The sequence below is a fragment of the Urocitellus parryii genome, chromosome 12 (genome assembly GCF_045843805.1).
Source record: "Urocitellus parryii isolate mUroPar1 chromosome 12, mUroPar1.hap1, whole genome shotgun sequence".
Classification (NCBI taxonomy): Eukaryota; Metazoa; Chordata; class Mammalia; order Rodentia; family Sciuridae; genus Urocitellus; species Urocitellus parryii.
The window spans coordinates 88,482,870-88,729,852 of NC_135542.1; the positions used below are offsets into that span (position 1 = coordinate 88,482,870).

The 246,983-nt window shown below is 40.6% G+C and overlaps 5 protein-coding genes, 1 non-coding gene and 1 pseudogene across 9 annotated transcripts; 4 read left to right on the forward strand and 3 right to left on the reverse strand.

Annotated features, from left to right (window-relative positions):
- Positions 1 to 561: 561 nt before the first annotated feature.
- Anxa4 (annexin A4) lies at positions 562 to 64,658 on the forward strand. Of its 3 annotated transcripts, none has more exons than XM_077791916.1 (13): positions 562 to 747; positions 35,098 to 35,152; positions 42,373 to 42,460; positions 46,069 to 46,163; positions 49,579 to 49,692; positions 51,076 to 51,166; positions 53,091 to 53,170; positions 55,088 to 55,144; positions 57,062 to 57,155; positions 59,752 to 59,847; positions 60,434 to 60,492; positions 62,108 to 62,230; positions 63,616 to 64,658. In XM_077791916.1, exons 2-13 carry the CDS (start codon positions 35,150 to 35,152, stop codon positions 63,673 to 63,675), a joined length of 960 nt encoding a protein of 319 aa, XP_077648042.1. In that variant the 5' UTR covers positions 562 to 747; positions 35,098 to 35,149; the 3' UTR covers positions 63,676 to 64,658. The 3 variants fall into 3 exon arrangements, with proteins under 3 accessions (XP_077648042.1, XP_077648040.1, XP_077648041.1); XM_077791914.1 differs by lacking the exon at positions 562 to 747 and adding an exon at positions 757 to 931; XM_077791915.1 differs by lacking the exon at positions 562 to 747 and adding an exon at positions 17,533 to 17,691.
- On the reverse strand, positions 58,261 to 58,333 carry Trnaa-agc (transfer RNA alanine (anticodon AGC)). Its single transcript has one exon. It is a non-coding gene; the product is annotated as a tRNA-Ala (tRNA).
- Positions 64,659 to 68,453: 3,795 nt separating the features above from the next.
- Positions 68,454 to 114,921, forward strand: Gmcl1 (germ cell-less 1, spermatogenesis associated). Its single transcript, XM_026405112.2, has 14 exons — positions 68,454 to 68,859; positions 75,347 to 75,470; positions 77,299 to 77,395; positions 78,416 to 78,513; positions 80,611 to 80,723; positions 81,369 to 81,434; positions 82,487 to 82,571; positions 84,516 to 84,606; positions 89,718 to 89,855; positions 94,733 to 94,802; positions 98,054 to 98,129; positions 102,329 to 102,474; positions 105,295 to 105,382; positions 112,668 to 114,921. Exons 1-14 carry the CDS (start codon positions 68,600 to 68,602, stop codon positions 112,794 to 112,796), a joined length of 1,581 nt encoding a protein of 526 aa, XP_026260897.2. The 5' UTR covers positions 68,454 to 68,599; the 3' UTR covers positions 112,797 to 114,921.
- Positions 114,922 to 122,453: 7,532 nt separating this feature from the next.
- Positions 122,454 to 136,832, forward strand: Snrnp27 (small nuclear ribonucleoprotein U4/U6.U5 subunit 27). Of its 2 annotated transcripts, XR_013342286.1 has the most exons (7): positions 122,454 to 122,544; positions 123,568 to 123,688; positions 125,352 to 125,464; positions 125,936 to 126,015; positions 132,724 to 132,788; positions 135,932 to 136,087; positions 136,174 to 136,832. XR_013342286.1 is itself a non-coding variant. In XM_026405131.2 (6 exons), exons 1-6 carry the CDS (start codon positions 122,511 to 122,513, stop codon positions 135,984 to 135,986), a joined length of 468 nt encoding a protein of 155 aa, XP_026260916.1. In that variant the 5' UTR covers positions 122,454 to 122,510; the 3' UTR covers positions 135,987 to 136,832. The 2 variants fall into 2 exon arrangements, 1 of the variants encoding a protein (XP_026260916.1); XM_026405131.2 differs by having other exon boundaries at positions 135,932 to 136,832.
- An 8,393-nt stretch (positions 136,833 to 145,225) lies between these two features.
- On the forward strand, positions 145,226 to 170,480 carry Mxd1 (MAX dimerization protein 1). Its single transcript, XM_026405130.2, has 6 exons — positions 145,226 to 145,513; positions 146,249 to 146,348; positions 151,416 to 151,445; positions 164,122 to 164,236; positions 165,931 to 166,090; positions 166,333 to 170,480. The coding sequence occupies exons 1-6, from the start codon at positions 145,441 to 145,443 to the stop codon at positions 166,518 to 166,520; spliced, it is 666 nt and encodes a 221-aa protein (XP_026260915.2). The 5' UTR covers positions 145,226 to 145,440; the 3' UTR covers positions 166,521 to 170,480.
- An 18,020-nt stretch (positions 170,481 to 188,500) lies between these two features.
- Asprv1 (aspartic peptidase retroviral like 1) lies at positions 188,501 to 189,538 on the reverse strand. Its single transcript, XM_026405138.2, has one exon. It carries the CDS (start codon positions 189,536 to 189,538, stop codon positions 188,501 to 188,503), a length of 1,038 nt encoding a protein of 345 aa, XP_026260923.2.
- A 35,994-nt stretch (positions 189,539 to 225,532) lies between these two features.
- On the reverse strand, positions 225,533 to 225,643 carry LOC113194174 (small nucleolar RNA U13; annotated as a pseudogene).
- Positions 225,644 to 246,983: the final 21,340 nt, after the last annotated feature.

Here is a 246,983-nt window from a genome sequence, read left to right on the forward strand (position 1 = left end):
GTAGTTGCAACAGATTTCTCTCCAGCATTCACTGAGCACCTACGATGTGCCAGAAACAGAATCCTGCGCAGGCACAAAGACAACCTAGACCTAGTAAGTGGCTTCAGGAGTGTTGTGTTCAGTGGGGGTAAGAAGATATGAACACACCAAAGTGTGTCCTACTAGTGTTTACAGGCTTAAGAGAGAAAGATCAGCTCTGCTCCCAATTTTCTATTCTCGAAGTTTCTCTCACCTGCTAGGTGCAACAGGAGGGAGAATTTTTTTCCTCAAGGAAGATGTGGAACCGCTGGACACTTTTTGGAATGTATGTTTTATTGTGACAGAGGGAAATGAAAAGTGCCATTCAGATTTCACTTTCTACTTTTCCAGCCACAGGCTCCCCATGATCCTGCTGGAGTGAGAAAGTGCCTTTTTCCAGGGAGAAGGCTGGGATTCCAAGCGTGACTCGGGACAGGGCACTGAACTGGGCGCTGCCCACGCAGGGAGGGAGAGGGCGAGGTCGCCGGGCTTGGGTGACACCGGTGGGGACATCGGGACACCCGATAACTTGCGAACACATTGGTCCACTCTGCGGGGGCCGGAGCGGGGCTGGAGGTGCCAGGCCGGCTGGGCGATCTCGGCAGCGGGACGAGGCGCGGGAGTCGGGACCCCGGGATCCGGGGACTGGTCGCCGCCTGGGGCTCGGGCACGTGCGGGAGCAGCCCACTCGGGGCCAGGCCGGCTTCTCGTGGGCGTCTGGGGCTCCAGGTGCGCTTTGTTTTGGGAGGGACTTTCCGGTTCCGTGGGCAGAGAGACAACCAGGAACTCGGGCTCAGTCTCCACCCCGAAGTGGGGCGGATCCGCACGGGATAAGACCCATTGCTGGACCTGGACGCGGGTGTGACCTCCGCAGCCACAGAGTACTAGCGAAGCCGGGGTCTCCGCACGAGAGGTAAAGGGATCGTGGCCCGGGGGTCCTGGGCTCCGGGAGAGGGGTGTGGCGGCCCGGGAGCGCCTCTCGGGATGCCAGTCCCCAAGCTGATCCCAGGAGAGGGTGCCCGACGCCGGCCTGCAGGCGGGCCTGAGTGGCCCGCAGGGTGGAGCAGGGCCAGCCGGCTGGGACTCGCTCTGGATGGGCCAGAGGGAAACATCACAGCCTCTACCCTCTGACACCATCCAGAAAGACACTCAGAGCAAAGTGTAGAGCTCAGGATGCCAGTCAGTGTCCATGTGCTGAGCTTGGGCGTTAAAACCCAAGGATGGAGTTAATACTGCCCGGAGCTAACTCAGTCTAACACCTCTTAGTTTTACTTTTTAACTCTCTCTCCTTTTAAGAAACTTACTCCTTTTTCCTAGACTTTTGCCTCTTTATTCCCCTGTGTATCTACTGATCTCAACACAGTGCCTGGCGCATAGAATCTTATTAAAATATGAGCCCCATGTTGTGTGTCTGTCAGCGGCACAATTTCACTTTCCCCCTCTCTTTGACCAGCTGGGAGTCTTGGGGACCAAAGAGAATGGCTTTCCAATAGTCCACCAACTCATAGTGTTCTCCAAGTAGATGCAGATCTCCTGTGAGCGTTTTAGAGAATTGTGGGTCACGAGTCACTGGTATCTTTCATGAAAACTGGGCATCTGCTCTCTCCAGCAGATAGTGGGAGGATGGATAGGGTACCGTCCTTCAAATTGTCCATCCAGCTGACCATCAATTCCAGGACATCCCACCTGCCCCTTCCATGCAGATGGCTACTCATGGTCAAGCCCTACTCTTTAGTTACCAAAGGAATTCTCAGATGACAGGTGGAAGAGCTAGTTGGAGAGGAAGGGGACAGGAACGAGAAAATGGGTAACCACAGCCACCCAAAAGCAGATGACTTCCTAGAGTTCTATATGGCCAAGACAAGATCAGGGACTTGATACATACACACACATACATAAAAGTACAGGACCAAGGGAGTCTATGAATTTCCTCCTAGATAATCTTGCTCTTTGTTAAATATAATTTTTCTTCCAGAGCAGTTTAGAGGGTAACATTCTTCATCAGGCTGGACCTACCAACCCTCAGCATTTAAAGGGTGAACTTCCTTGATGTTCCCAGATTTGTGTCTTGAGGCAGGTTTCTTTGTGTACAGCTTTCATTTATTTTCCTGATCTTGCTAATCTGCTTGTAGACTAAGTCAGCTCTTCTCCAAGGGAGATCAAGGTGAGTGGTAGACACAGGGGATGGTGGGCAGTGTGCCAGGGAGAACTTGAAGCTACAGAAAAAACAAGAAGGGATTTTCCTTGGTCATCAGTTTTACCCAATTATTTGAAGGTTTAAAACATTTTTTTATACTGGGCATTGTAGTGCCCATCTATAACACCAGCTACTCAGGAGGCTGAAGCAGGAAGATCACAGAGTGAGACCCTGTAACAAATGAAAAAAAAAAATAGAGGGGGTGGGGGTGGAAGTTGGGAATGTAACTCTGTGATATAGTACTTTGCTAGCATGCGTGAGTCCCCAGGTTTGATCCCAGTACTGCAAAACAAAACAAAAATCCCCACGTTTTAAATGAAAACAATCACAAAAATTTTGAAGTAGAATCCAAAAATCATATGCGTTTTTAATCTAAAACAAAAAGCTTTGAAAAAGTATTGTTTGGCCTTGGGCTGCAATTTTGCCCCAATCTAGCCCCTGAGGGTTTGTTCTTCCTGCAGTTAGGGCTACTTGAGGATGCAGTTTGGCAGGTACTTCCATGTCTCCCCTGGAGCGACTTTGAGTAACAGTTAACCTAGGCTCTTCTCATTTAACCTTCACTTCAACCTGATGTGAGGTTACTAAGCTTGTTTTACACATCCCAAATCATGGTCCTCGGTCAAAGTCAGACCCCTTGGGAACCGAGGCTTAAATCCATTGTGGACACCAAAACCTGTCATTTTATCCTGTCTGTTATACTATGATTTGATTAGTGCCTGGTTCATAGTGATTTGGTATCTAGATTTATGGTATCCTGGCTTATTAACTAAATCTTGATCAACTATTTTTCTTGACTTTCTTCTTCTCAAGGAGCCAAATGAAATAGAGGTGAAAGAAGTAGAGTTGTTTTGATTAGAAAGGGAAGGTTGTTGGGGCTGGAGTTGTGGCTCAAGGGTAGAGTGCTTGCCTAGCACATGTGAGGCCCTGGGTTTGATCCTCAGCACTGCATAAAAAAATAAAAATAAATAGTATTGTGTCTACCTACAGCTAAAAAATGAATATTAAAAAAAAAGAAAGGGAAGGTTGTTTTGGGTGTAGGGGCACACAGTGGACACTCTAAAATCTGTTTTGTTTTGCAGTTCTGGGGATTGAGTCCAGAGGTGTTCTGCTGAGCCACATTCCTAGCCCTTTTAATTTTTTATTTTGAGACAGGATCTCCCCAAGTTGCTGAGACTGGCCTCTAACTTGTGACCCTCTTCCCTTAGTGTCCTTACTTTCTGGAATTACAGGTGTGTGTCACCATACCTAGTGTTGACCCTAAATTCTTGAGGGGCTTGGTATGTAGAATAGGGAATAAATTCAGTCTTTGTATTGTTGGGTAGAGTTTTGGAGGAGTCTTTCAAATGGTGCATTTGGTTGAATAAAAAGATGTCTTTTGAAACCTGTAGTCTGGATGTCCTTGGAGTTGGTGACTCTTACCAGGTAGATGTCTAGGCAGAGGTTTAGCAGATTCTTCTTTACTTTTCTTTCACTGGAAATTGAACCCAGGGCCTTGAGCATGCTAGGCAAGCACTCTACCCATGATCTACATGCCCAGCCCTTTATTTTATTCTACTTGTTTATTTTTGATACTGGGGATTGAACCTCGAATGCTTTACCACTCAGCTATATCTTCAGTTCTTTTTCTATTGAGACAAGTTCTTACTAAATTGTTGAGGCTGACCTTGAACTTGTGATCCTCTTGACTCAGCCTCTGTTGCTGGGATTAGTCATGTTTAACCTCGCCTTGCCATTTTTAGTTTTGGGGACAGGGTCTGACTAAATTGCTGAGGCTGGTGTTGAACTTGTGACCCTTCTGCCCAGGGAGCAGGTATGTGACATGCATCTGTCATGGCAGTCCTTTTCTGATGGGGCTGTGAAGGGCAGAACATTAAACTAAGGTGACTTCTAAAGCTTTAGTTCTCAAATCAGGGTGCATTAAAGACCCTAGGAAACTTGTATACTATGCAGATTCTTGCCTCACTCCCCAAAATTCTGATCCAACATTACAGGTTGGGATCCAGGAGAGTTTAAAGGGATCCCAGATTCAAGTGTTGTTAAGGCCTCACTTTGAGAAACTATACTTTAGAAATACTTATATGAGCACATGTGGTGGCACATAACTCTAATCTCAGCGGCATTGGGAGGCTGAGGCAGGAGGATCGTAAGTTCAAAGCCAGCCTCAGCAACTCAGTGAGGCCCTAGCAATTTAGTCAGACCCTGTCTCAAAATAAAAAGTAAAAAGGGCTGGAGATATGGCTCAGTGGTCAAGTACCCCTGGGTTCAATCACCAGTATCAAAAAATAAAGAAAGAAAAAGAAAAGAAAGAAATGCTTATATAAATATATGCATACTTGATACACTTAATAAAGCATTAACTAAAACGTGATATTCCCAAGGGAATTTAGGCCTGTGGTCATGCTACAAAATGCTAGGTAATGTAATAAATGCTAAAATTCTATGTAATGGGGGTAAATACTAAAACTTTTCCATTCTCAGTAATAGTTCTTTGTTTTATCAATCTCCTTTTTAATTTGATTAACAGATTTTTTTCCTCCAAACTCAACTCTTAGTTTTACAGTGCTTAATACCTCTAGGCCATATGGCATTCCAACTAAAGGTTTTTGGTTGTTGTTGTTTCATATAATTGAAACTGAGATGGATCCATCCATGAAGATTAATTTCCTTAGGAATTTTGCATTTCTGTTTAAGGCCTGTTGGTTTTATTGGGAGTAATTTGTTCATGTTTGAACTAGACTGAAGGATATTGCTGTGGAAACCTAATCCTCCACCTTGGAAGACTCCTTTTCAAAGGTTCAAGTAGTTTGAAGTCAGTAAACAGCCATAGTGCTTCTTGGTTCAGTGCTTGGTGTAAAAACTAAAGTGAATGTTATATTCACAATTAGCAGCAGGGATAAATGGCAGCTAAAGGCCAGACTGTGAATACTATGTAAAAGACCTTTTGTATATCACCCCCCCACACACACACACAGCATTAACCTTTTACAACCAGTTGCAGAGCATGAGCTGTGTGGCCTGTCATACAGTGGGAACACCTCCAAACTGCACCCCACCCTATGGCTCTGGATTCATTCCTCTGAGTCAAGGTGCTCAATCCCCTAAAGAAGTAGCAAATCAAATCATTACCAGAAGCTAACAGAGGGGCCCTGTGGTTACTGGGAACAAATTCTGACTTATGATGGGGAATTGAACCGCCCCTGCTGGAGAACGGAGTAGGGGTGAATATCAGCCCCCTGCATCTTCTCCCTCACTCCTCTTCAGGGAGCTGAGGCAGGTTTTCTCTGGATCCTACTTAGTGTCGACTTGTGCTATTCTTCTGTTTGCTATTGTGCAAAGACCTATTGACCCAATGGTTCTTATTCTCTTAGAGATACAAATTCCTGTAAGGCTGTGATTAAAGCTATGGATCCTCTCTTAAGAAAAATAAATACATACTTCATGTTTTTTATACAGTTTCAAGGGGTTCACAAACAGCATTTTAAACCCACTCATGGATATCTAGAAAGTTCCTAGATGTTGCGTTAAGAATTGCCCTGAAATTTGGCAATGTTTGTCAAACCAACAAAAATGCATTTACCTTTGTTCTAGTCATTTCAGTTATAGTTTATCCTAGTGATACTTGGGCATGTATACAGAGGCATGTGTACAGGATGTATGCATTGCAGACTTGTTTTAATAGCAAAAGATTGAGAAGGAATAAAATATCAATCAGAGAAAGACTGGTTAAATTATGGAATATCCATGTAATGCAATACCTTGTAACACTGAAAAAAGATTCAGTTTGATAGGCAATGAATAGAATGATATTGAAGTATATTGTTTTTTTTCTTTTTTAAAAAAAGCAGAATATAGTTTAGCATGGTATGCTACCATTTCTGTATATGAAAATGATGGGCACTATATTCTTATGTACTTGCTAATGCACTAAATACTTCTGGGAAGATACACAGGAAAATTATAACAGTGTGTGCCTTCAGAGGAGGATGGGAGGATGTGAAAGTCTTACAGACTTATAACTATGTACTTTTTTTGTACCATATGAATTTTTATCATATTCATATATCACCTATTTATTTTTTTTAAATAGAGAATTACAGATAGTACCTGCCCCTTAACATTGTTTATGAAGAGGGAGAATGAAGTAGAAATGAGGAATTTATAATTATCCAATTTTTCAACCTCAGAATTAACATAGGATCCTATAGTTCCTTATTTGTATACAAAGAACTAGCATGCAATCATGGTCCAGTGTCTAATGAGATGCAGTAGCAGCTGCTCATTCTTCCCATATGTTTTCATTGGGTTATTGATTCATTTGGCTGTACTCCAGCTGATTCCAAAAAGAATATAAGATGCCTTGAATTTGATGGTGGGGAAAGCTGTTTTTAAACAATCTGGTGTTTTTAGATAATCCAGTGTTTCAGAAGCAGAGAGAGGAGGTAAATGGGGTGTCAGGACCTATTGAGTAGATGTAAGTGGCTTACAGTCTCCATTAGTTAGGATAGATGTTGTCTTTCTCTCCCTATCCTCTCCTCCCCGCATCGCAGGATTGTATAAGTGGTTTGATTCACTATGTACAGACTCTCATGGAATAACAAGAGGTATGCTTAGGTTCATCATGGATGGTCAGAGAAGGCTTCCAGGAGGGGTAGCCTTTACATTGAGGATGGGATAAGTGAAGAAGGCTTATGCATGTGCACAGGGTTCACAGAGCAAGGCCAAGGCATGCTGGAGTTGCAGCTCATGGACCAGAGCTGGGTAGTCCCAGAAAATGGAGCTGGAGGGTCTCAGAAACTGAAGTTCTTTTGTAAGCTGTGGGAGATGGAACAGATCTGTTTTGGGTAACAGGTCCTAGATGGTCCAAGGATCCCATAGTAAGAACTGGCCTGGACTATAAATCCTATTTTCTTTTATATCCGCTCCATTGTCTGATGCAGTTATGTTGTAAATGGTTTGGATAAAATTAAAAGTGCTGACCAGATACCAGGAAGGGAATGAAGGCAAAGATTTCAAAACTCAGAGAAACACGACTGCTTCCCTGCGCTAAACCTGGCCGTGTCACCAGAATTCATCTGGTTGACTTCATCTGGGAAAGAGGCCTATCATATGTGCTCCTGTGTCTCTCCATGATTTCCCTCTGCAACGCTGTTCAGACGTCATTATGTCTGGTCACATGCCTGTCTCTGCTACTCATCAGATCCTGAGCCCATCTGAGGGCAGAGACCATGCAGCCCCTATCCTCTGACCTAGCACTATGCTGAGCACCTCGTAGGTGCCTGCTAGAGATGTGCTGGGTGAATGGATGATTTCCCATGACCTGGAAAAGGTCATCCAGCCTCCAAGCCTGGCCTGCCACAAAATGATTCAGTTTTGAAAACTGCTTTTGTAGTTTTTGTGCCTGTTGACCTCTTCATAGTGTCCCTATATTCCAGGCCAACTCCAAACTAAATACTCTTTTTCCAAATAAATCTTATGATTTGTAGCCATAGCTGAAGCTTCATTTTTATGGACCTTCCTGACTGGAAAACTTTTTTCCTATTGAAATGCATTGTTGTTCAAAGCCCAAGTCAAATGAGAGCTCTTTGAATCTCTCAAGGAACATTTTACTCTATCTCCTGCCACCTTCCAGCCCCAATGAGAGTTCTTACATGCTGCTCTATCATTAGATTAGCTCTACACCTGTTGTTTCTCTGACTAGGTTACCTACTCCTTGAGAGCAAGATGGTGTCTCTTCCATCTTTGTTTCTTCCTCAATGCCTAGTAGACAATAGGGGCAAAATGAATATTTAAATACCTGTACATACAGCAAATGACAGTTCTGGAACTGGGATCTGAAGGCCACCTGCATAAGAGTCAGACTGGACTATGCTGTGAGGAGAATAATCATGAATACTTATTTAAGCCTAATGAATAAGGCCTCTGGGTCCCACCCAAGATTTACTGACTTAGGTTTTAGATTTCAGGGTATTGCTCCCCACCCTCCAATTTATATTTCTAAATGCACCCAGGTAACATTTGCACACTTTGAGACTTCCCCCAGATACCATGCTAAGTGGCTTACCGTCTCCATTAGTTAGAATCCATAACTGCAAATATCATAACCTGACAATATCCAAGACCAGAAGAAAGGGGAAGTTGGGAGACCAACTTTTCTTTTTTAGACTGGAGAAATTTCTTTCCTGGAAGACTCTAAGAAGGTTTATCCTTATTTCTCACTGTCCGGAAGTGGGTCACAGGGCCACACTTAAGTGATTCATGGCAGTTGGAATGGGGCTGCCTTGACCCAATTATTATAACCTCCTGGGACCAGCCCCACCTTCCTGGTTTGCCAAGACTAATCCCTAAACAGAAAGAAGGTTATCTTAAGGAGGAAAGAAGTTGTAATGAAGGTTGATGATATTGCCTATTCTTTTTTTTTATGTTGATGGAACTTTATTTTATTCATTTATTTATATATGGTGCTGAGAATTGAACCCAGTGCCTCACACTTGCTAGGCAAACATTCTAACACTGAACCAATATTGCTTGTTCTTGAAGAAATCCTGCACAATAGCCTCTACCATCCCAGTTTTATGCCAGAATAAGTCAGTTTTCAGTGTGGGTTAAATCTAGAAGACAGAGCAGGAACTGGAACTCAGCTTTTTCTGGATTCTCTGCCTGCTCCCTGTTACAGTCTATACCAATACCCATGTGTGTGAAGAAAATTGAACTTGGAGTTTCACAGACACTGTAAAACAGATTAGGCCAATTAGGAGTAATGCATATTTCAATGGATGTTTTGAGAATTTTAATATTTACGTAATCTTTGGAAAGCACAATTTTTATGGACTTCATGTTTATGCATTCCCCTTATTGATATAATCTCTTCCCTTATATTTGATGTAAGATCATGAATGATAGTTCACACCTATGAAACGCCCATGGGGTATTTTATAGAACTTTTCAGGCATCAATAGAACCAAAATTCTCAAACTCAAGAATGCATCAGAATCATCTGGAAAAGCATCCTAAAATCCAAACTGCTGGGTCTCACCTTCAGAGTTTTAGATTCTTTAGGTATGAGATTAGGCCCAAGAGTTTGTACTTTTTTAAAAAATTTTTTTTAGTTATAGAGGGATGCAATACCTGTATTTTATTTATTTATTTTCATGTGGTGCTTAGGATTGAACCCAATGCCTCAAATGTTCTAAGCAAGCACTCTACCACTGAGCTACAACCCCAGCCCAAGAATTTGTACTTTAAATAAGGTCCCACGTGCTGGTGATGCTGTTGGGTCAGTGAATTCGACTTTAAGAACAACTATTCTAGTGCACTCACTGAAGTGGGTGAACTTCTTTCAGATTGAAATACGGATCTGAATTTATGGAGAAAAATGATATAATAGGATGTAATTGTATATGTGGCACATTCCACTTTTCCAAGTTCTTTTGTGCCTCCTATTAAAGTTGCCCTGCTGACACCTGCCCTCTGGTCTCCCCATGTCTGGTCTGATTCACCTGATCTTCTGTACTTTCTGATTGTGGGCTGGGCTTATTCTTTGGCCATGAGAAGGCCATGGAGGGTTGTTTGGATACTAACTATGATCCTAAAAGTTGGACTTATAATCTAGCTTCAAACTTAAAAAGGAATGAAATTCTGATACATGCTACAAAATGGATGAAACTTGAAAATATTATACTAAATGTAATAATCCACACACAAAAAGGACAAATATTATGTGATTTTATTCTATGAGGTATCTAGAGCAGTCAAATTCCTAGAGACAAAAAGTAGAAGTTACCAAAGGCTGGGATGAAGGGGAAAGAGGGAGCTAGTGTTCAATGTGGACAGAGGTTCCAGTGGGGTGACGGAAAGGCTCTAGGACGAGACATTGGTTCTGGTAGCAAGGCACTGTGAATAGACTTAATGTCACTGAATTGCTAATGATAAATTTTGTGTCATACCACCCTTGAAAATATAAATTGTACTTTCATTACTATTTGTCTCTCAGTGGTGTGTTGCAGTATTCTTATACCAGCCCATTGAGAGGTGATGGTTAGATATTTAGATCAGAATGTGGCTCAGTGGTAAAGCACTTGCTTAGCATACACAAGGCCTTGGCTTCAGGCCCCAACATTGGTGGTGGTGGGGAATTAAGGGTTTTGCAACTTGATTGTTAACTATAGCCATTATTTAAAATTAAAGCATATGAACTTATGATTCACTACATTATATTAAAATATAAATATCTGTAGATATGTTATATTTTGGACAACTCATTCCCTGATTCTTTATTACTTTTTTTTGTGTGTGTGTGGTGCTGAGGCTTGAACCCAGCACTCTACCAAAGAGCTATATCCCTAGGCTCTCTTTATTATCTTTTACTGAGATCTGTTATCTATTACATGCATACGGTAGAAATAGCATGAAAGAGTATGCTACTGCCCTTCTATTCCCGACTTTGAGTTCAGGGATATTACATTAGTCTTGAAATCCTTCACCAAAGAAATGGCTAGAATTCAGAGTTCTTTCCTTGGAGAGTTGCCTGTTAGGCTGATCAGCACACCCCCAGCCCTACCATTTCTAGTGGGTGGGGTTGCGGAAGGTTTGTGGGACCTACCAGCTCAACTTTCTTTAACTGAGCTCTGCCCTTTTCAAATAGCCGTGCCTTTGGGTATTTTTGCTGTGTCTAAAAAAGAAGAGGTTGTGAGTAAGTTTATTCATTGGGGAGGGGAACAAGATGACTCACACAGTAAGCAAGTTGATTTAACCTTATGGGCAAGAGTTTCTTCAACTCTAAAATGAAGGGGATGAGAGAGAGAAACTAGTAGGAATAAAACAAAACGATTATTCTAGCAATTGGGTAAGATTTTTTTTTTTAAGTTTTATTACGGGAAATTTCCAATATATACCTAAATAGAGAACAGCAAAATGAACCCCATCCAACTAAACAATTATCAACATTTCACCAAAAATGAGACTTTTTAAACCATTGAACCAATAAAAGAGAGGAGTACAAAAGAGGAAAAGATGGACAGGTCTGATTTAAAATTTTTCTCCTATGTTTTGACTGTATAAAACTATAAGGAAGATATTACATTGGAAAATATTTATGATTAATTTTTAGGTATAAGACATTAAATTTTATAATATATTCACAACTTATATAACTATTAGTAAAGCATGAAGATCCTAAAAATGAGCAAAAAATGCTAACTGATAATTCACAAGAAGGAATATAAGTAGGTAAAAAAGAGAAAGATTTAATGTTCCTACTACTAATTGGAAAAGGCAAATTAATAAGAAGTTTTAATATAACATTTAAGTATTAAATTATAAATAAATAAGCAAGAAAGCAAGCTGGCAGATGGCTGGCTGGGCTTTGCACATCATTATAAATTTGGAGGACAACTGGAAATATTCATAATTATACATCAAAAATAATGAGTCAAAAGAAGAAGAAAATATCCATAAAGCTAATTATAAAGATTGTTGTTATGGTATCAAAAAAGAAAAAAAAAACTGTGGTGCATACTTGTAATTCCAGTGACTCAGAAGGCTGAGGCAGGAGGATCACAAGTTCAAGACCTAGTCTCAAAAAATAAATAAAAGGACTGAGGGTATAGCTCATGTTAATGTGACCCCAGGTTCAATCCCCAGTTCCCCTCCAAAAATGTTGAGCAACTAATAATATGGACATTGAGTAAATTATATCAATGATGGATGAATAAAAATTCTATAAAATGATAAATTTGAGTCAGGTGAGCATGCTGCTTGAGAGGCCGAGGCAGGAGGATCATGAATTCCAGGCCAGCCTCAACAACTTATTGAGACCCTGTCTCAAAATAAAATAAAAAGGGCTGACAATGTAGCTCACTGGTAGAGCACTCCTGTGTTCAATCCCCAGTACCACCACCACCAAAAAAAAAAAAAAAAAAAAAAGAATATAAATATGGTGATGGTGATAGTGTAGACTGTGGAAAGTTAACTGGAAAGAGTAGACACAAAACTCATATACACACTGTGATTACTACTATGCTAAAACACTAAAGCAACCAGAAAATAAAAGTAGATGGTATGTTTACATTGTTTTAAGATGTTCTTTTCTGTGTTTAAAGCTGATTTAATAATTTATCAAATAAAATGAAAGGGAAAATAGATTGCTAAAGACCTTCCAGTCTCTCAAATTCCATGAAAGTTAATCTTTTCCATTTGTAGACATGGAAGATCAATTATTTTCAACCTTGCCGTGAAAAATTCTGCCTCTCCCCATTCTTTGGAGTTTGGGAAAGGAGTTTATCAGATCACACAGGCAACTTAAATAATAACAGGGGGGAAGTGAAGTTATAGTGACAAAGTTAGTGCTAACAGTCTGTGATCCATACTTCATTGTTACTACTGTCCAATCTTGAGGTTGCTAAAACAGAAATAAAGCCAAATAATTCATTCTGTCATGTACATACATTATTTTTTAAATTCAAAATAAATAAAGGTTGAGCTGGGTATGGTGTTGCACACCTGTAATCCCAGCAGCTTGGGAGGCTGAGACGGGAGAATTGCGAGTTCAAAACCAGCCTTAGCAAGTGCGAGGCACTAAGCAACTGAGTGAGACCCTTCTGTGAATAAACTACAAAAAAAAAAAAATAGAGCTGGGGATGTAGTGTCTCTGAGTTGAATCCTTGGTACCAAAATTAAATAAATAAACAAATAAACAAATAAATAAAATTTAAAAAAATAAATAAAGGTTGTTTGTAAAAAAGTAAACTAATATTGTTTTATCTTTTCTGTGACTTCTTAAGGTGTTAGATTAAATTTTCTATGACCTCTGTAAAAGATCTTTGTTTCTTTTAGAAGCATTCTATTTTTATGTAAAAACAATTTAGTGGAAACCAAGCAGTAGGGGGAAAATGATATTTAGATATGATTTGGTAAGCCCTGTTAGATATACACATTTTTTTTTGTAGATGGCCAGAATGCCTTTATTTAATTTATTTATTTTTACGTGGTGCTGAGGATGGAACCTAGTGCCTTACACAAGCTAGGCAAGTGCTCTACCACTGAGCTACAACCCCAGCCCTCACATATGTTTTTAAAATCAAAAATTTCTTTTTACTTGATTAAACTGGAAGAAAAGAAGGATCCTAGAAAATTAATCTTGACCTTGATGTCCTAAGTATGGGATATTTAAACCAGAATCATTCATCTTAAAGGATTTGTTATTGTGCTAGTCATTTTTCATCTCCTGTTTAGAATATTATGTTATTTTCAAACCTAAGGAAATAAGTATGTTCACACAAACAATTATTTAGAATAAATTATGACATGTCAGGCGCTTTGCTGGCCAATGAGGTTAGAGTAGTAAATAAGATAAATTTAGAACTCATCCTCTATCCAGCAGGCTTCTCAGAGCCAAGAAGAAATTTCTACATATGTATTTGGGTGTGTCTTTTTTTCTTTCCTATGAAAACTTAGCTAATTTGAGACTTCAACTACCTGTGCTGAGTGTCTTCAAAATCTTTATTTTGACTTAGACCTTTCTTCTCAGCTTGTTTTTTCTATTTATTTATTTTTAGGAAGCATATTTTTCCCTTCCTTTAAAAAAATTTTTTAACATAAAAAAATAAAAATTAAACTTATCAATGGGATACCATATAATGTGTCAATACATGTATACACTGTATAATGTTTAAATCAAAGTAAATGTCACCTCAAACATATATCATTTTTTTCTAATGAAAACTTTCAAGATCCTTGTAGTTTTTTGAAATGTACATATATTATTGATATTGATAGTCACCTTACTGTGCAATAGCACGCCAGAACTTCTTACTGTTTTCTAATTGTAATTTAGTACTCATTGATCAACTTTTCCCCATACTACTCCCCCAAGGCTCAGGTAACCACCATTCTACTCTAGACTTCCATGACATTGACTTTTTTAGTTTCCACATGTGAGTGAGATCATATGGTACTTGTCTTTCTGTGCCTGAGTTACTTTGCTTAACATAATGGTCTCCGGTTCCATCTATATTGCCTCAAATGACAGAATTTCAGTCTTTTTCATGATAGAATTCCATTGTGTGCATGTTCTATATTTTCTGTATCCATTCATCAGTTGATAGACCCTCGGATTGTGTCCATTTTGGGCTATTGTGCATACTGTTGTAGTGAACATGGGCATGCAGACGTCTCTTTGACGTATGGATTTCATTTCCTTTGGACCTATACGCTGTGGGAGGATTACTGAGTCACATGGTAGTTCTATTTTAATTTTTTGAGGAACCTCCGTACTGTTTTTCCATAATGGCTGTACTAATTTACATTCCCACTATCCTGATTCTCCACACCCTCACCAGCACTTCTCATCTTTAATCTTTTTGATAATAGCTATTCTTGTTGGAGCAAGGTTTTGATTTGCGTTTCCCTGATGGTTCATGATGCTGCACAATTTTTGTGTACTTGTCTTTTTTTGAGAAATGTCTAGTTAAATCTATTGCCTAAATTTATTAAGGGTTTTTTTAAAAAAATTTATTTGTTTTTGATGTTGGGGACTGAACCCAGGGCCTTGCATATGCTCTACCACTGACCTACACCCTTAGCCCTCTTCTCAACTCTGGAGTCCCACTGGAGATCCACTCCGATGTTGTATAGTTAGCTGGAACTCAACATATCCAAGAACGAATGGATGGGATGCCAATACCCAGTTGTCCAAACAAGAAGTAGGTTCCATGCTTGACTCTCTACCTTCACTAACAAAACTGGGACACAGTTCTGTCTGCTCTCTTTAACATTTCTCAAATCTGTCCTTTCATTTCCATCCTTATTACTGTTCTTGTTCAGGCCCTTATTACTTCTTACCAAAGCCAGCATATTCTTAACCTGTGCCAAGGTGGCAATAATTTAAAACCTCTTACTGTTCTTAGTACTGTCACTCTTCAGCCTAACCCCAAATTTCCTAAAGGTGCCCAATTGCCTAGGATAAATTAAAACTGCTTAGTTGTGACTGGTTTCTGCCTACCACCAAACACACACATAAGCAGATACTTGGTTCAGCTATTTGTTCTGCTTGGAATGAATTAGTTTTCTTCTGTGTCCAGGTAGCAGTTACCCATCCTTTAAAACTCATCCTCTCCCAGATATGCCTCCCATCTGCTCCCATGAACAGATTTGGGCTAAATGTCTCCATAGTCCTTGGTACTTGAATGATCAATGAAAACTTACATGAACATATGAATGGCAAAAGAATGTTTTGTTATTGTTATTGTTAAAGTTATTCTGTCAAACATTGAGGGTGCCCAATAGTATTCTGAGGGTTTTTTTTTCCTGAATGATTAAATTGTTTTTTTTTTTCAGAATAGGCTTGTCCTTTAAATATTCTGAGGTTTTGATCCTTTTGCCCTGTCATGAGGCCATGTTTTATCTGCCTGCCTCCCTTCCTTTCTTCCCTCTTTCCTTCCTTCCTTTTAGAAAAATGGGGAAATGAAGACACTAAGAAGATAAATAAACTTTTTTTTTGTGAGATTTAAAGAGATAATAACCATGCATGTGAGTTATTAAAGACAGGATCTGACTGTGATGGGTTTTTGGTCAGCATTAGCTGTCATAATTATTGAAGAAGGAAACAAGTCTTCATTTAAAAAATTGTAATGTCTGCACTTATTTTTTAAACTAGAAAAGAACTTAATTATATTATACTTATTAAAGTAGTAAGAAAAAAGAAAATGGAATTATGACAATTTACATAGTTACCAGTGTAACTTATGCTGCCTGCAAATCATATTCAAATAAATACATTTAAAATATCACATCAGTGCCTAGGAAAACATCCAAAGCAAAGAAAGATGCTGGCACCAAATAGATTAGTGGTTACCAGCCATATGCCTGCTGGGTACACTGCCCAGGCAAGGGTTAAAATGAAATGTCGCCCTATGGAAGCAATGAAGTTCTGTGTAATGGGAAAACATGTTACATCAATTTTAAAATTTAATTAATTAGAATGATATAAAATTTAAAATGTGGTTTCTCCATTGCTCTAACCACGTATCAGTTGCTCAGTAACCACAGGTGACTTGTGGCCACTGTGTTGTCAATGCAGGTATGGAGGCTGCTTATCAAAAAGACAGGTGAACAGCCAGGCATGGTGGCGCACGCCTGTAATCCCAGCAGCTTGGGAGGCTGAGGCAGGAAGATTGTGGGTTCAAAGCCAGCCTCAGCAAGTGTGAGGGCACTAAGCAACTCAGTGAGACCCCATCTCTAAATAAAATACAAAAGAGGACTGGGTATGTGGCTCAGTGGTTGAGTGACCCTGAGTTCAATCCCCAGTGCCAAAACAAAAACAACAACAACAAAAAACAACAGGTGAACAAAACACCCGAGGCCTGCCCTGGGTACCTTTTGGTGTTGGCCTCAGCTTTATGGCAGGAAAGGGATTGTTTGTACAGTACTGGTCTGATTCCCAGTTTCTACTGGGTTTTCTTTTTTTCCTCTGTTAATGATTGGTTGTCTGAGGAAAAAAAAAATACCAACACACGCATAAAGTGTACACACAGTGTATAAAATATACCTCCCAGCATGCATTTCTCCTAGGGTTTTTCTCACTGAACACATCTCCCTGCATCTCTTCTGCCATCATGGTTGCCACACCAACACCCCTTGGCAGGTGTGGGAGAAAATGGCACCAGTAATTGGCCTATGTCATAACTTTTCACCTCAGAGGCAGTAGGGTGAGGTGGGGTAGAGTTTTCTAGATAGATCCCCATATTTGACAGAGCTGGGAGAAAACTATCTTATAGGGCTGGGGTTGTGGCTCAGCGGTAGAGCACCCGCCTAGCACATGTGAGGCCCTGGGTTCGATCCTCAGCACCACATGTAAGTAAATAAATAGAGATATTGTGTCCAACTACAGCTAAAAAATAAATATTTTAAAAGAAAACTATCTTACACACACACACACACGTTATCCAGCATCATCTGCCTTAAGTTATTTTCAATTCCTCCCAGCTTCAGACATGATCTCACATCAGTTCTAGTCAGAATTCTGAGTTTTGTCATGAAAGTCTTCCTTCTCTCTGTGCCTTCACAAGGCTTTCAAAAAGAAATTGATAGGAACTTCATCAGAAAATAGCAAATTTCCTGTGTGAATCAGAAATCCACTATGGAAGAAATTTAACAGTTCTGTTTTTGTGTTCTTCTGCCAAAGTCAGCTTGGATTCTGGAAAGATTTGGGGAGGGAACCCAGCCCTGGCCCAGTGAGGGTGTGGCTTGTCCAGGGGGAGGAGGAGCTAGCTGCCCGCAGAGCTGGGAGGGGATCATTGGCAGGACACAGAGGCCTCAGAATAAAGCCAGACATTGGAGAGAGAAGTGTTTACCCTCTGCTGGCTTCCTATGTAAATCTGGGAAGGAAAACTAAGCTGCTATTAAAACAGATGTGGTGGTGGGGTGCCTATACAGCCAGAAAGAAAGGACTGGGCTGCGCACATGTGTATTCCCACCTACAGGTAAGAAAACCTAGCAAGATGACTGGAAGCCTGGCCACATGACTGAGGCACCACCAATCCCTTCCCCACTGTAATTTACTTTTTAAATCTTTATTTTTCAAATTGTGAATGCAAAGAAGAATAGTTGTGTATATCTGTGGGGTACAAAGTGATAGTATGACTTATGAATAAAATCCAGAAAAATTAAATCATATTAACATATCGATAACCTCAAATACTATTTTTTGGTGGCGAGAACATTTGAAATTTACTCTTTATGAATTTGAAATGCATAATACTTTATTATTTACCATATTAACCACATTATAGGGTAAACAAGTCAAACTCCCAGATTCCTCTGGTGTAATTAGGGCTTTTGTACCCTTTGGCCATGGTCTTTCTATTCCCCCTACCCTCCCAACCTCTAATGGTAACCTCTATCTATCTATCTATCTGTCTCTCTGTCTGTCTGTCTGTCTATCTATCTATCTATCTATCTTTGTAGATGGACAGAATAACTTGATTTTATTTATATATTTTTTATGCTGAGGATCAAACCCAGTGCCTTACACGTGCTAGGCAAGTGTTCTACTACTGAGCTACAACCCCAGACCTCTCATGGTAACCTCTGCTTTGGGGGTTAGAGTGTTTTCGATTCCACATGTAAGAGGTTCTGTCTTTCTGTCCTTGCCTTATTTAACTTGGCATAATGTTCTCTGCTTCAACTCATATTATTGTAAATGACAAAAAAATTTTAAAGCTAAATTGAGGGGTGCAGCCATACACACCTGTAATGCCAGCAACTCAGAAACCTGAGGCAGGAAGATCACAAATTCCAGGTCAGCCTCAGCAACTTAGTGAGGCCTTCAACTACTTAGAAAAACCTTGTCTAAAAAGTAAAAAATAAAAAGGGTTGGGGATGTGCAACAGTGGTAAAACACCACTGGGTTCAATTCGCAGTACCAAAAAATACCTAAAAAGTATTCCATTGTATGTATACCACAGTTTCTTTGTCTATACATTTAGGTTGATTTCATAACTTGGCTACTGTGAATAGTGCCGCAATGAACTTGGAGATGCAGATATCTCTTCAACATACTGATTTCAAACCTTTGTAAGTATCCAGAAGTAAGGCTGTTAGATCATACAGTAATTTTGCTTTTAGTTTGTTTTTTTTTTTTTCCTTTTTTGTGGTGGTCGTGGTAGTGATGGTCCCAGGATTGAAGGCCTCAATCAGACATGCTAGGCAAGTGCTCTACCACTGGGCTACACCCTCAGCCCTGTTTTTAGATTTGTGAGGAAGTTCCGTACTGTTTTCCATAATGGCTGTTCTAATATTCCCACCAACAATGTACAAGTTTCCCTTTTCTTCACAACCCTTGATCTTATTTAGAGCCAACTTGTCCTGTTCCGTTCCTGCATAGTCAGGATTTCGTCAAGAAACACGGATTAGATTTTAATTTCTCTGGAAAACATTGTAAGAGAAAGGCCATGTACTAGAATCTGGGTTCTTACTTTTATTCTGATGAGGGACGCTTGCTTTATCTTTAAGACTTATGATGTGTCTGAAGGAGGAAAATGGAATTGAGTGACTTTGCATGTTTTCTTGTGAGGTTTTGATTTTAAAATAATTCTGATAACAACCAGGAAGTATGATGTAACCCTGTGGCAGAACCTAACATGCTTGTCAGATTTTCTCTTTAGATAATTGTTAAACCTGAAGAGACGTGATTTTAACCACGATGCTGTGCAAAAGCCGTGGATTTTTGGATTTCACTCAGTTGGATTTTGCCTTGCCTCCAAGGATAATCAGGATTTTGTCAAGAAACACGGAGTAGATTTTAATTTCTCTGGAAAACATTGTAAGAGAAAGGGTAACCGTAGATGCTTCCTGTGAGAGGTGATCATAAGCTCACAAGGCTGAGACCTTGACCTCAGGTTGTATATATGTATAGAAGTAATCTTGATTGAGGTAAAATATGCATACCACAAAATGCACAGATCCTAAGAGGTTAGAGGTGTTTTTTGTTTGTTTGTTTGTTTTGTTTTGTTTTGTTTTTAGGAGCTCACATGTAAGATATTTTTTGATTATAGTAAAATACACACAAGATAATATTTAGTATCTTAACTTGTTTTTTTTTTTTTTTTTTTTTTTTTTTTTAAAGAGAGAGGAGAGGGAGAGAGAGAGAGAGAGAGAGAGAATTTATTTATTTATTTATTTTAGTTCTCGGTGGACACAACATCTTTGTTGGCATGTGGTGCTGAGGATCGAACCCGGGCCGCACGCATGCCAGGCGAGCGCGCTACCGCTTGAGCCACATCCCCAGCCCTATTAACTTGTTAAAGTGTACAGTGCAGTGGCATTAGGTACATGACATTGTGTTGTAGCCATCACCAACCATAGAACTTTTTTCATCATATAAAACTGAAACCCTGTACCTATTTAACTGTCAAGAGCTCACTAAACAGATAATCTAGAATATGTAGATGTAGTGGACCAAGGTTACTTGGACAGAATAGTGTATGGATTTAGCCCTGACGTGACTGCAGCCATCTTGAGTCCTAACTGCCATGATTGCCCCTGAGTAATCCTGATGATTTTCCCTGCATAGTTTCCCAGCTTATCCCAAATAGACACAAACCATTTCAGTATTCTGTGGAGATGGACATCTGGACCCTAATGCCAAGAACAGGCCTGACTCTTTGATATTAGCTTGAGAGAAATTAGGTCTCTTCTTGCTTGGGTGAAGATCCTTTTGTCCTAGCCACTTTATAAGGCCCTGTCTTTTTGACCCAAATCATGAGAATCACCTTATCTTGCTGTCACATTTAATCAGTAAGTCCTCCATTGCGCTCTGTGCGATCCTGGATCTGTCTGTCTTTTTTCAGTCTCATGGCACATTGGAGCCTGTTCTCGTACACTGGGTCCAGGTTGTCCTGGAGCAAATAGTAATACAAAAAGAGTAGCTAGAATTTATTGAGTAAATATGTGTTTGTGATCTCATGTACTTTATGTGATTAATCTTTGTAACAACATTATAAAGGAACTATTGTCATAAATTCCACATAAGCAAGGAGTAAGGCACAAGAGACTTTGCCTTGGTTCAAATCACATAGTTAGAAAGTGTGACTACAAGGATTGTAAATCCAAAGGGTTCTGTCCCAGGGCTCCAGGTACTTTTTTATGGAGGGAGAATGGTGTGGTCCTTGTAGAAGAAGGTTCTGCTCCTCTGAATGACCATTATTAACTAAGCTGAGAAATTGCTTGTGCCATTTTTTAGGTCTGGACCTTTGCCGATTCTCCTTGGCAGGATGGCATGGATTCTCCGGTCCTGGGGTGTACCTGTACCGTCAATGATGTCAGCATCTTTCAGACGTTGGGTCAGATGAGAACCCAACACATTTTGACCCTGCATATTACCCAGAAGAGGGACCCATCACTTATCTGTAGACAGAAATGTTTCTTACCTACAGAATGAAGGTGTGGGCTGGGCACTCTCCAAAGTCTTCTTTACCCTGACAAATCCAACCACCATGGAGGAAATGTACTCTTTCTGGGAACAAATATCCACACGCCCTCCCCCATTTCCACTTCTGCTTTCTTTGGGTGCTCACATTTCATCCTTGGAATTGCTCTCTCAGCTGTGGCTTGCTTAACAGTATGATCTGAAGCAGGGGAAAATCAACTCTGAGTGAGCAAAAAAAGAGCTGTGTTTAAGTTTGGGGGCACAACCCCTACTAGCATGAGTAGCTGCCATGGAGGTCTTGGAAAAAAAACATGTCAGAGCTGTGCCAACCTCATGTTAAGCTTTGAATGAAAGTCCATAGTGTTTTCCATTCATCACAAAAGCTGAAAGAGTTAGTTCTGGCCTTCCTTTCTCTCCTTATTGTTATAGACTAGATAGGCTTAATATTGCTGCACTCAGATAGACATAACCAAACGGAGCCATTATGTCTAACCTCCTCTGACACTGAATTCAGAGGAACCCAAGGGCAGGATGCATGTCTATATTGTGGTCAGATGAGTCATGACCTCCCCACCTGCATTCCCAGGATGCTGGGCCCTGTTCTGTTCTAAAGCAGGGCACAGAATGTGCCTGGTTGGAAGGCTTCTGCCCTCTCAGCTGGAGATGGCATGACTCTGACCATGTGTCTGCTCGAAGGGACATTACCACAGAGCTGGGTCAAGTTGTTCTCTACCAGAAAGGCTGGGAGACCCTGTCAAAAGGTGAATCTGGGAAAAGAGTGTTTTTATAATTGTTGTTTTGTGTTTCTCATGTACCATATTAAGGGTATGAAGAACAAAAAAAACATCTAGCTCAGCAAGAAACATGACAATTTAAAGTTTTCATTCCATTATTATTTGAAAAGCTTCTAAAACTGTCATCTGCCTTAATACTTTTTTTTTTTTTTGGTACTGGGGATTAAACCCAGGGGCGCTTAACCACTGAGTCACATTCTCAACGCATTTTTATATTTTATTTACAGACAGGGTCTCACCAAGTTGCTTAGGGCCTCCCTAAGTTGCTGAGGCTGGCTTTGAACTCACGATCCTCCTGCCTTCACCTCCAGAGCCACTGGGATTACAGGCTTGCACCACTGTGCCTAGCTTATACTTAATTATATGTATAAGTACACACACCTGTATTTGATGTGGATACAATATAAAGGTCTATAGAGTCAGACCTGTGAAAACACCTTTTCTTATCATCTATTATTTGAATGGCCTGGAACCCCAGGTGTAACTCCTCTAAAATGTAAATTATCCTTTTGGGTTCACTGGATAATGAGAGGGCAAAAATGACATAGTATTGATAAAACACCTGAACATTCAATACAAATAAAGTCTCTTTAGCTCCAGAGGACAGAACAAGGAATGTTAAGGCCAGCTTTCCTGCTGCTGAGAGCCACTGAGCAGTGGCGAAGCTACTTATGGAGGAGTAAACCCCATGACCAGAGAGACAGATGATGACAAGAAGCTGGGAAGGTGACCAGAGAGAAAGGTTGCAGGGAGAGTCCTCACAATGGGGAAGAAGTGTAACCAAGTCTTTGTCAATGGTCTCCAGGATTTTTGTTTTAATTTTTTTTTTTTTTTTAACTAGGGATTGAACCCAGCAGCATTTTACCATGAAGCCACATCCCCAGTCCTTTTTATTTTAAGACAGCGTCTTGCTAAGTTGCTTAGGGCCTCACTAAATTGCTGAGGCTGGTCTTGAACTTTTGATCCTCATGCCTCAGCCTCCTGAGCCGTTGCGATTACAGGCGTGTGCCACCACACCCAGCAATGTCGGGCTGTTCTTAAACACAGGGGATAATAATTTGTAATAAAGAGAATAGAGGTGGAAATTAAAGTGTGCCTTGTAACACCTAGAACAGTACCTGGCGTGGAGCAGGCATTCAGATAATACTGGTTGTATGAATGAATGAATTAATATGAGACAACAGTGAAACTATTCTATCAGTCCCATGAGGTGAGCAATAATCACTGTTTCCTGTACATCAACTTCTTATTTCTATGGTCAGTGGCCTAAGACAGGAGGAATCCAATTTGCCTGTAATTGAGAGAGAACAGTTTTTCAAACGTTACCAAAAAAAAAAAAAAATCCATCCAATCAAATTCCAAAGGTCCCTAGTCTATATGTGGTGCTAGGAGTTACTCAGATAACCAAATAAAAGGAAAAATAATGACCAAAGACAACCTGAAGCACTAGATGATGCAAGCTGAATACAGCACCCAGAGACACAAAGGAGATCAGCTGCATGTTTATAAAGTTTATTATAAGAGGCTCTTATTTTCTGTCCTACTTGAAACTGTGCCTGGGAAAATGAGACAAGATATTTAACAAGGCAAGGATTAAACAGAACATGCAGGATCCAAACAGTTCTCATTTAGGCTACATTGAATCTTTTTTTATTTTTATAAAACTTAGATATTTAAACATACCTCTTAAAACAATGTAGAACTAAACCACAGCCAGTTTTTGTTGTATCATTCAGCTGGCTTTCACAATGGACAAACTGAGTGTTTTGTCCCAGCACAGCAATGTGCTAACCATATGACCTCAGCACATTACAAAACCTTTCTAATGCCTCACTTTTAGCTTACAAAATGGAAATAATAACCAGACTCCAGAGGTTACTGGGTAGATTGTTAAAGATAACATAGAAAAGTATTTAACGTTATGTTCCTTGCCTCTTTGCCCTGCCTTTTAGATAAAGGAATTATTGGGAAAGAGTTGAAACTTTAAGATTTTGGCCTGATGTGGAAAGATTGCAGGAGTGGAATGGAGATGTTTTAAATTATATGGGAAGTACACGTTTTTGAACTTATAAATTGAAATTGTTATTGTGTTTCAACACAATGTTGAAAATAAGTACCAAATTTGGGCAAAGATTGACACCTGCTGAGTTGGAGTAGATTCTTACCTAGGTTTGTTTAACAGGCTGGTGTTAAAAATGAAATTTCAAGCTGGCCATGGTAGTGCCTGTAATCCCAGCGGCTTGGGAGACTGAGGCAGGAGGATCATGAGTTCAAAGCCAGCCTCAGGAAAAGTGAGGTGCCAAGCAACTCAGTGAGACCCTATCTCTAAAATAAAAAATAGGGCTGGGGATGTGGCCCAGTGGTCGAGTGCCCTGAGTTCAATCCCTGGTACGCCCCAAAAAATTGTTTCAAGAAATTAAAAAATTGAACTGGCTTTTTTTTTTAATTGATTCATGAATCAGGCAGTATCCTGTCTATAAAACAGAGGGAGCTCCATTGAGGATGACCGGACAGTTGGCTTTTATGATAGCTCAAGCAGGCACAGGGAACAGCATAATACAAAAAAATAAAATAAAAAATAAAAAAGCAGATCAGTTACTTCAGTTACTTTCCTTGTAATCGTTAGAGCAGAGATGACTTCCTTATGCAGAGTCACAGCCAGTGGCCCTTTTCTCCAATCAGTTATTGTGAATCTCCATTGTTTGTTGTTATTGTTGTTATGTTGTTTTCTGTTTGTTTATTTATTTTTAAAGTGTCCTGTTTGGAGATTTTCCTGGTTTTTTGTTTGTTTGTTTGTTTTTTAAGTTTCAGTTTGATTGCATGGCACTTAGAATGAGTGACTCCATTTTTAAAAAATACTTTTTTAGTCGTTGATGGACTTGTATTTTATTTATTTATATGTGGTGCTGAGAATCGAACTCAGTGCCTTACACATGCTAGGCAAGCGCTCTACCCTGCCCCAGCCCTGAGTGACTCCATTTTGATTTGGTCAGTTGGAACCTAGTACAGGAGCTCAATTCAAAACAATGGTCTTACATATATTTTATTTAATACAGGTTTCCAGTTTTGCATTATTTAGCTTTCACATGATGCCTGGTGAATAAAATTTTGAAAATGTTTGTGTCCTGGGACTCAAACCCCCTCCCTGTAACAAAACCTCTTAAACTTTAGAAGGATCTAAGTTCCAAGAAAAAAGAAAAAAGATAAAGAGTTGCCGTACTTCATAGGCAGTTTTGAAAGTCTTTAGTGCTTGGGTGGGGCCCAGTCACACCCTCCACAAATCCACAGAGCAGAAGTTTAAATTTGTCCTCCTTGTGGGATGTAAAATGAAACTGTACCAAAGAGAAATGGTGAGTGACTCACTCGCATGTGCTCTTCCAGGGAAGTGAGCCTGTGCCAGAGTATGAATGTGCCATGGACAGCAAATCCCTTCATGATGAAGGCTTGGGTTGCTTGTCCTGGGAGGTGGTGGGAGGCCACCAAGTTTAAGTTGGAGCCTCAAGGATGGTATTTGTCCTGGATGAATTCACTACAGTGCAACATCCAGTAGACATAGAGAAATTGTGTTTATCAGCTCACCAGGAAGGGGTTCAGCCCTCAGGAACAGGCACACACACACAGACACACACAGACACACAGACACACACATACACACAGCTGATTTGTGTATTTCCAGGTGTAGTGGTGCACACCTGTAATCCTATCAAGTCAGGAGGCTGAGGCAGGAACATGGCAAGTTCGAGGTCAGCCTCAGCAATTTAGCAAGAACTTGTCTCAAAATAAAAAATATAAAGGAAGGGCTGGGGATGTAGCCCAGAGATACTGGGTTTGATCACCAATACCAAAAAAAAAAAAAAAAAAAAAGATTGTTACTTAGACAAAAATCCTCTTGCTCCAGGTTTATAGAGGAAGCCAAACCTTAGTCCAAAGGTTACTTGGCAACCATGGAATCAGAACAGAATATTAATGAATAAAATCACAGTAGGGACATATCTGGCCCCTGTACTGCTGGATTCCCCTTTTCCTATAGGGCAGGACTTGGATGAATATTTCAGAGTAAGTTTCTATGATGGTGTGTGGATAGATAGATAGATAGATAGATAGTAGGTGGACACAATATCTTTATTACTTATTTTCATGTGGTGCTGAGGATCAAACCCAGGCCCTCACACCTGTGAGGCAAGCGCTCTATCACTGAGCTACAGCCCTAGCCCCTCTATGATGGTTTTGAGTGGCGCTTGTATTGCTGGTGGACACAGTTCTTCTTTAAATATGCTAATGCCTTTTCGGCAAACCTGCTTCATCCCAGGAGATTTTCTTTCTCACTGAGATGAGTTTGCATATCTTTGTTTTGATGGGTATTTGCTGATTTTACTATTCTAATGCTCAGGGAAAAATCTACTTTGCCTGTTTCCAAATTCTCCTTCAGATGGGGGGAAGCCCCATATTGCTGCCTCTACATATGGTCTGCCAAATAGTGCTTGAAATCAGAGGTCCTTTCTCCCACATACCCGCAATTTGCCAAAAGGATGTAAGAAACTTTGGATTTGAGTCAGCACACCTGGCTTGTTGCAGTGGTGCCCTACAATGACAGTGTGGTACAACAGGGTGATTTATGGGACAGTGCACAATTATCCTGTACATCACTCTGAAAACAATACACATGTTTTATCAACATACCTGATTTTTATTTATGAATCCATTGTGAATTATTTCTGACTTTATGTAACCTTGCCTGAAATAGGCTGAATTTATTTACAACTTTTTTTCTGTATATAACTGCTATTGGCATAGGTCTCAGATGTTTATTTCCCAGCTTGTTTTCCATTGTTCTTAAATTATGTCTTGAAAACTTCCCTATCCCAAAACCTAGTGGTAGAATTCCCTCATTAAGAAGTTGCAGTCCCAGGGCTGGTAGTGGTGGCGCACACCTGTAATCCTAGCAGCTCGGCAGGCTGAGGCAGGAGGATCACCAGTTCAAAGCCATGCTCAGCAACTTAGCAAGGCCCTAAGCAACTCTGTGTGACCCTGTCTCTAAGTAAAATATAAAAAGGGCCGGAGATGTGGCTCAGTGGTTAAATGCTCCTGGTTTAATCCCCAGTACCGAAAAGAAGAAGTTGTGGTCCCCCACATACTGTATAATTTGGGTTTTTAAAGACATCTCTACTAAAATGTGTCACCTTCGGGCTTCCATCTTGGAGTGTCCTGATGTGTTTAGGGTCATTTGAATCACTCCTGAAATGAGAGAGTGTTTGCATTTTACAGATATAAAACTGAGGCATGGTTGCTCATGATTTTGCCTCTCTATGAAATCAAAGCTTTTAAAAATCCCAACCCAAAGTCTTGAGTCATTGTGAACCTGGTCATATGGTTCAGTTTATGGAATTGTAGGAAGGCCCTCAGAGAGAAAGAAGAAAGGAATCCAGGAAGCTGAGGTAGCTGAGCTTCTTGCAAAGGATCTGCAAAGAGCTTGACACTACAGGGCAGGTAGGAAATGCTGGAGGGCTTTTGTAGGTGAACCTTCTGGAAGCAGGACCTTTCATCCTTCAGGGCAGATCGTTTTATGTAGCAAGAAGACCTTGTACTGGGGAGTGTAGTTCTTTCCTTCCCTCTCTGCTCCTCTTCCCTTGCCAAAGTCATTGTGCCTTACTAGGAGCCTGACACGACTAGAAAGCAGTTGGGTGGACTAACTTGTGTTATCTGATGTGTAATGAAAGAACCAAGGAGTACCACTTTCTTCATTCATTCTATAAGCTAGTTAGAATCTCCTTTGGTGCTAGTAGGACTTAAATAAATACACAACAGCTGCCTCTTTATAAATAGACTTAAGCTGTGTGCTGTCCACATTTCAAAATAAACTGTCTGGCTAAAAGCACCTGGTGTTCAAGTATGATACAGGCTTTTCCCTTTGGTAGAATATTTCTAGCTCATTCAATAATGACCCTCAGTATTTCCAGCAGGCTTTGCTCAAGCCAGCTTTCCACTTCTTAGTGGAGTAAAAAGGAGTAGGAATGTTCATATTAAAGGTTGCTTTTGCGGGTGGGACCTCTTCCCTGCCTCTTCACTTGTCATTTATTCCAAAGCTTGAAGCACAAGCAGGGCGCTGGTTCCTAAAAGCTGTAGCTGCCAGAGTTTTTCAGCCAGTCAGCAGCAACTCAATTCAACTCACGCAGAAATTATACTGAAAGCCTAGTGGGGGTGGCGCAAGCCCTATAATCCCAGTGGCTCCAGAGGCTGAGGCAGGAGGTTTGTGAGTTCAAAGCCAGACTCAGCAACTTAGTGAGGCCTTAGGCAACTCAGTGAGACCCTGTCTCTAAATAAAATACAAAAAGGGCTGGGGATGTGGCTCAGTGGTTAAGTACCTCTGGGCTCCATCCCCAATACCAGAAAAAAAAAAAAAAGAAAGAAAGGAAGAAAGGAAGGAAGGAAGGAAGGAATAAATTAATTATACTGTTAAACTTAAAGAGGGAGATGGGTGTCCATTCACATGATATAGAGCAGTGCCTCTACACAAACCTGTGGCTCAGGACTATAAAAGTCTCAAAGACCTCTCTCTGCTCCTGACTGGTTTTTTTTTTTTTCTGTTTGGCTTCTGTCGTTATTTGTCTCATTCACCTTATCAGGGTTTTTTTGTGTGTGTGGTATTGGGAAATTGAACCCAGGGGTGCTCTATCACTGAGCTACACCCTCTGCCTTTTATTATTTTTATCTTCAGACCAACTGACCAAGTTACCCAGCCTGGCCTTGAACTGTGATCCTCCCTCCTCAGCCTCCTGAGGTGCTGGGATTACAGGTGTGTGCCACCTCAACCAGCTCATTCACCTTATTTTTTTTAGTAATCATTTAAGATTTCCCAAACATCTAAAAGCAGTCTCTGAGCTCTGTGTCTTTTTTTTTTTTTTTTCATTCTCTTGTTAATTAATCACAGCATTTGCCACAATCCGGGTCATTGGTGTACTCGGCAGGTGAAATCCTCCTTATCATAAAGCCAGGCCCACACAGCTTTTATAAGGACCATATGCCTCCTCTGCAGCGCTTCACTTGGCATTTATATAGGGAGTGGCACAGTCTCCTTTTTCAGAGTAATCAGACCTCACATTGGCTTTCATTCAGTTCACCACTCTAGTGTTCCCTCAGGAGTATCTGGGGTGTATGTGTGTGTGTGTGTGTGTGTGTGTGTGTGTGTGTGTGTGTGTGTGTTGGGGGGTCACGTACATCCACCTGAGTTCTCCATCTCTCTGTGGGTGCCAACCGGGTGTCCTGCACTTTAACTCAATTCCCTAGTGAGCTGTGGGTCTTGCAGCAACCCAGACACATTCCTCTCTTCTGCAGCATTCAAAACCAAAGATTCTACCCGTAAATTAGTTACTGGCTTGAGTCATTTTAGTGAGGGCTCCTGGAGAAACTGATGATACCCATCTACAAAAGGAAACAGTTCCTGCACACTCTTCTCCCTGGTTCTAGCAGTGTCTCCGTCTGGCCTTCCTCCCATGTGACCAGAGTTCTTAGCAGTACTTTCTATAGTCTCTGTATAATTTTTCCTGAAGGGTTGTCTCTGAAGTTAGTGATCAGAGCTCAGACTCACTGAAATTTGAGCTTGGTCTGGCACCCAGGGCCAACTTAGAGCTCTCTTCTTATTTCCTTTTAGTTCTTACAGATAATGATAATCAGGAGATTTCCATTTCATGTTTTCTTGTTGGTTTGCAATTCCTTATGCATTCAGTGAGCCAACTGGTCCATGAGGCCACTCAGGAATGGAAGATTGTCATCCTTTCTCTTCCCAAATCATGTTTTTGTGGGCAGCCATGTTAGCAAGTCTCATTTCTGACACCAGCTAGGTAGAGAAAAACACCTTTTCACTGGTTCTGCATTCATGAATTCAGCTAACTGAACATAGAAAATTTTTGGAAAAAAAAAATCCTTGCATCTATCTTGAATGTGTTATAGACTTTTTCTTATCATTATTCCTTATTCAATACAGTGTAACAACATTTATATAATATTTATATTATGTTAGATATCACAAGTAATCTACAAATGACTTAAAATATATATGGGAGAATATGTATAGGTTGTATGCAAAATACTACACCTTTTTACCTAATGGAATGTAGTATCTAGGGATTTTGGTATCTGGGTCCTGCAATGAATTCCCTTTGGGAACTGAAGCACAACTGTGCTCTCAATACTTTATTTCTGACACTGCATGGGTGGAAAGGTGTGGTGCCTTTCCTCATACATCTTAAAGTTCATAGTTAACACTCCTATAACAAAAAAGACAGGTTAACAAGGGAAAGGCATTAAAAAATTTATTTAATCAAGGTTCTACATGATGCAGGAGCCTTCAGAATGAATACCCCCCAAGACGCAAGGAAAAGTCTGTATCTATGCTTAGGTTTAATGAAGCTTGGACAGCCATGGAGAAATGTGATTGGACAGGAGAAAATGATCTAATGGTAATCGACTGAATGTGGAAATCCAGCAAGACCTGTCTGTTCAGATTCATTCCTTTCTTTTGGAGGCAGAGCAACTGTGGAATGAGTATCTTATGATCTACTTTCAGAATAGGTCAGAGAATTTCTTTATGGCCATTTCCTACACAGGAAGATGGGGGAAGGCTAGAGTAATGTTTTTGAGCCTTATGATTTGCTTTGGGGCAGGAGTTCTAGTTTCTATGATCCACCTTGAAGAAAAGGAATTCTAGTTTCTGGAATTGCCTTTGGGAGAGTCAAAGAGGGTTGAGAGACAGGAAAGCAGAACAAGGTCAAAGTTCTTGGTTTTGAGACTGCTTCCAAGACCTTCCAGTCTGCTTTGGTTCAAAGAACTCAACATGCCAAAGCACCATACTTTGGGATACTGTGATCTGAGCTCCAGCAATCAGATGTATGTGGGAGGTTCCCACATCAAGCAATTCTGCAAGTATCCAATTCCCAGTGCATACCAACTGGGCATCCTACAATTTAACTCAATTCTGATACTACCTGGAATTACAGATGAGGACTTAGTCCTATGGGACTGTCCCTACCTCTGATGCCAATCCCAAGTCCAGGTTTTGCTTCTGACCAACTAGCCATAAATCAGAGGTTCCCACAATCCCTGCACTCATTCTGTTCAATTGTTTGCTGAAATGGCTCTCAAAACTCAGGAAAACAGTTTCCCTCCCAGGTTATCAGGTTTCTATAAAAGGGTACAACTCAGAGCAGGCAGAACAAGCTCTGAGGGGGCATGGAGCTTTGGTGGATGCTTTCTTATGGTGGATTAAATCATTGACCGTTTGTGATTTAAATCAATCTTCAGATCCTTTCTCCTGTGGAAGTTGCAGCCCTCAAATCACATAGTTAGTTCTCCTGGCAACCAGTTCCCCATGCTGTAGTCATCTAGGACTTCTCCAAAAGTCACCTCCTCACACAAACTCAGGAGAGGTTGAGAGGGGCTTGTTCTGAATAACATAGATGTTTCTTTTACCATTTAGGAAATTCCAAGAGTTTTTGGAATTCTGGGTGGGCAACAAGATGAAGACCAAATATATATTTCTTATTATAAGTCACAATATCACGTAACCCTACTCCATCTTTATCTCATGCCACTCTTGCACTTGTTCAGGAGACTTTTGTTCCTCCCTCAAACACAATAAGCTTTTTCTGCCTCACAGCCTTTGCACTTTGCTCATTCTGCATAAAAATGATCACTTTCAGGAGTTGAATGGTTATTCCCCTCATGTAGGATTTAATTCAGCCCAGATATTACCTCTTCAAAGACACCTTCCAGATCCCCATCCTGGCTGGCTCCTGGCTGGTAACTTATCTCCTGATCCTCCATATCATAGTAAATATTTTCATCTTTGTGAACCCTATGGTGATCTCTGTTACAACTACTCTTGTAGCATAAAAGTGGCTATAGACAATATATAAGTAAATGGCTATGGTTATAAGGCAATAAGTTTCTTTATAGAAACTATTAAAAGATTAAATTATAATAAATCTGGTTTTGCAGATCTTAATTGGCTTTTTTTGTGATTCCAGAATCAGGTTAGCCTAGATCCAAAATGGTTCAGCATGCTCACTCTATAACATGGGCATGTTTTATTTATAGACAGAGAAAAGAAAGTGATTTGCAGAAAACAAAATGAGGCCAGGTGCAGGGATGCACACCTGTAATCCCTGTGGCTTGAGAGGCTGAGGCAGGAGGACTGAAAGTTCAAAGCCAGCATCAGCAACTAGCAAGGCCCTAAGCAACTAAGTGAGGCCCTATGTCAAAATAAAAAATAAAAAGGGATGGGGATATGGCTCAGGGGTTAAGTACCCCTGGATTTCAATCCCTGGTAACAAGGAAAAAAAAAAAAAACACCAATCTGAGATACAGAGACAGCCCTAATGGTTTTTAGTCCTCCTCTTGTTTGAAGATGGGTTGAATTGTTGACAGTTAGTCACCCATGATTGGCTAAGACTCAGCTACCTGTTATAAGAGTAGGTTACCGTCTGTTTGCTCTTTAAGTTAGGTTACAATTCACTGTGTGGATAAACTTGAAAGCCAAACTTAGGATGCATTGGGAGCAGCTTTAGAACAAACTTAATAGCACTGAAGTTTGAATTTCATGAAGATTTCACATATCATGAAATATTCTTCTTTTTTGGTCAACTATTTGATAATGTGAAAATCATCATTAGCTTGTAGGTTACAAAAGCAGGATTTGACCCATGAATGATTGTGCTTTACTGCTCCCTGCTCTATACCATTATCCTTATGTTATGTTTTTATTTTTCCTAGTGTCTGACATTATCTTACGTGTTCATTTGTTTGTTTTTCTCTCCCTCTTCTGGTAAGCTCCCTGAAAGCAGGTTATTTGATGTATCCACTGCATTATTTCTATTGACTGAAGCTGTGCCTGGAACATAGAGATGGTCTATGAATATTTGGTGATTTAAAGAATAAATTTATATTGTGGGAGATTGCCACATCATATGACCAGTGTTTTTCCTCTCCTGATTGGTTGAGGCTCTGTCAGTCACTTCCAGTGATCTGGCCACTCTTAAGTAGCTAAAGATGGTAGCCCCGATCTTGAGATCAGAAATAATGCAACCAAATGTGTCTTCATTCGTGGGCATGCCTTCCTACATCCCCAGGGATTGAGCTACGCTCACCTGTTCTTTTTGAGATATTACCCCTTACCCTGTTTAGGATAGAATGTTCCATGGAAACGCCCTTTGTGTGTCCCCTTCTCTTTCTCTGCCTTTGGGTGTGGCCTTCCTAAATGTCAGTCAACCTGCTGACAGCAGACATCATGAAGCTAGACTCAACCCCCTGAAACCTGACCCCTTGCCTCATTTGAATGGTTCTCCTCAATAAAAGGGTTCAGCGTGCCCTTGCTCTCTCTTTCTGTGGACCCTTAAGGTCAGAGGAGCCATCACAGGAACCCAAAGAGAAAGGTATCTCTGTCTCTTGTGTGCTTATTTGGCGCAGCCCAGTTCCCCTGGAGTGACCCCTGAGTGTTTTAGTCGCGAGCAATGTGGCATTATGTAGTTCCTGAGTCACTATATCTAATAAGGTCTCACCTCTAAGCATCTCATGTATATCCTATTACAGGTGACACACCTGATCCAGGTCTTACCCTCTCCCTGGCTGTTCCTATAGTCATCTGTCAAGCCTTCCTGACCTCTCGCCCCTCATTCCAGTCTCTCTCACTTGTGTTATATACCCTGATAAAGTGTTTCTTTTATCATAGCCTTTCTCAGAAAATAACAACTTATCACTGTCTTTCCCATACCAAGCCCACCCCCCTCCTTTGGGCATTCAAGGCCCTTACCAATCAATTCCCCTGCTTTGCCAACCTGTCCCTGGGCCTACTCTGTAAGGAGCCCTCTGCTCCTGCAGCCTCGTCTCCTCATTGTCACAGAATCTACTGCTCTTTTCCGGCTCAGCTCTTTGCTCAGGAGGTTCATCAGAACCAGATGGCTTTCCCTGTAGGAAGGAACTGGACACCTTTAGAATGTGAGGTCAGTATGCAGTAAGTGGTGGGGAGGCCAGGAAGCGAGACACTGGGCCTGAGGAAAGCTGGAGGATGGTTTAAGTAATCAGGACCAAACATGGCAGAAGAATTAATCAGTGAGTTAGGAGGGTCTTAGTTATCATTGAAAAACGCTGCTTGGTTAGGTGGACCAGGCCAATTATTATTATTTATTTTTTCAACCCACTGTGCAAACAAACATGTGGAGAATCTTGTTAAAATGAAGATTCGGGAAGTAGGTCTTGGGTGGAGGCCTGAGGCTCTCCATTTTTAATAAACTCCCAGGATGCCCAAACTTCTGGTTCTAAGATGATTCTTTGAATGTTGAGGGTCTAATTAAATGCTCAGGAAAAAAAGTGCTTTGTCCACGTGACTTACAGGAACAGAAGGCAGTCGGCCTACCCCTCCAGGGCCTGCCCATATGTCATGAGAACCCCACAAAGGAGTGAGCCCACAGCAAAGACGTTTCTTACATTCTAAACGACTAACAGAAATGTAGGATGACTCAAGTCTCCTTGATGATGAAGGGGATGCTGGAAACTGAGGACAAAGCTGAATGTGTGAGGCGGCAAGAAAGGGAAGCAGCATCTTTAATCCTGAGATGGTGGCAGTAAAAATAGCCGCTGTGAAAAAACAGATTCTAATGTTGGCTGGCTGGCTGGCTGGCTGGCCTGCACACACACACACACACACACACACACACACACACACACACACACTACACTGTAGGCTGAAGTGCTATACTTTTTTTTTTTTTTTTTTCCTGGTACAGATGGATTGTCTCTACGGAGAAGAGAGATAATCCATCTGATCATCTTCTGATCTACCATAGAATACAGTTCAGAATCCATTTCTGGCTTGAGGACTAGTCATGATACTTTACCCTATCAAAACAGCTTGGGTTGTTTCTGTCATGTGCATCTCTATAAACAGAAGAGTATTTTGTTGGTACAATAAACGTGACTCTGATATCAGTTCCTCTTTAACGATTAGCCTGGTCCTTGTATCTTTGGTTAATCATTAGCTGTTTTTTTTTTGATGAATTTGTATGTCCTTTCCTCTTGGCCTTTGTCAAACCACAAGGTATCCTGACTGTAATGATTTTTAAGGCCACTTTCCTCATCACAGTGATCTCACCTTCCTTTTTTTTTTTTTTTCCCAGAGGAACTTCTACTCGCGTGACTGGACTCTGATCTTGGCATAGAACCGTGGCAATGGTAAGTTGTGGAGTGTCTCACCCTACTTAGTGCCAGGTACAGTCAGGTACAGGATGTGTATTCAAGGGACTGTTGATTTAAGCAAAGTGTTGTTTGCTCAACAAAGAGGAAGTAGGAGGGCATGAAAAGACAGTTCCTTTCTTTTTTTTTTTTTTCATTTTTTGAATACCATTTTAATTTTTTTCAGGGGTAGTGAGTAACTTGACCCTGAAAATTAATTCAAACAGAATCCTTTGAATTCTTTTGAATATAGAAATGAGAACATAGACATGAGTTAGAGTTTTCTCTCTGCAGAAGCCCATTGCATGATCAATTTAGGCAAAAGAAAAAGGAAAAGTAAGAGATGACTACTGTGACCATTTTGATGTGGCCCCATCGGGTCAGGCTAATCCCAAGGGGTGCTTCTTAGCAATGTGTGCTGGTCGTCTGCCTCCTGCTTTCAATTAGGATCAGGCTCCTTGGTTATCTGATCTGTGGGACAGGCATGAAATTGGATCCCTTTGAGAGTTCTGTGAAGTTCAGTGCTGATATGGAAGGAGAGCCTTTTGGCTACAAACATGGCTGTACCTAAGGTTGGCCATCTGTTCTTCTCCCATCCAAAGTAGGTTTCTGAATAGGCAGGAGATTTCGATCCCTGGTCTTCTGGGAAGAAATATTAGAAGAAGCAACTTATACCTGGAGAACAACTAAAGATCCTGACAGCTCTGGATGACTTCTTTTAGGAAGATGGATATGTAAACTATCCTGAACACATGGGAATATAATAACAATAATATAATAATAATGTAGATGGACACGATGCCTTCATTTTGTTTATTTATTTTTATGTGGTGCTGAGGGTTGAACCCAGTGCCTCACACATGCTGGGCAAGCACTCCACCACTGAGCCACAACCCCAGCCTCGGAATATACTCTTAAAAAATGTTTTTTGCATTTGACATTCCAGAATTTTCTTCATGATCCCTGACACTCAAAGGCTTATTCATGTTTACTCCAGATCTCTTACGCTTTAATTTAAAATCCACTTCTTGTTGCTTGATTCTCTTTGGACACAAGAACAATTACTCAGAATGTTTATGGTGTCCTTTCTGTGTTCTGGGTGTAGTACTAGGATCTGGGGACTCAACATTAGTGGATACTATTCCTATCTTCAGCAAGCTCACAGCTTTCCTCTACATGAAGACTGTAATCCAATGATTTTTTGGTGTGCTCTAGAGAATCACCTCAATTGTTTCCCTCTTTTCTTTAAAACCTGTCTTTCCATCATGACTATCATTTCACTGGACAGAGTAAGGTCATTTTTAAAAGAAAAGAAAATCACATGATACAGCTACAGTGTTGAAATTCCCCACTATTTAATATCATTTTACTTTAGACCTTACTCTCATGTAAAATTATTTTTAAAATTTTTTAGTTGTAGATGGACACAATATCTTTCTTTATTGATTTATTTTTATGTGGTGCTGAGGCTCAAACCCAGTGCCTCACATGTGTGATACAAGCGCTCTACAATTGAGCTGCAGCCCCAACCCTGCAAAAATGATTTTTAAATAGTAGCAACAAGAGGGTAAATAACATTTTTTAATTCTGGGGTTTTTTCCCACTTAGTATAAGAAAATGTTCAAAATAAAATGATAAATGAACTAGGATACAAAAGTTATGTATTCGGGCTGGGGATGTGGCTCAAGCAGTAGCGCACTCGCCTGGCATGCGTACGGCCCGGGTTCAATCCTCAACACCACATACAAAAAAAAAAAAAAAAAAGATGTTGTGTCTGCCAAAAACTAAAAAATAAATGTTAAAAAATTCTCTCTCTCTCTCTCTCTCTCTCACTGTCTCTTTAAAAAAAAAAAGTTATGTATTCACTCCAATCTTATGTTTTCTCTAATATCTATGTTAGCATTTATTTATATTACATTTTATAGCATATTAAAATTGTTTACTCTAATACTAGACTAAAATTATTTACTGTAAACTATGGGTGTTTGTTTAGTTTTCTTAATTCTTTAGTTTGTTTTGAATTTTCTGATTCTCTACAATGACCATATGTATTTTGGAGCTTTTTATTTTGATTTTTTGCAGTACTGGCTATTGAACCCAGGGGTGCTCTACCAACTGAGCTAATGCCCAGCCTTTTCAATTTTTAATTTGAGACAAGGTCTTGCTAAGTTGTCCAGGCTGGCCTCGAACTTGCCATCCTCCTGCTTCAGCCTCCTGAATTCCAGGTGTGTCTCACTGCTCCTGGCTGGCTGACCATACATTTTTTTAATTTTTTTTTTTTAGTTTTTATATGGACACAATATCTTTATTTTACATTTATGTGGTTCTGAGAATCAAACCCAGTGCCTCACGCATGCTAGACGAGCGCACTACCACTTGAGCCACATCCCCAGCCCTGACCATACATTTTAAAAGCCATTGTATTCAAGTATTTTAAATGATTTTTATGAGTTGTAAGTTGCTTTTAGTGAGATGCATAGACTTTAAGGTTGCTGGAGAGTTTTGACCAGATTCACTACCCAGGCAGCCCACTCCTCCATCAAGACAGTACCTTTTATCCCTCCAAGAAGCTCCTCCATGCCCTCCCAGGTCAGTCCCCTCTCTGCTCTGCACTCCATCCCATAAACACAACTACTGTTTTGACTGTCATCTCCATAGAGGAGGTTTGTCTTTTCTAGCACATCCCACAAGTGGAATTAATGCATGTGACTCTTGTGTCTGACTTTTCTCTGAGCATTATATTTTTTGTAACTCATCCATGTATCTGTATGAGTTGTCGTTTCTTCCACCTTTCCTTTTTATTGCTCATTAGTATAACACTGTATTGTACTAGAATCTTTCTGATGTTTATTGTTTTTCTTATTAATATAATAACAATAATACTTCATTGATTATGGTATAGCATCTACTTCTTCCTGCCAGTCCCCCAACCCCAGTACTGGAGATTGAACCCAAGGGCACTCTAACACTGAGCTCCATCCCCAGCCTTTTTATTTTTTTGAAACAAGATCTCACTAAGTTGTTGAGGCTGAGCTTGAACTTGCAATTCTCCTGCCTTAGCCTCTCAAGTAGCTGGCATTGCATACGTGAACCACTGCTCCTGGCTGGCATAGCACCTATTTCTAGCTATTCACTTCTATCATTCTTTTCTACATGCTCTCTGTTTCCTTTGCCTACTATTACAATAAGCCTTCCTGGGATGGATGAAAATCCAACTTGCCTGAAGGTTAATGGTACATTGTGCCCCTCGAATTTAATTAATACAGGTACTTAAAGGACTAACAAAGAATAATTTTTTTGCCTTAGTTTTCGGGGGTGGGGGGAGAAGAATCACTTAGAATGCAAATAGATAAATTAAACTGCCCTTGCAAGTCCCTCTATCAATTTATCTTGTTAGATATTAATTTTAATCCCATAATAGTCTCTCAGCAATGCAGTTTGCTTTACACTCTAATACAGTGTCTGAATACCATCTACAAATTTTTCAATACTGGAGCTGAAAAAGAACTTTGTAAAATGTAACTCAGAAAGCTGCCTCAGGGCTGGAGATATAGCTCAGTGATAGAGCTTTTGCCTAGCATGTGAGAGGCCCTGGGTTCAACCCCCACCATCACAGACACACAGTCACACACACACAATCTCATGGAGGGGCAAAGGCTGTTAGGCCATATTGGAATTTTGATAGCAAATCATCAATTTGCTTATTATTAAGGATATACGGTAGAGGAAAAGAAGTAAGGTGCCTGTATTAGGTTCAGAGAGCTGCTGTAACAAAGTGTCCACAAAATGGGTGGCTTAAAATCATAGAAATTTATTGTCTCACAGTGTTGGCAACCACAGCTCCAAAATCAAGGTGTCAGCCTGGCCCCTGCTCTCTCTGAGACCTATACGGAAGACCTTCCTCACCTCTTCTGAGCTTATGGTGGTTTATGTGATCTTAGGTGTTCCCTGACTATCAGCTGTGGAACTCCAGTCTGTGCCTTTGCCATTATACTGCAGTCACACTGTATCTGTCTCCATGTGGCCGTCTTCTTATAGGATGGCATCTTACCTATGTTGCAACGACCTATTTCCAAATAAAATCACAGTCCGGAGTACTGGGGGTTACGACTCTAACGTGTCTTCTCAGGGATACAATTGAACTGACCACAGTGCCCGAGGAGGGTGGTGTAATGGACCTCTACTTTCCTCTGGTCAGTTGTATAGTGGGTAATGAGTGAGTGTTGGACATTGATCCTATCCAGGACATGAAAGCCTGGTGTTTCAACAGAAGCCCATGCCCAGTGGTACCCTGGGCCTTGGATGGGCTCAATGTGCCCACAATCGGCCAGAGCAGTCGAGGCCAAGACAGTCTAGCATATACAACTCAAATTTGATTTGCTGGAGAACTACTCTAAGAGTATGAAAATCTTGCGTCCCTTTAAATCTTGTAGTATGTCCTTAGATCAAATTAAATTATTAAAAGCTTTAGCTCTGTTCTACACTGTTTTACCACCTTGTACCAATGCTCCGCCTTGTTTCTGCTTTGGCATTGAGGAATATTATAAGAAAAAGACAAAAGAATCTCATTATTATATTTATTATGGTAATGTGGTTACAACCATATTAAGTGATGATGATGATGATGATGATGATGATGATAATGATGGCAGTGATTATAGCCATCTAATTTCTTTTTGTTTTAGTATTTTCTTTTTTTGGGGGGGGGGCGGGTTCTGTGCTAGCTAAGTACTTTCCTTAATTATCCTATTGCATTATTATAACAACCCTGTAAGTTGATATGCCCTGTGAATTGATATATTCCCAATATGCAGGTGAGAAAAATGAGGGCCACACAGAGAGAAAGGATTGGTGACAGGTCTATCCCACACCAGTGCCTGTGCTTCTTTCCACTGGGCTTCTCACTGCAGCAGGGGCTGACCACTCCCTCTATCTTTAGCCTCTGGACAATGTACTCTTCCAGGTTTCCTTTTATCTCCAGGGCTGCTCCTTCTCAGTCATTCTTGATTGGTTTCCTTCTGCTGGACCTGTAGTGTCCTAGGTCTTGTCCTTATCCTCTGCTTTCTCCCTGGGTCATCTCATCATATACTGTCCACTTGCTGAGGCAACCTAAGTATATTACTTTAGACTTGCCTTTCAGGACTTGTCTTGTATAACTTTAATTTTTGACAACTCCACTTGGATGCCTAATGGACATCCCAAACTTCACATGTTGAAAATAGAACTTTCAAATCCCACCCACCCCCCACTACCACCCCAAATCTGATAGTCCTCCTCCAGTTTTCCCCATCTGGGGGTGAGTGATAGCACTTTTTACCCAGATGCTCAAAGAAAATGATGGAGAGTTATACTTAATTCTTTTCTTTCCTCACCTCCCACATCAGCAAGTTCTGTCGCCTTTGCTCCAAAACATGTGCTGAATCTGCCTGTTTATTTCCATCTGAGCTATTTCATTCTAGTCTAGCAACACTTCCCACTTCCAATCTTGGTCCAGACTTTCAATCGGTCTCTGCATCTCCCTACAGCAGCCCAAGTGATCTTTTTAATGTGCAGATCGGATCCCATGGCCCCATCTCCTTCCTTAAAACCTGGCGATGGCTTCCTCCTACCCTTAGAATAAAATGCAAACTTCTTATCCAGCTCAGAAGGGCTGCCTTGCCCAGACCCCAACCTGTGTCTCTAATTTTCTTTGCTTTTTTTCTATCTTTAGTTTTTATTATGGAAAAGTTTGAACATATGTAAAAGTAAACAAGTTATTATAAGGACACTTTGGCACACCTATCGGTAATTATTAACTCATCGTCAGTATCATTTCTTCTTTACTTACTTCCTCCTATCTGTGTTCTTTGATAACGTATTTCCAATATAATTTCATCTGGAAGTTATTTCAATTCTATTAGAGTAAACGTCTTAACAATTAAAATATAACTATAGTGCCATTATCATATCTATGAATCTCAAGATGCCTTAATGTCGTTAAATATCAACTCAGTGTTCAAATATCCAGTTGTCTCATAAACCTCTATTTTTTCTTTCTTATTGTTTGATTCCGGATCCAAATAAGGTTCACACAATCATGATTACTGATATGTCTTTTTAAACTACAGTCCCCCTCCATCTGTCTCTCTTAATATACCTTTTAATACCCTTTGCAATTTATTTGTTTTTTTTTTAAAGAAGAGAGACAGACAGACAGAGAGAGAGAGAATTTTTAATATTTATTTTTTAGTTTTTGGCAGACACAACATCTTTGTTTGTATGTGGTGCTGAGGATCGAACCTGGGCCGCACGCATGCCAGGCGAGTGCGCTACCGCTTGAGCCACATCCCCAGCCCCTGCAATTTATTTGTTGAAGCAACTAAGTCTCTCTCTCTCTCTCTTTTTTTTTTTTTTTTCTGCACTGGGAATCCAAGCCAGGGCCTTGCACATGCTAGGAAAGCACTCTACCTCTGAGATATATCCACATCCCTTAAATCATTTGTTAAATAGTGTTTCTTAGGCTGGATTTTGCCGATTGCAATCTTTTGGTATGTTTTAACATTTTCCTCTTCTATTTGCTATAATTTTTTTTTTTTTTTTTTTTTTTTTTTGCTCTGGAGGCTTGATTGGATTCAGATTTGATTTTTTCTTTCCTTTTTTGAGGGTGTGAGACTACTTTGTAATTGATGGTATAACTTCTTGTACCACTCACCTCCATCCCACCAACTCAGCCACAGTGACCTCTGGTTCTTTCTAGAAGCTACTTGCAGCCTCAGAACCTTTGCAGTAACTGTTTCCTCCGCCTGTAACACTTTCCCTCCATCTCTGTATGGTCAGCTGCTTCACGTCATTCAGCTCTCAGCCTAAGTGTCACTCATTTGAGCAGCCCAACCAGGCCCTCTCTATCTGCTTTGTAGCACTTCTCACCACCAGGCATTTTGTGTAGGTGCTGGGGATTGAACCCAGAGCCTCATGCATGCTAGCAAGTACTCCACTGACTACATTCCCCAGCCCACCACCAGGCACTTCATAGAATATTTATTTGTTGGCTTGTTTGCACTCTGCCTCCCCTTGAACCAGAACATCAACTCCACAAGGGCAAGAGCCTCATTCAGTGTCACTGCTGTATCCTCAACGTACAGTCTGAGCCACCGTAGTTACTCAGCAACTATATGCGGGATGAGCTGCCTCTGTGTTGGTGAGATGCTGCTTCTCAGTCACCTTATTCTCTCTGTTCTCAGGCAACCAAAGGAGGTACCATCAAAGCTGCATCAGGATTCAATGCTGTTGAGGATGCCCAGACCCTGCGGAAGGCCATGAAAGGGCTGGGTAAGTGTCCTGCAGGAGGTGAATCCTCCCTTGTGTGTTTATAGGAGAATCACATGGGAGGATGCCATGTGCACTGGCAACTGGTAGTAGGTCTCCCCTTAGGAAAACACAGTGAGGCCTGGGATGTAGCTCAGTGGTAGAGCACTTGCCTAACATGTGCAAGGCCCTGAGTTCCATTCCCAGCACCACAGAAGAAAAAAAGAAAGAAAGTCCACGGGAACAAATTGGCTTTATAAGACAAATCGGATGGTAGGGCATTAAAAAATTCTCCACTTAATACAGAATTTTAAATTTAATGCACTCATGATGGATTTCTCCAGTTGCTTAAAGCTGCTATTTGAATTATACCATGAACCTCTGTATAAAATTTCATGTATTTGTTTTCTAATAAGTGCTGGTCTATGTATAGTGCCATAGCTTTACCAAGCACTGCCACAAACACTATCCCATTGGATAGATACAACAAACCTGTGACTTAGTGCAAACGGCTATGGTCATTTTAGCCCGATTTTACAGATAGAAAACAGACCCAGAGAAGCCTAATAACTCTCACCAAGTCACATAGTAGGTGCAACTGAGCTTTGGCTGGCTTGCTAGAGATGGTTCCCAGCCTCCAGCTCAGGCCTGCCAATTCTAAGTCCCTTGAGTTCCTCTGCTTGGAACTGGGGTGACTGGCACAGCCCCAGCAACACCAGTATGAATACAAGGAATTTTAGGTAAGAAGGCTGGTCGTGTCTTCCATGACACCGTCCTTCATTTATCTCCGTCACCCCCAGGGCCACAGGCCTTGCCCTGAATGAGCAGAGTCAGGGGGAGAGCCCTGTAGCTACCCTGGCCTAGTTTCTGCTGCCAGAATCTCGTCAGGGCACACTTTGGGTCAGAGAAGTGTCCCTTGGTTCTTAGCTAATATTTAGAATCTCTTTTGAGATTTGGGTAAAATCCCTCAACCATGGGATCTAATTTCTCAATCCTTCTATCTAAAAAAGAGTTTATTTGACTTAACTTTGATGCTACTAATAGTAACAGCAGCACTAACAATAATAGCAAATTAGGCTGTACCATGTGTGAGGCATAAACATAGGTGTTTAACGTGGATTATTTCCTTTTAACCCTGAGAGCAGCTTACTTCACTTATGAGAGAGAGGCTGAGGTGTAGGGGGGTTAGCTGACTTTCCCAAGGTCTCAGAACTAATATGTGATATAGTCAGGAATCCAGGAAATTCCAGGTAGGCAATCTCAGGCCATCTGACTTCAGAGCTGGAGTCTAGGCCCCTGTGCTCTCCTGCTGACCCCCTCTGAGCAGAACATTGCTCTGAGTCTATGTGTTCTTCTCAGTTTCTTTTTTCTTTCTTTCTTTTTTTCTTCTTCTTTTTTTTTTTTTTTTGCCTCTTCTTGCTCTTTTTTCTCCTCTTTCTCCAAGTGAAATAGAAAATATACTGGACTCACCTATTATTTTCAGGTTCATCTTAATTATTTGGTGTATAACATGAATATAATTTAGAGCAAATATTATATAGCACTTGGGATTCTCAAAACAAGAGTGGAGACATTTGGCAAAATCAACCCTTTTCAGTGGTTGCCTTGTGTGTGCCAATGAGATGTTGGACTGTTGGAGGAGGAAGGATTATAACACCTAGTCATGGTGATCAATTAGTGCATGGACATCACTGAGCTAGGCACGAAAAGATCTATGTGGGGATGCTACTTAGAAAGCCACCTCCACATACCAGAGAGAACATTCCACCTTTTGTTTTGGGGAATTACCTTATTTTGTTTAGCGCGATATTTTCCAGCTCTATCCACTTACCTGCAAATGCCATCATTTTATTCTTCTTTATGGCTGAGTAATATTCCATTGTACGTGTCTTTTTTTTTTACATTTTCTTTATCCAAATACATTCTACTGTCATGTATATTTAAAAAGAAAAAGTTAAAAAGTCACTTCAAAAAAAACAATAAAAAAATAAATACCAAAAAAGAAAAGAAAAAGAAAGAAAGCCACAGACATGGCAGGTAACAACCAATTCCAGAGTCATGACCCTAAATGCAAAGGGCGAGGGAGACATCTAAACTGACAGGAAACTGGGAGAATAGGGTGCAGTATGGGTGGGTGGAGTACAATAATCCAAGAGCTTAATCTGTGAATGCAGCTGCCTGGTGTCCTTTCCTTTGGGAAAGGAGAATGAATGAAAGATTGAGGAGAGCCTCCAAGGCCAGCCGAAACCCTATGGGAAATCCAGCCACAAGGGGGAGCCATTGTGTATTTCCAAGCAGGCGAGGAACATGGTGAGCTTTTCCTTTTAGTAAAAAGAATCTGGCACGACTCTGATAAAACTAATTAGAAGGTAAAAATATTGGTTAGCATTTTACAGTTGTCTAGGAAGAAATCCTGAAGCCCTTAATTGGAGTGGTAGTGCTAAGAGTCAAAAAGAGATCATGGATGCAAAAAAAAAAAAGGTTGTATTTTTTTTTGCATGACTTGGCAGGAAATTTAAATATGGAGGTGGATTAAAAAAAAAATCAAAGCTATTTTGAGAATACAAACTTGGCCAACTGGAGGAAGGGTGGTGTCTTTCACAGAAATAGGAGATGAGAAAAAGGTAAGGAAACTTCTTCCTAGCTGAGAGTTCTAAAAGAGAAAAAGATGGTTGTGTCTGATCTTTTTTTTTTTTTTTAACACCAACAGAAAGTAGGCCCCTATCTTACGTGAACTTAATTTTCTCTAGCTTTACTCCCTATACCTCACATTTTTCCAGATCTCTAATCTTGCAAAGAATAACTATGGTAAACCTATATGTTTTTCATTTCATTCCAAAATAGTTCAATAGAAACACTTTTATAAATACCATCACAACTTTCCATAAGGCATAAACAATGAGGAAGCAGAAAAGTTACTAAATGTTCAGCTGTTAAAAAGATGAGGAGCCAGTTTGAAAATTAGCATAAAGTCCCCTTATAAAAAGCAAAACTTGGAACATTTCTAATGTTAAGGTTGGGTAAGATATTGTATCATGGGAATTTGTCTTTAGTTTTAAAAAGGGAACCACTGGAGATGGAGAAAGATAGCTCGAATGAAATGAAAAACACAATCACAGGCTTTAAAGCACAGTGAATGCCGTGGCAGCCAGTTTAAACTCTGAGCAACACCCCATCTGAGAAATTAAATACAAGTTTGAATTGCTTCAAAAGGCAGAGGAAAAACAGAAGAGGCAAAACCCTAGAAGACAGCAGATCTGAAAGTCAAGAAGAGAATCCCAGAGAAGAATTTTCCTAGTTGATGTTTATTGGGTATTGAGTAGGTGCTGGGCTTTGTACTGAGTTCTTTGCCTTAGCCTTTGCAGTAACTCGGTGAGGGAAGTCCTGTAATCATTCACGTTTATAGATAAGGAAACTAATGCTTAGAGAGGTTAACTATTCTGCTAATTAAAGAAGCTAAGACTTAAACTTCCATCTGTGTTCCAATAAAATAGACAAACGCTCAGAACAAGGACTTTTTTTTCCGAATAAGCTGTCTTACTACTGTTGGGGTAACTCCAGTGTCTGCAGAGGAAGCCATTTTCCAATTTCGTTCTCAAATCAGTCACTAATTGTCACCACCTTATCCCCAGGCACCGATGAAGATGCCATCATTGGAGTCCTCGCCTACCGCAACACGGCCCAGCGCCAGGAAATCAGAACAGCCTACAAGAGCAACATTGGCAGGGTAGGTGTAGCCTCTCTGCTCTATTCTGGTGACAGGGGACTTGTCAGGCAGCAGGGAAGCAGGACCTCTCCCAGAGGCACATGTCTGAAGGACACTTTGTTTTAAAAGATGGATCCTTCATCTTGTTGAAAGATGTTCTTGTGCTGGGCGCAGTGGCACATGCCTGTATTCCCAGCGGCTTGGGAGGCTGAGGCAGGAGGATCTCCAGTTCAAAGCCAGCCTCAGCAACTTAGCGAGATCCTGTCTCTAAATAAAATATTAAAAAGGGCTGGGGATGTGGCTCAGTGGTTAAGTGCCCCATGGGTTCAATCCCTGGTACTGAAAAAAAAAAAAAAAGATGTTCTTGAAGACAGTGGTTACTGGAGTCTGGGAAGTGTGTGATGAAGGCAGGATGGGTACCTGGAAACAGCTGGAGAGGAGGAATAAATTTTAACGTTCTGTAGCACAGAAGGATAACTATGGTTATTTATTAATTGAATATTTCAAAATAACTAGTCAAGAATATTTTGAATGTTCCAAACACAAAGAAATAAAAAATATCCAAGGGGATAGATAGGCCAGTTATACTGATTATATACACATATATACATGATATATACACATTATATTCATGAATTGAAATATCACATTGTATCCCATATATATTCATCATTACTAAACGTCAACTAAAAACACTTAATATTGCCTGGGTGCTCATGTCTGCAATCTCATCTACTCAGGAGGCTGAGACAGGAGGATGGCAAATTGGAGGATTGCCTTGGTAACTTAGTGAGACTGTCTTGAAGTAAAAAATAAAAAGAGTTGAGGATGTAGCTCAGTGGTAGAGCACTCCTGGGTTTAATTTCTAGCACTGGAAAAAAACAGTGTTTTCAAAAAAATTTTTTTAAAAAGATATTCTTGGTAAGATGGTGATGACATGGATATCATTACCCTAGGTATATGGGGTGTGGTGCTATATCTTGTACAACCAGAGAAATGAAAAGTTGTGCTGCAATTGTGTACAATGAATCAAAATGCATTCTGCTATTATGTATACCTAATTAAAATAAATAAATTAAAAAAAATAAAATATAGACATTTATCATATCATTTGCTCAATAAATAATTGGAAAATAAAATACCAAAACAAAACAAAACAAAAAGATATTCTTGGTATTCTCTACCATGCTCATCAAGAAGTGATTTTAGGGTTGAGTCAGACCTCGAGGCCAATCTTGATCCTTTTAGACAAAGTCCTCGACACAGGGCCTGGGTCTATGGCCTCAATCACTGCCCTTGAGAGCATTAGGCAAGGTTGAACTTCCAGAGATGGTTTCTTGGCCCTGCAGATGAAGACTTGCCAAACTGACGAAAATATTCAAACCAGGGTGTTTTAAATAGTCTCTTCTAGGACGTAGTATCCTGACTCTTCCACATAAATCTATTTGCAGAATATGTTCATTCCTTCAATGAGACTCAGTTGAGGGGCACCCTCTTAAGTTCTAAAACAGGGATGTATGTGTGCTCACGTATGTAAATGTATGTATGTGTTGTAGCTGATGGATTGGGAGAGTGTTCACTCCCCACATTTTCTCCTTTTGATTTGAATCCCACATCTCTCAGGAACTCTCTAGTCTTTGTTTTCATTGACTCATTCACCAGAATATTTTCCATCAAGTCTCGCCATCCCTTTGGAACACCCATGAGTATGGTTATTGAGGAAACCACATCAGTGAGTGTCTCCAGACCTCAGAGTAGAGTGACTCTATGGCAAGTTTGCCTGTCCTTGAGAGATTTCACAGCCAGGCAAATGGAGGCTGCTGCTCAAAGAAAGGCACCTCCCTGTTGGGTAGGGCTGTGCTGGCCCAGCTGCTCCCCACAGCATCTGCTTGCAAACTCTGGGTATCCCTGTGGGGATGGGGCCTCCATGATCAGAGTGCCTCTATATTCTGGACATTTTAAGCTCTTCTCCTTTTCCAAAGAAATTGAATGAGCACTAATAGGCATGAATGTGCACATGACAAGTGAACTTGAGACCAAAGTGGTGTTGCCACACACATTCAGGGGTGACAGCCAACCTGACGGTAAATTTGTGAAGATGGCCAACATTAACAGATCAACCAAGCACTCATTTATTTATTCATTTATTCAGTGTGTTTGGATGTAGGGTAAAAATATCCCCAAGAGACTGGCATAAAAAGTCGTGGGACTGGGTTTGTGAGAATCAGACAGCTGGATTTGAATAGCAACTCAGTTTTCATTGTCAGTTGATCTGAAACAGGTTCTTAAACTCCCTGACTTGTTGTAGAAGGAAATGATTTTAATGTCTTTAGAATTTGGTTTTCTGTCCAAATAATTACACTTTTTCTTAGAAAGCAAGCCTTAATAATCACAGATGATCACAAAGATACAACTCAGTATCTTCTGTATATAATAATGGAAAAATATAAACTTGGAACGTAGTGCATGTGTAGGAATCTCTGCAGCTGTTAAAAATGCCATAGGCAAATACTGACTTGGAAATATATGCCTGATATATCATTAAGTAAACAATGCATTTCGGTTAGTGTCTGAGAGTATTTCCATCTCAGAGCGTCCTCACACCCTTCAATTTTTGAGTCCTTTTTAAATTTGTGTGAGTTATATCTATTGGTCATGTTAGAAATTTAAAAAATTACATTTTAAGACATACAGCTAACTTATTGAAAATAGTGAATATATTACTTACTACTCTAACATTTTTATGAGAAGTAACTATTCAAGAAATGTGGTGAGAAGATTGGCATTATTTGGGCTGGGGATGTGGCTCAAGTGGTAGTGCGCTCGCCTGGCATGCGTGCGGCCTGGGTTTGAACCTCAGCACCACATACAAAGAAAGACGTTGTATCCTCCGATAACTAAAAAATAAATATTAAAAAATTCTCTCTCTCTCTTTAAAAAAAAAAAAAGATTGGCATTATTTAACATTTTGCAAATCTCCTTAATGTCCAGCTACATGAGAGGCCTGGATTCTCATATCTGCTTGAGGTATATGAAGAAAATCTGCTCTTGTGTAGACAGGCAGTTCTAGGCAGTGGGGAGTATTTGAATAGCCTTTGACATAACTGTAGATTTATAGATTTGTAATCTTTTTCCTTTTTTTTTTTTTTTTGGTGCTGGGGATCAAACCCAGGGCCTTGTGCATGCGAGGCGAGCACTTTACCAACTGAGCTATATCCCCAGCCCCTAGATAATAATCTTAAGAAAACTCCATTGTACACACTTGAGAGTATGACAATAAAAAGGGAAATAATGTCTTCGTGTAATTGTGAAGATGGTTTTGACCTTGCTTGCCTCCTGGAAGGATCTTGGAGACCCCAAACATCTGGGGTCACCCTTGGAGAATGGCTGATTTTTTACTGCTGCAGCTAAGCAGGGCTGCTTTCTCTCACTGCAGGACCTGATGGATGACTTGAAGTCAGAACTAAGCGGCAAGTTCGAGCAGGTCATCATAGGCATGATGACACCCACCGTGCTGTACGATGTGCAGGAGCTGCGAAAGGCCATAAAGGTTCGTGCTCCTCCCCTTGTGCCCTCAGAGCTGTTGGTACCAACACGGACCGCCATCTCAAGAAACTGCGGCCAAGCCCTTCTAAGAATGGGAGGATAAAGTATGGGAGAAAGGTTTTCCCTCATTATGACAACTTAAAAATGTTTCAGCAATTTTAATTTTAAAATTGTTTTTCTAAAATGTTAGAGAATCAGCCGAGCATGGAGGCACACACCTGTAATCCCAGCAACTTGGGAGGTGGAGGCAGGAGAAGCACAAGTTTGAGGCCAGCTTCAATAACTTAGCAAGGCCCTAAGCAACTTCGTGCCTGTCTCAAAAGAAAAAAAAAAAAATATATATATATATATGTATATGCACATGTATATGTATATGTACATATATGTATATGCATACATAAATAAAAAGGGATGTGGCTAATTGGTAAAACATCCCTGGGTTATATCTCCAATACAAAAAAAAGGGGGGGGGGATCATTTGATCCTTCCTGTGACTCAGTAGGAGTGATTTTAACTGCCTATTTATCTGCAGTGGTGGGATTTAGCCCAGGGCCTCGTGGAGGCTAAGCTTGTACTTGTACCGAAAGGCTGTGTTCCATCCCCAACAGATATTTGTGCTTTTGGTGCAGTTCTAGAAACTTTCTTGTTGTGCTAGGTACTTTTGAGGCATGGAACTTTGTGAGAGTTCTCTGCTTAGAACTGACAAAAGAATTCTTGGCCTCCTTACACGACCAGTCAATCTACTGCACCCTAGCCCAGGTCTGCAGATTTTCAAGTATGAAAATACACTTGACCCTCTGCAGCCATCTCAATAAACACTTGGCCTTGTGGAAGGCTCAGGGTGAGGCTCTGGGAAAACAAAAAGGTAACAAAGTCTTTGCCAGAAGATTCTGCCTTCAGGGAAGAAAATAAAAGAGGTAAAGGAAAGATTAAGCCCGCAGAAGGCAGAAATAGTATCTATCCTGACACAGTAACCAACATATGGTAAACATTCTATAAATATTTGTTATTACTGATAATGATCTGGTAAAAACATTGGGTTTGGAGTATTTAAAAGATAACAAATCCTGTTGCTAGAACCCATGGGTTTGTATTTATCCTCTGCAGGTTGATAGCTGTATTCCTTCTGTGTTTGGGACACAATTTTTAATTTTTATTTTGCAGATAGACAGGCAGTTAAAATCACTCATACTGAGTCACAGGAAGGACCAAATGATTCCCTTCTTTTTTAAAAATATATATTGGAGATATAACCCAGGGGTGTTTTAACTGATACATAAAAATATAAATATAAAATATAAAAATATAAAATATAAATATAAAAATATAAAAAAATTATACTTATAAACTGGCTCATACTTCCCTCTCCTCTGTTTTTTGTATTTAGGGAGCTGGCACAGATGAAGGATGCCTGATTGAGATCCTGGCCTCCCGGACCCCAGAGGAGATCCGTCGCATCAACCAGGTTTACCAGCAGCGTAAGTGACATCCTCAATGGCCCTGGCTGATGTTTTGCCCTGATTTAAGAAAAAGACTAGCAGCAAGTGGTTATCCAGTGATTACACTCCTCTCTTGGACACACTGACCATGAGGAATCCAAACTCTGTTTTGAAGCAGACCCCCGTCTACGCAAATGACTAGCTATTGGCATCATTAAGACTTCTTAGGGAAGGACACCACTCTGCTTAGGCTACTCCCATGCAGTGTTTTTGTTACCCTAAACATTGGAAAGTTGTTCTTTATAACCAAGCAAAGAACCAAAGGTGGTTGTTCAAAATGCTGGCACCAGTTAGGCGTGTGGTAGTAGATTATAATTCCAGTGACTCAGGAGGCTGAGGCAGGAGGAACGCCAATTTATGGCCAGCCTCAGCAAATTAGTGAGGTCCTAAGCAACTTAGTGAGACTCTGACTCAAAAAATAAAAAGAGCTGGGGACATGATTCAGTGGGAAAAAAAAAATGCTGATACCAGTGATTCCTAGCATTTTAAGCAATGGCCTAGAGGCACTCACTGGCCCAATTTCTGACCTCCAGCCTAGACTATATTTCCTCTATCCATCTCAGAATACTGGCCACTTATTCCCCTCTTAGAAACTTCCAGAAGACAATGTGTAGGAAAATTCTTTAAAAAAGTACTTGCCTCCCTCTTGGTATATTTTTGTTTACATTGGTGATATGCATTTGCCAAGATTCATGGAACTGTGCACTTAAAATTTTTACATATCACTACATATATATTTTACCTCAACAACATGTTAAAAAAAAAAGTGCCTGAGCATTTTCTTATTTTTTTTTTACTCTAAATAAATAAATTTACACTAAAAAATGTAATGCCAGTTGGCCCTAAAAATAGAAAAAAAAATTCACAATGGGTTAGATTCTGTTTATTCAGTATTTTTTAAAATATTTTTTTTAGTTGTGGTTGGACACAATACCTTTATTTTAATTATTTATTTTTATGTGGTGCTGAGGATCAAACCCAGTGCCTCGCGTGTGCTAGGCGAGTGTTCTACTGCTGAGCCACAACCCCGGCCCCTATTTGGTATTTTTTATATTAGCTAAACATGTCCAGTTGTAGTAGATTGCACCAGTTGTAGTAGATTGGCTAAACAATATAGGGTACACTTACACTACGGATAGTATATCAATAAATCTTATATTGCAAAATTATTAGGTCATATTAAGTGATGTGGTATACAGATAAGTGAAAAAAGACAAGTCAAAAAATAATATGATATGATACCATTTTTAAGAAAAGAAAATAATGCGTGTATGTAGGAGGAAAATTAGAAAATATTCTTATCAAAAATGTGATCAGTGATTATGATTTCTGGGTGATTAGATTATGATAGAGTTTCCTCCCCTGTGTTTTATTTTATTTTATTTTTTTCCCTAAATTCTCTTCAGTCAACATGTATGACTTTTGTAGAAAGAAAACAGCACAGTAAGGGCTTGTGGAAATTCTAAACCTTAAGAGTTTAGAATTAGCACCCTGATCCCCCCTCCGTCCTGCAGAGGGTTGGAGCCCCTATGGGGAGACCTCCCAGAACCTGTCCCCAAAAGGCTGCTCTGGATGCTTCCCTCTGTGATGTGGAGGCCATTCGCAGCAGCCAGTCAACCACTTTCCAAACAGAGCCCTGGACACTAGGAACCAGAGAACGGTTTTGGCCCCCTTCTCAACTCCCCTCTTTTAAGGAACAGAGATATCTCCTTTCTACTACAATGACTCTATCTTGATCATTTTACCAGAGTTTAGCTTTTAAAAACCTGTGTACAGGGGAGAAACCTTGACATGAGCTGCTTGGTAAATAAGCTGTTCTTCGAGGGACAGACCTCCCCGGAAGGTGACACAGGGTGGGAAAGGACACTTTATTCTAATGTAGCTAATCCCACTCTCTTGCTAGAATATGGACGGAGCCTTGAAGATGACATTTGCTCGGACACATCCTTCATGTTCCAGCGAGTGCTGGTGTCTCTGTCAGCTGTAAGTCTCCCCCTCTGTCTCTGACTTCTGATGGGGGACAGGTTTCCTTGACATGTTCACTCTCCTTCCCCTTTGCCAGGCTTTATTCTCGGGCCTCTTTGTTATTTCTCTTCCAGAGACCCTGGCTAGTCCTGTGTGCCCTTTTGTTCTACTGTATTTATGTTTATGTTATCATAAGGGGATATGTCAGGTACATAAGTTATTATAAGGCAAGAAAAAATTAAATACCAAAGAAGAGGCACATAGCAAGAGGAAGACTCAAGGAGACATTTTGGATGCAGAAACAGAGAAAAGCAGAGATGCTGGTTCAAAGATTTATAGGATCAGGGACTTCCAAGAGGTGGAGTCGTGGGTGGGTGCATTCCAGGAAGGAAGAACAGCAAGAACAACAAAAACAAGTCAAGGAGACAGGAAATACTGTGTGTTTAGGGGATGATTGGCTGAATAGTCAGGCTGGCAGTTCTAGAAGAGAGCTGGAAGGATAGACTGTGAGTCCTACACTGGGAGGAGTTTTTCCTTTGTCTGGAGAGTAGTAGGGAGTAGGTTTGGGAAAAGCAGCTGATGTGATGATGGTGGTGATGGGAGAGGGATGTGATGAGAATTGTGTTTTCTAAAAGAGGAATGTCATCGTAGCGTGTGGGACCAACAGGGGCAAAGAACCTGAGGCTGGGAGACCAGGTGGAAAGTTACGTCCGTGTTCCAGAGGAGACCTGAAGCAGGACTGGGCTAGAGTGGGAGCAGGGCAGCCAACAAGAGAAGACAAAGCTCTAGATACCTCACATGACCCCCAGCTTTGTCCCTGCCCTCCTTTCTGAGTATGAGGCTTGTGTTTTCCAGTGCTTTTTAGATGCTTCCTTTTGGATATTCGACTATCACTTCAAATTGCTCCTCAACTAAACCCAAGCCAGGCATGATGGTGCCTGCCTGTAATCCCAGGGGCTTGGGAGGCTGAGATAGGAGGATCACGAGTTCAAAGCCAGCCACAGCAACTGAGCCAAAGGCCCTAAGAAACTTAGTGACACCCTGTTTCTAAATAAAATATATTAAAAGAGCTGGGAATGTGGCTTAGTGGTTGAGTGCCCCTGGGTTCAATTCCCAATATCAAAAAACAAAACAAAAAAACCTAAACCCAAAATAATTTTCTCTCCAAACTAACTCTTTCTCCTCACTCACTTGCCCCATTCTATTCATGCAACACCCTGAGCAGAACCCTAGAGATCATCTCCACCTTCCATTTCACCCTTGTCTCTGATATTTACTTCCACAATACCTGCCTGTTTCTCTTATATCCTTCCCATATTTTCCTTTCCTCCCATATTTTCCATCCTGAGGAGCCATACTTAGACCACAGAATATTGAGGAAGCCCAGCACTAAAAAAATAGTCTGAAAAACTTGAAGAGAGCAGCCTATTCTGTTGCTCTTTGGCATTCCGGGAGGCCTCCCCATGAGCTGGGGTTGTTGGTGTGACACAGTGTATGAGATGTTTCCTGTGCTCCTCCAATCCCACCACAGGTTCCAGATTCTCTTGACTCTTCTCTATTCCAATCCCTTTTTGACCAAAGTTTATCCGAATAGATTGAACAAGTTAGGCAGCAAATCAGCTGGGAAGACAGATGCAGTGGGAGGAGCTAGGGGAGGGAGGGGAGAGTAGAGGGAGCTGTCATTCTCTCATTGGCGCAGCATGGGGGCCACAATGGGGTACCTGGTAACGCTGGCAATGTTCTTTACACACGGATCAGAGCCATGGTAGCAGCGCAGGCACATTCAGAGGACATCTGTCCTGCCTCCCTAGTCCCGATGTTGCAGCCTTGTAGTTACATTACTGTGTCCTTGGGTTCCTGAGCCTTCTGTCTTCATTTTTCAGAATCTTCATGAATGCTCTCTCATTCTCTTTGGTTTGTTTTTCTCATCCTCAGGGTGGCAGGGATGAGGGGAATTTCCTGGATGATGCGCTCATGAAACAGGATGCCCAGGTGGGTAGAACTGCAGCTACCTTCTCCCAGTTTTCGTTTCTTTGCCAGTAAGACAAGCCAGAGTCGGTGGACACCCTCTTCTGTTTCAGAGTATATTAGCCAGTCTAGGGTAGATGATGAAAAAAAAAAAAAAAAGGTGCCACAGATGACCTTTAATAACAGAGGTTTTGTGCAGAAGTACTTGGGACTTGGGGGTAATACTGGACTTCATTATACCTGAACTCCTGGATCCTAGACTTCTTGACACTGGGTCATTGTGTGTCAAGCCCAGAAAATCACTGGGCATCTTCTGAATCACTTGAAGCTGGAAGGACCCACTTTTGTCTATTTACTTTGTATTTCTATTTCCCCAAAGAGGACATTCAGTAGGACTTATGTAAAACAGTTTGGCACAGCATATATCCTGAGGGATAAAATTAATACCAAACCCAAAAAGGCAGATGATTCCCTGGTACCAACCACTGAGACCAGATAACACTAAAAATAATAGCTCATAAAAGTGGATTCTTCCCAGGTCCTTACACTGCCCTAGGACTTAACATTAAATATATCATCAAATCCTTGCAATGCCCTGGCAGTTGAGCATTGCAATCCTCATTTTACAGACAAGGAATTTGAGGCGCAGAGAAAAGTTCCTTGCTCAAGCTCATACAGATAGAAAATGGAATAACTGGGATTTGCATCTGGATCCTATACTCTTTTTTTTTTTTTTTAAGAGAAGGGGGAGGGAGAGAGAGAGAGAGAATTTTTTTTTAATATTTATTTTCCAGTTTTCGGCGGACACAGCATCTTTGTTTGTATGTGGTGCTGAGGATTGAACCCGGGCCGCACACATGCCAGGCGAGCGCACTACCACTTGAGCCACATCCCCAGCCCCCAGAGAGAATTTTTTAATATTTATTTTTCAGTTTTCGGTGGGCACAACATCTTTATTTTATTTTTATGTGGTGCTGAGGATCAAACCCAGCACCTGCACATGCCAGGCAAGCGCGTTACCGCTTGAGCCACATCCCCAGCCCCAGATCCTATACTCTTAACCAATACACAACCATAGTAAGAAATTGGTTCTACTCCAATGTAGTATGAACCACTATGGTTTATGCAGAAGAGAACCCGTTGCTTTCATTAGAGAGAAGAGGGTATGTGTGTGGCTTGGGCTTCTCAAAGTGTGGCTGCTGGGTTTCAAGAAGGGGCACCCCAAAAGCAACCTTTCCCATAGAACCAGTAGAAGCTTCGTTATTATTTATACTTCAGCCTCAGAAATCAGTGTCACTTCCACTGTACTTTATTAATTGAAGTCGTGTATTAGGGATTTCCAAGAAACAGAACCAATAAGGTGTATAGGTATATGTGTGTGTGTGAATATACACATATTTATAGGTTTATATACATCCATATATTCCTTAATTCACAAGGGGATTGTGTCCCAGTGAACCTATTGCAAGTTGAAAATAAATTTTAAGTTGAAAATGCATTCAATACACCAAACCTACCAAACACCCTAGCTTAGCAACACATTCCACTATAGCGTATTGGTTGTTTATACTAGTGATTTTGTGGCTGTCTGGGAGAGTTACTGCTGCAGCTGCTCAACTGCAGTAAAGTATACTGCTTATGGCCCAGGGGAGGATCAAAATTCAAAGTATAGTTTCTACTGAACACGTATCACTTTTGCACCATTTTAAAGTTGGAAAATCATAAGGCAAACCATTGTAAGCCAGGAACCCTCTATTAACAGAGAGAAAGGGAGGGGATTGTGTGTGTGTGTGTGTGTGTGTGTGTGTGTGTGTGTGTGTTTTCCCTCTCCAACCAACAAAATTAAACAGCCAAATCAGCTCTTTGAAGTTCTTGAAATATTTGCACATGTCCTGAAATGTCTTCTCTGGTGTTTCAAATTTGTGCTTTGTTTGGCTTCAGGACCTGTATGCGGCTGGAGAGCAGAGATGGGGGACAGATGAGGTGAAATTTCTATCTGTTCTCTGTTCCCGGAATCGAAATCATCTGTTGCATGGTAGGCACTTATTTCTCTTCCCAAAGAAACTCTTTGAAAGACAGTGAAAACTGGCCCATAAATAATTGATAACCTTTTCCTCTTTGTTTGATGAAAAAAAAAAAACACAAGTGTACTGAACCATCTCAGGTTCTTACCTTGGAAATGTTATGAATCCAATGACATGAATGAGAGCTAATTTCTGAAAAAATAATTATGAACAACTAATACATATGCAATGTATTTATAGAAATTTGGCATTCCTGTTTCTAGGAAAACAATCATCACAGCCAGCCCTTTCTCTGAAGCAGCCCCAAGACTTTCATTTTTGTTGAGTTACATAAGAAAATAATCTTTGTACATCAGGAAGAAATAAAATAGAAGTGTTCATTTATATTTATTCCTGTTTAACATCCATGCTGGGTACCTAAAAGAAGTGATTTCTCTAGAGGTTATGTTGCATAAGATGAAGAGTGGATCATTTCAAATTTTATTTCCTATGTGTGATGTTTCTAATTTGTGTCTGATAATTCTAAACTTCATAATGAGCTTTTAATGTCTGCAGGGGAAAGATTATGAAACTGTGGAGCATTTGTTGTCAGGGTTTTATATCCTTCTTGTAAACAGAAATAAGGATTTAATAGGATATTTCATCTTTTATGTAAACTTTTTGGGTCTTTATGTACATCATAATTTTACAAACCCACATACCCTTATCACACACACAGATTTACAAAATTTGTCGGGTTTGAGAGGAATGAGTTTGCTAAATTGAAAACAGAGTAATTGAAAAGTACAACACAGTTGTACTTTTTGAAGTTGTAATTATTACAGCTATTCTTCAGTGACAAAAAAAAAATAAGCAATTACTTCTCTTAATAAACATCATGGGCTACCATGAGATGAACCAACTCGTGGCTCAGCACTCATTTCATTGCCTTCCATGGTCTGATTACAAATAACACAAATCTCCCCCTGGTGGTATTTTTCCAAAACTGCAGTTTTCTCTAAAGTTGATGTAGTGCATTTGTAAGAAATTTCCCTTCCAGGCACACAAGTCAATAGTTGGACAGTTATAAAATAACTGCTTGTAAGTCACTAAAAATGCTTGGGTTTTTTTTTTTTTTGGTGGTACTAGGGATTGAACCCAGGATCTTGTGCATGCTAGGCAAGCACTCTACCAACTGAGCTATATCCCCAGCCCCCTAGAGAAAATACTTTAAGCACTATTTGGATAAAGAAAGCATCAGAAATTGCTTACCAACCAACAATAATGGCAAACACACCTGTAATCCCAGCGGCTCAGGAGGCTGAGGCAGAAGGATCCGGAATTCGAAACTAGTCTCAGCAAAAGCGAGGCGCTAAGCAACTCAGTGAGACCCTGTCTCTAAATAAAACACACACACACACACACAAGGCCTGGGGATGTGGCTCAGTGGTTGAATATTCCTGAGTTCAATCCCCGGTACCTGTCCTCACCACCACCCCATAAAAAGTGTGTCAATTAGATCATTTGATTCCAAGCAACATATACTGATTCCAATTAAATAATATGGATTGGGGCCAGAAGGAAAATAAATAGAAAATAATACAGGTAGCTCACAAAATTGAAGGAAGAGTTGAACAACTTCATGAAGAACAGAAATGAAGGCAGTTCTGGGAACCTCCCTAGAAGTGAGTCACAGCTTTTATTTTTAAGGCACTGTTTGCCAATGCATTAAAAAATGCTGATTTTTGAACCCCTACTCAGATTGTATGAGTTGGAATCTCTGAGAGTGACACTCAATAGTTTGACAGTTTTGAGAAGTGATTCTTATGTTCTTTGAGGGTAAGATGACTTAGTGCTTTTGGCCATCCCCTTGATATGCTCAATTAAAAAATTCCCAGGAGGGCAAGTCTGATGGAGCTGACCGGCTGAACTGCTCACTTGTTTGGTTTTGGTTGAGGTTATGGTGTATGTTGTTGGGTATGGGTGTCCTTTCACTGACAGCCCATAAGAATCATATCCATGGGGGCAAGACAAAGAAGGTGATGTTAAGATATCTGCTCTAAGAAGGCTCCAGAAGAAGACAGCAGGAGAGAAAGACATGTTTATCACATTCAAAAATACTTGGCAAAAAAGCAAGAAAAAAAAGTTTTTAATTATGCTAAAATCTATTAAAAGATGCAACCGGCTGTTATCAACTGTGACTCAATTTTGAAGAGGCTGAAGTGCTCTAGTTTTGATGAGCCAAAAGGAAGATGAACACACAGGTGATTGCCAAAGTCAAAATTACAAAGAGACACCTTCTGCATATTAAGGAAGCAATGAGGAAAGACAGCAAATGTCTCCAGAGGTTGTCTCCATTTTAAATGTAAGGCAACAGGGTCCCAGAAAAGGAAAGGGACTTGCCTGATGTCCTCCAAGAATCATAGTGCTCTTTCCTCCTTGCCTTCAGCCATTCCACTGGGCCATCTCCCTACTGAATTCTCACCCACATTGTTAATTAGCTTCCCCTTGAAATATGCCAAAGAATAAAGAGTGTAAACTAATTTAAAGATGCTCATTCTCTCCACAAGGTTTAGTTTCCTCTATTCTTTTTATTGTTGATAATGTCATTTTTGTTGTTGCTTGTAGTGTTTGATGAATACAAAAGGATATCACAGAAGGATATTGAACAGAGTATTATATCTGAGACATCTGGTCATTTTGAAGATGCTCTGCTGGCTATAGGTAAGCTGGTAGGGAGTGGGGAGAGGAGACACAAATGTCTATAGACTTTTCCTCTTGTTGCCAGTTTCTTGTCTTGGGGATATAGAATTTTGTTTTTCAGAAATTAAAGTTGTTTAAATTAATCATGGGGTGTTCCAGATTTTACCGGAATATTATATGCAACCTGATTGCTATTGTTTTATGTGGTTTATATTTTTGATATCTTCTTTGATAGCTTTTATAATTCATTATGTGAAAGATCATTTTATACTAGGTGCATCTTGCATGTCTGTGGATGGCTGGAACTAATAATTGTCTCATATTGTAAAGATCATAATCATTTTGAAACTACATGCCACCTTTTGCTTTTGTGGCCTTTACTAATTACTTTTCCAGGACCTTTATGGTAAATTGAGAATGCTTGCCATCTCAGGAAATGCCTAGAGTATAGCCTATGTTCATGAAACGTTAGGCTAGAAATTTCTCCATCAAAGTAATCAAGAGCTGTTTCTTGATACTTTGTAGAAACTGAGGGAACTAGCATCCATTTCTTTCTCTTAGGTCATATATATAATCATTTCATTTCTTTTTGTTTTTCTCTTGACAGTAAAATGCATGAGGAATAAATCTGCATATTTTGCTGAAAGGCTTTATAAATCTATGAAGGTAAATGGCCTTATTTTTAACATCTGAATGATTTTGGCACATCTTGTGTCACCTTAGGTTTACTTACATTCCCCCAAATTTTAGCCTGAAATATTCAATTCAATTTGTATATACTTCACTGAGTGATGCTACTAATAATACAAAGTGGTATTTATTGAGTACTTACGATGTGTGGATCACTGTCATTCCCCAGCCCCCACCCCAACTTCAGGTCCTGGGAATGAACCCAGAGCTTTGGGCTCTAGTAGTATGAGCAGGCAAGAGCTTTACCGCACTCCCAGCCCCCAATCACTGTTCTTTTTTTATGCTTATATTAGTTCATTGTAGTTATACATAATAGTTGTGTTCATTTTGACATAATCCTACATGAATGAAATTTAATTTGCTCCATTTGAGTCCCTGGTGCCTCTTCTTTTCCTCTCCCCTCCTCATTCTTCTTTCTCTACCGATCTTCCTTCTATTTATTTCAAAATCACTATTCTTTTTTAAAATTTTTTTTAGTTGTAGATAGACACAATATCTTAATTTTTTTTAATTTTTTTTATATGGTGCTGAGGATCGAACCCTGGGCTCACATGTTCGAGGCAAACACTCTACAACTGAGCTACAACCCCAGCCCTCAAATCAGTATTCTCTCTCTTTTTTTTTTTTTTAGTTGTAGTTGGACACAATACCTTTATTTTATTATGTGGTGCTGAGAATCGAACCCAGGGCCCCACATGTGCTAGGTGAGCATTTTACCTCTGAGCCACAACCCCAGCCCCAGTATTCTTAATACTTTATATGTACGGATTAATTTTATTTCCACAACTTTATGGGGCAGGTACTATTATCAAAACCTCCATTTTACAGATGAGGAAACTGAGGCACAGAGAGGATATGCAATTTGCCCAAGGTCCTCAGTGAGGAAGTAGTGAAACAAAGATGCAAACTCTGCCAGTGTAGCTCCAGGGCCCATGCTCTTAACCCATGGATGCACCCATGCTGGGGTCCATGAGAGGTGCAGGAGAGATCAAAATGTAGCCCTTGCTCTCAAAGAACATCTGGCCTTATAGGGAGGCAAGTATGTGAAAAACATCAATAACACAGAAGGAAAGACAGCAGTCGAAAGTCCAAATATTATAGGAACATGGAGGAAAGGGTGGGGTTTGTTTTTTCAATATTTGCTTTTGTTGGGGAGGGGAGGATACAAAAAGAAAATATAAATAAATTGGGGACTGGGGGTAGAGCTCAGTGGTACAGCATAGGACTCGAGGCCCTCCTGCATTCCATTCCCAGCACCAAAAAAATAAAATAAAATAAAATGGTGTATTTGAGCAGGACCTTTAGGAAAGTTTACATGGGAGAAAAGAGGACTCATGGAAGGTAAAGCAGACAGGTTGGGTCAGGACAGCACAGCATCTGTCTCTAGAGGGCAAAGAGTAGCTTTGGGTTTGAATATAGAGTATTGGAAAAGTAAATTGGGGGGTCCTTGAATCCCATGGTGAAGGCCCTCAAGGCTGTGAAGCAAAGGACACCACAGGAAAGTCACCCATCCCTTGCCTTGCCAGACGGGAGAAGAGCACTCTGAAAACCAGCTGGCCTTTCCCACTGAGGGATCTGTTTTCTTCCCTAGGGCTTGGGCACTGATGATGACACCCTTATTAGAGTGATGGTTTCTCGAGCAGAGATTGACATGCTGGACATCCGGGCAAATTTCAAGAGGCTCTATGGAAAGTCTCTGTACTCTTTTATCAAGGTGGGTCACAGCAGCCTTGCCTTGGCCCAGGGGAAAGTGCCATAGAAGGAATGGGGGGCCTCTGATCTCAGCATTTAGAACTCCAGGTCCCCTTTTTCTTGGCATCTGTCATTTCCCATACAAATGGGCCTCCACTTCAGATATTTCCAGACTCTCTTCTTTCACACACATCTTTAAACCTTTGCCAGGTTATAAGCTGGTAATTTTTGCCTTGTAAATCAGTAATGAGTTCACATTGACCCCAGAGAAAAGAAGTTTACATTTTATTGAATACCTTTAAGAGCATGATTTCCATGTCTTCCTAATAAATGATAAGAGAAGCAACTGAATCCAGAATCCTGTGCAGGGTAAGCTGAAGTCTGCTGGTAATATGGGGAAACATAAGTTTTCCTAGATTGCTATTATTTACCTGATACCAGACATCTAGGAGTCCTAAGATGACTTGGGAGTGATGAGTAAATGATTCACATCCCTCAAAACCCCTCATTAGTGGGTTTTGCTTCTTGAGGAAGCCAGAAGAATCTCGTAAACACAAAACTGAGACTCCTTTTCCTGGAAGCTGTGGTTGCATAACAAACTTCACATCAGGATTTGATCTGTGAATTAAATATTCTGAAAAATAAAGGCTACATTGCCCACTGGGTAACAGCTTGTCAAAAGAAGCAGAGTAGTACATGTAAATAATAGAAAAAATGACCACAGATAAAGATGTAAGTTATAATAATAAAAATAAACTCTCAGGTTAAGTAAAAACATGAACTCCAATTTCATGTTGCTTATAAGGAATAGCTAAAATACAGGGGTATGTAAAAAAGTTTATGGAACATGGCCAGGGAAAAGAACATTTGACAAATACAAAAAAGAAAGCAGGTTCACAGTATTATCAAAGAGAATAATTGATATTTTAAAATTTGGAACTATATAGATAGAGATTATATCTGTGTCTATGTCTATGAAGGACAAACACAAATTTATTGGGTCGGAGGTGTAGTTCAGTGTATGTACAAGACCCTGGAGTCAGTCCCCAACACCCTCCACACACACACACACACACACACACACACAAAATGCAGGATACAGAAGAATACTACTATCCCATCACAAAGGTATCTTATATGCATAGAAAAAAGACAGGAAACATATTCATACATCAAAATATTAACATTAGTAATCTATAGATGGTGGAACTGTGGGTGATTTTTATGTTGTTCTTCTATGTCTTTATTCTCTACACTGAACAGATATTACTTTTGTAATTAAAAAAAAATATTTTAAGAGCTGAGAAAAATCCAACCAAGCTTGAAGTTAACTTAGATGACCGTGATCTGTGTGTTCTACTTAAAAACCCACTTATCTGACTGTAACTTTGCTTCCTTGGCCCCCAGGGTGACACATCCGGAGACTACAGGAAAGTACTGCTCATTCTCTGTGGAGGAGATGATTAAAATAAAGTCCCAGGAGGATTTTCTTCTCCACACTGAAATTTTTTTTTAAGTTCATTTTTCTACACTGCTATTAGCATTAACTCAGAATGCTTATTTCCAATTAAGACGCCTACAGTTGCCTCCTAGGATATAAACTGTCTGTATTATTATCATCTATAATTAGTCATTATGATGCATTAAAGCTGTACTTGTAGTTCAAAGCTTGTAAGTTCTAAATGGAGATTTAAAATTAGAAATTAAAATGTGCTCTGTGTTTCTAACAGATTTATGTTTCACAGAAATTGAATACATTAAATTATTTCATATTTTCTTTTCAGTAAAAACTTTTAAAATGGGATACTGGAAGACCATTCTAAAATCACTTTCTTCCCTAATCCTACTTTTAAAGAGGATGGTAATTTCTTCATTTGAAATTGTGAGCATCTAGCTAGTAAAATCCATCCTGTTTTCTATTTTGTGTGGTCATCGATGGAAAGCACCCACAAATCTCCTTTTTTGGGTTTTGTTTGTAGCATTTGTTGATCTTTACTGTTTGTCATAGGGGGCTTCCTTCATTTCATGTTGAGAACACTTTTCAAGGTTGAAGTGCACCAAATCACCAACTCATTTAAATAAACTAAAATCCAAGTGTGATTGTACAGGTCATATATGTCTGGTTACCAAAGATAAATGCTGAACATTCCACAATATAATAGTTAAGGTCTTCATCTAGCTTAAAAGTGAATGGGGGAAAAAAAGCAAGCTTCAAATAAGGTAATTCTGGTAAGGGTGTAATGCTCTGAATTTTGTTTGACTTAAAGAAATCTGTGCTGAAAATAAATTCTTAAATCTTTTTTGATTTTTTTGTTAATCCATAGAAATTTACATGTGCATTGTGCTTTTTCAGCCCTATAATCATTCTGAAAGTGTGCTTGGACTTAACTAAAAAGTTCAGTTTGTATACAACATGGAAAGATAATTTTAATAAAAAATGATGACTTTAAAATGAGGTATATTCTTTGTTTGCTGAACTTTTCCACTTCTGAGATTTTTCTTGCTGGACTATGAAAGGAGTTATTTTTGAAGGAGTTGTGATACTTAGTTCCTAATAGGGATTACAATTTACGGGAAAAATAACATATTTAATCTTATATTTGCCTACTGCTATAAAACTAATGCTTACATATGCCAAACACTACCGAATGATATTAAACTTACAAACTTATTCTCTGGAAATGAACATGTTCTTGTTCTACTAAGTAAAACATTTATATTAAATGTTATATTGGGTGGAATGGAGGTGGAGCTCAATAGTATAGGGTTTGCCCACCATATGCGAGGCCCTGGGTTCAATCCCCATTCCTACCAAAAGAAAAATCCTTGACTGGGTACAGTGGCACATGCCTGAATCCCAGCATTTGGGAGGCTGAGACAAAGTTCAAAGTCAGTCTTGGCAGCTTAGGCCCTAAGCAACTCAGCAAGATCCTGTCTCTAAATAAAAAAGACCTGGGAATGTGACTTAGTGGTTAAGTGCCCCTGGGTTCAATTCCTGGTACCAAAAAAAAAAAAAAAGAAAGAAAGAAAGAAAAAATCCTTAACTTAAATGTTATATAGGGGCTATGGGTGTAGCTCAGTTGTATAGCATGTGCCAGACTCTGGGTTCAATCCCCAGCAACAACAAAAAGCTTACAGATATATGAGGAACACTTATATTCTTATTATGATAAGAATATATGCCTTCTTTTCCCATTCTATGTATAGATGGATTGGGGTAAAATATTAAGGATTTGCTTTCCAGTTTAGTGCTACTTATCTATTATAAGTGCTGGGGCTATTGTTGAAAGCTACTTATGTGAGTACTTAGTCATTCCAGTTAACTATAGGAAATAATACTTCCATGTCAATAACTAACCAGAAGACCATGGAATTTCCAAATCAAACTTATTTCACTTTGGAAGCATTGTGAGGGTTTTTTTGTAATTTATTTTGGTAGAATTTTAATCTTTAAATGATACATGGCTTAGCCAGAATTTTTTAACAAATTGCATTTATTGACCAGAATCTTTCTAGAAGGCAAGATAAAGCCACCCTGGAGGAATGGTTATTTGTTATAGTGAAGAAGCGTGACTTTGAGATATAATTATGAAGCAAATTTGTTTCTCTTTCCTGCTTGTGCATTTTCATTTATTCAATGAGTCTAGTTCTTTTCTTGTCTTTAGATGTCAGTTCAGATAGAAGATAGAGTCATGACTTTTCTGCTCTCTCTTAGGTTTTAAATAATCTGTGTAGTCCCTTAAGGTAACAAAAAGTATCATTTCAGTAATTAATATATCTAGTCAAAATTCCAGTTGATTTACAGTTGGCTTCTTCCCTCATTCACTTCTGGCCTACTGCCAGTGAGATGCCACCTTTTGGGGGAAGGGGAGAGGGTAGAGTTCTTTCTCCACCAAGGCTTCCTTACATTTTTCCCCTTTTCCACCAGCCTACCTTTCCTGAGTTTTAGCAGCAGGGAGGAGAGTAACTAGAGCAAGAAAGTAAGAAGTTACTTACCTGGCTGTTTGTGGCGTCGTAAAAGAGAATCAGCCTTGTGTAATCTTGGCAGATGTTCAAAGCTGATTCTTTAAAAAAAAAAAATATATATATATATATATATATTAGTGGTTGGACACAATACCTTTATTTTATTTATTTATTTTTATGAGGTGCTGAACCCAAGGCCTGGCACGTGCTAGGCCAGTGCTCTACCACTGAGCCACAACCCAGGACCTCAAAGCTGATTCTTGTGGGTTCCCTTGTCAAACTTATCACCACAGAAACCACCCTGGGGTTCCTCTAGGAAGGTAAATGCAGTTCTTTTTCAGCCTTTCTGAATTTGGTGATGACTTTAGGTTTTTTGGGATGAAGTTAATTTGCCTTTGCATCCAGGTCTCTTGGAAGGGATATAGGATGACACCATAGTGGCTGTCTCATGATGGCCCACATCTGTTCCATGGGAAACACTTGCACATTAATGCTAACAAATTTATGCTAACAAATTCTGTGCGTTCAAGCTGGTACTATTGCAGCCATCATTCTCTGCCTCCCACTTCCATCCCAAGCTGCCTCAGCTAGGTTCTCCAGTTCAGATTTCTCAGGAATGAATCAGATACCAGTCCACTGGGACCCCCAAACTACACATGCTGCCAAGGGGAATATAAGTTGGCGCATTGATGCAATCAATTGAGACCAACTTTAACAATAGCTGGTAGGGTTGAAGACTTCCCAGCAAACCCCCTGTTGGGAGATCTACTTGATGAATCTCTTGCACATAATGTTCATTTTTGCTCTGTTAGAGAATTAGAAATAATCTGACTCACTAAGAGAGTGGATAAACAAATTATGGGTCAGTCTTACAATGAGCAGACAAAAATGATCTAGAGATTTAATCAAAAGTATCATTTTGAGAGAGGAAAAAGGTGCAGAATGATGGGTATTATATGATTTCCTTTAATTATATGTCTAAATGTGCAAAATACATTGTTTATGGTGTGCATGCAAGGATATGCATGGGAATAATGACAGTGATCACCACTGGGAATGGAAATGGAGATGGAAAGTGGGTACACAGGGAACTTCATATTTTTATTGTCCTATTTTAAAAGAACAAATCATCAATTATATATCAATAAAGCTGGGTGGAGGGTTAGAATAAATCAACTACCATAAAAAAATTTCAAGTCAGTGGCGGGGCGGGGGTGGGGGGGTGTCCACAGGTGTTCACATTACTCTATTAGATTTCATTATAAACATTTTACTTAAAAAGTAGCAGAAGTTGCCAGGCACGACGGCCCACACCTGGAATCCCAGTGATTGGAAGGCCGAGGCAGGAGGATTGCAGGTTTGAGTCCAGCCTGGATAACAGAGTTGGGCTACCTGCTAAGTAAAAGGTCTGGGGATGTATCCCAGTGGCAAAGCACCCTTGGATTCAGTCCCCAATACAAAAAGGGCAAAGGATGGGGTTGGGGTGGCAGAAAGAGAGGCAGCAACCAAAAGCTAGCTGTCCAATCTATTGCAAAAATTGCTATCCCACGCAGACACCTGTTAATTTTGCTAGGGCCTCCTGAAGGTATTTTTAAATTCTGACAAAGTTTCAGACGTCCCACTGGTGCTGGGAGTAAAGGAAAAGAGTGCAGAGGGCTGGGAATGTAGCTCAAGGTAGAGTGAGTGCGTAGCATCTATGAGGCCCTGGGTTTAAAGGGCGAGGAGGAGAGGGTAGTGCAGGAAATGTCTGCCACAACCCAGGGCTGAAGAAACTCGGGCGATCCACGTAGTTCCGCCTTTTAAATGCTCTTCTCACAGGAAATCATGCCCCAAACCTGCAGGGTCGGACCCCAGGAAGTGAGAGCTCCTTCGAGAAGCCTGAACAGAAGGTGTTCTTGCTTCTCGTCTAGCACAAGGCCCAGTAATTATCTGCAGCCCAAAGGACTTTGTAGAAAGAATGAATGACTTCTGATGCAAAAGACGTATGTGAACTACAGCGAACAACGAGAACTGCCCTGCAGTGCACGTTAGCAAAAACACCAGGTCAACCGCAGGCCAGGAAGCCCTCCGCGGTACCCGCGCGCCCCGTCCTGCGCAGGCTCCCGCAGCCACGCACTCGCGGTTCCCCGCCCCTTCCGGAGGCTCGTCGCGCGCTTGCGCCGAACGGTCCGCGCTTTGTTGCGATAGGCCGAGGCGGGGGAGGGGGCGAGGTTCTGCGGTCTCGGCGCGCGGCGCGGCTCGACGCGGCGGGCGGGGCGGAGGATGGAGGCGGTAGCGTCCTCTTCAACCGTTGGGGCTGCGCGTGAGAAGGTGGCTGTGTAGGCACCTGGGCTGAGGAGGCCGGCAGCGGCCGGGCCATGGCGGGAGACCCTCTCCTCTGGGTGTCCTGAAGCGTGCTCCCTGAAGGACCAGGGAGCGCTATCCCATGGGCTCGCTTAGCAGCCGAGTGCTGCGCCACCCTGGGCGAGCCCGAGCTCCACAGGAGCCCGGTCCCGGAGTCGGGGGCTCTGCCCGGAGGCCGGAGACTGGAGGCGACGCGGCTGGCCACAGCTTCTGTTACTGCCCGGGTAGCCGCAAACGCAAGCGGAGTAGCGGGGCCTTCTGCTACTGTCACCCTGACTCCGAGACAGACGAGGATGAGGATGAAGGCGACGAGCAGCAGAGGCTCCTCAACAATCCTCGAAGGTACGTGGAGGGGCGCTCCCCAGCTGACCCACACCCGCACGTGCACTTGTTGGGCCTGGGGTGGAGCCGGCGTCCAGTGTCCTGGCTGGATGCGGCGTCCCCCCGCCCGTAAAGAGTGGACGTGCCCTTAACCGAGTAAATGAAAGAGCCCTGCTACAAGGCAGATCCGGGAGACGCCTGATGTTCTGCCTTGTAAACCACTGACGCTGCCGGGGTGTTGTTTCAGCCTCGGGATGAGACTGAGGAACGCCAGCTAGAGCTTGCCTCTCTTTCAACCCTGGAGAACGACCCACTGGCTGGCCTTCCGTAGTACACCTTCGCCCTCTCTGAGCGGTTACCGCAGAATAAATTGTTTTGCATCCGGTTGCCAAAACAGTATACAGGCGTAAATTTGATGCCCAAGATGGGCACCTTTATTGTCGCTCACTCAGTAAAGGGGAAGTAATTGCGCCCGGTTCTCCTTATGTAGAAACGTGAAGTTTATCAAATAGTGTGCCTTTATTCCTAATAGAGAACAAAGTCTTTCTAAGTCTGTAGTAGACGAAGTCATTGACCGCGGATCTGTCAAGCTGTGTGCTTCAGAGAGCGTGCTTACCCTTTTCTTGGAAAAGTTGGAAAACAGAATATTTGCTTGTGAACTAAAATGCAATTTATAAGTAGAATATTTCTTCACGTAACAATTGTTAAGGTCTTTGGCGGAATCAATAGATGTATTTTTTAAATGAACCTTAAAAATGATTCAAAAATTTTTGCTGCAGAAGTGTTACATATTGTAAAAAAGTGTCACGACGGTAGTGTAACAGATCAATGATAGAGGTAGTACTTAAGTATCATGGGTAAAAGCTGTTTAATAGTTTAATTTATAAAACTTTTCATATGGTTTTATGTTAGTTTATATTTATTTACCAAAAAAATTGACCCCTACTCCCCCCATATTTTTTATTGGTTCATCATAATTATGCATAATTGTGGAATTTATTGTTTCATGTTTGTACAAGCACAGGATATTTTGGTCAATATTGTTTCCCAGTATTTTCCTTTTCCTCCTCTGCTCCCTCCTTCAGTAACCTTTCTAAAGAGTCACTGTAGTACAGTTTTTATTTTATATTTTTGTTACTGGGGATTGAACCCAAACACTGAGCCACATCCCCAAACCTTTTTTATTTTTTATTTTGAGACAGTCTGGCTGAGTTGCTTAGGCTGGCTTTCAACTTGTGATCCTCCTGCCTCAACCTCCCTAGCTGCTGGAATTACTTGGACATGTGCCATAGCACTCACTGTAGCAGTTTTAAGCACTTAGATTCTAAGTTCATTTCTGTATTCTGTACTTCATATTCTTCATATGTAAAATATAGATATTAAAACAACTTCATAGTTAACACAAATTTGAGAATGAACATGGTGCACAGTGTCTGGCATATACCCACTCAGGATTAAATGGTCCTTTTATTATTATAAAATATTCATTCCTCTTTGTCCACTGGCAATATAGCCACTACTACTTTCTTTATTTTTTTAAAATTTTTTCTCTTTCCACATTTTTTATTGGTGCATCATAGTTATACATAATGATGGAATTTGTTGTTAAATATTCATACATGAACAACAACAAAATAATTTGGCCATCATCACTCCCCAGCACTTCTCCCCTTCCCCCATTCCTCCTTACCTCCCACCTCCTGGTCCCTTTTCTCCATTGATCTCCCTTTGATCTTCATGAGATCCTGCCCCCTCTCTACCTTCCACATATGAGAGAAAACATTTGACCCTTGACCTTCTGAGTTTGGCTTATTTGCTTGGCCTAATGGTCTCTAGTTCCATCCATTTTTCTGCAAATGACATGATTTCATGAATAAAACTCTGTTGTGTATATATACCACATTTTTTTTTTAATTCATTCATCTGGTGATGGAAACATAGGCTAGTCTCATAGTTTGGCTCTTGTGCATTGTGCTGCTATAGACATGGTTATGCATTTATCACTGAAGTATGATGACTTTAATTCTTTAGGATAAATACCAAGGAGTGGTACAGCTGGCTATATAGTGGTTCTGTACCTAGTCTTTGGAGGAACCTCCATACTTATAGTGGTTGTACTTATTTACCAACATCGTTCCATAGTGATTTCCATAGTGGTTATACTAATTTGCCAACAGTGTAAAAAGTGTTCCTTTTTCTCCACATCCTCTCCAGCATTTATTATTGTTTGTATTCTTGATGACTGCCATTTTGACTAATGTGAGATAAAATGTAGTTTTGATTGCAAACGATATTGAACATTTTTTCATATATTTGTTGGCCATTTGTATTTCTTCTTTTAAGAAGTGTCTGTTTAATTCATTTGCCCATTTATTAATTGGGTTATTTGACCACTTTCTTTGATAATTGTTATATGTATTTATTTATTTATTTTATCCTTTCACTTTTTACCTGTGTCTTTATATTTAAAGTAGATATCATAGAGACAGCATTTAGTTGAGTCTTGCCTGTTTTTTAATCCAATAGAGCAATCTCTGCCTTTTAGTTATTATTTAGACCACATATTTTTAATATAATTATTGAAATATATGTCAGTGCCCATTTGAAAGAAACTACACAGTAATTTGAACAGGGATAATTTAAATATAAACATTAACAGAAACAGAGAATTAACTGCTAAGGGCAAATATTAAGGCAAAGAGATCTCTTAAAAATATAGGGATAGAAAATACAGGAAATAGTCACTTTTTGTAAGGCTGAGGCAGAATATCCAAGGAAAGAACAAATTTGAAATAGGTCCCTCCCTCCCCAAGCTAAAATTTGCGAAAAGGTGGCGAAAAAGTTTGCTAAATGTGATAGGCTGGGACTGGTGAGTAGAAAACTTTCCATGGGAGTACCCCCAAAATTGCTGGGCCAAAGCTGAAGGTTTTTACCATCTAGACCATTACAGAAAGATGTGCCAATTCCTGGACTACATGGGCAGACTATAAGGGAAAGTCTTTGTAGTAAGCTTTACTAGAAAATGCTTATCAGAATGTATGTTTTCATGGAAAATAAGAAAATATTGAGACCTACAATTGTATGTGTTAGCATTAATACACTTCTCGAGGTTGTTTATTGTGCTTTCCTGCCTAACAAACTACCTCAGAAGAAATTTTGTCTTCTAGGCCTACTTTCTACCTCATACCTTTGGTTAAGTGCTTGTCTTACTTTTTCATTAACAGGACTATTAAAATCCACACTGTTCTCCAACCAGTGCTTTGTCCATAGCTTGTGCCTAAAAATTGAAATCTAGTAAACAGTATTTATTGTTATAACTATGTAAAGATTGCTGCAGAGTCAAGTAGTGTGCTAGGATTATAAATCATACTTGCTGAGTCCAATGTCACAACCCTCTGTTCAAAGGGAGAAATTTTTGAACCTCATAGTTAAGTGGAATCTTAAAGTTGGGCTGTTTTTGTTTGTATCTTATTTGGACAGTGCCTTTTTGGATTTCTTTTTGTTGTCTCAGAGTTTCTGGCTGCCTTGTTGACAAAAGAATAATATCTTCAGATTTTTCTACCTTCTGAAACACAGTTGCATGGAATTCATCTCCTCTAAATCCTAGACTTCCCTCCAGGGTTCCTCCATCCTTCTTTTCCAATCTGGATTTGTCTACTCCTATTCTGGGACTTTTTTCACCCCATTTTAGGATTGGATTAGAGCCACTGTTTTCTGTGGCCTGTATTTTTTTTTCCCTTTTTTCATTCTTTTAGTGATCTAAATCTTCCAAGTATTTTCTCATGAAAGAGCACAAAATAGGATAATTTATGCATATCTAAATACAAATTTTATCTCTTTCTTTATTCATACTTTGGGTCTGAAACTCTATAATAACTTTATATCTTTGTCATATTACTTCATTGTCTTCTGTCTTACAGCATGGTTGAAACATTTGATCCTGATCTAATTCTCTTTTCTTTTTAGGTGACTTTTCTTTATGACACATTTGGATTTTTTTTCTCTTTTTTTTTAAATTTATATTTTCTTAGTTGTCAATGGACTTTATTTATTTATATTTGGTTTTGAGAATCGAACCCAGTGCCTTACACATGCTAGGCAAGTGCTCTACCACTGAGCTATAACCCCAGCCCATCTCTGGTGTTTTTAAATTGAACTAGAACGGACCTAATTATGGGTCTTTTGATGGACTTGATAATTGCTGGAGCCTTACAATCTAGAGATTCATAATAATAGTCTATAAGAACTCTTTCTTGTTCTGAGTACTTCTTTTTCATAGCACCTTATAAGTGTAATAATCTGAGATATCTAAGTATATGAATGAGAGGGTTTTGAAATTTTCTTTTCCTGAATTAGATACTTCTTCTGGTCATTCTCTTTTTATTTTGTTGGGTAATCCTTGGTTGTCCTCTTATGTTTAAGAATGAGTTGCTGCTTTGTATGTGTACATTGTTTTAATAAGCAAATAGTTGTATTTCCATAAGCCTCTTCTTTGAGTTCCTACTCAAAGATTGACTGAATTGGAAACATGTGGGTTTTCTTTGTTTTAGAGTAGAGAGTTCCAAACTTTTACAGTGCCCTTAGTGTCATAGTAATTTTGTATGGCACCCCTTAATGTAGAAGAAATACCTGATGGTTAAGTCCAAACAACTTAATAGTGGTAGATTACGTGTTGTCTAAAAAAATGTGTTTTCTTCAAATTTAAAACATGCTATAGTGCCTATCTAGTTTGCTGCGGTGTTCCAGGTATTTTGGTACACAGTTTGGGAATCGTGACTGAGGATGAATGGTTTGGGAGCTGATAGGCTACATATTCCTCAAATTCCAGAGTAAGGATTGCTTTGTCTGGATCACCAATACTTACATTAAAAGCCTTAGATCTTCTGGCAGATTGTTTTTTTTGTAGAAAAACCCTGAAGTCTTTTTGCCTGGGTGTTTGTACTCTGTGTTCATAGAGTAAGGGAGGCCACTAAGGAGGACAAATTTTCATATTTCCTTCCTTCCACCCGCCTCACAGGGTTCTGAAAGACACAAAATCTTAACCTCCATCTGAGCCCTTTATAATATATTTTGTGCTGTGGCTTTCTCTACTTTTTTATTCCAGTTTATTCTCTAATTTTCAGATTCCTAATATGTCTCTTATCAGATGATGAGCCCACTGTCATATTTTTGTTACTGTGAACGTAATATTCCTTTTTATGAATTTGTTCTTTAATGAGATTTGGGAGGGATGGGAATCAAACATGTACTTGTGGTACTATCAGGAATCAGAAACCACATTGTCTCCTTTACTTCTCACAATAACTCAATGAAGTAGATATTATTCATATTATCTTTTTACAGTGTAACAGAGCTGTAGGAGACCAGGGCCTCAAACCCATGTCTATCTACCATAAAAGTATGTGCTATTTTTGTACTTTTTTTTTTTTTTTTTTTAGGGAGGAGTCTTACTGTTTTACCCAGGTTGGCTTTAAACTTTTGAGTTCAAGTTACCCTCCTGCCTCAGCCTCCAGAGTAGCGGAGACTACAGGAACATGCTACATGCCCAACCTACTGTGCTATGTTTAATATCTGTTGGGAAGCGGTATTAAATACACTGGTTCAAGATGCCATCTGAAACAATGACTTCATTTTTAAGAAGAAATTTAAAAATTTTTAACCACTAAGAAAGCTGTCAGAATTAGTCAAAAATTGTGAAGACTGATCAGCTTTTGCCTATGCTTTCCTTATTTACTAGATCATCTTGCTTAATGATTTCTAAACTTTTTAAGTCTTCCTTTAAGTTAAATCTTATGCAGAAATCCAGTGTGTTTATAGAGGTAGTGGCTGGTGTTGCTCTGGGTGAAGTTAGGTGTCTAGAGTTCACTGTTTCCCTCTCCTTGGTGAACCCTAAAATGTTCTTTCATGAGCACAACTTCGAAAACCTTTGATTTAAGGTTTCAGACCATTTGTCCAAACAAATGGGAGTTAGTTTAAAGTCAGTCATAACTAGTCCAGTTTGGTATCCAATAAGGTTAGATGTAAATTATTTTACTAATTACTTGGGTAGGGAATTTTCACTCTTGTTCTTCATTTTTTAGGTGCACAGCAAATTATTGCAGTTATATTGAAATTCTCTATAACTATGCTGATTCCTAAATAAGGAAAAAAGCAAAAACCACCATGCTGACTTATCTTCTTAATTTATTAAATACGTAATTAAAATTAATTCAAAGATTTAAAAAAATATATAAAAGGTGCGTAGAGAAAGGTCTCCTTCCCATGCTGCTGCCCCTATCCACTGTTGTTCCCCCCTGTGAATGGAGTGCCCCAGAGGTGGCTACTAGGTATTATCTTCTGTACTCTTCTAGAAATGAGAAAATTTGAATATATAATATTCTGTCCCCCTTTTTTTTTTAACACAATGGACAAATAAACTCTAATTTAAATTGAACAAAAGGAGTATTTTAAAATGTCTTCAAAATCAATAAAACATTCAGGTTTATAACTTCTACATGTCTTTCAACAGGAAAAAATTAAAGAGCACATCCAAATATATTTATCAAACATTATTTTTGAATGGTGAAAACAGTGACATTAAGATTTGTGCTCTCGGAGAAGAGTGGAGCTTACACAAAATATATTTATGTCAAGTAAGTATTTTATTTTTCTGTTGGTTACCAGTTTCTTTACTTAAAGAAACTCAAACTTTTGTTCTTCCTCGTTGCATTTCACAGTTATCTTTTGCATGGACAGTAATAAAATCTTTTCATCTGATAATAAGTATTTTACTAGAAAGGGGTTGGGTTTATGGCTCAGTGGTAGAACGCTCATTTTGCACATGTACAAGGCCCTGAGTTTGATCCTCAGCACCACATATAAATAAATAAATAAATAAATAAATAAATAAATAAATAAATAAATAAATAAATAAATAAATAAATGGTGTTGTGTGCAACTACAAAAAATTTTTTTTAAAAGAAGTATTTTACTAGAAAGATGGTAAACATTGTCAGTGAAAACTTAGTTTGGCCTAAATAAGAGACTTGAAACTCACTGTCATGCTAGCCCAGCAATAGTCATTACTTCAACAAGGTGCTTATTTCAGTGCCCTCTGTTGATAAAGAGGGAAAAGTCAGGAGAAAATGGTTTATTAAAGTTAATATTGCTAAATTTATTTTATTTGTGATTGTTCATTTGCATAAATTCATGTGAAATGTTGCTTTGAAGTTCAAGTTGAATGTGACTGAAAGGTTCTTGACATTTAACCCTTTATTCTGTCTTGGGAAACCTAGTTTAGTTAAAAACAAAATGAGCCAGGCGCAATGGCACATGCCTGTATTCCCAGCAGCTTGGGAGGCTGAGACAAGAGGCGAGTCAAAGCCAGACTCAGTAACTAAGAGGCACTAAGCAACTCAGTGAGACCCTGTCTCTAAATAAAATACAAAATAGGGCTGGGGGTGTGGCTCAGTGGTCAAGTGCCCCTGAATTCCATCCCCAATCCCCAATTACCCCACCACCACCAAAAAAAAAAAAAACAAGATGAACAAAAAGTATATATAAACTATGTCATTTAGAATTTAGCTGATGTACCTATTTTATATTTGTGCTGATAATTTTCCTGTCTGCTATTGTTAAAGATTCAGAACTTTCAAAATAGAATAAAATAGGGGCTGGAGTTGTAGCTCAGTGGTAGAATGCTTGCCTTTCACGTGTGAGGCACTGGGTTTGATCCTTAGCACCACATAAAAATAAATAAATCTGACAGTGGTTTAAAAATATCCAGAAAAAAGAAAATTCCATCTGCACTAAGACACATACAGACTTTTCTTATCATTATCCCCTTAAAAAAAAGTGTAAACTAATTACATAGCATGTACATTGCATTAGGAGTAATCTTCAAATGATTTAAAAGTATAGGAGAGGATATGCATAGATTACATAGAAATATAAGAAACTTTAGCAGCTTCAGATTTTCTGCAGCTTCAGATTTTCTTGGAACCATTCAAAGGGATAACTGTACTAAAGAGTAAAATTTTTAAAACAAATTAGTTCATATTTGATGTATTCTGAAGTACTGTAATTCTGAGGGATGCTATTTGTAAGATAAGTAAAGACTTCCTATATTTCAGGTTCATTCTGGATTTTTCTGATTAAATAAAATCAGAATTTTTCCTGGTTTCTTTGGGGGAACATACTTATGTATTAACTTGGAACTGATCTAAACCCTTTATCACCATGAAGGCACAGTAAGGATTCAACAGTGTGAGGACTATTCAGATAGTAATATAAAATTTGATTTAGTTTGTGTTAAAATTGTATTAAACTGACATAATTTGATATACCTAATAATGGCCTTATCTTTATTTCTTTTCTTCTATGGTCATATTTGACAATTCTTTTTCTCTGGAAATTGGAAAATAATTTGGGAGACAAAGTAGTGGATAATCATTGACTTTTTTTTTTTTTTTTTTTTTTAAGTCAGGCTACTTTTCTAGTATGTTCAGTGGTTCTTGGAAAGAATCCAGCATGAATATTATTGAACTGGAGATTCCTGACCAGAATATTGATATAGAAGGTACTTCCTCCATAATTACTATTATGCAAAAATCATAAAACATTTCTTTCATAAAATTTATTATTTTGATAGAAAATAATTATTTCCTTCTAACTTTGTCAGCTAGGAAAAAGCTCCATTTAACATTGGAAGCTAATAATTTTATATTAATTTACTCGAATACTATATCAGTCTTGTTCTTCCTGTCCTAGATCTGTTTAGTCTTGTGGACTTTGTCAAATTTGTTTGTCTGCCTGGGATATGAAATGTAGGGGGAAGGAAGGAAATGTATGACCACTTATAAAAAATTAATGTGTGAAGATTGTTCTTCTGGAAACAGGAAGGGTATGAATCATGTAATTTGTGTTATTTTAGAGTGTAGGGATACTTAATTGAGGAATTCAAGGTCTAAAGAGATAGGGACTTGTTTTGGATCTGAGAACAGTTTAGTGATCCTGCAGTCACACTATTTCTTTCCTTATTCCTATTCCAGTGCTCCTTCTGCTCCCCTCATTGATAGCCCAAATGGGGGATACCCAGTGCTCACCACAAAGGCAAAAAAGAAACTTGAGAATGTTTACAAAATAAACCACTTAGAACACTGATGAGAGTAGCAGTGGAGAGAAGGATGGTCAGGCCTAGATAGCTGTGAGTGTGGTGTGGATAGGACCAGGAGCTATGTACCATACTCTCCAGTGGTGAATCACTGAACAAGACAGAATTAAGATTATCAGTGAGAACTTGCACTTAATGATTGCTCTATTCAGGAATATCTTATAAAAATTCGAAAGACATCTTTATTCTAGTCAAAAACATCAAGATTAGACTTTAAAAAATGCAGCCAAATTTCATAAAATAAACAAAATTTACAACATTGTTATATTAAAATCATCAATGAGTAACCATTACTACGATTTTAATTATGATACTTCTTTTAGAGATTTAAATAAATATCACCGTGAAGACAGTCATTACTTTTGCAATAATCTTATAGATTTAATTATTGTTATTTAATTCTACGTGTGCACTTTCTACTTTCAGCACTGCAAGTTGCATTTGGATCACTGTATCGAGATGATGTCTTAATAAAGCCCAGTCGAGTTATTGCTATTTTGGCAGCAGCTTGTATGCTGCAGTTGGTAAGTATGCACATTATTTTTTTAAAAAAAATCAGTGTTTTCTTTGTTTCAACATATCTTTCCAAAAATAAAGTTAAGCCTTTATAATTTTAAAATGAAAATTAAATGTATAAATGTATTATTTGTTATAAATCATTTAAAATGCTTAACCAAAAGCAATTTATTATAACTGGGGTGGGGATTTATGTCTGTGTAAAACGAATACAAACTATTTCCATGTCACTCTTTGTATGACTGTAATATGGAAAATATTTACTTGTCTAAGTCCATTTACCTATTTCTATTAATGACTTATTTACACTAGTAAACATATGTTTTCTGATTACTAATTAATTTAGTTCATGAGTTCAAAAAACATGTATGCTACTATGTAAACTTTTTCTTAGTTGTTAAATAATTATGTGTAAATCACATTTATATGTTTTAATCTTAGAATGACAGATTTATTCATTTAAAAAAAGTGTGTTGACCAATATGTCAAATTAGGCATAGAGATCCAAGGTATATAGTCCCTAAATACATACAATTTGTGTGTGTCAATTTTTGAAACAACAATGTAGTCCTACCTTCATGAAGCTCACAGTATAGTATATGTATGTGTGTGTAGAAAGGAAAAGGGTTGATATATAAATCCAAAGGTAAAATAAGAGCTGTCCAAAATTAAAGGTATAAAAATCTTGTAGGATTTAGTAGATCCATAAAGAAAGAATTAGTCATTTTATAACCCAATAGTGTCATAGGAGGATGTTTCCAAATTGAGTCATACATTGTATGAAGAAAGAGGGAGGAAGAGCATTTCAGACATAGGGAACAGAGTAAGCTAAGACCAGAGATGTGAAGTGATGGAGGACTAGAGAATCTAAGAGGAGCATGGCTCTAGCAAAACTGTAACAGGGCTTGTAGAAAGAGAGGCAGAAGACAGATTATGAACTTCCCTCTATATATTCCTATGAATTTATATGTAAGTACTTTTGGAAGATTTTAATAAGAAGAAAGACAAAGTTATGCTTTAGAAAGAATATTTCAGGATCGATGTGTGAAGAATGTATTGAAGAGAAAATGAAAAATGAGTACATTAGAGACAAAAGCCTATGGGGCAGAGTCCAAGTGAAGTCCAAGTTAAAGTAGTTGCAATAAACATGGAGTGGAAAGATGGATAGCCAAAAGATTAAATAAGGATAATCCGCTGGGTAAGGTGACAGATGAAGTGTTAAGAGAAAGGGGAGGAGTCTAGAATGATTGTCAGGTAAGTTTAAAAACCATTTTGTATCAATGTGTTAATTTTTTTAAAAAATGCTTCCTTTTATTTGGCATTTATAACAACTTGCTAAATATCCCTGGTAAAAATTTGATTTTTAAAAATATTTTGATCCTTTCAATACTTATTTCCAATGAAGTGTACTTTATTTTCTAACTTAAGTCGTTTTGGTTTTGTTCTACATTGACTTTCTGCCTTATTTTTGTAATTTACTAATTCTAACTTAATAATATACTTGCATGATGAATGTATTTCAGAAATTTGAATGAAAAGCATCATTATTCTTTCTATATATTAAAGTTTTTTCATTTGAAACCATATAAACATTTCAGATTAAAATTTTAATGTAAGTTGTTTATACTACATTTGTTTTATGGGAATGTCTTAGATATTGATAGGTGTTTTAAACTTTAATAGGAACTCTCTGATAATTCATATTATTTACTTGTCTAACCTGTTACATGGTTAACTGGTTGATTATGTAGAGAGTTCTTAATTTTAAAAGAACAGGCAAGACACACAAAGTGCTGCCAAAGAAATTTGCAAAGGTCCCACAGAGGGGGAAAAATAGAAAACAAAGAGAATAATAATATTTATATTTATTTACCTTATTGCTCTGCCCCAACTTCCATTTTTCAGTTCTAAGTATTAAGTTGAATACTTGGGGAATTTTTTTTTTTGTATTTTTATTGGACTTAAAAAAAATTTAGATTTGCTGCATTTAATGAGTTTTCTTTCTTCCTTTTTTTTAAAAAAACTTTTTAATATGTAAAAGCACATATCAGAACTAATTTTTCCCACATGAAATGGGCCTTTCCAGTGCTTATTTATATTTACAGGATGGTTTAATACAGCAGTGTGGTGAGACAATGAAGGAAACAATTAATGTGAAAACTGTATGTGGCTATTACACATCAGCAGGGACCTATGGATTAGATTCTGTAAAGAAAAAGTGAGTTTACTTTTCTTGTTTTTCTTCCCATTCCACTTCTGGGAATTTGGTTGCTTTGATTTCTTAAGAGAATGTATGTAGAGTTATAAGAAAATAAAAGAATTAAGAAAAGAAAAAAGACGAGGGGGATAGAATCTTATTATTTTAAAAGTCCCTTTTTCTTTTGAACTAATTAGTAAATTCCTCAAAAGTGTTGTCTTTTTAAGTGACCATGAGTGGGTTATACAAGCTTATAAAAACTATGGTCACTCTTTACATTTTCTATTAAAATTATTTAAGGAGTAGGTTTAATAGATATTTTATCAGTGCAACTATTGACAATTTTTTTTTATAACTCTTGAGAATTGCAGAACTCGTTTTGAGATCTTAAAGATATGTGCAAGCCCCATCATAAACTATTTAACACAAACCTGAAATGGTATTTTTTCTTAAGTAGAAATGTTTTTCTTAAGTAGAAATGCTATAATATCAAGGAAATATCTCCTTAATAACTACTGACAAAAGCAATACTAAATTTCATATTGTTAAACTAAAAATTTTGAGCATGTCCTAGCAAGATTAATATTCTGTTTTTATCTGAATTGTAAGACCTACTTGGTTAATTATAAATATATATAATGTAATAATTAAGTATTTTAATTTCAGGTGCCTTGAGTGGCTTTTAAACAATTTGATGACTCACCAGAATGTTGAGCTTTTTAAAGAACTCAGGTATTTGAATTTTAAATAACTTTGTAATTAATATCCTAGAATAATGTTTTTCATTTGTTAAAGTATGTAAGTTATTTTTGTAGAACACAAAACATATTTTTACATCCATGAACTGAAAAATGCTACACAAATTTCTTTTCTTTATAAAATGATGATACTATGTCTATTTTGTTTAACCAATTTTAACAGAAAAATATGTTGCTACTATAGAGAAGTTTCAGTGTTACTTCTGTCAGGCTCTGGAAGAATTAAAAGTTTCTTATATTTCTTAAACTGTATTTGAGAAATTATATTTGAGGAAAATAATTTTAAAATTTTTGCTAAGCCTAATTAAATTAAATTCACAATTAGGTTGCTTTTGAAATTGTTTGTTTATTATCCCCCCTTCTCTTCCCTTTCCTTCCTTCAAAAAATACTTTCTGAATGTCCATTATATATTAATGGTATTCTTTTAAGAGCTATGAGGGATGCAGAAGTGATTATGTCCTTGTTTCTACTGTCAGGGAGCTGTTTTGTAATAGTGAGGCTAAGATATATGATGGGGCTGAGAAATTCAGGGTGGAAATGAACTTTTAAAGGATTTAGGATACAAATGTCAGGAATATGTGATATTCTGGAGGAAATGGTGTAAAACCAAAGATAGCATTGTTTAGCTTCCTGAGATACCAGTTTTGTTGGTTTGGGGGTGGTCGGGGGGACAAGTGAAAAAAAATTTTTTAAATACATTGTGGAATAAGGGAAGTTCAAATATCTTTTTTAATTTTCATTTTAAAACATAGTTTATAATTTTGTTGTTGTTGTTTAATGGCTAGATTTTTTTCCCTGTCAGTGTGAAAAAAAGATAATGTACTTTGTGAATTATTAGTATTACTATATTTTTATTACTAGTATTATTGTATTCAGATAGATTATTAACCAAGATAGGTCTTGGGCAAAAAACTGTTATAGTTTTTAATTCCATTTTTGTTTGATAAAAACAGTTTTTCATTCCACCAGCATCCTTCAGTCTGTGTGTGAAGATTAAGCTCACGCTTCTGTTTCATCTTTTTCAGTATAAACATTATGAAACAGCTTATTGGTTCATCTAACTTATTTGTGATGCAAGTGGAGATGGACGTCTATACAGCTCTTAAAAAGGTATTCACATAATATGATGTACACAAGGATATCCCCTCAGCCTTGCTCATTATAGTGAATACCTGGCAACAGCTGGTATCCAGTGATAAAGGGATGGTTATGAATGCATGAAAAAGAACAGAAGCTACAAATGTTCCTTGACTTGTGATGGGGTTACATCCTGATAAACAAACTTAACATAAGTTGAAAATATCATTGTCAAAAATGCATTTAATACAACTAACTCAATGAACATCATAGCTTAGACTCATCTACTTAAACATGCTCACATTGCATACAGTTATACAAAAATCATCTAACACAAATCCTATCATAAAATAATAAGTGTTGCGTAATTCACGTAATTTATTAAATACTGCACTGAAAATGAAAAAGTCATGGTTTTATGGGTACACTTTGTACCATCATTAAGTTGAAGAATCTTAAATCAACCATTGTAAGTTGGAACTATTTGCTAAAATGTTAAAAAGTATATTTAGGGATTTCATGAGTGATAACTTTATTTTTTTGTTCTTTTCTATCTTAGGAGTACTTTTTGTTTTTTCCCAGAATTTTTTCAACCATAAACATGTTTTTGTTATATCTTTACATAATCAGAAATGTTTCATGTAAAAGATGTTATCTTTTTATATGGTTTTCAGGAATGTTTTCAAAGTTGAGCTTTAGTAGAATTCAACATTTTATGATGAAATTTTCACAAATAATTTTTCTAGTAAAATGTGAAATTATTCTTCTAGAGGCCTACCTGTAATTCATCTTTTTGAAAGGTTTCAACATGTTTTAATCTAATTTTCATAGTTCTGAAGAAATAAATCAGCTGTTATTCTTTTACTACAGTAGTGAGACTCAGAATTCTTATAATGACTAAGTGGCAAAGGCCAGGTATTATGAGTTCTGGCTCACTGCTCCCTTCCAATTACATAATTTTGCCTTTAGCCTTTTGTCCCTGACTTGGAGCACTGTCTACATGTAACATAGTTGTGAAATTTGGGATTGAGACGCCTTCTGGGTTATATGATTAGGATTGTTTATCTCTATGGCAGAGGTGGGATCCATTACTATTTTTCTTAAGGAAGTTTAGTGTGTGGGTTATTCATAAAGTTATAGAAGGTTCATTTCTATCTCTAAACTAAGATAGTATTAATTATTTCGTACCATTACTATTACTGCTTTTATGCTAGTAATGATAAACGCTAACACTTACATGGGATCATCTCCATTAGGCCCCATTCTATTAATTCTTTTAATATCCTATAAGGTAGACACATTATCATGCTCATTTTGCAGTTGAAGAAATTAAGGCCCAGAAAAAAAATAGGCAATTTGTTGAGCTATTAAGTAGCATATCTAGGATATAAAAATCCATACTCTTAACTACTCTGGATACTGTTTCAACAGCAATAAGATAATCCTTTTTCCCGTGCTTAATTTTATTTATTTATTTATTTATGAATGGGATGGGCTCTCACTATGTTGTGTAAATTGGTTTCAAACTTCTGGGCTGAAGCAATCTTCCTGCCTTTGCTTCCCAAGTAGCTGGGACTACAGGCATGTGTCAATGTACCTGACTTTGATTCTTTAGCCTTACATAGTATTTAGTGAAATTGACTTGTTAATTAATGAATAAGTTAGCATAAAGTTGATGATATGCATAAAATAAGATTTATTTAACACATTAATCTAAGTTGTATCCATGACCATAAATTTTAGGGACTAGCTTACTTCTTGACACAAGCACATTTGGCTTTTATCATTGGACTATGATTAATGCCATGATGAATTTAAAGCTGGTAAAGATGTCATATAATAGTTATACTTTTTGTTTGTTGCTTATAAAAGAGTAAATTTAAAATTTTAAGGTGTTATGTTTAAAGGTGGGAGCAGTTTGAAAATATAATAACAAAATGATGAAATCAAATGTTTTTTCTTTTTTTTTAAACTCAGTGGATGTTCCTTCAACTTGTGCCTTCTTGGAATGGATCCTTAAAACAGCTTTTGACAGAAACAGATGTCTGGTTTTCTAAGCGGAGAAAAGGTATGCCTAAAATTTAAAGAACTTATCTTTATTTTAATGGAACTTATTAAAACTGGGCCCTGACTTGTTTATAGACTTAATTTAGATCTGGAGAGGACCTTAGCAATTATCTAATTTAGTCTCTTAGTTACAATGAGAAAATTGAGGTTAGATTAATAAAAATGCCTTACCTATGGTTATCCCTAAAACTGTTCTTTCTCCCATTGACTCACTAACAGATCGTGGTTATCAAATTCATTCTTTAGTTTAATCACATTGAATTTTTCTATAACCGATTATCCTATCTATTGGCAACAATTCTAAAACATGAGAGGCTATGGACAGGCTTCTGTGTGTGTAAATTCCGAATTGGCTAGGTACATGTGTGCTATCTGCATTTTTGGAGAGGGGGAGCTTCTGTATCTTTTATCAGATTTTCTTAGGGAAATTATTCCAAAATTGATTCAGATCAAATGCTAACAAGGTCTAATATGGGTAGAAGGAAGTATATAATGTATTTATTTTTTAGTTTGCTAAAATAAATCTAGGAAAAAACTTCTAATGGCCCCCAGGTACAAAAAAAGTAGATAAATAATAATCCTTTGTTCTTCATTTTCTTAGCATACTATCATTTTTGGTCGTGTATGGCCATCTTTTTGAGGTATTTTTAATAATATATTGAACCTCCATGAACTAATTTTAATTTTTTCCCTGTAGAGTGTACTTCAGTGTCCTTTTGTTTTTCTCCTTTTAAGTCCCTCTTACTTTCCCCAACCGCTACATTGAATTTTGTGTTTATTTTTCTTTTGCTTTAAACAAAATTTTGCCACTTTATGCATATATCTCTTGAGCTATTAAGTGGCAGCAGATCTAGGAAATAAAAGTGCAAGTCTTTACATATATGAATATATGTCTTAACATAGTAGTGTGCTAATGAGCTGACTCACTGAAAAACCAATCCCTGATTTGTAGCAAAGTTTTCCATGGCCAAAATTCTCTTCACATGGCTGATTTCTAGCTACCAAAATAACATCACTGAATGCAGAGTTGGAAAGAGAGGCACACAGCTCCTGTGAACTAACATGAGCCAGCTGCAGCGTACCACTGGATAATATACCATTTTGTTTTAGTTGTTATGAAACTACTTCATATTGTGTCTTAATTTTCATTTCCTTGTTAACTAAAGAGATTAAATGGCTTGTATATGTTATATTAGTCATGTTTTTCCTTTTCTATGAAATTATGAAATGTATGAGTCTTTTTCCTTTTTTTTGACATAATACATTCATTTTGTTTATTTAGTTTTTTTATGTGGTGCTGGGGATGAAACCCAGTGGCCTCATGCATATTAAGCAAGTGCTCTACCACTGAGCCACAACCCCAAGCCATGATTTGTAGGTAATCTGTATGTATTTTTTTAATATTTATTTTTCAGTTCCAGGTGTACACAATATCTTTATTTTACATTTATGTGGTGCTGAGGATCGAACCCAAGGCCCCACACATTCTAGACAAACATTCTACCACTGAGCCACAATCCCATCCCCTTCTTTATGTGATATTGATAACCAATCATTTGTCATAAATTCATTTTACATTTATCTTCCAACTTTAGATTATCCTTCTGCTTTCTTAAAGATGTCTTTTGATGAATAGAAGTTTGTTTTTTGGAGGGGAGGTACCATTTAACCTAGGGATAATTTACCACTGAGCTATATCCCCCACCTTTTTTTTTTAATTCAAAGTATAGTTACTTTAATAGGTTTACCTTATTTCTATTCTGAATTGACTAATTGCCTTTGGATTTTTAAAAATTTATTCTAATTTGTTATATATGACAACAAAATGTAATTTCAATTCATATCACACAAATATAGAACAATTTTTCATGTCTCTGGTTGTACACAAAGTAGAGTTACACCTTTCATGTTTTCATACATGTACTTAGGGTATGATGTATGTCTCATTCCATCGTCCTTCCTACCCCCGTGCCTCCCTCCCCTTTGCCCTATCTGAACTTCTTATATTCCTCTCACACTGCCCCCCAATCCCCATTATGAATCAGCCTCCTTATATCAGAGAAAAAATTCGGCACTTGGTTTTTTGGGATTGATTTCAGTTCATTATATTCTCCAGCTCCATCTATTTACCTGCAAATGCCATGATTTTATTCTCTTAATTTTTAATTTTTTATTATTAATTTTTTTAATAATTTTTAATTATTAGGTCAGGTCTGAGTTGCTTAGGAACTTGCTAAATTGCTCAGGCTGACCTTGATCTTGCGATCCTTCTTTCTCAGGCTCCCAAACTGCTGGGATTACAGATGTGCTCCACTGTACCTGACAAATGTTTCTTTTGTTGTTGGTTTTTTTTTTTTTTTTTTTTTTTTTGGAGTACTGGGGATTGCTTGGCACTTGCTAGGCAAGCACTCTACCATTGAACTACATCCCTAGCCCTGAATAGAAGTTCTTTATTTTAAAGTGTGGTGTTCTTTTGTCTTATTTAAATAAATTTTATAGAATTATTTTATGTAGTCAAATTTCCTAGCTCAAAGCCAGATAAATTATTCAAGCTACTGAACTAAAAAATGTATGAAAGACCATATCAATAAATTCTAATGATTTACTTGAAGAACAAAATATTAAGTTTATATATTAAATTATATTTCAGTGTTACCTTGTGGCAATTAAGGGAGGATTAGAAAAATTATAGAGGAGGAAAGTATAGGAAAGAATTTAAATAAAACACAGAATCTAGAGGTGGAGAAGTTAGAAGGACAAAAGGACTTCATAGAAACAGTAGTTAATGGATAAATGTTGCTATAACTTCATGCTCACTTGTGCTCCTGATTAATCAAACACAACAACCCATCAATAAGAGAAACTAATCTCCAGCCCACCTGGCAGAAATCAGAATAGGAAACTATGGTCCATTTCTGTTTTTCCCACCCCAGAATCTTCATTCCAGTCACAATGTGTAACAGTATACAATATAGAATTTTCAGAGAGATATTTATTGCATAAAGGAAAATATATGTCTAATGCCTTTGTTTTTCTGTGAGGTCTTTATAAAAGTCATTTCAAACAGTTTTCAAAATTAGAAAACATACTTAGGAAATAGAGAAAAATCACTTGTCCTTTTGCCCATTATAGATTGATATATCTCTTTTAAGTTTTATTTGACTTTCCACTATGTGGATCAAGATGAAAAGAAACAACAGAAATTTCGGAAAATTTGTATACAGTTACACCTCAGTATTGCTATTGAATTTGAATGATACAATTAATATAGTGACATGTTGGCCAGCAAGAAATTTTTATTTCTTGTTTATTTTTTGTTTCCATGAATTAATTTTGGGGGCTTTAGAGTTTATAGTGTAACAGGGGGTAAAGGCTTGAGAAAGTACTTAACGTTTGATTAACTCTCCAGAATTACTTCCCAAGGACTGAACACTCCAGTGAAACTAGAGCCCAGAAGATTCAATTGAGGGTTTTTCACAAGATACTCCAGACACAGAACACCTTTTGGGAGTATTCTAATATGTCTCAGCAAAAATAAGACACTGTCATTACAGATTTGCAACTCATGGGTAGTATTAATTTATTACTAAAATAAGCAAATAAGCCTATAACCTTGAAGGAAAGGCTCCATGGAATAATTACCAGTTTTTTATGAGACAGATTAGATTTTTATAACTTGCTTATGTGACAGAGTAACTGTAAAAACATTAATGATATTCTTAATACACCCCATGAAATTGCACAGTTAATTCAGCATATGAACTAGAACTGTTTTCATTATAGAAAAAGGCAGAGAAATAAATCCACTCACACACCTATTGTGTAAATAATCAACGTTAACTATTAATTTTTAAAAAGTATAATACTTTCTTTTCTGCTCTGCTTGATTCTTGGTAGATGCCGAAGGAATACAAAAAAAAAAAGGTATGAAAAAGTTTGAAAATTGTGAAAATTCTTTTTATTAGATGTCTTTTCACAATTTTCAGGAAAACTATTTCTGTGCAAAATACTTTTCTAGTTCACAGAAAACTTGTGTTTCATGGCTTGAGATATAATAGTCTATAATAGCAGCTCTCATCTCTTATATTTATCCTTATTAGAAACAAGGGTGAATGTAAGCTGGAGCTTATGCACCAAATTAATTCATGTTTAATAGCAATACCTAAACATTTTCTTCACATTCGTGAAAGCACATTGAAATGCAATCAAGAGTAATTTTTTGGAATAACCTTAAATTCTCCCTAAAATTAAAAAAAATATATTCATGTGCTTCAGAGACTGGAATTATTTTAGTAATAAATTAATACTACCTATGTGTTGCAAATCTGTGATGACAGTGTCTTTTTTTAATTGATTTTATTTTAAATACACAACAGTGGAATGTATTACAATTCTTATTACACACATGGAGCACAATTTTTCATATCTTTGTATAAAGTATGTTCATGCCAATTCATGTCTTCATACATGTACTTGTTTTATTTTTTGCATTACAATTCTTATTACACATATATACCACAATTTTTCATATCTCTGTTTGTATATAAAGTAGGTTGACACCCAATTCGAGTCTTCATACATGTACTTTGGATAATGATGTCCATCACATTCTATCATCCTTGCTAATCCCCTGCCTCCTCCCTTTCCCTCCCTTGAACAGTGTTTTGTTTTTGCTGAGAAATATTAGAAGACTCCAAAAGGTGTTCTGTGTCCTAAGAATCTTATGAAAGACCTTCAAGTGAAGCTTCTGGGCTTGAGTTTCACTGGAGTGTTCAGTCCTTGGGAAGTAATTCTGGAGAGTTAGTCTAAACCTAAGTACTTTTCTCAAGCCTTTACTCCCTTGTTGCACCACAAACTCTAAAGCCCCCCCAAATTAATTCCCAGGCCAGCAGTCTGACTAGGACCAAAGTTAATTTTCTGGGACTTTGTCTGAATCTCCCCAAGTTTTTATCCTCACATGTTAGTTTTATAAAATTCTTCGAAACTTTGAAATAACTAATTTGTATTTTAAGGACTGTGTATGTATGTGTGTTTGTGTATCCCTGTCCACAAAGACATTTAGGGATAAAATAATAGGTTTGAAAATAATCACTTATTTTGTTTTTTCAATAGATTTTGAAGGTACAGCATTCCTTGAAACTGAGCAAGGGAAACCATTTGTGTCAGTGTTTAGACATTTAAGGTTACAGTATATTATTAGTGATCTGGCTTCTGCAAGGATTATTGAACAAGATTCTCTAGTACCATCAGGTAAGAGAATATGATGAATTTATGATTTTAAGTAATGTTTTTCTGATTTTAACAACAATATATATCATAGAAAAGAATAATAAACCAAATAAGAAATTAACCTAAATTCAAAAGTGGTATATATATTTTTTGCACCAGTACAATTATACCGTATAGATAATTTTCTATGTTCACATTATATATTGTGGGTGTTTTCCCATATTTCATTAAATATTCTTCAGAATAGTTAAATGACTAGTGTTCTGTAATATGGATATTCTTTAATTTAATTATCAATACACTGTTTTGGATCAGACTTTTAAAAATGACTTTTGAGCCAGGCACAGTGGTGCATGCCTGTAATCCCAGTGGCTCTGGAGGCTGAGGCAGGAGGATCAAGAGTTCAAAGCCAGCCTCAGCAAAAGTGAGGTGCTAAATAAAATACAAAATAGGGCTGGAGATGTAGCTCAGTGATTAAGTACCCCTGAGTTTTAAAAAAATACTTCAGAAGTATTTAAAATTCATAACTGCTTTTTCTATTAATACTACTTAAATGTGCTTATTTTCTGTTTTTTCTTTCCATCTAAGGTTTTAAACTTCATGTTGAACCAGATAAATTATCCTTGCTAATTATAATTTCAATTTTTTGAAACCAACTACTGATTTCATTTTCAAAGTTAAATCTCTAATGTTTCAGAAAGATTCAGTTTAGTAATACATAAGGATATAAGAAATACAAATACAGCATGTATTGAACACCAGGCCCTAGCAGTGATTTAATATTAGATGCCAAAGACAATTATACCCATTTCAATTTTACTTCCTTTTAAGTCTCTTTAGAAATGAATTTTAAGGGTTAGGGATATAGCTCAGTGGTAGAGTGTGTACCTGGCATACACCAGGCCCTGGATTCAATCCTCAGTAATGCAAAAAAAAAAAAAAAAAAAAAAAAATCTGTTCTAAAATAGTTTAATTTAGGTGTATGTATGATGCAGGTGGATAATCTTTATATTTTTTGGAATTCATGATGGGCACAGATATTTCTAGTCTGAAATATTTTATTCAGTATAAAATAATTTAGATTTTTATTCAGTCATGTTTTTCTGACTTATGGGAGAAATCTTTTTAAAAATTTTATAAAATACCCCATCCTACAAATATAAATCTGCAAATAGATTTTCCTGTATGTCCAAATAAAAGTTGCAGTTTTAAATGCAGAGTATAAAGTTACATACCACAGTGCTTGTGAGGGGACAGAAATTGGTCATATTATTATTAGCTCATATTATTGAGATAAATTACTATATGCTCTGAGTCGGAAGGTATCTCAGCTTTGAAGTAAATGGAAATAATTTTGACTAATCAACCTAATATTTATTGATCATTTTTCAGAAATAGTGCCAAATGTGTTAACATTAATAAAAGTTATACATTCATCAGTCTAGGGAGATTTTATATCTGTTTACCATCTTTAAGTCAAAAATTTAGAAATGCCACTAACCTATCTTATTACTGTTCCTCCCAAATCTTTCTAGTATTTGCCCGGAATGTCTGGGTCAACAAAATCTCAGAATATTCTATCTCTTCCCTCCATTTATTTCATTCTACCAGAAGATATTTTCTCTCTGGGTAGGACTTCATCTCTCACACCCTGCTAATAAAAGCCTGATGGTCATGGTCCTAATTCTTCTGTGTTCATTCTTTCTGTGATCTGGCCCTCTGTCCTTCTTTTCCTGAATCTAGTGATTTTTCCACATTCGTTTAAGACTTGGTCACTTGATTTAATATCTTCCTGCTGCCCAGACCATAAACGATATACTTTTCCTTTCACTTACACAGCAAAATTCTGGGCAAGTTAGGAATGTGATTTTTTGTTTGTTTTTTAAAATCTGTAAATATAGGCCATTAGATTTTTAAATGATATGGTTCCCATTTCCTTTGTTTAAGACAAGGGAATAATCTAAATTAATTTCTTCTAATTTATATCATTTATTTGTCACTGGGGATAGAACCCAGGGGTGGCCTGCCACTGAACGACATCCCCAGCCCTTTTTAAATTAATTTAATTTCTTAAAAGTTTGAGGCAAGTTCTTGCTGAGTTGCTGAGACTGACCCTAAACTTGGCAAGCCTCCCATCTTAGCCTCCTGAGTAGATGGGATTATAGGCAAGCATCCCCATTTCTGGTGAGTCATAGTTTCTTGAAGGCTTTTTCAGAATCTTTCTACCCAATATTCTGTCAAAAAGGATTTTAGTATGCCCACCTATATTCCTAGCAACTCAGGAGGCTGAGGCAAGAGAATCACAAGTTCAACGCCAGTCTTGGCAGCTTAGCAATACACTGTCTCAAAGAGGATTGGGGATATAGCTCTGTGTAGATCACCCCTGGGTTTAATCCCGGATATATTAAAAAAAAAAAAAAAAAGACTAGCAAATTCTGTCTAATGACTGCCCTCTGGAGATATGACTGCATATAAGCATATTAAAAACTGTAGGAGTGGGGTTGTGGCTCAGAGGTAGAATGCTCACTTACCATGCATGAGGCACTGGGTTCAATCCTCAGCACCACATAAAAATAAGATAAAGATGTTGTGTCCACTATAACTGAAAAAAAACTATGTAAAAGAACCTGTTTCACTTATTTTCATCTTATATTGTACCAGATTATTTTTCTGCCCTGTTGTAATAATTTAATAGTGCATTTCAAGTTGTGTTCCATTGAGTTGTTTTTGGAATCCTGCTTTTAAGACATAGGTCCTACAAGCTTTTAGCTACCAGTGACAAGATTTAAAGTTTGACTTTTCACTCTTTCAAACTGGAAAGACAGGAGGGACAAAAATATGCACTCATGTTTTTAATTTGTTAAAATGTTTTTGGTTTTAAAGGAGATTATACAAAGTTTGTCAATTTAAATGTTAAAAAACATTTTCATGCAATATCTCTCACATGATACTGAGAATATATATGTGTAACCCTTTCATTCCAATTTTACAAATCATTCATGATAGGCCATAGACACAACTCATTAGTAAAATTATCATTTTAATGGATAGGAACCAGCATTTTACAGTAAAACAAAATTTAAAAATCCAAATGAATTGCAGATATATATGTGTGTGTACTGAGTCACATAAAATTTGTCATGAGTTTACCTAGGAAGATAAATTGTCATAAACATTTAGCAGTTATGCCTTTTAATAATAGCAAGAATATTATTTTGGGGCACTGAAACATTTAAAAATGTGTTTACACCATGTTTTAAGGAAGCATACAGTAAATCATTGGAACTCATCTGGATCCCACCCCCCTCACCCCATAACCCACAGTGCTAGAGATCAAACACAGAGCCTCATACATGCTAAGCAAACACTATACCACTGAGGTACAACCCCTGCCCTGGATACCTTCATTAAGTACAGACTTAGAAAGTGAAAATCCAGATTTTAATTGCACTGGTGTTTCTCCCCTCCTTAAGGTAAAAATTAAGAACTTGAAAGAAAAATAGTCATTCTTTTTCTCTCTTCCAACCCCAACCCCCCTTTTCCCATTTGTGGTCCTAGGGGTCAAACTCAGAGACCCTGCACATTCTAGGCAAGTACTCTACCACTGAACTATATACTATATACACTCAGCCTACAAAAACAACTCTCTGGTTTGGGGAATAAAATAGCAAAAAGATAAATATAGTGCTAAGCAATTCTACTTTTATTTTATTTTTTAAACCTTTTTTTTCAGTTGTAAATGGACACAATACCTTTATTTTATTTATTTTTATGTGGTAGTAAGGATCGAACCTAGAGCCTCACATATGTGAGGCAAGTGCTCTACTGCTGAGCCAGAACCCCAGCCCCATTAATCTATATTTTTATCTAAATAACTAAAATTTCAACTTGTCCAGACTTGTAAAAAAAAAAAATTACATGCTTATTATTAAAGAAAATCTCGGGTTGGGGTTGTGGTTCAGCGGTAGAGCGCTCGCCTAGCACATGCAAGGTGCTGGGTTCAATCCTCAACATCACATAAAACTAAATAAAAAAAAATAAAGGTATTCTGTCCAACTACAACTAAAAAAATTTTTTTAAAAAAGAAAATCTCTAGTTATAAATTTAATAATAATTAGAATAAGCTAAAGTCTTGTGTGTATGTGAGAGAGAGAGTGTGAGTGTGTGACTAAGGATTGAATCCAGGGCCTTATGCACTGAGCTACATTCCCAAACTTTTTTATTCTTTATTTGGAGTCAGGATCTCCCTAAATTTCCCAGACTGGCCTAGAACTTTTGATCCTCTTGCCTCAGCCTCCCAAGTCACTGGGATTACAAGAGTATACCACTGTGCCTGGCAAAATGTTTTATTTTTAATGACAGTTATATAAATCTAATATTCCAAAATTATTTTTTAAGTAATCATTTTTCACTTGCTAATTTAATGGTGGCTTATTTTAAAAAAAAGTTAATTTTTACTTTTTGGTAATTTAATAAAGGAAAAATTCATTATTCAGTTTTCTGTTAAAACTTTTGTAAAACAAAGTATTGTTTTAGAAATTATTCTCACAAATGAAAATTAACATAAGCTGTGAAAAGGAAACCTTTTAAACTATTAAATGCAAGAATTAATAACTTCTAATTAATAACTTTTAACTAAGGATTTAAATTCTAATTTAAGTATATGTAATCTAAGTAGAATCTAGACTGAGGCAAATTTGGATGAACTTTACCACTTAAAAGATCATTAAGCCATATTGTTACTGCACATTTGTAAAATCTAAGATACTTGCTTTTTAAATTACTATTTTAAAATTTAGAAATAATAACAATTCTATCAACTACTTAACATGTTTAAATCCTGTATGTCCTTCCATTTTTATTTATTTTTAATTACTTAATTAATGTTTATGCTTTAGAATGGCTATCTTCTGTATATAAGCAGCAGTGGCTTGCTATGCTCCGGGCAGAACAAGACAGTGAAGTGGGGTAAGTATATTTCATTTTATTATTGTTCATTAAAAAAATAATAATAAACCTTTTAACCAAGTGTGCTAGCATACACTTGTAATCCCAGCAACTCAGGAGGCTGAGGCAGAAGGATCACAAGTTCACAGTCAACCTGGGTAAAACTTAGTGAAGACCCTGTGTCAAAATAAAATTAAGAAAAGTCTGGGGTATAGCTCAGTGGTAGAGCACCCTGGGTTTAATCACATGTACACAAATGTTGGATAGATAGGTAGGTAGGTGGGCAGTTAGATAGAGGAAGGGGGGAAGAATGGTGGAAAGAAGAAGGGAGGAAAGGAAGAAGGGAAGAAAGGGGGAAGGGGAAGAGAGGAAGAGGAGAAGGAAGGAAGGAGAGAAAGAAGGAAAATAAAGAAATTGAGCTGATGATGTAGCTCAGTGATAGAGCCATTCTGGGTTCAATTCCCAGTACCGTAAAACCATTTTGGGTTTTTTTTGTGTGTGTGTGCTGGAGATCAAACCCAGAGCCTCTTGCATGCTAGGCAAGCACTCTACCACTGACCTATATCCCTAGTCCAAAAATAATATTTTCTTTTTGCTTCGAATTTTTAAATGTATTCATTATATTGAAAAATCATTGCTGTATTGAAGTAGAGAAAAGATATGTAATCAACTTTTATTCTTATATACATTATCAATCTTTTACAAATTTCTGGTCAGTTAAAATAGTAAATAGAATGTTTGAATTGTCACTTGTTATGTTAGTAAAATTGAATAATTCACATACCTTTTCACCTATTATGATTTCCTTTTAACATTGAAATATTACTTGGAATGATGCTTTCATAAGTTTATTTTTCATACTTATCTATAGATAAAGCTGATTTTCATATTTGTGATAGTATTATCAACTTCTGATTAATAAAAAGGTTTTGAAGATCTTTGAGTCTAAAATGAATTAAATCTATCTGGTTACAGGTATTTCCCCCTACAGAATATTTATGCACTTTCTTCATTTTAAGGGAAAGAAAATAACCTTTTCTTTAAATTTGTAGTGCTTTGCAGTTCACATAAGTACTTGCACATTTATTGTGTGTTCCTTATGCTAGCTCCTTGAAATAGTGTGAAAGACTTTCACCTGTAAGTATATAGAAGAGGCCTCAAGAAGTTTAATTTTTTTGACCCTAATATCTTTAGCCATTTTTATATACAGAAGAATTTCCTAAAATAATGGTCTATTTATAAGTTCATATCTAAACAATAAGTATGAGGTTATTATCATCCAGGGTTTTGTTGGGGTTGTTGTTTTATTTTGATTTGGGAAAAATGGGATTATAAATAAAATAAAAACTAAATAATAACACTTCATTATTTTGTATGTTCAGCTTTAAATTTTTGGATATTCTTTATTTTTCAAAAAATTTCTCACTTTTATCCTTACTGAGGTTAGTAAGAGTCTTACCTAAGTGTCTGATTTTCTTGACCTCAGAATTATGTGTATAGAGACAGGGATATAGCTCAGTGGTAGAGCAGTTGTCTGACATGCATGAAGTTCTGAGTTTAATCCCCAGTACTGAAAAAAAGAAGTATATGATTATATTGCCATTGATGATATATTCTATTCTGTGGGTTTGCAGCATCTGCCCACAGCTGCGGCATTGCTAAAGTGAGGAAGGCAGTGTATTTCCTGGATACTAGGTTATACTAGTTAAATCTCCCTCCAGGGTCCTTTTTGTCCAAACTCACTTATGTATTGCCAAGAGGATTATTTGTCTAAAACAGAAATATAGTTGTGTTACTTCCCTGCTTAAATGTGTCCAGGACATTCAGTACTAATGGTTAAATAATTATCATTGCTCAAGATTATTGAGACTAGATATTGAGATGGGTCATTATGTAATTTTGTCCACTATCATGTTTGCAATATTTCATAATAAAAAGTTGAATAATAATAAAACTAACATCTGGGAATTTTACCTACAGGAAAAGTTGAAACTTTAATTAGCCTGACCCCTGGCAACCTTCAGCAGTCTATCTCAGATGCCTTTAGCTTCATCTGTCCTTCTGTTCATCTTATATTCCAGCTGCACTAAATTCTTTCTCCATTTATATTCTATTCTTCACTCCCTTTTTTATATGTAGCCTACTGTTCCTTCTGCATGTATTCCTTCCCACTGTGCAGATAAGCCTCCCACCTCCACTCCAACACAAGTCCTACTAAACACAAACACTCTGTCATGATCTCCCCCTCTACTCTGGGCAATAAATCTGTGCCCTTGTGGTTTTAACATAGCGTCTCTTTCCACATTATTATGATCATTAATTATGTCCAATTATTTACTAGGGTGCAGTACTTGGACATGAAGAATATGTCTTATTTACATTTATTTATTATGATTATATATTACGTTTCAGTTTCTAGGTACTTTATATGTAAACTAATGAATATAGTATATTTTATTTGGAATACCAAAATAATAATAATGCCAACTTAAAATCACAAGGTTTCTCTCAGTTAACTAAAGTTTTTAAAGTAAGGAATAAACTGAAGGATAATAGATAGTATTATACAGCTTTTTTTTCTATGACAATGATTTTGTAGAGTTATACTAAATGAAACTGGCTTACCTATAAAATAAGTACTATCAAGTGATAGGTAATAATTAGGTCACATCTTATAAAAATAATAGATTTTAATTTCTTTTACTTAGCAATTAGACTTTTAAGCATTATATTTTCCTGGTAAACAGCATTTTCATATTTTCCCCCTTTTCTCTGATTTGGCTGAGCCCTAATAAAAATAAATCTAGAAGTCAGGGCAAAAGTGAGACATTGAAGAATTTTGATTTTTTTTAGCAAGGTAATGGACTAAATTTAACCAACAAATTCTCAATTCTTTTTTATTTATTTATTTATTCTTTTGCAGTGCTGGGGATTGAACCCAGGGCCTCATTATGCTAGGCAAGTGTTCTACCACTGAGCTACACTCCACCTCCAGCCCAATACATTCGTATTTTTATCTATACATGTCCCCCCCCCCGCAAAAAAAAAGTGTGTGTACATATTTAAATCAAGTAGTGAGACTTTTTGTTTTATTTATTTTTAATTTTCTAATTTTTATTTTATTTATTTATTGTGATACTGGGGATTGAACCTAAGGTACACTGTCACTGAGCTTTATCCCCAGCCCTTGTTCTTTTTAACTGTTTGCAGCTCTTTTTCAATTACCAGTTACCTATTTTCTATGGAAGTTCTTGTCTTATGTATGTTTTTAGGCCTCAAGAAATCAATAAAGAAGAACTAGAGGGAAATAGCATGAGATGTGGTAGAAAGCTTGCCAAAGATGGTGAAGTAAGTATGGGTTGTGATTCTTAAATTTTTCTCATACAGATAGTTGAGAAAGTGTGGTTCATTGAACTATTTTTTGTACTTTCATATGTTTTCAATTCTTCATAATAAAAACTAATAGAACAAATGTCTGGGAACTCTATAACCATAATGCACTTTGTATATCCATCATGATACCTACTATGCTTATGGAGAGCTTATTTGATAATTCTAGTAGTATGTTGTCCTAGGCAATGAGTTTCAGCTACCATGCTCAGTGGTAAATTACACAGCCTTGCATGAGACTGTTGAACTTAAATTTGGGATCCAGATAAGAGATTTGAGAAGAGGATCCCACAGCAATTCAGAAATCAAGATAAGGAAGTAAAATGAGCCAGGCATGGTGGCAAGTACCCATAATCCCAGCTACTCGGAAGGCTGAGGCAGAGGGATCACCAAATCAAGACTAGCCTGGGCAATTTAAAAAGGCCCTATCACCCCTAAAAAAGAAAAAGGGAAGTTATGTGGGAACATTACATAGTCTTAAAAGTCATTCTGTTTTTTAATTACCCTAAATCAAAGATAGTCAAACCCTTTGATTGCTAACTACATTAAGAATCACCTTTTTTGAGGCTGGGGTTATAGCTCAGTGGTAGAGTGCTTGCCTAGCACATGTGAGGCACTGGGTTTGATCCTCAGCACCCCATAAAAATAAATAAATGAATGAAATAATTGTATTGTGTATTTTATTGTGTAAATGTATTTTAAAAATTATCTTTTTGCAGTGGCACATAGCTGTAAGCCTAGCAGCTCAGGAGGCTGAGGCAGGAGGATCCTGAGTTCACAGCCAGTCTCAGCAAAAGTGAGATTCTAAGCAATTCAGTGAGACTATGTCTCTAAATAAAATACAAAATAGGGCTGGGGATGTGGCTCAGTGTCAAGTGCCCTTGAGTTCAATCCTCAGAATCACCCCCCCCCAAATTACCTTTTATCTTACCATGATGTATGTGTATATGCATATTTATAAATATTTAAAATAATACTTACCTTTGCTGTGTCCAACAAACTTATTTTCTATTTAATTTTTTAAAAGCTGATTGTCATTTATTAAATTGATTTTAAAGCCTAATCATGATTTTCATTTTAACAGAAATTTTAGCCTAATTTGTATACCCTTTTGATCCCTTTTCTTCCACATTTACCCTCATTTTTTTTTTTTTTCCTTCTCAATACTAGGGATTAAACCCTGGGCCTCAATCATGCTAGGCAAGCTCTCTACCACTGAGCTACATCCCCAGCCCTTTGTTTTGTTTGTTCATTTTATTCTGAGACACAGGGTCTTTCTAAATTGCTCAGGCTAGCCTCAAACCATGATCCTCCTGCCTCATTACTGAGTAGCTGGAATTATAGGCATGTGCCACCACATCAAGCTTAACTTTAATTTTTAAAGTTAATTATGTTTGTATTCACAATTGTGATAAATGTTCTGAGTGTGCAAGAGGAACAGTTGTCTTATTTATTCTTGTTCTTCTTTGTTGCTGCTTTCAGATTTTGTTCCTCCTCTGTCCTTCATTGGACTACAGCTCCTTTGAAGCAAATTCTTCTATTACACTACCTAAGACCCTTATTGTGGCCATCATTCATAGGCTCACTGTCATTACTTGTCACTACTTTTATTACCAGTCTTGGTGTTTTCAGTATGTCTGTTCCCTTATCTTCCCCCAGTGATCTTGTGTTTCACCCTACCATGAGGACATCCTAAGTTTTTTTTTTTTTTAATCAACTAACTACCACCTTCAAAATCTCTTATTTCAAGCATCCCTTTTCAGGCTTCGCTTCCTCTTATCTTTCTAGCTCTCTCCCTCAAGTACCTGGACTCCAGCAATTTTTTAACTGCAGTAGGACATACAATACATTGTTCTTACTGTCTTTTATCCAGTACTACTCCCCTTATTTTTATCCAGTGGTCTTGCTTCTTACTACAATAGGAAGAGAATCTGTACATCCTCTTACCAACAGTTCCACCAATTTGTAGCTGTGCACTGTGCTTTTTTTCTTCAGAGAATGGCTGAACTGTCTGCTTCTGTCCTAGTGCATCCCCTGTCCTCCTACTGAATCCCATCCCTTCTCCTCTGTTCAAAAATTTTGTTCCTACAGTAATAACTGCCTTTTCCTGCATAATCAGTTTTTCTCTTCTGTTGGCTTATTCACATTTAGCATATAACATCATCCTGTATTACCACCCATCTTAAACAATATTTTGACTCCACATTCTCCTCTAGCTACCACTCCATTTCTTTTCTCTCCCTTTTAGGCAAAACTCATTGAAAAAAGTTGCCTGTATTTGTTCACTATATTTCTTTTCTGATGCCTTCTTGAATCTACTCCGCAGCACAACTTCACTGAAACTGTCATGCCAGAATCAGCAGTGATCCCACATTGCCAAATCGAGTAGTTCAAGTAATCAAAGTCAGTTTTCTTCTGAAAACTCTTGGCAATATTGACTGTTTTGTTCACTCACTCCTTATTGAAAGATTTTCTCGACTTCTAGGACAGCATACTCTGCTGGTTTTCTTCCTACTTCATTGGCTGCTCCTTCTAGTCTTTGCTAAATCCTTCTCTTATTCAACAAATGTTGCTTTAACTAGAGGCTCAAGTCCTTGAACTTCTCCCTACCTGTGCTCCTCATAATTGATCTCATAGAATCTCATGATGTCACAGCCTATCTGTACCCTGATGACTCCTACCTCTAAATTCATATATCCAGCTACTCAAATAGCATCTTCTTCAAATACCTAGTAGATCTCTAATATAACAATCCCAAGCAGAGCTTCTGTCTTCCATAAACCACCTCCTTCCCATATATTCTGCAGCCTGTAGATGGCCCCTCCATTAGGCCATTGCATAGGCTCCAAACTTTGGATTCATTTTGGATTCCTCTTTCTTTCATACCACTCTCGTTTTCCATAAGAAATTTTCAAGGATTTATGCCTTAAATACATTCTTAGCATGTCTACCACTATCACTCAAGTCCACATCACCATTCTCTCTTGCCTGGGCTGTTGGAGTGGCCTCATTAGTGCTGTTTTACTCTTGCCTCCTTTACATTCAACCAAGTGATCTTTTTAAAATGTAAGTTAGATTATGTCACTCCCTTCCCTAAATAGCCTCCATTCACCTCCCACCACAATTAGAGGAAATCTAAGCTCTTTCTTACCATAGACCATTAGACCCTATCTTTTCTGGCCCTCAAATTCCTCTATGAATTCATTTCCAGTTTCTAACACTGTCAGTCACTGCCCCATCCATATAGCCTGTCTTGCTGATCCTCACATACGCCAAGCATATTTTTACCCTTAGAGCTTTATACTTGCTGTTACACTCTTTCCCCAGATAGCTACCTGATCTGATCCTTCACCTATCCTCCTCAGAGAGATTTTCCTGTGTACTTGTATAAATTGGCAGGCAGGCTTCTCAACTGCAAGCCCCCTCCTCTACCCTGTGACTCTTCTGACCTTCTCTTCTCTTCTAGAGCATGTGAATTGTACATCTTCCATTCTACCACACAAACATATTCACATAGTGGAATATAAGTTCTACTAGGGCAGAAACTTTATTTACTGCTATGTCTCCACTGCCTAAAGCAGTGTCTGGTATATGTACTCAGTGTGTTGGCTAAATATTGAATTAATGTTTTAATTCAGGGTGCCCATCAAACCCTTGAAGCCCTAACTTTATTTCCCTATCCCGTGGTACCTTACCTCTCTTATTAACAATTAGCTGGTAGAATAAGCAAACTTACAACCCTATGATGGTATTGAGAATAACCCAATCATGTGTCTGTTTGATTAATTACTTGAGGTATTAGAGTGTTTTTAAAGTAAAGTAGATTTTAATGGGTTTTTGCCTCCATCTGGACTCCCAGTATGTAAGCAATATTACTTAGAATTATAGTGAAAACCTTATTATTTATGATAGAATTGCAGTATGGAGAGCATGAAGAGGCCATAGTAGGAAAGCAGCTTAAGGAATTATGGTCATAAAAGTTGCTTTTCTGACTAGGTATATGGTTCTCTGGAAAGCCTTAAGAGAAAAGCACTGACAAAAGTGCTTTCCATGAGGGAAATACCTGGAGTTAGGAGGGAAAAAAAGTAACTTTGAACTTTTTATTTTTTACTTGCTAATGTGATTAACTGAAATAAATCTCTCTTTTGTGTCTTTAGTACTGCTGGCGATGGACAGGTTTTAACTTCGGCTTTGACCTACTTGTAACTTACACCAATCGGTACATCATTTTCAAACGCAATACACTGAATCAGCCATGTAGCGGATCTGTCAGTTTACAACCTCGAAGGAGCATAGCATTTAGGTAGGATGAGATTTACCTACTCCACTCTCCTCACGACACAGGAAATAGAAGAAATAAAATAAAACCTTGATAATTTATACCAATTTAGTAAGATACAGAATATGCAAAAGTGTTAGGAACTGGTAAGACTCCATTCCTATGAAATATATTATTAATAATCAAAATCAAAAGAGCTAGTATATTAGAATGAATAGGCTGGAATATGAATGATAGAGGACTGATAACTGAGTTTGAAGCTTTGTTGCTATGGCTAGTAAATAAAATATCCAAACTAGAAATATGGCAAGGTGCTTTTCTACCAATATGTCTTGTATTATCCGTAACTTTCTACAAGATTTGATATATCCAGATTTGCCTGACAGATGAACTGGCAGCCTTTTACTGGAGAGTATGCTATAGGCTAACAAATGGGGAAATAGTTAATGAACAGATTATTTCCATATTAATTATTTATTTTGGAATTAGAGATTAAACCTAGTGGGCACTTCACCATTGAGCTACATCCACAGACCATTTTATTTTTTTATTTTGAGACAAGATCTTATCACTAAGTTGCTGATCGTCTCACTAAGTTGCTGACCATCTCACTAAGTTGCTAAGACTGGCCTTCAACTTGGGTTCCTCCTGCCTCAGCCTTCTGAGTTGCTGGGCACATGTGCCCAGCGAGCAGATTGTTTTTAAATCATATATTTATACTTATATTATACTATATATAAAGATCACCTCAAGGTGGATCACATTTATTTGGTAATAAGAGTTAAAACTGGGGCCAAAGAAGTAGCTCAGTGGTAGAGCACTGGCTATCACAAGGACCTGGCCTCAGAAGAAAAAAACAGGGTAAAATCTTTACAACATTTGATTAGGCAGTGGTTTCTTTGATAAGTCATCCAAAGGATGGGCAACAAAAGAAAAATAGATAAATTAGACCTCATCAAAACTGAGGACTTTTGTGCATCAAAGCACACTATCAGCATTGGAATGGGAGAAGATACCTGTAAACTATATATCTGATAGGAGTTAATCAGAATGCATATAGAACAATTTCTATATGTACATGATTAAAAAAAAAAAACAATTGAAAAATGAGGAAAGGAACTGGGCACACACCTGTAATCCCAGTGGCTCAGGAGGCTGAAGTAGGAGGATCATGAGTTCAAAACCAGCTGCTGCAACTTAGCGAGGCCCTAAGCAACTCAGTGAGCCCCTATCTCTAAATAAAATATAAAAAGGGCCGGGGATGTTACTCAGTGGTTCAGTGTCCCTGAGTTCAATCCCCTGGTACCAAAAAAACAGAGCAAAGGCAGTGGTAGAGGGCTTGCCTAGCATGTATCAGGCCCTGAGTTCAATCCCCAGGACTTGTAGGCAGGGATCATAGCACTGTAGTTGAGCATTTACCTAGCATGTGTGAGGCACTAGATTCAATTCTCAGCAATCCATATAAATAAATAAAGGTCCACTGATGAAAAAAAAATATTGTAAAAAAAAAGGGGGGGACTTGTATAAAATTTCTCCAACGTGATAAACAAGCAGCTAATGAGCTCATGTTAAAAATGCTAAGGGAAATTCAAATCAAATCCACAGTGAGATGTTACTTCACCCTAGGGAGGGCTATTATTCAAAACAAAATAAGTGTTGACAACAATATAGAATAATTGGAATCCTGTGTACTATGGATGTTGCCCAGTGGTGGAGTGCTTGCCTAGCATGTGCAAAGCCCTGGGTTTAATCCCATGCTCTCCTCCCTCACCCCCCTATAAAAAAGGAAAGAAAATGTTATGATGCTTTCAAAGAATTTAAACACAGAATTACTGTATGATCCAGCAGTTCCTTTTTTGCCTGTATACCCAAAAGAATTGAAATTAGAGCCTTGAACAGATACTTGTATACTCATGTTCATAGCAGCTTTATTCATAGTAGCCCAAGGTTAGGAGCAACCCATGTGTTCATTGACAGATTATGGCTAAAACGTGGTAACATATATATAATAAACATTATTCAGTATTTAAAAGGAAGGAAATTCTAACACATGCTAAACTTGAACAAACCTCAGAGACATAATAATAAGTGAAATAAGCATGTCACTAAAAGACAAATATTGTATGACCACTCATATGAGGTTCTTTAAGAGGACAAATTCATAGAGACAGAAGGGGAATCTCATGAAAATAGAAGGGTGACCAGTAGAAAGGGACCAGGGAGGAGGAGAAGGAAAGAGAAAATTCTAAGAAATAATATTGACCAATTGTATTATTATATAATGTGCATATATGAATGTATAATAGTGAGTCCCATAATTCTAGTACACCAAGAAAAAATATGAGGGGGTACACATAAAATATGTTGACAAAAAAGAAAATTCATACAGATTAAATATGGTTGCCAGGGCTGGGAAGGGGAAATAGTAAGTGTTTAATGGGTACAGAGTTTCAGCTGGAGAAGAAGAAAATGTTTCAGAGATGGGTCATAATGATAGTTGCAGAGCATTATCAGTGTATTTAATGCCACAGGGCTGCATAAAAATGATTTAAATGAACAATTTAAATCATGTGTACTTTACTATAATAAAAAGTCATTTATATCCTCTGACCTCTCCCTCCCCAAAAAAAGATTTTTGAAAAGTCATTTTCAAATTATATTTCACATATGTATACAGCATAGGTTTATAAATCCAAATGGAATCAGTTTATAGTCTGAAAAGACTTTGAAGTCTCTTATAAAATAAAAAACAGAATATGGAAAAGATAAAAGTGAGGGAGGTTTGCTTAAATTAATCTGTGTTTAAAATATCTCCTGTTTGTTTATTTTTTGTTTTAATTGCAGGTTACGTTTGGCTTCTTTTGACAGTAGTGGAAAATTAATATGCAGTAGAACAACTGGCTATCAAATACTTACACTTGAAAAGGATCAGGTATGTTTGATTACTTTTCTGTTATCATTATAATATTCATGTTTTGAATCCTCTTTTGAGAATAGAATTGACATTAAAGCGATATTTGATTTAAAGATTGGTTTGAAAGTTTGTTTGTTTTTTTTTTTTAAGTAAAGATGAAAGTGCTACATTCACTTCTGCATTTAGCTGATCCCACTACAGATTGAGTATCCTTAATCCAGAAACCTTTAATCCACAAAGGTTTTCTGAAATCTGAAATTTGTTGAGTGCCACACGTGTCTGACAGCAAAATACTTATATTCACAAAATCATTAAAAATATTTTATAATGGGCTGGGGATGTGGCTCAAGTGGTAGTGCGCTCGCCTGGCATGCGTGCGGCCTGGGTTCAATCCTCAGCACCACATACACAAACAAAGATGTTGTGCCCGCCGAGAACTAAAAAATAAAAATAAATTCATTCATATTCTCTCTCTCTCTTTCCTGTCTCTCTCTCTTTAAAAAAAAAAATATATATATATTTTACAAAAGTACCTTGAGTCTGTGTGTGTATGTTACATATGAAACATTGAATTTGTGTTTAGACTTAGGTCCCATCCCCAAGATAATTCATTATTTATATGCAGATTTTCTAATATCTGAAACATTTCCTGGTCTCAGGCCTTTCAAATAAGGGATATTGTATCTATAGAAGCATAACTGGGCCAACAAAAATGAAAGTACAAAACACAATTTGACTTGAGAGGCAGGGGAAGCTGATAATAAGGAAATGATTGTTTATCTTGAATATCTTCAAAAAGTTATGAACTTGGTACACTGTATATCTAAGTGTATTTATTTGTACATTAATGGTAGACATCTTAAAAATAATCCAGTGTGTCTCCATAGCTCCTGAACATTAAAAGAACATTTTTCTCTAGCACATTAATTTTATAACAGATATCTGTAACATTCTCCAAATTAATTCTAAGTTCATTTGTTTTTTCATACATCATGTGTACGCAGATGTTTCAAAATATTATAACAAGGTAAACTATTTTCAGATAGTAAAATTAGAGTGTTAAAATATTGAGAAAGTTTATTTCTATTAAAAACTAATCAGGGGGCTGGGGTTGTGGCTCAGTGGTAGAGTGCTCGCCTAGCACGTGCGAAGTGCTGGGTTCAAGACCTTACCTCAAAATAAAAAAATAAAACAGGCTGGGGCTGGAGTTGTGGCTCAGCTGTAGAGTGCTTGCCTAGCACGTTTGAGGCCCTGGGCTCAATCCTCAGCACCAGATGAAAATAAATAAATAAAATAAAGGTATGTGTCCAACTACAACTAAAAAATAAAAATATTTTTTAAAAGGGGGGCTGAGGAGGTAGCTCACTAGTAGAGCACCCCTGGGTTCAATCCCCGCCCCACAAAAACAACAACAAAACCTAATGAACATTTCAAAGGGTGTAATGAAAGGATTTACAGCCTGGATAGTTCACATAAATTCTGAGAAGATAGCAGTTTTCCTTAGACCAAAAAGACCATCCTGGAATCCTCTTAGCATTGCGAGGAACCTTAGAAGTAACCTCACATGTCATGGATGAGAATTTCTAAATGGCATTTATATATAGAAGGTTCTTCAACCATTGTTGAAACTTTAGTGACAGAGATGAGGTAGGTAGTATATGAAAATGACCATTTCAAGGCAATACATAATGAGAAAATTAAAATCTTTCTCCATTGAAAATTCTCTATTGGTCCTTCCAAAACCTCTGAAACTGAAAGGACAATGACTGCCCTTTACCTGGAACTTAAGTCATAAATAAAAAATTATTTAAATAGATACATAGATAGATAAATAGTGATGACTTAAAGCAATCAGAAAAGTAAAAATACCAAACCAAGATATTTGTTCATTCAGCAAACATTGTGTCCCTACCTTGTACTAGGTTCTACGCAATAGTGAAGGAAATAAACAGGAAGAGCCTGTGCTAATGTAGACTGGTATAAATGGGATGGATGATAGGATGAGCTCAGAATAGCATGTAACATTGAGGGAGAAATCTTTAGCCCATACTGAGGGTAGGTATGAGGTTGAGGGTAGGTATGGTTATTAAAGGGAGAGAAAGGAAGACAGCTCAGGAAAAAAAATATATTTTTCTGGAAAAGTTGAAAAGTAAATGGATACCTCAAATGAGTGAGATAGAGGAAGGGTACACATGATTTATTCATAGAACTCAAAGAGGGTTGGAAGAGTTCAATACAAAGAGAGCCAACACATGATGGACTATAGATGGAGTTGGGAAGGATTTTAATTAGGGAGTTGTATATATGTGGGTTTTTAAAGTATTTCTTTTACTTATTGATATAACTTTATTTATTTATATGTGGTGCTGAGAATTGAACCGAGTGCCTCACATATTCTAGTAAGAGCCATAACCCCAGCTCCATATGTATGTTTTAATAGCATAGATGTTTGTTGTAGGAAAAATAGCATAAATAAGCAGAAATAAAAGTCATATGTGCATCATGGCTGACATTGTTATTTCAAAATAGGATCTATTCGCTATTTTATAACCTACTTTTTAAAAATTTTTATTTTATTTATTTATTTGGTACTGGGGTGGGAATCCAGGGGCACTAAACCACTGAGCCACATCCCCAGCCCTTTTTGATATTTTATTTAGAGACAGGGTCTCACTGAGTTGCTTATTAGCACCTCACTTTTGCTGAGGCTGGCTTTGAACTCTTGATCCTCCTGCCTCAGCCTCCTGAGTGGCTGAGATTATAGGCATGTGCCACATACCCAGCTAACCTGCTTTGATGGTGAAAATATATATATATAGAATGAACTGGCTGGGACTTTATTTAGATGACCCCAATTTTGTTAGCAATATCTCAGACATCACAGTCAGGAGCCAGTCAAACATGCCTTCTTCTCACCATCAGGTCTGAGCAGGGTATTGACCTTAGCCAGGTCAGTGTCACAGAGCTTCTTTGTTTGATCTGGTTCTTGCAACCTTGACATCCACAGTGAATAATATGTGTTGTCTTCTGTCTTCTACATAGCCTACATTCAGTATCGGGAATTTCATGATGACTTAGTGGTTAAATCTTGGGAAGAAACAAAATGGGCTCACCTAACCTGGGCCTAGTAGAAAGAATGAGTCCTCTTTTGGAACCCAAGGCTGGGAGAACCTGTGTGCATCAGATAATGAGATAGTAATTGATAACTTTTTTTCTTTTTAATTTGTTATACATAGCTTTTCTTACTGATAAATGTATAATTACAACATTATTTTTATTAACTGCATATTAGATGTTTTGGCTGTTCCTTAGTTTAAGTAATTTCTCCTTATTGGATAAAGTTGTTCTCTTTTTTCTTATTAAGAGATACACGTATCTTTGCCAAGCACAGTGATGTATATCTTTAATCCCAGTGACTTGGGAGAAAAAGAAATGTACCTCTATCTTTGAACATTTCTGAAATTTTAAAGATAAATTTCAAGAAGTAGAATTCATATCAAATTGTGCATATATACATTTTCTAATGGCCAAAATTGCACTCCAAAAATATTGTCCATATACACTTAGAGTATACCCAGTATAGTGTATTATAATTTTTTAATCTTTTCCCTAATAAATTAAGTGAAAACAAATTATATTAGGTTGGATTTTTATTTCTTTGCTTGTTACTGGTATAGTTGTGTTTTGTATGTTTTTTGACTACCATCTTGTGTAAGATGACAGTTTATATTGTTTTTTTAATCTTTTATTAAGATGTTCATTTTTCATGCTAATTTTTAACAGCTCATATAGGTGAAGAATACCATTTGTGATAGGTTGACTTTTTCATTTTTGTCATTTATCTTTTCAGTCTTTAAGATGATTTATTAATCTTTTCCTTTAATGACTTCTTTTAGTGTGATCCTTAGGCCTCCTCATTCTTCTTAGGCATACATGGACATCTGTATTTTTTTCCTACTCCTTTTCTGATTTACATTAGAGTGTTTGATGATATCTCTGAAATGTACCAGGTGTATCAATCAAGCCATAGCATATATATCCCTATAAACTTACTTTTATTTTAGAAGCGTTTTATTGATTTCTTTATTATAAAAGCAACATTGCAATGTTTTAATTAGGTTAAATTTAAAGCACATTTTAATACCTAATAAAAAACACTTTCATTCTTTTTTTTTTTCCCCCAATAATCCCTGGAAGCCTGGGCATAGTGGCACATGCTTGTCATCCCAGTAACTTGAGAGGCTGGGGCAGGAGGATCACAAGTTCAAGGCAGGTTTCAACAACTTAGCAAGACCAGGGATGTAGTACTCTTCTTGTCCCCATTTTATAAAACACCCTGGGTTCAATCCTTAGTATTGCAAAACAAAACAAAAACAAAAATCCCTGAATTCTTTGTATATTATTATTCTCCTGAATCAGAGGTAAAATCATTTTGTCAAATTTCATGTTGGGATTTTGTTTTCTGTATATATAGAATAGTTTGTGGGAAACTGATATTATCCCTCTGGCATATGATATTCTCACATAAACTAAGATCTTCCTTATATCTCTCTCTAGAATTTAGTTTTCACATGGTTCCTGTATACTTCCAGAAACTATAATGCTAATAAATATTTTATATATGCTAATGCAACATGAATCTCTTCTAATAATTTTTGATAACATGTGAAAGCTAGTGGTTTTTGTAAAATTATTTTATAACTGTTTCACAAGAATGTTAATTTGCATTATAGAAGGTTCTCTCAGGAATGTTTAAGAATGATCAGAGACATGATGATGACAGAAAATGATTATGTTGCTATGATCCAGATAAAAAATGATGAGAACCTTAACTTAAGAGTGGAGATGAAGAAATGTAGATAAGTTATAGAAATAAAGTGCATTTGACAGAATTCAGTGTTTAACTGTGTGTAGATGAGAAAAAGTAGTGAAAGATGTCTCCTGATTTTCTGACTTGGGCAACTCAATTTATAGTAGTGGTTTTTCTCTGAACTTTGAATTATAGGAAGGAAGATTAAATATTACTTAAAGTGTTGATGATGGTAAAGAGAGAGGTGGTGAATTCAATTTAGGGCACATTTGAGAGCATCAATGTGAAAATTTGATAGATTGGTAGGTAAATGGGCCTGGAGTTTACAAATAATGCCTGGGCTAGTAATAATGACTGGAAGAGATAACTCATAGGAATTAAGAGAATACAACAAGATGGATACCCAGATAGGAGCAACTGGTATTTAGTGGGCCAAAAAAAACTAACCAAATGAGACATTTGAGAGCTAAGATGGGGAGTCAAAGCCAAGCTATAAGAGTGAAGGCATAGATTACCCAGAAAGGAAGAAATAGATAACAGCCAGTAGTCAACTGTTTCAATTTGACTTGCTCTATAACTCTGTGAAAACCTTACAGTAGCAAGTTGGATTTATGGATCCTAGAATTTATAAACAGATAAGACAGGATATGGGGGAAGCAATAAGTGTAGAATAGGTAGCATGAGGCTCTGAGAAGCAGACAAATTTATACATGTAGATGAAGAAATAATCATATGAACGTAGAATTGAGAACCTAGGAAGAAGTCTGCTGCTGTAAATCAATGGGCTCCCCGGCTTCCATTTCCACAGTGGAACAAGGAAAATGACATATAACTTTAAATGTGCTTCAATGCAGATGTAGGTCTACACTGAACCTGTAGGTGGAGTTAAAGATTTGATAAAGCTAGAACAAGATTCATCTTGAGGATAGAGAATGGGGATGAATGTAATTTAATATTCAGAAATGGGTGTGCCCTTATAGGCTCCAACTGATGTCCATATTCGCTTCCTTCTTCTCCCAGAATTAGCCCTTTTTGCCTGCCCCACCCAACCCCAGCCCTACAGATACTCAAAACCCAGACTTCTGATCTTAGAGCTGTTGCTTTGTCATGGTACAGAATCTTGGTTATTATTGTCATACCACCAAAGCATTTGTCCTTCACCCAAGTTACTGATACAAATTTTGACTAGGACCAAGTGACTTGAGCATCTAAAGATCAACTATGCTTTGACATCATTCCTCTCTGGTGACACTGTTAGCACAGTCAGCAAGGTGGGGGGTGTCTCAATATTGTCTTTTTTTAATACTAATACTGTTATTTTTAAAATATTTTTCTTTTTTTAATACTACTCTCCCGCTTTGAAGGGTACAGAGATTGTGTATGTGTGTGTGTGTGTGTGTGTGTGTGTGTGTGTGTGTGTGTGTGTGTGCACGTGCACGCAAGCGTGTGCTTGGAGTATGTTTGTATTCCCTATCTTTATCCAGTTATCTTGCTACTCCCCCAACACAGAATCTGTGTTCAATTAAGCCTACTAGAGTCAATCAATATTCTATTTTTAGTTCATTTTCATTGCTTCAGTAAAAAATGTAAAATTCTAGATTAAAAGTAGGAATTCTCATTTCACTATTGCTGCTGCTGCTTTTTTTTTTTTTAATTTGCAGATGGACACAATATATTTATTTATTTATTTTTACATAACACCATGAGGATCAAACCTAGTGCCTCACACATGCTAGGCAATGTTCCACTGAGTCACAACCCCAGCCCCTCAGTGTTGCTTCTTTTACTCAGGATTTGTTTTGTTTGCTAAATGTTGCTGCTAAAGCATATGTTCGATTCCAAAAAGATCTGTAACATCAATAATGGTTATATTTGACATTCTTGGGTATAGAATTAGCTTCAGTCTTTGGAGAGAGTTCATAGCATTCCCGTGTTTATTGATATAATTGAACCTGAAATTGCTTTTACATGATAATGTTTTATGTGCCAGGAGACAAGTAACATGTTTGTCATTGGGACAGTGGGAACTTTTAAATGGGAGCAGAAACCCTGCTTGATGATGATAATTATGACTTCCCCACCTGAAGCCAAGTAAGAGGTTCACTTTACCAGTTCACCAATTCTTCCATAAAGTATATATGAACTTGACAGAAATTTTTGCAATAATGAAAATAACTACCACTATTATTTAATATATAGCTGCTTTACAAAACCTTCTGTACATTGTCTCATTTGATCCCCAGTATAATCCTGTAAAATGGATATTCTTCTTGTCCCCATTTTATAGCAAGGAAGCTGCAGTTGACAGGGTCACACATTTAGTGGGCAAGAGTTTTTGAGATTTGAGCTGTGGTTCTTGGTCTCCAGGCACAAACTCTTAATTCCATGTTACCTCTTTTGTTTCACTCAATTCAGTAGCTTGGTTTTTTAGTTAATTTGGCTTTTTAAATATTGCTATTCAGTTGTCATTAAACATACAAATCTGTCTTATAGGAACAAGTGGTGATGAACTTGGACAGCAGGCTTCTGATCTTCCCTTTATATATATGCTGTAACTTCTTGTATATATCACCAGAAAAAAGAACTGAAAACAATCGTCACCCAGAAAATCCAGAAAACTGAGGATCCTCATCAGTCGGAAACAGTAGCACTTTGAAAACTTTTTAGGCCAGCTTTAATTTAATGGCCTTACTGATATTCACATCTAAGGTGACTAATATTAACAAAGGCCTTATGAACTGTACAGATAATTCAGAAGATAGTTCTTACATTTGTCACATTTCTATGCATATATGAAAACGCATTTTAAAGCCAAGAAAACATCCCAAACCATGCATTATAAAGATGTCAACCCATGCTTTTAATTTAGCATTAGTAGAAAATTGCTGTAGGTAAATTTTACATTTCTTTGCAACAAAATATAGATTTAATTTTTATTAAAATTTGATCCTGCCTAATGTTAAGTGAACCTCATCCATCTGTAAATTTATTTTTATTTTGCTAAAAGAATGCTAAAGGAATAATTTGAACAGCCAATTACAAATGCTATTTCAATTCGTGCCTTTAAAGCTGTCCTTTGATTTTTTTCAACTACTCATTTTAATTCCCCCATTTAGTTTAATATCATTCCAATCTACAGTCTACAGTTGTTTTTAATCATTAAATATGTTTTTCATGGTTTGGGGGAGACTAAGCTGAGGAACTTTTTTAAAAACTTAAGTATTTTCATGCTTTTTTTTTTTTTTTCCTCATTTAGTTTTCCTGGGATTTCAACAGTAACAAAAGTCAGCTTTAGACCTTCAAATGAACTTGAATGAGGGAAAAATCAGTTTGATTCTGAGAATATTCCTTTGCCTTACATGGTCTTATCTTTGACATTCTGTATACTCTTATTATTAGGTTATGAATTATTTATGTATCAAATATTACAGTTTTAAACATTTTCATGTTCTCTGATCTTGAGAATTATTTATGTTCAAATTTTAGTTGGGAATCCTGTTCCATACTTAAGCTCAGGACTTTGTAATCTCTGAATTGAGTGCCTTTGAGTTATACATACTGATAGAAATTTCATAGTAAATGTACATAAGGTTGGAGGATCTAATATAAAAGCTGATAATAAAGCATTAATGTAAAAATGGAACTTATTTTTGTCAAAAACGAGATGTACACTTGTCATGATTTACATAAGTTGGCTTCTTGTATTTGTTGTTATTTTGAAAATAGCCATGCTCGTTTTCCTTTCAAAGCAAGTACTTTTGTGGTTAATGTATGTTTTTAGTATGTTTTTTAAAATGGGAATCACTTTTATGTATCTGTGCAAATAAAAAATGCCCATTTGAAAAAAAGTTAATAAATAAGCTCTTATTTAAAGTGGACAAAAAACTTAATTAAACCTGGAATTTTTTTTTCGCTTTCTAGTCAGATATTTTTGCCTACTACTTTTATGTTTTAAATTTATTAGTTTTTCCCAGCAATATGTTGACAGGTTCATAAGTTGTTTTCATCCTTTGAGAATTTGTCCATTTGGTTAACATAAGGAACCTTTTAAATGCCTCCTGCTCCATTCTTAGAACTGTAATGTACATGTTTCTAATACAGTGATTTAGCTATATCAAGAAGCTACATTTTTTAATTTTATGTTTGGCTTTAATTACATCTTTTTTCATGAGGTACTAGTTTTTCTTTATCACAGCATAAGAGATTCATTATCCTTTACACATTAAAAAACATAATGCTAGACTTCGTTGGATTATTTGAATAAATTTTTATGAATCTTGGAAGTAAAGATAAACTGAGTATATTAATGAGGAAAATTGACTATTTCATTTCACTTATAAAAATGAACTGGCCAAATTGGAATTATATCTGATTCCTGTTCATTGGTTCTTTTCTAGTCAAGTTGCTTATGTCATCCATAGACAGGATAATTATTTCTTCCATCACAAGTAGTTTATATTCTCATTTGAGAAACTGGTAATTGCAAGCTAATTAAAAGTAAGGAATCTGCTTTTTATTTTCTTACCACTTAACTGTTTGTATAGTGTTCCTAAATAGGAATATTTTCAATAAAGTGGTAGTATCAGCTGAAGTAGCATATAAATTATTGTATATAAGCTTTTGTATTTGTCAGCTCTTGCCTCTACCAGTTTTTTGTTGTTGTTGTTGTTTGGTTGGTTTTTTTTACTGCTATTGCCGGATAACAGTATTTATTCATTAAATAATTATTTTTGCTTGTCTATCAGTAAAGAAGAGATCTTTAAGAGAATATGTTCATGTTAAATTATTAAAAAGATATGAATGTACCTTTTTCTTTTCCTTTTCCTTTTTAATTTTTTTCTTATAGATTTGGATTGAAATTTAGCAAGATAGGCAAAATTAAATGCAAAACAGTAGTGAGTTACTAGCTTTTTTTAAACCAAATATTTAGCGGGTACTGTTCTATCTCTAAGACATTCAACAGGATTAACTTAATAATAAACACTTTTCATTATCAAATGCAAAAGTATGCCATTAAAATTTATTTAAGAATTAAATTGACTCAATCAGTCACACTACCCACATTGGAAGAGCTTAGTAGCCACATATAGCTGGTGGCTGCCATATTGGACAGGGGATTCAGATACAGAATATTCCCATCATTGCAGAAAGTTCTGATAGTTGGTTTAGAATATATTGAACTATTAGTGATGGAACTGTTTAAAGTTACATTACCTTATTGATGAACCCATGTAAAGAACAGAAAAAGTAATAGAGCCAGAGGTGCAAATAATAAGCATAGATGACTTATCAGTCACCTGAAAGGAAACGTTGGAGTATTGTGGTCTAAGCACTTGACCACATGAATCCCTGGGTGCAGTCCCCAGCATATAACTATCTAGCTATCTATCTGTCTCTGTCTCTCTCTCTCTCTCTCTCTCTCTCTCTCTCTCACACACACACACACACACACACACATACACGGAAAGAAAGAAAGAAAAAGAAAAAAACAGGAGGAAAAATATGGTATAGGCTGGTGGGCACTGTGGTGCATGCCTATAATCCCAGCAACTCAAAAAGCTGAGGTAGGATTGCAGGTTTAAGGCCAACCTGCACAAGTTAGTCCCCACTTCAAAAAGGACTGGGGATATGGCTCAGTGGTTTAAAAAAAACCACACACACACACATTAAAGTTCTTTCCCCAACCTGAGAGTTTTTAATTCTTACCAAACTACAGGAGTGCAAAGTGCGAAAAGCCTCAAAGAGCATCAGTCATTGTAATTCGTGATCAGACTTTACATTAATGGGGAGGCAGTGCTTGCTGACTCAACAGCACGCTTCCTGGTAATTCATATGAAACAGGACTAGGTCCAGCAAAGTCAGAACAACTTAACTACTTGAGTTAAAATTAAATTCTCCAGGTCAGTTAAATGCTATAAGTTATATCTGTTTTATTTCTTTTTTCTTTCTTTTTTTTTTAAAGATAGAGGAGAGAGAGAATTTTTTAATATTTATTTTTTAGTTTTCGGCAGACACAACATCTTTGTATGTGGTGCTGAGGATCGAACCCGGGCCTCACACATGCCAGGCGAGCACGCTACCACTTGAGCCACATCCCCAGCCCCTCTTTCTTTTTTTTTTTGTACAAGGTGGTAGGGATCAACTCCAGGTCTCCTGCGTGCTAGGCAAGCACTCTACTGCTGAGCTATGGCCCCAGCCCAAGCTGTATGGTTTTGATTCTTTTAACCTAACATTTAAAATTGACCATTTATTTCTTTAAAAATAACCTCGTCTTGAACTTCTCTTGACATCACACCTGATTTCTATTTCTCTGATCTTTCCTTAGTCTCTTTGGGGGTTTCTTCTCTGGCTATCTCCAGATCCTTTTCTTTCCTGAGCCTGCAATAGGTGGTTTCATGCACTCTCACAGCTTCATCTGTATTCTGAGGATTCCTTTTTCTATAGTTCCAGCCTAGATCTCTCTTCCAAGTTTCAGATATACAGCTAGTTGGCCTCTATTCATGGGTGTTATTTGGCATCTCAAATTAGCATGTCCAGCATGAACATACTGCTTTCCCCAGATTTTGTCTCATATGCCTCATTTCTAGAAATAATACACAGTTGTGCATGCCAAAAATGTAGATGCCATTCTTTTCCAACTCCCTCATGCTGCATCCAGAATCAAGTTCTTTCAGTTATATCTCAAATGCAGTCACTTTCTCACCTTGTCCATCGCTGCCATTCTAGTACAGGACCTGACAAATTACCTGACGTAATTTCCAACTATCATGATTATGTGTTGGAAACTTAATCTTCAATGCAACAATGTTGAGAGGTGTGACTTTTAAGAGGTGATTAGGTCATGAGGGCAGAACCTTCATGAATAGACACTGTTCATTGCAAGAAAGGCATTCTTCCCTCTCTTGTATATACTGTCTTGCCATGTGATGCCCTCTGCCATATCCTGACACAAGTGGGCTCTCCCCAAAGCCAGCACTTTGATTTGGCATTCCCAGCCTCTAGAACTGTGAGAAATTTATTTTCTCTTTAAATTACTCAGTCTCTGGTCTTCTGTTACAGTAGCACAAAACAGTTAAAGATGGTTGTACCAGCCTCCTATGTTTTTCTGTAAACAAGTCTCCGCGTTACCCAAAGTGTTCTCTAAATAAACTCAAATCCCTCTGGGTTTGTGTCTGTCTGTCTGTCTCTTTTTCTCTCTTAACCTCAGCATGAACTGAGCAGATTTCCTTCACTGGGCCCAGAGCAATAGAGTTGTTTTTCTCTTCTGAGTTGTTCTTGTCAGGTCCTGGGCATTTATTCTAGATAAAAGAACATTTTTGTCAATGCAAAAACCTGTACACAATTGCTCATACAGCTTTATTTGTAATAGCCAAGAAACTGGAAACAAGCAAAATAATCTAAAATGATGAATGATTAAATTGTGGCACATCTACACTATGGATGACTACTCAGTAATAAAAATGAACAGTCTATTGCTATAGCAACCTGGATGATCTTAAGGGCATTATGATGAATGAAAACAAGTCCATTTTAAAAAATCTCAAACCCCATGATTCCATTTATATAACATTCTCAAAATGAAAAAAAAAAATCATAGAGATAGAAGAAAGGTTAGTGGTTTCCAGGGGTCAGAGGGTGGAATGTAAAGAGTTATCATGAGGGATGTCTCTGTGTGGTGATAGTTCTGCATCTTTACTGTGTTTACACATATCTACACATGTGAAAAATGACATAAAGACTATACACACACAGGTACCAATGTCAACTTCCTGGTTTGGCACTGTACTATAGTTTCATAAGATGTAATTGTGTGCTGAAAAGTACACAGGACCTCTCTCTCCACTACCTTTGCAATTTCAACATATAATTATCTCAAAATAAAAAAGTTGAAAAATAAACCTCTGCATTAACTGGTGATAGTAGGTTGGGTTTCCTCAGGAACTATGAAAGTCATCTTCTGTTTCCTTAGCAGTCCAAACCAGTCAACAGCACTAGCTTCTCCAGAGTTACTGAGGTGAGTTTATTGAGGTGTATGCTATAGACTGAATGTTTGTGTCCCCTCAAAATTATATGTTGAAACCTAATCCCTGATATAATGGTGTTAGGAGGTGGGGCCATTGGGAGGTGATTATGTTAGGAGGAAGAGCCTTCATGAATAGGATTAGCACTCTTATACAAGAGGCCCCCAAACACTAGCTATCCCCTCCCATCACATGAGGATACAGAACTCATCTTCTATTAAGAAAATGCCCTCACCAGCCATCAAATCTTCCAGCATAGATCTTGGATTTCCTAGCCTTTAAAACTATGAGAAGTATGTTTCTATTGTTTATAAGCCACTGGGTTTATTGTGGTGAGCCGTTTCTGTGTATTGTGGCCGCCATTACAAGATGGCGCTGGCTCCGCTGTAGTCTGTGACAACTCCTTTTCAGAATGAGTTGGCACGCTGTGACTTGGCACCCTATGAGAAAAGTCCACGTGGCAGTTGTGCATTGGGGCTTTATCTGCTTTATTAAGGCTGGGGCACGTAGTAGTAGTAGTAGGAGTAGTAGGAGTAGTAGTAGGAGTAGCAGTAGGAGTGGTAGTAGTAGTAGAGAGAAACAAGCTAAAAGACATGTCAAAACAAAGGCCTGAATAAACTGCTGAAAGAAGATTCCTGAGTTGCGTCTTCCTTGCGGGCAAGGGGTCTCGACAGTTTATGATATTTTGTTACAACGACCTGAACAGAGAATGGAGCTTCCTTCCCTTCAGTGTATCCTGGTTAGGAAGAGGTTGACCAACCCAATGGGGGAAATTCAAAAATGAATCTGAAGGATTTTTGCCATGGTCCCAGCTGATTTTTCCTACTTCTGGTACCCATTGGATGACCTGAAGTTTCCTGGGACACTGATCTGCTTCTCCCTCCAATCCTAATGCTCGTGTGTGCAGAGACCTGTCAGCTGCACCCTGACACAATGCCACTCACAGTACCGAACACTGGGTTCCTGCTGTGGCTCAATAGTCCCACTGCCTGCTGTCTATGGATGGTTTGACCCCTGCCCACTTCTTCAGGGGCTTAAAGGTTCCTGGGAAAACAGATCTGCTGTCCCTTTCAGTGTTAAATTGCCACTGTGTTAGGTATGATTTTTCTAATTGAGAAGTTTCTCAGGCTTTTTGGAAATCAGGCAACTTCCCTGATTTCCAGTGCTAGTATGGATTTAGGGAGTGGGAAAAGAAGTTTTATCCTTTACAATCTTTTTGTCTACTTTCCACCAAAATAATTTTCTGCAAGTTCATCAATGGCCTCATGCTGCTCTATCTAGCTGAGAGTTCTCAGTTCTTACTTTAAAGGAGTCTCTACTACATTTGACATAGCCAATGGTATTAGTTTCCTGAAGCTACTCCAACAAATTAGCGAAGATTTGTTAGCTTAAAAAAATTATTCTCACACAATTCTAGAGGCCAAAAATCTAAAATCAATTTCAGTCAGCAAAAACCAAAGCACCAGCACAGTTGCACTCCCTCCAGAATTTCTAGAGAAGAATCTGTTCCTTGCCTCCTCCAGCTTTTTGTGGCTGGAGGTATTCCTCGGCTTGTGGCTGCATCATTCCCATGTTAGCCTCTGTGGTCACATTTTCTGCATGTATATAAGCATTTAGGACCCACTTGGATCTCACTGTAGTTAATATTCTTAACTACATCTGCAAAACCTTTCCCATGTAAGGTAACATCCATAGGTCCAGGGATAAGGGCCAGACATCTTTAGGGAAGCCGTTATTCAGCCTAATATACTGGCCCTTCTCTTTTTTCTCATAACTCTACCCCCTGGAATCTTGACACACTGTTCTTCACTAGTGTTTTTATACTTGACATTTGTATCTTGTCACTCTCTTCTTTTTTGGAACATCTCATGGACTCCTGTGGTTCAAATTCTCCTATCTTCTTATCTTTCCCCCTAAATATCAGACTCAGTCTGCATATAGTCAAATGCCTGCTAGAAGTATCTATTTTGAATGTTCATACTCAATAAAACAAAATGGAATTCAGGTTCTCTCTTTACCACAAGCAGAAGTGTAACTAGATTCTCAGACTTCACAACAAATATAAGCAAAAAGGGCTCCATTGAATTCATGAGGGATATAGGGCCACAGAAAAGGTCCCATACTATTCCTGACAGAGGAGCACTCATAAAAGGGATCATCATTTTTTGTTGTTGTTGTTGTTTTGTTTTGTTTTTGCCTTCTCCATGCGTCTTCTATATAGACTTGCCATCTTGTTTCAAGTTTGTTGGTAGGGAACAGTCAAATCCTTGCTTTCTCACTTAATAAACATCACACACACACACACACACACACACACACACACACACACTCACTCACTCTTTTTCCAGGGCAAACAAAATACAGGGCCTCTTGTTCAAAAATTATTTCAAGATGATGACAGCTGAATATTAAATGTGTGGGGCCTTTCTAAGCAATGTACAGGTCACATTCTGTGAAACTGAACCTACCTGGGAATCATGTCTTCTCTCTCTTCCCACTGCCAGTCACCAAGACCTGCCATACTGATCCTCAAATATTTCCTGTTCTGTTCTTACTCCTTTTCTTTCATAATCGCCCTAGTGTGGGTTCTCATTTCCTCCAGCTATTTCCCCTGGTTCAAGTTTTTAGATCTGGCAGTCAGAATGAACCATCTAAAACACCAATCTGGTTATGTAACTACTCAGCTTAAAATGCTCCAGTAACTTTTTATCACTTTATAAGGATAAAGTACCAGCCACTCAGTATGATCTTCCATAATAAATTCAGTATGATAAAATTAAACCACTCATAGGGCTTGCATAGTGTAACAGCTGCTCTTTAATACTGCTGCTACTCCTACCTTTACCTGGGCAACTCATAATAGTGTCTATCCTACAGTTAGTCCCATAGGTGTTAGGTAATATTATTATCCCAGGAAACTCTTGGAATAACAAATCAAGCTGAAAGTCCTTTTTATGTCTTCAGGCACACTGCATATATATCTTACCAATTACTGTGAAAATGTCTGTGCCTCCACAATTAGAGTGTAAGCTTCTTGAGGCAGGGGGCCATATTGTGCATCATCTTTTCATCCTAGTGCTAAAACGATACAGTGTCCTACACACAATAGGCATTAAAAAACTTTGTGTATTAAATCTGACAGTATACCTCCCAACCACTTTTTGAAATCAAGAGTAAAGAAGGAAATGTTTTCAGCCATTGATGTTACCATATTTCTCTTCTCACAGCTGTACGGCACAACCCCTTGTCTCCCTATAAATTTCCTGTCTTCCCTAGGGACAATGTCTTCAATCATTAATGGTGTTTCTTCATATCATCCCTAAATCTTCTTCCTCCCGTACTGGCACCCCTCAATCCTTGAACCTCTCTCTCCCAGACATTAGTGTAGTCTGCCAGGATAATCCCAAGAGTCTGAGTCAGGCCTCATGCTTGGTGAAAATCCTAGATGTTACAGTTAGTTCTTTTCTTGAAAGTTAGATTGGCACAGATATTAAAGAGGGCATATCAGAGTGTATGAATCAGTTTTTAAAAAGTTGACTGGTGGGAAGGGTGTTTCCAACCTATTCTAGTTTCTTTCCAACTCTGTTCTAAAAGTCAAACCATCAGACTTGGAAACTTTGGAGGAAGCTGATGGGACAAGTGTTGGTTAGATTAGAAGTCGACATCCAGCAACCCTTTTCTAGTTATGGCAGCATTGGAGAAGTACTTTGTGGGAATACGTGGGCTTATGGAGCCTTTGCTTTTCCTTACCCGTAGTAACTTTGGGATAAGTTCTCAATACTGGCATCTGAGAAAATATTAAACTGACAATCGCTGAACTTTGGTGTCTTCACTCCTTATGAGAGAATTTTATGTAAAAATGTCAAAAAATACAAACCTTGTATACTCCGTGTAGAATTGGTTTGACGTATTTTACGCATGTGAACAAGGACTGGAGAAAATGGTGAAATTGAAAGCTATGTTAGGATGGTGAGTCTACAGCTGAATTTTTCAAACACTTCTATAAGTGCATCAAATAGCATATTTTTAATGCCTGCCAGGGACAAACAAGATAGGAAAGTCACTGTGAAAATTAGGCTGGAGGAGAGGAAATGACAACTCCACTTCTACGGTAATCTCCAAATTCAGAAGAGGCGATGGCATCCGGGGCACATTCTGGGCCCGCCCTTTTTGCTGCTTGCCTTCTTAAGAAGCCGGAACCCTCGGGACTTGTTTCGACATTTTTCCAGTCGGAGATCGAACTTCAGTTCCGGTCACTCCCGGAAGTTGTTGCACCGCTGTTTCCGGGGCGGTGTGAGGAGGAGTTGGACTCCGAATGGGTCGCAGCCGAAGCCGCTCCCCACGGAGGGGTGAGTTTGGAAGCAACGCGGATGGCGTGGGGCTCTGTTGGAATCGCATCTTTTTTTTTTTTTTCAGTATCTGGGCAACGGAGAGGCGGGCCCTTTCCTCCTGAGGAGGAAAGCTGGGGGTGAATGGGGGAACGAAGACCTAGGCCCCTACACTCTTAACGCTCTGAACCTCTGGTTTGAAGACTAGAGTTTTGGTTTTTTTTTTTCCCCTTCTAAATTAGGGTTTCATTGACTTGTTGTCAACCTTATAGTACAGTAACTTTTACTGTGCTTGTGGCCGATGGGCTCAGGCCACAGTTTCTTCATGTAATTTCTAGGAAACTGCAATAAGTCACCCTGCTTTTCTGAATCGAATTCTCGCAGTCATCGGGGGTAATGTTAACCCCCGGGGAAAACTGATGTGAGAATAAATGTTACATTCTATAGCATTCACTATGTGATTTTGCTTGGCTCATAGATGCTCCATAAGTTTTATGATCCTGCTGAGTTTATCATAGGGAAATCGGTATTTAGAATTTCGAATCCAGGGAACTCACCGATTAATATCTTCTGTCCCCCAGACCTATTAAGGAGGCGGTGCAATGTAAAGAATCTAACTAGACTTCCATTGGGATCTCTAACTTGGATCCTCGGTTGTGTCCTTGGTTAGTTTTTGCCACCTTCAACTAGACAGTATTCAGTTTTCTTACAAGTTAACTGAGGCCTCAAGCCACGTGTGGCTGTGGGGTTCTTGAAGTGTAGCTAATCCGAACTGAGAAATGCAGTTCCTAAAATAGACACCAGATTTCCTACCAGAAAAATTATAAAATATATTATTAAGTACCTTTCATATTGCTTACATGCCAATATGTTTATAGCTGGGACATATTAAGTCAAAAAAGTCTTAAAATTAATATCACCTGTTTCTTTGTACCTTTTCACTGTGACTACTAGCGATGGCTCACGTTATGTTTCTGTTGGAGGGCTCAGCTCTTGATATTTGATTCACTTTTTGGCTCTGCAATTTTTGTGTGTTTGTATTAGAACGTAGGCGGTCCCGGTCCACTTCCCGGGAGAGAGAACGAAGGCGCCGAGAAAGGTCCCGGTCTCGGGAAAGAGATCGAAGAAGGAGCCGGTCGAGATCCCCACACCGAAGGCGCTCCCGGTGAGTATAGTGAATAAACCAGAAGTTAGACTATAAAGAACAAAGAAGCTGGTCACTGATCTTAACTTTTTTTTTTTTTTTTTTTGGTCGCAGTTTCATGAAATGGAGGAAACAATCCTACTTTATTCTAAAGCTAACATGTCTTTTGATAAAACGGGGTTTACATTCCACTTATACAGTTGTCTTGAGAAGTAAATGAGGAATAAAGAATGAATGAAAACCACTTAGTGTGGTGCTTGGCAAGAGCAAGAAGTAAATGTTTATATTTCTGTTAGGATTTTTTAAATTAACTTTTTGGTGATAGCAATATATTCAAGTGTATGATCAAGAATTGGAGGGAGAACTTTAACTGGGTGCACACCCACAATCCCAGCAAATGAGAGACAGAGACAGGAGGATCTCAAGTTTGTGGCTAGCCTCAGCAACTTAATTCAGACACTCAGCAATTTAGTGAGACTATGTGTCAAAATTTAAATGTGGTAAAATATCCATGGGTTCAGTTCCCATTGAGGGGGGGGGGACGGGACATCTTAGAAGGACCTTGGAAATGGACTCTGTTAATAGCATCAGTGGGTATTTAAGTGGGCTTTATTGTTTGTGTTTAATGGGTAGAATTTTCCAAGCTAGGTTTTTCTGCCTCATAAAAATTTCCTATACAGGCAGTGGCACATGTCTGTAATCCCAACAGATGGGGTGGCTGAGGCAGGAGGATTGCGAGTTCAAAGCCAGCATCAGCAAAAGTGAGGCACTAAGCCACTCAGGGAGACCCTATCTCTAAATAAAATACAAAATAGGGCTAGGCCACATCAGTGTTAAAAGCAGCACAATTCACAGTAGCCAAACTGTGGAACCAACCTAGATGTCCTTCAATAGATGAATGGATTAAGAAACTATGGTATATATACACAATGGAATATTACTCAACAATAAAAGAGAATAAAATTATGGCATTTGCAGGTAAATAAATGGAGTTAGAGAATATCATGCTAAGTGAAGTAAGCCAATCCCCAAAAACCAAAGGCCAAATGTTTTCTCTCATAAGTGGCTGCTAATTCATAATGGGGAGGGGTATGGGATGAGTGGAGGAACTTGGAATGGGCAAAAGGGAGGGAGGGTTAGAGTGGGGAGGGGAGGGGGCATGGGGTTAGGAAAGATGAAGGAATGAGAGGGATGTCATTACCCAAGGTACAAAAATGATTACTCAAATGGTTGGATCTTACTTCATGTACAACCAGAGAAGTGTAAAATTGTGCTCTATTTGTGTACAGTGAATCAAAGAGCATTATGCTATCATGTATAACTGATTAGAACAAGTAAATTTTAAAATTAAAAAAAAATAGGACTAGGTATGTGATTCAGTGGTTGAGTGTCCCTGGGTTCAATCCCGGTAACCCCAAAAAATAAAAATAAATAAATTTCTAGCCCTAGTAGAGTGCGACTGATGACTATCAGTAAAGTGGGGGTTTTTTGTTTGTTTATTTGTTTGTTTTTGTAGTATCAGAGCCTCTCCCTCACTCCTCTATGGTGAATGGACTCTTGAGTACTCTGGAACTTATTTCTGTTCAGTCTTTACTTTTCAGGAACTCATGTGTTAATTTGTGCTGATTGACAGAGTTGCCATTTATATATATCTGTTTCTTACATCTTTATTTATAAATATTAGATCCCCAAGACGACATAGATCCACATCTCCTTCCCCTTCTCGACTAAAAGAAAGAAGAGATGAGGAAAAGAAAGAAACAAAAGAAACAAAGAGCAAAGAACGTCAGATTACCGGTAACATTACTAGATAAATAAGCTTGTTTAGATGGCTCCAGTCATGATAAGTTATAAAAGTATAATTTTTGAGCTTTTAAATATTAAGATTTTTATGGTGTTCATTGCATGTGGTTTTAAGATTTTCTTTTAATTGTACCTTAGTGAGTTGCTTGTTGTCCATGGTGCTCCTGATATAACCTAGGTAGGATAGTTAAAAACATGAGAATATTCTATTTTGGAAGTGTCTTCAAATCTAGATATTGTAGTATCTGATATTAAAGGTGGTCCCCTCCATAAGCTCCAACTTGCATGCTAAGTTACATTCTGTCCAAATTTAAGAGGAATTTTTCTCATTTATCTTTGTCTTTTGTGTGTTCTCTGCTGGTAAGGTAGAATGTCTGTTAATTTGTCACCAGTTTTCTTTTTATTTTGAATGTGTATAGATATAGATACATAATGATATAAGAGTTTTAAAAATTATTTTTGCAGAGGAAGACTTAGAGGGCAAAACAGAGGAAGAAATTGAAATGATGAAGTTAATGGGATTTGCCTCTTTTGACTCAACAAAAGTAAGTAAAACATGCAATGAATTAAACATTCTGATTTGAATTAATCCATTATGCCTGTTTTGGTTTTTCATATTCTTTTATGTGTCACTTATAATTTCTTCTGTTGGCACAAGTTTATTTGGTTTTAAGACAGTAACTATCTGTTTGAAGGGCTTTGAGAACACAAAGGAGGAAACTTTAAACTGCCATTGCATTTGTGTTTGCCAGACATATGGTTTGCGTTAGATCATAAAGGGCAAGTAAAGGTGATCAGACCGAAAGGAGGGAGAAGATAGGCTGTATAGGTGTGAAGAAGCATGAGGTATTATGGGAATTTAAAATTCTGTGACTGGTCCAAGGGGGCTGATGGGTGGTAACTGTGACTGAGACTACAAAATGGAGGAAACCAAATTTTGTAGGAATTTTGATGACTTTAGCCATGCTAAGGAATTTAGAGTTGACTTATTGGTGTTTAGAAGAGGAAGCAAGGATTTTAAAACAAGGGAGTAACCCGATTATATGTATGTTTTAGAACAATGACATTGGGGACAGCATGGAAGACAGATGGGAAGTGGGTTAGATTAGAAGTAGAGAGAACTGTTGAGTCATGCAAGTGTAAGATGATAACAGGACTGAACTGAGTCTAAAATCTCAGAAGCCAGGGTAAGTGGAAATGGGTATCAGTAGTCAGATGGGTATCAGTAGTCAGTGATGCCCTTGAGACATTGGGCTGGGGAGCCTGGTTGGTACAGTTAACTCAGAACAAGATTACAGGAAGGGGAATTACTGGGAAATAGAACATTCAGCTGCCAGATGAAGATGACCTTGGACTACGTGTCTCACAGCTCAGATGGGGGATAGAGATGGATTGGGGAGTGAGTGCTATCTAACTTTCATCATAATTCCTGGAGACAATAAAGGGGAGGAAAGAGAGAGAGATTGTTAAGAAGAAAAGGGAGAAAGAAATTTTAGGGAGGGAGGAGGAAAGAATATTTAGAGAGATAGGGAGATGGGGGTAAGAGAAAGAAATAGGGAAGGCCAGGAGGAATGGAGAGAGAAAATAGGAGAATAGTGGGGTGGAGAGAAGAAGAATATATGTGAAAAGAAGGAAAAAAATTTTTAATCCTTTTTTTTAAGATTTTGATGAAATTTCTATTTTTTATTTATTCTTCTTAGTTATACATGACAGTAGAATGTATTTTTGGCAAATTATATATACATAGAGTATAAATTATTTTATTCAGGATCCCATTCTTGTGGTTGTACATGATGTAGAGTTACTCTGGTTGTATATTCAAATACAAGGCTAAGAAAGTTATGTCTGATTGTTTCTACTGTCCTTCCTATACCCCTCCCCCCTCCTTTCCCTTTGTCTAATCCAATGGATTTCTATTCTTACCCTCCCCACCCTTCCTTGTTTTGGGTTAGCATCCACATATCAGAGAACATTTGGCCTTTGGTTTTTTTGGGATTGGCTTATTTCACTTAGCATGGTAGTGTCCAGTTCCATCCATTTACTGGCAAATGTCATAATTTCATTCTTCTTTATGGCTGAGAAATAGTCCATTGTGTATATATACCACATTTTCTTTATCCATTAATCTGTCAAAGGACACTTAGGTTGTTTCCATAGCTTGGCTATTGTGAGTTGAGCTGCTATAAACATTGATGTGGCTGTGTCACTGTAGTATGCTGTTTTTAAGTCCCTTGGTTATAAGACCAAGGAGTGGGAAAACTGGGTCAAATGGTAGTTCCATTCCAAGTTTTCTAAGGAATCTCCATACTGCTTTCCATAGTGGTTGTACCAATTTGCAGTCCTATCAAAAATGTATGAGAGTACCTTTCTCTACCACATCTTCACCAACATTTATTGTTACTTGTATTCTTTATATTTGCCATTCTGGCTGGAGTGAGATAGAGTCTCAGTGTAGTTTTAATTTTCTTTTCTCTAATTGCTAGAAATGTTGAACATTTTTTCATGTATTTTTTGACCATTCGATTTCTTCTTCTATGAAGTGTTTATTCAGTTCCATTGTCCATTTATTGATTGGATTTTTTTTCTGGTGTTGGGGGCTTTTGGGGAGTTGGGGAGTACCAGGAATTGGACTCAGGGGCAGGGCACTAGGCCACTGAGCCACATCCCCAGCCCTATTTTGTATTTTATTTAGAGACAGAGTCTCACTGAGTTGCTTAGCGCCTCACTTTTGCTGAGGTTGGCTTTGAACTCACGATCCTCCTGCCTCAGCCTCCCAAGCCACTGGGATTACAGGCATGGGCCACTTTGCCCAGCTGGTGTTAGGTTTTTTGAGTTCTTTGTATAACCTGGAGGTTAATGCTTATCTGAAGTACAGGTGGTAAAGATTTTCTCCCATCTGTAGGATCTCTGTTCGTGTTTTTTATTGTTTCCTTTGCTGTGAAGAAGCTTTTCAGTTTGATACCATCCCATTTATTGATTCTTGATTTTACTTCTTGTGCTTTAGGAGTCTTATTGAGAAAATCATTTCCTAAGTTGACAGGATGGAGAGTTGGGCCTACTTTTTCTTCTAATAAGTGCAGGATCTCTAGTCTAATGCCTAGGTCTTTGATCCACTTAGAGTTGAGTTTGTACAGGGTGAGAGATAGGGGTTCAATTTCATTTTATTACATGTGGATTTCCAGTTTTCCCAGCACCGTTTGTTGAAGAGGCTATCCTTTCTCCAATGTATATTTATGGTGCCTTTGTCTAGGATAAGATAACTGTATTTATGTGGATCCTTTTCTATGTCTTCTATTCTGTTCCATTGGTCTTTATGTCTGTTTTGGTGCCAGTACCATGCTGTTTTTGCTACTATAGCTCTGTAGTATAATTTAAGGTCTGGTATTGTGATGCCTCCTGCATCGCTTTTCTCACTAAGGATTGCTTTGACTATTCTGGACCTCTTATTTTTCCAAATGAATTTCATGACTGCTTTTTCTATTTCACTGAAGAACATCATTGGGATCTTTTTTTTTTTAATATTTATTTTTTTAGGTGTAGATGGATGCAATACAATGCCTTTATTTTTATGTGGTACTGAGGATGGAACCTGGGTCCCGCCCATGCTAGGCGAGCGCTCTACAGCTGAGCCACAATCCCAGCCCTCATCATTGGGATCTTAATAGGAATTGCATTAAATCTGTATAGCATTTTTGGTAGTATGGCCATTTTGATATTAATTCTGCCTATCCAAGAACATGGAGATCTTTCCATTTTTGGATATCTTCTTTAATTTCTTTCTTTAGTGTTCTGTAGTTTTCATTATAGAGGCCTTTCACCTCTTTTGTTAGGTTGATTCCTAAATAGTTTTTTTGTTGTTGTTTTTGTTTTATTTTTCTTTCGAGGTTATTATAAAGGGATATTTTTCTGATTTCTCTTTCAGCTGATAACATCTTTAATGAATAAAAATGCAGTTGATTTATTGGTGTTGATAAAATATTTTTTTCTAGGGGCAGGGAATGTGATAAAGGGATTGCTTAGCATTCACAAGTTCCTGGATTTAATCCCCAGCACCACCAAAAAAAAAAGTTAGTTTTACAAATGGAATTTGAGATTTTGAAAAGAATTGTCATTTAATTCTTCTTGCTGGATATGGTGACACATACCTGTAATCCCAGCTTCTCAGGAACCTGAGGCAGCAGGATTTTGAGGCCAGACTCTGCAATTTAGCAAGACTCTATCTCAAAATTTTTTAAAAAGAGGGGCTGGAGTTGTAGCTCAGTTATAGAACACTGCTGGGTTCATTCTAGTTTAAAAAAAAAAAAAAAAATCCACCTCCTCTAATTCTGTATTCCATTCCATTGAGTTGTTAATGGAATAGGATAAACCCAAATGGTGTAAGACTTTCTTTTTAACTAATGTGATAGTAAGTTTAAAATATTTGAAAATTATATTGTATAACTTAAGAGGAGTACTGACACATGACTGTTGAGGTGAAAAAAATTAAGAATGCAGAGGTTATATGAACCCTATTTTGGAATTTTTTTTTTTTTTTTTTTTTTTTTGGTATCTGTTAACTTTTTTTCCTTGAATATATCAAATCCAAATCCCTTTTTATTTTTTCCCAAAGAGTATTTTATATGTGAAATGTTTTGTTAATATATATGTTAAATGGATAAAAATATCTCCAAAGTAAAGCAGTTTCAGTTAAATGGATAAAAAAAAAAATCTCCAAAGTAAAGCAATTGTAGTTTTATTGTTTTTAGAAGACTGTTTTTATTTGTTTGTACTGGCAATTGAACCCAGGGGCCCTTTGCCACTGAGCCACATCCCCATCCCTTTTTTTTGTTTTTTATTTTGAGGCAGGATCTCACTAAGTTGCTGAGGCTGGCCTTGAACTTGCAATCCTCCTGCCTCAGCTTTCCAAGTTGCTGAGATTACAGGAGTGCACCATTCTATCCAATTGAAATTATTTATTTTTTTGGGGTATGACTATTTCCTGATTATATTTGAAATTCCTGAGAGGTATATAGGTAGAGCTAACCCTTTGCTTTGCTTTTTTTTTTTTAATTTAATTTTTTTAGTTGTTGATAGAACTTAATTTTTTATTTATTTATATGTGGTGCCGAGAATTGAACCCAGTGCCTCACACATGCTAGCAAGTGCGCTCTACCACTGAGCCACCACCCCAGCCCTACCCTTCACTTTAATTGTAATCAGTGCTGCTTAAGATGTTTGTTTAGGAAAAAGTGAGGATCCTTAAAAATTGTCATGTACCATGTAATCAAATGATGTCAGTGGAGTTTTGGTTTGTTTTTCCCAGTACTGAAGGTGAAACCTAGAGCCTCATCCCATACAAGGCAAGTGCTCCACCACTGAGTATAGCCCAACTCCCATGTCAGTTGTTTTCTAATGACCTCTATGGGGTTGTTAACTTAGTTTATATGCAGTTGGCAGTTATGAAGTATCTTACCTCACTCATGTTTCTCAGTTACATATATGTTGTGTTATTTTCATCATTGATCTGTTGGGGGACCTTTTCCTTTTCTTCTGTTTCCCTTTCCTTTCCTCTTTGCAGTACTCATAATCTAATCCAGGGCTTCATTGGTGCTAGGTAAATTGTCTAGTACTGATCCCTATTGTGGAACCTTTCCATATGTCTTGTAGTCATTTATTTTCCCTCTACTTCAACATTCTTCTAGAAAGTTCCAAAGTGTGATTATATTTACCAATGGGTAATTTTCTATCCTAGTATGTAAATAAATGAACATAGGGCTAATAATATGTGACTCTACAAAAGTTTCTAAAAAGTCAGCAAGTCTTTAGAAATTGAACTCAGTGAAAAGATTAGCATAATTTCCTTTTTTTTTTTTTTTTTTTTGGTCAAGGCAGGTCTTTCCAAGTTATGCCTACCTCTTATAATTTATCCAGTACCCCTACCCTTAGAAATATATGAAAATAAGAACAGAAAATTAAGCCATATATATTTATTTTAGTTCCATTTCAAATATGTAGTTCACCTATGCATATCATTAGACCAGTGGGTCAGAATCCTTTTTTTTCCCCTAATGCAGACGCCTAATGAGTGTGCTACACTCATGAGTAATAATGGACAAGGGTAGGAAATAGGAGTCACATGTATGTGTTTCGTGGCATTAGCCAGTCCCATTCATTTCGAAGTCATTTTCCAATCACCTGCCAGTGCAGTGCCCTAGTATGTGAGAATGTAGAGGTGACTCAGACATATATCCCTCCATCAAGAAGCTTTCAGTGTCATTGGAGCAATAGCATATACATCATAGTAATACAGGGTAGAAAATATAAAGTACTGTGGGGAAAGCATAGATACCATTCTTCAGGGGTTAGTAAAGAAGGTGCTGCCTGACAGCTGGATCATCATAACTGGGCCCTGAATGATGGATAAGAAAGGACCAGTTCGTTAAAGATTGGTTCTTGGCAGGGAAGGCAATTCAGGCATGAGGAACAATATGGGAGCAAGTGGGTATGGTGAATTAATTTGACTGGATTAAAGAACCTTAAAGGGGGCTGGGGTTGTGGCTCAGCGGTAGAGCGCTCTCCTGGCATGCATGAGGCCCTAGGTTTGATCCTCAACATCACATAAAAATAAATAAAAACAAACAAAATAAAGGTATTGTGTCTAACCAAAAATAAACTTTAAAAAAGTGCATAAATACATTCTATTGTCATGTATAACTAATTAAAACAAATTTTAAAAAAGGAATTAGTAACAAAGAGGATACATGCCACATATAGAAAGGTATGTCACAATCCAACTATTGTCTGTTATTCTATATTCTGATTCTTGATTAAAGATAAAAATGGTAAGACTTATGCAAGAAATGGAATTTAAACAAATGGAAATGTTCAAGCTACAATTTGAGAATATTATAAGTTAATGGTAGAGGTTAAATTTTGTGTGAATGTAAATTTTTGTGGAGCTAATAAGTTTTATCTGATTTTAAAGGAGTCTTTGACCAAAAAAGTTTAGGATCTACTAGCCTATTTCCCAGCATGCCTTACACATAATACACATACCATGAATGTTTGCTGATTTGAATATTGTATTAAATTGTATATATGTAACCATAAAAATGTGAGCAGAGTTGTTTAATACTTGAGAGTTTGTGGGTATCATTAGGATCTGAAAATTTTCTCTTCCTTTTAAATGGATCTTGGTGACTTAACATTATCCATCTCTTGATCAGGCATTTAATGTGTCCTTCCTATTTTATTTGTTTATTGTTTTTCTCCAGGGGAAGAAGGTAGATGGCTCTGTCAATGCCTATGCCATAAATGTGTCTCAGAAGAGGAAGTACAGGTAAGCAAAGCCCCCACTATTATGTTTAAACTAATAAACTCAATTTCATATTTGGAAAGAGCTTTTATATGGGGTAATCATGTTTGTGAAATATATTAGTTTTCTGTACTGTCCCTTGATATTTTTTTTTCATTGATTGTTCAAAACATTGCAGAGCTCATGATATATCATCTTTCATACATTTGACTCAATTGGGTTTTGAACTCTCTTTTTTACCCCAAATACAGATTGCAGAATCACATCTGCTACATACTCACATTTTTACATAATGGCATATTAGTGACTGTTGTATTCTGCTACCTTTCCTATCCCCTACTATCCCCCCTCCCCTCCCCTCCCCTCCCATCTTCCCTCTCTACCTCCTCTGCTGTTGTTCAATTCTCTCCCTTTTTTTTCCCCTCCCCCTTGCCCCTCATAACCTCTTATAATTTTGTGTATCATTGTAGGTCTCCTACCATTTCCATATGCTTTCCCTTCTCTCTCCCTTTCTCTCCCCCCATTCGTCTTTGTTTACAGTTAGCCTTTTCCTCATGCCCTTCCTTCCTGTTCTGTTCTTAGTGGCTCTCTTTATATCAAAGAAGACATTTGGCTTTTGTTTTTTAGGGCTTGGCTAGCTTCACTTAGCATAATCTGCTCTAATGCCATCCATTTCCCTGCAAATTCTATGATTTTGTCCTTTCTTAGTGCTGCATAATACTCCATTGGGTATAGATGCCACCTTTTTTTTATCCATTCATCTATTGAAGGGCATCTAGGTTGGTTCCACAGTCTAGCTATTGTGAATTGTGCCGCTATAATCATTGCTGTGGCCGTATCCCTATAGTGCGCTCTTTTAAGGTCCTCAGGGAATAGTCCGAGAAGGGCGATAGAGAGAGAGATAGAGATAGAGATCTCAGAAGATGGAAAATGTACCCTGTTCATGGATAGGCAGAACTAACATCATCAAAATGGCGATATTACCCAAAGTTCTCTACAGATTTAATTCGATGCCAATCAAAATCCCAATGGCATTTCTTGTAGAAATAGATAAAGCAATCATGGAATTCATATGGAAAAACAAAAGACCCAGAATAGCAAACACAATGCTAAGCAGGAAGTGTGAATCTGGAGGTATAGCGATACCTGAGTTCAAACTGTACTACAAAGCAATGGTAACAAAAACAGCATGGTACTGGTACCAAAACAGGCAGGTGGACCAATGGTACAGAATAGAGGACACAGAGACTAATCCACAAAGTTACAATTATCTTATATTTGATAAAGGGGCTAAAAACATGCAATGGAGGAAGGACAGCATCTTCAACAAATGGTGCTGGGAAAATTGGAAATCCATATGCAACAAAATGAAATTGAATCCCTTTCTCTCGCCAGCCACAAAAGTTAACTCAAAATGGATCAAGGAGCTAGATATCAAATCAGAGACTCTGCGTATGATAGAAGAAAAAGTTGGCTACGATCTACATATTGTGGGGTCGGGCTCCAAATTCCTTAATAGGACGCCCATAGCCCAAGAGTTAATAACAAGAATAAACAAATGGGACTTACTTAAACTAAAAAGTTTTTTCTCAGCAAGAGAAACAATAAAAGAGGTAAATAGAGAGCCTACATCCTGGGAACAAATTTTTACCCCTCACACCTCAGATAGAGCCCTAATATCTAGAATGTACAAAGAACTAAAAAAATTAAACAATAAGATAACAAATAACCCAATCAACAAATGGGCCAAGGACCTAAACAGACACTTCTCAGAGGAGGACATACAAGCAATCAACAAGTACATGAAAAAATGCTCACCATCTCTAGCAATCAGAGAAATGCAAATCAAAACCACCCTAAGATACCATCTCACTCCAGTAAGATTGGCAGCCATTATGAAGTCAAACAACAATAAGTGTTGGCGAGGATGTGGGGAAAAGGGTACACTTGTACACTGCTGGTGGGACTGCAAAATGGTGAGGCCAGTTTGGAAAGCAGTATGGAGATTCCTGGGAAAGCTGGGAATGGATCCACCATTTGTCCCTTGATTTTTTTATGTGTGTGTTTTGTTTTGTACTGGGTAATTGAACCAAGGGCCTTGTGCATACTAGGCAAGTGCCCTACCACTGAGATGTGTCCTCAGAACCCTGTCCCTTATCTTAAGGAAGTACTTTTCTTGCTTATATTCTGGCATGTTAAAATTGTTTCTCAATTTACATGTTAGCAAATAGCTATTCTAGAGAGGGTAGCTGACTTAAATGTTTTTGAGCTGTGTGTAGTAAATTTCTTAAAAAAGCATAACTTCAACTTAGTGGGCTTTGATTTCACTGTAAAACAAATCCCTTCTAAACTATTTACCTATACTGATTACATCAGGATTTTAATGTAAATAGACTTTTCTTTTTTTAAGTGTAGGCACATTTTGTTTATGTTATAGATTCGAAACAAATGAATCTATACTTAAAATCTCACTGAATTGTTGATGAAAAAGTCAAGACATGTTTAAATATAACCTTTCTTTCTATTTTTATCACTGATAAAAGATCAGTATTCCAATTAATTTAGACTATGAATAATATGATTTGAGAGTGCTATGAGCTAAAGTAATAGAGTTGTTATGGATAGACTGTCATAAAATTACCTTCAAATAAAGTATTATGAGGTGAACCATTGAAGCGTACAAATTGAATTTGCTTAATGGATACCTGTTTAGGAGTTCTTTGTTTGTTTAAACTAGGTAATCATTGTTTACCTAAAATAATTATGAATTTTAAATTGATTTTTTTAAAGGTCTGTACGATCTTTCCAAATAATTCTGAAAATATATTTTCATACTGAATGTGGCATTTAAAGAAATCCAAATGGTTTTGCTTTATTTTAAAAGTGAGGTTATGGGTTACAGGTGTAATTTAGTGTAGAATGTTGCTTGGCATGCTTGAGGCCTTGCGTTTGATTCCAAGCCACAAAAATAAGTAAAAGTAAAATAATCTTATATTAATGTGCATTAAATAACCTTAAGTAGTTTCTATCCTACACTTTGTCACGTTAAAGGTGGTCTTAGGTTTAATCTTAAAAACATGTTATTTTGGTTTTGGGGTTTTTTTATATATATAAAAAGAGTCCAAAATTTTAAAAAGTTCACAATGAATTTTCTCTTCTCATTATAGGCAGTACATGAATCGAAAAGGTGGCTTCAACAGACCTTTGGATTTTATTGCATGAGAATTGAAATTTGAAGAATGATTTTCCCCCTCGTCTTGGTCAGAGAGTGGATTTTGTATTTAATATGCCTCAAAACCAGGATTGCTGTTCTTTCTTGTAAAGTAAGGAAATCTTATTTATGATGTGTGCAGTTTACTTACCTTTCCTCAATAGAAGATAGGTTAAACATTACTTTTTTTTTTTTTAGGAAATATCATTTGGGGCAGTCACCATCCCATTTTGTTTGTTTTTATTCCTATGGAAACTGTGTATTTTCTTCTTGGATGCTTGTTAGGACTTTATAACAAACATGAAAGTAATTTGGATGTTTCTCCAATAAAGCAATATTTCTACCCATTTTATAGTTGATAAACATTTTTATTATTAGATAAAAGAGCCTGCCTAGACGTTTTCTTTTTTCACACATATATACCTTGATTATTAAAGAATTGGGAGAATGAAGAAGTATAGCTTTAAATTTTTGTATCTTCTTCCCCCCCCCAAATACTATTTATTGTTTTTCCTCAATTATGAAAGCAATACATGCTTACTATAACAAATACCTGTGAAGCTAAAAAGTGAAAAGCCAAAAATCACTTATAATAAACTTCCAGGGATAATCAATATAAACATTTTGTTGTATGTCTTTCTGGACTTCTATATTTCTCACTTCCACTCATGAGATCAAAATGTATATACAGTCCTCTTTGTCTAACCCATTTTTCCCCATGTACTATGAACATTTTTTATGCTTTTAAATATTCTTTCAAAACTTAGTGTTTAGTAGCTACTTGGTTGTACCATAATTTACTAATCCTTTATTGGTGAACATTGGCCTGTCTCCCATGGTTTACTTTTATAATTAAAACTTTTATAATTACTGTCTGTCTTTATTACATGCATGTTTTTATATTTGATTCATTATTTTCTCAGGTTCAGTTCTTAAACATGATAAGGGATAAGAGGTGTGTGTGCGTGTATGCATGTGCTTATTTAAGTTTTTTTTCGTATATGTGGTTAGAAAGTTTTTTTCCCACCAGTAAAATATGAGAATTTCTATTTGGTATACATGTACAAATAGGTGTAATAAATGTTGGTTTCATTGTCTTTAGGCAAGGTCCCTCCCATTTGAAGAAAGCTCTTTATTTATTATTATTTAATTATTATTTATTATCTTTATCAAAGATAATAGCCATCATCCATTCTGTTTCATGTCTCGCTGGTGTTTGAGTCTCTGTGGCTGGATTTTGTTTATTTGTTTGTTTATTTATTTATTGGGGGGGATACTGAGGATTGAACCCAGGGGGGCTTAACCACTGAGCCACATCCCCCACCTTATTTACAAATATTTTATTTAGAGACAGGGTCTCACTGAGTTGCTGAGTTCCTCGATAAGTTGCTGAAGCTTGACTTTAATTTGCAATCCTCCTGCCTCAGCCTCCTGAGCTGCTGGGATTACAGGCCTGTGCCACTGTGTCCAGTTTAAATTCTATTCTTTGTAGTAACTACTACAAATGCATGGAACACATTTCAGATGTTTACAAAAAATATTTAGTGGTGAGTTAATTGTGTATCCATTCAGAGATATTTGACACACACACATATCTTGTTATTAAAATAGATATAAACTTTGTATACTGTTCTGCACCTAGCTTTTGTTCACTTACTCTAGTGTATCTCAAGATTATTTCTTATTGATATATATAAAATTGCCCTTTTTTAAATTTGATTTTTTTTAAGTTGTTGATAGACCTTTATTTTATTAATTTATTTATATTCAGTGCTGAGAATCAAACCCAGTGTCTCACACATGCCAGGCAAGTGCACTACAACTAAGCCACAGCCACAGCCCAAACATTGCCTTTTTTTTAAAGGCTATTACAGTTTGGATCTGGAACATCCCCAAAGGTTCATGTGTTGAAGACTTGGTCCAACTGATGGTGCTATAGGGAAGTAATAGAAACTTTAGGAGATGAGACCTAGCCGAAAGAGGTTGGTCCCAAGCCCTACCCTCCTTTGTCTCTGCTTCCCCATCTACCAGGAGGTGAGCAATTTTTTTGCTTCCTGCTTCAACATAGGAGCCAAGCAAACACTGACTGAAATCTCTGCATGAGCCAAAATGAATCTTTTCTCCTTAAGTTTTTTTTCTCAGTTATTTTGTCACAGTGATGAAAAGCTGACTAACAAAGGCTGTTATAGTCCATTGTAGGATAGACCATAGTTTATTTAACTTATCCCCTGTTATCTAAACTTTTGCTATGTTAAAAACAGTTTTGCAGTGATTATCCTTGTACATACATGATTTTACAAGCGTTTGGCTAAATTTTTAAATCCTTATTACATCTGAAATTTGACCACCAATTGAAATATTTTAGAATCTTTCTGGCAAGTTGGTTCTCTGTAAAGAAAATAATAGTAATGTTCCTGCACTGTGTGTTACAGTGTACATGGCATTTTAGTTTACTTAGTCCTCATGAGATAGAGAGGGTGCTATTGTCTATTTCTCAGAGGAGAAAGCTAAGGGTCTTCAGACCACAAAGGCAGACACTATTGACATTTATACTACCTACTTAAATACTTGAATGTGCTACCTCAGTTGCACAACTTCAGGTACTCTTTGCACAGTTGTCACCAACTCAAAGACAGTTGGGTTATTTTACTTGAACTTTCTACCAAACAGCTAAATAGTCCCCCATGCTTTTACCCACCAAAATACCGTGTATTTGTAAATTATCCATGACAGAGTCTGTTGCCAATCATATTTGTGTGTATCTAAGGAAGGCAAACCTAATTGTTTTAACTGGGAAGCCAGATCTAGAATAAAATAATATATCCAAAACAAATTGTGTATTTTTAGATTATCATTTATTGTGGTGTTAGTAGAGAACTGACTTGAGATCCTTAGGGCAGGACACTTTGTAAACAAATAATCTGAGAGAACCTTATAGGTTAATAAGGAGGTAGTACTAAAGATACAGGGAAAATAGGAAATCTTTAAAAATCCAGAGAAGACACCTAGAAGTCTTGGTTCAAAGGAACTTTTGTCTATTCAGTCATCTAATTCTGGAAGAATAATAAAGGTGAAACATCCTGTCTTCTTCCTCTAACAGGCTCCTGCCATATAGAGAACATAAATCATCTGTTCCCAGGTATCTAAATATTAGGGTGCTCCATGGCTCAAGTCCTTAGACTTTCCACTTTGCCTTGGTGAGTCATTCATCCATGTGACTTCAAACATCTTCTGCCCCTAATCTCAAATTTATACTTCCAGCCTGATCATTTTACTGAATTACAGTCTCTTATATGCACCTAAATTATTAGGCACCTCAAATTTAAGATTAAGCAAACTGAACTCTCATTTCCATGCCTAGTGTTTTTCTCTGAGGCATCTCAGTCAGTGACCCTTTCATTTACTTCTTCATCAGACTAAAATCCTGGGATCATCCTGACTCCTTTGCCCCACATGTGATTCATTGGCAGATCCTTTTGATGTTTTGAATCTGACCACTTCTCAGCACCCATGCTAGTCCAAGTCATCTCTTGTTGAATTATTACAATAACCTCCTAATTGTTCTCCCTCTTTCCACCCTTCCTGTTTATTCTCCACCCAGCAACTGAGACAAACCTTTTAAAATGTGCATCAGTATACATTTCTTCTGGGTCCAGTGATTTTCTCTTATTCAGAAGAAAGTCTTACCTGTGGTCTAAAGACCTCTACCTGACCTCGACTCTGGATTTCATAGCCTCATCCACTTGCTCATTTCAGTCAGTTATCCTCCTTGCTGTTCTTTGAGAACAGGCATATTCCTGCCCCTGGATGTCCACTTTCTCTTCCTTCTAAAATGTTTTCCCACTTCCTAGATTTGCTACTTTACATTGCTCAGGTCTCTGCTCAAACTCAAGTCATTCCTGACCCATCCTTACCAAAATAGCAAGTTCTCTTAACTCTCTATCCTTTTATCCTTCTTTATTTATTTGTGTATGTGTGTGTGTGATTGGGTATTTAACCCAGGGGATCACTTAACCACTGAAGCACATCCCCAGCCCTTTTTATATTTTATTTAGAGACAGTCTTGCAAAGTTTCTTAGGAGTTTACTAAGTTATTGAGGCTAGCTTTGAACTGTTGATTTTCCTGCCTCAGCATCCTGAGTCACTGGGATTACAGGTGTGTGCCACTGTACACTACTCCAGTCCTTTATTTTTATTTTAAGACAGGGTCTTGTGAACTTGCTAGGCAAACCTTGAAATTTTGATCCTCCTGCCTCAGCTTCCCAACTTTCTAGAATTACAGGCAAGTGCCACTGCCCTTGGCCTTTTGTTTTGTTTTGTTTTGTTTTTAGTTGTAGTTGGACACAATACTTTTATTTCACTTATTTATTTTTATGTGGTGCTGAGGATCGAACCCAGGGTCTCTCTTATGGGAGGTGAGCGCTCTGCTGCTGAGCCACCACCCCAGCCCCTACCCTGGGCTTTTTTTTTTTTTTTACCATTAAAATTTTGAGATAGCAAGCCAGCCTCAGCAATTTAGCTAGGGCTTAGGCAACTTAGTGAGACCTTGCCTTAGAATGAAAAATAAAAAAGAATAGGAATGTATCTCACTGGTAAAGTACCCCTGGGTTCAATACCCAGTACCCCCCAGAAATTTTTTTTGAGATAAAATTCACAAACCATAAAATGTACCCTTTTAAAAAGTTTACAGTTCAGAGTTATGCATCCATCATCACTAATTCTAGATCATTTTCATCACCCCTAAAAAAATCCCCATACCCATTAATAATCACACCTTTACTTCCCTCCCTCCTTACCTGGAAACCACTAATGCATTTTCTGTCTATAGATGTACCTATTATGGACATATTACATAAATGGAATCATACATTATTTGTCCTTTTGTGTTTGGTCTCTTTGACTTGGCGTGTTTTCAAGGTTCACTCATTTGTATTTATCAGTACACAGTTCCTTTTTAATGACTGAATAATATTCCATTCAAGAGATAATACCACTGTTTTGTTTATAATTAATCTGTAGATGGACATTTAGGTTGATTCTATTTTTGTGAATACTGCATGCATATTCATACAAGTTTTTGTATGAACATAATTTTTTTCCAATCTCCTGAGTACATACCTAGGAGTGGCATTAGTGGTTTATATATAGTAACTGTTGAAAGTTTTGAATACTGTCACAAATGGTTTTGCAAAGTAGCTGCACTGTTTTACATTCTCTCCATTAGTATATGAGGGTTCCAAATTCTCTATCTGGTCTCCAAATCTTCCTTGCTTTTCTTTATGGCACCTATCACTGCCTGACATAACCTGTATTCATTTATTACTGTCTGGTTGTCCTATTAGACAGTGAGCTCTGAGAATTGGGGCTGGTATTATTCTCTGCTATAGCTCCAGCACCACATAGTACCTGCCATAGAGTAAAACACTCAATAAGAGTCTGTTGAATTTGTGAATATAGTTCTGTAATCTTTTTAAATTACTTTCCCTGATTTTTAATTTAACCTTTATTACCCAAGTAAGAAATGGATACATTTTTCTTGTAAATAATTTAAAACATTGGGACAAAGCTAATCCCTTTGAACAGTAGTCATAATCCTTTTGCCTCTTCTTCATTGTTAATCCTTTGCATGTGTCCTTCCTTGGTTTTTACATCTTTGTATGTAATAGAATTTAGAAAATAAGGAAAATACATAGTTTGGGTTTTTCTTAAAAAATAAATAATATGTAGGGATTATTTTATAACTAATTGTTTACTCAACATGATACTTTAGAGATCTTTCTGTGCCATTTATACATGTAAACCTACCTTTTTAAGAAAAAAAAACTAAGAAACCTGTTGCCATATTTTGTGTAATGTGTATATCACAGGTTGGTATTGGTTTTATTGTTTTGTTGGTGGTGGTTTGCACATGGTGCTGGGTATCAAACTCAGAGCCTTGAGTGTGCTAGACAAATGTCTTCCACTGAGCTAACCCCTAGCCCCCTTTTATTACAGTTTTTAATCCATTGTTGTATTTTTAGAATCACAGATATTTATAGTGTGACTAATTTTGCAAAGCAGAGTTTTAAAACTTAATATCATAATATTGAGTGTCATGATACTGAAGTGTCCAGCCACAAAAAAAAAGGGAGGGCTTGGTATCAAAACAGAAACTTGCAGTCCTGACTTTTTATACTGCAAGGAACAAAACTTAATTCCTCAGAAACTTATAATAAAACAAAATTCATTTTAATGTCTTGGTGGTTTGAAAGTGCCAAACTCTTGTTACAAATAGGGGGTTTTAATTCCTGGTTTTAGAACATTTTAGACACTTAAGGATTACCAGTGACAACAGTTGTCTTCCCTTCCATTCTGAGGTACTGGTTGAAGTAGCATCCCTCAGTCCTAACTCCCATAGCATATAATGAACCTGCTGCTTAGCATTGGTATTAACTTTTTAACTATCCCTATACTAACCTGGAGTATAAGCCCCTAAAGGAGGAAAAGACAGGGTCTTAGTTGTTTTTTGTTTGTTTGTTTTGTTTTGTTTTGGTGCTGGGGATTAAACCCATAGGCAAGCACTGTACCAAATGATCTGTGTCCCCAGCTCCAGGGTCTTATTCCTGCCCCTGGCACTCAGTCAAAATTATTTGATGTTATATTTTATATTTCTCCATTTCTAACTACCCAATTCTAATAGTTTTTATTTTGATGTATACTCAGAGATATAAACTATTTTCATCTCATGTTTATGCTGTTACACATAACTTTTTATTTAAAATTCTGGTCAGAAAATTTAGGTTCATTGTTTAAAATAATTTCCAGGGGGTTGGGTAGGGGTGGTGAGGACAACCTAAACCTCAAAACCTTTTTCTGCTTACTGTTTCACTTCCAGTAGATGGCACCAAATACTCTTTGAAGTTCTTGATAATAGTTCTTAGTTGGTGTTGCTAATTGATGATCTGTTCTACCACCATAGAACAAAAATGGTACATTTATTTTCTTAGTTTTATTCTCTGATGTTTATGTACACAATTTAGTAATTTTGTTTAGAGTTTTTAAGTTAGAATCATTGGTGTCTGAGTTACTTATTTGCTCTCTTCTGACTCAATTTCAAATTCCCAGGCCCCTCTTTAAAAAGAAAAGTGATTTTCAATCAGGGAGATTCTAGTGAGAAAAGTCATGATATTGAGAAATAGGAGTGGGTTAAATATAAAAGTATATGTAAAATTAAAATGATAAGGAAATCAAAATATTTCTAGTATATCAGGCTGGATACTTTAATAGGATTGCATTTTGTTGATTTTTTTCAAATTTATTTTACAAATAACATGCACTTCAAAATACTCTGCGAAACTATTATGTCCCCATTCTCATTTTCAACTTTATGCCTTCTTGAAAAGCTTACTTTCAGTATGTTATTTAATTACTGTTTTCATAATTTTTTCTAATTAACCATTAAACCTAGAAAATGTGTTTCCTACATGTCAGTCTTGTTTATTACATGTTTATCCTAATTAATTTGTTCAATTTTAATGGATTTATGGACCATTTAAAAAAACACTTTAAAAATTTCCCACCACAATTGTATTTACACATTTGTCTTTCTCTTTACCCAGAGCTTAAGTATCAGTGTTTTGTGACTCAATCTGGAAATCTTTTTCTGCAGGTCTTTAGTACAACTAACACCTGGGGATTAGTAGCCAGGGCTGTGGGTAAGACAAACCTAGGTTCAGCTCCCATCTCTGCAGCTGAATGGAGGATAAGGAAAATCATTTAGCCTAGCTGGGCCTGTCTCTTCATGTGAAAAATGTAGGTAATTAATACAACCTACCTCATGGGATTATATTGAGAATTAGAAATAACATATGTAATACAGTAAGCTATTACTATCACATATTGGCAACAAAAAATACATTTTATAAAAAAAAAAATCATGCTTTACTCATTTCAACCTTGGGGACTCCCAACTTAAAGGAAATGTCAGTATGTGCAACAATGTACATTACTTGAGTCTCCAGAGAGCTTTCATTTCAAAAATCTTGATGAGGTTTATGGAACAATCCTAAACTTTTGGTTTTTATACATAATATTATAGTAAGCATTTATATTGGTACCACTCCTCACACAAACACACCTTCCTGCAGCCTTCCTGTTTTTATCTAGAATAAAAAGGGAAGGGAAAACCTTAAAAGAGATTTAGGCCAAAGAATCTTGGGGTTCAGCTTACTCAGCTTCAACTTTAATTTCTGAGCTCTTGAAACCCACTTGCGTGATAAGAGTAATTCTGCCACCACTCTCCCGGGGCAGGGCGGGGGAGGTAAGCGCCTTCGGAGAGAAACTCAATTCCGTGTACCGCAGCCGTATTCCAGCGCTTCCTGAGAATAGAAAAAACGCTGGGTGGCGTTTTACACAGGCCAGGCTTTTTCCTTTCAGCCCCTTAGTCACGTGGCGCCCTCTGGAGCCCCTGGCCCACTGGCCACTTGCTGGGTTGCTGATGAAGCTCTCCCTCCCGGGAGGATACGCTGGGGGTTCACGGCTGCCGGATTCTGGAAAAGCCGGGGGCCTCCGGGGTCACAGCCACCAGACCAAAGGCTCCGGTCCCGAACCCGAGCGGGGATGAGCTCCCAGGTGACGCGAGGTGCCAGCCTTCCATTCGAGGGACACTTGGCAGGGCCCCGAAGTTTTCCCCAGAGACAGGACTCGCAACAGGTCAGAGGCAGGACCGGGAGGGGTCGGGCGGAGCCTAACTCCGCCGCGGCCGGTGAATCAGCACCACCCAGCGCCGGGGCCAGCCTTTTCCAGCCAATGCCAGACCTGAGGAGGAGTAGCGAGGCCGCTGGCCACCAGCCACTCAGGGCTCACCGGACCTGGAGAAAGGTGACATCATCGTAGCTGGGAGGTGTCCGAAGGCTCCACCAATGGGAGGCAGGTGAAGTGGCTAGCCTTCTACAGCTCTTGGCCAATACTAACAAAGCAAAAGGGGGCCCGGTTGTCGGTATAGAACCAATGGAAAACAGGGAAAAAGCACGAGGCGGAGTTGCGAATCCTGTCACCAATTGGAAAGAGGGGGGTGGAGCCCGGGCCTTGTCAAGCGTGACCAACCACCGAGTGGAGCGGACTTTGCGGGGCGGAGCTGTGGTGTCCTCTCCCAATCGCACAAGGCCAGGGGCGGGGTATTCTTTAGGGTGCCCAATGAGGAACGCAGCCGAAGCGGGCCTGTCAAGAGAAGGGGCTGGGGGCGGGGGGATGGTGAGTCGGGGATAAACACTCCGCGGCGGTGGCGGCTGCTGCTCTGCTCCGGGTTCTGTCACCGTGTCGGCGGTGCCCAGCTCACTGGCCCCCTCCCCCTCCCGGCGAGCGTGTTCGCCAGTGGCTCCTTCAGCCCTGCTCCGCGGGGTCCACAGCGGGGCGCGGGTGTCCGGCGGCCGCGGCGAGCCTGTGGGCAGTGGGGGTTGGTCCCGTGGCTCCGGCCCCCGGTGCAGAATGGCGGCGGCGGTTCGGATGAACATCCAGATGCTGCTGGAGGCGGCCGACTATCTGGAGCGGCGGGAGAGAGGTGCACGGGGACTGGGAGGCGTCTGGCCCGAGCCGGGGCCGGGGGTCCTGAGGGACTGGGCGGTGGGTCAGGGAGCCCAGCCTCTCCGGGGGTGGTTGGAGGCGCCGAGAGCGCTACCGCGAGCGCTCCCAACCCCTCCGGCTTTCCCCACGCGCGCTCTGAAAGGAGGCCTCTGCTGCCCCAAAAGCAATGAATGGGGGTGAGAAAGAAGCTGCTGTCCCCCAGGTCCTGGGCGCAACCTCCTCCCCACCCCCTTGCGAGTAGGGTTGCCCAGAGCCTTCTCAGCCAGTCCCCTCTGATTTACCTCACCTGTGCTGGTGCCCGCCAGCCCCCAAGTGGACCAGCGCCCTGTCTCCTAAGCCGAGGAGCAGTGTCTCGCCTGGCCCCGGGTCGGGGTTCGCCCCGCACCTTCGCCTGAGGTTGCTCCCACTTAATCCACACCAACCTGCTGGACATTGCTAATGGGCGACCAAAGCTCGGCGAGCTTAGCCACTTGCTGTGTCTTTCTCAACAATGAGCAACTGGAATCTTCTTTTACACCTGCTTGGAACTAAGGGTATTCACACAATTTAAAAAAAAAAATCATTGTTCTCAGAATTCCACCTTGCTCTGTTTAGTTATTTCCACAATATTCTTTTAAAGATAAATAAATAAATGAAAAGGGGGAAACTGTGAAAGGGATGGAGTATTAAATGTTCTAGGCTCATTCATTAACTGGATCCTCCGGTTTTCTAGAAGCTGAACATGGTTATGCCTCCATGTTACCATACAATAACAAGGACAGAGATGCCTTAAAACGGAGGAATAAATCCAAGAAGAATAACAGCAGTAGCAGGTAATTTGGTAAATATTTCTCTTTCTCATCTAGATTATACTGTAGGTGATATAAATGGCAGAATGTAAGTTGTCTGTTGTGATTATAACCCTGTAAATACATTAAGTAGTGATCATGATTCAGTAATGCACACATGGTCTTAAGACATTTGAGGAAGCAGTCCTTCAGTGTAAGTTGAGAGGACTGAAAAGAGAAAGAAAAATGTTTTCATTTCTTTATGATCTCTTTTAAATTTTAATTTTGCTTTTTTCCCCTTGCTGAACAAAAATTTGTGAAAGCTTTAAGTGAGATTAGCAATCATGTCAATATTTCACCTTCAGAAGTTGCAAGTTTAGGGCCAGTTTTCTATAGATCAAAATGCTGGACATTTTCAATTTACTTTTCATAATGAAGATTTTATAAACATTAACTACTGCAGTTTGTCTGATAATCTAATTTGTCACATCTATTTATAATGACAAAGATGAATGATTGAGGTTAAAGCCTACCTCTCTAGTGATGCAGGAACAAATAATATTAAACTACTAATATGTTACCTTTTTGTGTTAGCCTCACAGATTGCCCTATAGTTCTTAAAAGCTATAAATTTCACTGGAAAGTATTTAATTAATGGTCAGTGAAATTGTATATTAAAGTCCTAAGCATAGTTCCTGGTACATATAAATACTCCATCATTCTTCTTACCACTTTTTCCTTCTCTTTTCCCTTAAAATATTATTTGGCTAGGAATTCTGTTTTATTAGATTCATTCAAGTTTACCTTTCTTGCTAGATTAAAATCATTGACATTTTCATCACTAATTTAGAATCCTTATCCTCCTCTCACTCTCATGAATAACTTGTTGCAAGTTACTATGTGGGTAGCCTCTGTGGCTTAATACAGACCACTTAAGGCTAGAAAGGTCCCACTTAAACCTAAAACTCATTTGTTCTTGTTGCCTAGTCTGGCCTTGGTTCACCCCTGGTCCTTAGTATTAGTAGAATTACAGGATGTGAGTAGCACCTTTGTGCCATGCTCTTGACTAAGATGCACATGAAGGATGAACCTGCTAATTACCTGGCGGATTTTCCTTGTCCTCCCATCTTAAATATAACCTGAAGGTTGTAGCCAATGATTCTGTGGATGGGCTAAAACCCTTTAGGAAGGATGTAAGTATTGACTTGGATTACATATGGTATCAAAACAACTAAGCTGTGTTGCATTTTGTTACAGTTTAAACTTTTAAATTTTTGTTTGAAAAAACTTTGAAGCCTTTCAGTTTTTTTTTTTTTAAAAAGCATAGTCTACTTTCGCTTTTATTGTCCATGTTATTAATGCTTAAATACCTTAACACTTTATTTTTTCCTAAGTTTCACAGAAAGATTGTGGGGGGATTTTCAGTAGTAGTGGAAAGTAGAAAAGAAGATGTTGTTGAAGATAAATGGCTTGGTCCAGAAAAGATGATTAGGAAAGAAAACTGGTATTTGAGAATTTTAAACCAAGAAATGGATTCTTTTTAGTAACAAGCATTATTCCTACAAAGTGGCCACAATTCCTGATATTTAAAAAAAAAATCATCTCTTCTATTAATGAGCTTGGTTTGCTTTCCATGTTTAGAGACAAAAGACTATCAGAGTTGTCCATGTATTTGACTAACAAGGAATTCATGTACTATATTAAGTGGCATATGGAGCTCTGAGGGACTATGATTTTACCTGGAGATGGCACCAAGCAAACATATGAAGCAAGAACAGGTAGTTTTATTTAAGTGCGATCACTTCTTTCATGACCTGTCAGAATGTCCCTTAGCTGAGGAGTAAGTCATCTCAACAGAGAAAACAGTTTGACTCCTTGGTTTGAATCAGCTTTATATCCAAGGCCACATATGATCAGGATTTTGAACTGAGATGAGGGCAGGGGAGAATATACTGCTAGTTTACAGAACAGTAGTTTATTCCTGGTTATTCAGGTTGAAATGCTGTGCTCTTTGCTTATAGAGTCTGAGGCAGTACTTGTCCTTGAACAACAAAAAAATAAGATTTAACTACTATGTAAAACTTCTTGGGAACTGAAAATGCAGTTTATTTAAAAGCTGTTTGTAAAAAAAAATGAAATTTGAATATTGATTGTTTGGGAACCATCCAAAAACTACTGGAATAGGGCAAGATGAAACATTTTTCCTTGCTCACTGATTTTTTAAATCAGTAATTATTTATAATTGAAATCTAGAGTTTATTGTTGTTTTATTTTTTAAGAGACAAGATCTCACTAGGTTGCCTAGATTGGCCTCCTACTTACTCCTGGGTTTAAGCAATTCTCGGCCTCTGGAGTAGCTGGGATTACAGGCATGAGCCACCATTCCCAACTCTAGAGCTTTTCAAAATATGTTTTGTCACATTAGTAAAGTAGGTTTTGGCAGTCATGTGAAGAGGAAGTTCAGTTCTTTTATGACAGAGGCTGGCAGGTGCAGTGGCACACACCTGTAATCCTAGCAACTCAGGAGGCTAAGGCAGGAGGATCACAAGTTCAAGGACAGCCTTGGCAATTTAGAGATACCCTGCCTCAAAATAATAAATAAAAAGGGCTAGAGATGTAGCTCAGTGGTAGGGTGCTCTTGGGCTCAATCTCCAATACCATAAAACAAACAAAAACCTGCTGAATAGCTGAACTGACAATGAAGAGTCTTTCTGAACCCAAGGACATTTCTCATTTTTCACACTGTAGTTTGACTTAGTTATCTTTTCATCTGAAATTTGACCTTTATCAGTGATTCAAGAGTTACCAAATCTTCAATAATCACATGGAAAAGTTTTGACACAGGATACCTATGTATTCTTTTTTTTTTTTTTTTAAACATTTTATTTTATTTTTTCTTAGTTCTCGGTGGACACAACATCTTTGTTGGTATGTGGTGCTGCTGAGGATCGAACCTGGGCCGCACGCATGCTAGGCGAGCGCGCTACCGCTTGAGCCACATCCCCAGCCCCCTATGTATTCTTATAATGCTTTAATTAAAAATGTAAATGCATAACCAAAAATAGGCAGCAAGCAATCTCTGACTCAATCACTTTTGAAATGGTTACTTTTTATTAATAACTAACTCAGTTTTAGCAAATAAAACGCACTTCAGCAATGACCTAGCCATTAGGTAGACATCTCCCTTTAAAAAGCACCATGTTTCGACACCCTTAAGTAATTAGGTAAAATTTGTAGTTTCCAAGACTCTGTTCAGAGTTTGGAAAGAGTTGTGCTTCTTATGTTGTTTTTTTTTTTTTTTAAGTTTTTCTTGGAAATTCAATGTTATATAAATATATAAATCTGTCTCTATATACATCTCTTTAAAGGATCCAAAAATGTTGGATATGAGTACCGTGCAGGCTGCTATTTTCTACTACCTTTTCAACCTATTCGCCTTACTTTCCACCTATTTACTGATGGCCCTTGACCAGAGCTAAACAGGGAAATTTTGACCAGCTGTTGTCATTTACTTTCATATATTAAAAAAAAAAAATCTGTTAAGACTCCAATTTCTTATTCCCATTTAAAAGTAAAATGCCACATAATTTAAAGCCAAAGGTTTGCAATATAGGCTGGGTTCTTGGTAACTATGGTATCCTGCTGGTCATTGAAGGAAATAAACCTTAGAAAAATGTACCTGACGAATGCTGATGCATAGCCAAGTAAATCAACTGAAAACTTTAAGTTTTGAGGTCCATGTATCATTTACCTAGAAAGTAAATATTCTAAAGCTTAAAATACCATCATTATTCTCATTTCTTTTTTCCTCATAAATAAAAATTCATCTCCCAAGGGCCTAGTAGAAGAGAAATTTTAGTGCAGGCCTAGAAGTTTCCCATTTCAAGACAATACCCTGCACTCACCCAGACACACATAATTTCACTGCCTCCCATCTGTGGTGTAGGTGAACTTGGTGGTGAAGTCCCCAATGTAAATGAGTAACTGCGCATCCTCAAGGTAATCTTCCTCCATGGTTGCTGGGAGACTTTATCTCCTAGACTCAGTAAAGCCACCAGTTATGGCCCCACAGAATCCAGGACCTGAGCAATGGCATAAACTCCTAAGCTGATTAGATTCCAAAAAATTTCAGTAAGAAATGTCAAGATTCAGCTCCTTTGTAAAGCTGGAGGTTACCAAGTTCATAACTGGTTAGGAAGGCATTGGATGAGGACACTGAAGAGGGGCCACATTGACTGACTTCCTGTGACTTTGTGGAAACTTTTCCATAAAATCTTAAGCTAGATCTTATCTTCAAAGTCAACTATTAACACACTAATAAATATAATTTTACACTCCCCCACCTTTTATCCAAGGCTTTCTCATTAATTTTGCAGTTGTTACCTCACTGATCCATGCTTTTCAGTGGTTTATTGGTAATAATTTTTATTCCCATTTTACAGAAGAATTAATCAAGGATAGGATTGTAAAAATTTTTAAATTGTCTATAGTACTGGTCAGTGGCAAAACTGAACTTTGAATTCCACCCTAACTTCTGCTGTAACTATCTAATTGTCTCTGTGTTAAGCTGAGTTTTGGAAACCCCTCCCTAAAATCACTTGATAGCTATTCAACAGTAGCATCTTTCGGAAGGCTGTTAATTCATGGAGTCAAAAGATTGGGGGAGGATTATTTTACTGATTAAAACTGTAAGCTATAGTCAAACAACTTAAATTAAATTTTGGTGTATGCTACCCCTAGAAAAACCTGCAGGGGGGGGGGTGCCACCTCCTCTGTTTTACCCTAAAGAAAGCTTTGTGGTATTATATAACACAAATTCACATTGCATTGCACTGCTGTTTTTCTCTTTGTATAAATAGACTCTTTTCTTTCCTTTCTTCAAAAGGATTACTTTTATACCAGGAAATGTCACTGCTCCTTGAACTCTGTTATAGATATTTACATTTATCTAACTTCCCAAATGGACTAATTTCTTTGGAGCCCATGAATTTTTCTCCCTTTCTCTTTTATCTTACCAACTTTGGACAGAAAGAAGTTAAAATAATTGTGTTGATGTTGAAATTTAGTCCTTTAAGACAAGAATAATCTTATTCTTTTTGTTTCCTCTTTCAGATCAACTCACAATGAAATGGAGAAGAATAGGTGAGCTGGGGATTTGGGAGGTGGAATGTGGGGTGTTTTGATGCATTTTCTATTCAAGTTTTTGGTTGCTTTTATTTTTCTCTCTTCCTATTGGTGGCACCTGATTTAAGAGTTTACTCAGGGCCCTTTAAGCAGCATTGCCCATAATCTTGAGTGGATGAAGAGCTTGACAGTTCCAAAGACCATACCCTTGACCCGTCCCCAGCCCCAGAGGACTCCTGAGGAATAAATGCCTTTATGTAGTTATCCCGCAGACTATAGCATGTTAATTCCTAGGCCATATTTCTACAAATAGCATTTTAAAAAATGTACATACTACTGAATATAATTGGCAATGCTGTCTTAAATCTTGTATACACACATACACACTTGTGTATACACACATGTGAGTAAACTTGCAATTTAGTTGTGAATGAAGATTCTCAAAATTCAAGCAAATATGGGTATGGTGGAAATTTGGAGATGGTGACCAACAAGAGAAGGCCTGCTCCCCTCACTGGGCTCCATTGTGCCACAAGCCTGAGTTGATTCTCTTTCACCTTGATTGCCTCTTACTGCTTATTTAATTCTTTATTTTCCAAATGAAGTTGCCCATCCTTCAGTGACATAGCCTAGTGGTTCCCACTCTGTTTGCATGTTACCATCATTTGCAATGCTTTTATTTTAACAATTTAAAAAATCTTGGGCTGGGGATGTGGCTCAAGCGGTAGCGCGCTCGCCTGGTATGCGTGCGACCCGGGTTCGATCCTCAGCACCACATACCAACAAAGATGTTGTGTCCGCCGAGAACTAAAAAATAAATATTAAAAATTCTCTCTCTCTCTCTCTCTCTCTCTCTCTCTCTCTCTCTCTCCTCTCTCACGCTCTCTTTAAAAAAAAAATCTTTTCATGTTAAATACATCATATACATACACTTGTGTATTTCATGGGGGTAGAAAATAGATGTTTGTTTCTTCTGATTATATAAAATAACTTTTTATTATAGAAAATTTCAAATATACAAACGTAGAGTGAATAATGTAATCAAGTCTTGTGTCTCCACCACCAGTTTCAGTAATTATTAACATTTTTGCCAATCTTCTATAATCAAAACTATCCCTCTTCATGGAATATTGTAAAGCAGATTTTCTATCTCTAGTAAAGACTCTTTTTAAAAAATGACTACTTGCTTTTTACTATGCTGAAAAACAATTAATGGCAATTTTTTGTGGAGCTTTAAAAAAAAAATGCCCAGACCTCATCCTTAGCAATTCTGACTTAATTGGTTTGGGTTGAGACTCTGTACTAGTATTTTTCAAAAGCTCCCCAGGTGATTCTCATGTGCAGCCAGGGCTGAGAACCATCGAGCAAGTCTCATTCTAGTCTCTGAGCTCCCATCAACTTGAAATGTGGGCTACCCATCCAAATTGAATGGCTTTCTCGGTGCCCTGCATGAACAAGAAGATAATGTGTAACGATGGCTCTGTAAATACATGTGACTTTCATGCAAACCCTCTTTGATAAAGGAGTCTGACTCTGAAAGTCAGGATCTGAATGATATTGATGTTTTATCAGTAAAAGGGCAGACTAGACCCTTACCAGGGAAGATCTTGGAAAAGGATGAACATTTAGCCTTTCCTCACTGCAATATCTTCTGTGTGTGTGTGCACACGCACTCGTACAATGTTGGTTGAGTGTCTCACTGTACATGTAATTTTTCCCCATCCCTTCTTCCCTCTTAGCTGTTCTGCGATTGTGACAGACCATGTTTCCTTTGTGCTTAGAACTTATACATTGTGAACTAGAAACTCAAAGGTATTATCTTTGGAAAGGTGGGCAGCTGTGGCTTTCCTTTCTCATCTTTAGATTTGCTCCTTTCTTCTGCCTTTGCAGCAAACTGGGTAAACTGGGAGGGACTATTTCTGCTGAGAAGGCTTCTAGTTCTCCTTCTCTCCTCTAACCTTTTAATTAGGCATTTATTTGTACAATTACTAAAATTTCATCCTTTCAGGTAAAGACTCAGACTAGCTAGACCTCTTTGTGCCTTTTACCTCTGCAAGAATTCCACACAATGTTAAGGCATCATTTATTTTAGAAACTCAGGGGTGTTTATTTTCTGTCTACTTGTGGCCCAAGAGCTTGGGCTGTGTACTAGGTATTAGGTGAGTTCATACCAGGGCATCTAATCAGTGAGGTCCTCATCCCAGAGAAATGTGTGGTTTGTCTAAAGAGAAACATGCAGGGACTGTTTCAATGAATATGCTAAGTGATTGAAGTATGCACCGGATTCTATGGAGGCAAAAATTCTAGAAAACTGGATTTGAAGTCATTATTGGGCTAGCTACTTATAATTCAGATTGCTTCCATATGACCAGTCGATTTTTACTTGTGAAAGGAGTAATCTTCCCCCCCCCACCCCCCACTTTCCTTTCTTTTTGGAATTCGGTCCTATAAGGTCTTAATAATTATTTCACTGGTCTGGAGCATGTGAACAGAAGAGAAGAAAGTAAGGACTCAATTTACTTAATTTAACCAAGCATTGGTTGCTGCAGTTCAGGGAAGGAGTTTAAAATTGTCAGGCTTTTCTCCTTTGTTTGTGCAGATACTTAAGAGTTTTTTAGTTTTAAGATCAAAGAGCTACTCTTATAATCTCCCTGGCTTTGGTAGCTGATGCCTATAAAGAATACTACTCTGCTAAATGCTAATATGTGTTAGCCTTTTTTTACTTAAAACAAAACAAAAGATTGTCAGGGCTCTCAAAAAATAAAAAGCAACTTATGATAAGAAGTTCTAAAATTAGGAAATTGTATAATTGACTATACTTCTTCTTAGAAGCCTTTTTTGTGGGTGAGCCAATGTGGCTCAATGGTAGAGCACCTTCCTAGAATGTGTGAGGGCCTGGGTTCAATCCCCAGTATTGCAAAAAAGTAGCTAGATGAAACCTTTCTGTGGTACCTTAGAGGTTCTTAATAATTAGTGTTACTCTAGGTTATCAGGATCCACTATGAGGATATTAGATTCAACATTGTGACTTTTAAGTAACTTGATATTGGTGGGAGGGTAAAAGAAGACATCTAGAATGGTGGCGATGGTATCTTCTACTCAGTAGAATAAGCATTGGTTAAGTACCTACAGCCATGTAGTTGGCATTGGGAGTACTGAGCCCAGGAACAACCAAAGCCCTGCCATGGGGAGCTGTTTCCATATCACTCCAGCGAGGTCCTGTTTGTTGGCCCTGTTGTTGTCCCATGGCCTGCAGCATTGTAAATAATTGGGGGGTGGGGGTGAAACCTCCTAAGGAAACACCCTTGTGTTGGTATACATGGTGTTTCCTTTCCTTTTCTTTTTTGTTATTTAAATTCATCTTGTAAAAATATTTGAGAAATATAGAAAATAATCCTAAAAACTAAAATTTTGTCAGAAATAAACTAAGAGAACTTCAAAATATTCTTTTCAATTATTTTGGAAAATAACTCTAAAAATATAGATTAGTGTAAAAAAATAAGAAAATTCAGAAAAGCACAAAGAACATAAAAATCATCTGTAATAGGCCTCTCAGGGATAACAGCTAGTAACATTTGTTCCACATCCATCTAGATTTTTGTATATTTTGAAAATCAACATAGGATCATATATTAAATAATTGTAGTTTGTTTCTTTTCAAGTTACTTTATGGACATTTTCCATTGTCATTAAATCTCCATCTCCAGCATTACTTTTAGTAAATGCTCAGTATTATGTCATGTGGTTGTGTCGTAACTCCTATAACCATTCCCCTAATGTAGGTTCTTCCCAGTGTTTTGTCAATGTAACTAATGCTTCCTCAAACAGACTTGTAGATACACCTCTGTTCAACATCATCTTTATTTCCATAGGACAAATTTGTAGCTGTGTAATTAATGGCATACAGCTTTTTATGATTTTAGATGTTGATTATTAGGTTGCCCACCAGGCAAGTTACGGACAGTATTTTTCTTATGTCTTTACAGTTGATATTATAACTTAAGACTTTTATCAGTTTGATAAGTCAAAAACAACAGCAACAAAAAACACACAAAGGCAATTTGTTTTAATTTGCATTTCTTGTATTACTAGCACAATTTAAGAATTTTCATGTGTGTATGAGTATGTGTTGCTGTTAAATAACCTTTGTCTAATTTTATATACTATAGAGTTTATCCCCTCCCTCCCCCCTCTCTTTTTTCCTTTTGCAGTACTGGGGATTAAACCCAAGACCTCACACATTCTAGGTCATTGTTCTATGACTGAGCTACATCCCCTGCCCAACTCTTTTATTTTAAAAAGATTTAATAATGTAAAGGATATATATATAGAAGATATTACCCCTTTTTTAATTCACATAATTGTCCAGTTTGTCATTTACCTTCAGGAAATCTGTCTCCTCTCACTGATTGAAATTGATGCCTCTGGTGTATACTTAACTGCTGTGTGTGCCCAAGTCTATCCCTAGACTTGTTCTTGTAGTCCACTGATTCATTGAGCCATTCTTTTTCCTTGCCTTTATAAAAGTATTTTTAATCATTGAGGTTCCATTATTTATTTCAGAGTCTAGTAAAGCAAATCTCTTCTTGCCTTCATTTTCCTTCCTTTTTTAATTTTTCCATACTCTTAGCTATTTTTAACAGTTTTTTTTCCCACAAATTTTTAACCAAACTGTCAGTTCCCATCCCCCAAATTCTTTGACAATTTTAAAAAATCAAAATCACACAGTTCCAATATAAATTAATCTTTAAAAAGTTTATGTTTACATATTAGGTCTTTCTGCTCAGGCTTTGGTGTGAGTCTTAATTTATTCAGACCTCTTTACCATGTCCAAGTAAAGTTTTGTATTGTTTCCTTGTAGATCATCCACATTTCTTGCAAAAGCTAATTCCGAGTTTATATGTTTTTATATTGCTGTTCGTTTCCCATTGAAGTTAACTAATCAATTCTTATTTGAATATAGGAAATCTTTTAACCTTTAGTTGTTCTGTCCTGTTTATTGGTGATAATTCTGCTGTTTCTTTCTCTTAGCTTTGAATTACTCTGCTCTAAATGCCTTTCAGTAAACCCTACAGCAAATGGGGACTGTGATTACATGTAAGTTGCAGCCAACAGGTCAGGAGGCAGTGCTAGAATGGACTCTTTCAAAAGAAGGCTCTGGCATCTCCTTTAATAGTAGACACTCATTTTTCTGGAATGATACACATGCAGGCCTTGCTGGAATTAGGCAGCTGGTCTAGACAGGTTACCTCTGCCAGAGTCTTCTGACCCTATAACAAAAGATTTTTGTGTGTGCTCTGTTGGGAAGATTCAGCAACCTGATCTAAGCTGTTATTTCCATTTGGTCAAACAGGATTTCAGTGACATCTGGTCTGGCATGAGAAACCATTTCAGTCAGGTCTCTTCTGGCAGAATGTTCTAATTTATCATAGTTCCCTATAGTCCTTTCTTTGGCATTCTGACTTTTCAAATGACCATGTTTCTCATATAGGAAGGCTGAGGGCCTGACTTGTGCATGGGGCCTGGGTTGTGGTATGTATTACACCACTCTTACTGCTTCTGAACTCCCTTGACCACATTCAGGTTTCATCTAGGATGTCATAACAAATCCACATTTGTCGCCCCATGGGGTAAGGGCATACCTATTCATTATAGAGGGTCAGCATAGGGATCAGTGTGCAAATCCCAGTCCGTGCTAACAAAGTGGAGGAGATTTGTACCATTAGTCTCTCTTTTCTGCAGTATATATTTTGGGTAGATGGCATTTGCCCTTGGAAGCACTTGGAAAAAAGACCAATGCTGATTATTTTACTAATTTCCAATCCCCTAATTGGAGCACTGGGGGCTACTCCCTGATTTGTTGTCATAGGAATTACTAGTCAACGAGTGGGCTAGAACTAGCCATACTAATTATAATATTATAAGTAAAAATTAGGTTCTTGAAAGGAAATTTAGCAAGGTATACATTAATAAAGAAGCAATCTTAGCCGGGCACAGTGGCGCATGCCTGTAATCCCAGCAGCTTGGGGGAGCTGAGAGGCAGGAGGATCGTGAGTTCAAAGCCAGCCTCAGCAAAAACAACTCAGTGAGACCCTGTCTCTAAAGAAAATACATAATAGGGCTGGGGATGTGGCTCACTGGTTGAATGGCCCTGAGTTCAATCCCAGGTACCGCCCCCACCCCCAAAAAAGAAGCGATCTTATATCTTCAAAATGTAGCCACCATGAGTTATTATTTATACATTACTCACTGAGTATATTATTACCTTTGTATTTTCTACAAAGATGTGTCAGCATAGTTGTGAGGAATCTTCAGAACTTTCCAGGTTCCAATTAAGTTAGTAATAATGATGCATTTGACAATCATTATCCCTCAAGGGAGAAATAATATCTCCAGGGATTATTTTAGAAAAAGAAGAAAAGTACTTCCCTACCTCCCAAAGCATGATTTGTTGTCTTCATCTGGATTTTTTGTTTTAAGGCTTTGTTCCCAACCCAAAATCTATTATGACTCTTAATCACTTTTAGGGACTAATTTTTGATTCCTTAAAAAGACTTGTTTCTTCTTACCCTATACCAAATACCCTCTTTTTCTTACTATGCAGCTTATGCATAACTACATCTGAAATTATTTTTATTTGACCTCTAATTATCCTATAGAATTTATGATACTAGTAATTGGCTAAGTCTGTGCAACATCAAGGTTAGAGATAAAATGATGAAACCTCAGAATTAAATAAGCTGTTCTTTCTTTTTGGGCAATAATCTTTGGCCCAATTTTAATGAAAAATTAGTACTCAGGAAGGTCAGATATATCATGTTCCTTAGGTAAGGCTATCATGAATTACCAAAGATATCACATTCTACTCTTATGTCAGTGTCTACAGATGCATTATTATTTCTAGGATCCAGTGGGTTAACAAGAAATAGAAGACAAAGTCACTTCCATTATTTGGTAATGAACAAAACAGATGAGTTAGATACATAAGAGGTCCACAGTGTATGAATGAATGAATGAACATGATCTTTTTTGGGGGGGGGTGGAGAAGGGTATGATGGACTACAAAAGCTTGAAAATCTTTTAGGGAAATTTAAATTAAACAAGATGCTTATAGATAAGGGAGGAGAAAAAACATTTGGTAGAGGGCAAAGAAGAGGCCGTTCTGGAGCTTCAGGTGAGAGCTGATATTTGTCATGGTAGTTAAGATAAATCATTTTGCTGTAACTCATTTACTTTGATCACTCTGACTAAACTTTTGCACCACAAAGGCAGGGACTTAGTCTTATTCAGCATATATCCCAGTACTTGGGAAAGTAGTAGCACACAGTAATCCTTTAAGAAATGTGTGAAACAAATATATACTTCAAGATGTCCACCCATGAACTTAATGACTTATCTACCCTCTTTACTGACTGTCATTCTGCCTTGGCCTTATAATTCTTTTTTTCTCATACTTTGCTGTGAAAGTCTGAGGGAGAGAGTAATTTCAGTTACACCTTCAATAAATAAAAGTAATTACCAATAACAGTGCTTCCCCAAACATGTACACATGTGCGCAGATGCACGTTGACACCTCATTTGATACCACTTTCAATCTTGACTACATCTAAGTCAGGAAGAATCCTAGGTATAGAATACTAAATTCTGGAGCTATTCTCTTCCTACAGTATTACTCTTTTTTGTTAAAACTGTTCCCCAGGTTATACATCTACCAGCCTGAGAGAGAGAGAGGAATAGATTCAAGCTTAAATCTGGAGGCAGAAATATAAGGAGAGCTCTTTCAGAGTTGTCTAAGGGCACACTCTGGATAGCCCAGGTGCCTTCTGTCAGACCAGAGCTGCCTTCAGTTATAACTTCCTTCACTTGGATTTTTGGTTTTCCATCCTTCATGACTGACAAGTGGCATGCGACTATATTTTATATTTAAATCTTTTATCTTTTGGAATTTATTTAGATGTTGACCTCCCCACTCCCTTGCCATTTTCCAAACAAACATTTCCCCTACCAATGAACTGGAGTGTTATCTTCCTTATATGCTAAATTCATATCTATTCTTAGGTTTGTTTCTGGTGACTTTTATTCTGTTCACTTGATTTGCCTGTCTGTTCTTGCATTAGTCCTATGCTGTTTTTAATTATTGAAGCTTTATAATATAATTTAATATCTGGTACAGCACATTCCTCCTCATTAGTCTTCTTTTTCAAAAATTTTGGCAGTCTCACACATTTATTCTTCTAAATGAAGTTTAAACTAATTTTCCAGCATTAAAAAGAATACTGTTGAGATTTTGTTTTCTTGGAATTGTGTTAAATTTGTAGACAAACTTGGGAAACAGTGACATTTTTACTTTGAGGGTTCATATCCAGGAATGTGCTATTTTTCCACTTACTCAGATTTGCTTATGTCCTTCAGCTATGTTTTATAGTTTTCTTCCCATAGATCCTTCCCAAACTGTTACAGCTGTTTGCTCCTAAATATGCTATAGTTTCTTCTTACTGTGAGAGCTTTTAGTTGTCTGTATGTGCCTGGCTTTGCAGGCTAGTGTACATTGGCCCCTTTACCTTTCTGTGGCCATTACAGTGGAGGTGCAGGAGGGAGGCCCAGGCCCTTCAGGAAGCTTCTCCTGGAGTGAGGCAGATGCTTCCCTCCTGTCCTTGGAATCCTTTCCACCTGCTTCTACATGGTGTGTGGCTACAAAGCAATCTTTCCCTTTGTATTTATTAGCTTTATAAAGTATTTTTTTTATTTTGAAATGTAAAAAAGTAATACTTTTAGCATAAACAGTATCTGCATTTCCATAGAAAAAGGATTTAATTTTTTCGTTAAATATTTTAATGACAAAAGAGGACTGTTTTCTTTAAGGAAGAGTTCAGCAAACTGAGTTTTATCAGATAGCCTCTTTCCACCTGGTGACACACTTGGAGTTCCCTGTTGGTTGTAAGAGGAGTGTTAGAGCGCTGTAATTGTCTGTTTGCGCACAGTAATTACCCTTCTTGAGAGGAAACTAGGATTGAAAGAATAACTGCAGCCATGCACAAAGCACTCCATGTCAGACCCTGGCTCAGGTCCTATGATCCTATAGACCAGAGCTATATCAGCCTGTATATAATAATCAAAGTAATCTTTCTAAAGAATTAGCAGGTGAAGTTTGTTAAAGTTCATAACCTAGGTACAAAGCAGTATGGATCAGCATTAAAACATGCTTTCAGGGCAGGAGGGAGCCAGTGTTTGGCACAACACCCTTCTACTGGGGCCGGGAGCTGGGAGGCAGCTCTTGGCAGCAGGAGGACTATCCCACGAAGATGTTATGGGAGGAGATCCAAGTGGAGGGGTCAGATTGAGGTATCGGGTGGCTTGCTGTTGAGTATATGTGGCAAAACCCCTGCTAGTTCCCCAAGGGTCGTTAGACCTAGGTCAAAATGGGACAGGGACTGAGAGGAAAGAGCTGAGACAAGTGGTGGTTCTGCTTGTTTTGGATCTGGGAGTTTGATGGGGTACCTTGGATTAGCCACAGGATTCCAGATTCCAGGATGATGGGAGGAGTGTGTGTGTGTGTGTGTGTGTGTGTGTGTGTGTGTGTGTCTCAGTTGAAGTAAAAATCCTCACTGGAAGCTGTTACCAAGGAGTCCATTTGTTTCTTTATCTGGTGCAGGGGTTGGATTTCACTACAGTATGATGGAACTGAGCCTGTTTAATATCCCTCCTTTGTGGTTGGCCCAGGTTCTGGCATGGGGAGGTGTCTGCAGGCGGTGGCATGTGGGCAGGACAGCCATCAGGTTGGAGCAGTAAGGTGCTAGGAAAGGCAAGGAAGACCCTGCCAAAAACAGAAGTTGGCTTTGGATCTCTACAAAATAACTCTGGTTCTATTTTTTTTTTTTTTTTTTTTTAGAACTGGGCCAGAAAACCCTGAATGAACAGGTATTACCCTCAGCTTGATTAGTCGAAAGTCTTATTACTAGTTTCACGCTGGAAGTGTCCCTTGGAAACCCACATTTGGGTAGTGAAAATAGTGCTTTTTAGGCTATACTGCTGTCTAACTAGAAATGACAATGCATGGAAAGATGACTTTATTACATTTTTATCAGTGGACAAACTTCCTAAAAAATTTACATACTCATATCTGTATTTAAATTCTCATCATAAAGACTAAAATGATACTGTTGTGAATCATGTAGTCATTGCAAATATCAAGTAGGCTCAAAAATGTCTAAATATAATTTTAATTTTTTAACTTTTTTCTCCTGATTTGAAAATCAGTCTTCAAACCTTACAGTAAGAAATAAGCTGGTGAGAATACATATGTAACTACAGAAGTGACTAGTTATACTTCCTCATTGTCTTTCTGAAATCATGATCTATTTTCATGGCTCTTTTTGAGGAATGTTGTCCATGGTGAAAAATTTATCCACAGCTTCCACTTTTCTTTATTTTTTTCCCATGCAATAGTGGGAGGAGCAACCTGCTCATGTGAGTCTTTGCTTGTGGCTCTTCCACAAGGACAGGTTTTCAGAGCCAGTAGAAGTCTTATAAAATACTATAAAGCATTTGTGCCCTTACGTCTTCCCAGCTCAGAAATGAATGCTGTACTCCTCGAACTTGTCAAAGTTTAGAGGCTCCTGGAGCAGCCAGGAAAATTTCCTCATGATCCAGATGAGGCAGGGGCTCAGGAGAACATCTAACTAGAGTTTCCTAGATTTGCCTTTGGGGAATATCCCACATCTGGTAGAGGTTGTGAATTGCCTTCCTAGGTCAGTATCATGCCTGTTTATTGAGGGTTTTGGGGTTTTTTTTAACCTGTATTCTCAGCTTTTGCTAATATAGTAACATTCTTCCTTACATTCTTATTTAATATTCTTAGATAAATGCATATTTATCTGAAGGCGTAAGACTGAGTACAACTGCAGGTGCAAAGATGTAGTGGAGATGGACTCTGTCCTCTAGAAGCTTAAAATCTAGTTGGACAGATGACACAAGCCACTCAGCAAACATTTATTTAGCCTGTGTGTGCTGGGGGCACTGTGCCTACACAGCAATGATTAAGCTGCAGACCCAACTTACTAAGGAGTTTGCAGCAAATGGTTAGGAAGCAAATACCAAACGACATGGGCAGATCAGTGAACTTCCCAGGGAGTAGTGGTAACCAGTAGGCCCCCAGGAAGTACAGCATCTGCATGTGCTGGGATGGCTTGGGAAAGCTCTAAGGAGGTGATGGGCTTAAGCAGGTACTCCAAATCTTGGCTGTTTCTCTCATGAAATCTTGGCTGTTTCATTCATGGAATCTGCTTGATTCTAGAATATAGCCCAAATCAAAATTTCAATGAAGGGTAAATTTCCAAAATTGCGAGGACTCTTGTTTTCCTGGTCATTCTGTGATAAAAGATTTTCTTTAGTGGGTAGTGTTGCTGTCTTCTCATCCAACCTCTGTCTCTCTCCCACTCCGTTCCATTGCACCATTGTCTATGCTCCAGAACAAGAAGCAATTCTGCTCAGCTGTCCAACAGGTTTGTTAGTACAGCAAAGGCAATGACATCCTTTTTTCATATTTAAAAACAAAATTAACTTTTTGAATTGCAATACGGTTACATGGTTGAAAAACCAAAAAGTATAAAGAATTATTCAGGCCAGGCATGGTGGCACATGCCTGTAATCCCAGCAGTTCAGGAGGCTGAGTCAGGAGGATTGTGAGTTCAAAACCAGCCTCAGCTAAAGCAAGGCACTAAGCAACTCAGTGAGACCCTGTCTCTAAATAAAATACAAAATAGGACTGGGAACTTGGCTAAGTGGTCGAGTGCCCCTGAGTTAAAAAAAAAAAAAAAAAGTTTCAGTAAAAATTTCCCTTTCTCCCTTCCTTATCTATCTAACTATTCCTTGTCTTCTCTCTACCCAGCCAGTCATTAGTCTCTTACAAATAATTCCAGTTTATGAACTTAAAAGGAAACATGAATATAGATTCTTGTTTACCGTCTATTTTACACAAAATAGCATGTCATACTCATGCTTTGATGTCTTGCTCTTCCTCACTTCATAACAGTTCTGGGAAGAGACCTTTCCCACAGTACGTGGAGCACATACTCTCTCCAAGGTCCTCCACCATGTGATGTGCCATAGTGTATTTAATCAGTGCCCCATGGTGGTCATTTGAATTGTTGCCATCTTTGCTATTACAAATAAAGCCTACCACCACAAGAATGGGATCCTAATTAGTTTTAAGTTATACTCCATACAAGTATAATATGTCAAAATTGACTCTACTATCATATATGTCTAAAAAGAACAAATGAAAAAATAAAGCCTCAATGAATATTGGTACACATGTCATTCATTGATGCACGTAAATGCAGCATTAAATACAGTTCTGGTACTCTAGTGGTTTTGAACAGGGGTCTTTTACAAAGAGAAGTATGAGTTTAAAAGGATTCTCCATTTGGCGTATCATTATTTTCTGATTTGGGTGTTCTAAATACAAATAGATTGTTCTATAATACAAAAAGATTTAACTTTGAAACCCTGGATTTTGCTTCTTAGTGCTTTTTCCCAGAGTTGTCTGGCTGCAAACCAAGTTTATTTGGCAAGAGGTAGCATTTGCCATCACTGGGCCTGGGCAACTTCATATACTTTAAGAACACACTCTTGCTGGGGCATCTTCCAGCCCACTGTGAAATTCTCACATGCTACTGCAATCTTGTTTTTGTAGGCGGGCTCATCTTCGCTTGTGCTTAGAGAAGTTAAAGGTGTTGGTGCCATTAGGACCCGAATCAAATCGACACACAACGTTGAGTTTATTAACAAAAGCCAAATTGCACATAAAGGTAAGTGTGTCTTGGGATGCCTCTTTGTCTTTTCCTATCTAGTAAGGGCTTATCTGTTGTTATCAGGGACAAACAAAGGCATCTCTCCAGGACAGTCCTGTCCTCTGAACTCCTCCACCCTGAATACAGACATCTCCAATGCAACACGTCCAAACCGAGTATTCCTCACGTCCAGAGTTCAGTGGTCCATCCAGCTTTCCTTGCAACTGTATAAACTAGAAACTCGGGGTCCTTGGGTGGCTCCTGTCCCTTGACCATCCCCAAGACCTAACTGTTTCACAGCCTCGTCTACCTTCATCTTCACCCTAACACACTTCAACAAAACCTTCAGGATCAGGATGTGGGATCTCCCTACATCTCTCTCACCTGCACTCCAGTCAGCTATCCATGCTTCCTGAGGACAATCCTGCCAAAGCACAAGTCAACACGTTCCTCTTTTTAAATTCTTGGGTCACTCAGGACAAACTGTGTCACCACCTCCCCAACACACACCAGGCTCCGCCTGACCTTGCCCTCCCTGCCTATGCAGCAGCATCTCATGCCACAGATGTCCCTCTTTCCAGCCCTTTTCCAGTCTCTTGCGCTTGTCATGTTCTCTTACCACAGGGCCATTGCACATGCTGCTCCCTCTGTGGTGCACATCCTCCCTCTTCTCCACTCATCCTCCAGATCTCAGCCCACATCCGCCTACTCAGAGAAGACTTCGCTGACTTTCCTGACTCCGTCACCTTCCTGTGACAGGTGGTGCTGTCATTAGGCATCTCAGTCTCTCTCAACCCTTGTCATAGTAGACATTGGCAGTGGTTTGTGTGACTAGTGGATGTCCCCATTATTAAACTGCAGAGTCCACAAGAGAGGAACTAGGCCTTTGTGTCCACCTTGTGTCCCCAGCAACTCAGTGTCTAACCCAGAGGCCCCCTTCAGTGACCAGCTTGAGATATGTTCAAACTCCTGAAAGCCATAGCCAAAATCAATGCTTGGCATGTTTTTATAGTCATATCTTGATTGGACAGATATCACTTTAATTTTGGTTATAGCCTGCATGCATGACAATTCTGGGAGGAAAAAAGCCTCTATTTAAAGCCAAACAGCTACAATTAAACACTTCTCTTAATTATCTGAAGAATATGAGAAGCTAGGGGGCAGATTTGTAAAAATAAGTTATCTATGGAAATGTGTCTTATAAGCTCTTCTGTTGGACAATTTGGAATCAAGACTCCAAAGGGAACTGTTATTTCCTGCTAACAAACAGAAGTTAATTGAGATTGGGCATGACACAAAAAAAGTGCTTATGTAATTGGGACATGTTCTTGAATAAACATAATTTTAAATAGAAGTGTGTTTCTTTAGCTCCTATCATATGCAATTTTCTATTCAGAAAGATGAGGTATTCAAAGGATCGCTGCAGCCCAGGGAGGCCAGGTTGAGGGGTATGGGATGCCAGCATATTGGAGCTCAGCCTCCCTGTGACAGACCAGTACCCACATTGTGCCAGCACTGTTGGAGCTGAAGGAGTCAGATGAAGCCACAGTCCCTGACCAGCGCCCTCCTGTCTCAAAGAGGCGCTTGACAAGTGACACGCCAAATGGCTTCTAGGGACAGCTGGCACATATCACTGTTGGAAGGAAAGATGCAGGGTTACTGCTGATTCAGAAATTCCCTGCGGGCTCTACCAACTACCCCTTGACTTGCAGAAACTTGAAGATTGTGACAGAAAAGCCGTTCACCAAATAGATCAACTTCAGCGCGAGCAGCGACACCTGAAGAGGCAGCTGGAGAAGCTGGGCATTGAGAGAATGCGGATGGACAGCACCGGCTCCACAGTGTCCTCGGAGCGCTCAGACTCTGACAGGGGTAAGTGTCCTCCCTCCTCCACCTGCCAGCCAGGGAACAGCGTTGCTCAGGGGAGGCTTGACAGGGAAGAAGGAATTGCTTGTGTGTTTCTTTAGCTCCCATCATATGCAGATAGAGTAGGACAACTGCCAGGAGTCAGCCTCCCTCTCCTATCAAGTTGGTTGGGGGTGGTCTGGTTTTCAGCCTGAATTTTCTGCAGATTGACTTCACTAACACGTGCATCTCTCACACGTGCCCTGCAGAAGAAATCGATGTCGACGTGGAAAGCACAGACTATCTCACAGGGGACCTGGACTGGAGCAGCAGCAGTGTGAGTGATTCTGACGAGCGGGGCAGCATGCAGAGCCTCGGCAGTGACGAGGGCTACTCCAGCTCCAGCATCAAGAGAACAAAGCTCCAGGACAGTCATAAGACGTGTCTCGGGCTCTAAGAGAGTGGTCGCTGGGCTGCCTCCCTGGTGGTTCTCCCTGTCGGATCGATTAGGTAGTGTATTGGACCTGCCCACGCCGCCCTTGCACGTAAACTTCAGTGTACCACCTTTACCAAAATCAGCTTTGTAAAAGTTTTCGAGGAAGTGCGTAGGATTGTGGGTTTCTGATTGCATCCACTAGCTTCTCTCTCTCCATAAAAATTCGTCTCTGAGAGACTGTACATTCCAATCAATTCGAAGCACCCAAGAATTCTTAAGCAATTTTCACATCTCAGCAACTTCCCCTCTTCTTTACTGTCCTCAGTAGTTGACCAGACCTTTCTTAAAGTTTTCTGGCTTACTATGTTACTTGCCTAGGAGAAATGTCCGAGTGTGTCTTGTGCTTAGGAAACCGAAGGAAACAGACTTTTAAAGTTGAGATCCTGATCTCAGAACTCCAAAGTAAGCTTTGAAAGCGGGATTTAAGAGCACTTAACCGTGGACCTCACCCCGTGAGAAAGTCAGGAATACCTCCAGAAAACACCCTCCACACACACCTTGCTGATCCCCGACCGCCGCCGCGTGTGGATGGGAGCAGTATTTCTCACTTTAGAACGGACACCTTGGCAGCGTGTCTTTGGGTCACACAGCTTAGGAAAGTTCCATCGTTGTTTGTTCCCACAAACACAACGGTACGATCTCTGTGTGCGCTGTCCTTGGACCTCGCTGTGTACTGCTGTCTCAAGGCACATTTCCCCTCCAAGTTTGTTATGCTACTTGTCTCTGGAACATTTTTTTTTCCTACCTCAGAGATAAATGAGATCTCCATTTCCCACTTCACAAAAGTGATTATGCCTCTTTTCCCCCCACCCCAAATAAGTGACATTTGGTCCAAGTCTAATCTGTTTTCCTATTTAACTTTCAGCAATAACTGAGCTTTGGCCCTAGCTGAGCTAGTGGCCATCATCAGTGAGAGGAAAGTCCACATTTCTACTCTCTGAGTCGCAGGTGGACGGAGGGGCTGTACAGTGTTACTAGAACTCCTCTCCTAATGGATTCTTTTTTGGACACACCCAGAAACTTCTTTATGGAGGCTTTTGGGTTGATAGTTTAAAAGGCTGATTTTTCTCTTTGGTTATGATTTCTCCCTTAAGTGGTCTCCCACTTTGTAGCATTTTTATTTAAGCTAAAACAGAGCACATGTATATGTACATAAGACACATTAAATCTATAAATACTATTTATTCATTTTATATAAACTAATGTAATGGAAAATAAATTCTTATGACTGTGCTTTTATAGATGTTCTAGAAACTTTGTATGTAGGTATCTACAAATTTGGTTCATTCCCCTGAATATTTTTGCATTCATATCTTTGAGGTCTTAATGTTTTCAGCCTCTAGTGAATCTTTTTCATTGAAGTTGAATCATTTGTAAAATCTGTGACGCTGCGGCAGAGTGTGTGTCACAAAGTGATGGGACATTCCTAAAATCCACAGATGCACCGCGACCTAAGGGCTCAGTGGCTGACTCAGCAACGGGCAGCCATGCCACGCTGCCCTGCTGGGCTGCGGTCACTAGCGCATCACAGCCTCACAGCTCATCCAGCGCCTCCACTTTCACACAAGTCAAGTCAAGTTCAAATGCACTCCATGCAGGAGCTCGTTCTCTACATGAAGAGCAGCCTAAACGAAGCAAGATCACTTTTGTGGGTTTTCTTTTTTTTTTTTTTTTTAATGATTTGTTAATGTATTTTTTAAAAAATGTCTTTAATTGGAAGTAGTGGACTCCTAAATGACTCCAAAGTCATCTGTAATAATTCTGTTTTGGTTTTGTTCTGCTTTTTCTTCATTTCGGCTTTGGGTGGGGGGAGGGGAAGATGATACAAAGGATTTTTTTTTTTTTATTGGTTGGAATCTTTTCCAATTACCAGCTGAAGATTTGCACTGAAATACAACTTGTATGCCTTTTGCATTTTTAAAGCCTGCTTCCTGAATTTAAGCAGAGTGGTAGTGTTCAAAGAGCCAGCTCAGCCTGTAACATGTTTGAAAAGATATATCTGCACTTTGAGGTCCCTTTCGAATGCCATTCGCTAGACCTCTCAAGCATTTTGTATGATTGCTACATCCAAGCGCCTCACAAGTCCACAATGCTGATGGATGCCATGTGGCATTGAAAACTCAAGACTTTGGAAAAGCTTGTGGGCTTGCATTGGGGGAGGGAAGGGAACAGAATTTGTGTACTTGTTTGTTTAATTTAGAAATAAGGCATCTGAGAGATGCCATTATTTTCTGTGTTTTAATTGTTGTGCCTTTGAGTTAAACTGCATTTTTGTCTTTTGGTTGAAATATGAAATGTACTGTCCCAATATAAAACAGTAATTATTTGACCTTTGCACTGTTTGTCTGGTCCTTTTCAATTTGATTGCATCTAAGTGTAGATCTCTATATTTTTAATGCACTTGTGAAAAACTGACACCAGGGTTAGACATTAGTTTCAAAGTTCGAGGTAGACCGAGTCAGCATGCTAGACAGGCTTTTCTCTCTAACCAAAACTGTAACCTTCAGGACCAGCAAACTCAGCCCAAGGCAGCTAATCCCCCTCCCTGTGTGGCTGAACTGCAGCGGTGATTCGCCAATCTGTCCTCTCTCGTTCACTGATCCACCAGCGTGACTGCTAAGAGCTATAGAGTCTTTTTGATTGTTTCATTTTTTTTTAAGCAAAATGAAAACCTTTCTATTAGGGTCGATGTGGGGAGGAGACGAGCAAAGATATAAACCCCAGCCTTTAAGACGTTGACAATTGTACGTAAATATAGATATGTATAAATATAGGCACATGCATATTTTTATGTGAAAGTTCTTTTTAAAAAAAAAACTAAAAAGAAATCTAAACTGCACTCTTATTGATACCATCGTAATGCAAATGGGAAAAAGAAGAGAACATCATCTGATTTAATTTCATGCCATGAAAAATATATATACGTGTGCTTCTGTTAACATTCCCTGAAAACCCAGCTTTCCATCCCTTGTTGGCATTGAGTGGTGGGCTGAGACCCAGGGTGTTTTGCTTGCGGTTTTCTTTTGCTTAGCAGAGATCTTGAACTCTTCAAGGTGCTGATAGAAACTGCTGGCTCCTTTCTCTACTCACAGACCTGAAGCTAGTTTAGCGATTCAAAGAGCATCACATTTTTGAGCAGACCCTAGAGTCTCCCTGTCAACCCAAGACTAAAACAATTCCATCTTCAATTCAAACTTGAGCATTAAGTAGGACCTGGCCCTGCAAATGGGCCATTTGAGTGGTGGCTGTTGTGTTGTTCTTTAAAGTGGGCATTTTCCTTTAAGCTCTACTTTTTCAAAAGAAACAAATGTCTCTCCCTGGGTTTCCTATGGGCCTCTCTCCCTTGTCTCTGGAGTGGCCAAGAACAAATCCTGGGGTCTGAAAAAAAAAATGTGTATACTAGGTGAGATGTGATGCTCAAAATAACCTCCTAGCAATATCCTGGGGCTTGAGGATGGATTTTGTGGACTTTTTTCCTCTTGCCTTCTTCCTCATCCTTTAAAGAGAGAACTTATTTTTGAAAAGCATATATATTATACACACACACACACACACACACACACACACACACATGCATTATTATTTAGGTTTTTATTCCATACTGTACTGGCAAGAATACCACTTTCATCGAATCTTGGTCTTTTCTGTTTCTTCTTTACTTGTGTCCCCCAGATTTCTTCGTCTTCCCCTCTTTACCTTCCCTGCGTGTTGAACACCAGGTAGTAAGAGCCTGAAAGGCAGTTTTCTGCATGTTCATCTGTCCTTTTTCTGTCTGACTCTGATGCAGTATGTTTTGGTAGCTGGCTACTCCTGACTTAAGAATCCTTCCTGGGAGAAGACAACCCAAGACCCTTTCCCATGAGGTGGTTTTCCTCACTCTACACCTTCAGATCTCTGTAGACTGGAGGATATTTTGTGTTCCAAGATAGTGGGGTTGGGGTGGGTGGGTACAATATGTGACTTATCATGATATTTTTTCATTATCGATATTTGTTCCCCGATTTTCTTATACTGTGTTCTTCTGGGAGAAGCAATAATTGGCACTGCTAGATTCAGCTATTGAATGGCTGAAGAAATTGAGTATGTGTGTCTTCTCTCTCAAAATCATAAAATGAGAATTTGTAAGGCACCCAATTCTAAAATTGATTTAGATTTTTAATTTTGATTTCTTATCCTACCTGAGGGGGTGATGGGTTGAAGGGGGCCTCCTTCATTTTAGCTTTTACCTGAGAACCAAACTGCCTTTCCCCCCTGTCTCTCGAATTGGTGCTCTTGAAATATTGCTGTTAACCATCAGTTGGGGGTGGGGGCACCTTCCTAAAGGTAAACACAGCCTAAACAGGGGAGTAGCCAATGAAAGAATGGGAAATTCTGTTTCCAGATGTTTATTTCTTTATGTAAATAAGACGCCAATGTAAATCCTGTGTCAAGACCATAGAGAATGGTGCTTTTTATTACAGTTAGCACATGCATTTTTAGAAACAATTACATGTTTTAGAGAATCTTTGCTGTGTATATGTAAACTTCTGTATTGTTCAACTGTTAACAAATAAATTATTTCATTATTAAAGAGATGCTGGTCTTCCCATCTTTCCAGTGTTTGTATCCTGTTTCCCCTGGCATGGTTTTTACTTACAAGACTGAGTTAAGCAAATTCATTTTTTCTTTTTAATTTCATGGCGAATTCCCCATGGCCCAAAGTTTTTAGAACTTGGATTCTGTGATGATCATTTATTACTTTTTTTTTTTTAACCATGATTGAACCCAGGACACTTTACCACTAAGCCCCATCCCCCCAGCCCTTTTTTTTTTAAATAATGTCATATTATTTATTTATTCTTTTATCTGGTGCTGAGGATTTAATCCAGTGCCTCACACGTGCAAGGCAAGCACTCTATCTCTGAACCCCCAACCCCCAACCCCCACCCCAGCTCTTTTTTATATTTTATTTAGAGACAGGTTCTGACTGAGTTGCTTAGTGCCTTGTTTTTTTTTTTAATTATATTATGTCATTCATTTTTTAAAATACCTTTATTTAATTTTATGTGGTGCTGAGGATTGAACTCAAAGCCTCACATGTGCCAGGCGAGTGCTCTACCACTGAGCCATAACCCCAGCCCAGTGCCTCGCTTTTGCTGAGTCTGGCTTTGAACTCTCAATCCTCCTGCCTCAGCCTCCTGAGCCTCTCTAATTACAGATGTGTACCACTGTGCCCAGCGGCCCTGTGATGAGAGTTTAGATGGTACGGCTTCAGCTGAGCCCATTTGTTGATCATAATTAGTCACAGGACCACCCTCCTCATGGCCGTGATGCCTCATGTAACCATTCTACCCTGTCCCTCACTCTTGGCCAACTTGGTCTTCATGACCAATGCCTCTGATGACACAGGCTGCTTGCTGGGACTGCAGGGACAAGCAAGATTCCTCATCTTTTGGGCAGTCTACCATATTCCCGTCATTTAATGCACTTCAATTCATTGTGAAATAAAGCTGCACAGGAAAGAGTCCTGAGAAATCAGAGGTGGTACATTTGAGCTGGGCCCTGGACAAAGAGTGGGTGTTTACTGGGGAAGAAGCATCACTGGGAGAGACCACTGGGTGTCACAAGGCAGGTTTGGGAAAAGGCCAGCTCCTTGGGGAGGCAGGGTATGGCCTAGAGGCTGGGTGCAAGAGGGACACCCTGGAACACACGGAGGGAGAGTCCTCGTGAATCACACAATCCACTGAGAGGAGAAAGGCGCCATGAGATGCTAGCTCTTGTACTAACACCTGAGGTTCATTTACATTCTATTCACCCATTTAACAAATAAAATTGAGCACCCACTGTGGGTCAGCTCTGTCACAGAGCTGAAGATACGTCATTGAACAGACACCCAAAACCCCTGCTGCCCTCACGAGTTGCCTTTCTAGTGAGCTTGACTTCAGAGCTCTGGTCCCCGTCTGGGCACGTTTGCTGGGCACACTGTGTCCTCCTAGCTGTGTTCTTGTTCCCCTAAGGGCACTTGTTAAGAATTAAGGGGAAGGAAATCGGTGTCTTTCTCCTTTTTTGACCAATGACTTCTTATTTTTAAAACCACCAAAGATTTTGAAAGGTTTTTATGGGATCCTGGAAGGTTCACAGTAATGGCGTGCAGCCTGCAGATCTTAAGACGGAAATTTCTAGCATTTCTGCTTTGGAAAAGTAGCCTGGCTCGTCTGTTTTCTCTTTAAAGTATAGACAACGTGCCGGGTGCTTCTAGAATGTGTGATTCTAGGATCCGTCTTTGTGGACAGGTTCCAAATTGAACCAGCCAACAGGCCAGAGTTAGCAACATCAGCAAAAGCAGTGTCCTAGGAGGGCGGCAGGGTCCCTTGTTTACTGTGGGCTGAGGAGAGGAAGCTTTGAACTAGAGATAATTGTAAAGGCAGCTTTCACAGAAAGATAGCCTCCACCACAAGATGACAGATCTTATTTCCAAAGTTTCCTGACTTTGTTCACAGAAGCCTGATGAGACAGTAACTTGCCTTGCTGCCTGGGTCCCTGTCCCTGTCATGGTCAGCTCACGTTCACTGAGTCTAACCCAGTGCTGGGTGCTCTCCTGCAGCGCCTCAGTGAATCCTCACAACCCGCCCTGGCAGGTGAGGAAATGGAGGGACAGGGAGGCGAGACACTTCCCCCCAAGTCCACAGAGCTGGTAAGAAGTGGGACTGGGGACCTCAGCCATCTGATGCAAGTCCTTTGGCTCAGTTTTCACAACACCTGTGTCAAATTGTCACCAATTCCCTACATAGAGCATCTTTTCCTTTCTCAACCTTTGAACAAGGTGGGGGGCGCTTTGGGCTCCAGTTAGTGGACCAGAAAAACTGGGAACCCAGGAGGGAATTGTGGGTCAGCATTGCCCTACCCCATCCCTACCTTCCCTCTGTGCCTATAGTGAAGAAGGATTCCCCACCATGGATCCTCCTGGGGTCGGGGGACAATAAACCAGCATGCTCTCAGAGAGAGACGCTCTTCTACACCATGTCTTTTTAGTTGTGGACCCTGCAACATCACGTTTTTCAACCAGTATTTACTGTGCAGAGCCTTGGAGTCCCCATTATCAAATGCTCACTTGGGTTCACCTCTTAGATGTCACTATGACCTAGATGAGGAGGGACACACCAAGGCTGTCTGCCAAGAGATTCTGGAAGGCAGCTTCTTGTCCCCATTTTCCCCTTGGGCCTTGCTATCAATAAAGAGCATCTGACTTTCTTTTTTCTTTTTTTGTACCAAGGATTGAACCAGGGATGCTTAACCACGGAGCCACATCCCCAGCCCTTTTCATACTTTATTTAGAGACATGGTCTCACTGTGTTGCTCAGGACCTCACTAAATTGCTGAGGCTGGCTCTGAACTCGCAATCCTCCTGCCTCAGCCTCCCAAACCACTGGGATTACATTCATGCTCCAGGAGCATTTGACTTTCAATGGCCAAGGATCCCCAGGCAGGGTCTTCGTAGGAAGCATTCATTAATTCAAGGCTCAGCACAAATTGGTGACCAATCCACTCTCTGCCCACTCCATTCCTCACAGAATTTAGGTGCTATTGTGTCTTAGGGCCTTCTATGGAGGCCAAACGAGACTGCTGACCAGAGGTGAAGGCTCCGTGTTGGGGCAGAGGCACTAACCCCTCTCTCAGGTGGACAGGAGGGGAGGCTGTGCCCGCGGAGCTTCCAGGAGCTTCCACAGGTGTGGGCATAGGCAGCATCTCTGTGAAGATGGACTCAGGACTTAGTGGGACCATGCTCTCCAAACAGATGGCCCAGGAAAGAGCCAAGGGCTCAGCCAAGGCCTAATCGAAGCTACTGGACTAGGGGCATGGAAGCTGGAGAGGCCACTGAGGCCCCGGAGGAAGAAGTGGCCCTTTGTAGGCTGCTGTGGTCTCCCCTTGGGCAGAGGTGAGGAGGACAAGGCAGTGAGCTATGTGTGGGAGCATGTCTGCCCTCCGTGGACCCTGGAGAGGAGGCACCCAGGAGGGACAGGGGGAAGGGACCAGGGCACTGGCCCCACCAGACCTGTTAGCCACTCAGATGGCCAGGCTGGGCAACACCTCAAGGCCTCCAGCCCTCCCAGGGTCAGTGGGGATAAGAGACCCAACCCCATCTACTGGAAAGTTCTTTTAGTTAAAAAACCTTGCCGAGTTGATACTCCCGTCTCTGGGAGGCCAACGCTGCCTTGGTGAAGCACTGGAGGAGTTCTGACCCCAGATGTTGGGCAGGACTAGAGAACCTCGAGGGAATGCCATGTCCCTTAGACACCCTGGAGGGTGGTCCTGGGCGGTGGTCAGGTGTGCAGACCCTGGGCAGAGGGATCTAGAGAGAGCCAATGCCAACTCCACCCTTGACACTTGGGATGACCTGGGGCCAGTGTCTTGGGCTCTATTCCCCAACCTGGAAAGTAAGGATAATAATAGTGCTCACTTCCTGGGGCTCCCGGGGGGGATGATGGAAGATAAAGTCCACAAGGAGCTTAGCTGGTGCCTGATGGGCAGAAAGTGGTTCAGGCAGGTGAGCAGCTTTGATCATTTCCCTAGCCGGGGAAGGACAGTTGGCGCACTGTCAGGCTTGGAATTTGAATCTTCAGAATACAAGATTCCAACACAGAGAGAAGAAAATAAGCCTGGGAAGGAAAATTACACTGGTCGGGGGAGTTGTTGGAATATGTCATTCTGACTGTGCTATTTAGACAACCAATAGTGGGCAGGAAGTGGTTAAACTGACAGAGAAGCAGAGGAGGGTGACTCAGGGACCAGTGTGGACCTTGGCAGTGGGGGAGGGAAGCGCTTTCAGGTGGCTCCTCACCTAGCCCTGTTCATTGTCAAAATAAACCCTACAGCCCCTGGAGCCCAGGGGAGTCCACCAACCAGAAACCAGGCAGCGCAGAGGTGGCTCAGAGAAAGAGAGGCAGAGGAGGGAGACCCTTGCTAAAATGCCAGCCCTGTGAGAGTATCTCAAGACCAGAGGGCAAGATGCACCTGAAGGTACAACAGCAAACGCAGAGCTGACAGTCCACGGAGACTCCACGCTTCAAGTGTAAACGCTGAGCCACGGCAGAGGCCACAGCAATTCTCTGCAACTTTGCAGGTCAAAGGTTGGTCAGAGAAGCCTAAGTCAAGTGCACACCTACCCAGGGCAGGGAACAGCATGGGGCCCAGAAAAGAAAGCCATAGAAATAGATGATCAAGATCCTGGGTGAGGAGGAGAAAGGTATTTTCTCTGCACTGCATTTAGATCTTTTAATGCCAGGCAAAATGATTCTTTTTTTTGAGGAGGGTACTGGGGATTGATCTCAGGGGCACTCAACTACTGAGCCACATCCTCAGCCCTATTTTGTATTTTATTTAGAGACAAGGTCTCAGTGAGTTGCTTAGCACCTTGCTGTTACTGAGGCTGGCTTGGAACTCACGATCCTCCTGCCTCAGCCTACTGAGCTTCTGGGATTACAAGCGTGCTCCACTGCATCGGGCCAAAATCATTCTGAACTCATGGCAGGAATCCAATGGCTTCCCCCTAAGGAATGGATGTGTGTTTACATCAGGGAATAATGAATCATTTAATGGATTCATCTTTCTCCTCTCACATTGTCTGCCAGGAAACTCATAGCCAAATTCACACATCACTCTTAATAATTATGTGAAACTCTGAGATGTGAATATGTGTGTCCGAATTTTCCCTTAGTCCTTTCTCTGACCTTGACCTTTATTTAAAATTTTGCCTATTTTAATCTATGTAATTTTGGAAGTCACTTCAGATCCACCCCGGTTGAGAACCAGGGGGACATTGTCACTTAGGATCACTGTATAAAGGAAAAACTAGTCTGGTCTTTCTATGGCACGCAGAGGGAAGTGAGCTGACTGGGTGAGTCTGAGGCTAGAGTCAAGAGCGGGGTGCAAATTTGCTAAGGAACAGAAGGGAGTTGCCTCGGGGCTGAAGATAATCCTAGAAGAGCTGGGGCTCCTCTGGGGGTTTTCACAGAGGCCAGAGGCAGTGGCCAAGTTGACTTGGGTCTGAGTCACCTGTCAGAAGCAGGAAGGAACACCACCCTGTCTCCCCAAAGGTGAGAAAGGTCACTGGATTACACATAAAGGAGAAAAGTGTTTTTACAGGACTAGCCTTGAATCTGCTGTTATGGACTTTTTTATTGGTGGATTATAATTACCCATAACAGCAGGATTCATTATGCCATATTTGCACACGGACCTAACATAACTTGATCCATCACTCCTCAGTACCTTCCTTTTCGCTCCCCTCCCCCGCTCCCTTGTTATGCTTTTTTTTTTTTTTTTTTTTGTACTGGGGAGTGAATCCAGGGGTGCTCAACCATGGGTCCACATCCCCAGCCCTTTTTTGTACTTTATTTAGAGACAGGGTTTCACTGAGTTGCTTAGGGCCTTGTTAAATTACTGAGGCTGGCTTTGAACTCTAGATCCTCCTGCCTCAGCTCCTGAGCCGCTGGGATTATAGGCATACGCCACCACCCCTGGCCTGTTATGCATTTTTTAAAAGTAAATTACTTAGCCAGGCTCAGTAGTGTTCACCTGTCATCCCAGCAACTTGGGAGTCTGAGGCAGGAGGATCATGAGTTCAAAGCCAACCTCAGCAACTTAGTGAGGCCCTAAGCAACTCAGGGAGACCCTGACTCTAAATGGGATATAAAAGGGGCTGGGGATGTGGCTCAATGGTTAAGAGCCTCTGGGCTCAATTCCTGGTACTAAACAAACAAACAAAAAAAGTAAATCACTTGCAAATTTCTGTATTTTATTAACACATTACTTGTGATGGCAGTTGACCTACAAGAAGGCTCGGGAGCACTCATCAACATTCGCCAGCCATGTGACCATTTGGCCTAAGGTACAGATGGCACAGTCTCTGCATCCAGGAATGTCTCAATGTACCCAGGTGGCATCTAGATGGCCTGACAGAGTCAGGATCCAAACCACTCTTCTTTTATTTTATTATTATTATTATTATTTTGGTACTGGGGATTGAACTCAGTGTGCTTTACCACTGAGCCACATCCCCAGCCCTTTTTATGTTTTATTTAGAGAGAGTCTTGCTAAATTGCCCAGGGCATCACCAAGTTGCTGAGGCTGGCCTCGAACTTGCGATCCTCCTGCCTCAGTCTCCTAAGCGGCTGGGATTACAGGTGATCGTCACTGTGCCTGGCTCCAAATCACTCTTGAGAGGCCAAGCTGAGGGGCAGATCTTAGACAAGATGCATTTTAAGAGAGCTCGGTGGAGGCTCCCGTTCTTGACTGGAGATGCTCCGGCATCAGGAGAAGAGCTGTGTACCAGCCGGCTGCCGGGAGGAAAGGGGGCATCCAGGCTCCAGGGGAAGGACCACCACAGAATGGCGCCTCGGCCCTCAGCTCAGCACCTCCCTGGAGGTTCAGCAGGAGGTCTGGCTCTTCAGGGCAAGTCGCCACCTCCTCTGGCCCAGGTGACCCATCTCTCACTCTTCCTGGAGCGAAAGGGCCCCAGTGCAGGGTCCTCCGCTGCTCTCCCCTCTCCCACCTCCCTGGCTCGTCCCCGTCATTCAGGTCTCAGTGGAAATGTCACTGTACCCTCAGGCCTCCCTGATGTAAAATCACACTTCCCCATGGCCTTCTGTCCTCGATCCCCCCACTCTGATTCCTTTCCCGGTCTCTTTTTACCACGTGACATCTGTTATTTTTCTGTTGGATGTTCAAATGGAGTTCGGCCAGAGCAGAGAGGGAACTTGGTTGCTGCTGGGCCCCAGCACCCAGGACAGTGCTTGGTGCACAGTGGTGCTCAGCCACACCTACTTATAATGAATGAATGGCTCAATGCATGCTCTTGGAGACAGGCAGATTCCGGGCCCAATGCTGAGGCAGGATAGCTCTTCCGTTGTCATGTGGTCCCAAGTACAGCACAGAGGCAGGACCACAGTCTCCATTGTCACATGGCACAGATGAGTGAGGTTTCTATTAAAAATTAAGGACTTTTTTTTTTAACCATCATAGTTGTACAGTACTGTGGGGTTCACAGAAAATGCCTGGGCTGTTGAATAATCCACACGTGATTAAACCAGACGTGATTTGGTTGAGAACAACTTGGGGAGAAAACAATTCAGCCCAAAGGACAATTAGGTCTCAAAGTATACACACTCCACCTTCTTTTTCAAGAATTGGAATTTTAATGTCACTTAGAGGTAGATTACATTCTTTGGGGTCTTTTTATATTTTTCTTAAATTTCAGAATATTTATTTTTATCCTCTGCTTCAAATTTTTTTTTTAGTTATTGATGGACCTTTATTGAATTAATTAATTTTATTTATTTATATGTGGTGCTGAAAATCGAACCCAGTGCCTCACAAGTGCTATGCGAGTGCTCTACCCCTGAGCTACAACCCCAGCCCCTCTCTGCTTCAAATTTCTAGTTAATTTTTTTTTTTTTTTTTTTTTTTTTTGGTGCTGGGGATCAAACCCAGGGCTTTGTGCATGCAAGGCAAGCACGCTACCAACTGAGCTATATCCCCAGCTCTCTAGTTAAATTTTTTAGACAACCATTTTAATTCTTTTCATTTAAAAAAATCATTAAAGCCAGGTGCAGAGGCACACACCTGTAATCCCTGCTACTCAGGAGGATGAGGCAGGAGGATTACAAATTCAAGGTCAGCCTCAGCAACTTAGCAAGAGCCTGTCTCAAAAAAATAAACACAATTTTATTGTGAAATGACCCACACATACATCAAGGTGGATAAAACAAAAGTCCAACTTAGTGGATTATTATAAGCACCCTTAAAAAATACCCCCAGCCAAGAAACAAGGCATGGCACCCCTCTCAGTGCCCCTGAGTGCCTTTCCGACTGAGACACCCCTACTCCCGCCCCAGGACACCCTGCCCCAAGCGGAGCTGATCACAATCTCTCTTGCCTTGACAGTTTTCCCTCCTAAGCAGGTCTCTCTGCACTGTGGCTTAGCTTTGCATAATTGTTTTAGACAATTATACAGATGGAATCACATTGTGTATGTCCCGTGTCTGCTTCTTTCACTCCACGTGGCGTCTGTGAGATTCAGCGGTGCTGTGTGTGAGGGTCCCACCTCCTTTGGCTTTGCTATATGGTGAGGTTTGTAACAGCAACATGTTGGAATCCATCCAAAGGTCCCCAAACAAAGGACTCGTTAAAATATGGGAGTTCACAAGACAGAAGGTACCACAGAATCCTGTTTTTGTTAAGAAAGAAAGAAAGAGAGAGAGAGAGAGAGAGAGAAAAGGCAATAACGAGAGAGCAAGAAAGAATGAAGGAAAATACATCCATAAGTGCATCCGTCTGTAGAGAATGATCTGGAAAACACGTCATGTTTGACTGTGGAGGTGAGTGGGTGCAATGACTTTTATAACCTTTCTTTATATATGTGTGTGTGTGTGTATATATATATATATATTTTTTTTTTTTTTCTTTATGGGGAAAGTGGGAGAAGATAGACTTAAGTTTCTAGTTTTCATTTTCTGAGCATTCATGGATTTTGTTACTAAAAAAAAGAAAATTAAAGGAAAAAAAACTACTAAAAGGAATTTAAACCATGAAAGAATTAACAAAGCAATAAGTAATAATCAAAAGGGTTTGGAATTTCAGGGAGGTTTTAGGGGATTTTTCCCCCCTACTAGTTTATTTTCAATCAATTATGTCTCCACTTGTTTAGTAATTTTTGGAGAATATTTGATTTTCATAAATTAATTAAAAATTAATATTTCCAGCCACAGTTAACATGCTTCTGAGGTCTGTAAATACCTCACACACTTCAGCTTTTCAAATTCATGTTCACCTACTTTGTCTTACTTTGCTGTATAATAGATGAAAAAAAAAAAAAAAAACTAAATTCACTTCAATTGAATCTTTGTCCAAACTGCTCCAGCTGACGAAATAGAATGTTCCAGAGTCAGGCAGGCTTCAGTTCCGATCTCAGTCCAGCAACTTACCATTTGAACAGCATTAGCCCAATTAACCTCTCCCAATTTAATTTTCCCAGCTGCTAAATGGGGTTAAAACTTTCACTGGTGATGTTTGGTGAGGATCCAGAACAAAATGCCAAATGGGCAACCTGTGCGTCCCCTCACCCAGGGCAGGATCATTCTCCGAAGTGGGTGGGGGGATGTGCATTGTAGGATGTCCAGCAGCAGCCAGCCTTCACCAGCTAGAAGCCAATAGCAACCCCCAGCAAAGCTGTGACAATCAAATGTCCCCAGACATGACAATGTTGTCCTATGTTTGTCCCTGTCTTAACAAATGTCCCCAAGTCCCATGGCTTCCTCTTTGGTGTTTCCTCTGGAATCGGTGCCCCCTTCCCACCGGCTGCTCAGCCTCTTCAGCCTGCACGCAGACTAGGGCAGAATCCCCACAAGACAAACTCCTGCTACCCCCTCGGGGTTCTTCTGGGCACCTCCCTGTGCTGGCTGCTGCAGAAAACAGCAGGGGTGTTAAGGATGCTCCTCTGTGCCCTATGCCTTGACCCCCACCCCATTCTTCATCTCAGGTGAGCAGCCAGGCCTTTCAGGACAAAAGCCAGTGTTGCCCAAAACACACAAGATGTGTCTCTTCCACATCTTTCCTACCTGCCTAAACCCACAGATGAGTATAGAGCCCATGTCCCCACAGGCCCCCCCGACACGTTTTACTGCTTCTTAGATCAGGATAGACTGTTGGCATGCCTATTTGTGTGGCAGGGTTCATTTTTGTTTCATCCAAATATTGTGACATACTTTTTAATAGAGTGCATCTTAGAGGGAAGAGACATGACATCTGCCTCCTTGGCCTCCGGAGTTTCCTCAAAAGTCATCTGGGTCCCTCTATGCCAGGCTTCGTCACCCAGTTAGCGGGCACCAACTGGCTGGCCCTTGCCCCTTGCACCACTCCCTTTTTCCCCTTTTCTCCTGCCCCAAGTCTTCCTGGAAATACCCGCTTAATCATCTTTCAAGACTCAGCTTAGAGAGCTCCTCTGGGGAGCCTTTCCCAGCCCCTCCAGCCAGATGACATAACCAGGTTCCCTGTCCCAGCATGGATGCAAGTGGGGGTAACTCCCCGGAAGGCAGAACTGCTGTGCACTCTCCCCAGTGCCGGGAGAGGCTGTGACAGGAACTCAAAGAGATGGAGATGAGTCCTACAGGAAATAACATACTCAGAGACTTACAGCGTCACCAGGCTTGGGGGATGCCAGCCCAAGACATCTGAGCAGTCAAAACCTGAGAACCAAGGTATTACCCCTCAATGAGAATGGAACAGCCAAGTGGAGCCAGTCTGTAACAATGGCCTGACCAGAGAATCTGCCCTCCCTGTAGCCCAGCCAGGAAGCTCCATTACCTGAGGTTGCTTGGCAACCCTGGACTTGGGACAGAGGAACAGTGACTGATGTGATTGGAACGTGGGGTGGTATCAGCTTGGACAGTGGCCTCCATGTCTCCTCAGTGGCTGAGGACCCAGGCGGACTGACCAGGTCACCTCTCTGGGCAGGGCATGGCAGCTAGTCCCTCCCTGAGCATGCCACAGCAGAAGCACGTGTGACTATTGCTCTCTGCTTCCAGACAGCCTCCATGTCCTGAGATCATGTGATTCCTCAAGGCACACCCTGCACACCTGGGAGGACTAAGCCCTCCTTCTGATAACTACATTCTGATTTCTGATTTCATCATTTGTCTTTCTCATTTGCTGCCAAGGACCACCCACACCTGCCACTGAGTAGGTGACCATAATAACCAGTTGCTTCTAGGCTGGTTTTTCATAGACATGTGGGTTAGCAATTCTGAAACTACTTGAGCAAATAAGTAACCTGGAGCCAAGTTTCTCATTGCTGGAGAAAGAAGCCTCAAATATGGAAAGGCAGGAGGTCAGCATAAATCGTGGTGTTCCACGGTTGAGAGGGGAGGGATCAGTATGAACGCATACTCTTTTTTGTTTTGCATTGTTGTGGGATTTCACAACTCCCATTTTACTTGGTAACCATTATTTTGTTAGGAATACAAAAGAGAAAAAGAGAATTATTATTATTGACAAAGTCGTTAGTTGCTTAGTACTTAGGAAAGAGTCACTTTGAACTCAATTCTGTGAATTCATGTAATTTCAATGGTCAAGATGTTCATTACTCATTTTTTGTTACAGATTTTTTTCATATATTTTTATTTGATCTTATTAGTTATACATGATAGTAGAATGTATATTGATGTGTTATACATGTATGGAGTATAACTTCTCACTCTTCTGGGTACACAGATGTAGAATTACATTTGAACTCATATTGTTTTTTAAAATTTTACATTTACTTATTTATTCTAATTTGTTATGCATGACAACAGAATTCATTTCAATTCATAGTGCACATATAGAGCACAATTTTTCATTTCTCTGGTTGTATACAAAGTAGAGTCACACCATTCGTGTCTTCATACATGTACTTAGGGTAATGATGACCACTGCATTCCACTGTCTTTCCTACCTCCTTGTCCCCTCCCTTCACCACCCTCCCCTTTGCCCTATCTAAAAGTTCCTCTGTTCCTCCCATGCTCCCCCCCACCCCCATTTTGGATTTGCATTCACTTATCAGAGAAAACATTTGGCCTTTGTTTTTTTTTTTTTTTTTTGGAATTCGCTTACTTAGCATGATATTCTGCAACTCCATCCATTTACCTGCAAATGCCCTGATTTTATTTTCTTTTAATGCTCAGTAACATTCCATTGTGTATATATACCACAGTTTCTTAATGATCAGGGAAAGGTATTGAGATGCACTATATGTTTTCCTCTTAGCTCTGGACACTCAGATGATCCAGGAGTAATGACATCCCAGTAGCAATGAGCACGCTTGACAGCCAGACCCTGGTTTCTGAATACCAGGCCCCACTGACAGGAATCAGGTTTTCTTGGAGAAATGACTACTTCTGGGGCTGGTACAAGGAAGGGACAAGATGAACATGAAACATCAGAAGATAAAGAAGGGCTCCCATTAGCGGGGGGACATGTCCCAAGAAGACAGGAGTCATATTGGAGAAACTCTCATTGCCAAATCTGAAATGATTTAAGCATCAAAATAAATAATGGGGGCTGGGGCTGTAGCTCAGTGGTAGAGCACTTGCGAAGCACAGGTGAGGCACTGGGTTCCAACGATCCTCAGCACCCCAAATAAAGGTACTGTGTCCATCTACAACTAAGAAAAAAGGTTTTAAAATAAATAAATAATGGTAATAGCTGAGTGTAACTTATTGAATAAAGTCAGCAATTGTGAGTCCACAAGGATGTGTGGTTTTTGGTTATCAATCAATTAATAGGGATCAATAAATAGGGAAAGCTCTTCCTTAAAGTTGAGAGCCAGTTAAAGAATGTAGTATAGAATTTCAAAATCACCAGGTGATAACCATCACAATAATATGGGTTCAGGCAAGAATCATCAGAGGATGCTAAACCTAGTAGGTGACAGCCTGGTGACAAATGGAACATTTATATAGTCCCTGATTGTCTCCCCACCAGACACTCATTTACACAGAAACCTGGCAGAAAGCACTCAGAACAAGTGATTAACATGAACATCATGAGTCATGGAACAGCCAACCTCCTCTGGGCCTAGGGATACTTGCTGAGGGCACTGTCTCTTCTGGATGTTCTTGCTTAAAACGCAAAACCCAAATTTAATCCAGAGAAAACATCAAATTCACCCAAATTCAGGGACATTTTACAAAATAACCAGCCAAGTCTCCTACAAAATTATCAAAGTCATGAAAAACAAAGACAGACTGAGAAATTGTTCAAAGGAACCCAGAGACATGACAATGTAATGTGATGTATTGGAGAAGTGGATCCTGGACTGTAAAATCATTCTCTCTCTCTCTCTTTCTCTCTCTCTCTCTCTCTCTCTCTCTCGTATCAGGGATTGAACCCAGAGGTTCTCAACCACTGAGCCACATACCCAGCCCTTTTTTGTACTCTATTTAGAGACAGGGTCTCACTGAGTTGCTCAGGGCCTCAGTTGCTGAGGCTGGCTTTGAACTCACGGCCCTTCTGCCTCAGCCTCTGGAGCTGCTGGGATTACAGGCATGAGCCCATCAAAAATAATTTTTTCTTTGACTACAAAGAGTACTGGAATGATTGGAAAATTTTAAGCAGGTGTGCAGATTAAATTATATCAAATGTTGATTTCCTGACTTTGATAACTGTATTATGGTAATAGATTGTGGGAGTTTGGGAAACACATTGAAGTAGAGGTAAATATACATCATATTGGGCTGAGGCTGTAACTCAGTGGTAGAGCACTTGGTTACCATGCATTGAGGCCTTGGGTTTGATCCTCAGTTTTTTTTTAAAAAAAAAAAAAGTGCATCTTATTTACAATTTTCAAATGGTTCATCTACATGTAAATACCAAGAAAGAATGGGAGCGAATAAAGTTAATTGGTAAGACTTAATATTTGGGAAAACTAGATTAAGCATATGGAAATTCTCTGATCTACTCTTGCGACTTTTCTGTAAGTCTCAAATTATTTCAAAACAAAAGTAAAATAAAATAAGTAGTTGTTGGATAAAAACGGAGGAATTATCTAGCCTACTAGGGGATTGGTAGGCATTCACTGTGTGATGGTCATTCTTAGAGAAGGGGCTGTCCTGTAGGGGCCAGGACTTGGACAATAGGATGTTCCTGGCCAGGGCTTTTCAAATTTTTCCATGATGAAGATCCTTTGGGATACTCAGTGCAGATTCTGGCAAGTCTGGGTGGACCCTGAAATTCTGCATTCCAAACAAGGTCCTGGAGGGCACTGATTCTGCTGGTCCTTGGGTCAGCCTATAGGGAGCCAAAGGGGTACACCACTGGAACTTCAAACAAGGGTCCCCGAGCCCACTTGCACATTGGGGCCAATGGAGAAGATGGCTGTAACTGGTCTTCCCAGGTGATTTTTTTTAACTTTTTTTGTTTTTAATTGTAGATGGGCACATCTTTATCTTATTTATTTATTTTTATGTGGTTCTGAGGATCAAACTCTGCCTCATATGTGCTAGGCAGGCACTTTCCCACTGAGCCATAGCCCCAGCCCCTTCCCAGGTGATTCTAATGTGCTGCCAACATTAACCCTGTACCTTGACCCCTGCCACCGCTCCCCATCAACTCAAATTCAGACCTTACATCAAAACACCGCCATAGCTCCCAGGCTCAGTTCTTTGCCACTGCTTGACTTCATCCTTTATCCAGGAGCCAGATGAGTCTTCTGCCCTTCCACAAACCTGTAAGTCAAGTATGAGCTCCCCACCTGGACAAGAGGCCCTCTGTGATGTGGCAGGAGCCCATTTTTTTCCTGGCTTCTTTCCCAGGTTCCTTTGACACTCAGCTCCCAGGGGAGCAGCACTCACAATCACACACACATTTGTAATCGCTCTCACAGCCACATGGCACCTGCCTTGGTCTTCCTCAGGTATCCAGGTGGTGCCTTCCTTCATGGGGCCTTTCTATAGGCATTGCAGATCCTTCCTCTGCCTGGCCTCACTCAGGGTTCCCTGTTCTTCTAGGAGAGGTAGCTGGGCTGATAGTCTGGTGGCTCAGATGGGCCCTCCTCACCCAGAACCAGGAAAAAGCAGTATCCACTGCAGGGATACCCATCCGAGTTTACACAGGACAGGGCTCGGCCTCACTGCTGTGTGGGGTGGAGGGTAGGGGTGGCTTGCGTGTTGCCCTGGAATTCTGGCCTGGATGCCCAATTTCCTGACCCCTCCCCACCTCCCAATCCACCCACTCTTCACCCGTCCTCCTTCAGCCCAGCATGTGGCTAGGATCTGAAAGATGAAACGGAAAATAGGTCACAGGGAGGTGCCAGCTGGGTTGTTCCCTCGGGAGACGGGTTGGCCCAGGAGAGTAGCAGTATTGGGGAGGCCAGCAGAGAGGGAGAGAGGTAGAAAAACAAGCTTGAGATGGGAACCCAGGACCTGGGAGGCAGGAGGAGATCACCTTGTTCTTCTCCAGCCTCACCTTGCTGGAGAAAGACACCCTCCTGGTCCCACACCTTGACCTCTGTCCCTCGTGCTCCTGCTCCGTGCTCCCAGGGTGATGGAGCTAATTCCACTTGAGATGCTTGGCTGCCCAGGGACAGAGCTTCTGTAAACGCTGGGGATTAGGGGCTGAGTCACACCCCAGGTCTCAGAAGAACCACAGCTGGAATCTGAGAGAGGGAGGGCAGCGTTCCTGGTTCAGGTTAGCCTCAGATGTCCAGAAGCTTCTAAGCAGGAAGGCTTAACCCTCCAACCTCCGGCCTCTGCTCAGGGTCTCTGTCTCTCCCAGGAGTTGTCCAGTTGGAATCTTCCAGAAGAGGCTCATTCTGCCCTGGAGAAGGGAAAATGGCCCTGCCTGCCTCCCATCAAGAGGCTGCCAGGGCTCTGTACACCAATGTCCCTGCAAGCCCAAGTCTCTGTCCTTGTGCCAATCTTTCTGGTCAGCCTAGAGGGTGTGGGCCACCACCCCTAAGGACCTGCTTCCCTGATGTAAGTAGTGAGGATCCCTGAGGTTTGTAACAGATCTGCTCCTCTGTGCAGATTTCCATCTACTCAGCTTCTCCCTTTGATTTGAGGGGTTTTCAGATTCTCAGGCCTGTTGAGTTCCAGAGGAAGAGGCAGGAAATGGGAAGCAAATATGAGGTGAACCCCTAAAAGAGCTGGACATCCCATTCCTGAATGTTCTTCCCCTCTATCTGGCATCTCTATGTCAGGCTCCTTTCCAAGTCCACCCAGGAAGAAGCTGTCCTCCAAGGGTCAGAGCTTCCCCCAGCTGCCTGAGTCCCCCCTGCTGCCTCCCCTCTGCCCTTCAGAATCCCTTGGGCTGCTCCCTACAAGTCAACACTTGTCTCCTAGCTTTACTTTTTGCCTCCAAATTCTGGCTCCCAGGGCATCCATAAGAACCTACTAGCCTACAAGATGCGCTTCCATTTGTTTCCACTAATCATTATTTCCCAGTTCCCATCAAGACATCTCACAAATAGCCTTAGGGTCACCTTAGGATATAAGGGACAATTTGGATGCTAAAATATTATAGATTAAAATATTTAGAGGAATTATAACTTGACTAGAAATGATGAGAGGAATTATAGAGGGAATAAATAAAAATATTTTAAGTTGAGAGTTCCTTAGAAAATCCAAGACATGTAGGGTCACCATATATATACATTATATACTTATTATTATTATTATTATTATTATTATTATTATTATTACATATATAGTAATAATAATAACACACACACACACACACACACACAGGCCAAGCACAAGCATTCAGGACACACTGGAGTGTTCCTGGTCTTTGTCTCTGTTTTCCCTTTACTCCCCGTTCTCCCCGCTCTCTCACATCCATTTCATTCATCCCCAATCAGCACATTACAGGTTCTTCCATCAACTGGTCTTTATTGGTTTTGAAGTAATTGAATTATTGGCACAAGGATCAGGGGTTTCAAAGCAAATGACAGAAGGAAACATACCGTGGAGCAGGTGGGAAGGCTCCCCAGGGAGGCTCTCAGGGCAACTGTCAACCCCAGCCTGAGAGCTGGACCTGGCTCCTAAGGGTCCTGCAGACAGGGACCCAGCCCCAGCTGAGCAGGCTTCAAGAACTCGGAGGTGACAGAACCACCTCTTAGGGATGTGAAGGGGTTCCCCCAGTCCTCTCTCCAAGACAGATATTTCCACCTCCTGGGAAGCTGCTTCTAGCCTTCCAGTCTTTGCCACCCACAATAGCTTGAGGACCGTGGGGACCCTCTCTCTGAGCATGCCGCCCTGCTCTCCTTCCCCCTGCTGTTTCCATGAAGCCTCCCCCGCCAGGGGCAGAGAAAGGCCCCTGCAGAGGGAGGGGAGTGGAGAGCCAGCGTTAGATTTCCCCAGAGGACATGTGCCCCCCGCACAATGGTGGGTCTCCCTACCTATCTTGGGGGGCAAGGAAAAGGGGGCTTCTTAATGGGAGTGCTGCTGCCGCCTCCCCTCCACGGAGGACTCCTCCTCCTCCTCGATGAGCTCCAGGTCGAACTCGTCCTCCAGGTTCCCTCCGACGGGCAGGAGGCGGAACTTCTTTCCCTTGAGCGTGCAGGTGCGGTGCTCGAAGTCCAGCACGGCGTTGTGGTCCTGCAGCACGTCGGTGCCGATGATGGCTTCCTCGGCGCTCGCGTTGGCCACCAGGAACTGAGCCTTCAGCTTCAGCTTGCCCAGGCGAATCACTGTGTCCCACACACCCAGGATCTTCATTTCGGCCCCGTTGGCCACTTTGACCACGTTCTCGAAGGGCCGCAGGGTATCCAGGTCGCCGTCGGTGACCTCCTCCCACAACTTGGGGTGGACCACAGAGACCTGGGCCCCCGAGTCCACCAGGAACCTCACCGACACTGGGCCGATCATCCCCTTGAGGTAGTAGCCCTTGCCCATGCTGTAGGCAAACAGGATCTCTTTGGGCTGGTGGCTGAGAGTGGCACTGGGGCCCCCGAAGGCCTTCAGAAGGGTCTCCCTCACCATCCCGTAGTCTCCCTGGTCCTGGAGACTGAGTCCGTTGTAGACCTCCAGGGCGTCTCCCCTGAGCGACTCTTTCAGGAACCTGAGCTTGGTGGTGTGGTCCCAATGGTTGAGGTCGTTGATGACCTCGAAGCGGTTCAGCCAGAGGCTCGGGGCTACATTGGTCCCATCAAAAGGCTCTGGGATGAAGGCATGCTCCCGGGGGCCTTCCTGGCTCCTGGCTCCGCTGGCAGCCATCCCTCTGCTGGCCTTTGGAACTTCAGCAGCAACCCACACCAAGTAGAGAAAGCCACAGAGCAGTGTGGGCGCAATCACGCTGGAGAGCTGGGCTTCTCTAAGCAGAGTGTTGTTTTCTTGCCCAGCCTGGGCAAGAGAAGGGAGCAGGTAAGGGTTGTCGGCTGGCTGCTGGATGCAGAGGCAAGCAGTATGTGGCCTGCTCACTCTGCAGAGCCTTTTTGATGCCGATCCTGGGCCCCCAGGGCTCCCCATTCTCCTTTGTTCTGGAAGCTCCACCCCCTTTGGCCGGCTGCCTTCTTGCCAGCATCCTGCCTGACTAGCAGGATGGGTGCCTCACCCTTCTGCATCCATCCACGGGACTGACACGGGCCAGCCCACGTTACAAGAAACTTCAGTCTCAGTGGGGGGAGGGGGCTACCCAGGTACCCTTCCCAGCCGGTGTCCCAGAATAACACAGATGAGGACACAGAGGATGTTATGACATTCCGGTGTTTGTCGTTACTCAGAGAAGGAAGGAGGGACCAGATTCTTGGCAGTTTTTAATTTGGGAAAGCCCCATTTGGGCCAAGTGACCACTTTGAGTGGCCAAAGAGAAGGAGCTTATGTTTTTTGAGCTCCCACTATGTACAAGAACTGAGGAGGGGTCTCACACACATTCTAAACCAAGTACGGGATTCCAGAAGTTTCCCTGGAGAAGAAGACAGAGGGTCCCAGAATCAAGAATCCACAGAATTCACCAGGTGCAATGGCACATGCTGTTAATCCCAAAGGCTTGGGAGGCTAAGGCAGTAGGATTACAAGTTCAAAGCCAGCCTCAGCAACTTACTGAGATCCTGTCTCTAAATAAGAATATAAGAAGGACTGGGGATGTGGCTCAGTGATTAAGTGCCCCTGGGTTCAATTCCCAGTATCAAAAGAAAAAAAAAAATGCACAGAAATAATGTTTTAATTGAATTTGGACACATATGTATGTGCATGCACTACACACATTCACCGTCATTTTATATGAACTCAGTTGCTGTGGTAATTCTCCTTCATTGGTCATCCCTAATTCAGAGTCAGACCATCTGAGGATAAGGCCTCAGGCCAGAGGCTCTCATTAAGGTCCAGAAGTGGGCTGCTTCAGATCTTGAACTTCTGGGAATTGGCCCATGAATCCAGGATCTGGCTTCAACCCTGGAAGGGCCCCATGTTCCACTTCTCTGTGTTAAATCCTCCCTTCTTATCCTCTCTGCTTTCCAGGAACCCTCCCAAGAGCCCCTTCCCCAGATATGGCGGCCCTGCCTCTCACTCCCTCAGCCTGGTCATTTACAGAAAGAGCAACAGGGGAATCTCACTCCCTTTTTGTTCTGAGTCGAGGAAACGTCAATGTTGACAATGCCGGTGGTGAGGACCTCGAAGGCTTTAGCTAGAGGAGGCTCCCTGTGTGACCCTCCACTGCTGAGGGTGGGAGGCAGCCCTGGACATGCCACAGATACCCACAGAGCAGATCTGTGAGCTGGAGATCTGACTTGGGCCTTGTGGGGTGGTTGAGGCTATTAAAGGGACTCACTTTTATAACCCTGTTCAAATATCATCTCCTTGGCAGATACTTCTATCCTGTCCCTAATGTGTGTAACACTTCTGGCTGCATGTGCATTACAGTGTGCTCTGATGGTTTATTCACAAGTCGGTCTTCTACAATGAACCAGCCTGGAGCCCACAAATGTGATGATTCATGATTGTCTCTGTCCCCATAGAAACTTAATCTGGGACCCAGGGAATGCTTTCTGCTGGGTCTCAGGCCTGGATGTGTGCCGTCACCAAATAGGAGAGATTATGGTTGCGAGAGGTCTCAATGTCACACCTGTGGCTCAGGGACTGTTTTTCCTGGCCAAGAGCCCGAACCCCTCTGGTTGCTTTTCCCATTCATCACCCAGTGTCTGTCTGAATCCCAGAGGTACCTGGATCCAATCCTGCCTCTGCATGGCCCCAGGGCCCCCAACTGCACCACAAGACTCTAAGTCTCTGTTGCTGTCTCTGGCCCCTTCCACCTGATGCAGTGAGCCAGTGGAGAAGCAGTTGGGTCAACACCTCTCATCACAGCTGCCTGGCTAAGGTGGGGCCACTGTAGTATTCCAGGAGCCCAGAGGAGGGGAAATGGAGACACGGGGAAGACATCAAAAGCGGATGGGTCTCAGAGGAAAACCTGCATCCAGAGAAAGGGTCCCTCCACCCTCAAGACCAGAAAGCCCCTCCTGCGAGTGCACTTTGGTGGATACACTTGGAGCTCTTGGGATGGGTGTGGTTCTGTGGACCAGGGAACCGACCCTGTCTGTGGCTTCCTGCCACCCTGATATTCGTCACCTTGCACATCTGGTCCCCTGGAAGTGGGGATGAGTGAGGAGGCTAGCATGTGACTGAGGGAAGGGAGAGAATGGGTGGCTTGTCAGCTTCTGGCTGCATGTGCATTACAGTGTGCGCTGATGGTTTATTCACACCCAACTGCTTCTCCACTGGCTCACTTGCAAGTGAGGACAGGAGTGGATTGCTGGGCTCAGGCAGGCAGGCAGGCCCTAGTTCCCTGGGGACTTGTGCTATTGATGGCCTCTGAGAAGGGCCGTGACCTTAAAGGACAGTGAAGCAAGAGCTGATTTAAGTATTCAAGAATTTTCGGAGCCAGTTGCTAAGCCAATTGGTAGCTTGAAATTGGACTTGGTGGGAGTATTCATGCAACAGAAACTGGCAATTGCTGAATCGGGACTTTTTTCCTGGAAAGCCAGTTTATCCCTTGCATGAGGTTGGGGCACGAATATCTTTGGATCTCTCTCTGGCAGGCAAAGCCCCATGGCCAGTGAGTGACGAGTTTGTAGCAGTCTTTATCCCTGCTCCATTGTTTGGTCCCAAATCCCATCTGGCTGCTGCCTTCCCCAAAATCTTTATACTTTGGGTCACTGTGGCTCCAAGCAGGTTATCTTTTTTAAGGAGGCCCTCCAGGCTGGGTTCACACAGTTCCATTGTACAGGGTCTCAGAGTTACCAGGACAGGGGAAGGGGTCAGGGTCAGACTTTGGCTGAGCTTAGGGACCATCTCTAGCTAGAATCAGGAACGGTGAAGGAGAGTTCTCTAGTTCCATTAGCCCTTGGAGAATGCCCATACCTGGAACACCCCAAAAACACTCAAGGTCCTTGGAATGGCTATACTCATGGTGCATTGATGAGCTAAACCAGCTGGGATAGGCCCAGAGCCACTGCCTCCTCCCATAACCTAGGACATGCAGCTAATTATTGACAAGTAAAGTATTGGGGTGGACCGACCTCATTATTCCCCATTAACATCTCCTGAGTGTGCTGGGAAGCAGGCATGCCAAACTTGACCTGAGAGGAGGTAAGTGAGGACAATAAACAGGAAGGACTTAAGGAATCCCCACCCTCCACACCCCCTCACAGAGATTTCTGGTCCAGGAGCTCCATGAGCCCAATTCTGCTCCAGCTTCCCGATTCCTGTTTGCCATCTCTCCTCCCCCAGGAGAGCAGAACAAATTGGCAAAAGCCCAGGGCAGGGCTTATCAAATCCCCAAGTACTGTAGCTCTTGGTGGGCCATGGGGACACATGATATGCTTCAGGTGGTTCCTGCTGCCTGGCAATTTCTGGGGATCATCCTGCAGACTTGTAGAGGAAGACTTTGACTTTTAGAAGGGATGGAGGACAGGGCCCTGCGGTACAGGATGGGGAGTAACTGGCTGAGAGGACATTGTTTTCTGAGAAAGGAGCCAAGGTCAAGAGATGCCTTATGGATCGTGATGCCCCTAGCAGAGACCAGCCTGGACCAGGAGGAGGCTCAGGAAAGGCCAAGACCAGCCTTGGCAATGCACAGGTGCTCTCGGTGGCTCCCTGCACTGCTGAGGCCAGGTCACTCACTACAGAGAGCTGCCTGGGAGGGTGAATGGGGATTCAGACTTCCAAGACATCAGTAATGGTTGAAAGGAGACGAGGAGGTGAACCTTCTCTGCTGAGGGTCAGCTGCCCTGCCTGCAACTTGCCCCAGCACCCAGGACAGGCCTGAGCTTGGCTTGATGCCTTTGGGTTGCTCTCCTGAGATTTGGGCCCATACTTTTGTTTTTCGTTGGGCAAATTATCCAGTGGCTCTTTTCTCCACTAGGCTTGGCCCTCTCTTCACACACACGCACAGATGCACACACAGACATATTCCTTGCCACAAACCACATGCACTACCCACACACACTCTGCGTACCGTACACACAACCCATGCATGTCAAAAGTACACCATGGATCTGGTCACTCCACAGTTCCCAGATCAAAACAGCTAAGAAATTGTGCAATGTGCACGTAAAATTCAGCTCCACCTTTCGTTTCGCATATTTATTTGCACTCACATTTACACTGAGTATTAAAATCCTATTTGTTGGAGGCACCTGCTGTTTATTAGCCTCTAGGCACACTTGCTGCTTCAGAAAACTAGGCAGATCCCCATCCCCACGGCTTACAAGCTAATGAAAACAGGATACAGATGTTTAACAGCCAGGTTTTGAAGAGTTGAAGACCAACGTGTACATGCAGGCTGACCCACTTCAAGCAGCCCCCAGTTACAAGCACGCTGCTTTGAAAAGAGCTGTTTTTTTTTTTTTGTCTTTTTTTTTTTTTATTGGTCGTTCATAACATTACATAGTTCTTAATACATAAGAGCTGGTTTTTAAGTGGGTCATCCTCTCTTTTGCTCCTTTCCACCCAAGAATGTGAGGCCCTCCACCTCTGGGCACTCGTCACGCAGAGCAAGCAAGCCCCCCGCCCCCGTTGGCCTGGCCCACCCCTACACAGCTCCCCCCAGAGCTTGTCCCCAGGCCCCTGTGCCAGAGTCAGTGTGAGTACCCCCACACACACACGTTTGGAGACTGCTGGACCAGAGAGTGGCCGAAGGAGTCTTGGGCAATTCCTTCCCCAAGCACCTAGGAGCACTGCATTTGGCTTCCAGAATTTGCTTCAGAAGATTCTTGGCACCAGGGCTTCAAGATGAAAGGAAAAATGAAAAGGTGAATTTGGCACCAAATTCTGGTTAGGGATTCATATTGGAGCCCAAGGGGGTCCAGGTAGGCTCTGACCAAAGCAAGGTGTGTTGGGAATCTAAGACACCAGCAGGTTCCTGTTCCCAAAGCAGAAACCCTCAGGCACCACTACCACATGGGCACTGCCCAGTGCTCACCATCAGTCGTGGCCAAAGGCCACTGACAAGCTCTTCCTTGTCAGTCCCCCTTCTTGGGCCCTGCCAGACATCCTCCAAATGAGGGTCCCTACCCCAACCCCCACCGATCGGGCCAATGCTGCTACTGAGCACTCCTCCCTGCAGGCCCTTCCCCAGTTCTCCACTGTTCCAGAATCTCTTTCCCCCCTCTGGGTCTTCTCTCCTCCTTTACCACCCAACTTAGGAGCCCTTCCACCTAGAAGTGAGCAGTGCGGCCCACCAGGGAATCCCACACAGCAGCAGCAACGTGCTCAGTGCCAGTCAGGACCCTGGAGGGTCCCAAAATATGTGGGGATGGGTGACCTGAGTCCCAGTGTCATCGTGAGCCCTCAGGTCCAGGGTCAGGACCACAGCCAACCAAGAGCTGGTCAGAGCAAGGTGCTGACTAACTCCTAGAAGTCCAATATTCCAAAACTGGTTCTCTCCTGTTTTATCTTTCAATCAAGTGTGAAGCTTACTAATGTGTCCTGAAGACCTTGCCAGTCCCTCCTCATGGCTCAGCCTCCAACTGGGTTTCCACCTTTTTCTCCATTCCTAGTGCCCCTAGACCAAGCCCTCATCCCTTCCTGCTCTGATTACCCCCACCCTTTGGGGGCCCAGAGGCTCAGGGGCTCTGCTTGGGAAGACAGGCTGGCTCCAAGGAAAGACCCTGTGCAGATCACCTCCTTCTTCCATACCTTCAGTGTTCCTCCATTCAACTGAGGTTGAGGGAGGGACTTGTAAGACAGGTCCAGACAGTTTTAGGGGCATTAAACCACTTTTCACAAACGCCCCTGCAACTTATGAAATATTTAGGCAACCAAAATATACAGGTTGAGTAACCTCCTCGTCCAAGTGGGCTTTTAACGACACTAGACAACTAGGCTTAGAGCTAGGCACATGGGGACTTTTGTCCAACCTAAAATACCTCAAAGGCAGCTTTGAACTGATCCTGAAATAGTTTTAATTGCTGCTAATGATAACTAGTATTGTGAGCAATGAAAACTCATAAAATAGTCTCAGCAGAGGAAAATGCTACTTCTGAATGCACTGTCAACTTAGCTTTGCTCTGAGCATACACAAATTGGGGGCAGTGAAGAGCAGGGATCTTCCTTCTGGCATGTCAAGTAATCTCTCCTATTTACCATCGAGAAGAAGTGGGACAGATAGGAAATCCAAGAAATGTAAAACCAGCAGAGCCCCTAATGTGATAAAAAGTCCAGGGTATTGGTAGCAGCATTATCAAATGTGTATTAAGCACCTACTTTGTTCCGGATGCCATGCTGGAGACATGAATTAGAGGAAAGCAATCAGAAAGTCTGTGGTATAGAAAGGGCTGGACGATACCAAAAAAGTAGGTTGATGAATTCCATGCATATTTACTGAGGCCAAGCCTGCCTCCCTTTGAGAGATGAATCAGACACAAGGCCTACCCTCACAGAGCTCAAGGTGAGGAGGGACATAGACCCCAACCTGGATACTCAGGATCCAGAGAGAGAGAGAGAGAGAGAGAGAGAGAGAGAGAGAGAGAGAGACACACACACATGCACGCACGCATTTGGAGACTGCTAGACCAGAGTGGCAGAAGGAGTCTTGGGCAATTCCTTCTCCAAGAAATCAACCAATATCATCAAAAAATGACAAAAACAAAAGGAATGTTAAAGGAGAAAAGTACATGAGCATTGAAACCAGGTAACAGACATCCACAAAACAAAAACTTGGATTCCTTTTGTTGCTTCCGCAGACCCCCTGAGGAAGGAATATGGAATTGAGGCCCTGGGACTCTGATCCATGTGGACACACCACTCAGGCAAGCTTTGGGGACTGGGTCAGTCTCTAGGCAACCGTCCAACAGAAAGGATGTGTGTAAACAGAGAAAAAAGACTGGAAAGAAATACACCAAACAATGACAGCAATTTTTGGTAGCAGCAGAATCATTAATGACCTTAATTTTCTTCTATGTTCATTCTATGAATATTCCTCTCTCCCTCTTTTTTTTTGTCCCCCAGTACTGGGGATTGAACCCAAGGATGCTTACCACTGAGTTACAACCCCAGCCCTTTTTATTTTTCATTTTAAAACATGGTCTCACTAAGCTCCTGAGGCTGTCCTCAAACTTGCAATTCTCCTGCCTCACCCTCCCAAATTGCTTGGATTACAGGCAAGTGCCATCTCGCCCGATTGAATAAGAAAATGTTCTTTAAGAACAGAAATGACGTGTCTGTATGCTCGGTGCCTTGGGAGGCCAAAACAGGAGGATCTCAAATTTGAAGCCAGGCTCAGCAATTTAGCAAGATCCTCAGCAACTTAGTGAGATCCTATCTCAAAAAAATAAATAATAATAATAATAAGGACTGGGGATGTGACTCAGTGGTAAAGCACCTCCAACTTCAATCCAACAATAAAAGTAAAAAACCCATTCTTGCCATTTTCTGTAAGCTTAAAATTATTTCCAAATAAAAAAGTTTTAATCAGGGAATATACAGAAAATCTCTGAACCTTCTGCTCAATTTTGTTGTAAATGTACAACTGCTGTAAAAAAAAAAATGAAGCCTATTAAAAAGTGTAGGTTCTTTAAAAGGCATGCAAGGGGGACTGAGCTTGTGGCTCAGCAGTAGAGCACTCGCCTAGCACATGCGAGGCCCTGGGTTCGATCCTCAGCACCACATAAAAATAAATAAAGGTATCGTGTCAACTACAACTAAAAAGTATTTTTTAAAAAAAGGCATACAAGGGGATGGGCATACAAAATAAGATTGGCAACGTTAATAATTGTTAAAACTAAACGATACAGGTAGAGGGTTCATTGAGTTTCCCACTACCTTTGAGTTGTGTTTGGAAATTTTCCATGGTAAAAAGTAAATAATAAGTAAACAAAGTCTCTTTACCAGGACCCTCCCCAGCCTGGCCTGCCTAGTTCTTGGCCCAGTCCCCAAGCAGTCTGCATGCCACCTAATCTTGGATCACTTGGGACAGACCATCTCTGCTGGTCTCAGTGTCCCTGCTCCACGTGCAGATTCTGAGCTAACTCTGCAGGTCTTCCATCTAGTAGCCTCTCTTCCTGAACCTCCAAATTCTTCATGGGTTCCCCTCCCTCATCCAAATAGGTGTGACCTAAAACCCTTGCATGATCCTGCATCCCCGTGGTCAATGATGGCCTCTCTCCTTCCTTCCTGGGAAGTTTCTAGAAGGGTCGATCCACACTCTCAGGGCACTGTGGGGCCCACGGGGGTTGAAGTCCAGCCTGCATCCCTGTTGCCAAGCCAGTATGCAGGATGAGGGGCTGAATCTGCCTGGAGGAAGGGCACCTTCCTAATTTGCACAAAGGTGGCCCCATGGCCTGGGTGCCATCTGCTTGCTATGCCTCACTGTGCCACCTCCTCTCACCCACAAAGCCTCTAGTTTCTGCATCTGCCCTTCCCCTTGCCAAGGGCATCCTCAGCACCTCCCGCCTCCAGGGAAGTGGGTCTCCGAGAGCTTCTGTGTGTCTTTTCTCCCATCAGGTCTCCTGTGCCCAGTGCCCGGTTCCCTTCTTTCTTGGATAGGCTCCTCTCTCAGCCCCTTTGGATCAGTGCTAAGGCCCACTGCCCTCTGTGTTCAGGCTGCCCTGGTCCCTGCCTCCCAGCTAACCCAATGCCAATCTGCTGGGTTTTCTTTTCTTTTCTCCTTGCCCCACCCCCAGTACTAGAGATGGAATTAAAGAGCGCTCTACCACTGAGCTACACACCAAGCCTTTTGTCTTTTCTATTATTTTTTTTTTGGTGGGGGGGGGTCACTTAGCCACTGAGCCACATCCCCAGCCTGTTTTATTTTTTATTTTGAGACAAGGTCTCACCAAGTTGCTTAGGGCCTCACTAAGTTGCTAAGGCTGCCCTCCAACTTGCAATCTTCCTGCCTCAGCCTCCTGAGTCATTGCGATTACAGGCAGGTACCACGGAGCATGATTCATGCTGTCCTGCTCAACATTCCTCCATGACTCATCCCTAAATAAAATCTTGACTCTCAATATCAACGGTGAAGGCCTCTCCCTAGTTCATGCTCCACCTACACCAAATAGCCTATAGTGCTCCAAACAAGACTGGCTTTCTTGGGCCTTGTAGCAAGCCACTCACCTGGCCAGGAGAGCCCCTTCTCAGCTGCTTTCCTGGCACACCCCAGTGCTTGCTTCAGAAGTCAGCAAAAGCACTGCCACCTCCAAGAAGTCTCCCTTGATTTCCTCCAGAGAACTTAGCTGCCTCTTCTATACTCCCAGCACAGGGACTGTGACCCTCAGGTCACCTGCAAGCTCCCAGAGGCCAGGTCCAGGCCCTCTCCAAATTGGAGCACCAGGACAAAGATGCAGGGAAGTGGTGGTGTCCCTGGGCCTTTGCTGGTCCCTAAGTGGACATCCTCTGACCCCAGGTCCTCCCTGTTTCCCCATGCAGTGTCACCTGGCCCTCCTCCTCAGTCACTTGTGCTGCTAGGGCTCTGAGAGCCAGGCCTGGTGATACCATCATTATCTGTAGATAAAGTTCCACAGAATAAAAGTCTTTGTGGGGACCAGTGGCTCACACCTATAAATCCAGTGACTCAGAGATGGAGTCAGGAGGATTGAAAGTTCAAGGCCATCCTTGGCAACACGGGAGACCCTGTCTCAAAATAAAATATAAGGGCTGGGGATGAGGTTCAGTGGTAGAGCACCCTGGGTTCAATCTCCAGTACTGCAAAAATAATAATAATAATAATAATGATAATTTTTACCATATTCATAGGTTTTACATTTTTCATTATAATCTAGGACACAGATTCATTATAATAGATGATTATGTAAGTACCTAAACAGTGGGTTTACTATGGGTACTTTCTATTTGACTTCATTTCCTCATCCCTTTCTTTCTTTCTTCTTTCCATCCTACAACCCCTATCTCTCTGTTTCTTTCCAGCGCTGACAAGAACACACTCAATTATCCTGCCCATCCTCCTCTGATGGTCCCCACCCGTCCTTTGTAAACGTGCTCTGGTCAGCGGGGATCAGCACCGAGAAGGAACAGAAGAGGCCTGCGGGTGAGGACCCTGCCTTCTCCTGTGCTCTGGGAGGCAGGACACGATCATAAATTTTCAATTTGCCATGGACTTTATAAAAATGAAGTTAACAATGAATCACTCAAAAATTAAAAAAACAGCCAGGCCTCGTGGTGCAAACCTGTAAATCCTACCTACTCCAGAGGCTGAGGCAGGAGGATTGCAAGGGAGACCCCATCTCAAGAAAAATAAATACATAAATAAATAGGGCTGGGGATGGAGCTCCGTGGTAGAATACCCCTGGGTTCAAACTCCAGCACCGTAATAAAATAAAATTAAAAAGGCCTGGTGATGGAGCTCAGTAGGAGAGCTTCCCTAGGACACCAGATAATCCCCCGAGTACCACAAGTAAAATAAAACAAAACAAAATAACAAAGATATGGAAAATGCAAGCCCTCATTCATTATAATGAAAATCCCTAGGCATGGGGGCAGGAATGGGGGGTGGGGTTAGGAGCCTCAGGTAGCAGGAATGTGCTAGGAGATGGGGGCTGGAGATATGGAGTGGCTTTGCCAATCCTTTTTGTGTCCTTAAGCCCTTGACACACTTGGCCACATCTGCCCTACTGATCTCAGTCCTGAAGCCATGTGAGCTTTCCTAGCCTGGGGGCTTTGCTGGGGAGAAAGTGCCTCTGTGCGGTCTCCTGCCTGATCTGAGTTCAAATCCTGACTCAGCCACTTACCTGCTGAGGGCTGTGGATAAGGAAAATTTTCTAAGCTTCCTCCTAGGATTGTCCTGGGAGATTGATAAAGCAACAGAGCTGTATCCCAGAGCCAGGACCAGGTTGGCACTCCCTGCTCTGTCATGCGGGTGGTGGTCACTGTGTGCAGCAGTTTTCCTCATCTCCCTGGGCGCCTTTTTCCAGCCCCACACCTACTGCTTCCTCCACTCCTCACTTTTCTGTCTTGCATTCTATTTTGCAGAGAAAATAGGGAGCCCCAGCTTCCTGCCTCCCCGCCCACCCTGCCCCAAGCCTTCCTCTCTCCTACCTCCTTTCTTGGGGTCTCTATGCCTGTCCAGGCTAATCTTTCCACTCAAGTTCCACCCACCCACCCCTTCTCTCTTCTTTGGACCCTCTGTCTGCCAATGGTTCCCTCCTTTTTCAAGGAGTCCTTCCAGAGTCAACTCCCAGGTCACTCCTCAGCCTAAGGCCATCTGCCCAGTGGTATTTAACCAGGGGCTCTCTGGGGGGAAATACATGTGTATAGACCCATACAAATTTTAGTAATAATAAAATTATAAATTTGCCAGGTATGGTGGTGCATGCACGCCTGTAATCCCAGCAGCTCAGGAGGCTGAGGCAGGAGGATCACAACTTCAAAGCCAGCCTTAGCAAAAGTGAGGCACTAAGCAACTCAGTGAGACCCTGTCTCTAAATAAAATGCAAAATAGGGCTGGGGTGCCCCTGAGTTTAATCCCTGGTGCCCTCCCCACAAATTTATAAATTTTATTAACATAAAGGATGGCTAACTATTTATACATAATAATAATATACAGTACTATTTATTGTAAATGGCATATAGCCAATGGTCTTACAGATTGCTTTCACTGATTTTGGCCAACCTCCTAAATTCATAAACAACCTATAGTTGTAATTAACAAATGGATGTCATTCTGACATGTATGTTGATGCTTTTGTTCGTACTGGTAAAAAGAAAGTGAAAGAATAAAAAACGTATGCTGGAACTTCATTAGTCAACCAATGGTGTGAGCAAATAATAGTCTTTGAATTCTAGAAGATTTGCTTAATTTTTCTGTGTCATTCACAATGTAATGCCTGTAGGCAAACATACATTTAAGAGTCATGAGTTATTAACACTTACTCCATGACTTTCTTAAGTCTGGACAGTCAACCAAACAATAAATCAAGGCCTGACGGGGGGTGGTGGTTGCCAATTTCTGTGGGGTAAACATTCCTACCATGGCTGATTTCAAGCCACCAATACAATGTCAATGAATGCATCGTGTAGCATTTCCACAGATAAAATAGACTTAAATGATCTTAAAAGTATAAACAATAACAAAATATTGTAAAATTACTAGGAAGGGATGTTTTGAATATCTGCCATCTGTTAATTAACTTAATTCTAAGTTTGTATGATCTAATTTTTAACAACTTCTATGTTTAACCATTGGCTCACAAAATTCCTAAATACTGTAACCATCAGCTCTTAGGAGCTGGTGATCTGAACGCCCTTGGATGTGACCCTGGGGCCTCAAAAAGGTCCCCGAACACCTGGTGGGCTCTTCCAGCCTGGACTTTCTGAGCCTCGTCTTTTAAGCAGAACTGAGTCATTCCCTTTCTCTCAAACCTGCTCCTCTCTGGGCTGCCATTTGGTGAAGGGCCCCACTATCCACCCGGGAAACACGCCAGAAACCACAGTGTCAGCCTCCCACAGCCCTCCTGCTGCTCTGGCACCAGGTCTTGGCCATCAGGACACCTCTCCAGTCTGCCCTGCTCCTGCCGCCTTCTGGGGCCACGCCCCCACCTCCACTCCCTTGACTGCCCATATTCCCCCTGGGCCATCGCTGTCTGGCATTGCTGCTCCTGTCCATCTTCCTCATAGCATCGGAGCACTTGTTATGTCCTGCCCTGGGCAAAGCCGTGCTCCCAGGCTCCCCAGAGCCTGATTGTCATTGTCGCTTGTCCGTAGTCTGTCCCTCTAGATCATCACGGCACATGCTACGAGATCAGCCTTGGCTACCACAGCCCGCTCTCAGTCACCTTCCTGCCTTGCATGGCCGTGCCCTGGCCCTGGGAAGCTCTGCTCCATTGAAGTGGTTGCTTCGCAGTCTTAGTGTGGATTCTCTTGGACTCACCCAAACATTAGCTCCCCACTGAGCACCTCACCCCAAGCAGAAGGCATTTATTTGCTCTCTCATGCATTCCTTGATTACTAATCTTTATCCATTGCTGCCACGTGCCTGAGTCCGGGCTAGGTGCTAGGGGTACAAAATGAGCCAGGGTCTCAGAAAGTCCTCAGACTAGTAGGGAAACAGGAATAAGATAGGGTTAGGGGTTTAGCTCAGTGGTTGAGCATGTGCTTAGCATGTGTGAGACTCTAGGTTCAATCTTCAGCAGCCAAAATTATAAGAAGAAAGAGGTAGGGCAACCAGGACCTTAGTAGATAGTGCACTTTGGAGGGTACTAAGAAAAGACAGAGGGGGACATACTACATGGGCTACTAGGGTGGCATCCTTGTGTGAACTGTGATGGATGGGTAGTAGTTAGCCAAGTAGGGAGTGTGGGGTGGGGAGGGTAGCTCCAGGCAGAGAGAGGCAGATGCAAAGGCTCTGAGGCATGAAGGGGCAGATACCTGTGATTCTGTTTGGCTAGCCTTCAGGGTATCAGAAACCTGTAGAGGAAGACCAGACCAGCTCCAGTAGGTGTTTAATTGACACATGGAGAAAACTCATGTGGTGGTAACAATAAGGCAAAGGCACTGGGAAGCAACAGAAGCTTCTCAGTACAGAATTACAAGCTTTCAGGAAGATCGGCTGGAGGAATATGAGGTCAGAATGAAGACCTTGGTGAAGGGCCCAGCTGTGCAGGAGAGAAGTGCAGAGGCCCACACCCCGCAGTGGCAGCAGGAGGAAGAGGGTCAGGCAGATGGCCACCTGGACCTGAGCCTGAAGGGACAGCCAGGTTCCTGATGTGGGTCATGTGGAGGAGGGTGGTAACACTGTCTGGAGTGGGGACCTTGGAAGAGGTCATCTTGGGACATAGCCGGTTTGAGGTCCCCATGGTACAACCCAGTGGAAAAGTCCCCTGGTATAGAAATCTGGACTTCAGGGGGAAATCCCAGTTGAAAGCTGGCACTTGGGAATCATCGGCAAGTCAATATCTGGAAGTCACCCACCCCCCAGCCCCCAGGAGGGAGGAAGTCAACTGAGAAGAGAAGCAGGCGAATCCACGAGGACACCAAGTTTAAGTGGCCCGTCTTGGAGGAGGAGAGGAAGCCACAGCAGGAGAGGAAAGAAGAAGCTCTCAGAATGGAGTCCCAAAAGACATGGGAGGGGAGAGGTGCTGGGAGGACCGGGTGCTCAGCACAGATCCACCAGGGAGATTGAAAGCTACCCCAGAAACTTGGGAAACCATGAGTCCCCACAGCCCTGGTGATGTTGGGTGTAGGGCATGTGGCTGTCATGGGAAAATGCAGGACAGTGAAGAGTAGGAGGAGACAAGGGAACCAGGCAGGGGATCAGGAGTGGGGATGGCAGGAGACCCCCAGGAGCACCTACACAGCCCAGCGGGAGGACTCACCTCAGCAGGCAGAACTGCCTCCCGTGGAGACAGCGAGAAGGCAAGCGGGGGAGCCAGGGAGGAGAGAGTGACTGCTGGGACCCTCCAGGGAGCAGAGAGCAGATGGAATTAGAGGCACAAGAGATGTACTGGGGTGAGGCCTGCAGAAACTGGAGGGGAGAGTGGGCAGGGCAGGCTGGGACAGGGCTGGCCACAGGAGCCTCCCACTGTGGCCTCTGAGGCAGAGTGGCCATGTCCAATGCTTACTGCTGGCTGCTGCTGGGCTCTCTGATCCCAGAGTTCTGAGCAACGGTTATTGGCTGCACAGGGGGGAGCTGTGGCCCGTGACCTCAGATGTCGTAGTGAAGTGGGACTTGGGGCTGTTGGACAGAAGCGCAGTGCAGTGGGCACCCAGGACAGTGGCCGGCTGAGGTGTGGTGTGATCAAGGTGAGGACAGGGTGACAGCAGTCCTGGGGATAAGCTCTGGACAGGGAGGAGTCTGGGGCCAGAGGGTGGGGATTCCGGAATTGTTTCCTAGCAGAGATGGGACAGTGCTGAGTAAGGAGCATGTCTGGTGGCTGGGGAGTCCCTGGGCTGAGGAGGGCATGGAGCCACGAGGCCAGGCTGTTCCCAGGAGGTCAGTCATGGGCCGATGGCCTGCTCACATTCTGTCACGTCCCCGTCAGCCGACTGCCCTGCAGTGCTGTGTGTCTGGCGGCCCCCAGAGCAGGCCCTAAGTCACGTGTCTGGCAGTTTCCAGCATCGCTGCCACCAACACCACCTCGGCCCTCCCTGGCCCCCTCCCTGGCCCTAGAAGAGTTCCAGGATAAGGTCTGATCTTCCTCCCAGGAAGAGGGAGAGTCACTCTCCACAGAGGCATAGAAAACCGAAACCCCCAACGTGGAAGGACAAAGCCTCTTCAGAGGAGAGTCAGGGCCTGGGGGGAAGGGGTTAGTCACAGGAGGACTTGACTCAGGCTTCCCAAAGAGGCTGTGCCTGGGCCAAAACCTGGAGAGGGAAAGGGCATCCCAGGTGGAGTGTGGGCTTGGGAAGGGAGCCCACAGGGAGGCCCTGCCAGCCCCATAAAGGGCCAACCTGCAAAGCCGTCTTTCCTTCTGTGTCCCCAACTCCTTCTCAGCGCTCAGCCACTGCGCTCCCTGCCCTTGCCCTGGGGCCTGTGCCTAGGGTGTCCCCGCTGCAGGCCTCCCGGCATCCTCTCACATACTTTGAGGAATTGGTAAGTTTGGAAAGCACCTGAGCAACCTGGAGAAAGGACTGTCTGCAGCAGGTCCCCGCGGACTTGCCAAGCAGCTCTGCCACAGCTCCTCTCCCTCAGAGACCCAGGCCAGGCCCGAGGCTTGTTCCCCAAGGTGCCATGGCTTCACGGGAAAATGTGGGCCTTCCTGAGCTATAAGGGGGAACCGAGTGGCGTGTGGAGGAGGAGAGAGCCAAATAGCACACAGCATGGTGTGCGGCCTGGAGCAGGTGCTCAGAGATCACCGTGCAGGATGGAAGGGCCCTGCCCAGGTGGCTTGTTTAGAAATCCCCCGCCCTTTACCCAATGGTCAGTGAATTCGCTCTGGATCTCTAGTTTGTTTTGATAAACTAGAGCCAGAGTCCCTTTCTACATGGCTTCGGGGCCACAGGCAATGGGTGGAGGCTGCACCCCTCAGGGTGCAAGGGCTACACCTGTCCTTGCTCAAGAGTCACGGGAAGTTGCTAAACAGAACAAAAGAAGAACCTGGTGTGTACCGTCCTCTGTGTCCTCCACCCCACCCCGCCAGCTGTTGCCTCACAAAGGGTCAAAACAGGCAAGATAAAATCTGTCCCACTCATAGTTCCAGGGAAACAAGACTTAGAAATGAGGCGACTCTCCCCAGCTGTGCGGCCCTGGGAGGTCCAGACCCTTCTGGCTGGTTGTTTGCGTCTTCCCTGAAAGTCAGTGACTGTGAGGGAGGGATGGAAACCACTGACCCTTCAACTACTGCTCTGGGCCAAGGGCTTCTCCAGGATGCCGCCTGCCATTTTCCCTAGAAGCCAGGCCCAGCCTGCTGCACCCCCTCCCAGAGCTTTGCTCCCCAGGACCTGATCTGATCTGATCTTGGTGAGGCATCGATGTAGATGGGCAGTCTTCACCCTGACCCCAAGAGGCCCAGAGCCAGCCCGTGGGGCCACTTACCAGGAGTCAACTGCTGAGCCCTGGAGACCAAGTAAGCCCTGGAGCAGGCTTTGGACCCTAGGGAGACTAACTCTCTCCTGTGGAGGAAAGAACATAATCAAGATACAGCTTGGGTGTAAAATAAATCCTTTCTGGAATCTGATTCAAGGCCTTTGCCCCCCAAATAATTATGTTCTAAGTGCTCTCCAGAACTGGGCAATGTTGGCACACATTTATAACCCCAGAGACTCAGGAGGCTGAAACAGGAGGATAGCAAGTTGGAGGCCAGCCTCAGAGACTTAGCAAAACCCTATCTCAAAATAAAAATAAAAAAAAAGATTGGGGGTATAGCTCAGTGGTAGGGCACCCTGGGTTCAAACCCCAGTACTAAGAAGAAAAAAATAAAAGGGTAGAGCAAACTCAAAATGTTCCTGCCTAACTAAATGTTCTCCAGAATTCCCTGAGTGAATGAGTGGGTGACACTGACCCTAAATCATGAGCCTTCAAAATCTGCCACTGTGGGTTCAGAAAGCCTTTTGCCAGCTTCTTTCCCGCATTCAGAGACAGACCCTAGCCCACGGGGGGAGAGGCATGGCAGACACCCTGTCCCTCCAGAACAGTATTCTGGTCAGTGAGATGGCACCATTCAGCCTCTGTATGAGGTCCCGGACCTACGTCCCCACACTCCTCTGTCATTTTATTTCCATTCAAGTTACATGCAGAGAGAGGCCCCACACAGATCAACTGTGTGAAATGGTCTAGAACACCCCCACAACACACACACACACACACACACACACATACACACACACACACACGACACAAATTGAGAAAAAAAATTAGATTTCGATTTTACTAAATCTTTTGTTTAATTATGGAAATTCCCAGCGTCTAAAAAAAAAACCAACTTGTAACTCCTAGACACGTATCTATAAGTACACAAACTACAGATATTGGCAGTGAGCCCACTGTGGGTGGGAAATCACCAACAAGGGGAACTCAGCCCCCCCTGGAGTTCTGCAATTGTTTCAGAGGTGAGATTCCTGCTCCTCTGACCATACAGCAAATTGTGTAAGATGCTGTTGAAAGAGCACAGGGTTGAAAGGCAGGAACCTTGGGTTCCAAACCCAAGCCTGCCCCCAAGGAGCTGTGTGACCTTTGCATCTCTGGGCTGTCATGCTTCCATCTATAAAGTGAAATGTGGCTTCTTTAACTTCTGTGTCTTCTATCTACCCCACAGCGCCTGGCCCAGAACCACCTGGGAAGGGCTTCATGAATACCAATGGGAACAAATGCCACGGCATGATTTTTTTTTTCAATATCACCCAAATCTGAGTTAAGCTAAGATTTGGGTAAATAAGATACCACTTCTCCACTACTTTGGGAAAGTCGTGTGGAATATGTCTTTGGAGGGTCATGGAGTCCTAGGAGTCCTCTCTTTCTGATGTTTGGCCCATGAGGTAAAGGAGAGAAAAGTAGATACAGAAGTAGAAGGAACTCTAGCAATTGTGACAGGGTCTCCTGAGGCAGGGCTTGGTGTCACCCTGAGTGGACCATTGCAGCCTCTATTGTCCTATCCTTGATATCATAAGGCCTGGAAGTGGGTCCCTGCTTTTGAGTGGTCCATAATGGGTACATGCCATCCTAGGATGCTCTAGCACCTTCTCTGCATGAACAAAACTGGCCAGATGTCCATCCCTGGCCACAACCCTCCGCAGGTTAAGCATGTTGACAGGGTCCCAGGCCTCATGGCCAGGTGGGGACCCCAGTCCTCTGAGGTATGCTTGCTCCAACTCCTGGAGTCCAAGAGAAGCCTCTTCTCTATGCTGCCCATCTCTCTCTCTCTCTCTCTCTCTCTCTCTCTCTCTCTCTCTCTCTCTCTCTGTGTGTGTGTGTGTGTGTGCCTTTCTTTCTCTCTTTCTCCAATCCTCCAGGATCCAGGACTCAGGGGGACATGAAAACCTAGGACTCTCTTCAGAGAGGGTTTGCCCAGACTGGTTCTGAGGATGATCACACACCTGTCTCAGGACAGCTGCCTTTTGATTCTCTCTGCCACAATTAGGGTGCCCAGAGGACTGGAGAGGTCAGTTTAAGAGTCTGAGCCGCCCCACCCCTCACCCATCAAGCAGCTGTGGGAAAGGCTCTGGGCCCAACCCAACAAATGCTATGTGGATTAAATGAAATAATGTTGGGGAACACTTAGGCCAAGCCCAGAGCTAACTCATATCTGCCACAATGGGTATACAGGCCTGCAAAACACCCCCACAGACCAGACTGACAGCAGGCAGCAGGGACGATCTATCAGTGACAATCGTGTCCTGGTCAGACAGTGACTGAGAAAAGCTGGGAACACCAAAATGAGCCCTCCCAGGAAGTGGCGGACTTGGGGCCTTCTCTAGAGGTTAGGGAACCCTGCCCCTCATTGCACAACCGAGGAAACTCCAAGCCCGGAGACAAGGAGACAATCAATGGGACGTGCTGGAGGCCACATGCAGGTTTGGGACAGTTTGGTTCAGAGGTCATATCTCCCACGTGGTCAGGTTTTCTTCTTAGATACTCATTTGCATTTGGATGTTTGTAGTTTTTCCTTTACCTTCCCAATCCAAGGACTCGGGCTGTCCTGTCTTGGGCTCTCAGGACCAGGCTAGAGCTCCCTAAGTTCTTTCCCTCCTCCATCTCTCTTTTCCTGCAGCTGGGTCTTGAAGGCTGCCCAGAAGGAAGGAACTAAGGGGGCGGAGGGAAGAGGCACTGGGGAGTGGGATGGGAAGCAGAAGGCCATGATCTGCCATCTAAGAGGGGCAGGCTTCAGAGGTGGGGAGGCTGGGCTCCAAGGCCCCAAGGGTGTCCTGGGGACAGAGTTTGAGCCCATGAATGGGTAACCCATAGATGTCCCCCTTGCCCGGGCCATCCTGCTCATACTTCCTGGGCCGCACCAGCAATCTCCTAGATTGTGGGGTGACCCTCACAGGGAGAGGGCCCAATAATAACCAAAAGAAATCTCCTCCGTGTCAGGCAAGACGAGAGCACAGAGTTGGAGCTGAGTTGATTCCAGAAGCATTTGGGAATGCCCAGGAGGACCACTGAGATCATGCCCTCCATAAAAGCACAAGGCATTGCCCGCCCTCCGACAGCAGGCATGCACCATTCCCAGCAATGGCATCATCTGTGGCCCAGGGCTTGACCAGCATCTCCTCAGTCATCCTTTCAGTCCCTGCCACTGATTTATGTCCATTTAACAGATGAGAAAAACTAGAGCTCAGAAAAAGCCACGTGCACGGGGTCAGCTGCCCTGTGGCCCCGCCAGGGTGACCTAGTGCAATGCGGTCGAAGCTTCTAGATGCTCACCTGACACTGGTTGTATGTTATCTTGAATGGAATCTCAAGGCCTAAACATTGACAAAAATCCCTACGGGTGACTGGGAAGTCAAAACAGGGAAACACAACTAGCCGCCAAACATGGCAAAGTCTATAAAATCACCAGGGATGAAGAAATGCCCCGAGCCTGCCTGGCGTGGGTTATGCAAGCCTGTAATGCCAGCAGCTAATACAGGAGGACCACAAGTTCGAGGCCAGTCTCAGCAATTTAGCAAGGCCCTAAGCAACTCAGTGAGACCCTGTCTCTAAATAAAATATAAAAAAGGGTTGAGGAAGTCTGGGGTTGTGGCTCAGTAGTAGAGCATCTGCCCAGCACGTGTGAGGCACTGGGTTCAATCCTCAGCATACATAAAAAAATAGATAAATAAATAATGGTATCGTGTCCATATCTGTATATGGACACGATACCTTTTTTTTTTTTTTAAAGGGGTGAGGATGTGTCTCTGTGTCTCAGTGGTTAAGGGCCTCTGGGCTCAATCCTCAGTACTTCAAAAAAAAAAGAAAGAAAGAAAAGAAAAAGAAAATGCCACAAGCCTGGAGTGATAATGCATACCTGTAGACCCAGTTACTTAAGAGACTGAAGCAGGAGGGTCATTTGAGTCCATGAGTTCAAGAGCAGCTTGGGCAACATAGACCCCATCTCAAAAAATAAATAAATAAATAAATAAATAAAAAAGAAAGAAAGAATAGAAAAGAAAACAACAACACAACACTCAATAATGCCACATTGTTATTATTGCTGTCATGCCTGTTAAGTTGGCAAAACTCCCACACACACCTTCTGATGCCTATTAGTAGAGAATGTAAACTGATACAACTTGTCCATCTATACTGGCACACATAAACATACACTGTGTATGGGTCTCAAAAGCCTTACAAATACTCACACCCCAAATATAATATGGTATTTTGAATTGGATCCCAGAACAGGAAAAGGACATCTGTGGAAAAACTAGTGAAATTCAAATAAAGTCTGGGGGTTAGTTAATAGTATCACACCACTTCTAGTTTATTAGTTTTTTGTTTTGTTTTTTTAAAGAGAGTGAGAGAGGAGGGAGAGAGAGAGAGAGAATTTTTAATATTTATTAATTTATTTTTTAGTTCTCGGCGGACACAACATCTTTGTTGGTATGTGGTACTGAGGATCGAACCCGGGCCGCATGCATGCCAGGCGAGCGCGCTACCACTTGAGCCACATCCCCAGCCCGTAGTTTATTAGTTTTGACAGATGTGCCCGATTAGGTCAGACAAGTAGCGTTGTCAGAGGAAGCTGGTGAAAGGGAGGTGGGAATTCTCTGTGATATCTTTGTGATTTGTTTCTAAAATTATTTCAAAATAAAAATTTTCTCTTAAAAAATGTTCATGCTCTTTGACCCAAAATTTCACTTCTAAGATTTTATCTCAAAACTTATCAGAGATGCAGATGGACATTTACGGATATTGCACTGTTTGTGATAATCAGAACAATGTGGAAATTTTCGACACATCCAAGAGTAACAGGTTGGTTAAATGAGTCATGAGGCACCCTGTGATGATACAGTGTAGCCAGAAAGAATCACCTTGTACAGCCAGGCACAGTGGCACACACCTGTAATCCCAAATATCCAGAGTCTGGGGAAGGAGGATCATAAGTTGGAGACCAGCCTCAGCAATTTAGAGACACCCTGTCTCAAAATAAAAAGGCTGGGATGTAACTCAGCAGTCCCTCACTTGCTATGCATGCACCAAACTCTAATTTCAATCCTCAATACAAAAAAAAAAAAAAAAAAGTCACATTAGAAACAACTAGCCTTAATGAGTTAAACTCAATATAATTTTTTAAAAACTATGCCCATCAGAAAGACAAGAAGAAAATATACCGATAAACTAAAACTAAAGGTAGTTATTAATGGGTCATATTATTAGAGTGAATCTTTTTTTTTTTTTAGTTATAGATGGACACAATACCTATATTTTATTTTTAGCCCTATATCACTGAGCTACAACCTCAGCCCTAGAGTGAATCTTATCTTTTTTAAAAATTTTATTTTAGTTGTTGAGGAACCATTATTTTATTCATTTATTTATATGCAGTGCTGAGAATCGAACCCAGTGCCTCACACATGCCAAGCAAGCACTTGTCCACTGAGCCATAACCCCAGCATTTTATTGTATTCTGAATGCATTTTTTTTACATTATAAGTTTTCTACAGTGAATATATGTTTACAATCAAGGGAAAAGGCATTAAAAATTCCCTACCTATGCCAGTTCCTCAAAAAGTTAAACATAGAATTACTAAATGACCCAGCAATTCCACTAGAAGGTATATACCCAAGAGAACTGAAAACTTATGTCCAAAAAAGAAAAGTGTACACGAGTGTTCATAACAACATTATTCATAACAGACAAAAAGTGGAAACAACCCATTGGAATGATGAACATGTGGTGTATCCCTACAATGAATATTGTTCAACCACAAGAACAAGCCAAGTACTGATACGCTCTTTGACATGGAAGGACCTTGAAGATGTTAAGTGAAAATTGCCAGACACAGAGCCCACATATTTTATGATACTTCTTTTTTTGTTTAAAGAGAGAGAGAGAGAGAGAGAGAGAGAGAGAGAGAGAGAGAATATATTTATTTTTAGTTTTCGGTGGACACAACATCTTTGTTTGTATGTGGTGCTGAGGATTGAACCCCACACAGAGGGCATGCCAGGCAAGCGCGTTACCGCTTGAGCCACATCCCCAGCCCCTGATACTTCTTATATAAGATACCCAGAATAGGCCAATCCATAGAGACAGGACGTAGATTAATGCTTTCCAGGGGCTAAGTGCATGGGAAATGCCTGCTAAAGGGTCCAGGGTTTCTTCTGGAGATGATGAAAATGTTCTGGAACTAGTGGTGATAGTTGCACAATATGGTAGATATATTAAAAAAAAAAAAACACTGAACTGTACACTTGAAAGGAATTTTGTAGTTTGTGGATTATATATATATATATATATATATAAAGTTTAAAGGAAATAGGGAAGGAAGGGAGGAAAAGAGAAAAATTCCACAGCCCAAAAGCTAGATTTTACTGCTTTTTATAATTTTCCTTACGAAAAATTGTTTTAAATCATGCTCAGGATGGTAAGTTTTAGCTGCCCCCAAATCCAATGCCTTGAATGCAGAATAGCTTGTTTGATGGAAGTAGTCCTGAGGAGGGGATTGTGACTAGAAATCATCCATCCACCCATCCACCCATCCACTCATCCATTCATCCATCCATCCATCCATCCATCCATCCATCCATCCACCCATCCATTCACCCATCTACCCATTCGTCCATTCATCCATTCATCCATCCATCTACCCATTCACCCATCCATCTATCCATCCACCCATTCATCCATCCATCCATCCATCCACCCATTCATCTACCCATCCACCATCCATCCTTCCATCTACCCAGACATCCTTTAAGCACTAGAGCTATACTCCCAGGGAACTTCACAAGAAGAAGGAACTTCAGTTATCCTTCAAAACTCTGTCATTAAAACTCCCCTATTAAAATAAAAAATTTTCTGAGATTTTAAAAATTTACTGCCTATGTGGGAATTCATTGGTCAAAGCTTTCTAATTATATAGATGCTATCATAAAGGAAAGATAAGCTTTAGTAGGGGCACAGGAAGGGAAGGAAGTTGGGATGGGATTAGGAATGACAGTAGAATGAATTGGACTTAATTTTTCTATGTTCATATATGATACACCACCAGTGTCACTCTGCATCATGCACAATCACAAGAATGGGATCCTCATTAGAATAAACTATACTCCATCTACATATAATATGTCCAAATATACTCTATTGTTATGTAGATCTAAAAACAACAACAACAAAAAGGTAAAAATAAATAACTAAAGGCACAAGAAAGGGAAGGTAGGTGACCAGCAGTACCTCCCTGAACAGACAAATAAATCTTGGCGGAGCTGGGCCAGCTCTGCACACTAGGAATCTTGAGGGGATGGAAGAGAGAGGCAAAAGGCAAGTCCATGATGCCACATCCTGAAGGAGGGGGCCTGATTCATGACCCTGGACAGCATCACAACTTGGGGCTCTGAAGTATAATCCCCTCAGACCTGGAGACCCTTGAAAGGAGCAGAAAGGACTGGCAAAGCCTGGGATGGGGCCCTTGGCCAAGCCCTTCCCTCCTGTGGCCGTGGGGAGGGGGCCTCAGGAATCTTCAGAATTGGTGTCTTCAATTCTCCCTGGAGCTGCTGCTCTGCTGGATACCCCCCAAGTCTCCCAGAAGCTTCCCGGGAACATAGTCGCTGCAGGATTGACCAAGAGTAAAGATTTTTTTTTTAATTGCTTTTGACAAGTCAAAGTAGGAAGAAGCAAAAAAGAGCTTTATAAGGGAGCCTGAGGTTCTCCACGTAGGGTGCACATTTGGCCTGAGAAGGGCTGGGGAGAGAGCAGGAGGCCCTTGGGGCAGGGTAGACCTTTGAGCAAAGATGCCACCCTCCTGCTCAGGGCTGGTCTGGGTCAAGTAGATAGTGTGTTGAAATTAAAACGAGTGAAGGAATTTGAAGAATGGGGGAGGGTGGGGTGGTAATTACATAGTTCTGCACAGGAGTGCTGAGGGTTACCCCCCCCCAAGAGCCTCAGTGAGCCTGGGGGTGGGTCTTCCTGTGTGGTGGCCTGGGACTTGCACCTCCCTTCTTCTGGACTCACTTTCTGAGGGGAACTTGGGGTCACGTAGTCCTGATGGGGCTGTCAGCACAGGATCCAAACCGGACAATAAGACTGGGGAGAACCTGGAGGTGACCCAAGGTTGGTGCTTCCTCTGCCCAGGGGCAGATTTGCTGAAATCCCTGGCCTTCCTGAGATATTGGGAATCAACCCCTTTTTCAACTCTTTGAGTCAGGAGTTGTCTAATAAATGCCCTTTTTTTTTTGGCTTAAGTTAGCTAAACCCTAACTGATACAGCATGCAAAACATTTTGCTATGGTAATAGTAATTTCATTATTTACTGTCTGCCACATTCCAAGAGCAATGTGAGGCACATCACGTACATACGTCTAAATCTCATTCCACAGATGCAGAAAGTAGGGCTCCGAGAAGAAGAATGTATTAGACCTCCACAATTAAAAGAAGTGGGCAGTGGATTCAGGCCCGGCTTGTTCTGGTTCTAAGCATACACCTTGTCTCCTTTGCTTCTTTCCTCTTCTTTCTCTCCCTTCCCTCCTTCCTTCCTCTTTTTCTTCTTCCTTCTTTCTCTGTTTCTTTTGAATTTAGTCCTCAAGGACAGAGAACAGAGTTAACCACATCCCAGTTCCTGGCACTTAATCACCACTGGTTTGTGCAAAGCCCCTCTCTTATTTTCTTACCCAAGTTCTTCTCACCCCACAGAACCACCTTCCCATGGCCCTATGATTATGGTACACATGATCGGGTCTGGCCTTCGGCTGGCAGATCTTCCAGATATTTGGCAAAATCAGGCCTTTGGGTTTTTTGTTTGTTTGTTTGTTTCCTTGAAGATCAAAATCCAGTTTGACTTGGAAAACTTTTCAAGGTCACTCTCTAATAGTCCCATCAACTGGCTAACCCATTGACCCCATGTGTGCTGAGCTCTGGGCAGACTGAGATGTTAAATTGGTAAGAAAGGGGTGGAGGGAGTCCCCACACTCAGGAAGTCTAAAATTCCATCAACTCAACAAATACGCAGACAGCACTGATTTCATGTATCTGGTCGGGGGACAAAACAATGACAAGGACAGTTGCTGCCCCCTTTGAGAGCTAAGAGCCTAATGGGGGCAGACAATGAAGCAATCTCTCTGCCTTGTGTCATAGCTTGGTGGGAGGGTATAGGACAGTGCCAGCAGAGCCCAGGCCTGGGTGTGGCACGGATGGTAACATGAGCTGCAGTAGTCACCAAAGAACCACACGTGTGCATAAGTGCAATTGTTTCCGCTCATCTGCCTTGGTATTGTGCAACAGTAAAGATTTCTTTATTGACATTTGAAGGGGAAGTTTAGAATGGCCAGACTTAAAATGTGACTACATATCATGCAGAAAATTTTAAATTCACTGACGGAGGAGAGTATAAGAGGATACCTCAGAGAAGGAAGCAGTCACCCTAAACAAGATCTGTGGAGACTGCAGCCAGATGCGTGCCTTGGAGAAAGCAAACACGGCCCAATATAAATCTCTATCAAAAGACACAAGTGTAGAAGGCTCTGTCATACAGGTGGATTCAAAGCTGGGCTGCTTCTTGCATGTGTAACTCCACATGTGGCCCAAATGCATGGGGCAGTTTAGCCAACAGGGTGAATGTCCTCCCCAGCAACCCACTGCCCAGTGGGTGAACAGGCAAAAGCACCCATCCAGTCAGACACAAGGGTCCCCGGAGCAGGATCTGCTCACCAGGGCTGCCCACTGGATAGGTCAAGGCATCCCAGATCATGAGTCCATATGGGCACAACCTGGAAAGCTTACAGAACTCAGGCCTTCAGGTCCCCAGTCAACTGTGCTGAGTAGAAGGGAGATCGCATTGGAAATAGGAAGATTATTTCCCAGACCCTTGTCCATGCAGCAGGTCGTAGAGGTGCCCTGGATTCTGGTATCAGTCACCAACCCCTCCTCATTCAGGATCCAAAAGGTGAAGGACATGAAGGCCATCAGACTCCCTCTGGGGAGCTCTCACTGCTGGGCTCTGCTGCGCCAGGCCTCGCCCTGCTGTCTGTCTTGATCATACAAAAGGAACACAGTTTGGGGCCCCATCTGTACACACCTCTCACTGTGAACCAGGAAAGGATTGTGAAGCCACTGAGTGGCAAGACTCCTGTCTTGCTCAAGGAGTCCCCATCAGCACATAGTGCCCAACACGAGCCCACGCTGCTGGTCACAGACCAGACAAGGCAGGGCTGGGCTTGGCAGGGCAGAGGAGTTCAATGGTGGGTACAGCCCTGCACAGGAGGTACACGTCCTCTGGCCCTTGAGTTAGGAAGAAAGGGAAAGGAGAGGGGACAGCCCGGACAGAGGTGCAGATGGGGAGTTTGGGAGGAGTCGGATTGAGTGAAGAAGACCCTGGAAATGGGAGTCCTGGAGACTCAGAGACCATGCCCCTAAACCTGCCAGCTCTCTCCAGTGTCTCTGCTACAGGACTAGACACAGAAAATGGGGGATGTTCCCAAAGGTCACATCCCATCTCTCCTACCACCCAACTCCCAGGTCCACGCAGACAAGCTCCAGGATCTACAGAAAAAAGAGGTGGGCTTTCCTCACCCCCTGCCCCACAGCTTCCTTCCTTCACATTCCTCAGGCCCCTCCACTCTTCTCCCTGGATGAACTTTTCCTTTCACGTAAACACACACATACACATACACACACACACACACACACACACACACACACACATGCACACACACTCATGCGCACACACCTGCTTAAAACTTTCCCATGGCTCTTCACTGATCTTGGGATAAACTATGCCCTTGGGATAAATCTCCCCAGCACACAGTAGGGGCTCAGAGAAAGATTGTACAGGCTGAATGTTCAATTAATGGAGAAATGTTCCCATATCACGGTGAGCCCCGAAACAGTGTGGGCTTCCTGATAAAGTGGGCAAGCTCTGGACCACGGGGAAGTCTTGAAGCGGAAGCTGTGAGCTCAAACAGTGGTGATTCTCAAACTCCTTGTAATCCAACACACATACACATAAACACCACACGGCAAGCAAAAGTTACACAAAATGGTATGCACTTTTTTTTTCCCCATGTGGTTTTCCCTGGCATTTTTTAAATTTCATTTTTCATAAGTGCTAGATTTGGCCATTAAAAATTGGTTTCAAGGGTCATAAATGGATCAAGAGTCTCAGTTTGAAAAAATCCTCCTGTAGAAACCAGCTTGTTAGAGACTCTGACCTCCTCGGAGCCTCCAGCTCCATGGTCCTATTTGGCATAATTTTCTTTTCAGTGTAGCTTTTGACACCAGCGGGCACCGCTAAATAGCTTACCCCTTCAAAAGGGTGATTCTCTCAGAGGTGAACAGGGACTCACAGGGGAAGTTCTAGGGACCCTGTGTGAGCAGGGCACTCTTGATGGCGTGCCAGCTTCAGGTGGGAGGGTTTCCAGGTACAGCTGCTCGGGGACCAATGTCCTCCTCCCTCCCTCCCTCCCTCCCTCCCTCCCTTCCTTCCTTTCTTTCTTTTGTTCTTTCTTTTTTTTAGTTGTAGTTAGACACAATACCTTTATTTGATTTTAATGTGGTGCTGAGAATTGAACCCAGTGCCTCACACATGCCAGACAAGTGCTCTACCACTGAACCACAGCCTCAGCCCTGGTCCCCCACCCTTTTACTGAAAAATTAGCTATTAAAGCTGGTCGTGGTGGCTTATACCTGTAATCCCAGCAGCTCAGGAGGCTGAGGCAGGAGGATTGAAAGTTTGAAGACTGCCTCAGCAATTCAGTGAGGCTGTAAGCAACCTAGTGAGTCTCAGCCTCAAAATAAAAAAATAAAAGGGGATGTGGCTCCGTCATTAAGCACCCTTGGATTCAATCTCTGGTACCAAAACAACAACAACAACAACAACAACAAAAACCTACTGAGTTCCTACTGTGTGTGTTCCTGTCTGTCTCTGAGGATATAAGCATGAATAAGAAATTAAAAAACCCTGCCACATTGGTGAGGATGTGGAGAAATCAGAACCCACCACCACCACCACCCCAATCCCCACCAACATCTGCTGCATTGCAGGTGGGTATGCAAATGTGCTGCCACTGTAGAAAATGGTAGGCAGCGACTCAAAAAGTAGATCAGAGTTACCCATTCAATCCAACAATCACACTTCTTTGGGTGTAGACTCCAAAGAACTGAAAGTAGAGACTTGAACAGAGATTTTTACACCCGTGTTCACAACAGTATTATTCATTCACTGTAGCTGAATGGTAGAAACAAATTAGATGTCCATGGCTGAATGACTAGGGGGACAAAATGTGACATGACCATACAATAGAGTGTCATTAACCTTAAAAGGAGGTGGAGCTCTGAGGCTGGGGTTGTGGCTCAGCGGTGAGAGCTCTCACCAAGCATGTGCAAGGCACTGGGTTCGATTCTCAGCACCACATAAATAAATAAATAAAGGTATATTAAAAAAAGGGGGGGTGGAGTTCTGATACATATTATAACATGAATGGATGTTGAAAACATTATGCTCAGTGAAATAAGCCAGACATTAAGGAAAAAAAGAAAAACATGAATATGGTATGATTCCACCTACATGAGGCATCTAGAGTAGTTAAATTCATAGGGACAGGAAAGTGGAACTATAACTGCATGAGTTGGGGAGGAGGGATGGGAAGTTAATGTTCAATGGATACAGAGTTTCAATTTGGAAAGACAAAAAAAAGTTTTGGAAATAGTTGGTTGCAGTAGTTACAGGACACTGTGAATGTACTCAATGCAACTGGGCGGTAGGTACATTCACAAAGGCTAAAAATGGTAAAAATTTATGTTATGTATTTTACCAAAATTAGAAAACAAAACAAAAATATAAACCTGCCGCATGGAGAAGAACAGTAGTCTAGGAGATGACATGTTTCCTCGCTTTTCATCCAGAACAAACTATTTTCTATTTTGAGTACATTCACACGAAAGACCAGCCTCAGCCAGGCATAGTGGCACATGCTTGTAATCACAGCAGCACAGGAGGCAGAGGCAGAAGGATCACAAATTCAAGACCAGCCTCAGAAACTTGGTGAGGTCCTATGCAGCTTAGCAAGACTCTGTCTCAAAATAAAAATTAGAAAGGCTGGGGATAGGGGCTGGGGCTTGGGCTCAGTGGTAGAGCACTCATCTTGCATGTGTGAGGCCCTCAGCACCACACAAATAAAATAAAGGTATTGTGTCCACCTACAACTAAAAAAAAGTGTATGTGTGTGTATATATATTTTTTTTATATTTATTTATTTATTTATTTATTTTAACTGAAAAAAGGGTTGGGGCTGGGATGTGGCTCAGAGGTTAAGTCCCCCTGGGTTTAGTACAAAAAAAAAAAAAAAAAAAAGTCAGTCTCTTACATCTGTTTTCCTTAAACCATGTCCTTCTGTGTCTACAGTGGCCCCTATGAAGACATAGAAAGGTTGCTGTGAGAGGGCCCGGGGGTCCACCTGGAAGAAGGTGGACAGGTTCTACAGGGCAGGCCCCTCACAGCCCTCTGCCCCCCACCCCGGGCTGGGTGGTCATCTTGCTCCATCTCCTCCCAGAGGTCAGGGTTCTCAGCTGAGTCACTTCTGGTCTTGCCCAGGGTTGGGTACGGAAATGGCACCAGATTTTGGCATTAAAAACCCTAGCTCCGAGTCCTGGCTCAGACTTTTATAAGATACTTAAAGTCCCAGACTGTTTTCTTAGCTGTAAAATGGGATGACCCTGACACCACCCATCTCCCAGGATAGGGTGTGTCACCACACCACAGAGGACTGGCCCAGCACACGTGTGGGGAGCTTTAGTGTGGAGGCCTGAGGCTCAGGAATGGGGGACTATGGGCCTCAGCTATGCCCGGGGCCCTGGGGCGGGGTCCTGTGCCCTCAGACCTGCTCAGCCAGCCTGGGCAGTCCTAGTGCTCAGTTGGGGCGTGTCAGAGGCACCTGGGTACAGCCACCCCCAGAGCAAACAGCCTGAGAGCACAGCCCAGCGAGACACTGAAAATGCTTCTGAGCCACGTCACAGTTTCAGAAGCTGGTTTCCTCCGCCCCCAGGAGCCTTTCCAGATGGGCCTGTCTCAGGTGACATCACCACACCCCACGCTGCACCCCCATCTCCACGTGTGATAGTTCTGTGCCTTCCACACTAGACTGCAACTGACTGAAAGCAGGCACCCCACCTACTCATCTCTACACCCCCAGCAAAGACAGGGTTCAGTTAGTGTGGTGAATCAGTGGTGGTGATGATGGTGGTGACAATGACAATCCAGCACATAGTCTTCATCTTAGGTGTGGCACAGCTCTGAGTGCCTTAGTTTATCTATTTTTAACCTGCAAAGAAATCCTAGCAGGTGTGTACTATTGACCCAGTCCTCATTTTTTGTTTTTTGGGTTGTTTGTTTTTGTTTTTATTTTTTAGTTGTCAATGGACCTTTATTTTATTTATTTATATGTGGTGCTGAAAATCGAACCCAGAGCCTCACACATGATAGGCAAGTGCTCTACCACTAAGCCCCAACCCCAGCCTGGTCCTCATTTTTAACGAAGGGGTAGAGGCTCAGAGAGCTTAAGTAGCTTGTCCAAGATCACCAAAGACAGAAACAGGACATGAACCTGGCACTCTGCTTTGCCCTTTTAATCTCTTCTTCAAACTGCTGTTCAAGGATGGGTCCAGGGCGTCCCTCAGCATCTGGGGAGGGGGCTTCTGAAGTCCTCAGGCCTCCTTCCCATGTAGGCCCTAAAGCCCATTTTGAGGAGTTCCTGGCAGGGAGGCCATCCGGAGACTGCAGCCCTCTCACTGCCAGGAATTTGCCATCACACACAGCATCTTCCTCAGACAGAGCCCAAGTCTTCCTGCCTCTGACATGGCTGCTGGATGTACAGAACTGTGCTGTCACCCTCGGGGGACTTCTCAGTATCTAAATTCACCTTTCTTCTCCAGGCTGCTGGCCCCCTGCCTTACTGCCCACTCCCCTGTCCCCAAACCTTCTTCTTCCTGGTGGCCTGCCTGGACATTTCCTATATGGTCAGTGTCCTGGAGCCTGCACCCCATACTGGGCCAGGGAGTGAGGAAGGGTGGTGGCCTCTCTTTGTTCTAGGTCCAGAGAGATGAGAACTGTAGCTGGGCTCTCTTGAGCCTCTCCCTCCTGGTCCACAAGAAACTATAGAAAACTAGCTCCCTTGGGCCCCTCGGCTTCCCCCACCTTTTAGTGGACCTGAATATAAAGTATTACATTTTTTTCCAAGTAAAATTCCCTTTTTTCCCTCCATCCTGATAAGACTAGAATTCTGATTTTGTCACCCCAAAGCCATTTACTGTCCCTCTCCAGGTCTAGGTCATCTAAATAAATCCCTTCAGGGTATTTTTTTTTAAATAAATAAATAGCTTAGCAGGATAAGTTTCAGTTTCCTCATCTGTATTTGAATCTAGAACTAATAAATGGATTTGTTTCTGGTTAGATGGCCTCCCTTAGATGCTGATTCAGAGGCTCTTGTCTACCCGGCTGACCCCATTTGGGAAACAGAACAGATGGGAGTTGTTCCAGAAAGGGGTTGAGGGGCCTCACTAACGTCTTCCCTACTGTTGGGGGCTTTATTTCATTCAAAGATGCTTATTCCACTTTTTTTTCCCTCCTGTTTGAGAACTATTCTCAAGGGAGACAGAATTGGAAGCAAAACAGAAATTGGACACTTTTTCTTTCTTTCTGATATGAACACTCCCTGGCAGAGGGGAGTCATTGCCTCCCATTCCACATGGACTTGATTCCTTTGCAATTAATACTGATTGTGGACTTTGGTCCTCCTGGGGGAGGTGACATACCTGGATCACCATGAAGAAGAGCACAGGTGAATGTGAAGAATCAGGAGGCGCCTTGAAGAACTAAGCTCACCTGTCCACTTTGGCTGCTGCCCCACCCCGCTTTCTTCCTGTTAGGATCATTTGTGATTTCATCATCAGAATCTAGTTGATACTCAGCATGGTCAAGTGAAGGAGGTTTTCCTTAGTCCCTCGTGTTATTATATTCCCACTAAGCAGCTTCTTGAGACCACCACTTGAACAAGCTCTACCCCATCTCTGGTGCTGGTGACATGGGACAGCTTTGTAAACACTCTGAAATTTTTTTTTTTTAATATTTATTTTTTAGTTCTCGGCGGACACAACATCTTTGTTGGTATGTGGTGCTGAGGATCGAACCCGGGCCGCATGCATGTCAGGCGAGCGCGCTACCGCTTGAGCCACATCCCCAGCCCCAACACTCTGAAATTTTATCAAAGACCTTTGATATTGTTATTTTACATTATTATTTTTTATTTATTGTTATTCTGCCCCCAACCAGAAGAAATGGTTTTATCATTTTATAATCAAATAGCATCTGCAAATGTCAGCCATGGGGTGTGTAATGTATTATGTATGTATAATGCGTAGTAATCTATTGTTAAGACAGAAAACTCCTGATGATGTGACAGGTCCCCAACCTCACCACTTTCTATTTCATGGTCTCTCCAATGGTATGGAATAATTCGTCTTTCTTTCAGAAATGCCTGGCTTCTCTTTGATGTCCCCTACCTGAGGAACACCCCTATAATTACCCAGGGTGACTCACAGAAGCAGATTGGGGGTCCAAGTGGCCAGAGAGCTTGGAGGGATATGTTACCAAATAAACAGGGTCCCAAAGTGATTGAGCTGCCCTTTCTCAGGCAAAGAGGGTAAAATTTGTCCTTAAGCTCACCCCTCTGCTCCCAAAACTGTCCCCCCCAAGCCCAAATACTGAGTGGCTCTGTCTCACCGTCTGGTCACCTGGGCCTACCTCAGAGTTCTCTCTCCACACCCATCTCCAGGTGTCAGCAAGTAAATTAGCCCAACACTAATGGAGGCATTTTCTGGTGAGACAGACAAGCTCCAGGAAGGCGGGGGCGGGGGGGGGGGGGCTGAACCTGAGATCACAGTGTGTACAGTCCCCAGGGGGAGGACTAGCTCAAAGAGTGCAACTCAATAGCATCTCAATTAACCAGAATCTTCGTTGAATTCTTCTTCTGAAAAGTATAACTTCAATTGCCAAAAAGTATTTTAGCCACTTTGAAGGGAAATGTTACTAAGATTTGGCTCACAGTTTGTGATACCTTAAAAAAAAAAAAAAAAAAAAACTTTTCCTGCTGCAGTGATTGATTTTCCTTACAAGCATTCCCTATGAAACTGGACCCTAATGGAATTGTGCTTCTATTTTGTTGTTCTCTATCCTTCCCTACAGCTTCACCTTCCTCTTATCTACAAGTCCGTCTGTAAAGCCACCTGCTGCCTCTGCCACTTTACCCAGCTATCTTCACCCCCCACCCTACAGAGGTGTTAGAAGAGTTTGAGGCCCCAGAGGAATAAAGCACCTGGTTTGGATGCAGGAATTTTGCTTTAGCTATTTCTTAGGGTCCTGCTTTTCATAACATCCAGTTCAGTGATAAAATCCAAAGGAAGATGGGGCATGAAGACTCATGTGCTCCCAGGAAGCTCCTTAAATATATTTATCATCTGTCCTCTGGCCAGAATGACAGCTCCAGGTCTTGCTCTTCTCCTCCTTACCCCTTCCCCACCCTTGCCCTTCTTCTTTTTAGATGGAGGTCTCACTATGTTTCCCAGGCTGGCCTTGAAATCCTGGGCTTAAGCAATACCCCTGCCTCAGCCTCTGTTTCTATTTGTCATTGGTGGCCCTGCTAGGTCAGTAGTACCGCTACCCCCTACTAGGACTGGAAGGTCCCTCATCAAGGATGAGGTATGCAGCTTGTGACTCTGACCCTGAGCTGGCATCTTGTTCTTGAGTGTCTAGAATGCTTTGTGGACTTCAGTCTCTTGAGACCATATCTGTGACTATGGCCACCAGCACAGACTGGGTGCCCACTAGCCCTCTCTGTGAGGAGCCTGGAGTGCCATGTCTGGACAATGCTGGGACAGGAAGACAAGCTGCTCATCCCAGGTTTGGACCTGCCTGGAGTCTGGTCAGGGATGGCTGTCAGGGCTGGAATCAGAGATGAAGCTATAATCTTATGCTATGCTTTTCTCCCTGTGTGTTGTGACTCATTGGTGCATTATGAAATCAGTTCCATGGGTCATAATCAACATTTTTCTTTAAAAAATAAATGTGGCAGAAAATATCCACATGCTTCATTTGTGTATTAGTGAGGGTAAGTATTATGTTTATAAAACTTTGTTTTTGTGTTGTATATATAGGAATATGTGCTGTGGTTGGTACATGAGATATATTTATTTCTCACTGTGAGAAGTAGCCAGAGGTTGGGTGCAGTGGTGCACACCTGTAATCCTAGAGACTCCACGAGGCTAAGGCAGGAGAATAGTGATTTCAAAGCCAGCCTCAGCAAAAGTGAGACCCTAAGCAACTCAGTGAGACCCTGTCTTTAAATAAAATACAAAATAGTACTGGGGATGTGGCTCCATGGTCAAGTGCCCTGGGGTTCAATCCCCAGTACCAAAAAAAAAAGTAGCCAGAGAAGCTGAAATACAATGTCCAGTAGCCACATCTTCCTGAGACCTATCACCACCCCACCCCTCACTTCCAACTAGGAAGCCAATGGAATCTGCTCAGGGCCCTAAAACTGTCTTTACCTCATAGGGACAGAAGAGTCAGAAAAGGCTTCTTGGAGGAGATGGGGTTTGATCCATGACCAGGAGTAGGGAGGGGGATGCCAGGGCAGAAAGGCTCAGGTGACCTTCCAGGAGTTGGAAGAGTGGGAAAGACAATGGCTGGGAGAGGTCATGGGGTATGGCTGACATACCTCTGTTCTTGTCTTGCCTCTCAATTCAGGCAAGACAAGAACAGAGGACAGAGAGATGGCAGGAAAAAAGTTCATTTGATTTCAAAGATCTATATTCAATGTCACCCTTGAGGGGCACTTCATAGTGGGGCAATTGAGTGGAGTGTCAGGCCTAAGGTCCCTGTTTCTCGTTGAATACAACATAATGGCATCTGCTTTTCTTTTGCCAATTTGAATTTTAATTAAAATTTAAAAATCCAGAGCCTGGCCAGGTGGTGCACACCTATAATCCTGGTGGATCAGGAGGCTGAGGCAAGAGGATTGCAAGCTCAAAGCCAGCCTCAGCAACTTAGTGAGGCCCTGAGCTACTTAGTGAGACCAAGTCTCCAAATAAAATATAAAAAGGGCTGGGGATATGGCTCAAATGGTTAAGCACCCCTGGGTTCAATCCCTGATACAAAAAAACAAAACAAAAAACAGTTCCTTGTTCATATTGGCCACATTTCAAACATTCAAAAGCCACAGGTGACTAATGGTTATCAAATTGGACAGCACAAACTAACATTTCTGTCATTTTAGGAAATCCTATTGGATGGTGATGCTCTAGAATAAGCAAGTTAATAATAAATCCACTCCAGTATACCTTCTTTGACGAATGCAACATTTTTCATGATTTCTATTACACCTGCAATCCTAAATGCAAATGCTTCTGAGAAAGGCACTGGAATCCCTTAAATTCTTTTTTTTCCCCCTCTCTCTCATGACAGATAGGTAATATGCCAATGGGTCAATGTTGTAACAAGGTTCAGAGGGAGGCACATCTCACACAACAGCGTGAACACCCAATCATCACACTATGAACTAAAAAGGATCAGACCTTAAATTCTTACAAAAGAGAAACTCATTGACAGCAGGGGCCTGAAGAAAGCCAGGGTCTAAGGAAACCATCCACCTGTAGTTGGCTGTGACAACACAGGGGATGTCAGAGAATGACACTTTCCATGACTCAGTGTGCTGCTTGAGGATGCTGATGGATCAGGGCGAAGCAAGCAAGCTCCTCTGTTGAGGGATATGAAAAACTTCGTGAGCTTGAGAAAAGGGAATGACCTAAAGTCATTATTTATCTCTAGATGAGAAAACTGAGTTTATTTTTCAGTCTTCTATAACATCAGGGGGGTTACTACATGAGAAAAGAGTCTTCTCTATCTCTAGGGAGGGCAGATTAGGCAGACACAGACCTTTGCAGAGATGGATGCTTGTGAACTTGGCCCTCCTCTGACCTCTACATTCACTCTGTGGAGGCTCTATCCATCTTCTCTGCACCTGAGCCTCCCAGAACTACACTACCCACCCAAGCCTAAAGATCCAAATACTAAGGAACTCAAAGGGAATTATCACAATCTCTGTCCCACCCCCACCCTTCCTCTTCCTGTAGTTCCAACCCTGGCTCATCCTCCACCTGCTCAGCCCTCACCCGGATCAGCACACTGTGAGTCACCCTGACTCCTCTCCATCTTACATCCCCCGCCATTATCACCTTGGCCACCTTTCCACTCTAAGTCTGCCCAGCTGGGCTTCCTCTCCAGCCCTGCCCAGATCCTGAGGGAGCTGCACCCTGGCAGGGGCCACCTGTTAGCCTCTTTGCCTCCAGGCATAGTCACCTCCAGCCTGGTGGTTCTTAGCCATGGATGAGCAACAGAATGACTTGGGAATACGTGCAAAATCTAGATCCTGACTCAGGAGCTATCTGGCTGGGTCAAGCACATGTGTTTTGCAAAAGAGCCTCAGGTGACTCTGAGTTACACTCTCAGTTCAGAACATGGCCTCCTCTTCATCATCCTTATGAATAACAACAAAAACAGCAATTAACATTTTTTGTGCACTTACATGTAATGCCTCATGTAATCTTCATGACACCCTATGAAGCAGGTTATTGAAACTAAGGAAAAAATTTCCATGGCTATTTAGGGGGATGATCAGAATATGATCAGCCACTCCACTCCATTCTCCATATCCCTTTCTAAAGCCAAACTTGACATGTAGCTCCCCATATAACACCCTTCATGAAATTTCTAGGAAAAAATAAATAAACATAATGGGAGCACATTCATCCCTCAGTTGCTTATTAACTCCAAAAGAAACCTTGCTGGACACAGTGGCCCATGCCTATAATCCCACAGGTTTGGGAGGCTGAGGCAGGAGGATCATGAGTTCAAAGCCAGTCTGGACAACTTAGTGAGGCACTTAGCAACTCAGTGAGACCCTGTCTCTAAATAAAATATAGAAAAATGGCTGAGGATGTGGCTCAGTGGTTAAGCCCCTGGGTTCAATCCCCAGTACAAAAAAAAAAAAAAAAAGAAAGAAAGAAAGAAAAGAAATATTTTGAGTTTTAAGTGGTTATATAGTGAATATCTATGTAAAAGTTTGCTGAGATATATGTTTAGGATTTTTGACTTTATGTTTGTTATTCTCCATAAAAAAAAAAAATCTTGAAAATAGGTTTAAAAAAAAGGCTACCAAATGTGAAATAGTTCAAAACATGGGTCTACTAAAGAAACCATGAGAAAGCCATCTGGCAAGAATACAGATAATAAAAGATTTAAAGATGTCCTAAGTGCACCCACAAAAAATCCTCAGGGGAGGTTGGGCATGGACAGAGCATGGGCTGGAAGATGGGTACCATGCACAACTGTCTGAAAAATCCCACAACAGGATGGCTTGGTGACAGTGGGGATCTAGGGCAGATGCAGCAGCAGCAGCACAAGGGCTCTAAGAGTCCACAGACTGTCTTTGGGCCAGAGGCTATGGGCAGCCCCATGGAGAGATCAATGACAGTAAAGAGCTTATGTCTGACCAACCAGGTGCTATCTGCACTGGGAATAAAGTCCAACTCTACAAAATCCAGCTCCTGCTGATTTGGTGCTGAGGGACTCAAAGTGTCCAAGTGGGGTCACCTATGTTCCTAGCTCCACTGAGCAATCCAGAGACACAGCTGTGGTAAAGTGATTTTGAAACCCATCCTCAAAGAACAAAAACAATTCTGAGAAAAAGCATTGTGAAGCCTGCCTCACTCTAGCACCTATTAAGGTACACTTAAACTGTGCCCCCATAATGATGCTGCTCTAAAGCTACTCCATGGAACCTACCAGAAGGTCCTGGAGCTGACCTAGGGGAAAAAAAGCCACCAATATTAGGATATAGTGTATGCAAATACACAATTCTGTAGCAGAAAAAGCCTGAGTCTAACACAAAGCCAGAAATCAGTTCAGTCCTGTTCATCCAAATACCAGTGAATTATCCCACAAGGAAACTCCACTCAACAAGCCCAAAGGGAACTGTCCCAATCTCTGCCCTGCCCCTATTGCTCCTCTACCTGTAGTTCCAATCCTGGCTCATCCTCCACCTGCTCAGACCTCACCCAGGTCAGCATCCTGTGAGTCATCCAGACTCCTCCCCTTTCCTTGCTTCCTGCCCACGATCACCACCTCCTCCACCTGAGTCTGGCAGCTGGGCTTCCTCTCTAGCCTTGCCTCATGGGCCTCATCCTGATGCAGTGGCATCCTGTCAGGGGCCACCTGTTTGCCTCCTTGCTTCCGGTAAAAGCCACCTCCAGCCAGTGATTTGGAAGACTACCTAAATTACATGGACATTTTAGATTATAAATACTTTATAAATGAACAAAACTAAATAACAAATGATAATCTAGAATAAAATATTTATAACATATGAAAAACAATGAGTTAATAGCCTTAAAACATACTAAGTACTCTTACAAATAATTAAGGCAAAAGTAATATATCCCATGAAATAATAAAAAATAAATGAGCCAGGTGCTGTTGTGCACACCTGTAATCCTAGCAGCTCAGGAAGCTGAGGCAGGAGGATTTCAAGTACAAAGCCAGTCTCAGCAACTTAGCAAGGTCCTCCTAAGAAATTTAATGAGACCCTGTTTCAAAATTTAAAAATCAAAAGGGTTAGCAAGAAAAGGAAAGAAATAAAGAAAGAAAGAAGATATAGAAAATAGAAGACTAGAGAGTACATAATCAGATAATTCATCTAAAAAGAATCACCAGTGACTAATTGGCCTGTAAAACTAAGTAATAAAGTAACAAAAAGAAATCAAACTAAAGTTATAATGAAATATCCTTTTTTCTTATCAAATTTACAAATTTTTTAAATTGTCAATATTTAGTGATGGAAAAGATGTAGTTAAAGAGCTACTCTCATAGGACTGATGGTGAGCACCTATGCTGATATGCCTTTTTGGAAGGCAATTTAGCAATATGTATCAAAACCTTGAAAGTGTGCATGTTCTTTGATCTAGCTAGTCTCCTTACAGACCATATCCAATGGATAAAAATAAAGGTGCACCCAGTGTCAGTATATATAATAGGTGCAATTGTTAATAACCTTAAGTGACAAAAATAAAAGATTAGTTAAATCATGTTCAATACACAATAAAATATGAGAGATTCATAAGAAGTTTATTTATGGACAAGGAAGAATGTTCACAACATATTGATAAGCATGAAAAGCAAATCACAGAACAATATGTACAATATGAAAATTTTCTTCCTGTGTTTCAAAGAAGCATTGCAGTGTGTCCTAGAAATCTCACAGGAAATGCAGACCCCACCACAAGTCCACCTCACCTTTCATCTGGTGGAAAGTCTGCCTCTAAGTCCTACTTGGCCCTGAGCACTCACACTCTTTATTTTGACATATAGAATATTTCTTGTGCTGCTGTTTATTAATCTTGACTCCTCAATTCACTAGAATGTTGCTAAATCTCACATTTCCTTTCTCTCAGTGCCTCCTACAGAACAAGTTATCGGCAAACAGCAGAAGAAGAAAGAATGTATCACTTCTGTGCATACTCCTGTAGGCTGGCCAAACCCACTGGCTGGCTCCACAAGTGTGGCAACCAAGCCCAGTTCTAGGCCAGGCTTGGGGCTGTGTGTTGTTGGCCACCTATCAATCTAGTTCTATGAAGATGCTTATTGTTGCTAATTATTGTTGAGTGGCAGGGCTGTTTGTTTAAAGCATTAGGTTACTGCCCCACACCCAGAGGCACAGCCAATCCTACTGCATCCTATAATTAATGAGCTGATAAGTGTTTCTTCCTTATTTCCAGGGCTAAGTTGGCTTTGGACCAACAGACCACGCCCACTCCTTCTGCAACCCTCCCCCATCTACAGCCTCACGTCTTGGCTGTTGGACGCCCCATATGGAGAAGCACCCTCTTTATCCAAACTGTGGACATGGTCAGAATAGCCATACGTAAGTCCCTGTGTCCCCACCCAGACTCACCAGCTCCTTCTGGTCCTTCTAAGTGACAGAGTTTCATGACAAGTCTAAGCCAATCTATTACCCCAGAAGCTCACCCTCTAGGCCCAGAAATCCCTACAGGAGGTACAGAAGGGCTCTCCCATTCAAATTCAACAACTCAAGTCTCATAGTTGTCTTGAATCCCTGCAATCAGTGCTCACTTGTTATGCCTTCTGCAGGAAAAAAAATATAAAAGCCATTGGAAAAGGAGTGGGGGTCAGAATCAGGGAGAGAGAATTGGGCAACTGCTTCTTTTTTCCCTTCTACAGATATGAACACATCCTGGTGTTCACAAGGTCCAAAAAGGAGCAGAGAGGAAAGTCCTGGAGCATTTGCCATGAGCACATGTAAGAGCTTTATGAAGGCCAAGCTTGGCCTACCCCCCACTGGGACTTTGGGCAAGGTATCTGATCTCTGGATTCAGCTTTCTGGCCTGTAATATGGGACCATAGCAGTTGAACATGTCACACAGAGTTGTCAGGATTAAATAAGTTAATGGATGTCAAGCACTTAGAACATGCCAAGCATGGAGTGAAGAATAACATAAATTTTGGCCATTGTTAATGTTGAAAATGTCTTCCTGTGAGTCCCCAGAGCTCTCTCCAGCTTCTCTCTGAGAAAACAGATGCTGCACAGCCAACACAGGGCAAGCTGTTCTCCCCGGTGCTTTGAAACTGGCCACGAAACATTTCTGCAGAAACTCTGCTCTGAGCAGACCTCCAAGGATGTTGAGTTGGCCTAGCCAGACATGGCAGCTGCCACAGGCCTACAAGGCAAGGGCTGTTTGGGGGTGATCCACAATGGCCCCTGGGGAGAGTCCCATTTCCATAGAGACAGTCTCCTAAGGGTTGGGAACTGGAAACAGCTCCAATTTCCACAGCAAATATTTCTTGTTACCTGGGAGCCTGGAATAGGGAACAGAAGGGGGGGAGAAGGAGGGACCCACTCCAAAGTAAGTCCTTAGTTTTAAGAGGTTGGGTAATTGGGTGCTGGTCAGTCCATCTCATGGCCCTTCAGACACACTGGTGAGTAGATAGGTTCCCTGGGTCATTAATAAATATTAATTTTCTAGCCGGGTGTGGTTGACACATGCCTGGAGTCCCAGCACTCAGGAGGCTGAGGCAAGAGGATCACTTATGAGTTTGGGACAAGCCACAGTAACACAGCATGACCCCATCTCAAAAAAATAAAACTGAAAAATAAATATTAATGTTCTTGTGTAATAGGTTCTTTTTCTGCCCTCTGGATCTAGGCTTTCTGAAAAGAAATTTAAATTCCTCTCATCTCCTGCTTTACCATCTCACCTGAGCCACAGCATTTTCTTGTTTGTTCAACTTACATTTTGGGATCCAGGCACTTTGGCCAGCCTTGGGACTTAGCTGAACTGATGTCACTGGTTCCCACCTGACAAGGCTCATTAGAGCTCAGAATGGCATTGAGGGCATTGCTCTTCATCTGTTTAGTGTTATGCTCCCAGTGCTTAGAAAGTGCCTTGCACACAGCATGTATCAGTAAACTGATGTTAAATAAGTGCATGTCGATGCTGTAAAGTCTGTCACCCTCCTTGTGCCCTCCTCCCACACACATACACACACAGACAGAGCTTCCTCTGTGGCTTCTTCAATCAATGTTTTGTTCCATTTCCAGGTCCACTTGTATCTAATTTTATTGTCTTCAATGTATTTATTAAAATGAACAGATTTCCTGTTTTCTAATTCATTAATTTGTTTTATCTTGTTTTCATCAGTTTGTTTTCTTATGGTTTGTCTTCATTCTTTTTTTTTTTTTACATTTTTTTTTTTTTTTTTTTAGTTTTCGGCGGACACAACATCTTTGTTTGTATGTGGTGCTGAGGATCGAACCCGGGCCGCACGCATGCCAGGCGAGCGCGCTACCGCTTGAGCCACATCCCCAGCCCCTTGTCTTCATTCTTGAGTTTCCAGCTTGCGGAGTTTAATTCCCTTCTTTCTGGTTAATGATAAACATTTAATTCCAGGCATTTTGCTTGAGACTAGCTGGGCCATATCTAGTAAATTTTGGAGTGTTTTCCACATCCTTAATTTCTCAATAGTCTGTAATGCAGGTAAGGAATGCTTTTCTATCCCACTACCCACCCCAAACTTCACCAACCATCTTCCTGTTCTTTGACAGGAAAATAGTGTCTACTATTTTCTATTTAAAAAAACAAAAATTTTTTTTGTGTGTAAATACTACTTCCACAGCCACTGCCCTTCACACAGCCACCCACCTTTTAGCTTCACTTAAATTGATTCCAAAGCCACAGGGGGCAGCCATGTGCTGGGTACTGTCTGCCCTCCCATAGCCCAGGGTTCATTTGGGGCTGTATTATTCTTTGTTGTAGGTGCCGTCCTGTATGTTGTAGGATGTTCAGCAGCATTCCTGACCTACCCAGGAGATGCCAGTAGTGTATGTGTAGCTCCAAGTGTGTGTGTGCATGCCTGGGCATGTACACGCCACACACACACACGCCTCTACCATCAAGTGTAACAACCAAAAATATCTCCAAACATTGCCACGTGTTCCCTGTTGGGAGTGTCCTTGTCGGAGAACCACTGATATATTCCCATAAAAGCCAGAGGCCATGAAGAAGCCAGGCCACACACTGTGACCACCCACCTCTGTGCAGGTCTGGTGAGCATCAAGGCCTGGAGGTCCTGCAGTGGGCCCCTTGTGGTTAGATGTAGGAGCTGCAGGTGGGGAGGTGCACCTATTTCTCTAAGTGGATGTCCTTTTCTCCTCTTGCAGAAAGAATAGGAAAATGGGGACTAGAGGGCTTCCAGTTAGAAGGTACGCTCACCTTTAGGAGACTAAGAAGGTGTAGAGAAAAAAGAAGGGAAAAATTCCTCTAGCAGTCTGTGGCCTTGGCCTTAAAGGGCATGAGCCGGGTTCCCAAGACTCCTGGGAGCCCAGTCCAGTCTGAAAGGGAGAGAGCCAGAAAAAATTCAGAGCTGAAGCCCTGACCACAGCATGAGAGGATGCTCTTATTTAGTGGGGCCTCTGGGCACAGGGGCAGCAGCAACCCCTCTGTTCTCAGGAAACAAGTGGGCTTCACAATTGATTATAAAAGAAGAACATTGCTCTCCTCATAAAACAATGTCCCCACCATTTAACACTTTTAAGTGTAAAATGCACAAAGTTTGACCTTTTTAATGGACATATCAGCATGAGTGCTCAGGGTCTACAGAGGGGCTGTAGTGTTGTGATCTAGAGGACAGGAGTGGGACTCGACTGCCTGGGTGCAAGTCCCAGATCCTCCACCTACCAGGCCTGTAACCTTGTGGAAATTATTGATCTTTTTGTGACTTAGTTCCCTCATTTGTGTAGTAGAGGCAATAAAAGAGCCTACCTCATTGGGACATTTCAAGGGTTATATGGCTTACCACATGACAATTGTTGTCAACAATTGCTAGCTATTTTTCTGTTCATTGTGCCCTTAATTGGTAATAGCTAAAAATCTGGACACTTAAATGCCAATCAACTAATTAAATACATGTGGCACATCCAATCTATGAGAAGACTGGGCAGCCATTGAAAGAAATAAAGTAGAACTACATCTACTTAGATAAATAGAATCTATTTAATGATGAGTAATAAATAATATTATCTTTTATTTATTTATATAGAAATAAATAAAATATAGAAATAAATATTTATATAGAAATAAAGATTTCTATTATATAATAGAAAATATATGGGGCTGGGGATGTGGCTCAAGGGCTGGGGATGTGGCTCAAGCGGTAGCGCGCTCGCCTGGCATGCGTGCGGCCCGGGTTCGATCCTCAGCACCACATACCAACAAAGATGTTGTGTCCGCCAAGAACTAAAAAAAATAAATATTAAAAATTCTCTCTCTCTCTCTCTTTAAAAAAAAAAAAGAAAATATATGCACAAAAAGTATATAGAGTTAGAGCTTATTATTATATAAAAAAGCTAGTAAATAAATAGATATGTGACTTAATCTGCAAAGAAATTTTCTAAGGTTTTAACAATAGTTATATCTAGGGAAAGGAAATGGAGGATTCAAGAATTTCTGCTTTCTCCAAGACTGTGGAACCAGCCTAGATGCCCTTCAATGGATGAATGGATAAAAAAAATGTGGCATTTATATACAATGGAGTATTATTCTGCATTAAAAAATGACAAAATCATAGAATTTGGAGGGAAATGGATGGCATTAGAGCAGATTATGCTAAGTGAAGCTAGTCAATCTTTAAAAAACAAATACCAAATGACTCCTTTGATATAAGGGGAGTTAACAAGGACAGGGTAGGGACGAAGAGCTTGAGAAGAATATTTACATTAAACAGGGATGAGAGGTGGGAGGGAAAGGGAGTGAGAAGGGAAAGTGCATGGAAATGGAAGGCGATCCTCAGGGTTATACAAAATGTCATATAAGAGGAAAGGAGGGGTAAGACAAGATAATACAAATGGAAGAAATGATTTACAGTAAAAGGGGTAGAGAGAGAAAAGGGGAGGGGGGGAGGGGAGGGAAGGGGAGGGGAGGGGGGATAGTAGAGAATAGGACAGACAGCAGAATACATCAGACACTAGAAAGGCAATATGTCAATCAATGGAAGGGTAACTGATGTGATACAGCAATTTGTATACCGGGTAAAAGGGGGAGTTCATAATCCACTTGAATCAAACCGTGTAATATGATGTATTAAGAACTATGTAATGTTATGAACGACCAATAAAAAAAAAAAAAAACCTTCAAAAAAAAAAAAAAAAAAAAGAATTTCTGCTTTCTCCTTTGATACTGTTTGAATCTCTTATCATGAACACATACTTTTGAAAACTTTTTTAAAAGTACATGCTCATGTACTTTTTCACTGGTGTGAAATTTTTAAGATATATTGTTAATTTTTAAGTGGCAGAATATGAACAGTACATGACATCTGAATCTTAATTTACAAACTTAGGCATGCAAGAAATCACATTTTAGTGCCTGTAACTCAATTCACTGCTTATGGGAAGCTTCAGTCCTGACAATAGGAGACTTGATGTCAGACGTGTCTAAATTCTCCTGAATTCTGGAAGAGCCAGGCACAAGCTAGAGAAGGTGAAGGTGAGGCTGGCTGAGGCCAGGTATGGCAGTCCCTGCTGCTCTGTGCCTCTTCAGAGCAATCAGGAACTACGGACCAAGTTGCCAGTGACCTTGTGTCCTGCCTTCACCATGACGTCAACTCTCTTTGGGATTTTACTGCCTGTCTAGGCGAACAGGTAGAAAACAAGGTGGTGGGACATTTCTCCTCTTGTGTCTCCTGCCCTTAGTCAGACCGGAAAAGGGAGGGCTTACAAGGGTTGGAGGTCTTTCTACTCCAAAGCAAATTATTCTTCCATCTTGTTTCAAGTCAAGGCATTCAATCTCTGCAAGAGAGCCCTTGTCCTTTGATGAGCTGTTCAGAAAATCTTGAGGTTGCTCTAGAGAATGCTTAAGCTCTCAGCACACAAAAGCCAGAGATACTTGAAAGCTGATTTGGATTTCTAACCTGGGGAGAAGTTCAGAAGTGATGAGCTCCATGAATGTGAGGACAAGAAAGGGGAAAATTCAGGGATGAAAAAAGGTCAATTCCACAAATATTATCTCAGACTCACATATGTGTAAGTGCAAAGCAAAAAGTCTGAATGTTTCTACCAAATAATTAATAGTGCCTACTTGGAGGAAAGGCTTTTGGATGTGGGGTGGGAGGAAGAGGAGCATTAACTTTTTTTTTTTTTAAGAGAGAGAGAGAGAGAGAGAGAGAGAGAGAGAGAGAGAATTTTAATATTTATTTTTTAGTTTTCGGCGGACACAACATCTTTGTTTCTACGTGGTGCTGAGGATGGAACCCGGGCCACACGCATGCCAGGCAAGCGCACTACCGCTTGAGCCACATCCCCAGCCTGCATTAACTTTTTATTCTATATATTTCTAAACCATTTGGTGTTCAACTATGAAACTGTATTCAGCATTGCTTATATAATTTATTATTGTATTTGTTTTTGTTTTTTTGGTACTGGGGATTGAACCCAGGGGTGCTCTACCACTGAGCTGCATTCCCAGTCTTGTTTGCTTTTTCTTCTGAGACTGGGTCTCACTAAGTTGCTGAGATTACTAGTGTGCACTACCACACCAGCTAATTTATTATTTTAAATAAATAAATATTCATGTATACTTTGCCATCAGGCTGATGATAGATGGTGGTACAGGCCATCATCCCTTTCTGGCACGTTCATGGGCAACCCTTGGGAACCTCTTTGTATGAGGAATTGAGAGACCTTCTGAGAAAGAACTCTTTCTAAGGTAAGAGGGAAACTGGCACAAGGAGCTGATACAGAGACGAAGCTTTGCTCAGTGGGAAGGAGCTGATTCTGAGATAGATTGGTATTTGTGAAATTAGATATATCTGCAGGCCAAGTCCATGGCTCTACAAGGCAACAGGGGACCAACAACTCCCAGCACTGCTGCTTTAGTGAGGTCAACTGGCATGCTGCTGACTCCCTACAGGTATAAGGTGCATGATGGGTGTGGCAATGTCCAGCAGAACTGATAACTCCATGGGGTGTGGTAGGGGCACAGGGAGGTTGCAGAGCTGGAGGAAGTAAAATGATGGGGGTGGAGGTGGTAATAATTTTCTAAAGTTGTCCACTAGGACACAGGAAACACCCACCCTGGGAACAACCAAAATGATCTTGGGGTGAGGGTATGGGAACTAAGCCTGAACTGGGATCCTGAAATAGCAGTCAGAAACAAGAAAGACATGTGGATGAGCCCTACCAATGTGACACGTGCATGAGTCCAGGTGTGTGCACAGGCAGGGGACACAAGAGAGGGAGCCACAAAGTCTACATGGGCGGGATCAGGGAAGGTCTCCTGAGACAGCTGATGTCAGTGACTCAGAGCTTGATAGATAGGCTATGGGACATTGGATGGCAAGGGTGGAGGAAACCAAATGTGCAAAGGCCTGGAGCTGAGAAAGAGTGTGGGGTTTGGGGAATTGAAAGCACCATAGATTGATTACAGTAAATGCAAGGGTGTGGTAGAAGATGAGGCAACAATGGTTGTGTTCCATGGTAAAGAATTTGGACTTTATCCTGCAGGCAGTAGAAAAGCTCAAAAGAGGTCTGTTTAGTAGGGAAATGAGATGATCAAATTTATCAGAGAGCATTTCACTACCATACTCCCACTTCTCTTAATTCCCACCCAATGAGCAGTCTGAGTGTGAGATTCTCTTCCTTCAGAAAGTGTTCCTTGACCACCCTGGGACTCAGCCAGCTCTCAGCTTATGCTTCTAGAAGTTCCCAAGCACCTGTTCCATCTTTCCCCATTGCACTGCATCTTAATGATCCATACCCTGTACTTTTCCTTCCTCCTCCATACGCCGTGAGTACTGGTGGTAAGGGAACAATGTCTGTTGTGTTCTCTGTTGCATTCCTACACCCTGCACAGTGCCTGCAATGGTAAGTACTTCAATATATACTTATTTAATATATACTTACTTAATGGTAAGTACTCAATATATACTTATTTAATATATACTTACTTAATGGTAAGTACTCAATATATACTTATTTAATATATACTTACTTAATGGTAAGTACTCAATATATACTTATTTAATAAAACATAAAATGTGGGCTGGGGATGTGGCTCAAGCAGTAGCGTGCCCGCCTGGCATGCGTGCGGCCCGGGTTCAATCCTCAGCACCACATACAAACAAAGATATTGTGTCCGCCGAAAACTAAAAATAAATATTAAAAATTCTCTCTCTCTCTCTCCTTCTCTCTCACTCTCTCTTTAAAAAAAAAAAACATAAAATGTGAGACACTCTTATGGTTTCTAACCCTTGGAGTCTAGGTTGGAAATGGTTGGCAGGGGACCAAGAAGAAGGCTCTTGTAATAATTTAGGTGAGAAGTAATGAAGGCCTAACCTAAAGTGATGGTGATGAAGACGGATAGCAGGGAGACATAGGGAAAATATTTGGGAGGCAGAATTAATAAACCTAGGTGATTAAACCAGGGTGCCAGATAAGCGAAGGAGGGCTCCTAGGCTTCTGGCTTCAGCAGTTGAGTAGATGAGGAGTAAACCAAGAACTGGCTATTCTGGAAGAGGAGACAATGTGGAGAAAGGGAAGAAGATTCTGGAATCAATTTAGACTGACTTTGACATGCCTTAAGTACATTCAGGTAGAGAGGTCCCAGGTGGAAAGATGAAACTGGAGCTTAGGAAAAACATCTAGATTAAAGAAGAGATTTGGGAGCCATCAGCCTGCAGGTAATGGTTAAAAATCAGAGAGGGGATAAGATCACCCAGGGAGAGGAGGAGGAGGTAAAACAATGGGGATGTCAACCTTTAATTGGTGAGCTGAAGAGGAGTCAGGAGAAAAGAGAAAAAAGCAGGTATGAGATGGAAGAAGGAAAGAAGCCAAGGTCGTATCACAATTAAGAGAGAAGCATTTTCAAGGACTAGAAAATAGAGTCCAATAGGGTCGAAAACTTGTGCCTCACTTGCAGTAGAGAAAACCAAGGCCCAGGGAGGCTGACTAAAGTGGTAGAGGCCAAATGCAACCAAGGTCTATGGTCATAGAGACTAGTGGCTCTCAAATTGTGACCCCCCCCCCTTGACTTCTAGAGCACCCAAGATCCTTCCAGGGAGGTCCATAAGGTCAAGACCATTTTCATAATAATGCCCAAAGGTTTTTGTAGTATTCACTTTGTGGACATTTGCCTTTATGTTGTAGAAGCAACAATGGGTGACACTTATGGGGCCGTAACCCAAATCACCAAACCGGCACAAAACTTCCTTAAAAGTCATACTCTTCACCCACCATGGTTGCAGTTTTTAAACTTTTAAGTTGTTTCATATAAGAATGTCCATAACAGCTAGGCACAGTGGTGCATGCCTGTAATCTCAGCAACTCAAGAGGCTAAGGCAGGAAGATCGAAGTTCCAGGCCAGCCTCAGCAACTTAGCAAGACTCTAAGCAACTTAGCCAGACCCTGTTTCAAAATAAAAAATAAAAAGGACTGGGGATGTGGCTCAGTGGTTAAGCACCTCTGGGTTCAATCCCTAGTACCATATACACACACACAAAAGTCCATGATAATATTTTAATAACCATTAATTTTATTAAAACTGGACTATTGGGGCTGGAGATGTGGCTCAAGCAGTAGCGCGCTCCCCTGGCATGCACGCGGCCTGGGTTCGATTCTCAGCAACACATACAAACAAAGATGTTGTGTCTGCCAAAAACTAAAAAATAAATATTAAAAAAATTCTAAAAAAAAACAACTGGACTATTAATTACCTGTCTTGCTAACAGTCTACTCATAAAGCAATTTTGAAAAGAGAAGTCCAGGAAGAACTTGTACAATTGTTTTTACAAGCTGAACTACCTGTTTTGTTTTGTTTTTTTGTGAACATCATTTTTGTATAAAGGACTGACAGACTATGCTTCTTCATACTCGTATATCTGTCAGATGTTTTCAGGGAAATGAATGAAGTGAGCCTTTCACCTCAAGAAAAACAATTATGTGTTGCCAGGTACAGCAGCACACACCTTTAATCCCAGCAGAAGGATCACAAATTTGAGGTCAACTTAGGCAATTTAGCAACACCCTCTCTCTCAACAAAAAAAAGGGGGGGCTGGGGATTCAGTGCAGTGGTAGTGATACAGCATCTCTGGGTTCAATCCCTAGTACAAAAAAAAGAAAAAAAAGAACACACAATAGGGAAAAGACAGTTTCATCAATAAATGGCACTGGGAAAATTGAATATACATAAGCCAAAGAATGAAATTAAACCTTAATCTCACACAAAAATGAACTCAAAATGGATTAAAAACAAATGTAAAACCTGAAACTGCAAAACAACTAGAAGTAAACAAAAAGGAAAAAGCCCACAATATTGGTCTGGGCAAAGATTTTCTGAATATGACTCCAAAAGCACCAGCAACAAAAACAAAAATTGACACATGGGATTCCATAAAACCATAATGCTTTTATAAAGAAGAATGAAATTATGTCACTGGCAGGAAACTATGTGAACCAAAATAAGTCAGACTCAAAATTCAAGGGTGGTATGTTTTCTCACATTTGTGGAAAAGAGGGTTGGTGGGAGGCAGGATCTCATGAAAATCAAAAGGAGATCAGTGGAATAGAGGAAAAGTACCAGGGGGATGGAGGGGAGAGGGAAAGGGAAAATACTTGGGAGTAATACTGATCAAATTATTATATTGTGTGCACTTACAAATATGTAACAAATCCCACCATTATGTATGACTATAATGCACCCAATAAAAAATGTGGGAAAAAACCCTAAAGGACAGAGCAAAAAGAAAGAGACAATCTACAGAATAGGAAAATATTTCTGCAAATTATTGATAAATGGTTACTATTCAAAATATATAAATAACTCGACAGGCATGATGACATACAACTATAGTTCCGGCGACCCGGGAGGCTAAAGCAGGAGGATAGCAAGTTCGAGCGCAGCCTGGGAAACTTACGAGAGACCCTGTCTCAAAATAAATAAGAAAAAAAGCTGGGGATATTTGTACACTCATGCTTTCAGCAACATTATCACGATAGCAAGCAAGGTACAAGTGTTATAAAAGAATGAACAGATGGGCAAAATATGGAATATACATACAATGGAATGTTGTTTAGACATATAAAGAAGAAAGTTCTGAAACATGCTACAACATGAAGCCTGATACCACTGTGCTGGGTAACACAGCTGGTCACAGGGAGAGATGCATTCTACGGTTCCACACACTCGGGGTGTCTAATAAGATTCATGGAAACAGACAGTATGGGAGGTGGCTAGAAGAGGGAGGGGAGAAAGGGGAGTTGTTATTTGGTGGGTATAGTTTCAGTTAAGATGAGTAGAGTTATGGAGCTGGCTGGTGATGATGATTGCACAATAAAGTAAATATACTTAATACCACTGAACTATACTCTTAAAATAGTGAAGATGGCAAATTTTATATTATAATCTATTTTACCACAATTAAATTTTTTAAATTATATAATGGAAACTGATGACCATTGAAAAATGATTTCCCATTACTCCCTCCCCACACCCTCTGATAGCCACCATTCTATTCACTTCCTTATGCCTCATAAGGGTAGAATCATGCAGTGTTTTTCCTTCAGTGTCTGACTTGTTTCCCTTGGCACAGTGCCCTCTAGGTTTACCCACGTTGTTGTAGATGGCATGATTATTGTTAAATTTTATATATATATGTGTGTGTGTGTGTGTGTGTGTGTGTGTGTTTATGTGTCATTTTGGTATGTATATTCTACTGTATGTTTATACTATGTTTTTTTAACCCTTCTATATACACAGTGAATAAGTTCTAGAGATTTATCATACAACAGAGCCATACAACATTGTCCATATAATTGACAATACAGTATTGTGCACTTTAAAATATGTTTAGAGGATACATATCATCTTAGGTTTCTCACCCCTCCCACTAAAAAGCCACATACAAACAAAAGAAAACAAGAAAAATTTTGGAATAGATACATTTTCTCTACCTTGGTTGGTAGAGAATTGCAAGAGTATTCATGTGTTCAAATTTGAAATGTACACATTAAATGAGTGCTATTTTTTGTATATTAATTATACCTCAATAAAGCTAAAAGGGAGGAGTAAAATGTTTCTAAGAGCAAAACATCTGAGAACCTCTGATGCAGACTATCTGTTCCTCTCTTCCAGTTCTTGGACCCTATTTTCAACACACCTACCCTTTCCATTTACTTCACTGAATGCAGAATTATAAAACTCCCCAAACAAACTAAGTTAAAGAAATAAGACATCAGGCATAGCAAGCTAAAGAGAGAATAAGACCCTCAAAATCATTTTCCTCTAGCAATAGTGGCAAGGCCTGGTAAGTAGCTCTGCCAGGCTAGGCTGGGTTCACAACCCCTGCCTGCAGCCCACCAGTGGGAGAATAATAATGCCAGAGCTTAAACAGGAGTTCAGGTGTCTTATCTCTTTCACATTCCATATCTGATGTGATACAACGTGAAGTAAAGGCAGGTGGGGCCATTTTTTTTTAATCAGTTACAATTTACAGGGGAGGAAACACCAGTAAATAAAAGAGAGGGCTGTAGTGGGGCACCTTCTGTCTGCAGTCCAGGGGTCCCTTCGCCAGGCACTGGCAACAAGATGCCTAAATTGCAAAGCACAGTGGCACATGCCTGTAATCCCAGCATCTTGGGAGACTGGGGCAGGATGATCACAATTCAAAGCCAGCTTCAGCAATTAAACAAGACTGGAGACCCTGTCTCAAAAAATAAAAAATAAAATAGACCGGGAATATAGCTCAGTATTTCAGTGCCCCTGGGTTCAATCCCTAGTACCCAACAGATAAAATGCCACTCAAGCCTGGAGGTCTACCATTAAAACATGCATTTTTTACTTTATTCTTTGCATTATGTTTATAAGCCATGTAGACATCTTTTTTAAAAAACCTTTTTCCATTCTTTTGGGTTATTAGTCTTTTTATTTTGTAAGATAAAGTGACCCTCTATATTATTTTTATTACAGAATAAATATTTAAGTGATTAAAAAATAAAAGCTGTGGTGCACGCCTATAATCCCAGAGGCTCGGGAGGCTGAGGCAGGAGGATCACAATTCAAAGCCAACCTCAGTAACTTAGTGAAGTCCTGAGCAACTTAGTGGAGCCCTCTTTCAAAATAAAATATAAAAAGGCCTGGGGATATTGGTCAGTGGTTAAGCCCGCTGGGTACCCCCCTCAAAAAAAAGTTATGGAACTAGAAGACAAATAAGAGATGATTAAAACAAAAGCTGATTTCATAAGAGGCAGATGAGTAACAAAAATTATTATGAAAAAAGACCACAGCACCAAATAAGTGACACTAGGAATGAAAAAGATAAAATACAATAGATATTAAACTATAAAAAATTCTACATTAATAGCCTCAAGACTTTTTTGGGAATTAAAATTATCAAAATCAATTAGAGAATAAACAATAGTTTTAGTAATACTTAAAGTCATAATAGAGGTAATATCCTGGAGTTTCCTCTTAAAATACACTAGTTAAGCACTAGTAAGTCGTTCCTCAGCTGTGGTCTTCTGTGACAAGAGTTGGAACTTTGGACCTTGGACTTTGTCAGTCTTGTTTGGAAAGAAAGAGGATGTTGAGAGTACAGCAGAGAGACTGGTCTGTTCCCTGAAGTCAGGTTACTCCAAGGCTGAACCAGGCTGCCAAGACATCCCTGCTCACCTCCTCAAGAGTAGCAAACTACCCACCCCACTTAGCCCTTCTCACAATTCCCTCCTCACTCACTGCTTTCCTTCTTCCCTATTCTCCTCTTCCCCCTCTGAGCCTCCCCTCCTTACCCCCATCCTCTGTTGAAAGAAAAGAATAGCTCCAGGTGCCATGCTATCTCACCTGACATCCTGCCCTCTCCTGGCTCCTGGCAATTTCAGCCTGAAGAATTCAGCAAAGAGGTAAAGTCCTGAGTCCTAACCCTATGTCTGTCTTGGCCCATTCCTCAAACTCATTTCTCAGTATGATATTACGAACAAAAAAGGGACCCCAGGGGTAAAGGATGTGCAGTAACAGGTGATAGTTGTCTAGCTCTGAGCCCTGGTACTAGAGCTAACCCAAATGATCCATCATTTCGTATCTTGTTCTGTTTGTAATCCAAATAAATGTCTCACATATATAAACAATACTGTGTCTCAAATTTGTCAGTATAGTTGGATGAGTAAAAGTTAAATGTAGTTAAATTTGCTATTCATTCTATTCCATCTGTGAATAACTTAGTATCTCCAGCAATAGACACTATGAGTACCATAGAAAACTATTAAATATTTTAATGACAAAAAGAGTCACCTCCTTCAGGAAAAGAAGGGGATGACCAGTGTACCTGACATTACTGTGGTCAAGTTGATGTCTCTTTATGGTTCTATCCATGGGGTGGGTGGAAAGGAGTCAACACAAGTTGAATTCAGGTAGGAATTCTTCCTTTGTGGATCTTGACAGAGATTTAATCTTGGATTGACCCCCAGCCCTTAGTTGTTCCTAAAGCAGGTAATTCCATGGACTCCTTACGTTGCTCAAAGACTGGGAGATAAGATGGGAATTGGAAGACAGATATTCTCCTAGATGCCCAACTTCCGCTGATATGTTTGGAGTGACCAGCCTGTCCAGATACAGAAAAACTGATGCTGCAATGATGTCAACCAAACCCAAGTCCAGGACACATAACCAGGTTTGTTCAAGTACATGAACGAACATAGTTAGGAGGATAAAAATCTGGATCATAGCAGATATTTGGTGGTTCTTACCAAAGTCGATCTTTGGCAAATGTGAATAGAAATCTAGCTCTAGGAAACGAAAAATCCACAAGGGTAAGAGAGAGGTACCACATCATGAACATTAGCCAATTCAGGGAACTGTGACTGAAAATCCCTAAGGTAGGTCCCCAGATACTCCCACCTATCTCATGAAATGCCTAAAATCCAGAATTAGAACTATCGACCTTTAAGCAGGTTAGGTAGGACAGGTGGGGCTAAGTAAGGCTAACTGGAGCTGGGACCAGTATTATTCTGAACTGCTGACACTCTGCCACTCCAGTACAGATGAGGGCTCTGAGAATGGAGTATGATGGGTATATAGAGGAGTATACAGAAGTAATGATGAAGAATGGTGAGGAAACAACTTTCTAGTGTTACTTGTGACTGAGTCTATTTACCATCTGGACTTCTGGGTCCCCCTCTAACCCTACTGAACTTATTTGGGTTCAGTTTTGGAAATTAGTGAGCTGCCTTCTTCAAAGTATCCACCACTCTCTAACGTCAGAGACCTAAGAGGTAGAGGGCTTTCTGCTTGGGCTTTATACAGACTCAAGGGCTATTAACAAGTGACCAACTCAAAACCTCCCTCTATGGTAACCTCTGGAGGTAATATCATAGGAGGCCTGAGTGTGTTTTTATGTAATCTATTAGGCCCTTAGAAGTCTTCTTTCCAAAAATATCTTCCCTGCTCTAGATCCACCTGGTACCTAAAATTTTACCATTAGGGTCCTTAAAATTGCTCCAAAAGTCTCTAAAGAAATATAAATATAACTCTTAACTAAGGGTAGGAGTGGGGGATTGGTGCAGAGTTACACAAGAACAAATGAGTGGAAGCCCTGAAATTCCTTTATCGGGGGCACAGAGGGCAAAGGAGTGAAGTGTGAGTGGGGAAGTGGAAGAATTAAGGGTGTCTATCTAGAAGCTGTTTTCAGAGAATACATGGTTTGTAATTACACTGCATATTTATTTAGGGTGGCTTTGACTAAGACTGATAGGGATTTGGTATGCCAGACTCTCCCCATAAACCACTCCTTGGCTCCACCACTGCACAAGAAAATAAGCTGACTACAAAGACCTTGGAAATCCAGACACAAAGACCAGGACTTTGAGGGGAGCTGTCAAATTCAACTCCCTCTCCCTGAGCCACTGTGCTTGCCAGAAGCAGGTAAACACAACAGGACTGAGCTAAGGATTATCCACGGGGATCTTGTATCCTCTGAAGGAACTGCTGGCAGCACTCCCACCCATGGAGAGACCAAAGAAAGAAGTGCAGGACTTTGGGTCAAAAATGGCAGGCAAAAGGCACACAAATTGTGGCTGTATTATCCAGTCACAAGATGCAATCATACTGCCGCTTGTCACATGTCTTTTCCCCTCCTCCTTTGGTCTTTCCCTCTTCTCCTTTCCTCCCCTCCCTTTGCTCTGTTTTGATTTGGTTAAAATAGATGCAAACCCTGGTCTTTTCTATTTTTACTACCCAGCCATTACATAATCCACACCGTAATTGCTGACTTGCAAAACTATTGGCAACAGTAGAAAAACCCTGGAGTTTTAAAAAGGAAAAGGATTATTACAGTACAAAAGCCTTTGGCAGCTTTACTGACTGGTAAAGCATCTGTAATCGTCACTTGCCAGTGGAAGTCACATGGGCCCTGGGAACATCCCCCACACACATACCTCAGGGAAAGTAGGCTAGGGGATGAGAGGCAACCTGGCTAAGATGAAATGGCAGTGGGTGGGGGCCCAGGCTCATATTTGATAAATGCCCTCACCAAAAAAGTACTCAAGATTGAGTGCCAGATTACCAGGGGTACCTTTTACTGCTTTTGTTTCTTGCTAGGGAATGAAGTCTCCAAAGGCCAGGAGCTTGCCCTCATCAGCTTCCCGGCCTTCCTACAACCTGCAACACATTTCTGCAAAAGTCTGAGGGAGGGAAGACTACCTCAGTTAAATAGGTGCCTGACAGACATAGGAGCAAGGAAGATTTCAAACACAAAGAGCTTCTCTGCAAGGCTTTCCAGATATTAAGCCAGAAACACATTATTCAATGATTTCACAAAATGGTCCAATAAAAATATAAGAACTAGTGGTCTGGTAAAGGGTTTCACAACCAAAAAGAAATATTTCACTGAGCCAAAATTCTCTGTATGTTGAATGTGGGTAATGCAGTAGATTAAGGAGGGTTAATATCTTCTTTCCCTGATTTTGCCAATGTTGCCACATTCCTGACCAGGTCAATCAGGAAGGCAGGTATTAATCAAAATAAGATACAAACATAAAATTACAACACAACCATGATGAAAGGTTATGAAGGGAAAGTATAGGGTGCTAAGGGCATTTAGAACAGTATGACCAGATAGGGTCTGAAGGTTCTTAGAATATTACCCTAAGGACTTCAGGGTTCTTTCAATTTGGCACCTTTGTTTCCTTCTGTCCCCTATCCCTCCCTCCTTCCTATATTTACTGGGTTTTTACTACGCCAAAGGTAATACTAAGTTCTTTACATGTGTGGTCTCATTTGATTTTTATAACAAACTCACA

Excerpts from the sequence above, each read along its gene's own strand:
- Anxa4 (XM_077791916.1), top strand. Across the intron at positions 42,461-46,068 it reads GAAGGCCATGAAAGGGCTGG|GCACCGATGAAGATGCCATC; the intron begins GTAAGTGTCCTG and ends CCTTATCCCCAG. Across the intron at positions 51,167-53,090 it reads CAACCAGGTTTACCAGCAGC|AATATGGACGGAGCCTTGAA; the intron begins GTAAGTGACATC and ends CTCTCTTGCTAG.
- Gmcl1 (XM_026405112.2), top strand. The coding sequence starts at position 68,600 with ATGGGCTCGCTTAGCAGCCGAGTGCTGCGCCACCCTGGGCGAGCCCGA. Across the intron at positions 75,471-77,298 it reads ACAAAATATATTTATGTCAA|TCAGGCTACTTTTCTAGTAT; the intron begins GTAAGTATTTTA and ends TTTTTTTTTAAG. Across the intron at positions 105,383-112,667 it reads TTACACTTGAAAAGGATCAG|GAACAAGTGGTGATGAACTT; the intron begins GTATGTTTGATT and ends TCTGTCTTATAG.
- Snrnp27 (XM_026405131.2), top strand. The coding sequence starts at position 122,511 with ATGGGTCGCAGCCGAAGCCGCTCCCCACGGAGGG. Across the intron at positions 125,465-125,935 it reads CAAAGAACGTCAGATTACCG|AGGAAGACTTAGAGGGCAAA; the intron begins GTAACATTACTA and ends TTATTTTTGCAG. Across the intron at positions 126,016-132,723 it reads CCTCTTTTGACTCAACAAAA|GGGAAGAAGGTAGATGGCTC; the intron begins GTAAGTAAAACA and ends GTTTTTCTCCAG.
- Mxd1 (XM_026405130.2), top strand. The coding sequence starts at position 145,441 with ATGGCGGCGGCGGTTCGGATGAACATCCAGATGCTGCTGGAGGCGGCC. Across the intron at positions 145,514-146,248 it reads TCTGGAGCGGCGGGAGAGAG|AAGCTGAACATGGTTATGCC; the intron begins GTGCACGGGGAC and ends CCGGTTTTCTAG. Across the intron at positions 166,091-166,332 it reads GCGCTCAGACTCTGACAGGG|AAGAAATCGATGTCGACGTG; the intron begins GTAAGTGTCCTC and ends CGTGCCCTGCAG.
- Asprv1 (XM_026405138.2), bottom strand. The coding sequence starts at position 189,538 with ATGGGGAGCCCTGGGGGCCCAGGATCGGCATCAAAAAGGCTCTGCAGA.